The sequence below is a fragment of the Saimiri boliviensis genome, chromosome 8, assembly GCF_048565385.1.
Source record: "Saimiri boliviensis isolate mSaiBol1 chromosome 8, mSaiBol1.pri, whole genome shotgun sequence".
NCBI lineage: Eukaryota > Metazoa > Chordata > Mammalia > Primates > Cebidae > Saimiri > Saimiri boliviensis.
Genome location: NC_133456.1, coordinates 28472929 through 28757107, shown reverse-complemented (window position 1 = coordinate 28757107; position 284179 = coordinate 28472929). Strand labels below are relative to the sequence as shown.

The following is a 284179-nucleotide window of genomic DNA, read 5'->3' as shown; positions in this document are numbered from 1 at the left end:
GAAGTAAACACCTCTGTAAAATTTTATTAAGTCATTAAAAACAAGTTATAGAATAATACATAGAATATTATCTCATTTTTTGAAAAAGCTGTGTATGAAAAAATATTCACTAAATGAGTAAGAGAAAGATGGCAGAAAAGTTAAGAGGTGACTTTTCATTTTTTACTTTATGTACTTCCACATTCTAATTTTTATAGGAAGTATAAGTGATTTTTGTTGTTAAAATCATTTAAGACTGCAAATAATTTTATATAAACAGGATTTTGCAACTCTCATCCTCAGCCCATGCCCCACACTGCATCAGGTGACCTGATGCAACCTTCTGGATTTCTTGTTTTACGAGGTGTTTTCCTATGAACAACATTTCCTTCTAATTATAAGAATAAAAGAATATCCTTTTTTTCTTTTTTTGAGACAGAGTCTTGCTCTGTCACCCAGGCTAGAGTGCTCTGCTCACTGCAACCTCTGCTTCCCAGGTTCAAGTAATTCTCGCTGCCTCATCTTCCCGAATAGCTGGGATTACAGGCACCCACCACCATGCCTGGCTAATTTTTGTATTTTTAGTAGAGATAGGGTTTTGTCATGTTGGCCCAGCTAGTCTCAAACTCCTGATTTCATGTAATGTGCCCTCGTCGGCCTCCCAAAGTGTTGGAATTATAGGCATGAGCCACCGCACCCGGTTAAGAATATCTGTTCATTATCGAAAAGGTGTAAAATACAGAAAAGTTAGAAAAAATAAAGACTAATCTCACTCTGTGATAAATTGTACATCTATTGTGCCATATTGTCTTTCAGTCTTTTTTCCATATATTTGAAAAGATTAAAAATCTATAGAATTATATACTGATTTTCCACTTAGCACTTTAGTATGCACATTTTCCTGTTATTAACCACTTTTTGGCAATTTTCATACTTATAAAATATATTACATTATGATGTCCTAACAGTTATTTAATATTGAACATTTTGATGGTTTCTAACATTTTGCTATTATAAACTATGTATGTATGTATATATGTAGATAGATACTTTATTGTATCTCTGATTATTTCATCAGGATAATTTATAGAAAAGAAGTGCAGGAGTTCGAGACTAGCCTGGCCAACATGGTGAAGCCCTGTGTCTACTAAAAATACAAAAAATTAGCCAAACATGGTGGCCCACATCTGTAATCCAAGCTCCTTGGGAGGGTGAGGCACGAGAATCACTTGAACCCAGGAGATGGAGGTTGCAGTAGCCAAGATCCTACCACTGCACTTCAGCCTGGGCAACAAAGTGAGACTCTGTCTCAAAAAAAAAAAAAAGAGAGAGAGAGAGAGAAAAGAAAATAAAAGAAGGAGAAGTGTACAGTTGCCATGAATATATATATATATTTAGCGACAGGGTCTCACTGTATCATCCAGGCTGGAATGCAGCGGTGCGGTCATAGCTCACTGCAACCTTGAATTCCTGGGCTCAAGCGACCTTCCTGCCTTGGCCTCCCACATTGGTGGGATTACAGGTGTGAGCCACTGTGCCGGCCTGCCATAAATATTTTAAAGTCTCTCAATATACATTGTTAAATTAGCTCCTAGAAGGGCTGAATTAATTTGTACATGTTCCAGAAAAGGATCAGACTAAATAAAGCTTTGGCCATCCTACTCTGAATAATGGTTTTATTTTTAATTTGATAAAGAATGAAAGGAAACTTCAGTCTATTTCATAGGTAAAGATGAAAAGTTTTTAAACATATTTATTTGATTGTTTGTGTAGTAAAAAAAATTAAATATATTTTATTCATTTGCAGTTTTAAAAAGAACATTTACTTCCATAGTCAAAAAGCATTATCATAGTTAACAAAAATAATACTAATTTCTTAATATTACCTAATATCTATTTCATAGTTAAATTGCATCAGTTGTCTCAAAAATGTCTTTTCTGGTTGGTTCAAAACAAAAGCCAACCCAAGATCATGCATTGCACTTGGTTGTTATGTCTCTTGAGATTATTTTAATCTATGGTTTATTTTCTTTCTTTTTTTCTCCATGCACTGACTTATTGAAGTTGCCTGCAGAATGTTTTATTTTTCAGGATTTTTCTGGTTGCTTGCTTATAGTACTGTTCAACTTTGTCTCTGTTTCCTGTAATGTTTGTAAACGGGCAGCTAGCTGTGAAAATGTGATAGATTCAAGTTAAATATTTTTGGGAAAAATATATCATAGGTGTTACATGCAAATTTTCAGTGCCACAAAGAAAAGTCAGCACTGGGACAGAGGATCTCTCAGCAAAGCAATCTTTACTACCTGCAGAAAGGGTACCTTCACCAGCAGTCTTGCCAGGAAAGTACAATGAACAAAGGAAAAGCAGACAAATTATTTATCCTGTACACATTTGAGGTCATCCTTACTGCTACATCTGATTTCCGTTGGTTGGAGCCAGACCTCACAATCTAAAACTGAACCTGATTGGCTAATAACTTAAAACTTTCTTCAAAAGGTAAAGGCAGTGGATGACAAAAGGAAAAGAGGACATCTAAATAAGGAAGAGACAGGAAGTTGCTTGTGAAAGGACTTAGAACAATAATAGCATAAATATCTTGGTTAAAGTACAAGGACATAGAATGTACTATGTTCCTGTGAGCATGGCTAACAGCTAGTAGCATAGGAAGGGCTTAACAAAGAGTTGTTTGCAAAATGCAAGAAGGCTTTGAAGAAAGTGTTTAAAACAAACTATTATTTCTATCATTTATGATTTATTCTTTAACAAGAAAGGAAACATTGAAGAGGAATTTTTCTACTTCCCACAATAGGTGATGAGGTATACTTGTTATTGGATCACGTCAGGAGACTGACTCATGATATTTTGCTGGTCAATAATGAGGGCCACTAAGATTGACTCCTGAATTATGGTAGTGGCAACCTGCTTCCTTCGTGCAGGTGGGTTTTCTCCTTTGAATTGGACAATAATTTGTGTGACATACTTTGGCACTATAAGAATTGACACTACTATTCACCTAATGACTTTACTACAAATACTTAATTTCTGTCTAAATCACTGTTTTCATTTGGGGTTGAAAATGATGATTTTCTAATTCTGTCATTCCTTCTCTTATATTTATCTCCTGTTATTCTTTTAAGTAGAGATTTTCCTTCTCAACTGGAACTACTTGCTTACTCTGAAATGAAATACAACTTCTATTAATAGCAGAAAGGCAGGGTATTTCATTTTCCCCTTTAATTATTATTTAAATGTTTGTTGGCCATTTACAGTTCTTTAGCAAATTGTTTTCTCAGGTTTATTGCCTATTTGCAATGGGAGTGTTCCTCATTTTCTTATTATATGTGGGCATTCGTTGTCATATATTGCATATATTTCTCTCAAAAGTTGTTGTTACAATTTTAATTTTGTTCTTTTTTTATGTACAGATATTTTATACTTTTCAATCTGGTCTATCTTTTTATTTGTGCTTTTTTCATTGTTTTCATGCTTAGAAATCCTTTTTTATCCCAAAGCCAAATCCATCTTTATTTTCTTATAGCTATCTTATAGTTGTTTTATAGTTAATTTTTAAAATAATTATAAAATATGCTTATTTTAGAAATACCAATCCAGTCTTCTTATTACTCTGCTGAAAATCCACTGGTGTCTTCCCATTGCGTGGAGAATGAAAGTCAAACGTAGCAGCTTGGCATATCAGGTCTTTGGAGCCTGGCCTTTCTTTTGGCTTTATTTCCTATCTACACGCCTAGCAATAGCAGACCACTTGCAGTTCCCTAAATAGTTCCATGTGCCTATGCCTTACAACTATGGATTCTCTTTTCCAGGATCTGCCACAGTCTGCCTGATAAGTGATTATTCTTCCTATAATTCTCAAATATCACCTCTTTTTGTAAAAAGTGTTCCATGTTTCTCTCTAGCTCCCTCCCCTTGAAATCCTCCCAGAGTCACTTGGTCAGGTTTTATTGTCATTTGTCTTGTTTGGCTGCTGTCTTAGTCATTTTGTGCAGCTATAGCAAAATATCTCAGACTGGATAATTTATAACAACAGAAACTTAGTTCTCACAGTTCTGGAAACTGGAAAGTCGAATATCAAGGCACCAACAGGTTTGGTATCTGGCGAGGGCCTGATCTTGGCTTCCAAGATGGCACCTTGTTGCTGCATCGTCTAGAGGGGAAAATGCTGTGTCTCACATGGTGGAAGAGCAGAGGAGCACAAACCCACTCCCTGAATCCCTTTTTTGAGATCCTTCATGATTTGATTATCACCTAAAGGCCCACCTCTTCATGGTATTACATTGGCAATTGAGTTTCAACATGTGAATTTTGGACATATTCAGACCATAGCAGTTGTTATTGTCTTTATACATGTTTCTCTCCCCATCCTGTGAGTGCCTTAAAGGAGGGACGATATCATATTCACCATTGTCACTGCCCAGCACAGAGAGGATGCACAATGTTTGTTGAATATGTGAAGCATTAATTAAAACACAATGTTGAATAATAAACCATTTATACAATGGTGAAAATATTTCAGAATTTCCAAGATACAGATAAGAGACTTTTCTTTCTGTTTTTAAGAAATATTGCTCTCAAAGATGGTGCTAACCTGAAAGAAAAATAACATAATATAAATATGACACCTATGTGTTAAGGACAGCCCTAGACATGCAGTGTGAGAGACAAAGAAATGATGCCACGGTGACAAAACCACTGATACAAATGCAGTGTTGAGATATCATCCCTGCTTCCATCCCAGCCCCAGCTCCTCCCGCCCCTCCTGCTGGCAGCTCTTTTCCCCTGTTCCAAGACTCAGAAATAATCCTACCCAAATACACATCTGCACCTTTCTCCCCTAGTAACTCCACCAGGAGTCTGGCAGTATAGGAGCTCCCTCAGACTGGCTACACAAAAGTGACTTCATAGTCTTAACCACTTATTTCTTGTCACAGTTTAAAAGCCCAGGCCTTCCGCAGAACTGGCTCACACACCAATAGAGCAATCTCAAAGTGCAAAACAAACACGGGATGGGGGGAGTGCTAGAAATAATCTTGATTATATATTATAAAAAAAATTAACGGTATGAATCAGTGCTGTCCAATAGAAATAGAATGTAAGCTAACTATGTAATTTTTTCTAGTAGTTACCTTAAAAAAGTAAAAAGAAACAGATAACATTGACCATAATATACTTTAAACCACATATCAAGATACTATCATTTCAACACATATAATCAATATTTTTAAAGTTCTACACTGCTTCAATTTTAAAACTTAATCCTAAAATAAAATTAAAATGTTCAAAATTAATAAATTTAGTATTGATATAGTAGTATCTAATTTACTGTCCATATTCAAATGTCATTAGTTGTCCAAATAATGTTCCTTATGGCTATTTTTTCCTCTAGTCCAGGATATAATTCAGAATTCTACACTGCATTTAGTTGTCATGTCTCTTTCATCTCTGTTAGTCTGGAAAATATCCTCAGCCTTTCTTTATCTTTTTGACATTGACATTTTTGAAGGGTATGGGGCCATTTGTTATGAAAAATGCCTTTCAGTTTGGGTTGCTTTAATGTTTCCATGTGATCATTTTCTGGTTTTGCATTTTTGGTGGGAATCCTACAGAAACAATGTATGTCTGTGGTAGACATGGAAATTCTCTGTCTGGATCCTCCTTCAAGGGAGGACTTGTCGCCCAGCTTCAGGGAGAGTCAGCAGGTAGCCTCCAGCTAATAGCTTTTTATTTGTGCTTCACTTTGAGAGAGCTACCTTTTTTGATATCATGCCCCTTGAAAAATCCACATCTGGTGACTTAATGAGGTAAGGATATAAAAGCCTGACCATTCTGATCTGATACAGGACCAAAGGTATCAGACATTTAAGATATATGGAGAAAAGAGTAGGTAGAGGGTAATGTATCAGATGGCTTTTTTTTTTTTTTTTTTTTTTTTTTTTGAGACAGAGTCTCTCTCTGTTGCTCATGTCGGAGTGCAGTGACACAATCTTGGGTGACTTCAGCCTCCATCTCCTGGGTTCAAGTGATTTTCCTGCCTCAGTCTCTCAAGTAGCTGGGATTACAGGTGCCTGACACACCCAGCTAATTTTTTTTTTTTTTTTGTATTTTTTAGTAGAGATGGGGTTTCACCATGTTGGCCAGGCTAGTCTCGAACTCCTGGCCTCAGGTGATCCACCCGCCTCAGCTTCCCAAAGTGCTGGGATTAAAGGTGTGAACCACCATGCCTGGCCTAGATGGCTATTGTTGAACACCACTGAGACTCTACATAGTAATAGAATCAACAGCTAAGAGTGAGTAACAGGCAATTGAAAACCAAGTGTGAAAGATAGATTCTCCTTTCAAGCGATTCTCCTGCCTCAGCCTCCCAAGTAGCTGGGACTACAGGTGCCTGCCACCACACCAAAATTTTTGTATTTTTAGTAGAGACAGGATTTCACCATATTGGCCAGGCTAGTCTCAAACTCCTGACCTTGTGATCCGCCCACCTTGGCCTCCCAAAGAGCTGGGATTACAGGTGTAAGCCACTGCACCTGGCCCTAATATATATTTTTAAATTACCATATTCTATCTTCAAATACAGTTACACCACTTCATGTATGGTGTTAAAAACCTGGTAACAGTATATATTCATTCCCCCTTCCCTTACAATATCAATAATATATGTTTTACTGCTTCATTTGTTATAAATGTTTTCATTTTTGTTATACTTTTGCTTTAAATGGTTAATTACACACATTTTCAAAGAAGAAAAAATTTTACATTAATTCATATATTAACATTTTCCAGTATTATTTGTTCATATTGTATGAATTTGAGTTTCTATCTAGAATCATTTTCATTCAATCTGAAGAACATTCTTCAATATTTATTAAAATTCGGGTATGCTAGCAACAAATTCTCTTCTTTTGTTTACCTGAAAATGTCTTTATTTCACTTTTGTTCCTTTTTATTTTTCCCTGACGCAGAGTCTTGCTCTGTCACCCAGGCTGGCGTGCAGTGGCACAATCCTAGCACACTGCAGACTTGACCTCCCAGACTCAAGCAATCCTTCCACCTCAGCCTCCTGAGTAGCTGGGACTACAGATACATGCCATCATGCCTGGCTAATTTTCTTTTTTAATTTTTTTTGTAGAGACAAAGTCTCACTATTTTCCCCATGCTGGTCTTGAACTCCTGGACTCAGCAATCCTCCCATCTTGGCTTCCCAAAGTTCTGAGATTATAGGCATGAGCCACCAAGCCTGGCTGCACTTTCATTTTTTGAAAGAAGTTTTCCTAGATACAGAATTCAAACTTGACAGAGTTTTTACTTTCAGGACTTTAACTTTTATTTCATTATATTTTGGCTTTCTTTCTTTCTGATGTGAAGAGTGACGTCAGTAATACTTCTTATCTTCGTTCTACATATGCAAGGTAGTTTCAATGTTTCTCTGGTGTTTCTAATATTTTCTTTTAATCATTGATTTTCAGTATTTTGAGTGTAATATGGCTTGGTGTAGCTTTTTTTTTTGGCATTTATCCTGTTTGAGGTTAATTTCTTTCTTTCTTTCTTTTTCTTTTCTTTTCTTTCTTTCTTTCTTTTTTTTTTTTTTTTTTTTTTTTTTTTTTTTTTTTTGACAGAGTCTTGCTCTGTCACCCAGGCTGGAATGCAGTGCTGTGATCTTGGCTCACTGGAACTTCTGCCTCCTGGGTTCAGGTGATTCTCCTGCCTCAGCCTCATGAGTAGTTGGGACTAAAGGCATGTGCCACCATGCCTGGCTAACTTTTGTATATATTCATTTTTTTAAGATGAAGTCTTGCTCTGTCACCCAGGCTGGAGTGCAATGGCATGATCTTGGTTCACTGCAACCTTTGCCTCCCAAGTTCAAGCAATTCTTCTGCCTCAGCCTCTTGAGTAATTGGGATTACAGGCATGCACCACCACGCCTAGATAATTTTTATATTTTTGGTAAAGATGGGGTTTCACAATGTTGGCCAAGCTGGTCTCGAACTCCTGGCCTCAGGTGATCTGCTGACCTTGGTCTCCCAAAGTGTGCTGGGATTACAGGCGTAAGCCACTGCACCTGGCCTAGTTTATTTTCTTGAATCTATGGGTTTATATATTTTTTTAATCAAATTTTGGAAAATTTTGGCCATTATTACTTAAAATATTTTTTATCCCCTCTCCTTTCTTTGAGTTTCTGATTACACATGTGTTAGATAACTTTTTATTAACCCATAGTCACCAAGGCTCTGTTCATTTTATTTTCAACTTTTTTTCTCTCTGTGCTTTAATGTAGATAACTATTTTTCACTGTTACTTTGTTTACTGAGCTTTTCTTCAGCAGTGTATAATCTGCTGTTAAGCCCATACAGCAATATTTCCAATTCAGATATTGTACTTTTCTGGTCTGGAAGTTTGATATGGTTCTTTTTATGGTTTTCATTTCTCACATTATTTGTGTTTCTTTAAGTTCTTGGCCATATTTATAATAGCTTCTTTAAAGTTCTTATCTCACCTGCTTGTAACCCCAGTGCAACTGATGCCCTCTAAAACTTAAAAAAAAAATTTAAAGAAGAAAAGTGAATTTAAACACTAATTTCATAATCCTTGTCATTTCTGGGTCTGTTTCTATTGATTGATTATTCTCCCATTTATGACTAATGTTTTACTGCTTCTTCATATGCATAATCATTTTTTTTATTGGATACTAGGCATTGCATATATTACATGTTTAAGTGCCTAGATTTTGTTGTCTTTCTTTAAAGACTTAAGTTTCATTCAAAAAAGCAGTTAATTTACTTGCAGATCAGTTTTTTCAGCTTGTTTGAGTGGGTCTAGAATAGTCTTTACTATTGGACTGTTGCTATTCACTTGGGATTGTTAGCAAAATATTACAGAAAGTATTTATGGAAAGTTAGAGGTTATAATCTTAAACCTTTTAGAAGGTGGAAAGGTTTTATTGAGGCAGGCCAACAGGCCCATTAAGTTAGGGAGAAAATAGGGACAAGGCTTAAGTTAAGTCTGTTTACCCCACATCCATTTGTTTCCACTCTGTTTACTCATGTAAACTTTGTGCTGGATGATCCTCTCAGGGTGTGATCAAAGGGGAATTACCCCTTAATAGTGTCTACTGTGGGCCAGGAACCTAACGCTTTTATTATTCATAAAACCATTCTTTTAACCATGTTAATTATCCACAAATGTGTTAACTTAGAACCTCTGTTGTAAAATCTTGACAGAATAAAAGTGTGGATGAACAGAGGGTCCGGGTCAGTCTATTGCATTTCACACTCTGAAAGCAGCCATTCCTAGCCCACTTGAAATACTGTAATGGTGTGAGAGTGCATTCATTCATCCATCGTTGAGTCAGGATCTGCAGCTCAGACTTCCGCAGGTGATGACTGACATCTCAGGTGGTAACCCTGATGTGATCAAGGTTACACTGGGCTAATTTAGCTTTATTTTTAAAGTGTGGCCTTTTTAGAGTGTCTTTACCAAATGCTTCAGGTTTTTAGTAAGATTTCCCATTCTAGTCAGTCAGATCCTGTGTGTTTCCAAATTCTATTCAAGTTCTTGCGGCTGTTCAGCTTAAATTTCTCCAGTAGTTGTTATTTACCAGCCTCACAGGGTCTATCCTTAAAGCTGTATCAAAGATTCACAGGAATCCTTATGTGTATTTCTGGAGGGTTCTCTGGCAGTCTGCTCCACAAATATCATTTGTCTCGATCAGTATTAATACCAATTTCTGTGTCCTCAACAAACCCTGCTTGGCTTTCTTCTATCCTGTTAGGTAAATACCTCCAGAAAGAAATCTGTGGATATTTTTGAGGCTCATCTTGTTTGTTTTCCTTCCTTCCAAGATCACAGTTTTACTATGCCAATTGTCCAATGCCTGAAAACACTTGTTTCATAGATTAGTTCCAGTTTTCTATTACTTGTAGGGAGAGGTTTAGTCTGGTATCATTTACCTATTCATGGCTGCATAGCCCTTAACATTTGCAAAAACATAAACTTTCTATTTAATAGTAAAATATGTACTGAAAAATTGCATAATTATAGTGTACAGCTTGATGAATTTTCTTCTTTTGCTTTTTTTTTTTTTTTTTTTTTTTTTTTTTTGAGACAGGGTCTCACTTTGTTGCCCAGGCTGGAGTGCAATGGCACAAACATGGCTCACTGCAACTTCAACCTCCAGAACTCGAGCAATCCTTCCACCTTAGTCCCTCAAGTAGCTGGGACTACATGCATACATCACCACACCTGGATAACTTTTGTATTTTTTTTTGCAGAGATGGGGGTTGGCCATGTTGCCCAGGCTGGTCTTGAACCCCTGAGCTCAGTAATCTGCCTTCCTCGGCCTCTCAACATGCTGAGATTACAGGTGTGAGCCACCATATCCAGTCCAGTGAATTTTCATTAATTGAAAACACCATGTAATCAACACCCAGATCAAGAGAACATTATTAGAACTCCAGTAGCCCCTTATTGCTCCTTTCTAATTACCTAAAGGTAATTAGACACACAACCTAAAGGTAACCAATATCTTACTTCTATTACCTTATATGATTTTTTATTTTGAAAATTATGTAAATAGAATCATATAGTATGCATTTTTTGTGTCTGAATTATTTCACTCAATTTTGTGAAATTCATGCATGCTTTGCATATAGTTGTAGATGTAGATTATTATTTTTCCTGTATGTTATGTATACTGGGACAAAAGATCTCTGAGCAAAGTAATTCTTTTTTACTTCCTGCAGAAAAGGTACTCCGACTGGCAATCTTGCCATGAGAGTACAATGAACAAAGGAAAGCAGACATATTTATTTCGTAAGCATTTGGGGTTGTCCTTACTGCTGTTCTCATCTCCGTTGGGTGGAGCCAGACTTCACAATCTAAACTAAAACCCGACTGGCTAATAACGTGAAACTTTTCTAAGCAGGTAAAAGCATTGGAGAGGAAAAAAAAAAAAAAAAAAAGTCCAAATAAGGAGGGGCATAGGCTGCAAGCTGAGAAATGCCTGTGAGCATGTCCAGCACAGATGTCTTTGTTAAAGTACAAGGACATAGAATGTACTATGTGTCTGTAAGCATGTCTACCAACTACATAGTATAGGGCTTCTAGCAAAAAGGCAAGAAGGCTTTCAAAGAAAATGTGTAAAACAAACTGTTATTTCTAACACTTATGAATTTTTCTTAAACAAGAAAGGAAATTTTGAAGAGGAACTTTTCTACCTCCCACAGTGTATAGTATTATAGTATCCTATTATGTGAATATTCTTTTTTTTTTTTTGAGATGGAGTCTCACTCTATTGCCTAGGCTGGAGTACAGTGGCATGATCTTGGCTCACTGCAACCTCTTCCTCCTGGGTTTAAGCAATTGTCCTACCTCAGCCTCCCAAGTAGCTGGGATGACAGATGCCCACTGCCATGCCTGGCTAATTTTTTTGTATTTTAGTAGAAATGGGGTTTCACCATGTTGACCAGGCTGGTCTTGAACTGCCGACCTCAAGTGATCCGCCCACCTCGGCCTCCCAAAGTGCTGGGATTACAGGCATGAGCCATCGCGCCCAGTGAGAATATTCTAAAATTTATTCATTTCATGAACATTCTTATACATATGTTTTCTGGTGAATATATGAATACATTTCTGTTGAGTAGGACCAAATTTATGTTAGTTCAGGCCTTTCTTCTGAACTCTAGGTTTACATATCCAAATCTACTTGACATGTCCATTTATAAGCATTTCAAATTTAACCTATTCCAAACCATTTCCTCCTCTTTTTGTGTTCCATGAAAATGGCTTCTTAATCCATCTAGCTACTTAAGGAGTCATCCTTAATATTCCTCTTTTTTGACCTTCCTGGCAAACCAATCTATTATTAAGTCCCTTGGATACCATCTCTGATTTATACATATCTTGAAATTATCCACCTCTGTCTCTAACTCCCATTACACTAGTTCAAGCCACCATCATTTCTGGCTTTGTCTGATGTAACTGCCTCCAACTGACCTCCCAGCAGCCCTTTTTGCCCTCTTCCAATCTATTCCCCACAAACAGCTTGAGTGATTGTTAAATATGCAAATAAGAATCTACTTAATAATAGTCTTTATTAGCTGCCCATTGACCTTAGGCTGAGATGAGACAAGGGCCAGACCACGCTGGCTCTTATTGGCCACATTACAGATTTCAGGCTGTATTTTGTAAGATATCTTAAGGTCAACGCGTAAAGTTTCTCCTTGTTCCCTACACTCCAATCATATTGACTTCCTTTTAGTTCCTAGAGCACACGAAGTTCTTTCATGCCCCAACAACCTCACACATCACATTTTCTTGACCAGGAACATTCTCTAAGTCTCTTTAATATGCCTGCAGCTTAAAAGGCACTTATTCGGAGGACTCTTCCCTGACAGTCCAAGATTAATTCATCATTGCACCCACTAATTTTCCATCCCAGTACCGATCACAATTTATGATTCTGTAACTATTTGTGCTTTAATGTCTCTTGCTCCTATTACGTCTTAAATTCCATCAAGTGTTATGTCCACTCCTGTAACCCCGTGCTTAACACGGTGCTTGGCACATGGTAAACAGTCAGTTAATGCCTATTTAATAATATACGACCGATGCAAGGGCCGGAAGGGGTCGCAGGGTCAGCATCTGGCACGTCTCTGCTATGGTTAGTTTCCTTCATGTGTGTGGGAATAGACGGGGCTAGGTCCTCTCCTTGCTCACCCAGAGGGGGCTTTTCTCCCTGCCCGTTTGATAGTGTTTGCCGTAGGGCAGCGTGAGAGACAAAATGCCTGCAGATACAGGGCGGCGAGCGGAGGAGACTGGCCCTGTTTCTGAAGCCAGGGCAGTTCTGTCATCAGAGGACGCGGTACTTTTCTGGCGCAGGTGCGGGAGAGGCTGCCAATCTCTCCTGGATGGGGTGGGACCAAGGCGGGCCCCGGGAGTGGGCGGGTTGTTGTGTCCTTCTCACAGAACCCGATTGGCCAGGGCGAGCCGAGGGAACGGGGGCGTGGCTTGATTCCGCGTGGCGAGCCACGTTGGACGCACCGCAGCCTCGTCGAAAGGCTCCTCCCAGGACCCACAATGCACTGCGGGCGCGTCACTCGGAGCGGTGGGTTCCAGCTCGACAGGTACTCCCCTGCCCCTCCCAGTCCCCTTCTTCCCTTCTTAGGGGTCTTTCGAACCCCAGCCGGCCGCCCCCCTTCCTCTCCCTGTCCGCCGCCACAGCCTCGGCCTTCGCCCTCGGGACTGAAGACCTACCCGACGGGCAGGAGCCAAGTCTGTGCCTTTGGGGTGGGAGCTGGGGCCCCGGAGCTCTGGAGGGGCGGGCAAGCGGGGACCCCGTCCCCTTCGACTTGAGGGGTCTGCTGGGCCACGCGGGCGGCCGTTGCGCCTTGTCTGTGCTGCCTCAGGTATTGGGCAGCCAGGGGAGGACTGTCTGAGGGGGAGGGACAGTCGCCCTTGGCTGTCAGCGTAGTGGTGGGGATTCCCTGGCGCCCAGAAGTCGGAAACACGGGGATCTACCTGTGTAAGTGGCCCGCGAGAGCTTGAGGTGGCGTTTCTTATTTCTTTTAGGCAGAATGGGACTTGAACCAGTGTCTTTATGTCTTGTGGGGATGGAGTGAGCATTGACCCTAGATATTTGCCCATGTTGGCTCACATAAACCTCTTGAGACCCTGTCTCAAGAGTCACTTTCGAAACGATGTGGCAGAAGGGAGACCTGAGTAATTGGCTCGACAAGTGGAGGAGGTCTCCGAAAGAACAGGACAAGCCCCAGCTGGCTTGAATCGCTCTGTCAGTGAATACAGCTGAAGATAATTTTTCTCCTGCTGCCTAGTTTCCTGGATCATCCACCTGGGGCAGGTGGCGAGCTTGAGAACCAGTCCCTCCTATGCCTATTCAGCCAAGGCAAAGTCTAGCTCAGAGCAAAAGTGTCAGACACCAGACTGGAGATGTTGGGATCTCCAGTCAGGGGGAACAGCCACTTTTAAAACTCTGAATCACTTTCCGTGTTATTGATATTTGGTTACATGCTAAGATTGTAAGGAATCAGGCAATGCCTTATGGTACCTACAATTTCTGGTATATTAAGGTTCATTATTTGACACCTGTGACCATAACCTAAATTAATGGACATTCGGGTATTTCCTTTGTTGAAAACATCACATCTGTTTGGTGCTTTTTATTTTTGTGTGCAACTGATTAAAATCGAAGTATATCTTATGTTGGTATATGAAAGAGGCCCAGGCCCTATCACAGGGGTGCCTGTGACCTTCCTTGACATGTTTTCGAGTAAGAAGTTTGCATATGTTGATAGTGTCTCACAGTGTCAGAGTTGGGCCTGAGTTTAAATCCCTTCTTTGTCGCTTATTAGTTTAGGGGTTAAACAAATTCCTTAAGCTTTTTGGGCTTGAGTTTCCTCAAAGGTAAAATGGAACTAATAATACCTACCTCACAGGTTTTTGAAAGGCTTAAATGAGGTAATTTGTATGAAGTGCGTGGTCCATAGAGTAATCAATAAATAATATAGCAAATACTTAATATAGTGCTTTTGGTATATTACAAGGCAGTGTTTCAGGTGCTTTACATGATCCTATGAGATAGATACTATTGTCATCTTTAAAACAAGCCTGTAAGGTAGATACTGTTAGTAGCCACAATATGTGGGTGTGGAAGTTGAGATATGGCAAAGCTTGCCCAAATTTGCACGGCTGGTCCTGAAGAAGAGAGGCGTCTTGTTATCTTAGGTCTAAGAACGTGCTAACACTACTATGGTAGTTTGGCGTTATGGGAATTTATTTTCCTCAGCCTCTACATACAGGTTTACCCAGATTTAACTAGATTCTAACTTGTGCTTTTTCCTTCAACAGTTGCCACTATTCAGATTCCCCATGAGTTAACTGCTGCTGTCTAAAGTGGGTATATTTTCTCTGTATTAAAGGTGAGGAGAAATGGACCAGAGCTATAAGCATTTGTCTATGGCCCTGTTAAGCTAAAAACTCCTAAATCTTCCCATGCAATTGTTGTAACCTCTTGCTGTCCACAGTTCCACTGGTTCTTCCTTGGCATTTTGCCAACCACAACCCTTCTTAGACCTTAAAGATACTCTAACCTAGCTTGGGCTTGATATGGACAGAATCTCTTTTCTGCTACCACAGTCCAGATAAGATTAGTTTAAAAACAACAAACTACATTATGAATCTATGGTAAAAAGAAAAAAAGTAATTTATTGAATTGATGGAGAGACAGCTTAGCCTAAGGTGATTGGAGTCTGTCTACAAATTGGTTAAGCCTGACATTGATCACTGGACGTTCATCCCAGTTGGTCAGGCTTAAATTCAACTTGTTTGGATGCTGAATCAAATTACTCTCGTAGGAAGAGGTTTAATTTTTTCCCTAAGAAAAATCCTAACTATGTGTCAGTAGAAACAATCCTCTGACAACCTTATAAGAATTTTGACAGGGAATATAACTGCCGTGTTCTGCTATTAGTTAAAAGCTAAAGTATGCATTAGGAATATTTGAGGCCAGGAGTGGTGGCTCGTGCCTGTAATACCAGCACTTTGGGAGCCCGAGGCGGGCAGGTCCCTTGAGGTCAGAAGTTTGAGACCAGCCTGGCCAACACAGCTGAACCGCATCTCTACTAAAAATACAAAAATTAGCCAGGTGTGGGGGTGGGCACCTGTAATCCCAGCTACCTGGAGGGAATGAGGCAGGAGAATCGCTGAAACCTGGAGGCAAAGGTTGCAGTCAGTGGAGATCAAGCCATTGCACTCCAGCCTGGGCAAGAGTCAGACCCTGTCTCAAAAAAAGAAATATGTGAAATGTATGTTTGTCCAACTTTAGTTTTCCAGTGAATGAAGTGGTGGACAACACACCTCTGTTATTTCCTCTTTTCATCTGAATTTCTCTAATTTTGGGGGGTGATGTTTCTTGATGGTAGGAACTCTTCATTCCTAGTATTGGCATGATTCATGGCACACAGTAGATAATTCAGTAAATGCTTGTTAAACAATGGAACTTAAAATTGTGTTCTTTTTTCAGTATGTATTATGGAAAATATGGATCATGTATTTATCGATCTGTCATTAAAGAATAACTTTGAAGACTACATGAAATTTGCAACCTATTAATAAAGACTATTCTTAATATTTATATTAGGATCCTAGAGAGGCCAGACATAAAAGAATGCAGTCTACTTTTATTTTACTTACTTGTTTTTTGAGACAGGATCTCTCTTGTCACCCAGGTTGGAGTACCCCCACTCCCCAGCCCGGAGACAGAGTCTCACTCTGTTGCCCAGGCTGGAGTGCCATGGCATGATCTCAGCTCACTACACCCTCTGCCTCCTGAGTTTAAGCAATTCTTCTGCCTCAGCCTCTGAGTAGCTGGAATTACAGGCATGCGCCACTATGCCAGGCTAGTTTTTGTATTTTTAATAGAGACAGTGTCTCGCCATGTTGGCCAGGCTGGTCTCAAACTTCTGATCTTGTAATCTGCCCGCCTTGGCCTCCCAAAGTGCTGGGATTACAGGCACCAGCCACTGCACCTGGCCATTTTAATTAGTATTCTTAAATTGCTAGTGAGTTGAACATTTTAAAATATGCTTATCAAGTTTGGCTTTAATTTTTATCTAACCCAAATTGTTCATTTTGTTTTAGGTCTTCTCTGTTGTTTGAAATGTCTATGATTTTGTCTGCCTCAGTCATTCGTGTCAGAGATGGACTGCCACTTTCTGCTTCTACTGATTATGAACAAAGCACAGGAATGCAGGAGTGCAGAAAGTATTTTAAAATGCTCTCGAGGAAACTTGCTCAACTTCCTGATAGATGTACGCTGAAAACTGGACATTATAACATTAAGTAAGACTTCAGTTTGCTTCATTTGACTCACTTGCCCAGTGGTTGTCATTTTAATGAAGTTTAAGTGGTTGTAGTAGAAAGGAGTGATTAGGAAAACCTGTTCAATTATGGACAATTGTAGAAAGTGAGTTCAGAAAGGTAGGAATGGGGCACGTTATGTAGGGCCTTCTAGGCCATAGTGAGTTTGGAGTCTGTTAGTCTGTTTAGTCTAATGTAGTAGGAAGCCTTTGGAGAGTTCTAAGCTGTAGAGTTACATGATTTCATTTTGGCATGGAGTAGATCATTCTGGCTGCTCTGTGAAGGATACACTAAAGGAGAAAGAGTGGAAGCAGAGAGGTCAGGTGGAAGACTGTTAGAGAAGTTCAGGTGGAGATGATGAGTGTAACGAGCTAGGGTGATAATGAAAAGAAATAGATTGGGGCTGTATTTTGGGATTAATACCAGCAAATCTTCCTACTGGATTGAAATGGGATGTGAAGGAAAAAGAATAATAATCACCTGTAATTTTTTTGACCTGAGGAACTGGATGAACAGTGGAGCTGAAATGAGCAAGACAGGAGAGGATAAGTGTGTCTCATTGGTTAAAAAGTAAGAATTCTGTTTGGACATGTTAAATCTGAGCTGCTTATTAGATATCCAGGGGCACTGCTAGGGAAGCAGCTGGATATATGAGTCTGAATCTTAGTGAAGAGGACGAGTATAGAAATTTAGATTTGGAAGTCAGCTTACGGTTTGTGATTAAAACCGTGGGAATGGATGAGACCACCCTGGGAAGCTTAGACCTGAAACAATTAGAGAACAATTCCGAGCAGTTTGATACTGATTATACATTCAGAAGGAAATCAAAAACAGTCCATATAGGATATAATAAGCAGAGGGCTTCATTGTTGAGATGAGACATGAGCCATGTCCTGAAGAATTAATAAGAGTTGGCTAAGGCAGGGAGGAGGGCATATATATACAGAGGAGAGGCAGAATAAACAAAATGACTTAGCATGGCAGGTGTATTAACATGCTTATCCTGGTTCAGTGGATGGTGATTTTGGGATAGTTGTGAGACGTGTGATAATCAGTGTGGGGCCAGATCCTGGATTGTCCTGAAAGTTAAGATTGAAGGATGTCACTTTGATATAATATGTTATAGGAAGTTCTGCAGATTCAAGGGAAGTGACTTGATAAAAAACAATCCTGAGACAGTGGAATTTAGGATGAGGTGGACAGTCCAAGATGACAGAGATAAGGCAGAGAAGCCAACTTATTAGGGCCCGAAGAAAGAAAATAAACAGGCAAATGAAGAATACAATGCCAAAAGAACTAGAATAATAATGAAGAGAAATAGTTTGATTGGGTATCACTTTGAAGTTGGATCAGTTCAAAATAAGTGATCAGGCTTGATAGGATGGAATACCAGAGATAAAAATAAGGAAGGGATCAGAGATGACTGAAGCCTTGGAATTGGGCAGAATGATGGTATCATTGTCAGAAATGAGATCTTTGGAACAAACTGTTTAAGAGGTCTGAAGCAGAAGACAAAGATAATGAAGCTCCATTTTGATCATTTAAGACACAGGGGCTTGCTCTATCACCTAGGCTGGAATGCAGTGGTGTGATGACAGTTCACTGTAGCCTTGATCTCTTGGGCTCAAGCCATCCTCCCACTTCAGTCTTCCGAGTAGCTGGGACTACAGGCACATACCACCACTCCTGGCCAACTTTTTTATTTTTAGTAGAGATGAGACCTCACTGTTTTGCCCAGGTTGACCTAAAACTCCTGGGCTCAGGTGATCCTCTTGCTTTGGACTCCCAAAGTTCTAGGATTACAGACATAACGATGACATCTGGCCCACTTTAATTATTTAAATTGAGGTTTTAGGCCAAGCAGGGTGGCTCACACCTGTAATCTCAGCACTTTGAGAAACTGAGGCAGGCAGATCACTTGAGCCCAGGAGTTCGAGGTCAGCCTGGGCAACATGGTGAGACCTTGTCTTTACAAAAAAATAAAAAAATTAGCCAGGCATGACATAGTCCCAACTACTCTGGAAGAATTGCTTGAGCCCAGGAGGTTGAGGCTGCAATGAGCTATGATCTCATCCCTATATTTCAGGGTGACAGAGCAAGACCCTGTCTCAAAAATATGTACATAAATAGAGATTTTTGACAAGGTAGTTCAATGGAGGTGGGATAGAGATTTTGGAATCATTCACGTAGATGTGGTTGATATTGAGAAGGGAGAAATGCCTACTGGATGTATAGAGAGGCCCAGAATAGAACCTTAGAGAATGTCTACAGTTTCTTGGATCACGATAGTAAGATGTTATATTTAATTGGCGTTTCCGAGGGTTTAACTAGAAACTATTGTGATCATAATGATTAAAATATATGTAAAATGATGTCTTCATTTCTTTTTTTTTAAGAGAAAAAACTTGAAACATTTAAATATTTTGTTTAGTAGGCTCTGTTAGTGCCTTGGATCATTATTCTGTGTTTTATTTGTGAATATATAGTGGTATAAACAAATATTAGAGTTATAGGAGATTTGCTTGAATGTACATTCTAGGTGTGCTGGACTTTTTAAAAAAAATTTTTGCAAATTTTTTTGACTTATTTTCTCTAAATTAAAACTTTTTTTGATTTTTCTTAAAAGTAAAGTAAAATGTAAAATCTTAACATCCCTTTATTCTACTTAACTGAAAATTCTAGATTTTCTGTTTAGTTGTACTCCAGCTTATTTCACACAAAGGGTTTGGGGCAATTTAGGAAAAAAAAATTCAGGTGGCCAAGTAAGAGAGTCAGAAGAAGAAAAATAGATATAAGAGAATAATAAACTGAGGTAACATTTCCTTCTGGAAATGCAAACTAGGTAGTTCATTCCTTTGTTAGAAAAAGGTTGCAAATACTACTTTTGAGTTTCCTTGTGGCCAAAGCAAAGGGGGATAATCCATAGGATTTAGTGTCCACTGGATAAAAACATTTTTCTTTCCTGTTATTGAGACCTGAAATACATAGAGAGGACACCATTTGGATAAGGTTCTTCCAGCAAACCATAATTATGAGAGTTTAAGAGTGGGATAAATCAGCAGAAATCTAATTTCATCTGGTTTAAGAATACAATTCAGATAAGTTGAAAGGAAAATATTACCTGACCTTAAGAGCCATGCATAGAAAAATGTCTATGCATGTTTTTTGGTACCAAGTCTTCAATAAGGATTGGAAAATAGAATTTCTTTTCTTTTTTTTTTTTTTTGAGACAGAGTCTCACTCCAACACCAGGCTGCAGTGCAGTGGTGCAGTCTCGCTCACTGCAACCTCTGCCCCCTGGGTTCAAGCAATTCTCTTGCCTCAGCCTTTTGATTGGCTGGGACTGTAGGTGTGCACTGCCATGCCTGGCTAATTTTTTTGTATTTTTAGTAGAGATGGGGTTTCACCATGTTGGCTAGTCTCATCTTGATCTCCTGACTTCGTGAGCCGCCCACATTGGCCTCCCAAAGTGCTGGGATTACAGGCGTGAGCCACCATGCCCAGCCCCAGGAAATAGGATTTCTAGTTCTAGTTCCTTATAAGGACTTGGATTTCACATATTTTTTTTTATCACTGGTAAGAGATCTGCTTAGTTTCTGTTTATTGAGGGTTTTACCTTATATGACATTGAGCTTAGACTGAAATGCATAAAATTGAGAATTTGTGTGTTACCTGACTTAAAATTCTCATATCACAACTCTTTTTAACCACTGAGTTTGCTAGATAAAACTCACAGATCTGCAGTAGCAACATCATAGCACAGCCTGAAATTAGCACAATGCTGCCTCCTTTTCTCCTAGCCATATTGAATACTTCTTTCCTTCAAACTCTGCTTCTTTTGAATCAACTTTGTCGTTACTATGTTACTTCTCTAATGATCTCACTCCTTTCACAGATCTCCTGTAAACTTGCTTGACTGACTTTTTCATCATTCATTAAAATTTCTTATTTTTAATTTAATTTTTTATTTCTCCTCTCTCTGTAACAGGGTTGTAACTGATTGGGGAAATTGATCTGCCATGGTGGATCAATTTTTATCCCTCAACTCTTAGCATTGTGGTTTTCAAATGTGTATAGAAGTTGAGGTAGTCTTTCTTCACAGAATCTCAAAGTCACAAAGTGTATAGTTATGTACCAAATCAGTTGATATCTCACATTAAATTCTAGTTGAATAGGCAGGGGAAGGCCAGAGTTTGGGGAAAAAAAAAGATGGGGGTGGGGGGAGGAAGTAACATTTAAAATTGAAATAATTAGGCTAGGCGCAGTGGCTAATGCCTGTAATCCCAGCACTTTGGGAGGCTGAGGCGGGCAGATCACCTGAGGTCAGGAGTTCGAGACCGGCCTGGCCAACATGGCAAAACCCTGTCTCTACTAAAGACAGACAGACACACACACAGACACACGCATGCAAGGTGTGGTGGCAGGCACCTATTCCCAATTACTTGGGAGGGTGAGGCAAGAGAATCACTTGAACCCAGGAAGCGGAGGCTGCAGTGATCTGAGATTGCACCACTGCACTCCAGCCTGGGCTTCAGAGTGAGACTCTCCCTCAAAATAAGTAAGTACATTTTTTTTTTTAATTGCATTTTAGGTTTTGGGGTACATGTGAAGAACATGCAAGATTGTTGCATAGGTACACACATGGCAGTGTGGTTTGCTGTCTTCCGTCCCCTCACCTGTATCTGTCATTTCTCCCCATGCTATCTCTTCCCACCTCCCCACCCCCCCGTCCCTCCCCCATTTCCCCCCAACGGACCCCAGTGTGTAGTGTTCCCCTCCCTGTGTCCATGTGTTCTCATTGTTCAACACCCGCCTATGAGTGAGAATATACGGTGTTTGATTTTCTGCTCTTGTGTCAGTTTGCTGAGAATGATGGTTTCCAGGTTCATCCAGTAAATAAAATTTAAAAATTAAATTGAGAAAATTCCTTTAGTTTTCTCCCCCCGTGTATTGGGAAAATGATGAATTTCAAATGTGTGTAGTGGCTGGATACTTCCGTTTAGCCAATGGAGCATATTCTGTGGAGCATGGCTTGTGCTAGTGCAGTTCCTTGCACGTGTCATAGTAGCTGCTAAATGAGAGAGATGGTTTTGGGAATATGACAGCATTCAGAGTGCCAAAGAGGTAAGTCTTCATTTTTTCCCAAAAGGTTTCAACTTTGGAGAAACCTTGTCGATTGGGCAAGATGGAGTGTAGTGTGGGGTATTCAGTTTTGTGATCTATTCTCACATTCCATAGTCATATCCCATTTCTCTCTATATAAAATTTTAAGGAATTCATCTGTTTTATAAGTTGAAGGTTACTTTCCTCAGAGTGTAATGAATTTTTAACGATAAACTTATGTTACCACTTAAGAAAAAATGACTAAGTATGAACCATATGAGATCTTTAAAACTTTGTAATTGGCTTTAGAGTTTTAAAAATCATAGTTACACATTTTCAGATCTCTTTATTTAAACATTAAGACACTGGAAAGACAAATACTCTTTGGGAAGCCAGTTATTCCCTGCTGTGAATTTTAGTGCAAGAAGTAACATTTTTCATTTCTTTCATTGTGAATCATTTGAAGTCTGATAATGGCTTTGAGCCTCCGAACGTTCTTTCCTTGCCAGAGGGTTCTCCCCAGACTGCTACCTCCAGCCAGGAATACTATTTTAGACCTACTTGCATTTTGGATTTAGTTTCCCTTTCACTCTTTCACGTTATTTTCTGATTACTACACTTAAACTATAACCCAGTTACGGAGTACTTGCAGTTGTCAGGTAATTTGCTGACGTTATCATTAAACTTTCTAACAGCTCTGTGAAGGGCTATTAAATAGAGCTCTTTTCCATTGCCAGGGGTAGACACACAACTCACATTAGCTTAAGGAAAAATGGGTATTTTGAATGGTGCTGGTGGATCTCCCTTCACAGATGTTATCAGACATATTTTTCATTTCTACAGTCTCTTACCTTTTGCAGATAGATATACTCTTTACAGACTTGAAAACACTACACAGACAGCTCCAGGCTTACTTCAATCCAATTGAGCAACTCCTCTCCATGTCTCAAGAACAGGACATTGTCTTTGCTTGTGTAATGGACCATTTCTGGACTAATCATTGTGGTCGGAGGGGATGAGGTACTCTTATTTGGCCAAGACTGCATCACATGTCCCCACCCCTTTGAGCTTTACCAAAGCCATACAGAATGGAGCTGGGGGTAATTCCCCAAAGGGAAAGAGGAAAGGATGCTGGGCAGATAGCCATTATAGTGCTAACACTACCATATTTTGCAGATAAGATAAATGAGACTTAGGAATGTAAAGCAACTCCTTCAACATCACAAAAACAGTAAATGACATATCTGAACCACAATCTTTTTGGATTCAGATTATTACCTGGTAGAAAATGGCTGCTCCCCTTTACCCTTAACCCCTTTTTTGGCAGCATGTGTTCCTAATTCTCCTAGTTCTTTTCACTTTTTATGGAGAGAGAAATGAACCAGGGAAGAGAATGAAGGGAAATACCACTCCCCCCTTTTTTTTTGGTTGATAATGAGGAAGAGAGTATATGTGAATCCTAAAATTGATGATGTAGCATTGTATCATTGAAGACTAGGTGTTAGGGAGAGGGTGTGGCTGGGAAATGCAACCAACCTATAGCTACCAAACCAGGTGGGGGAAGAAGATAACCTGGATGTCCGATTTTCCTGTTTTGTCTCATTACTAGCATCACATTACTTTTTTCCTGCTTATAGCAAAATGTACAGCTTCTCACACCATATATGTTAAATAGGCTCTTGTGAACTGGCCTAGGAACCTGATTACTGTTACATTACAGTTTCGGTGGGAAAATGAGATCTAGGTGCTTGGGAATATACCCAACAGGTAAGTTAGGGATTATCTGATCAGTTATCTTAAAAAGTCAGGATCTTTGGGCTGTGGTAGGGAAGTGAGAAAGGGTGAATTGGGAGATTAACTGAAGAAAAGGAAATAAAGATGTCAAAGGGAAACTCTGCTTGCTCTGTGTTTTATCGAAGTTTCTGATGGTATAATTACCATTGGCTCCTTAAAATGATCTCAGATTCTCTGTTAGGTTACTGTTGTAAGTTATCTGGGATGCATATTAATAAATATTTTCTTTTTTAATGATATTAAAATGTGTGGCTAAAATGGGTCTTTTATTCATAGGATGATTTATTCATGATTTGGCTCTTCACCATTGGAGGGTGATCGAAAGTTGGCCACATAAAGGAATAAGTGAGAAAATAGGAAGTTCCTGGGAAAATGCTGCATATGGTGGACACTTAGTGTTACTGAGCCCTCATTCTTATCTCCTTAATGTCCCACTAATGGCAAAGTCTTTTGTTTTCTATGAGACATATTTGGTGATAATAAAATTTATAAGATACGCTCACTTCATTAATGTTGAGCCTTTCTATTTAATATTTTTATTTTTAGAGATGGGGTTTTGCTCTGTTGCCCATACTGGAGATGCGGTGGCACAATCATAGTTTATAGCACCCTTGAACTCCTGGGCTCACACGATCCTCCTGCCTCAGCCTCCTGAGTAGCTGTGACTATGGGTGTGCATCACCATACATGGCTAATTAAAAAATTTTGCAGAGATGGCATCTTGCTTTGTTGTCTAGGCTAGTCTTGAACTCCTGGGGTCAAGCAGTCCTCCTGCTTCAGCCTCCCAAAACGTTGAGATTACAGGTGTGAGCCACTGCACCTGGCACTATTTAATATTTTAAAGTTTAAACATTTTATTTTAGGGAGTAGAATTCAATGTAGAAGGTTGTATTCCAAAACATTTTTTTATACTTAGCAAATTTAACAGATTAGAGATGGTATGTCCTATTAAAGAGCTTTTCTGCACCCAGGAAAGCTATTCACAGGGCAAATGTGGCTACATAGGATAAACAGAGATTCTATGTGTAGTGGTACAATTATAGCATGAAAATTACATGTTATATGTAATACAAATAATTTTTCAGTTCATAAATTTATCAGTAATAAATTATTTGCTATCTATGTACCTTATTTAGCATGCTACATTTTATGTGTATATCTTGGTTTGTAAATCATTATGATAAGCACATACCTGGTAATTATATAGTAAGCTTCTGGCAGGCTGGGACTTTATCTTTGCCATCAGAGCCTATAAAGTAGAATGCTAGGCCTATGCTAGGTGTTCTGTGTGCTGAGAGGATGATCATTGCTATTACTAATTATTTAGTTTGGTGCAACAGGCCAGAATTGTCCTAATAATGTCAGTGTTTAATTCATGATATGTAAAATTTCTTTGACAGTTTGTAAATGAAATTAGATACCAGAAAAAAGTTTAATATGTAAAACCATTTATTCATTTTGCTGAATGTAGGAATCACTTGTGGAATGGCTTGGACACATTATAGAATTAGCCTTTCAGCAGATTAGAAGGGGTAAATCTTCTATGTCTGGTATTTAGACTTCTGCCAGTCTTAGGTTACACTTGACCCTAAAGAAGTTCCTTGTGGGTGTGCCAGAGAGGAGAACCAAAAATGTAATGAAATTGGATAAATTCCTTGTGTAAAAGGCAGTAGCAATAAAGACCAAACCCCAGTGGCACCAAAGCTCAGAAATGGAATGGAACCAAAAAATAAAAAGTAAATTAGAGCAAAGCAGGAAAAAACCTTGACAATTTAAAAATTGTGCCCAAGATATAGAAAAGAGGAGAGAGTGTGTGAGTTTATGTGTGTGTGTGTGAGCAATAACAGTGATAAAGGGGGAGCAGACAAGTCTTTGAGGCCTGCATAGCCATTTTCAGGGTACTCGCTGTGGAGGTGAGTAATTCTACATGGCTCTTGAGAACATCCCTCTCTTTAAAGTAAGGATGTGTTGAAGACTCACCTGAATCCTAAATAAAGCCTTCTGGAGAACAGTGACTGGAAGACAAGTGAAGTTCTACTCTCTTCTGTCACTTAGTCAAGTGTTTATTGAGCTGCTGCTTTATGTAGATACCACTAAGCTGTACAATTACTTGTGCATGATATACTCAACAAAGTAGTGTATAAATGAGTAAAGGAATGATGCCACCTTTGCACTTATTTACCGCGTGCTTACTGTATACTAGACATAAAATATTCTAAGTGCTAAGAATATGGTGAGCAATACAGAAATCATCCCTGCTGCTTTGAAGCATATAAGTGAGACATTGCAACAAAAATATATTAATATACAATTACAAATTGGGTTTGTGAAGAAAACTAACAACTGCTGTGATACATTGTAGGAGTGAGATCAGTTTAGATTGTGTGTTTTTGGGGGGACTTTGGGTCTAAGAACTGAATGATGTGTAGGAATTAGCCAGGTCAGAATTGGAGCATTGCAAGTGGGGAAGACAAAATCATGAAGTTTCTCAGTTTGGGAGTGGGAGAGCTGGAAGTTGGTTGGCATCCTTGGGGATCTGAAATAAAGCCAGTGTGGCTGGAATGTAGAGAGGGAGGAATAGAGTTGCACAAAATGAAGTGGAGTGGTTGACAGGGCTTCCAGAAGATAACTGTAATACAGGTTCCAAACCTCTCAAGTTTCATTACTCTTAATTTAGGGAATAAAATAGAAATTGATTTGTGGCTTGGAAAAAGTGAAAAGATATTGGTGAATTAGGAATAATTGGTTAATCTATACTCTGTGGAAGTTGGTGTTGTATTGTGAAAAGAATGTGGGCCTTGGAATCAAAACTAAGTTCATCCCATCTTTGCTTCTTTTTAAATCATGTGTGACCTTGGATAAGTTACTAAGCCTCTCTGAGCTTCTGTTCTTTCATTTGTAAAATGGAGGTAATAGTGCCCCTTTATTGTTATGCTTTTTTTTTTTTTTTTTTGTCTTTTTGTTTTTTTCCTTTTTGTGGAGAACGGGGTCTCGCTATATTGCCCAGGCAGGTCTCGAACTCCTGGGCTCAAGCTATCCTCCCGCCTCTGCCTCCCTAAGAGCTGGGATTACAGGCATGAGCCACAGCGCCCGGCCGCCCCTTTATTGTTAAAATGAAACTAAATATGTAAAATAGTTAGCAGAGGGCCTAGCTCATACTAAGTGGTCGGTAAACTACATGGTGCTGTTACTCTTAGTACTATTTCTCTTCTTCTCAAGGCAGATAGACAACTGCCAGATTGTTCATAAAAATATTAGCTAGGTGAATATGATGAACATAACAAAAGCTTGCACAAACTGACATGCCTGTAATGACTTTAGACTATTTTATGAGTAGTCCTCAGTGAAACAGTGGGAGTATTTCAGTCTGTCCCATGATCGTTGAAAAAGCAGATTTTTTTTTTCATTGCAAACATCAGTTGAACTGTATGTCCTTTGGGAAAATTTTGCATTTTAAATGAAGCATTGTAAAGCAAAATTCACTATGAAAAGCCATAGTATTATAAAACACACTATAGGCTTTTCAGAGGGAATCATGCAATTGTAATAAAATAGACTCCCTGAAAGTGTTCACGTGCCATGTTAAAGACATAGGGTTGCCGGGCACGGTGGCTCAAGCCTGTAATCCCAGCACTTTGGGAGGCTGAGGCGGGTGGATCACGAGGTCAAGAGATCAAGAGCATCCTTGTCAACATGGTGAAACCCCGTCTCTACTAAAAATATGAAAAATTAGCTGGGCATGGTGGCGCATGCCTGTAGTCCCAGCTGCTTGGGAGGCTGAGGCAAGAGAATTGCTTGAACCCAGGAGACGGAGGTTGCGGTGAGCCGAGATCACGCCATTGCACTCCAGCCTGGGTAACGAGTGAAACTCAGTCTTAAAAAAAAAAAAAAAAAAAAAAAAAAAAAAAAAAAGACATAGGGTTTTCTTATTTCACATACAATTCTCTAGTTACATTTAGCACAAGTAAGATAAACCATTTGGGATAAACTGTCATGTAGGTGTCTGTGGTTGAGTCTGTTATTAATATGGAAATACAGTAAGACTCTGACATAATAAATTGGTTTCCAAAAATTTTAGTCAAATTAATAGAGGATAATGAAGTAACTCCTGGCTAGCCAGGTAGGAGTTCTTAGGATATGGAAACCAATTACCAATTGTCTTCAGGTTATTCGTGTTATTGGAGGATATGTTTGAATGCTAATAACATGTCAAAGAATTTTGATAATGTCTGAAGATTTTTTTTGGAAAGAGAAAATCATTTGGGAAAACATTTTGACCTTTCATTTAGATATTTGTAGGAAGATGCAATATGCAATGGCTAAATTAATTTGATCCTTAAGAAAAGATACATTTTACTTTGTGAATGCTGTATATACACACATAGGAAACTAAAACAATAGTTTTATGAAACTATATATTCCAATATTTTCTGTTATATTTTATTTCAATTTCTGGAAAATGCTATAGTTTACTAAACTAAAATTTTATCACATAGTGGTTTACAACTTGCACTTTGAAAAGCATTGCACTAAATGACTATTAAGTGATGCTTCAGAAAGGAATACCAGGTTACTCTAGAACCATAGATCAGCATTATTTCACTATTAGCATATCCCATATCACTAGTAACAGATGACTAGTAGGTGCCAGTCCCAGTTGGCTGCCTGGGATGGTCTTTAAAAAAGGATTCATATATATATATATATATATATATATATATATATACACACACACACACACACACACACACACACACACATATATACATGCATACATATATATGTGTGTGTGTGTGATGTATATATTCACGCACATATTTACTTGCTTATGCACAGGACGGATACATAAGAAATTAATGATGACATGGAATGCCCGAAGGAAGGAGAACTAGGTAACTGGGCAAGAGTGATAAGACACTTTTAAGTGCAGTATACCCTTTTATTTTTCATTCTTGTTAAATTTGAATCGTGTGAACATATTTATTCTAAACATTAATAAATTCTGCTTCTACATTATTAGAGAAAGAAAACAGCAGGGTGACTAGTATAGATCAGAGTTTTACAGTAAAGATTACTGTGTAGGCTGGGCACAATGGCTCGCGTCTGTAATCCCACCACTTTGGGAGGCTGAGGCGGGTAGGTCACTTGAAGTCAGGAGTTCAAGACCACCCTGGCCAACATGATGAAACTCTGTTTCTACTAAAAATACAAAAATTAGCCGGGTGTGGTGGTGAGTACTGTAATCTCAGCTACTCAGGAGGCTGAGACAGGAGAATCACTTGAACCCGGGAGGTGGAGGTTTCAGTGAGCTAAGATCGTGCCATTTGCACTCCAGCCTGGACTCCCCATTCCTATGCTGAACTCTGCTAATCTACACAGTAATCAGAATCTCACATAAAAAAAGATTACTGTGTAGATTAGCAGAGTCCAACATAGGAGTGGGGAGTTACCCTGCATACTGTTTACTGCCCCAATCTAGACCAGCTATATTGACAGTACTATGCAATGATGTTTAGGTGACTCATTAAAAAGGGTTACTTTGTGTTTTGTGCAGTGCTTATTTATCATAGTGGGGGGATATACTATATTCTAGAAAGCTTTTTTCCAATAGAATATGGTTAATTTTAATGGTTCAGTGCTTTTCATTTTTAATTTCTAAATTTGTTATTTAGAAGTAATTTCAAACTTACAGAAAAGTTGTATGAATAAGTTCAAGTAATACCTGTTTCCATATTCACCTTTTGTCAACATTTTACCCCATTTGTCTTCTCATTTGATCTACCTACCTACCTGTTTTTTTTCCCCTGATCCATTTTGGAGACATTTATAAATACTATGCCCCTTTCTTCCTAGCTATTAAAGAGTGTATTTTCTAAAATTAGGTATAGTCTCTTACTTAACTACAGTACTCATATCAGCTTCAATACATTTAATATTCATACTGTATTTTATCTACTCAACTGCTAACTTTCCTTTTTTGTCAGTTGACCCAGGAATATGCTTCATAGCATTTTTTTCCTGCTTTCTGGCACAGGATTTGGACTAGCGTTAGTTATTGCATTTAGAAAATTGTCATCTCTTTAGCTTTTTTTTTTTTTCGAGACAGTCTCTCTCTTGTCACCCAGGCTGGAGTGCAATGGCACAATTTCGGCTCTGCAACCTCTGGCTCCTGGGTTCAAGCAATTCTCCTGCCTCAGCCTCCTGAATAGCTGGGAATACAGGTGCACACCACCATGCCCCGTTAGTTTTTGTGTTTTTAGCAGACACAGGGTTTCACCGTGTTGGCCAGGCCTGTCTCCAACTCCTGACCTCAGGTGATCTGCCCAACTTGGCCTCCCAAAGTGCTGAGATTACAGGTGTGAGCCACTGTACCCAGCCTCTTTGCTTCTTTAGCTTCAGCTTCTTTTGATTGGCAACATTTCCACATCCTTTATTTCTTTTTTACAATTCTGGCATTTTTAAAGAATATACCTTTTCCTTTTTAAAAATAGAATGTTGATTATTTTGATGTTTTCTTTATGATTAAATTCAAATTATGCATTCTCAGAATATTATATAGCTGGTGTGTCTTTCTCAGGATATAAAATCTGGAGATACACAGTGTCCATCTAACATTGGTGATGTTGGAGAGTACTTGGTGAAGGAGTTGCCCAGTTTCTACTGTATAATATTTTCCCCTTGCAACTAAAAAATAATCCATAGAAAGACATGTTAAAACCATGCAAATATACAAATTCATAAAAGTTTTCCCCTAGATTTAGCATCCATGATTGTCCTTGCCTGATCCAGTCTTTACTATGTTGGTTGCAAAATGCTGATTTTTCTGCTGCTAGTACTAACCTCTGCATTTACCAGTTAACACTCAGCATTCTGCTCTAAGCAATAACCCTCATTTCTCCTCCTCTTTTTTTAATATAAACTTATAAATTACTCCTTCTCATGGTTTGTAATTAATTACTGTATAGAGTAGAGGATTTGATTATGGGATGTGTCGATGACATCAGGAGGTCAGTGATCACCTTGAATTGTGTGCAGTCTTTTCTGTTCTGGCATCTTTCTAGGGAGAGTGTTCCTAACTTTCATCATAATCTTGAAAGGGTTCTGGACTCAAAAGTGGAAAACATGTTGAAGGGTTAGACTTCAAGCTATCTGTAATAGTTATAATATATTTTAATATATTTGTGTACCTGCTCCCCTCCTTTTTACCCCAAGTGATAAGTAACTGAAATGTTAGAACCATATTGTATGTTCTCTGTAGTACATTGCATTTTTGTCTTCTATTTTTAAACCACAACTTATAATGGTACTATATTTTGGTTCCTTTAAATTTTTTCCTAGAATATATAATAAATGTTTAGATCTTCATTGCCATTGTAGTAACAGTTTATGGTGTATAGAACCAGTCTTGCGAAGCAATGAATTACCTTGATTTAATTTGAAATTTTAAAACCAATGTTTTTTACACTATAGTTTTATTAGCTCTCTGGGAGTGAGCTACATGATGTTGTGCACTGAAAATTACCCAAATGTTCTCGCCTTCTCTTTCCTGGATGAGCTTCAGAAGGAGTTCATTACTACTTATAACATGATGAAGACAAATACTGCTGTCAGACCATACTGTTTCATTGAATTTGGTAAGGGCCTGATTTTTTTTCCTTTTTGTTCTGTTTCCATCCAATCATAGGCAATTTTAAATCTAATATTGGATGGAGAGGGGACTTCTGCTGTCTTGCTTTTGATAGAATAATTTGGTAGATGATCTATAAATTATGGTAACTTTTTACTTAGATGCTTATTAAAAAAAAAATTGTGTTTGAGCTGTGAAGGGGATTGTGTGTATTGGTTCAAAGAATTAATGCTGGAGAAGAACTTCTTAATGAGAAATTTATAAGCCAGAGATTCAGACTTTTGTGTTTATGTAATCTTTTATAGTCTGCTTCATATAGAACAGGGGATGGCAAACATCTGCTGCAAGGGACCAGATAGTACATATTTTAGGCTTTAAGGACCATATAGTCGCTGTCCCGACTATTCATCCCTGCCATTGTAGCCCAAAAGCAGCCATAGGCAGTACATAAATGAATGCAGTTATATTCTAATAAAATTCTACAGAATAGTCAGCAGGCTAGATTTGGCCTGTGGGCAGTTGTTAGCTCAACTTCTGATGTAGAAGGAATAAAAAACATGTTGTAAATAGTAAAAATAAAATTTCACTTGGAAAATACTTAGGAAATGTCATATTATTTTCATTCAATTTATTTTTTAAAACATACATTCTAATGGTGTAAGCAATAAAGATTTATAAAAACATGCAACATCTAGTGTGTGTTATGAAATTGCAGCTGGTAAATCTGACAGATTTAATATTTCATGTGATAGAAATCTATGAAAAAAGATTTGGCACAGGGCGTGGTGGCTCATGCCTGTTATCCCAGCACTTTGGGAGACTGAGGCAGTAGGATCACTTGAGGCCAGGAGTTTAATAACACTCTGGACAACATAGACCCTGTCTATACCCCCCCCCAAAAAAATAGCCGGGCATGGTGGCTCACACCTGTAGCCCTAACTACTTGGGAGGCTGAGGCAGGAGGATCAGTTGAGCACAGGAGTTCAAGATTACAGTGAGCTGTGATTGTAACACTGCACCCTGGTGACAGAGCAAGACCCTTTCTCAAAAAAAAAATTGAGACTTCGGTTTAAAGCTAAAGCTGTTTCTTGTTTTTATAATTCCTTAAAGTGGATGTAATACACTTAGATAGGGTTAAATTCTTAGTTTATTTTCAATTACTGATTTCTAGACTGTAAAACTGATGACTCCATGATATATTAATCATTGAACACAAGTTTGGAATATTTTATGACAAATTGAACAATAATTTTTTTGAATAATAAACTATAATATTATCCATAAACATGTTCTGAAATGATTAATTGACAAGTAACTGCAAGGAAATTTATTTTTTTATTTTATATAGATAACTTCATTCAGAGGACCAAGCAGCGATATAATAATCCCAGGTCTCTTTCAACAAAGATAAATCTTTCTGATATGCAGATGGAAATCAAGCTGAGGCCTCCTTATCAAATTTCCATGTACGAACTGGGGTCAGCCAATGGAGTCACATCAGCATTTTCTGTTGACTGTAAAGGTGCTGGTAAGATTTCTTCTGGTGAGTTCTGGATCTCCATTACTTTTTAAAAAATCATTGGGAAGAACTGAGAAACTCTTCAAAATGAATTACTTTATTCTAATATTTTAAATCAAGTACATGAGAGAATATACAAGTTCAAAGCAATCCTTTCTCTCAGTGGTTTATAAAGTAAGCTACCAGATATGTGACGAATCAGGAAAATACTTTCAAACAGCAACCTCAGAGGATCTCTTTGCTAGAAAAACATTTTTTTAATTTCAAAATTTTTTAAAAATTAATTTTCATGGGTACATAGTTGGTGTAATATATGGGGTATGTGAGTTATATTGTTACAGGCATGCAGTGCATAACAATCATTAGAGTAAATGGGGTATTCATCACCTCAAGTATTATTTCTTTGTATTATAAACATGTCAATTGTACTCTTATTTTAAAATCTACAATATTGTTGACTGTAGTTACCCTATTGTACTGTGAAGTACTAAATCTTATGCATTCTAGCTAACCATTATTTTGTTCCCATTACCCATGCCTCTTTCTCCCACCCCATTACCCTTCCCATCCTCCAGTAACCAACATTCTACTCTGTATCTCCATGATTTCAGTTGTTTTAAATTTTAGCTCCCACAAATGAGTGAGAATGTGTAAAATTTTCCTTTCTGTGCCTAGCTTACTTCACTTAATAAAATGTCCTCCAGTTCCATCCATGCTGTTGCAAGTGACAGGATCTCATTCTTTTTTTATGTTGAATAATACTTTATTGTGTATGTGTAGCACATTTTGTTTATTCATTTGTCTGATGATGGGCACTTAGATTGCTTCCAAGTCTTACCTGTTGTTAATAGTGCTGCCGTAAACATGAGAATGCAGGTATCTCTCTGATAGGCTGATTTCATTTCTTTTGGATATATACCTAGCAGTGTGCTGGTAGCAGTGGGATTGCTGGATTATATGATAGTTCTTTTTTTTTTTTTAATTGCATTTTAGGTTTTGGGGTACATGTGAAGAATATGCACGATTGTTGCATAGGTACACACATGGCAGTGTGGTTTGCTGCCTTCTGTCCCCACCTGTATCTGTCATTTCTCCCCATGCTATCTCTTCCCACCTCCCCACCCCCATATCTCCCCTATTTCCCCCCAACGGACCCCAGTGTGTAGTGCTCCCCTCCCTGTGTCCATGTGTTCTCATTGTTCAACACCTGCCTATGAGTGAGAACATGTGGTGGTTGATTTTCTGCTCTTGTGTCAGTTTGCTGAGAATGATGGTTTCCAGGTTCATCCATGTCCCTACAAAGGACGTGAACTCATCGTTTTTGATGGCTGCGTAATATTCCATGGTGTATATGTACCACATTTTCCCTATCCAGTCTGTCATCATTGGGCATTTGGGTTGGTTCCAGGTCTTTGCTATTGTAAACAGTGCTGCAATGAACATTCGTGTGCACGTGTCCTTATAGTAGAATGATTTATAATCCTTTGGATATATACCCAGTAATGGGATTGCTGGGTCAAATGGGATTTCTATTTTTAGGTCCTTGAGGAATCGCCACACTGTCTTCCACAATGGTTGAATTAATTTACATTCCCACCAACAGTGTAAAAGTGTTCCTGTTTCTCTACATCCTCTCCAGCATCTGTTGTTTCCAGATTTTTTAATGATCGTCATTCTAACTGGTGTGAGATGGTATCTCAATGTGGTTTTGATTTGCATTTCTCTAATGACCAGTGATGATGAGCATTTTTTCATATGTTTGTTGGCCTCCTGTATGTCTTCTTTTATAAAGTATCTGTTCATATCCTTTGCCCACTTTTGAATGGGCTTGTTTGTTTTTTTCTTGCAGATCTGTTTTAGTTCTTTGTAAATTCTGGATATCAGCCCCTTGTCAGATGGGTAGACTGCAAAAATTTTTTCCCATTCTGTTGGTTGCCGATTCACTCTACTGACTGTTTCTTTTGCCATGCAGAAGCTGTGGAGTTTGATTAGGTCCCATTTGTCTATTTTGGCTTTTGTTGCCATTGCTTTTGGTGTTTTGGTCATGAAGTCCTTGCCTACGCCTATGTCCTGAATGGTTTTGCCTAGATTTTCTTCTAGGGTTTTTATGGTGTTAGGTCTGATGTTTAAGTCTTTAATCCATCTGGAGTTAATTTTGGTGTAAGGTGTCAGGAAGGGGTCCTGTTTCTACTTTCTGCACATGGCTAGCCAGTTTTCCCAACACCATTTATTAAACAGGGAATCTTTTCCCCATTGCTTGTTTTTGTCAGGTTTGTCGAAGATCAGATGGTTGTGGGTATGTTGTATTTCCTGTGAGGCCTCTGTTCTGTTCCATTGGTCTATATCTCTGTTTTGGTACCAGTACCATGCTGTTTTGATTACTGTAGCCTTGTAGTATAGTTTGAAGTCCGGTAGTGTGATGCCTCCTGCTTTGTTCTTTTTGTTTAGAATTGACTTGGCTATGCGGGCTCTCTTTTGGTTCCATAAGAAGTTTAAGGTGTTGTTTTCCAGTTCTGTGAAGAAGGTCATTGGTAGCTTGATGGGAATAGCGTTGAATCTGTAAATTACTTTGGGCAGTATGGCCATTTTCACGATGTTGATTCTTCCTAACCATGAACATGGAATGTTTCTCCATCTGTTTGTGTCCTCTCTTATTTCGTTGAGCAATGGCTTGTAGTTCTCCTTGAAGAGGTCCTTTACGTTCCTTGTTAGTTGTATTCCTAGGTATTTTATTGTCTTTGTAGCAATTGTGAATAGCAGTTCGTTCTTGATTTGGCTGTCTTTAAGTCTGTTACTGGTGTATAGGAATGCTTGTGATTTTTGCACGATGATTTTATATCCTGAGACTTTGCTGAAGTTCTTTATCAGTTTCAGGAGATTTTGGGCTGAGATGATGGGGTCTTCTAGATATACAATCATGTCATCTGCAAATAGAGACAATTTGATTTCCTCCTTTCCAATTTGGATACCCTTTATTTCTTTTTCTTGCCTGATTGCTCTGGCTAGAACTTCCAGTACTATATTGAATAGGAGTGGTGAGAGAGGGCATCCTTGTCTAGTGCCAGATTTCAAAGGGAATGCTTCCAGTTTTTGCCCATTCAGTATGATATTGGCTGTTGGTTTGTCATAAATAGCTTTTACTGTTTTGAGATACGTTCCGTCAATACCTAGTTTATTGAGGGTTTTTAGCATAAAGGGCTGTTGAATTTTGTCAAAAGCCTTCTCTGCATCAATCGAGATAATCATGTGGTTTTTGTCTTTGGTTCTGTTTATGTGGTGAATTACGTTTATGGACTTGCGTATGTTGAACCAGCCTTGCATCCCTGGGATGAATCCTACTTGATCATGGTGGATGAGCTTTTTGATATGCTGTTGCAATCGGTTTGCCCGTATTTTATTGAAGATTTTTGCATCTATGTTCATCATGGATATTGGCCTGAAATTTTCTTTTCTTGTTGAGTCTCTCCCGGGTTTCGGTATCAGGATGATGTTGGTCTCATAAAATGATTTGGGAAGGATTCCCCCTTTTTGGATTGTCTGGAATAGTTTCAGAAGGAATGGTATCAGCTCCTCCTTGTATGTCTGGTAGAATTCAGCTGTGAACCCATCTGGACCTGGGCTTTTTTTGGGTGGTAGGCTCTTAATTGCTGCCTCAACTTCAGACCTTGTTATGGGTCTGTTCAGGGTTTTGGCTTCTTCCAGGTTTAGGCTTGGGAGGATGCAGGTGTCCAGGAATTTATCCATTTCTTCCAGGTTTACTAGTTTATGTGCATAGAGTTGTTTGTAATAATCTCTGATGATGGTTTGGATTTCTGTGGAATCTGGTGATATCCCCTTTATCGTTTTTTATTGCATCAATTTGGTTATTCTCTCTTTTCTTTTTTATTAATCTGGCTAGTGGTCTATTTTGTTGATCTTTTTGAAAAACCAGCTCCTGGATTTATTGATTTTTTGAAGAGTTTTTTGTGTCTGTTTCCTTCAGTTCTGCTCTGATCTTAGTTATTTCCTGTCTTCTGCTAGGTTTTGAGTTTTTTTGATCTTGCTCCTCTAGCTCTTTCAATTTTGATGATAGGGTGTCAATTTTAGACCTCTCCTTTCTTCTCATGTGGGTACTCATTGCTATATATTTTCCTCTAGAGACTGCTTTAAATGTGTCCCAGAGATTCTGGTATGTTGTGTCTTCGTTCTCATTGGTTTCGAAGAACATCTTTATTTCTGCCTTCATTTCATTGTTTGTCCAGTCAACATTCAAGAGCAAGTTGTTCAGTTTCCATGAAGCTGTGCGGTTCTGAGTTAGTTTCTGCATTCTGAGTTCTAACTCCATTGCACTGTGGTCTGAGAGACTGTTTGTTATGATTTCCGTTCTTTTGCATTGCTGAGGAGTGATTTATTGCCAATTATGTGGTCAATTTTAGAGTAGGTATGATGTGGTGCTGAGAAGAATGTATATTCTGTGGATTTGGTGTGGAGAGTTCTGTAAATGTCTATTAGGTTTGCTTGTTCCAGGTCTGAGTTCAGGTCCTGGATATCCTTGTTGATTTTCTGTCCGGTTGATCTGTCTAATATTGACAATGGAGTGTTAAAGTCCCCCACTATTATTGTGTGGGAGTCTAAGTCTCTTTGTAAGTCATTATGAAGTTGCCTTATGTATCTGGGTGCTCCTGTATTGGGTGCGTATATATTTAGGATCGTTAGCTCTTCTTGTTGCAGTGATCCTTTTACCATTATGTAATGTCCTTCTTTGTCTCTTTTGATCTTTGTTGCTTTAAAGTTTATCAGAGATGAGAATTGCAACTCCTGCTTTTTTTTGCTCTTCATTTGCTTGGTAGATCTTCCTCCATCCCTTTATTTTGAGCCTTTGTGTATCCTTGCATGTAAGATGGGTTTCCTGGATACAGCACACTGATTGGGTTTGGCTTTTTATCCAATTTGCCAGTCTGTGTCTTTTGATTGGGGCATTTAGTCCATTGACATTTAGGGATAGTATTGTTATGTGTGAATTTGATACTGTCATTTTGATGCTTCCTGGCTGTTTTGTTGGTTAGTTGATGCAGATTCTTGATTGTGTTGATGCTCTTTTACCATTTGGTGTGTTTTTGGAGTGGCTGGTACTGATTGTTCCTTTATATGTGTAGAGCCTCTTTCAGGAGTTCTTGTAGAGCAGGTTTGGTGGTGATGAAATCTCTGAGTGCTTGCTTGTTCACAAAGGATTTTATTTTTCCTTCACTTATGAAGCTTAGTTTGGCTGGATAGGAGATTCTGGGTTGAAAGTTCTTTTCTTTAAGGATGTTGATTATTGGCCCCCAATCTCTTCTGGCTTGTAGGGTTTCTGCTGAGAGATCTGCTGTGAGTCTAATGGACTTCCCTTTGTGGGCAACCGGACCTTTCTCTGGCTGCCCTTAGCATTTTCTCTTTCATTTCAACCCTGGTGAATCTGACGATTATGTGCCTTGGAGTTGCTCTTCTTGAGGAATATCTTTGTGGTGTTCTCTGTATTTCCTGTATTTGAATATTGGTCTTCCTTGCTAGGTTGGGGAAGTTTTCCTGGATAATATCCTGAAGAGTATTTTCCAGCTTGGATTCATTCTCTTCATCACATTCAGGTACACCTATCAGACGTAGATTAGGTCTTCTCACATAGTCCCACATTTCTTGAAGATTTTGTTCATTCCTTTTTGTGCTTTTTTCTCTGTTCTTGCCTTCTCTTTTTATTTCATTGAGTTGATCTTTGACCTCTGATATCCTTTCTTCTGCTTGGTCAATTCGGTTGTTGAAGCTTTTGCCTGCTTCACGAAGTTCTTGTGTTTTTCAGCTCCATCAATTCACTTATATTCCTCTCTTTGCTATCCATTCTCGTTAGCATTTCATCCAATCTTTTTTCAAGGTTCCTAGTTTCTTTGCATTGGGTTAGAACATGTTCTTTTAGCTCACTGTAGTTTCTTACTACCCACCTTCTGAAGTCTGATTCTGTCATTTCATCACCCTCCTTCTCCATCTGGTCTGGTTCCTTTGCTGGTGAGGAGTTGTGATCCCTTTTAGGAGGAGAGGTGTTCTGGTTTCGGGAGTTTTCATCCTTTTTGTGCTGGTTTCTTCCCATTTTTGTGGGTTTATCCACCTGTTGTCTTTGTAGTTACTGTCTTTCAGATTGGGTCTCTGAGTGAGCTTCTAGTTCATGGATGCTGAAGTTACTTCTTTTTTTTTTTTTTTTAAGCTTTCCTTCTAACAGTCTGGCCCCTCTGCTGTAGGACTGCTGAGGTCCTCTCCGGGTCCTGCTTGCCTGGGGATCACCTGCAGCAGCTGCAGAACAGTAAGGGTTGCTACCAGTTTCCTTTTCTGCTGTCTTTGTCCCAGGAGGATCCTTGCCTACTCTCAGTCCGTTCTCCCCTTTATGAGGTGAGTCTTTGGATCTATGGGGGTCAGGGAGCTACTTGAGGAGACAATCTGTCTTTTACTGGGGCTTAAGTCCTGAGTTGTGAGCTCCATTGTTTGTTCAGAGCTGCTGGGCAGGTACGTTTATGTCTGCTGCAGCTGAACTCATAAAGCACTTTTTCCCAGGTGCTCTGTCCCAGGGATTTGGAGCTTTATGAGTTTCTGTTGCACTACTGCCTTTTTTGATTTTTCTTTCAGGTCTGACCCGCCCAGCTATCAGCACGCCTAGCCACTGCCTGCCTGCAGAGGCTTTGCTGAGCTGCTGTGGGCTCCGCCCAGCTGCCCTGAGCTCTTCCCTGCAGTCCTGTTTATATGGGCGTAGTTAGAACTGTCTCAGCAACGGTGGCCCCGCCTCTGTTATGGCGGACTCTCTCTGTTGTGGCAGGTTGCCTCGGCAACAGCGGGTTGCCTCGGCGATGGCGGCCTGCCTCCATAGCGGTGGAGAATCTCAGTAATGGCGGAAGCCCCTCCCACACTGAGCTGGACCGTCCCGGGTTCAGCTGTGCTTGGTTTGAAGGGCTCAACCCAGAGGGTTTCCAATTACTGTTTTTGTTTTCCTTGTTGTTGCGGGTGGAGGGGTGGGACCAACTGAGCCTGATCACCTGGCTCCCTGACTCAGAGTCTTTTAAGTTGAACGACCCTGCGTTCCAGTCACTTGTTGAAAAGGTGCTGGGATCTCCCGTGCTGCGACTCACTGAGTTGGCTCAAACAGCGGCGCCGGCTCCTGGTGGATTTTTTGCCTAGGAATCTCCTGGCAACTCTGCCGTCTCAGGGCTTGATCGCCAGCTAAGAGGGCTCCCAGACCAGTGGCTTTTGTAGGGAGAACCGCAGGAACAGGGCGCAGTCAAAGCAGCTGCGTGGGCCAAATCAGCCCTGCGGGGGCCAAAACAGCCACACCGGCCGGGACTGCGGCGCTGGCGACCCCTCTGCCTGGGTATCTCCTGGTCTGTGGGCAATAAAAATTCGTCTGGAAATGCAGCATCCACTCACCCTCTGCACTTTCACTGGGAGCTGAAGTCCTGAGCTGTTCTTAGGTGGCCATCTTTCCAGCATTTCCCCCCTTTTTTTTTTTTTTTTTTGAGATGGAGTTTGACTCTGTCCCAGGCTGGAGTGCAATGGCATGATCTCAGCTCACTGCAACCTCCGCCTCCCTGATTCAAGCAATTCTCCTGCCTCAGCCTCCTGAGTAGCTGGGACTACAGGTGCACATTACCATGCCCGCCTAATTTTTTGTATTTTTAAATGAGACAGGGTTTCACTATGTTAGCCAAGATGGTCTGATCTCCTGACCTCGTGATCTGCCCACCTCGGCCTTCCAAAGTGCTGGGATTACAGGTGTGAGCCACTGTGCCCAGCCTCTTTTTAGTTTTTGAGGAACCTCAAAACTACTACTGTTTTCCGCAGTGGTTGTACTAATTTACATCCCCACCAACAGTGTTTCCTTTTCTCCACAGCCTCACCAGCATTCATTATTGCCTGTCTTTTGGATAAAATCCGTTTTAACTGGGGTGAGATATGCCTCATTGTAGTTTTCATTTGCATTTCTCTGATGACCAGTGATGTTGAGCACCTTTTCATATACCTGTTTACCATTTGTATGTCTCTTGAAAAATGTGTGTTCAGATCTTTTGCCCATTTTTTAATTGACTTAATAGATTTTTTTTTCATATACAGTTGTTTGAGCTCCTTATATATTCCGGTTATTAATCCCTTGTCTGATGGATATAGGGATTCACATACCTTGTCAGTTTGTGAATATTTTCTGTCATTCTGTGGGTTGTCTCTTCACTTTGTTTCCTTTGCTATGCAGAAGCTTTTTAACTCAATATAATGCAATTTGTCCACTTGTGCCTTGGTTGCCTGTGCTTGTGACTTATTACTCAAGAGATCTTTGCGTAGATCAGTGTCCTGGAGAGTTTCCCCAATGTTTTCTTTTAAACAAGTAGCTTCATAGTTTGAGGTCTTAGATTTAAGTCTAATTTATTTTGATTCGATCTTCATATATGGCTAGGAAAACATTTAAGGATTTTGGAAACATTTTTCTAGAAATGAAAAATAGGTTCTTTGGGCTGCATATTTATAGGCAGGTAAAGTGCTTTGCATTATGTTAAAGTGACTACATGCAAGTCAGGGTTCTTGACTGTCACAGAAGGTGTAAAGCTCAAATCTCCCATCCCAGAGAAGGAATACAATCTTCAACAATTGTGAAAGGATATAAACTTTTGCTTAAAATGAACACTTCATTATCTTGTAAGATAGCATATGCCATTGTCAGACTATTTGCTTAAAAAATTATTCCAACCTAAGGCTTTAGGGAGAAAAAAAAAATCTTCCTTATATAATTGACCTAAAGTCAGCTTCCCTATGTCTACCAGTTTGTTCTGTGATCTTTCTCCCTTCCTTGAGCAGAACCAGAATAACAGTTAACTCAGCAACTGTGTGTCCTTTCCATCCTCTTAGTCTAGTTTACTTCATATAAATATCTCCAGTTCACTAATGAGAACACATGGACACAGGGAGGGGAACATCATATCAGGGCTTGTTGCAGGGTGGGGGACTAGGGGAGGGATAGCATTAGGAGAAATACCTGATGTAGATGACGGTTTGATGGGTGTAGAAAACCACCATGACAAGTGTATACCTATGTAACAAACCTGCATGTTCTGCACATGTATCTCGGAACTTAAGGTGTATGTGTATATATATATTTTATATATGTATAATATATATATATTTTATATATTACATATTATATATTATATATAAAATAATATATATAATATATATTTTATACATGCCAACATATGTGTGACAGGATACTGAAGAATAAGGGAGAGAAAAAGGGGCAGAGAAAATATTTGAGGAAATAATGGCTGAAGAGTTACCAGATTTATAGAAGTTCCCACTGATCTGCTCTTCCAGGAACCTAAGTGAACTCCAAACAGATTACACAAAAGAGATCCACAAATAGGTGAATCGTAGTAAAATGCTGAAAGCCGAAGACAAGGAGAAAATCTTGAAATCAGCAAGAGAAAAAGAACTTGTCACTTAAATGAGCACCTGCATAACAAAGCTGCACATCTCTTCCTGAACCTAAAATAAAAAACAGCACTTACAGTGAACCTCAGTAAGATTAACAGCTGACTTTTTAGCAGAAGCAGTAGAGATTAGAAGGCAGTAGAATAACTATACAAAGTTCTGAAAGAAAAAGATTAAAAACTATTAACCAATAATCTTATATCCTGCAAAGTTATCTTTTTTAAAAAAAAGGCAAAAGAAAGACATTTACAGATAAATGAAAGATAAAATAATTTGTTGCCAGCAGACATACCTTACAGCAAATAATAAAGGAAATTATTTAGACTGAAAACAAGTGAACCTAGAAAATAATTTGAGTCCATATGGAAAAAAAGCAAAGGACAAGGTAAAGGTAATTAAGTAATTAAAAAAGACAATTAAGGTCAGGTGTAGTAGCTCATGCTTGTAATCCTAATACTTTGGGAGGCCAACCTGGGAAGATTCTATGAACCTAGGAGTTTGAAGTTGCAGTGAGCTAGGCTGCCCTCCAGCTTGGGCAATACAGCAAGACTCTGACTCTTAAGAAAAAGACAGTAAAAATACATTAATGCATTTTTTTCCTGCTCTCTAGTCTTAACTGATTTAAAAAGTGTTCATATAAAACAGTGCATATATAATGTCATAGTGGGCCTTTAACATATAATAATGTAATATATTTTCCCATAACAGCAAAAAGGACGTAGGTGGTGGTGAAATTGTACTGGGCTAAGGAAATTACTCCAGATGGTAATTCAAATCAACAGGAACAAATGAAGTGAGCCAGAAAGATAAGATATATATTAAGAGCTATGAACATAATTACTATCCTTTCTTCTCTTAGCATTTTTAGAAGACATAAAATTATATAAAGTCATAATTTATAACAATGTATTTTGGAGTTTGTGGTGTTTATTGGTATGTATAACAGCAATACCACAAAAAGATAAAGGGAATAGAGCTATATACAGTAATGTTTCTGTGGCTCACTAGAATTTAGTGTAAATCTGATGCTGTTACTTACAGTTAAGATGTATATGGTAAGCTTAGAGCAACCATAAAGCAAATAACTCAAAAAGTAGTAAAAATGATTAAGTGAAATACTGCACTACCAAATATTCACTTAATGCAAATGAAAGAAATTTAAAAAAGTAAAGGAGGGATAGAGCGAAAAAAGGCATGAAATGTATAAGAAAAAAGAAAAATGGCAGATGTGCATCTATACCAATATTACATGTGAATGGATTTAAAAAGTGTTAATATGTTAAATAATCCAGTCAAAAGACAGCAATTGTAAGATTGGATTAAAAATACAAAAGCAAGATGCAGCTATATGCTGTCTTGAGGAGACAAACCTTAGATTCAAAGATACAAATAGATTGAAAGTCAAAGGATAAAAAAGATACATGAAGAGCAAAGGAGAGCTGGAGTAGCAATACTAATATCAGACAAAATGGACTTTATGACAAACATTGGTATGAGAGGTAAAGCATGACATTTTATAATGATAAGAGTGAATCAGTTAAGATAGAGTTATAAACATATATGCATTTAACAACAGAGCCTCAAAGTACATTAAGTAAAACATGCTAGAGGTGAATAGAGAAATGGACATTTGAATAATAAAGTTGGAGACTTAAATACACAACTTTCAATAATGGAAAGAACAATTGGGCAGAAGATGAGAAAATAGAAGACTTGAACACTTGCACCACCGTATAGCAGTAAGACTTAACAGACATCTATCAGAATATTCCATTTAACAACAGAATTTATAGTCTTCTCAAATTCATGTGAACTGTTCTCCAGGATAGACCTTAAGCTAAGCTAAACAAAACCCTCATAAATTTAAAAGGATGGAAATAGTACTAAGTATGTTCTCCAGCTACAATTAGGAAAAGGGGAAGTCAAATTGTCTCTATTTGCAGATAACATGATTGTATATTTAGAAGACCCCATCATCTCAGTGCAAAATCTCCTCAAGCTGGTAAGCAACTTCAGTAAAGTCTCAGGATACAAAATCAATGTGCAAAAACCACAAGCATTCCTATACGCCAGTAACAAACAGAGCAAAATCATGAATGAACACCCATTCACAATTGTTACAAAAGGAATAAAATACCTAGGAATACAACTAGCAAGGGATGTGAAGAACCTCTTGAAGGAGAACTACAGATTTCTGCTCGAGGAAATAAGAGAGGATACAAACAGATGGAAAAACATCCCATGCGTATGGTTAGGAAGAATCAATATCATAAAAGTGGCCATACTGCCCAGAGTAATTTAAAGATTCAGTGCTATCTCCATCAAGCTACCATTGATTTTCTTCACAGAATTGGAAAAAACCACCTTAAACTTCATATGGAACCAAAAAAGAGCCTGCATAGCCAAGACAATCCTAAGCAGAAAAACACCCAAAAAACAAAGCTGAAGGCATCGTGCTGCCTGACTTCAAACCATACTACAAGGCTACAGTAATCAAAACAGCATTGTACTGGTACCAAAACAGATATATAGACCAATAGAACAGAATAGAGGCCTCAGAAAAATGCCAGACATCTGCAACCATCTGATAATTGACAAACCTGAGAAAAGTAATGGAGAAAGGATTCCCTATTTAATAAATGGTTTTCAGAAAACTGGCTAGCCATATGAAAAAACTGAAGCTGGATCCCTTCCTTACATCTTATACAAAAATTAACTCCAAATGGATTAATGATTTAAACATAAGACCTAAGGCCATAAAAACCCTAGATGAAAACGTAGGCCATGCCATTCAGTACATAGGCATGGGCAAGGACCTCATGACTAAAACACCAAAAGCAATGGCAACAAAAGCCAAAATAAACAGTGGATCTAATTAAACTTAAGAGCTTCTGCACAGCAAAAGAAACTATCCTTAGGGTGAACCAGCAACCAACAGAATGGGAAAAAAAATTTTCATTCCACCCATCCAACAAAAGGCTAATATCCAGAATCTACAGAAAACTTAAATTTATAAGAAAAAAAAAAAAAAAAAAACATCAAAAGGTGGGTGAAGGATATGAACACTTTTCAAAAGAAGACATTTATGCAGCCAACAAACATTTCTCATTAGAGAAATGCAAATCAAAACCATATTGAGATACCATCTCATGCCAGTTAGAATGGTGATCATTAAAAAATCAGGAGACAACAGATGCTAGGAGAGGATGTGGAAAAACAGGAATGCTGTTACACTGTTGGTGGGAGTGTAAGTTAGTTCAACCATTGTAGAAGACAGCATGGCAGTTCCTTAAGGATCTAGAAATAGAAATACCATTTGACCCAGCAATCCCATTACTGGGTATATACCCAAAGGATTATAAATCATTCTATCATAAAGACACATATGTTTATTGTGGCACTGTTCATAATAGCAAGACTTGGAACCAACCCAAATGCCCATCAGTGATAGACTGGATAAAGAAAATGTGGCGCATATACACCATGGAATACTATGCTGCCATGAAAAGGATGAGTTTGTGTCCTTTGTAGGGACATGGATGAACCTGGAAACCATCATTCTCAGCAAACTGACACAGAACAGAAAATCAAACACTGCATGTTCTCACTCATAGGCAGGTGTTGACCAATGAGGTCATATGGTCTCTCCTGATATAACACATGAAGGTAGCTATAGATGTTGTATAAAAGAATGAGGCTATGTTGCAATGAAACTTTATATACAAAAATAGATGGTGAGCTAAATTTGGTCTGTGGGTCATAGTTTGCCAACCTGTATTGTCTACTAATCTCTGGCACAGAGCTGGCATAACCTCATGACAATATGGCAGATATACTGATATCTTTATCAGGTAAAAGTAAAATGCTTCTGATTTTCTCTATTAGGATAGAAAATAAATGTGTTACCAAATTAGTACTTATACGTCAGAGAATAAATTGCTTTGTTCCATAACAAGACTGCATTTGGAAAAAGCACATGCAGTCATTCTCCAAGACACATCCATTTTGGAGACTTAAATGGGAATATAATAGGAATTGCTACCTATGCATCTTTTAAGTCTTGGATGGTGGCGCTGATCTCTGCAATTATCATAGGGATTAGTATTTTGATGATATTGGGTTGGGGGAGCTCCAAAACTTCCATTGACCCTTTTTTCTCTAATAGTTCTAATTCCATGGGTCTAGCAGTCAATATTGCAAAAGATATTGGTTCATTAATATACATTCTCAGGATTCAGGAATATAACCTTAATTAGGGGTAGGGGGGCCAACTTGGCCTACGAGGAGGTGGACCCTGTTAGAAACTCCACATATCACATGAATTCCGTAAGTCTCTACCCTAACCTGTAGCCGGCAGTAGTCTCTTGGATCACCAAACGTTAGACACTTGGAAAATGGGGGTTTGGTATTTGTTACTGTTTTAAGGAGGAGGGGCCAGGTGCAGTGGGTCACACCTGTAATCCCAGCACTTTGGTAGGCCAGGGCAGGAGGATGACTTGAACCCTAGGAGTTTGAGACCAACATGGACAACAAAGTGAGACCCTCTATCTACAGAAAATTAAAAGATTTGCTGGGCTTGGTGGCATGTGACTGTAGTAGTCCCAGTTACTAGAAAGGCTGAGACAGGAGGATTGCTTGAGCCTGGGAGATTGAGGCTTCAGTGAGCCTTGATCATGCCACTGTACTCCAGCCTGGGTGACAGAGTGAGACCCTGTCTCAATAAAGTTTTAAAAGTAACTCACAACTAGAACTTACTTATTTTTATTTTTATTTGAGATGAGTGTTGCTCTGTCACCCAGCAGGCTAGAGTGCAGTGGCGTAATCTCGACTCACTGCAACCTCCATCTCCTGGGTTCAAGCATTTTTCCTGCCTCATCCTTACTAGAAGCTGGGATTACAGGACCATGCCACCACACCTGGCTGATTTTTGTGTTTTTAGTAGGGACAGGGTTTCACTATGGTCTCAGTCAGGTTTCACCAGGTTGGTCTCGAACTCCTGACCTCGTGGTCTGCCCACCTTGACCTCCAAAAGTGCTGGGATTACAGGAGTTAGGTACTGCACCTGGCCTAGAACTTATTTTTAATATAACTAAATTTTACTTTTAATTCAGGCCAAGCCTACATAATATTTTCTATAGTCCCCAAGTTAAAATATATTTTTATGTTTTGGAACATCTAAATAAAATTATTCCATTATTTTAGAATCTGGTTAATAGTTACTTGATAGACATCATGTTTTCAGGGCTTTTTTCCTTCTGTTACAGTATCTTGCTCTCAATATCTTTTTGGTATTTCTTCATTTTTTTCTCTTTCTAATCTTTTGATCCTCTCCCCACAATCTGTCATGAATGTTTTTACCTTGCCATACTTAACATTTCTGAAGTCTATAGTTGTTGGTGATGGGGTTAAAATATTAAATGAAGGGTACTGTTTTCTGCTTTTACTTCTTTTGTTTTCTTTTTAAAACTGTTTTACGGAAAATTTCAAAGTAAACAGAATAGTATAAAGAAACAGAATGATATAATTAACCCTCGTGTACCCAAATGTAACAACCATACCAACATTTTGCCATTCTTTTTTTATCTGTACCTCTACCTACTCCCCCAGCCACTCAACTGCTCATTAATTTATCTCTAAATTTTTTTCATTGTTTAAGGGTGATTTACATATATTAAAATGCACAAATCTTTGCTATTTCCACCCTGTTTCAAAGTATATGTTTTGTTATTATTCAAGTATGGTGAGGAGATAGCTGCCATAGAAAAGATAGTTTGTTATACTCACTGAGCCCCAGAGAAGGGAGCACACAAGGACTTGCCAATGTAGGTCAGGAGGTAGAGGGAGCAGGAGGAAAATGTGGGCAAGAACTTTTATTGTGGTTTCAGTGGTAAGGAATGGGTGAGGCAGGGTAAGGAGGTTTTAGGATTGGCTAGTTTGAATAATTTCAGTGGACTCTGGGGCATAGGTTCTATCTCTGGTTGTGTGATACCTGGCCCCTGGGGTGATTGGGATAAGGAAGTAATGGTCCTGAGTGTGAGAGCCTTGTAGAAGAGTTAGAGCAGTTGGTTGGTAGTGTGGGTCTGGATTGATTGGAATGCATATGAAAGGGAGACTCAGACAAGTTGTTTGCCATCTCTAGGAATTAGCTATCCATGGGAGAGGCAGTTCTTCCAGAGTCAGCAAGGCCCAAGACGTCAAAGCATCAAAAATACAGAATAAAAAGACATTAATAAACACCCTTATTACATGTAGGACATTTCCATCTCCCCCCAAAAGTTTATTTGTGTCCCTTCCCAGTCAGTTTCCACAATCAATTTCTGCCATCCTCCAGACAACCACTATTTTGATTTTTTTCCACTTGAACTTTGTTTCATTTGTTCTAGGACTTTATATAAAAGAAGACTACATTGTGTGACTGTTGTGTTCAGCTGCTTTTACACAGCATAATGTCATACATACATCTTGCCTGCCTCAGTAATTTGTTTTTTTATTCCTGAGCAGTATTCTATTGTGTAAGTGTACTACAATTTGTTTATTCATGCTCTTCCTGATGGATATAAACTTGTTTCAGTTTTTGTTACTGTACATAAAGCTATGAATATTTATCCTTTCATTGACATATATTTTCATTTGCCTTGAGTAAGTATTAGTGGAATTGATAGGTCAAAAGGTTGCCCGTTTAACTGTCAGTTTTCTGAAGTAGTTGTACCATTTTACTTTCCCACAAGCAATTTATGAGCATTTTGATTACTCCACATCTTCACCAACATTTAGTGTTGTTAGTCTTTTTACTTTTATGTTATTTAAAAAAAAAAATCACAAAACCCTAAATTTAGGGTTCAAACTGTTAGAAACGCTTCTGTCAGTTTCTCTGCCACTTGTATGTTTTTCATCTATTTTGTCCTTTTCTAGATAATTTGTCAGTTACCTGAAAATGCTACTCTTGGCTGGTGCCCACAAGCCAAACAGATTTAATAATCTCTCTTACACACACACACAAGCACACACCCTCATAATCCAACAGGTATTTCTCATTTTTTTTCTGTGAAGTATTATGCTAAATTTTGTGGAGACATTTTTTAGAAAGTAAACACATTAACTGCAATCAGAATGGTAAAGGGAAATACAATCCAATAAGTAAAACACAAAGTAGAATATGATACATGCTCCTAAAGAGGTAAGAAGGAAGACACTTTCAGGTCTTGGACCCTTGAAGAATATGCATGATTTTTACAGATGTTTGTGATAAAGAAGGGCCTGATTGGTGTAAAGAATAGTATGTTTTTGTGCCAGATTGTTATACTCATTCAATCATACTTCACTAATAAATGGTGCTCATTTAGATGGAACTGGCCTAAAATTTCTCTCTTATCTTCCACAGACTGTTGCCTAGGCATTTTCATCTTTGAGATTTAGAATGGTACCATCTCTTTGAATCCTCATAAGGACTGTTCTGGGACTTGCTTCAAAAATTACTTTTCCTTTTTCTTGACTGTTCTATTTCATCTTCACTGAATTATTTCGTTTCACCTGTGTATGTATTCAAGTCTTCCTCCCTCCCTCCAACATTCTAAGAGAAGAAAGAATTATTTTCTCAATTGTGTTATCGTTATTAAGCTTTCATCCTGTTTTTCTCCTTTAACCACAGTAGTATTCACTTAATACTTCCACCTCTTAACATCACCAGTTGTTCAACCTCATGCAATCTGAATTTGATAAGGAAAATTGGTTCATATACACAATGGAGTACTATTCAGCCACTAAAAAGATGAGATCCAGTCATTTGCAACAACATGGGTGGAACTGGAGATCATGAAGTGAAATAAGCCAGGCACAGAAAGACAAACATTGCATGGTCTCACTTTTTTTGTGAGATCTAAAGAGCCCGCAACCACTGTTCTGAAACTTTTTTGTTTTAAGAGAATCAACTAGCGTCTCCTGGTCGATAAGTCTAATACTTTTTCTTTTAAGGTCTGATTTTTTTTTTTTTTTGGCCTGTCTGTAGGCACTGATAGCTATGTCTTTCTTCTCTTTCATCTCTCCTTCCTAGGTTTCTCATAATTCTCCTGCATCTGTCTTCCCTGACTATTCTTCTTCCCTTACTGACAGTGTTTTCCAAGGATTTCCCTTGGCCTGCTTCTTTCCTTCATCCTCATTTAAACCTTTCCCTTCAGCTGCAGACCTCATTTGCTTCTCCAGCTCTACTGCTCTTCCATTCTTCAATTGATTGTTAAACACGGCCCACCATCACCTCAAATTTGATGTTTAAGGTGTCTCCATTTTTGATCAAACTTAAGTTTCTTCCTGTGGATCTGTTGCTAAGCACCCTCATCTTTCCTGTCACCTAGAGGTAAAACCTCAACATTTCTTTGATTTTTTCCCCCCTTTTGTTTGCCACATCTAATTAGTTGCCAAATCTAATAGTTTTAATTTCCATGACATCTCACTTTTTTCCCCATTTCTTTTTTTTTTTTTTTTCATTTTAGCTTTATTCTTTCATGAACTCCCAAACACTCAGATTCCCATTTCTACTGTTAGTATTCTAATTTAGGCCCTGATTTCAGTCAGTCTTTTGCAGTGACTCTCCCACAAACTTCTTCTTGTAGAATTGTAGAAAGAACACGCACTCTGCAGTCAGGTAGACCTAAGTGCTAATTGTGAAGATGGCCCTTCTGGCTGTCTGACTTACAGAAAATTATTTAACCTTAATTTGCAAATAAGAACGTTTAGGCACAGAAAAGTTAGGCATTCCAGTTCAGTCACAGAGAAGTTAGTCATTTCTACTTCATGAGGTATGCCATACTGAAGGGTAATGGGACAATGTGTGCTTACTGAGAAGGTACTTGCAAAAAGATTATTTCTTACTCCTTTACTTTTGATCTCTTTACAACCCACTAATAGATTAATATTCTTTAAGTATAACCATCATATGAGAATCTTGTTCTTCAGTGGTTCCCCATTGTCTAATTTTCCATAATTTTTAGCCTAGAATTTTATACTATTATTTTGTGTCCACCTCCCTTTCTGACCTTATTTCTCCCCACTCATCACCAACATCTATTTGAGCCAAACCAAACCACTAGCAATGCACTGTAGCAGAATGGCTGAGAACATGAATTCCGGAATCACCTAAATCCATGTTCACCTGCTTACTTTGTGTCTGTGAGCAAATTATTTAATGTCTCTAAACCTTTCCTATTCCAGGGGTTGGGGGGTAGGGAGGAGGATAATTATAGTACCCTACCGCATTGGGTTGTTGGAAGGATAAAGTGAGACCAAGTATATAAAGCAGTTGGTGCCTGGTGTATTGAGAGCAGTCCCTGCTGGTAGAAGTAGTAATTGTTGATGCTGCTGTTACTCGTTTCTCCCAGGTCCATCTCTGTCACATTCACATACTTTTCTCTGTGTGGAATGCATTTCTTCCCATTTGTATCTGACTACATTTTATCTGTCTTCAAAGGTATTTCCTGATTCTCGTCACCACCCTCCCCCTACCCGTATCTTTCCACTTGATCATTCTCCTACCTCTTTTAGCTTAGAATGCTTATTACTTTTATATACTTATCTGTACTACCTCTTATAAAAGATTAGAAGTGCCTTGAGGGCAGATTGTGTAATTCATTTTTTGTATCTTCTAAAGCATAGCATCTTACACAGAACTATGCCAGAAAGTATTTATTGAATAAATATATTAATTTACTATAACCAGTTGCCCTTTGGTTCCAAGAGGTTTATTCTCACTTCTTTAGGAACTTTTGCAGTCTCCATAAACTATTGGTACATTATCAGAAATCTGTTGTTATCATTATGCCACCTTTGGGTTCAAGAAGACTGAAGAAATGACACTGTAGCAGAAGGCAATAACAAAAGCAAAACAAAAAAAAATGATGAGGTGACACTGCTTTCGATCTAGCAAAATTACTGTATTTCTACACTGCCTCTCATTTGTGTTACAAATACTTTACACCGAATATTATAGTACCTAGAATGGTGCTGAATTGAAGTGTGCAGTAAGCATTTTTGGATAATAGTGGATCTAAAATCTGCTTTACTGAAGTAAAAAAATAACATAAATAGCTAATGCATTAAAATGTGGTTAATTATCTAGTTCAGTTTGTTAAAATGAGAAATTATTCTTAAGAAGTGTCACCCTCTTATATTGTGTGCAGATGGAGTATTCTCTTGATAACTTCTCAAGGTACAAGCCACAGAACCTGGAAAGTGGGTGGAGGTGGAAGTGGGGGATCTCTAGAATTTCTTCCCCACAGTGAGTTGGCATAATGCCAGCCTGTCCTTCAGCACAAGGTGCACTGTGTTCTTGTTAAAGAAGGCTTATGCTTTTTAAGGCTTTATGCTTTGAAAAATATTTTTGGTCATTTTGAAATAATTTATAACTGGTATACTGTCGTTTTAAAGGGAGTGCTGTAAGGCTAAGAGACAAATGTTAGAAATTTAATAACAATTTACATATATGTACTGTTTATTTCTTAAGTAGGTATTAATACACTAAAATGGTAATAATTTTCCACTGAATAATGGCTACACCTTACGTGACTGAAAAAGCTAAGGTTTTTAAGTTATAATGCAGAATATTATTTGAGGCTTTTTTTTTTTTTTTGAGACAGAGTTTTGCTCTCGTTATCCAGGCTGGAGTGCAATGGCACGATCTCGGCTCACCGCAACCTCTGCCTCCTGGGTTCAGGCAATCCTCCTGCCTCAGCCTCCTGAGTAGCTGAGATTATAGGCACGTGCCACCACGTCCAGCTAATTTTTTGTATTTTTAGTAGAGACGGGGTTTCACCATGTTGACCAGGTTGGTTTCGATCTCTCGACCTTGTGATCCACCCGCCTCAGCCTCCCAAAGTGCTGGGATTACAGGCTTGAGCCACCACGCCTGGCTATTTGAGGCTTTTTTTAAGGTAAACTTGTTTTGTATACTTTAGAAGTATGACTTATGTAACCTATTAAGTTGCCAGGTGGTTTTATTCTTGAGACCTATATTAAGAATTTCCTTTTTTATAAAGACCAGTTCCCTTTACTCATTACTGAAAAAGGGTGAAGAGGGAGGCTGCAAAACATAATTGATGTATAGACTAATTAGATAGATTTTTTTAAATCATGATTTTTTCTTTACTGATGTAAAACTTGGAAGCAGTATTGAATAGAGACACTTAATTTTCTATTGTCATATTAAAATCTCAAGGAAATTGAGAGCTTGTGCACCAAAGTAGTTTAAAAAATGTTATCCTCTATATAAGCACTTTCGGCTGAACTTGGGGAGTAAATACTTTTTTGTGATATGTGGATTCTTGTGTTTTTAATAACTGTTTAGGGAACGTGTTCTGCTGTAATGGCTGAATATAAGTTGCAGAGATTTAAGCCCGCCCTTATATTAATGTTCCACCTCATTAACTTAATTGTTAGGGCATTTACACTTCAGTGATTTAAATAAAATACTCTAATGTGATTCTCTCGTCTTCTCTTTCCCTCTGTCTCCTGTTTGAAGTCTGGATGATTATATATTTAGTTTTGTGTTTTCATGTAGACCCTGTTGTTAATTCTATTAAGTGTAAGATGATGATGATGAAGGGAAGCTATCGTGTAACTCTCAAGCTGCAGAAGCCCTGGAAGATAAGGGAATATATTTATGAAAATAGAGTGGTCACTTCTTCGGCTGGTGTTTTGTCACTTTTACCTTAGAGTGTTATTCAGAGGATCAGGAACTTCATAGCCGTAAGACTTCATTCTGTTTCGGAGTTCAGATTGCTGATTATATATGAGCTTTCACACATACCCAGTGGTATTTATAGCCCTGGAACCCAAATAAGGGAAGGTTTTGCTTAAAAGTAAGCTATGTTTGTCCTTAAAAATGTTTCCTAAGCAGTTTGAAAAAAAGTAGGATTATGCAATGAATTCCCAAGCAAAGTCACCTTTACAAATACTTGTACCTACTTGCAAATAGTAGACATGTTTAAGCAGTAAGGTTTTTTCTAAATGATTTACTGCCAGTTGTGAGCATTACTTAGCACTGTCTATCCCAAATGCAAGTTATGTGTCTTTGTTAAAAATGTAGAGCAGGCGTCCCCAGACTATGGCCCGCGGGCCGCATGCGGCCCCCTGAGGCCGCCTGAGGCCATTTATCCGGTCCCCCACCGCACTTCAGGAAGGGGCACCTCTTTCACTGGTGGTCAGTGAGAGGAGCACAGTATGCGGCGGCCCTCCAGTGGTCTGAGGGACAGTGAACTGGCCCCCTGTGTAAAAAGTTTGGGGATGCCTGATGTAGGGAAAGGCCAGATGCATTCTCATGCCTGTAATACCAGCACTTTGGGAAGCCAAGGCCAGAGGATCATTTGAGGCCAGGAATTCAAGATGAGCCTGGGCAACATAGTGAGACCCTGTCTCTCCAAAAAATTCAAGAAAAAATTAGCCAGGCATGGTGGCACATGCCTATAATCATAGATACTTGGGAGTCTGAGGCATGAGGATCACTTGAGCCCTGGAGTTTCAGGCTTGTAGTGAGCTGTGATCATGACACTGTCTCCAAAAAAATAAAATGAGAGAAAAATAAGTTAATTTAAGGGAAATGAAACTTTTATGTTGAGAAGCATTTTTAATTTATAAGCGTATTTAATTGTGAATGTATGTTGTTAAATAATTGTGTGAAGTATCTGTTTGACCCATTTAAGTTGAGCAGTGAGTTTCTGTTGTACATGAGTTCATCTATGTGAGGTATTGGTGTTCATTTCTATTTCTTTTATTTTTCAGCTCACCAGCGACTGGAACCAGCAACTCTGTCAGGGATTGTGGGATTTATCCTTAGTCTTTTATGTGGAGCTCTGAATTTAATTCGAGGTTTTCATGCTATAGAAAGTCTCCTGCAGGTACTGTGCTGTTTTTACAATTTCAGGGGACAGTGCCTATTCATTCTGCTTGTTATAAAATTGATTTGAATTGGATTGAGTATTAAGTACATTTTACAGTGCATGCTCAAATTCTGTTTTGTATATCTGCTTTAGTCTTTTTTTTTTTTTTTTTTTTTTTTTTTTTCTAAAAACACTGGTTGGCTTGAGTCCATCAGCACATGTTTATTTATCATCTGCTGTTTAGGAGGTACTATTTATAGGCACTCTGGGGGCACCAAGACATGTGTGACATAGGCCCTGCAGTCTCATAAATGAAAGTTGAACTGGGGAGGCAAGGAAGTTAATTGCCAAATACAGAGTTGGGGAGAGGTCAGTATGAATCGGGATTGAAGAATGAAGGTTTTATGGAGGAGAGTGGAGCTGGCCGTGGAGAGATTTGACTAGACGGAGAGCAGTGGAAGATGGAGAAGGGTACATGTGGGCTGTGCTTGTTCCACTCCTGTGTATAGCTATCAGAGTATACTATTTTTTTTTCTCTTACGCTTTTTTGTAAACTTTTTAAAAATTTTATTTCTTAAAGTTTAGCACATTTGAGACAGCACAGCTTGCTTTTCCCTTATTTCTATTCACTTTCTCTGAAGAGCTCTTGACACTTCCATATTATGAATCAGTCCTCTTTTTTTGGTCAGCATTAAGTGCAGAATACTATTTGTAAAAATCCACCTGGCACACTTTATATTCTGCTCTAAAATTGCTGTTAGTTTGGGGAACACTCAGAGGGTGTCTTTCTGCATCTGGTTAGCCATGTAAAACCAACAGCAGATGACATCACAGGTTCCAGCAGCAGAACTGTTCCTAAAGGAGATGGACAGGACTTCTTATGACTTCATAATTCCTCTTCCAAACACCTTTTGCCTGCAGGTTAAAGCTCCGCTCCCCTTTTAGGCACAGGACAGCCAGTTGCCATCCCTCAGCCTTTCTCTGTCCTTTTCCCTGTCCGCCTGCCGGATCAGATTTATTCTAGCAGAAGGAGTTGAGTTTTCAGCTATTTAGATGGCTTAACAAAAAGAAGAAACAAAGGCAATTTGGAGACTGCTGGCGGAAAAAGCTTATGAATAAGATACTTTTCTTTTTTCCTTTTTTGGTACTTAATGTAGTGGAAATAACAGTAGTATAGGGATATGAAGAGTTGTTGGTAGAGCAGGCTTGGGCTTGGGTAGAGAACAGCTTGACCACTGCAGATCCTTACTATCTTTGACTTACACAACTGTATGCAAGTTACGGAACCTGGGGCTTAGATTGCATACATTTAAGTTAAAATTCAGACAAGGCTATTATATTTCACAAAACCAGTTTAAGGGAACAATAATTTATTTAGATATTATGTCTCTATTCTTCTCAGGCTGATTTCTTTTTTCCTCCTCTGATTTAAAACTTAAAAACTAAGGAAAGTAGTATAAATTACAGCTTTCATGCTTTTCAGATGCTGCAACTGGCTAAAGCCTAGATTGTTTTCTAATTGTTCCATGTCCTCCCTCTGATCATAATGTCTCTGGCTCATTACAGTTAAAAAAGTTTTAGGTTTCAGAAGAACAATAATCTGATTAATTACCACTTAAGTGTAACTGATAGCTCTGAGATTACCCAGCGTATTCCACATTTTTAAAAGACAACTTTACAGGCCATGAATGTAGATACAAAATCCTCAACAAAATACTATCAAATTGTATCCAACAATGTACAAAAATAATTAACACCACAACCAGGTGGAATTTATCTCGGGTATCCAAGGCTAGAGACCATTAGCAGCTAATTAATCCATCACATCAACAGGCTAAAGAAGAAAAATCACATGATCATATCAGTAGGTACAGAAAAAGCATTTGACAAAATCCAAACTCTATCCATCATAAAAACTTGGAACAAACTAGGAATAGAGGGGAAATGTCCTCAATTTGATAAAGAACTTCTATTAAAAAAATCTACATGTAACATCATCTTTAATGATGAAAAACTAGATGCTTTCCCCCTAAGACAAGGAACAGAGCAAGGATGTCCCCACTTAACACTCTGTTCAGCATCATACTGGAAGTTCTAGATGATGCAATAAGATGTGAGTAGGAAATAAAAGATGTACAGATTAAGAATAAAAATATAAAGCTGTCTTTGTTCACAGATGACATGACTGTGTAGAATATTGTTAATTCTTTTTCTATATAGAATATCCCCAAAATCAGAAACAAAAACCTGGAATTAATAAGTAATGGTAGCAAGATTGCAGGATATGAGGTTAATTTACAAAACTCAGTTGCTTTCCTATATATCTACAAAGAACAATTAAAATTTGAAACTAAAAATACAATACCATTTATAGTGACACCAGACAAAAAGAGACACAGGTAAATCTAATAAAGTATATATAAGATCTTTATGAGGAAAATGTTAAAACTCTGATCAAAGAAATTAAAGATCTAAATAAATTGAAAGATATTCCATGTTTATAGAAAGGAACAGGCAATATTGTTTAGGTGTCATTTCTTCACAAGTTGGTCTATAGATTCAATACAGTCCCAATCAAAATTTCAACAAATTATTTTATGGACATTAACAGTAATTCTAAAGTTCATTTGGAAAAGCAAGGACCCAGCGTATAGGGAAAAACAAACTGTTAGCTTCTGTACTCAGGATTCTCAGTACTTTCAGAACTTCATTTTTGACACCAGGTGTGTGTGGGGTTTTCTCACATCAACAAATTCTCCCGTACCTGTTAGGTATCCTTTAATTCAAATCACATTCAACACTGTCTACCTGGAGTTAGCCCAGACATCACAAAGAGTTTAATCTCACAAGACTGCCCCCACCTCAGATGCTAGTTGCAAGTTCAGGTTGTCACCAATTGGATGTTCCCATAACCCCCTCCTTGAATTCAGTAATCTAGAATCATTCACCGAACTCAGGGAAATATGTTTACTGGTTTATTATAAAGGAAATTACAAAGAATAAAGGTGAATAGCCATGAAGAGGGAAGGTCTGAAAGAGTCCTGAGCACAGGAACTTCTATCCCCATGGGGTTGGGGTTTGCCACCCTCCTGGCACATGGTACCTTCCCAGAAACTCTGTGAACCCCATCTTTTAGGGATTTTTATGGAGGGTTCATCATGTAGGCATGATAGGTTATAAATTCAATCTCTAGCTTCTTTCCCCGCTCGGGAGGTTGGAGGTAGGACTGAAAGTTCTTAGATTCTAATAATGGCTTGGTCTTTGTCGTAACCAGCCCCCATCTAGGATTTCGCCAAGAATTGCCTGATTAGAAAAAAAGATGCTCTTATTACCTGGGAAATTCCAAGGGATTTAGGAGTTCTGTGTCAGATGCTGTTTTTTCTCACACACACACACACACACACACACACACACACACACACACACGTATACACACATGAATACATACACACACACACATACATATATATATATATATATATATATATTTTTTTTTTTTTTTTTTTTTGAGATAGAGTCTCATCCTGTCCCCCAGACTAGAATGCAATGGTACAACCTCGGCTGACTGCAACCTCCACCTCCTGGGTTCAAGCGATTCTCCTGCCTCAGCCTCCCGAGTACCTGGGATCACAGATATGTACCACCCCACCCAGCTAATTATATATTTTTGGTAGAGATGGGGTTTCACCATGTTGGTCAGGCTGGTCTTGAACTCCTGACCTGACGTGATCCGCCTGCCTTGGTCTCCCAAAGTGCTGGGATTACAGGCATCAGCCATCTCGCCCAGCCTCAGATCTTAGCACTCAGGAAATTGCAAAGGTTTCAGTAGCTCTGTGTCAACCCCAGGGTCACTGACCAAATTTTGGGAACAAAACGAAAAAGACCAAATATGGGAAGAAGAGTCTCCTAGCACTTTTATTTACAAGGGTTTTAGGAGCTCTGTGTCGGGAACCAGGGGTGTATTACACATACACTCATTAGTAGTTGAGGTTCCTGAGAGAAGGGTTTTAGGAGCTCTGTGTCAGAAATCAGGGGCAGAGGAGAGAAGGAGAGTATATGGAACTCTCTGCTCAATTTTCTGTAGACCTAAAACTGCTCTTAAAAAGTCTATTTTAAAAATCCATCATAACAAAGACTTTCTCCATAATAAGAAGTTAGAGGGACCTCCCAGTACTTTGGGAGGCCAAGGCAGGCAGATGTCAAGAGATCAAGACCATTCTATCCAACATGGTGAAACCCTGACTCTACTCAAAATACAAAAATTAGCCAGGCTTGGTGGTGTGTGCCTGTAGTCCCAGCTACTTGGGAGGCTAAGGCAGAAGAATCACTTGAACCCAAGAGGCGGAGGTTGCAGTGAGCCAAGATTGTGCCACTGCACTCCAGCCTGTTGACAGAGAGAGACTGTCTTAAAAAAAAAAAAAGAAAGAAAGAAATTGGAGGAAAACTGGAAAGGGAGGAATGTTCTCAGTCTGGGCTTTGATATTCTTTAGTTAGGTTTTGCTCTACTTGGCAGTTACAGTAAAACCTGTTGTGCCCAGCTCACTCTCAGGAAGCAGTGGATTGGGCCTTCTCTTCCTGTGGAGGGTCTGAGCCTTCCCCTGCACACAGGTCAGGTAAAGACATTAGAGCCCCAGTCATAATGGTTCCTGAAATCAGGAATTCATGTTTCAAGGTTACATGTACAAATGTGGGCACTCTCAGAACAAGGACCATTTTGAGAAAGCCAGTGAGAGACAGCCAGACCAGATCCTCTGGCCTAGCACTCACTAGTCGCTGCCAGCTCAGCCCAGGTATCCTCACCTAGGATAGCTTAGTGGAATAACAATATATTTTAATTTGCATAAAGAAACTCTAGAAGGATAAGAGACTAATAATCATGTTAGGTACTGGACAGGGGAAAATGATGGGAATGAGACTTTTTCTGGTATATATTTATATTTATCTATTTATATGTTCTTTTTGAATCATGAATATTTCACATTTTAAATAACAAATATTAGTACCTGTTACGTATGCAGAAAAAACAACTTTTGTTACATTGTAGATATTTAAGCAACAAACATTTCAAGCAAAGTAAAGGTCAGTATTTTTGTGGGGGTTAAGGAGAGCCTGAACATTTTGTGGGGCATTGTAACTTCTTCCTGCCCCGTGTTAGATTTCGGTTCCCCTGGAAACTTAAAGGGATTTTTTTCATTTTTTATTTAAAACAGTTTGTCACAACTATGGTGGTGGAGTGTGAAAGAAGCATGGGGTGTAAATTATGAATGGGGACAAGGTTAGAGTGGTCTTTTTTATTAGTAGGTCATTTATAATTTGAGAACTCTACGTACGCTTGTATGTTTCTGATGGTTGATAAGGAATCCTTTCTTTTGTCTTAGACTAAATTACTCCAACATTTCTTACTTACCTGATCCAGGGAACTGTAAATTGGTTCAAATGGGATTCTTAGCTATCTGGAAAATTAGGGCATTGGTACCTGCCTCTGCGTTCCCTTAGGATTTAAAGTCTTTGTTCTTCCATAACCCACCTGAAGTATCCCACATATGCTCATTAGTAGTTGAGGTTCCTGAGAGAATGATTCTCAGAGGAGCGAGGAAACAGCAGAAGGCAAGGTTGGGGATAATGTAGTCCACAAGTAGTTTGTCACTTATAGTAGTTTTACAAGATTTTCCAGCAAATTCTGATCCTCTCACCTAAATGAAAATCACTGCCTTTGGAAATCTTGACCAAAAGTAGAAACTCCCATTGTTCCAATTACTGAGGACTTTCTATTTGTATTGGGTAAAATGTTCTGATAAGTGACTGGTGCTTGGAAAATATTTTTCCTTTTCCCACTGTGAAGATAAATGAAGGAACATTATATAGTGTTAGAATTATCTGCCTTGTAAAGATTCTATGTCCTAAAAGATAGAACGGACGATAGGTGAACAAAAGGAGAAAATGAAATGTCAGAATGTAAATGGACACAATGATAAACTTAAGAGTTTTAAACCGGATAGGTTCAGGAGTGCAAACTAGAGTAATTTTTCAAGTACATCTTTAGCCCGACTTAACCTGAAAAAATGCATACAAAATTAAGAACCTGAGGTCTCTCACTTTTAACTTTCCCTTATTAAAGTCTGTTTTATCATTGTTCACAACTTGTATTGGTAAAAGATCCTTTTTTATTTTCACTAAAGCCATTAGTCTTAAGACATAATCTGAGCCTTTCTGGTTGATATTACATTTTACGTTAGGAATAAACTCAAGTGTCACTCTAGATAATTTTTGTTTAGTAAAGGTAGATCTTTCTGAGGTGGTCTGCTCTGAAGACTTGAGTGCAAATCCCAGGACACAGGACTTAGTTTTATCTATTTTGAAGTTACCTACAGTGATATTATTCATATCATAATGTTGACAGAAGAGGGAGAAGGGCAGTACCCCAGATTGTGTGGGCTTACTGCTTCTCTGTTACTTGATTTAAGAGCAAAGGACTTATTTGGGAATTATAATTTTAGATCTGGCTGAAATATGTAGTGTATTTCCTGAGCGTGAGTAATATATAGATATTAAAACTTACTTTTTTAAAGCCATGAATTCTAAATACTCTTTTTGAATGCTAAAAATGACTGCTACATTCATCTCTAGTATCTTGAGGCTCATTTAAATTTGAGGACCCACATGAATCAACATTCTTGTGTATGATTAATGGTGTTTGAAGATTCAGCACAAGTTTATTCCTTCCAGATTATTAACTGCCTCATATGGTGATAGCAAGGGATTTATTCAAATATGTAGCACTGAAGTTTTTCTTTGGTATCTAAGTTTAGACTGGGGAGTCTTAGGATGGGTATAGTTTTTTTTAAGTTCGTAAGTTTGTTTTGGTGTCCACAGTAATGTATAAATTAGATTATTTTCACTTCCTAACTTTGTTCTGAGTTTAGAGATGGTAGTACGTTTTTTTGTGAATTGATACCTTATGAAGGCATTAGCTTTTATCACATTGGCTTATATTACATGTATTTAAGGCTCAGCCTTGAAACAATTAATTAGGTTAATGCCAACCAGGAAGTAATTTGCATATGGCACATTAGAAAAAAAAATGGAATCTTCTGATATTGCAGTAGAAATGCTGGCCTGGAAGTTAAGATACCTGGGTCCCATCTGCCATTAACTAACTTTGTGACTTTAGATGGGTTACTTTACCTTCTTGTATCTCATCTTGCAATTCTGCAAGATGAAGATTTTAGACTACATAAGCCCAGGGACCATTTCTTAGGTCTTAGGACAGACAGTCTTAAGATTTCTCTGATTCTAAAATTGTTTGTAAAAACTTCTACAAAGCAGAAGTCATCAACTTGCTTTTATTTGTTATCTTCTTACCCATAGCCTTGTTAATACCTTTTAAAGAAAATATTTCCTTGCTAATACATAACAGAACTTTTTCATTTATTTAGTGACATCTATGCTAAGATGTGATGCCTACTTTTTCAAAAGAAATGAAAGTTTTTTGAAACCCTGTCTCTACTAAAGATACAAAAATTAGCTGGGCATGGTGGCACGCGCCTGTAGTCCCAGCTACTCGGGAGGCTGAGGCAGGAGAATTGCTTGAACCCAGGAGGTGGAGGTTGCAGTGAGCCGAGATCACGCCATTGCACTCCAGCCTGGGTAACGAGCAAAACTCCGGCTCAAAAAAAAAGAAAAAAGAAAAAAAAATGAACTTTTTTTTCTGATTATATGCTAATTCATTGTCAAAGAATTAGGGTATCATACAAGACAGTGCCATGAAATAGAAGATAATAAAGATTCTTTTTTTTTTTTTTTTTTTTTTGAGACGGAGTTTCGCTCTTGTTACCCAGGCTGGAGTGCAATGGCGCGATCTCGGCCCACCGCAACCTCCGCTTCCTGGGTTCAGGCAATTCTCCTGCCTCAGCCTCCTGAGTAGCTGGAATTACAGGCATGCAGCCACCATGCCCAGCTAATTTTTTGTATTTTTAGTAGAGATGGGGTTTCACCATGTTGACCAGGATGGTCTCGATCTCTCGACCTCGTGATCCACCCGCCTCGGCCTCCCAAAGTGCTGGGATTACAGGCTTGAGCCACCGCGCCCGGCGATAATAAAGATTAAATAACATTAAACAATGGAGAAGGAGCCAGGCACAGTGGTTCACACCTGTAATTCCAGCACTTTGGGAGGCTGAGGTAAGTGGATCATGAGGTCAAGAGATTGAGACCATTTTGGTCAACATGGTGAAACCCCGTCTGTACTAAAAATACAAAAATTAGCTGGGCCTAGTGGCATGCACCTGCAGTCTCAGCTACTTGGGAGGCTGAGGGAGGGGAATCACTTGAACCTGGTTGGTGGATGTTGCAGTGAGCTGAGATCATGCCGCTGCACTCCAGCCTGGCAACAGAGTGAGACTCCGTCTCAAAAAAAAAAAAAAAAAAAAAAAAAAGAAAATAAAAAAGTTATAGATAAATAAAAATAACATAAAAAAGAATTGGGGGAAACATATGTATAAAGAATAAAATAAAAGTTATCCCCAAATTTTCATACAGGTACATATATCCATTATGTCCTTTTTTTCACTTCATATTAAAAAGTAAATATTCCCTAATTATTATAAACATTTTAATAGTATCCTCCTAATACATTGTCTGGCTACTATATGAGGCTTTTGTTTACCTTCACCCTTATCTTTTTTTTTTTAAAGAGTCAGGGTCTCACTCTGTTGGCCAGGTTGATCTTAAACTCCTGGCTTCAAGCAGTTCTCCCAGCTTGGCCTCCCAAAGTGCTAAGATAATACAGCATGAGCCACTACCTCTGCCCCCATCCTCATCTTTAAAAGTAAAATTCCCTTTATTTGTTTTCAGAGCAATACATTGGTACTCTAATATCCTCTAAAGGTGAATAGTGACATTCATAAAAATTTATATTGGAACTCCTTACCTCTGCCCTCTCCTCCTCCTCCTCTGCCTTCCTCCCTGTCTCTGTCTCCCCACCCCTGTTCACTTCCACATTTGTCCCTGCTCCTAACCTCTGCCCACCTTCCCAACCTCTGGCTATTTCGTTCATCTGCTGCTTCCCTACTTGCTCATTTTCCTCTGCCCTGCTGTTCTTTACAAAACAAACAATAGCAAAACCAAAAAGCCTCTTTATATATGCTCCCTTCAAAATTGTGTATGTGTGTGGAGATGGAGTCTCACTGTCACCCAGGCTGGGGTGCAGTGGTGCAGTCTTGGCTCACTGTAACTTCTGCCCCTTACCCCCCGGGGTTCTAGTAATTCTCCCACCTCAGCCTCCCAAGTAGCTGGGATTATAGGCGCCCACCATCATGCCTGGCTAATTTTTTTGTATTTGTAATAGAGATGGGGTTTCACCATGTTGGTCAGGCTGGCCTCAAATTCTTGACCTCAGGTGATCCACCCACCTTGGCCTCCCTAAGTGCTGGGATTATAGGTGTGAGCCACCTCACCCGGCCTCTCCCTTCTAATTTTTTGAGAGAGTAAACTATGTTTGTTGTCTTGCTCCTTTACTCTCTATTTTCTTAGTCTGTTGTGATCTCTCTTCTGCCCCTGTAATTCTCTCAGATACCCACATTAAGCTCACCAGTATTCTTTCAGTTGCCAAATAGCCAAATAGACTCTTTAGAGTCTTAACTTACGTACCTTCTCTGCCTCATCTGTCATTCTGTTCTTCCTTTTAAACATTGCCTTGTTTAATTTCAAAAAATTTCATTTCAGGAAACAGACACAAATCACTGTTAAAAGTTTAATGTATTTACATTTTTCTTCTTGACAGATCTCTCATCCATTCATTTTTGTGAAACCATTTTCTCCAGTTTTGTTTTGTTTTCCTCTTTCTCTTCCTGTTTCTCAGTTTATTTGATACACTTTCTTCCTCCACCTGTCCTTTACAGAGTGGCATTCTCCAGTATTGTGTCCTTGGCTTTATATTCTTTCAACTGCATGCTGCCTTCTTGGTTACTTTCATAATGGTGCATTTGAAAAGTTAATACACATACATATGTATATAAACACACACACACACACACACACACACACACACAGTAAAATATGTATGTGAAAAATTACAAAGCCTACAAGAGTTGATATTTTCACAAAGTAATTTCTCCCCCCATTTTTCTTCCTCAGAGTCGCCCTTCTAGGGAGATTATGTGCATATGCTAGTATGTAGGTATTTATATATTTATTTATATAATTCTTTAAAAAAATTTTATATGAATCATAGCATACTCAATACTAATTTGCATCTTTTTAAGTCTAAAACTATGTAGGAGATTATTTCAGATGAGTACACAGATATATATTCCATCTTTTTAGTGGCTATATGACTTTTTATTAAGTATTTGTGTTTTCCTTTCCCTGTACCACATGACATCTTATTTTGAAAGAATTCAAACTTATAGAAAAGTTTAAAGAACTTTTATTTATTTATTTATTTATTTTTGAGACGGAGTTTCGCTCTTGTTACCCAGGCTGGAGTGCAATGGCGCGATCTCGGCTCACCACAACCTCCGACTCCTGGGCTCAGGCAATTCTCCTGCCTCAGCCTCCTGAGGAGCTGGGATTACAGGCACGTGCCACCATGCCCAGCTAATTTTTTTTGTATTTTTAGTAGACATGGGGTTTCACCATGTTGACCAGGATGGTCTCGATCTCTTGACCTCGTGATCCACCCGCCTCGGCCTCCCAAAGTGCTGGGATTACAGGCTTGAGCCACCGCGCCTGGCCCTTAAGAACTTTTATTAACAGTTAACATCACCTCATATACCTACCTACCCTTTTCCTTCCTTCTTTCTTTACTTATTATTTTTAAATTGTAGTTTAGGTTCTGGCGTACATGTGCAGATCATGCAGGATTGTTGCATAGGTACACACATGGCAATGTGGTTTGCTGCCTCTATCCCCCATCACCTACATCTGGCATTTCTACCCATGTTATCCGTCCCCAACCTCCCCACCCACCCTCCGCTGTCCCTCCCTTGGCCCCCGCAACAGACCCCAGTGTGTGATGCTCCCCTCCCTGTGTCCATGTGTTCTCATTGTTCAACACCTGCCTATGAGTGAGAACATGCAGTGTTTGATTTTCTGTTCTTGTGTCACTTTGCTGAGAATGATGGTTTCCAGACTTTTTGCAAGTTAACATTGTAAGTATCATCACAGTTTATTCCAAAATTACTCAATATGTATGTCTTAGGGGCTAAGATACTCTTTTATGTAATCTTAATACCTTAATCACACCAAATAAATTTAACATTGGTACAGTGTTACTTAATATAAAATCTGTATTCAAATTTCCACAGTTGCCCCCAGAATGTTCTTTATAGTGTTTTATTTCTCTCTCCAATCTAGGAGCCAATCAAGAAGGCCTAAATGTCATAGGCCTTTCATTTAACTACTATTAAAATAGATGACTGCTGAATTAGATCGCTGGATCAAACTCTTTCCTGAAGCAGACTTAAATATCTGCTAAATATAATTATTGGACGTCCCACTGGCAACTCCAGAATAGCATGTCCACAGTGAGCTCAGTATTTTCTGCTCTTGAATTACTTTTCTTCCTATATGCCCAACTTAGTGCAAGGTGTCCTTCAAATGTTGCTTCAACAAAAAACCTCTGAGTCATCTTAACCTTCCTCTTTGACACTGTACATGCTACTTCCTTTGCCTTGGATTATCTTCCTACCTTGTCTATCTGGTTCAGCCTTTAAGACCCAGATTAAGCTTTACTCCCTCTAGGAAGCCTTCCCTGGCCTTTTTTTTTCTCTAGGCAGAATTAAATGTGTCTCCAGTGGACTTCCTTCGTATCCTCTACACACACCTGTGCCATCAGTTACCACTTTCGGTGGTAATTATTGATTTATGTATCTGCCTTCTTAATTAGAGTGAGCTCCTTAAGTTGGTGTGGACTTAACTTTTTTTTTTTAAATTATTGAATTTTAGGTTTTGGGTTACATGTGAAGAACATGCAATATTGTTGCATGGGTACACACATGGCAGCATGATTTGCTGCCTTCCTCCCCTTCACCTATATCTGGCATTTCTCCCCATGCTATCTCTCCCCAGCTCCCCACCCTCTGCTGTCCCTCCCCTATTTCCCCACAACAGACCCCAGTGTGTGATGCTCCCCTCCCTGTGTCCATGTGTTCTTTAACTCTTTTCTTTACTAGGGATAGTAACGAAGTACCTGGCTTGTAAATGCTTAATAAATATTTATGAAATGGAAGAATATGCGAATAGTCTTCTCTTTATCAAGTATAATCAAAGATTTTTCAAATGATGCAGACAGTAACTGCAGGGAGAGAAAGGTTAATGAATGTTTCTGAGTACTTACTATGTACCAGTTACTTTTCTTTGTATTTGCAAATGGTATTTCACTTAATCTCTACAACTTTTATTTTTCAAAAGAGGAAATTAAAGTTAAGGAAGTGTCCCAGATTATAAGTAAAATTTGAACCCAAGTTTGACTGACTCTAGAAATATGCTTTTAAGTATTTTAAAGGCAATTAAGGCCGGGCATGGCAGCTCATGTCTGTAATCCCAGAACTTTGGGAGGCTGAGGCAGCCAGATCACTTGAGGTCAGGAGTTCGAGACTAGCCTGTTAACGTGGTAAAACCACCTCTCTACTAAAAAATACAAAAATTGGCTGGGCATGGTGATGGGTGCCTGTAATTCCAGCTACTTGGGAGGCTGAGGCAGGAGAATCACTTGAATCTGGGAAACAGAGATTGCAGTGACCCAAGATTGCACCACTGTACTCCAGCCTGGGTGATAGAGCAAGACTTAGTCTCAGTCAGTCAGTCAGTCAGTCAAAAAGATGATTAAGGGAGTTATATGTGAAAGTGTAAATTTAAAGAAAAAATACAGTATCCAATTGTAGGACAATAAATTATGGTATATCCCCACAATTAAAGGTTATATAGTCATTACAAAGTATGTGATTGAGCAATACTTGCTGTCTTGGGAAAATGTTTATGATGTAATGTGAAGTACTAAAAGGTAATATATAAAAGTATTAATTTTTTAAAAATGTGTATACATACACAGAAAAGACTGGAAGGAAATACATGAAAAGGTTAGCAGTAATTTTTCCCAGAGTTGTGGCATTTATAGGTTATATTAATTTCTTCTTTGTATAATCTGTATTTTCCAGATTCTCTACAATGAACATGAACTTTTATAATCAGAAAAAAACAGAAAAAAACTTTTATAATCATTTAAAAAGTAAAGGACTAAAGAAAAATTAAGCAGAAGTTATTTAAGGTTTTACAATTATTAAACTGGAAAGGTTTTGTGTTGACCTTCCTTGCCTCTGGGGTGCAACTGGCCTAAGCATCCCAGACAGATGAATGGTTCCTATTTTAAGATCTCACTAGGATAAGCCAGCTTACCTCTGCCTTACAGTCAATTCTGTTGCCCAATAACCAGTGCAAAATGAATTTTCCCTTTATAATACTATTTTATGAAGACATGATCATGAGATACTCTTCTGTGTCTTGTGGAAGTTTTCGTCGTGTAAAGAGATTATTTTTTTCTCTAATATAAGAAAAGGGCCAAATTAATGTTCTTGACTGACAGAAAAAAAACTTAATGCTCCTGCCTGGACTTTATATTTTACTGTATAAAAACAATGAAAGAAGTTGATAATGTAGATATTTAAGAAGAACCAAAAAGGAATAGGAAAGAATGGGTTGTTACATGTCTCCATTAGTTTTCTTTTCAGAGACATTCTATGCATGAAGTATCTGTTTCCTCTGGGTGGCTGTTCTTCTAGTGTTGCATGTGAAACTGATTAGTCTTAGTTTTTCTCATTGGGATTTAGCACACTCTAGTGGACAGTAGCTTTTCAGTTTTCACAGTTTTAAAAAAAATTCTATCAAATTACTTTATTGAACAATTCAGTGATACACTTATTAGTAGTAAAGTTTGTCCGTATTTGAGTCAAGTAGTGACCCTAGTGAGCTGGAGTAACTTTGTCAGCCACTGGGGCATAATTTTTTAGTTGTAGGAGGAGAGGCTTTTAACATTATGTCAGACCTTTTCCCCAGTGGTTTTCATCTTCTCTTGGATGGAATGAAGCTGATGGGGGTAGCCAAAACGTAGAGGAACGCTTGTATCTCTATCCCACACTCTTTAAGTCTTAGAATGTATTTTATGTTTTCACTTTAGGACTTGAGAATTTTTATTTACCAGTTTTGTGACAATTTGGACTGTGTGTAAACATTGTTTTATCCTATATTGATGGATTGTTTTTGGAAATGGGCTTCTGCCAGAAACAAAAATCTTTTATTTTGCTTTTGCAGAGTGATGGTGATGATTTTAATTACATCATTGCATTTTTCCTTGGAACAGCAGCCTGCCTTTACCAGGTAGGTTTTCTTCCATTTTAAAGAAACACTTTACATTATTATTTCAGGTATCAATTGTAACAGTTGATTGTGCATTTTAAATAGATGATCTTAGGTACCCTTTACCTACTTTTCCCCAGTGTTACATCTTGCAAAACTATATAAAACAGTATCACAACCAGAGTATTGATATCTATATAGTCAAGATAGAGAACATTCCTCTCACCACAGGGATCCCTCATGTTGTCTTTTTATAGCCATATCCACTTCCTTCCTTAATCTCAACCCTCCTTGATCTCTGGCAATTACTAACACATTCTTCGTGTCTATAATAAATGGAATTATATAGCATATAATTGGCGTAGTTCAGGATGCTGTAAGAAAATACCGTAGATTGGGTGTCTTAAACAACAGACATTTCTATCTCACGGTTCTGGAATCTGGGAAGTCCAATATCCAGATGCTGGCAGATCACATTCTTGCTTGAGTTCCCTTTTCTGGGCTTGCAGAAGACTGCCTTCTCAGTATATCCTCACACAGAGAAAGTGCTGAGATCTCTTCCTCCTCTTATATGGTCATTGATTCCATTATGGGAGCTCCACCCTCATGACTTTATCTAAGCCTAATTACTTCCCAAAGGCCCCAGCTCCTAATACCATCACATTGGGGATTAAGGACTTCAACATTTGAATTTAGAAAGGACACAAACATTTAGTCTGTAACAGTAACCTTTTGTGATAGCCATTTTTTTACTGAGCATAATTCTCTGGAGATGCAGTCAAGTTGTTGCATAATCAATTATTTGTTGCTTTGTATTGCTGAGTGGTATTCCATGATATGTATTCAGTGTAATATTCAATGATTTGTTCCTTTTTTTTTTAAAGACAGGGTCTTGCTCTGTCATCCAGGCTGGAGTGCAGTTGTGCAATCATAGCCTTAGGCAATCAATCCTCCAACCTCGACCCCCCCCCAAAGCTCTAGGGTTGCAGGTATGAGCCACAACATCCAGCTTCATTTACCTATTGAAGCATATCTGAATTATTTTAAAATTTTGGCTATTATGAAGCTGCTATAAACATTTATGTGCAGGTTTTTGTGTGGATGTAAGTCTTCACTTCTTTGGGTTAAATGCCTGGGAGTACAATTGCCAGGTTATGTGGTAGTTTTATTAAGAAACTGAAAAACTGTTTTCCAGAGTAGCTGTACCATTTTACATTCCTGCCAGCAATGTGTGAGTGATCTAGTTTCTCTACATCCTCAACAGCATTTGGTACTGTCAGTTTTGTTTTATTTTAGCCACTCTGATAAGTGTGTGCTGATAGCTCATTGTGGCTTTAACTTGCATTGTTTAACATGATGTTAAACATTGTTTCATGTATTTGTCATTTATATATTATCTTCAGTGAAATGTCTTCATCTTTTGCTTCTTTTCTAATTGAATTATTTGTTTTTTCACTGTTTCTCTTAATGAGTGTTTTTTTTTTTTTTTTTTTAAGTACAACTGACCCTTTATATCTGTGGGTTCTGCATCCATGGATTAAAACAACCATGGACTGAAAATATTTAGAAAAAAATTGCATCTGTACTGAACATGTACAGGCTTTTATTTCTTGTCATTCCCTAAAGAATATAGTATAACAGCATTTACAGTGGATTAGGTATTGTAAGTAATCTAGCGATTATTTAAAGTATACAGGAGAATGTGCATAATTTAAATGCAAGTACTGTGCCATTTTATATCAGAGACTTGAGCATCCACAAATTTTGATATCTCGGGGAGGTCCTGAAACCAATCCCCTATGGATACTGAGGGACAACTATTCTAGATACTAGTCCATTGTCAGAAGGGAAGTGTGCAAGTATCCTTTCCCAGTCTCTCTCTCTCTCTCTCTCTCTCTCTCTCTCTCTCTGTGTGTGTGTGTGTGTGTGTAAGTTTCAGATCAGTCTATATCTTGTCTTTGCATCCTCTTAACATGGTTTTTCGCAGAACAAAAGTTTTTAATTTTGAAAAAGTTGAATTGATCAATTTTTCCTTTTATGGGTCATGCTTGTGTTGGTCAAGTCTAAGAGCTCTTGGCTTAGCCTAAGTTTCTCTACTATGTTTTTTCTAGACCTTTTTAAATGTTTATTATTTATTTATTTATTTATTTTTTGAGACGGAGTTTCACTCTTGGTACCCAGGCTTGAGTGCAATGGCACAATCTTGGCTCACCTCCTGGGTTCAAGCAGTTCTCTTGCCTCAGCCTTCTGAGCAGGTGGGACTACAGGCGCACGCCACCATGCCCAGCTCATTTTTTTGGTATTTTTAGTAGAGACAGGATTTCACCGTTTTGACCAGGATGGTCTCGATCTCTTGATTTACCTGCCTCAACCTCCCAAAGTGCTGGGATTATAGGCGTGAGCCACTGCACCCGGCCTTTTTCTAGACCTTTTATTATGGTTTTATATTTTACATTTATCCATTTTGAGCTACTTTTTGTATGAGATACGAGACTTAGATAGTTTAAATCAGGGTTCTTTTTTGCATATATCGCTACAGCACCATTGCTGACTAATTGCTCCAGAACCATCTATGGCAAAGGCAATCTTTTCCTCCACTAAATTGCTTTTGCTCCTTTGCAAAAAAAAAAAAAAAAAAAATTAGCTGGACATACTTGTGTGAGATTATTTCTGGGTTCTGTGTTTTTGTTTTTGTTTTTTTCCTTCCTCGTGTACCACATAGTCTTGATACTGTAGCAGTATAATAAATCATAAACTACATTTTCTTATTGTATAGCTATTCAAATTATGTTTCATGTTGAGTGAATTTATGGTAGTTTGTATTTTTTAAGGAAATAGTCCCTGTCATCTAAGTTATCAAATTTATGTGTTTAGAGTTGGTTGTAGTGTTCTCTTACTGGCCTTTTTAGGTCTCCAGATCTGTAGTGATACCCTGTTTCATTCCTGATAATGGTAGTTTGCGTCTTCTCTTTTTTTCTTTGTCAGTCTTACTTGTTCATTGTATTGATCTTTTCAAGAACCAGATTTTTGTTTTATTGTGTTTTTTTTCCAGTTTCAATTTTATTTCTGCTTTTACTTTATGCGTGTTTTGCATTTATTTTGTTTTTTTTCTAGGTTCTTGGAGCTTACATGATTGGTTTGAGAATTTTCTTTTTTATAATGTATGCACTAACGCTTAAAGATTTCCATCTTAGCCTTTCTTTAGCTATATTCCATAAATTTTGATATGTTGTATTTCCATTTTCTTTTATTTCAATTTTTAAAATTTCCTTAAGACTTCCTGTTTGACCTATGAATTATTTAGAATCACATTGTTTCGCTTCTAAATGTTTAAGGATTTTCTTATCTTTCTATTACTGATTTCTAGTTTGATTCCATTGTGATCAGAGAAAACACACATTGTGTGATTTCATTTCTTTAAATTTGTTCAGCTTTCTTTTATGGCTCCAAAATGTGGTCTGTTTTATTATATGTTTCATAGCCACTTGAACAGAATGTACATTCTGCTATTATTGAGTGAGTGTGTTCTAGAAATATTTAGATCATGTTGCTTGGTATTGTCAGGTTCTATATTCTTGCTGATTTTCTGTCTAGTGTTATGCTAGCTGGCTAGAGAAGAGTACTGGATTATAGATTTTTCCGTTTTGTACTTCAGTTCTATTTTGCTTCATAAGTTTTGTAGCTATGTTGTTTGGTTCATACACATTTAGGATTGCTGTGTCTTCTGGGTGGGTGGACCCATTATCATTATATAATGTTCCCCTCTGTCCCTGGTTATTTTCTTTGCTTTGAAATATTTTGGTATTTATCTGATATCAATGTAGCCACTTTTGCTTTCTTTTAATTACTGTCTATGTGATATACCCTCTTCCATTCTTTACCTTTAACTTTCCTATATTATATGAAGTGAGTTTCTGACAGTGTCGAGTTGATTCCTGTTTTTTAATCTACCCTGCCAATCTGTCTTTTCATTGCTGTATTTAAGTCATATATAGTTAACACATTATGGATATGTTAGGGCTTATTTTTAGTTTTGTTTTTCATTTTTCTGGTATTTTTTTCTTTATCTTCCTGTGGGTTACTTTAACATTTTAAAAGAATTCCATTTCAGTTTATCTGTAGTATTTTTGAGTATATCTCTTTGTATAGCTTTTTAGGTGTCAACATTTTAGTAATTCAAGACACCTCCCTAGATGTGTTTGTTTTTGCCCTCCCCCATTTATAATTGGCTAAGATATTTTCTCTACATATATTTAGAACCACATTACACAGTGTTTTAATGATTTTTGTTTTAACTATTAAACATAATTTAGAAAACTCAAGAGGAAAAAGAAAGCCTATTGTATTTACCTATATTTCTGCATACCGTGTCCTTTTTTCTTTCCCAGTGTTTCAAGATTTCTTGTTTTTATTGTTTTCTATTTAGAGAACTTCCTCTTACCATTCTTTTATAGTAGATTGGCTAGCAACAAATTCTCTTAATCTTTCAACTGAGAAATGTTTTTATTTTCCTTTTATTCCTAAGGGATATTTTTGTTCAATACAGAATTCTGGATTTGGCAACATTTTTTTTCTTTCAGCCCTTGAGAAATATTCTTTTTTTCTGGCCTCTGTGATTTCTGATGAGAATCCCACTGTCTTGTTACTGATTAAAAGTGAATTGTCTTGTTACTCTCAAGTGAAGGTGGATGCCCAGAGCCCCAAGAGTTCTCCACCAACATCACAATAAGAGGGTAGAGGAGGGGCTCATTGCCATCTAGTGGGAATGAAAGTCTTGGCTTCTACCTGCCTTCTCTGAAACCATGCTGAAGGGTTAGAACATCTGCTTACAAGGTTCTAGGCTCTCTACTCAATATTTGATGGTATGGGTGTGGGTGGGTCACAGGTTTTGTGTGTGTGTGATGTTTGGCTGGAGTATAATAGTTACTGTTTAGAAGTTTTCTGTCTTGCTAAGATGCTCTTTCCTGGTCTTTTACTAGAGGGCCAGCAAGATCTTATTGAGGGTTTTGTTGTTGTTGTTTGTTTTAATATGCATGCATTGGCATTTCTAGTTGCCAGCTTCTCCAGCTCCAAGTCTGGCATATATGAAGCAAAAAAGAAAACTCGGCGAACCTATCACTGTGTCATTCCTTGGATTTCAAGATACTCTATTTGTCTGCTTTTTTCCACAGTTCAGAGTCTTCTTATGCTTATTTTACATATACTGTCCAGTGTTTTTAGTTGTACTTAGTGGAAGAAATAGGGAAGAGTGTGTCTACTCCCATCTTCCCAGAAACAGAAGTCTCTGAGCAGTTGAGTAAGTTACAGGCATCATGATATTTTACCTTAAAATACTTCATGATGTATCTTCTACAAACAGACATTGGGCCAGCCACGGTGGCTCATGTCTATAATCCCAGCACTTTGGGAGGAAGAGGCGGGCGGGTCACCTGAGGTCAGGAGTTCAAGACCAGCCTGGCCAACATGGTAAAACCCTGTCTCTACCAAAAATACGAAAATTAGCTGGGTGTGGTGGCAGGTGCCTATAATCTCAGCTACTCGGGAGGCTGAGGCATGAGAATTGCTGTAACTCAGGAGGCAGAGGTTGCATTGAGCCAAGATCGCACCTTTGTACTCCAGCCTGGACAAGAGCAAAACTCTGTCTCAAAAACAACAACAACAACAAAAAACACAGACTTCTTTCTACATAGCTAGGACTTCATAGCACATCTAAGACTATAACACTGATACAATATTATCTTGATACAGGATACCTGCTCAGATTATTTCAGTTGTCTCCAAAATGTTTTTTGTGGCTATATTTCCCCTGATCCAGGATTATGCGTTTCATTTGGATGTCATGTATCTTTTGATCTATGATACAGTCTCCCAGCCTTTTTGTTGTTGTTCTGTTTTATATTGGTTTTGTCTTTCATAACATTGACTTTTTAAAGAGTTTAGGCAAGTACCATATAAAATGACCCACAATCTAGATTAGTCCGTTACTCCTGACATGCATACCATGTCAGGTTATGGTTAAATATTCTAATTTAAAAGGATTGAGGTTAAATATTCTGGCAACAGTGCTATATAGTATAATATGTTGACTGTCATTGCATCAGTCATAAGTTTGATCATTTGGTTAAGATGGTGTCTACCAGATCTCCATTGCAAAGATATCTTTTTCTTCTTTGTAATTAATAAGTAATATGTGGGGTAGAAACCATTATTTTAAAAGCCCTGGAAAACCATGAATTAAATATGCATATTTTTTAATTACCAGAAAAGCTAGCTTATTTTTACGATAGGATTCTGAGAAATAAATACAGTTAGAAAAATGGAAATACAAAATCGCCATTAAGCAAACAACACAATAATAATTGTTGCAGGCAAGAATTACAAATGAATACAAAAATTAGTGGGCAAAAGTATGATGAGATAAGATATTCACATAATCTCAATTCCCTGTCCCCAAGACATTTAATAATTGTAAAGGGAATAGATACCACCTTATTAAATGATCTAATTTAACATTATCAGTAATAACATGTATTGCGTATCACCTCTGTGGCATTGTTGCCAAAATTGCGTAACTTCATTTCAAACTTGATAAAACAGACACACCCAAGTTGAGGAACATTCCTACAACATAACGGATTAATACTCTTTGAGACTGTCAAGGGCATGAAAAATTAAAAAAAAAAAAAAAGGGCAGTTACAGGTTGGAATAGGCATGACAACTAATGCAATACAGAATCCCAGGTTAGATTCTGGACCAGAAAAAGGACCCTAGTGGGACAGTTGGCAAAATCTGAATAAAGTCTGTAGATTAGCTAAGAGTATTGAATCAATGTTAATTTCTTGGTTTGATGAGTATATCATGATTACATAAGAGGATAACAAGGGGACAGGGTGAAGAGTATATAGGAAGTTTTTTTAGCATCTTTAAGTCTAAAATTATTCCCAAAAAAAGGCTGTATTTTTTCTATTTTTTCAACCTTTCATGATGAAAATTACTGATAAAATAAATACTTCCAATTCATTTTGTTTGGATAGCAACCTTCTTTTTAAGTAAACAAAGTCCAAATTTGTATAAGAACTAAACGTGTTTAACAGAACAGTTCCACATTCTTTATTATAACAGACACTGGAATGTCCTTCCCATTCTGAAGCATGGATACAGTTCACAGAGAGACCTGTGCTTCTCTGTTTAGACTTAGTGGTACCTATATTTACCAGGTTATGAATTTTAGACATCACAGTTCACTCAACACATCAAGCACTTATTATGTCCCAGGCACTGCTCTGGGCACTAGAGATAAATGAGTAAATAACAGTAAAAAAAAAATCTCACACCTCATGAATCTTAGATTCTATTGAAAGCCTACGAATGACAAAATAAGCACATTTCTCAAGTATGTTTATAGTATGTTATGGAGAAAGATAAAGCAGTAAAGGGTGAATGCCAGGATGGGCAGGGGTGGTGCAGGGGAGGACTTCCTTTACTATTTTATCTAAAATAGCACCCACTATCATTCCCTATCCCTTTTCCTGCTTTCTCTCTTTCAAGATATAACTATTTGATATATATTTAAAATACATTTATAATTCTTCCCCATTAAAATTTAATCTCTGTGTGAACCAGGGCTTTGTTTTACCCACAACTGAAGAACAATGCCTGACTGTAGCAGGCTCTCAATAAATATTTGTTGAATTCTTCCTCAAATGTTGAGTCAGATGCTGTACCTAGCATAGTGCCTTGTAGTCACTCAATGGGGGACTAGTAAAATTTGGTGGATTTCATTAATACTCAGACTCAGGTTCTATAAGAGTCCATTTTGTAGAATAGCTTGTATGTGCTTTTTGTAGTTTTCTGGGTGAGAATGGAACCCCGCAGACCCTGGGAATGCTTCTTAGTTGCATGTCATCATGGGGAATTTCCCCAGCCTGTTTGCAAGGGAGTCATTTCATTGTACTTCCATTTAAAATATGATACAAAATGCTTTTCTTTTGAAAAATGAAAAACATAAGAGGAAAAGTCTTTCCCTTTCATACTGGGGAACTTTCATAGCTGAATGTCTTAGATATATGCTACATTATTTTATCCCTAGATAAAAAATAACCTTACCCATTCTTATAGTTTACTCTCTGGCCTGTTACAATTTTATATTAGAAACATCTGTTTCTTTTCCTGTACCCTTAATCGTCTTTCATTTTTATATTTTGAACAGTGTTATTTGCTTGTCTACTACACCGGCTGGCGGAATGTCAAATCTTTTTTGACTTTTGGCTTAATCTGTCTATGCAACATGTATCTCTATGAACTGCGCAACCTCTGGCAGCTTTTCTTTCATGTGACTGTGGGAGCATTTGTTACACTACAAATCTGGCTAAGGCAAGCCCAGGGCAAGGCTCCCGACTATGATGTCTGACACCGTCCTTCAGATCTGTTACCTTGGCTTCAGGGAGGAAAGGAGGGAACATACCATAACTGCCACTGTGATGAAGGAAGCTCTTCCCCACAGAGGAGAAGCTCTGCTTTCTTTCTCTCCAACTTTCCTTTTTTAAAATCAGCATGGCATGCCTGTGAGCATGGAAGACCTGCTAGGAAAAGTCCTGTCAGAAGAATGTTGGCCATGAGATTATCAGAGAAGGGGGAGATTTCTCTCTTCAAGGCCGTGACAGTGGAAGGACAGTTATATGCCATTGGAAGACTTGGCCGGCAGTTCTGAATCCTTCCTGAAGAGTTCAAAAAATAGATGTTGTACTTACTCTGAGGACCAGGCAGGAGGAACTCTACAACCTGCGTTTGCCTTTGTGAGGCACTAGTATAGACCAAATAAAAAGCTGCAGAAATTGGAAAGTTCGTTTTAAATAAATGACTGTGATAAATATCAGATTATTTGCACATTTATAGTACTAAGAGTTTATAAAGTCCAAGATGGTGTGAAATTGGTTTTTACTTTTATATCTTTGCTTGAATCTTAACTCTGGAAATCACCTGATACAGAAGAAGGCTGTGATGAGCTCATCTCTGGAACATCGCAAGTATTGAAAATACAGTAACGTATGTTTCCTTTTTAATCCACATTTGTTGTTTGTTTTGAAATTACGTCTCAAAACTATGACTCAGACTATAGCCATTGTTTCCCAAACTTCAGTTTCTTGAGTACTGCTTGTATTACTATTTTCTTAATATTTATCTTTTACATTTTAAAGTTTTTTAAAAAATGAATCCTACTCCAAGTGGAAAACAAGTATCAGTAAGGTAACCACAAAATAAGTAAGATCAACACAGAAAATGTTGTACAGTTATAGCTAGAAACTGATGCCTAGAAAGGCTCTGAATCGGAGGCTCGCTCTTTGTGGCAGTGAGGGTGTTACCAGCACTGGCGTGAGGTGCTGCCTCTGGAATAATCAGAGGATAAACGGGAACTGTAAAGGGAATGACATTCTCGCTGTGATTCAGCATTATTTTATGTTGTGCACCACTTAAAGACATCTTGTGTGCCACCAGTGGTATGGGTCCTGCACTATGGAAATACTTGACTGTACTAAGAAGCAGAAGATGGCTTTCCTAGCAACTCATTATTTTATGGCTTTGAGGAATTAAGCCCCTAGTATCTGAGAGAACTTACTTGCTTTTTGATAATGTTTTAAAGATTGTTTAAGCAGTTATGAATTAATGATATAGGAAGCACAGTTTGATTCCATTAGCAAAATCTTTGACTCTCATGGTTTTAGAAGCCATCTTCAAGAATGATTTTCCTTTGTTTAAAATATTTCAAACAAGGAATTCATAGGATACTGAAATTTGATATCATACAGAAAAACAGTCGACCCCACTGCATTGTAATTGTTGTTACTGGGCTCATTTATTAAGTAGAAGAAATAGTCGAGAGGATAAAGTCGGTGAACTGTCTTGTTTGTGTGAAGCAGTATTTATGGAATCTGTCTAGAACTGTAAAACCTTGCTTAACTAGAACCTTAGTTGGCACTCTCCTTTTAGAAGAATGAGGTAAAAGGAAGACAATAAGCTTATGATATCAGGGATTCATGTAAAACTAGAAACTGTAGTTTGCTCCAGTTTTCTGCTCTAACAAGCCTGCTCCAAAATTATGCATATTCTGAGATCAGGCATCACAAGATCCTAAATCATCAAAAAACCATTGAATTTTGTTGGGCATTTTGTAGCCTGGAAAGCGTAGTGGTTCCATTTAGAAAGTTTTGCAGGCAAGGCACGGTGGCTCACGCCTGTAATCCCAGCCCTTTGGGAGGTGGAGGCAGGTGGATCATTTGAGATCAGGAGTTTGAGAACCAGCCTGGCCAACATGGTAAAACCTCATCTCTACTAAAAATACAAACATTAGCTGGGCGTGGTGGCATGTGCCTTTACTCCCCGCTACTCAAGAGGCTCGGGCAGGAAAATCGTTTGAACCTTGGAGGTGGAGGTAGCAGTGAGCTCAGATCACACCACTGCATTCCAGCCTGGCCGACAGAGCGAGACTGTCTCAAAAAGAAAAATATATATGAAATGTTTTTCTGAACTGATGGATAAAACAGGGTTTTTTTGTAAATAGTCAACTGGAAAGTTGGAGCATCCTGGTTAATTGAGATTTTGCTCTCTGTTGGTACAGCTCCTACCAGTTTGGTTCAGGAGTACCTCCTTGTCATTGAATTGATGAGTTGTAATGTTTAGTATTCAGATACATTCAGCAAGAACACTTGAAAACTCCTCACCAGTTATTTTTAAAGGCTTGCTTTGTTTTTTGTTTCTATTTTTTTACTGGCTATTTTGGATAAGAGAATGTTTACATCTTAATGTAAAAAAAATGAAAACAGTATAAATATTTTCTGTATAGAAATGTTTTCTTTCATTATTTGGTGCCTGTATCTCTGAGTGTTTATATCATTGCCCTGCCTGTATCATGTTGCCTGCCCCCGCCCCACACAAAAAAAAACAACACTGAATTTGGAGAGAAATTGGTGTAAAGAAGTCCTTAGACTCTTTAGAAAGAATCACTTTAGGCCTCCAAGGTGTATGATCTGTTTATATTGCACTTTTACTTCTAAGAATAAGTCTGAATTTACCTCCTTATAGTGAGTTTTGGAGCATAGGAGCAGTAGTATCTGCCCTCATGCTAAGAGGGAGGACACAGAAGCGATCAGATGGTAATGACTTGCCCAGCTCACATAGCTGAGCACACACAACCCTAATCTCCTAGTACAGGGTTCTTTGCTCTAGCATGGAACTATGAAGGTGACCAGTGTTATATTCAGGGAATATGACTGTTCTCGGTAAAGCCACGGAATTGAGGTGTTCTGAAATTGGTGAGTCCAGGCCTGCTGCTGGGGTATTTTATCCTAATAGGTGTATTTTATTTTAGATAATTCCTAAATACTGCTTTTTGATTAAGGTGTACCATGAGAGCAAAGATACCTTCTTTTATGTACTCAAAAGAATTGCAATATTTGCTTGCTGTTTTCGGTCTGTATTTGAAATGTATTTTTAAAATTACACTTTAAGTTCTAGGGTACATGTACAGAACTTGCAGATGTGTTACAAAGGTATATACGTGTCATGGTGATATGCTACACCCATCAACCCATCATCTACATTAGGTATTCCTCCTCATTTTATCCCTCCCCTAGCTCCCCACCTACCAACAGTCCCCAGTGTGCAATGTTCCCTTCCCTGTGTCCATGCATTCGTTGTTCAACTCCCACTTATGAGTGAGAACATATGGTGTTTGGTTTTCTGTTCTTGTGTCAGTTTGCTGATAATGATGGTTTCCAGCTTCATCCATGTCCCTGCAAAGGACATGAACTCATCCTTTTTTATGGCTGCATAGTATTCCATGGTGTGTATGTGCCAAATTTTCTTTATCCACTTTATCACTGATGGGTATTTGGGTTGGTTTCAAGTCTTTGTTATTGTGAACAGTGCCACAATAAACATATATGTCCATGTATCTTTATAGTAGAATGATTTATAATCCTTTGGGTATATACCCAGTAATGGGATTGTTGGGTCAAATGGTATTTCTAGTTCCAGATCCTTGAGGAATCATCACACTGTCTTCCACAAGGGTTGAACTAATTTATACTCCCACCAACAGTGTAAAAGCATTCTGATTTCTCCACATCTTCTCCAGCATCTGTTGTTTCCTAACTTTTTAATGATTGCCATTCTAATGGCATGAGATGGTGTCTCAATGTGGTTTTGATTTGCATTTCTCTAATGACCAGTGATGAGCTTTTTCTCATGTTTGTTGGCTGCATAGACACTCTTTAGAGAAGTGTCTGTTCATATCCTTTGCCCACTTTTTGATGGAGTTGTAGGTTTCTTTCTTGAAAATTCAAGTTCTTTGGAGATTCTGGATATTAGCTGTTTGTCAGATGAATAGATTGCAAAGATTTTCTCCTATAGGCTGCCTGTTCACTCTGATGACAGTTTGTTTTGCTGTACAGAAGCTCTTTAGTTTAATTAGATCCCATTTGTCTGTCTTGGCTTGTGTTGCCATTGCTTTTGGTGTTTCAGTCATGAAGTCTTTGCCCATGCCTATGTCCTGAATGGTATTGCCCAGGTTTTCTTCTAGGGTTTTTACAGTTTTAGGTCTTACATTTAAGTCTTTAATTCATCTTGAGTTAATTGTTGTGTAAGGTGTAAGGAAGGGAGCCAGTTTCAGCTTTCTGCATATGGCTAGCCAGTTTTCCCAACACCATTTATTGAATAGGGAATCCTTTCCTCATTGCTCATTTTTGTCAGGCTTGTCAAAGATCAGATGATGGTAAATGTGTGGTGTTATTCCTGAGGCCTCTGTTCTGTTCCATTGGTTTATATATCTGTTTTGGTATGAGTACCATGCTGTTTTTGTTATAGTAGCCTTGCAGTATAGTTTGAAGTCAGGTAGCATGATAGCATGATGTCTCTAGCTTTTTTTTTTTTTTTTTTTTTTTTTTTTTTTTTTTTTGCTTAGGATTGTTTTGGCTATGGGGCTCTTTTTTGGTTCCATATGAAATTTAAAGTAGTTTTTTCCAATTCTGTGAAGAAAGTCAATGGTAGCTTGATGGGGTTAGCATTGAATCTATAAATTACTTTGAGCAGTATGGCCATTTTCATGATATTGATTCTTCCTATCCATGAGCATGGAATGTTTTTCCATTTGTTTGTGTCCTCTCTGATTTCCTTGAGCAGTGGTTTGTAGTTCTCCTTGAAGAGGTCCTTCACTTCCCTTGTAAGTTGTATTCTAGGTATTTTATTCTCTTTGTAGCAGTTATAAGTGGGAGTTCACTCATGATTTGGCTGTTTGTCTCTTATTGGTGTATAGGAATGCTTGTGGTTTTTGCACATTGATTTTGTATCCTGAGACTTTGCTGAAGTTGCTTATCAGCTTAAAGAGATTTTGGGCTGAGATGATGGGGTTTTCTAAATATAGTCATGTCATCTGCAAATAGAGACAGTTTGACTTCCTCTTTTCCTAATCGAGTGCCCTTTATTTGTTTTGCATGACTGCCCTGGCCAGAACTTCCAATACTATGTTGAATAGGAGTGGTGAGAGAGGGCTTCCTTGTCTCATGCCAGTTTTCAAAGGGAAGGGAATGTCCATTCAGTATGATATGAGCTGTGGGTTTGTCATAAGTAGCTCTTATTTTGAGATACATTCCATCAATACCTATTTTATTTAGAGTTTTTAGCATGAATGGCTATTGAATCTTGTCGAAGGCCTTTTCTATCTATTGAGATAATCGTGGTTTTTGTCATTGGTTCTGTTTATGTGATAGATTATGTTTATTGATTTGCATATGTTGAACCAGCCTTGAATCCCAGGGATAAAGCCAACTTGATCATGGTGGATAAGCTTTTTGGTGTGCTGCTGTATTTGGTTTGCCAGCATTTTATTGATGATTTTCACATCAATGTTCATCAGGGATATTGGCCTGAAATTTTCTTTTTTTTGATGTGTCTCTGCCAGGTTTTGATATCAGGATGATGCTGGCCTCATGAGTTAGTGAGGATTCCCTCTTTTTCTGTGTGGAATAATTTCAGAAGGAATGGTACCTGCTCCTCTTTGTAACTCTTGTAGAATTCAGCTGTGAATCCGTCTGGTCCTGGACTTTTTTTGGTTGGTAGGCTGTTAATTGTTGCTCCAATTTCAGAACTTGTTATTGTTCTATTCAGGGATTCGGCTACTTCCTGGTTCAGTCTTGGGAGGGTGTATCTGTCCAGGAATCTATCCATTTCTTTTAGGTTTTCTAGTTTATTTGCATAGAGGTGTTTAGAGTGTTTTCTGATGTAGTCTGTATTTCTGTAGGATCGGTGGTGATATCCCCTTTATCATTTTTTATTGCATGTATTTCTTCTCTTTTCTTTGTTAGTCTGGCTAGCAGTCTATTTTGTTGATCTTTTCAATAAATTAGCTCCTGGATACATTGATCTTTTGAAGGGTTTTTCATGTCTCCATCTCCTTTAATTCTGCTCTGATATTAGTTATTTCTTGTCTTCTGCAAGCTCTTGAATTTGTTTGCTCTTGCTTCTCTAGTTCTTTTGTGATGTTAGGGTGTTGATTTTAGTTCTTTCCTGCTTTCTCTTGTGAGCATTTAGTGCTATGTATTTCCCTCTACAAACTGCTTTAAAGGTGTCCCAGAGATTCTGGTACCTTGTGTCTTCATTCTCATTGGTTTCAAAGAACATCGTTATTTCTGCCTTAATTTCATTATTTACCCAGTAGTCATTCAGAAGCAGGTTGTTCAGTTTCCATGTAGTTTTGCAGTTTTGAGTGAGTTCCTTAATCCTGAGTTCCAATTTGATTGCACTGTGGTCTCAGATACTGTTTATTATGATTTCCATTCTTTTGCATTTGCTGAGGAGTGTTTTACTTCCAATTATGTGGTCAATTTTAGAATAAGTTTGATGTGGTGCTGAGAAGAATGTATATTCTTTGGATTTGGAGTGGAGAGTTCTGTAGATGTCTATTAGATCCACTTGGTCCAGAGCTGAGTTCCAGTCCTGAATATCTTTGTTAATTTTCTTTCTCATTGATCTGTCTAATGTTGACAGAGGGGTGTTAAAGTCTCCCACTATTACTGTTTGGGAGTCTAAGTCTCTTTGTGTAGGTCTCTAAGAACTTGCTTATGAATCTGGGTGCACCTGTATTGGGTGCATATAGACTTAGAATAGTCAGCTGTTCTTAATACCTGGCCTCTTTCCCAAAAGCCCTTGAAGCAGCATACCAAGAAAAGATATACAGAGCGATGCTAATAACATATGAACAGCAAGGGAATAAAAACAAAGGAGGCTTAACATACATTATTGTATGTAAAATTTGACTGGAACTTGCTGGAAATTAAGGCTAAGAGAAGGGAAAGAAGTTATGCACTGCCCTATCAGTAGGTCAAAAGCATAACCAGTTCTTTAGGGGAGAGCCTTTCCTGATGCCTTCTGCTATAGATGTTCTCATTGAGGGTCCTGTGAAGTGCTGAAATAGAATTCTTGATTTTCACACATTTACATGTTATGATTGTGCCTTACATCCTTACCTTGTACCAGCTTTCAAAGGCTTCCATTTCAGGGTTTGGGGGATTTGTGTAGGTGTGGTTAATAAAGGATTTTGTTTCCATAAGTAAGAATTCTTATTCTATGCTGCAAACAATTATTAAGCTTGAAAATAATTTGAGACAAATGCCTTGAGACACTGAGAACCTTTGCTTAATTCTGTAATTTGTAAGATAGAAAGCGAATGTGCTATCCCTGGATTAGCACATGTATATTGCAATAAATGTGGTCTTCTTCACTGTGGAATTTAGTATGGAGAGACATGTGGCTCCGTTTCTGTGAGGACATGTGTGGAACCCCATTAGACTCCTACTTTGTCAGGGGTCCACAGAGACCAGAGGTTTGTCATAAGGGACCTAACCTCCATGGCTCCTGAGGTCAGCTGCTCCCCTAAAAGGCAATTGCTTGACCTTTATTTCTGAAGGTTTACTAAGTGACCTAAGGATGTACTCAGAGCTGTTTGGTTTCCAAGGAATTCAACTCTGTGTGTGTGTGTGTGTGTGTGTGTGTGTGTGTGTGTGTGTGTGTGTACGTACACCTTCCTTGTTACTATTTTAACAGACTTTTGGCTCACTGTAAGAGTTAGAACTTATGTGAAGTGTGTGGTAATAGAACACGTACATTATTTCAAGAGCAGCCACCACTCAAACCACATTAAACACTTAACCTTACCATAGGTTATCACTCTTTGGGACCACATTCTTTGTGTATGGTCAAGGCTTTATAGTATTTTTCTGCCTTATTATCTCTAAGGAACTGAAGTCTTTCTCCCTAAAAATGCTATGGTAAAATAAAGTCTGATTTTCGGGTTAAACTTGCTTTAGTAATATCCCTACTAAAAGTTAACAAAAGAAATCCAGCTCCACTGAGTTTGTATAAAAGGGCTGAGTCAGCTAAGAATGTTGCTCTGAGCATTACCAGTAAGGTTGGAGGTATCTAATCATCAGTTGCTGATACTTCTGTTGAATGCTGGCAGATTGCAGCCTCCTGTTTAAGCATTGAGTTTTTCAAAGAAAAAAAAAACTGGCTGCCACTCTTGCAGTGTCTTTCTTGAGTGGCCAAGCTTTCTAGGTTATTTAGCAGATGAAATAGAAACATGGAAACACTGTGGTTGGAAGCCACGTGGTGCGCATGCTCCTGCTTGTTAACTAACAGTGAGTGGTGTTGATGTGTGGGCATTCAGTTGTCTTCTGCATTGGCAGTGCCGATATGTAATCAGTTGTCTCACCACAATTGGGGGTTTTAGGAAATTCAGGGAGAGAGCAGCCTTAGTTCTCAGAGTTCTTGAAATCAATATCCTAGTCTTAAGAAGTATTCCTTGTGTTTCTTGGCAACAAATACTATTTTCAGCCCAACCCCACCCACAGTTTACATTTGCCCTTTTCTCCTGCATCTCACAGCACAGCCATACAAGCAGCACCCAACAGAAAGCACATTCAGGCACCATCTGACAACAGGAAGCAGGACTAGGGCCTTTCATTTCCCATTTGCTCCTGGTGCTCTGCCTTGCTTACCTTCTTTGTGCCAGCACTTTTCTTTGAGACTGTATTGCAAAGGACGTTGCTTAAAGACAAACTACTTTACCCTTGCACTTTGAATTCCTCCAGTGCCTAGGACTAATGAGGAGAAAGCTTATTAGCTCATTTTGTGGGCCAGCACTGGGTTCTCCTCCATAGGTGGTTGGGGATGGGGAGCGCTATCTCATTTTCATTTGAAGAAACCAAGACTTAGGTCAAGAACTTGTCTTTGTATGGCATGACACTTAGTGATGGATGGGGAGTTCTAATTTGGGGTTTGCGTTTAACTCGCTCAAAAGTTGGTGCTCATTTTTCTATGCCACAGTGCATCTCAGAAACTTCTTAGGGAATGTGTGTGTGATTGATGACAGCTGGGCTCTTACTGTTTTAGCAGCAGTGTGAACAGATGAAGCAGACATGAAGGGAGAAATGGCAATGTAGACTATGTGACAGGCACTATGCTAAGCATGTCATCCTCACTGAGAGCATTTATTGAAGGTTTTCTATTTTAAAAATGAGCCACCTGAGCCATGAAGAAGTGAAGTGACTTGACCACAGTCACAACCTAACCCACGTGGTAGCACCAGGATTTCAGTCCAGATCTGACTCAGAACTCATGTTCTTAACCACCATGTGATTTCAAGCTAGATAACAAGGAAATACATTTAAATACCTAAGGAAAATATATATGTGTGTATATGGATATACATATATATACACACACCACACATACAGGTAATATATACTACTACTTAAGAGATCAGGTCAGTGCTAACTCCTGCAGTATAGATGTCCCAGGTTGAATAAAATAGTTTCCTAAAATCTCTACATTTGTTAACAATGACAAAGGACAGGCAGATGGCTGCAAGATGTTTGAGGCTCACCTCATGTATGCAAGAGGTGCATACCTCAGGAATGCAGTTCACCTCATACGTGAAGCTTATATATACCTCAGCTATTAGGGCAAGAAGTATACATTTTAGTACTTGTACTAAAACTAACATATAAATTCTTGATATGAAAAATAACAGCATTATTGGTGATTTAGGTGTTACAAACAATTGCTTTTCCTAACAAAATGCCAGAACAGGTTGATTCTTTAACTTGAAATCATTTCATGGGAATTCTGTTAGGTGATTGGGGAATTTGTGATCCTTCTGTCTGAAAATATTAACCAAAGAACAGAAGGGAACTTTTCAAGGTTCAAAATAGTGTTTAAGAGTTTAGAGCCAGAATCATCCCTGGCTTGCTTTTCTACTAGTATGGTGACCTCAGCAAATTACTTAATCTTTTTGCCTCAGTTTCCTTAGATGTAAAGTGAGGATAATAATCGTACCTTTGGCAAAGCAGTGTTGTGATGACTGAGTAAATGTAAAGCACTTAGAGCCTGGCACAGCAAGTGCTAGGAAAGAGGCCACCACGCTGTGGTCTTCCTTGTTGCAGTTATTTTAAAGGTGCTAAGAGTCTTTTAAATTGCAAATGCCCTCAAATGTCATAAATCATTGCACAAAACTCTTCAGAAGCCACTGCTTAAGTAAGAATCCCATTGAAATATCTGGCAGGCAGGCGCTTGTGGGCAGACTTCTGGGCAGGGCACTGGAGGTACATCCAAAGAGAAGGGGGTGTTGAAGGACTCACACTTGCCAAATGCCTGCTGTATAGCAGGTGCTTTGCCCACAGGATGTTATACACCTTAACAAGTCCTGAGGGAAGGAAGCAGGATGAAGCCCCATGTCACACACCTGGGAGTGGTAGTCCGTGCTCGCCAGGACCTGCAGTCTCCCAGGCACTGGGATACTGGCGAGTGAGGGAAGTGCTTCTAGGAACCTTGCCCTATTCAGTGTGAAACCAGCATTTTGGTCCCCTACACTTGACTTGGCACATTCAAATCTGATCTAGTTTGCTCATGGATGGCAGCAGCCCTCATACCCACACTCTAAGAGCCCCCGTGAGTGTGCACATGCACTGATAGGAAGGAGACGGGTGTGGGAAGGCAGCCCCAGCCTTCAGCTGCAGTATCATGCAGATGCTGGGGACATTGAGAGCTGAAAGGCGCTCTTAAATTACACAAATGCAACACTGCTTTTAAAAGCATCTGGGGCAAAAGGCTCCCTCCAAAGGAAAACAACAACAACAGCAACAACAAAAACCGTGTGAGTTGGGACTGCCAGTATGGCTAACAAAGTGGGGAAGAAATTCTGCAAAATAAAACTAGTCTCAGGCTAACCAGAGATGCTGACAAACCTGAGATTCCAGGCAGATCTAAATTAGAAATCAGCCAAGGGAAAACACAGTGATGAGTCCCCCTTAGGGATTCCAGTGAGAATTCTTTAAATTCATGGCCCTGATGGAGTAGCAGTAGGAGAGGCAAGCCCTGGAGATGCATATGGCCTCAGTGGCTCGCCCACCCTCAACCCTAGGTGAATCCTTTGCTTTTCTTTGCCGTCTTCCTCCCCTTGACTCTCTGGACCTGCTGCTTGCTCTGTGAACCTGGATTATCTCCACTCCCTACTCTTGAATGGGGCCCTCGGCCAGAGAGGCGTATGGCTATGCTGATGTGAATACGGCTGGGCTGGGCTGGTGTCTGCAGGAGGACAAAGCAAGGGCTGGTTCTGACTTTGGTTTGAAGGTGATTTTCCCACAGATCCCCCCTTGGCACGATGCTTTTGCCTTATTTGTCTCTGTGCCTTTGGCTCTAAATCTTAGTCTTAATTAGATTGTGTTTACATTTGCACCATACATGTGGTCTGGCACTTGAAGATTGGATAAAGAGTTACACAAATATTTAGACTCAGGGTGTTCCAGTGGAGGGGGAGAGGCTGGAGACCAGCCACTCCAGTGCCCTCATTTACCTTTGTTCTTGTGTTCGTCTTGTGAAGCAGGGACCCTGCAGGTGGGAAAGAAAGATGGCAAGAAGACAGCCAATATCACATTTCCCCTCCCAAGACAGGGATGAAAAACCACCAAGAGGGCTTTTGTGAAAATCTGGAAAGACAAGAAAAGCCCACTTTAGTCATTGGATCTCATTTCATCTATTGTTAATCTGGAGGAGTGGTGAGCCCCCTGTTCCTGCCAAGCTCTTTCAGTACCCAGCCAGATGAGGACGCTGAACAGAAGTGCTTCTGGGCAAGTGCCACAGGGACTGCTCTGATACCAGGGTGACCTCAGGCGAGGCTCCGGTCCTTTCTCGAATGGCCTCCTCAGGCCTGAGGAGGCACAGGTGAGAAAATGTACATGAAGCTCTTTATACACGGTGAAGTTCATCCAGATGGAGCGGGATGGTCTGTCTGGTCTGCCGCACCCTCCCCTTCCCCACACTGATAAATAACAGCAGCCCTTCCAGCTCTCCTTTTGATACTGTGCTCAGTGATGGGGGCCTTGCGGTGGGCAGCCAGGGCCACATGGCCAAGCTTTGTTGGTTCCCTTCCTTCTGAAGGTGAAACTGGACAGCCATTTGTTCTCCTTAGTATGTTGCTTTTAGACAAATTCAAAAGCTGCCAGGTTTCAGAGCGTGCTTGTCACTGCCATCATAGTTCTGTTGTTCAGGCAGCAGTGAGAATCTGCTCAGCACTCATGAGCACTGAATGCTGAACTGCCTGAGAAGGCTTTCCTGCCCTGCAGTGAGACAGGCTCAGCACCTTCTTCAGGCTCCGGGAAGCTCATATCCTGCTGAGGAGCAACAACTCGTGACCATTGCAGCACTATGGAAAACCCGCAGCTCCTACCATCATTTGACTACATGCCACTCAGGTAATTTTGCTGTTGGAAAAGTTCTGTGAATGTGTTTGTAATTTTGAATGTCTTAGTCTCTCCAATACACCAGGATTCACTGTGTCTTCCCACTGATTAGCTGCTAACATCACACTACAGTCAAATCATCATCATTTTGGCTGCAGTCTGGTGTTGGTTTTGGTGATGTTTGCTGTCAGTGGGCATTAATGTGGTGGTCAAAACTCACCCATCTATCAAAAGCATCTTTTCAAATACATTTTGTTAGTGTTCTAGATATGAATACGCTTTTGGAAAAAAGTAGGTCCTCATAAGGGAGAAACGAATAGGTTCTCTGGGATTAGCTCAGTGGGAATAGGGTTGGAAAGGGCTTTTGAAGGTTTTAAGTTGCATTTCTTTGGTGTCCACACATGTGGTTTCATGGACCTGGTCTTTTCTGGTCTAATCCTGGATTTCATATCCCCTTCACTCCTGGTCCCTACTCCTCAGCCCTTGTTCCTCAGCCTCCTGCACTGGGCATGCCAGCTCCGCAGCCCTGTGCACTGACGCTTGCTGTGGTCACCAGTGTTCTCCCAGATGGCTGCCAAAAGGACCACAGTCTTCAGCCAGCATTATCTCTATAGCAAGGCGCTGTTCCCTACTCAGGGGAGTTCGCCACCCTCTGCGGCTCCCCTCCCCAGCACCCCAAAGGCTGGGTGTACCAAGCTGCAAATCAGACCAGGACACGTTACCAGTGAAAGTGTTTAATAGTTAAATTATTTAAATAGACTTTTCAATTTCCATGGGAAATCATAATCGTATCCGTTTCTGCAAGAGTAGGAGTAAAAAGAGTGCACATCCCTTAGAGGGAACGAAGAGCTAGCACTGCACCTGCACGCGGTCACCAGTCACTGCTAGGATGGGAGAGGGGCCTCCATGGGGCCAGGAGGCCATGACCATGGGGGAACACGGGATGAACTCAGCACACACACTTTACTCAGGTTGGAAGCAGAACGAAAACCCACCACCACTGGCAGGCGCTGTGGAGGGGCAGGGAACTTGAGAACAACAGCTGGGAGAAGGCGGGCCTCCTGCGGCCCATGGCAGGATGGCAATGTAGAAGCACGGGACAGACTCAGGCTTGGCAGTTTTGGGTCCACACACTTTGCTTCTCAGAGCTGTGTTTGAATTGTGGTGGGATTGGTGTGCAGGGAAGGGAGGGTGTTGATAGAGCCCAGTGAGAGGTGGTGCAGATGGACATCAAAGTAACATTTTGGCAGCTGGCACAGAGCTGCTGCCTTACTGCCTTCAAGCTCATGTTGGAGGTGAGGATAATTCTAACCTGAGAAGCAATGGAGAGATTTGGGCGTGGGCCCTAAGGATTTTGTTTGAATTCTGTGATACAGTATCATTTTCCAAATGCTTTCCTCATAGGTTATAAAAATAGTATTTTTTTCTTGGTATGTTAAACTGCCCCATCCTGATAAAAGAAAATTTCTGTTAGCTTTCCCTGTGGACTCTGAAGCTGGGCTCTACCCATTCTTCTGCCTGGTTTGCCGGTGGAGGTCAAGGCCACTCCCTTTCCCCAAACCTGAGGGCTCGCTGCACATTGCATCCCTGGACTGAGTGATCATCTCCAGGAAGAGCCACCTGCACCTTGGCCAACTGAGCAGGCCAGGCAGGCTTGGCTTCCTTGCCCCAGCCTGCAGAGCACCCGGGAGTCTGCAGGACCTGCCTCTGGAGGCAACAAATGTCTGAAATCTCAGGGTGTGGAGGGTGCCATGCTACCTGCCGCAGGATGAGGTTGCTTCCCTTGGTTCCAGCTTGGCCTGGGATGGGAAAGCAGCTTTTTTCTTATTTCATCTGCATTTTGCTTAGGGGAAGCAGGGTGTGTGCATGTGTGTACACACGTGTGTCAGAGAAAGATGGGGCAATGTGTCCGTGCATCCTCCTCAATCTGAGCATATGGCATCCCGAAAGCACACACCCACTGCTCTGGTGGTACCTGGGAAAACCAAAACTGCCAAATCTGAAATAAGGGAAACGCATCCTGCGTGAGACCAGTTCCACAGCATGAACACACGCACATACACTAGTACATACAGCAACATACACAGTACAAATGAGCACACACGCCCTGCTGTGCACAGCTGTTTTCTAATTTACAAAATATAGAATTTGGCATATCTGTGAGATCTCCAAGGCTCTCAATAATACAAAATTAAAAATACAAAAAAGACAAGTGGGGATCCCTGCCCTCCCCCCGAGTGGCGTCCTCATTTGCTTGTGTGTCTTACACGCATACAACTAGCATAGTCTAAAGAAGGGCACGGAGAACTAGTTTTGTTTTGTTTAATAAATATTTTTTCTCAGAATCACCACTCCTTGCTTGGCATCCTCTTGCCTCCCCCTCATAATTATTCTGTTTGTTTCCTTCCTAGGGCACTGTCTATGTGCGTGGAGGTGTGGGCAGAGGACCACGATGAAGGCCACAGTCCCTCCAAAGCCAGCACTCCTGCCCCAAAGCCCCTGCAGGTGCAGGGTGGTGGCCTCTGTCTGAAGTTTAAAGGCTCACATGGAAAAGCAGACCCCGAGGCTCCTCCAGGCCGGAGGGGAGCCCGTCTACCCCCAGCTGAGGCGGAGACCCCTCCCTCAGCCCTGCCCTCGTCTCGGCTGCGCCACACACACACTCCCACGGCTCCTTTCCACCTGTGCAGCAGCACCTGTTAGAAAACTCAAGCTTCAGACCCAGTCTAGCAGAGTCTTCTACAGAGGGAAACATCTTTGGTCAGCTGGGTGCTTGCAGGACGCTGGCACCCTGGGGCCTGGGATAGAGGCCGCTGCCCACCAGCAAAGGCAGAAGCTGCTCTGGAGTCCAAGTGGAAAAAATCTCAGCAGCGCAGCCCTGTGGGCTGGAGCATGGCTTTCCCGCCACCCCCGGCACACAGAGAAGCTGCTTCCATGCTTCTGGAGGCCAGGCTGCCTGGCCCCACTGGCCAGCAGCTGCTAACTGAGCGGGGGCCCTCCATTGAGGAAGTATGTCATCATCTCGCCTTTGCCCTTGACCTTGACCACACCCCGGCACTCCAGCTGGTAAGTGTTGGCAGCCAGCACCTGGTACATGTCCGTGGTGACCTGTGAGAGGAGAGAGAGGACAGGCCACTGATGGCTTTGGCCATGAACTGCTATGGGGTAAAGCCACCTGCCCAGCCCTTCTGCCACAGGAGAGGAGCAGCCACCCTACTGTCATGCTCTCAGGGACTAATAATAGCTCGCCATGGAAGGGACCCTAAGAATAGAGTGATGCCAGCTCACCCTCAGCACCTGCTTAAGCCAGGCACTGTGATGGGCAACTTCCGTGTGCTGCTTCTGTGCCAGTCAGTGTGGCCTGCGGTCCATGTACTGACTGCCCTGAGTCCACAGTCAGTTCAGGAGCGGAGAGCAAGTACAGAGAAGCTTTCACAGCCATCTGACCTGGCCACAGCCAGTTTCCAAGTGGGTCCCCGGTGCAACCAAAGCATCCCTCCGTGACGGAACAATTTTTTAAAAGTTGTAGGTAGTTTGAGAGCCACTGCTTACGTCACTTCATCTTCCTGTGAAGTGACTATTAGACTCAGAGCATCTAAGTCACATGCCTGAGGTTACACAGTTAATAAATGGCAAGGGCTGGGTTCAGGTTCAGGTCTTGTTGACTGGCTCTGCTTTAGCTTTTGAAAAGAAGAGAGCTCACTGGTGGCTTTGTTAATTCCACTATCCCATTGCTGGGTGAAAGAAAAGAGTGGCAGGGGACAGGTGTGGGGGGTGGCAGCACAGCCATGTTCCTACTGGGATGACCCAAGGGCCATTTGTGAGCATCGTCAGAACTCCCCACCCCAGCTATGCTGCAAGCCCACTGGTAAGTGCAGGGATCAGGGAGTAGGAGAGCCGGGTGGGCTGCTGAGAGGGGACCCCACTGTGTTACTAGCTGCAGTTCCTGCATGGTGAAGCCCCCACAGAGGGTGAGGTGCTGGGCCATTGTGGTAGCTACTGAGAGAGTCCCTTGCACCTGTCCCTGGGTTGGAAGCCTTATAAGCACATATGCCCCCTACTCCTATCGCTATGCTCGTCCTGCCACCCTTCTCTCCTTTCCACAGGGATGGAGGTGAGAAAAGGCCATGAAGGCCAGGCCCTTGGGCTGGCATCCCCATGCCAGCCCGGCTGATTGGCACAGGGCTGTGCTTGGGGTCAGCCCCTTCGTTCAGAAGTCTTATCGGGGAGAGAAGTCGGGACATTTAAGCAGTATTAGTGTTGGCAAAAGGCCTTAAAAGCAGCACAGTTAGCACCTGGAAAAACTGAGGCCAGGCAAGCTGACTTCCCACAGCCTCATACCAAACTAGGGGTGAGGGCCATGCAGGAGGAGTACTTCCCAGGGTGGTGCCTCTGCCATCAGACTGCAGCAGAGAACCACAGAATGCTCAAGGCAGCAGGCCTGGAAACCACAAGCCCAGCTTGCAAAGGAGGGAGCAAGGGGAAAAGACCTCTGGGTCTCTGGCCAGGGCCCTTGGCTGCTGGGGTTGGGAGAGGTACCATCCAAGGGCCAGCAGCCCCCACTGGCTCTCCTGAGCCAGGCTGGGAGTGCTGCAGGCTCAGTGGGTAAGACCTGCTCCCTGCAGACATCTTTGCGACCTCTCTCTGTGGCTGGGCTGGGAAGCACTGGGACCTACCTGTGCTCTCAGCTTGGCCTCTGCACTCAGCTCCACCCCCAGCAACCCCCAATCCCTTCCATGCCCAGTAGAGGGCTCTGCACAGGCCTGAAGATCTGTCCAAGGTGCTGAAGGCTTGAAACACAATTGTGTTCAAGCTTCCAAGACAGCGTCAACTGCCCCATCACCCTTGAATCTGGCTACAGAAATTCTGACTGGGAACTGTGGGTGGCCTGCCCTGAAGACCTCTCAGCATCAGACACAGGCCCTCCCATGGGGGTGAGGGGTGGTGGATGCCCCTGCACTCACCTGGATACGGTCAGGCACACCAGTGCTGTCCATGCGGCTAGCCACGTTCACCGTATTGCCCCAGATGTCATACTGAGGCTTTCGTGCCCCGATCACCCCGGCCACCACGGGGCCGATGTTGAGCCCTGCAGGGGACAGGAGTTGGCCACATTCATCAGGTTAGGACCGACACACGTCTGGCTTGACCTCACCACCATCCTCTCCACAAGCCACAGGTCCTTCTGACTCGGCCTGAGACACCCATGGGCCTCCAGACTCAAGGCTGTGCTTAACCCTGCAGCCTCTGCTTCCCTGCTTCTATGAAATGCCTGCAAATGCAAGACACAGGAGACTGCACCTGTGTCCTTGACACCTCTCGCCAGGAGTGCCCTCTTCGAGGCCTCCAGTGACCACCTGTGTAACCCAGTTGCCTTTCCCTAATCTCTTGGAGCCATTTAGGCTCAACCTATCAGACTGGTCGTCTCCCTCTTCCTCACACTTCTGTTTCTTTCCTTGCCATTCTCTCTTTGATCCTGACCAACTCATCACCCTGTGCCAATCTCTCTCCGAGTCCTCCTGCTCCCTGGCCTCCAAGCTGGGGCAGGCACAATGCAGTGACCAACCTCTGGCCACCACTTGGGCTCTCCTCCGTCCACCCTCCCAATCTCGCCAAAGGCAACGCTGAGCATCACGGCCTCTGAGCCTTCTCTGAGCTGCTTCTCCCTCCTGAGGCGTCCTCCCTTCTCCTCTCCAGGCTAAATCCTGCCCCCACATATCCGACTAAACTGACGTTCTCTAGACATTTCCTGTCCTGTCTCCAGACACTGGGCATTCCCTCCTGTGTAACCTGCTGGTCTCATACTGTCCTTATTAAGCCTCACTATTGCCTGTTTCTTGTGTGTGAAGGGCAGGACTGAAAACACAGAAGCTCCAAACTAAGCCTCTGGTGATCCCTCACTTGGTCAGCAATGCCATCAGCCCTCAGAACTTCCCTCCACGACCCTCCTCATCAGTCCTTCAAAGCCACAGGCAGCTTTATGCCCCATGTGCCACCAGGCTGACTCCTGATGGTTTCTATTTCCCGAAGCCAAGCCACCCAGGGAAGACCTGAGTGTGTAGGAAGGGAGCTGCTACACAGGCTCCCAGAATCTGGGGCTGGGCGCAGTGGCTCACACCTGTAATCCCAGCACTTTGGGAGGCCGAGGTGGGTGGATCACAAAGTCATGAGATCGAGACCATCTGGCCAACATGGTGAAACCCCATCTCTACTAAAAATAGAAAAATTAGCCGGGCATGGTGGCATGTGCCTGTAATCCCAGCTACTCAGGAGGTTGAGGCAGGAGAATTGTTTGTTGGCTGGGCGTGGTGGCTCATGCCTATAATCCAGAACTTTGGGAGGCTGAGGTGGGCAGATTACAAGGTCAAGAGTCCAAGACCAGCCTGGCCAACATGGTGAAACCCTGTCTCTACTAAAAATACAAAAATTAGCCAGGCATGGTGGTGGGCACCTGTAGTCCCAGCTACTTGGGAGGCTGAGGCAGGAGAATTGCTTGAACCCAGGAAGGCAGAGGTTGCAGTAAGCTGAGATTGTGCCACTGCACTCCAGCCTGGGTGACAGAGCAAGACTCTGTCTCGAATAAAAACAAATTAAAAAAAAAAAACAGTGCTGTTAGATCACTATTAATCAAAATAAATGGGACTGCCATCTGCCTTTGCTGCAACCACCAGAAAGCCCTGTGCCCTCAGCACAGAGCAACCCCTACAAAGCCTTTTGAGCAGGTACTACCTGGGTCCCACCAGGCTATCCTTGAATCTGACTGAGGTGGGAACTCACCAAGGGATGTCCTGCCCATGCTCCCCTCATGTCAAAAGGCAGCAGAGGCATCACCAGGCTCTGGGTGGATTCTGCTGTGAGTGACCCTTGCCTGTCCCCACCTGCTAAGGGTAGGGAAGACACTGCATCAGCCTCTGGTGCCACCTAGCCGCCTACCTTAAAACCACGATGGAGGATGCGGGATGGCGTGTGGGGGAGCCCCTGCCAGCCCTCCACCTGACTGCACCCTGGGCTCAGTGCTCCCTGGGGCCCCACTCACCAATCTTCATCTGGAAGTTGTTGAAGGAGTGCTCATTGATGTACTTCATCTGGTCCATCAGCTTCATGGCAAAGTCGGCCAGTGCCTTGATGTGGGTCTTGCCTGCCTTGTCATAGGTGGAGTCGTTGAGGCCAGAGGCGGCCATGTAGGTGCTGCCAATAGTCTTGATCTTCTCCAGCTGCCTGAACCGATCCTCACTGATGATCTGGATGAAGGAGGCCAAAGCTGGGTCATCCCCAAGCCTGGGACACAGAGGGCCACAGGGAGGGACGAAGGATGTCCAGGGAAGTACAGCAGCATGGCCAGCCCTTCATGGGACCCTCTTGACACAGTGGGGTCTGTCTCCATCCTCAGCAGTGCAATGCCCACAACACTCCTGACACAGCCAGGCCTTTCCACACTCGCTTACCCGCTGGACAGTGCCTGTGGGCTACCTGCCCACCCTCATGCCAAGAGCCCTGAAGACACATCACTAGTCACCTCTAGGTCTCTTGTCTTCCCTTCACAAGCTCACACTCCCATCCCACCCAGGAAAACCTCAATTTGTCCAGCAGGACACTCTTTCCCTACCCACTGGCCCCAGCTCTCCTGGAAGCCTTCCCAGACTCAATTCAACAAATTCCCATCACTCCACTGCCCCAGGAGTCTCGCAGGCTGTTCCCGACACTGCCTGGCTCAGCTCCATCGTCCTGCTCTTCCCTGCACCCCATGCTCAGGCCGTGGATACCCACTGGGGAGGCCCTTCTCATGCCCATGACTTGGGAGCCCCCGCAGTCGAGACTGCCCTACAGGGCTCTGCAGCCCCAGCACGTTCACATGCCAGCCACTCAACAGAGGTATGAGAGGGAGATGAAGGAATGCCTCAATTCAGCCTCTGCTGCTCAGGGCCTCACATCTTTGTCCTGCTTCCTCCCTTAGCCACCTCCTTTCTTTGGTTCTCTCAAACCCCTGGACACAGACATTCTGTTGTCCCAGGCCCTGGGGCCCTGTGCACCCTAGATGGCATGAGAGAAATAGCAGCTGGTGAGTGAGTCAGGCAGCCGCCAAAGGCTAAGTTTTAACAGTGTGGGCTGAAACCCCAGCTCTGCCACTGACTGGCAGTGACCTTAGGCCAAACTGAGGTCTGTGGGCCTGTTTCCTCATCTGTCACATGATGATAGGAGAGGCCGTGTGTGACCACTGCAGTGCCTGGGGACATGGTCAGTTCCTGCCAGCAGAGCACCCATCATCACTGTTGATGTTGGGATGGTGGAAGGGGGCACCAGGTCTCTTCGCATCCCTCCCACACCAGGGACCCGGGGGCCCCTCCCGGGAACACAGCCTGCCCCAGGCCCCGCTGTACACCTCATCAAAGTCAGCGATGATCTCGTTGAGCAGCCGCAGGCACTCAACACCCTCGTTGTTGGCCTCCAGCTCGACGTAGAACTCGGAGAAGTTGGCAATGGAGGCGAACATGACCGCCACGCACTCACAGGACTGATAGTAGAGCTCATCATTGCGCCGCTCACGGGCCAGGAAGTGAGCGGCCACGTCCTTGGGCAGGATGTTGTGCAGCAGCCGCCGGTTGTAGGCCTGCAGCTCCTCCATCTCCTCCTTCTCCTCTGTGGCCTGCGAGGAAAAGACTGCAAGTCACGCAGGTGCCAACGTGTGCCCAGGATGTTGGCACCTCCACCTCCTCCTCTCCATGGCCTGGAGAAAAAGCACCGGTCAAGCAAATGCCAACTTGTGCCCAGGATGTTGGCAACTACCGCTGCCTCTCCTCCTCTCTGCTGTTTCCACTTCCAGGTTTTCTCCAAAAAAGCAGGACTTTGACAATCAGAGAAGACATTGAATATCGAACTCTCCCTGCAGGCCTCTCTGGGGATGCTGAGCCTATAGGGAGCCCCGAGCAAGAACAGGCCTGGAGGCAAGGCTGCAAGGATCCTGTCTGCCAAAGGCCAGAACCAGGCTGGAAGGAAAAAGGATACAAAACACAGCCCACACAGCCCTCTAGCCCACCTGGTCCTCCTCTACTGTTTATTGTCCTCTTGATATCAGGAAATGCAATCAAAAGCCAGAGTTACCTTAATTTACCGATCTGTGGGGCAAAACAGCCCAAAGCCCTGCCCAGTCTCCCTGCCTCCCAGCAGGGAGAACTTGCCCCAGAGCCAAGCACGGCCAGGAGGCGCAGGAGCCATGATGTACCCACTGGGATGAGGATGGGACATCACCAGTGACTTTGGTTTTCCACCAGTTTGGGTCCTAGGTCTGTACAGTGGAGTCTGTGGTCACTCACCCTCCAGATTAAAGGACAGTGCATATCCCTTAGGTCAAGAGGCCAACAGTGTCCTACAAGGGGCTGAAGGGAAGAGGTATCACACACCAAGGTGTGGCAAGGAACCATCTGACAGGAGCGTTCATGAGACACTGCACTGGTCAGCTGGCTTCCCCACCTATGGTGGCAGATAACATGCCCCTCTTTAACTGGGAGTGACGGTGTTGGCAAAACCAACCAAGAGAGGATCACTAATTAGCAGAGCCACTTTGAGAGGGCTGGCTGGCCCACTTGGGCTTTTCCTAACTAAATGGAGACACCTTTCTACTCAGCTGCAAGTAGAATCTCCAACAGGACCAGGACTGCCTCTCAGGGCCCTGGCTGTCCCTGTGGGTGATGGCTGTCCATGGGGAAGGAGCTGGCATCCCTTTCCAAGGCTTCAGGACCAGCAGGGAGGAAGAGCTCCCAGGGCAAAAGCTCCAGAACCCCAAGGTTCAGTGGCCAGCCCTGCCCCTAAAGTGACAGGGCTCCTGACTGTGTTGCCCTTGGCCTGGTGGCCTCCTGGAGTCCCTGGGAATGTAGCTGTGAGGACTGAGATCATCTTGAGGGCTTCTGGATGCTAAACAGCCCTGCCTTCCACTGCCGTCCACAGAGGTGTGGCAAGCCAGTTGGTCTGTGCTGTCTTCTTGCCTAGCCTTCCTTCCCAGGTGACCTCCTAGGAGGCAAGACCCTTTACCCATGCCCCTCCCCATGAACAAGGTTACCTATGTCTGGCTCTGGAAAAGCTGTGCCCATGGGAGAAGGCTGAGGTGGGGATCCCTGTGCTTCTCGTGGTCTTTCCCATGGAGGAGCCCTGTAGTCAGTTATTTGTATCTGAAAATGCACCAGACTAGACAGTCCTGCTCCTACCTCTGCTGAGACATATGGCTGGGGATACATGGATGCCAGGAGCACTCCACCTCTTTTGATGCACCCAGAAGGTAGCAGACAGCATCAGCCCAAAGTGTCAGACAGAGTGGAGGTGGAGGCTGGGGGCAGGGCCACTAGAGCAGGCTACTGCTGGGGACAGGGCTAATCCCCAGGGCCAGGCCAGCTGCTCAGCCACCTCTGCAAACTCTACCCCAGCACAGGTGGGCTCCTGCTAATGCAGCCAACTACTTCTGGGACAGGAAGGTTCAGGGGGCTGCAGCCTCTTGGTGGCCCCACTAAGGTCAATGCTGGGGGAAGGGACAAGAACAGGCTCTCCTGAGAACTGAGACCCTGCAGTTAGGCCAGGAGGGGGCCAGGAGTGGGGCTAGCCAGTCAGGGTGTTTTCCTTGTTCAGGTGCTTCAGAAACGCTGAGGAGTCTGCCTACCCACCAACTGCACAGGGGCTGCTGAGCCAGCCTGTGGCAGGGCAGGGACTGCCACTCACCCATCCCAAGGGCCTGCTTTCTGGTGTTTCTTTATTGGTGTTTATGTGATGTTGGCTCCCTCTCCCAAAATCCCAGGGGAAGGATGGGAGAATGAGGAACCTGCTGGAAAACTTCAGGGAGAGAAGGTTGCCACAGGCTGGCAGGTAGACACAGGCTCACCCACACATTCATGCACACACACACACACACAGTCTCATGTGCATGTGTGTACACAGGTGGGGAGGGGTGAAGGGGGTCACCACTGAGCAAATAAATACATATATGAAAGATATAATGGGAGGTGAGTTTCTCATTGCCAGAGATGACATGACAAGCATGGAAAAAAGAAGGCTGGGAAGAAGCCTGTGGTATTGGATTAAAATGGGAAGTAGTGGTTGGTATGAACTCAGGATTAAAAACAGATCTATGCAGATGGATACTGTAGTAGTATAGATATGTGTGTACACATGTTCCCACATAAGTTTACACACTTACATATCTTTCCTAGCATCGTCCATGGAGAGGACCTACAAGCAGCGAGCGCACCAAGCACTCAGACCTTGGTTTCTAAACACCACTCTCTACTACAAAGAATGAGTGAGGGCTCTTTGGAGAAATCAGATTCCTGGGCTGGATCAGGGAAGGCACGAGTTTAGCCTGAGATCACTTGTGTTGGAAAGTCAGGAAAAGCTCATAAGAGTGATGGAGACCTGTCAAATAACACAGACACCAACTTGAAACACACGTGGGCCGAACCTAGGACGACTTGGGCATTAAAATAAATTCTGAGGGTAGCAAGTGATAACCCACTGGAGTAAATGGGAATCTGTGAGTCCAGGCTGAGGGAGGGAAGTGAAGAAATGAGGAAGTCAATGGAGGAGGAGGGTCAGCTCTTCTGTGCAGTAGGAATACCAACCAACAAGTCCAGAAGAAATGGTGGACATTGGGCATTGCTACCGGGCATTTCCACGGCAGGCACTGAGACAAGCAAGAGCCACCAATGGATGCAAAGGCTGCTGGGCAGAGACTTGCTAAGGATCAGGAAATTGGTTTCATATCAGACGCTCTTTCCATGAAGTGCTAGTCAAATACAAAGGGGGAAAGAGGGCTTGAGAGTGGAGAAAGCTGGCAGCCACGGGTTGAGCAGGCCATCAGGGCTGACATCACCGGTGGTGGGTTGGGTCAACATGGTGGAATGTTTCAGTGTGAGACACTGAGGAGTGCTCAGTGGCATTTCCATGCACTTCCTCCAGGAAGGCCCAGCCTGAGTCTGGACATGGGTCTGAAGGTCCCAGAATAACAAGTTCTTTAAAACTGCCAAGGACCGCAAGGTGAGGAGAGACAGGAATTGCTGCAGCCCGGAAAAGCTTGATGCAGAGAACCCGTGGACCAGCGGGACCCGGATCCTGGACCAGCATGGAGACAGGTGGCAACAATGAGCAGGGTCTGCCGCACCCCTGCTGATGGCCCGATGGGGAGGATGCATGGGGATGACGCAGGGAGTGTCCTTGTTTGTGGAAGGTAGACGTGGGAGTATTTAAGGATGAAATACCTATGTGGAGGACGATGGGGAAAATGCAGACAAATGAGAGCCTCTTGAAAACTCTCCCAAAGAAGAGGGGAGTGAGGGAGAAGGCAGGAGCCTGACAAGGTGCAGGCTCACACGCGATCTTCCCCAGGGTGCTCCAGCCCAGGGCTTCACAAAGGGGCATTCTGCACAGAATCCTTCTGGGATTCTCCCTGGTTCCCCCAAACTCGGGGCACCTTCAACTGCAGACCTCCATGCTCAATTCCTGCCAGAACCCATGAAAAATAGCAGAAGGGGCAACCATTTATTCCCATCCTCACTCAGCATCCAATGAAAAGTGGGGCCTCTTGCCCTAGGTAGCCGAAAGACTTTCATCCTGACGCCTCTAAGAGGTCTGGGATGGAGGAGGTCAAAGCAAGCTGTCGGTGAGCTGAAGTGGTCTGGAGATAGGAGCCGGGCCAGGAGAGGTAGAGGCCTGGCCCAGCTAAGCTTTGCACAGAGCTGGCCTGGAATAAAAGGTGTGAGGCAGCCCACAGGAAGACGGGCTTTCTCCTGCTGAGTGCTCTTGGGCACTCCCTCCTGGCCCTTCCAAGATGCCCCAGCAGATAACCTGGCCCACAGGCACCCCCTCTTCCAGGGGGACACAGGCGCAGGGCACAGGGCATGCAGCCTGGAGAGCCAAGTGCTGGCTGGAATGCACACAGCATGGTCAGGACTATGGCCCCAGAACGTGCCACTGCCTTCTGCCGTGCTCTCTGGCTGGGCCTCCTGCCAGCAGTCTGCTCCTTCAGTCCATCCCCTCTGGAGTCATCTTCAACCCAGCCCTGACCAGAGCAAGCCCTGCTCAGAAGCCTTCGGTGCCAGCTCCCCACCCCGGCCAGGCTCCTCCCCTACTCCTCCATTCACCTCTTGCCACTCTTCCTTACCCCACTGTCATGACGCCTTCTGCTGCCACCACCAAGGACCTGCCTGCACCTCCCATGTCCCTGCCTGACAACACACACAGGAATTGCCCAGCCAGTATTTGCTGACTTCAAAGCACGCCTCCTGGACCCGTCAGAGTCCCAGCACTGTCAGCAAAGGTTTGGCTACATGGAGTAAGTCCCAGGGTTTTGCCCCTTGGCTGGAGAGAGCAGGGAGTAGACCCACAGGGACGCAGGGCACCAAGTGGCTTCAATGGGGCCTAAGCAGGGCAGCTGGTCAGTGTAAGACAAAGGCCAGGCCTGGCCCAGCCCAGGAGACGAGCCTGTTGTCTCCGTCACCTGCTCCTAAATGCCTCCCCTCCCCAGGTCCAGCCCCAGGGCCACCCACCTGCAGTTTCCAGAGGAAGTCGAGGCGGGCAGTGGACTCCACCTGCTGGGCATGCAGGTACAGGGCCAGCACGAAGACTGAGATGATGATGGGTGTCACCACCTTCAGTGCCACCTTGGTTGCGTGCTCAGGGCTGTGGATGGGATGTGAACAAGCCTGAGACCACCCTGGTTCCTCACAGGAGGCCTTGAGGACCCCCACCCCCACCCACTGCTGGCCTTTTTTTCTTCCTCTCACTATACCTTCCCCTCTTCTTTACCCCCCTGCTCAAACTTTGCCTCACGTGTGCCTCCTTCAGGAAGCCGTCCTGGCTGGCAGCCCCATCTCAGACCCTACTTGCACCTGCAGCTCAGACAGCCATTACTCCTCTCCTGACGCCTTACAGCCCCTGTCACTCGGGAGCTCCCCACTGGTCAGAACAGGGGATGAACTCGGCCCTTCTAAAAGGCAGCGTGTACATCCAGATCCTTCTCTGCACAAGACAGGGGCAGCAGGTACAGTAACAAGGGGCCAGGCAGGCCACAGTGACCCTGTCTCTGGACAACCTTGGGCCAGTGCCTTAACCTCTCTGAACTTTAGTTTGCTTATCTGTAAAGCAGGATAATAATACCTACATTTCAAGACGATAGTAAGGATTAAAGAGATATTATAACCAAAACGCTTAGCGTAGCATCTGACAACAATAGGTTCTCCAAAATTAGCAGCATTATTGTCACATTCTATTTTGGTTACTGTTACTAACAAACACTCTTAACAAAAGCAGCCATTCCAAACCATACATCTTGTGCCAGCCAAGAGCTCAAACCGTTGCAGGCTGCATAGTGGCTCCAGTGAGCCCCTGCTCAGGCAGCAGCCCTCAATGCAGGGACGGGTCCGACAAGTCCTGCTGGCCTCGCCTTTGTTCCTCTACTCCAGAAGGAAATCAGGTACCAGCTTCCATTCTCCTGTGTCTGGGGTTCTCATACCGGTTCCCAGGGAAGAGCTTGAGGCTAAATGCTTTAAAATGAAGCGATGATCCCAACACTGAGCCTGCAGATCACTTCGGCAGGGATCATGAAAGTGACCAGGGCCTCTGCCCTCTGAGGATGACTTGCTACCCCAGAAGGGGCCAGCCTGGGGTCCCTCCATGAGCCTCCTCCTTCACTACCCACCTTACCACCAAGGCTCCTCCCACCTGGGCACCGGCTGCCTTCCCTGTGTGCTCTGTGCTGGGGGCAGGGAGTGGCCCTATCCAAGGAGCATCAACTCACCACTGGGAGGTCCCGTTGTTGTTGAAATCTCTGTGAAGAGAGTTGGGGAAGACTGGTCAGGGCCACCCTTCTGCATAAGGCAGCCTCTGCTCCTGCTCAGGCCCCACCCCTGCTCTGTTGTCCCCGCTCTCCTTGGCTCCCCAGCCCCATGCCCCTGCCATATCCAAGGACACTTTCAGGATGGGAGGTGGCAGAAGGCCCAGCCCCAACTAGTATCAGATACACAGGACCACAAATCACCCCTCTTACCTAGGACCCTGCCTTTCCCGACCCCAGCACATCTGTCTGGGTGGAGGCCTGCCTGCCTCTCCCACTCCCAGACCTTTGCTGCCACCCAGAGGAAGTGCAGGAGAGATCCTGCAACTGCGATGCTTGGTGTGGCGGCCGCTGGCCGCATGCAGCTACTGAGCCTTAACATGTGGCTGGTGCAAGTTAAAATGTGCTGTACGTATGAAACATACACCACACTCTGAATAATTAGTGTAAAAAAGGGCAAAATATTTCAAGAATTTTATATTGATGATACATTAAAATTATCATATTTTGGCTATAGAGTATCGGTTAAATAAAAGTCAAATTATACTTTTTGCCCTTTTAATATGGCTATAAGAAAATTTTAAACTACCTAAGCAGCTTGCTTTTTTTTTTTTTTTTTTTGAGACAGAGTCTTGCTCTGTCATCTAGGCTGGATGCTGCCCCATGCTCCACCTCCTGGGTTCAAGCTATTCTCAGCTGTCCTTGTATCTCAGCCTCCCAAGTAGCTGAGATTACAGGTGTGCGCCACCATGCCTGGCTCATTTTTTTATTTTTAGTAGAGAACGGGTTTTGCCATGTTGGCCAGGCTGTGCTCAAGTGATCTACCTACCTCAGCCTCCCAAAGTGCTGGGATTACAGGTGTGAGCCACTGCACCTGACCCACTTTTTATCTACTGGACAACGTTGCCCTAGAGCCAAACCAGGGTCTCCTAACCCAGAAATAACCACCATTGTCTGCTGCCAACTTCAGCACCGAATGAGATATTGGGGATAGGGAAGGAGCAGTAAGAAGAGGAGAGCAGGCTGGGTGTGGTGGCTCACACCTGTAATCCCAGCACTTTGGGAGGCCAAGGTGGGCGGATCAAGAGGTCAAGATGTCGAGACCATCCTGGCCAACATGGTGAAACCCTGTCTCTACTAAAAGTACAAAAATTAGCTGGGCGTGGTGGCATGTACCTGCAGTACCAGCTACTTGGGAGGCTGAGGAAGGAGAACTACTTTAACCTGGGAGGCAGAGATTGCAGTATGCTGAGATTGTGCCACTGCACTCCAGCCTGGCGCCTGGCGACAGAATTAAACTGTCTCCAAAAAAAAAAAAAAGAAGAGTAGAGCAACATTCCCTGCTCCAGCCCTGATCCATGGGTAGAACGTTCCTGGATCTCTTCTTCCTCCTCCTCCTCTTCAAGATTCAGCCTGTCCCATGCCCGACTATACTGTGTCTTCGTGGTCATCTGCCCATAGCTCCCACACAACCACCAAGAAGTTCTTCCTTGAATATGACTTAAATGCTTCATCACTCCTCCACTTTCTCAGGCGACACTGCCTTCCCAAGAAAGGAGCATTCCTGCAAGTTTTCTGTTTAGCCACATCGTACCTCCACTGCCTACCTCAGTGGCTGGCGCACAGCAGGCCCTTAATAAACATTTTTGAGGGAGTGAACGGGTGAATAAATGCATGGATGAATCCCGTCCTCTAACTCAAGGTGCAGTTGGCTGCATTTTCTCAGGGGACAAAGACCTGTGATTTTTTTCGGCATTTCTTGGTGTGTGTGTAGGGAGTGGTGATGGGTAGAAAAGCATACTCTGCATTAGGCACTTTAAATACACTTTACTACTATGGGTATTGATAATCTACAGATCACATTTGCCAAGCTTCCAAATTAACCTGCTTTGGGGAGGTCTTGAGATTTATGGCAATATCCTGCCCTGAGTGAAGAATCTTATCTGAGTTCCTCACATTGCTGAGGTACTGATGAATGCATACCCCACGGCCATGAAAAAACGCTGACTTGCTTCTGAATCATGAAGTTGTGCTGACTGCTGGCACGCAGACATTTTAGTTGTATGTTGCAGTCTGTAGCCAATGACTGTGACCCTCCAATGACAAAGGACAACTCCAATATGAGGAGTCTCCTCCCTTCTTGACTTTCTCATCAAAGAATTCCCACTTGTAACAGCCTCTGCAACACGCCCAACTTGCTGTGTGTGTCTTCCTGGCCAGTCCTCACGTTCAGCTTCCAACAGAACTTGACCAAATTATTTCTGCCTCAACTTCCTTAATTTGGGTTGACAACATGATTCCCATTTTACAAGGAAAAAATAATGAGGTTCAGAGGAATAACCAATGTGTGTCTGATGCCAAGACTCTAACCCAACTTCACCCGAGGCCTGAGGTCTTTCCCCTCATGGAGCCGCCTCCCTTGGACATCTGACATCCGTCACCACATGACCATGTTGACTGTGGGGCCAGACAGCTGTGGGCCCCACCCTCATGCCCACCACCTCTAGGATGTGGGACCTAGCCTCTGCCACCACAGCCAGGAGCCTTTGAGTAGTGCACCAATGCCCAGGCTTAGGCGGTGGGCCTGCCTACTTGGCTGGGTTGCTGGAGGATGAAGAGGAACAACAGATGTCCACGCACCTGTCTTGAGGTGGGACACAGAGCCAGTGAACAACAAAGTTTGTCCCTTTGCTCCCACACATCTTGCTGCCCGGCTCTGCCCGGACCGTGACTCCTCTGAGCCTTGGGCAGCTGGACCGAGGTGAAAGCAGCCCCCTTGGAGGCTGCCCTGGCAAGGGAGGAGCAAACCAGAGAAAGAAACACAATGGGGCCTGGTCACCTGAGGCCACTCCCACTACTGGGGGTGGGAGGGAAGGAAAGAGACGAGACCCTTCCCTACTTCAACCAGATGTCAGGGCTAGGGAGGAACAAGACACACTTCTCGCAAGCTCCCTGCGGTGGCAGGACCCTGAACCACCTGCTCTTCCCACCTCCCTGCAACGTCCCGCACCCAGTGGGTAGCGTGAGTGAGGTGCCCCATACATGGCGTTGGCGGTGACCAGCAGGTCGGCGTTGTCGAACAGCGTGACACCTGGCACCTCCACGACGAGCACGTAGATGAGCTCGATGGCCAGCATGAGCACCAGCTTCCCGATGCAGCTGATCTGCAGGAACACGGAGCAGGCCAGCAGGCTGAGCAGCACGCTGTAGGTGAAGTACTGTGGGCAGAGGGCAGTGGAATCAGCTCCCCAGGCCCTGTCCACCCCCTAACCCCAGCCCCGTGCATCCTCCAGTCTGCACTGGCTCAAGTGAGGCCTGGGCTGGGCATGTTTCTGCTGAAGTTGATTTGCCAACAGGTGTGATGTAAGTTGAAGAGCCAAGCCTGGATTCCCATTCAGACCCTGGTCCAGATAACCAGGAGGCCAATACTTGATGCTGGGGACCCCCCAGGGCCTGGTCTGTGAGGAGCTGCTGAATCACGAGCAATCCTTGTGGGGTGTGGTCAGCTGGTGTAGACTGAAGGCTGGCACCAAGCCCCTCCCACAAATGAGGAGCCAGGACCTGCCCACTGCCACCCTCTCCCCCCAGGCCCTAGCCTTACCAGAGGAAGCCACCACCAAGGGGCAAGTATGAGACCGAAAATAGCCTCTGCTCCTCACAAACAGTCAGAAAGACGAAGTTCTCCTGTGGGCTCTCAGCCAGACAGGAGAGACAGCAGAGGCTAGGGAGGGAGGCAGGGGAGAGGAGGCTAGGAAGGGGAGGCTGGGTGCAACATGGCTGCCTGGAGGAGACAGAGAGCTTACCACCAGCTCAACGGCAGAGCCGGGGTGCCCTGCTCCTCCCTGGGCCTTCCTGCCCTATCTGTACAACTGAGAGCTGGATCCCAGGCTGAGAGGGAGGCCAACGCTGACAGCCCACAGCACCCTTCAGCTGCAGTCACAAGCCCCTTGGGAGTTGGATGAAAACATGGACCTTCTCCCCCAGAAAAAGGCAGAACCTGCCCCCCATCTTACAGGCTTCACATGCACACCCACAGGGAGCTGGGGTATGGGAAGGGGGAGGCTGGAAGCCCGGCCCAGCTGCTGACTAGCGAGCTGGTCTCTGACAAATGCAGCACTGTGAACGAAGCACCTTCAGCACCACAGATGCTTAATATACGCTGTTCTCCAAATAAGGATACGTGGCATTCTTTTTAAACCCAAATGCCTGTAGGCATAAAATTTCTCTTTTGGGGTGATGAAAGTGTTCTAAAATTAGATGATGATCGTGGCTGCATGCACACATCGGCGAACACACTAAAGCTACTGAACTGTGCACTTTGAACGGGTGAGGTTTATGGTAGCGCTGGTTTGGGATTGGTTTCTTTGCTCCCCTCTCTCCTCTCTGACCCTAACAGCTGGGGCTTAGGTGGGTTCTCCTGAGGTGGGGTAGGGTCTGCTAGAGAAGCCAAGGGTCCAGAAAGTTTTGCCCTCGGTTCAGGAGCACGAACCCTGTCTGGAGCTGGACAACTTGAATGAGAACTCCAGCTCTGTTGAGTCCTGGCTGTGTGACCTGAGACAAGTTACTTAGCCTCTCTGTGCATCAGGTTCTTTGCCTCTACAAAGGAGATAATATAACACCTATGTTATAGGCTGTTGGGAGGATTTAGTGAGTAAATACATGTAGAACTCTTAGTCATAGTCCCTGGTAAGCACCACAGAAACAACAGCTATACCACTGTCACTGTCACTGTATACTGAGGAGGCTCCCTTGGTTGCCAGGGTCTGGCATGTAGGAATAAGAGATATTGGGGTAAGCGGGTCTCTAGAAGACAGTGGGCTGGCGAGACCCTGTCCTTCAGCCTGTCCTGAGCATTGAGGGGACAGTCCACGGCTCCCTTCCAGCCCCCGCGTGCCCAGTACCTCAGGGAAGTTGCAGTTGGGCCAGGGGCTGTCGCAGAAGCCCTGCTCGTCGCCCAGGCTGTAGTTGACGGCCGACTCTACCACATGACATGCGTTGACCTGGCTTGCGCTGATGTTGTGCTCCTGTGCCAAGCAGCCCAGCAGATCCTTGGAGTTGCACGTGAACTGGGGGCAGGGAGGAGGGCAGCGAAGGGAGGGTCAGCTGCTGGAGGGCCAGGCAGGGCAGCCCAGCCCGTCAGGCCAGAGGCCTCTACCCATCCTCCGCCTCAGGAGCAGCATGACAAGGACAGGGACAAAACCTGAAAGAGGCTGAGGAATGGGCAAGGTTGGCCCAGCTGCCCTGGCTGGAGGGGGTGTGGCCAATAGGCCCTCCTGAGGAGGGGCTCCTAAACATGCCTCAGGGACATTCCCTGAACTGTTCCTGGCCCCACCAGCCTTGACAATGAAGAGCTAAGAACTTCACTTCGTGGGAGAGTAGCCGAGCATGGTAGTTCATGCCTGAATCCCAGCCCTTTGAGAGGCTGAGGCCGGCAGATCACTTGAGCCCAGGAGTTTGAAACCAGCCTGGCAACCAGCCTAGAAACATGGGGAAACCCCATCTCTTAAAAAAAAAAAAAACAAAAAAAACAAAAAAAGAAAATAGAAAAATTAGCTGGGCGTCGTGGTACACACCTGTATTCTAGCTACTTGGGAGGCTGAGGCAGGAGGATTTCTTGAGCCCAGGAGGTAAAGGTTGCAGTGAGCTGTGATGGCACCACTGCACTCCAGCCTGGGTGACAGAGTAAAACTGTCTCAAAAATGAAAAAAGAAAAAAAAAAAAAAGAACTTGTGTGAGGCACACTGAGTCAAAGCTGATCCAAGACCCAGGTGTGACACAAATGGGAATCTCCAAGGAAAGTCTCTCCTAGTCCTGCCTATCAAGTCCATCTCCACTGGGTTTGACCCAATGGGGCTGTGGAGGTGCTGGGAGGTTGTGCAGTCACCCACCATGTTGACAAAAGCCGCCAGGAACACCAGGATGATGGTGAACACCCCAACCAGGGTACTGTTCATCTTGGACCGCACGATCTTCCTGGAGAGGGTCTGCAGCGGGGAGGGGAAGAGCTGGGGTTGGGGGTGGTGGAGGAGGAGGGAGAGAGAGATGGAATAGTATTCAGTGACGACTCCACAAATGGCCCCAGGAGTGCAGTGGACCCACCTGTGTCCCTCCCCAGCACAGCCCCTGGGCCTTTCTGGTGGCCCTCTCAGACTGCAAGGCTCCAGCCTTGAACCGCTGCACCACTGCTTCCAAGTCAACGGCAGGGCAGATTCTGTAGCTGACCAGGAGCGGGACTACATGGGGAACCCAGGTAAGAGACGCAGGATGAGAAGAAAGATGGTGTTCTTGACCGAACACAGAAACCAATAAAAAAGCACACTGACTGCTGTATGCCATCGGGGAGGGGCAGTGGGTGGCAGCTGAGGAGTCATGGAGGGCTCAGAACTTTCCCAGGAGGGTTGAGAAGGCTTCTGGGAGGGAGTGTGCAGTAGCAGGTTTAAGGATTTGGAGAGGACTAGGCTTCTGGGCTCGGGAGGAAGGACTGGGCAGCGGGAAGCAGGAGGGAGGTGGATGTGGCCCTGAGCACTGAGTGAACTCCGTCCTTAGCACAAAGCTCCATGGACCTGCCATTTCCCTCACCCTCTCCTCTGTATTCTTCTACTAGACAAACCATGTCTACTCAAAAACGCCCTGCAGCTTTGGTAATTAAATGATTGGGCTCCTAAGTCCCACTTCTGCCACCAAATCTGATGCAGCTGGCCTTGCAAATGATGTCCCCCTCATCTCCCACACAACCTAGGCTGAAAAAAGAATCTGATGGACAGGGAAGCAAAGCAGTGGATCCAGGCTGCCCTACCCCTATCCACCCCAACCCTTCCTGCTGAGGCCTGTCTGCTGCAGCCATGCTAGACGTTCCATAAAACCCCCAACGGCAGACAGGGTGGCGGAAAAAGCACTGAACCAGGAGCTTGGCTTGACTTTTCCTGCAGGTTCCTGAGCAAGCCATATCCCTTCTCTGAAATCTCCTATTTGTAGGACCCTTGGGACCCTTGGGCACCCCCAGCTTTTGTGGTAAGTGAAGCAGGCAAAGGTTTCTACCCTAGTTGTGGGCCGTGAACATCCCTGCAAATTCTTGCGGAGCATGACAGACCACAAGGCTTCTCTATCCCCTGATACTGAGAGCATCTGCAGGTGGCCATACTGACAGCTAAGTCAGTCACGAGGCCGTAGCATGACAACCATGTGACTACTCACTCCCAGTGGGGAGAGGAACTGGTTTGTGTGCTACCCTATTTGCTGCCAGCTCAAAAAAGTGCCAGGCCCTTGGTCCAGTGTTCCTCAGCTGCAACCAAACTCACTACATGTGCAGCATCCATGAGGGCCCATCACATGGGACTTCAGTGGCAAAGGGACTTCAAACACAAATACACTGACACTTATGCTGCTGACTGTGACATGAATAATAAAGTTTTTGTCTCTGACCCAGGAGTCTTATGTCTTCTGCCAGCCTCTATGAAACAGTGACAAGCCAACTCATTACTTTCTAAGTAGGGTAAAATTACACCTTAGACCCTTCAGAGTTCTTGACAAAAAGTCAGGTCCCTGCTCACCCCCGGGTCTTGGGCTTGGGGCTGGCTGTGTGCGTAAGGAGCCTGCATATCTTTCCAACCCTGGAATCTTCCTCCACCCTTCAAACAAGGCCATTTCCTATCAGCAAAGGGAAACAGGGGACCACAAGGACAGATAGATCACAGGAAGGGCTGCTGCCATGGCAGAGGCCTAGTGGTCTCATGTAGGCTATAGGCTGAAAGGTGAAGTCCTGGGACTCCATCTCCCCAGCAGGAGAGCCTCCCAGGCATGCTCCTATACCATCAAGCCTGTGGCACTTGTTCTGAACAAACACTGGGATAATAAAAGAGACCCTTTGACCAAACCCTCTTAATATGGTAGAAGGAAAGGTTAAGTGTGATCTGGAGAGCATAAGCTTCTATTAAAATCCTGCTTAATAGACACAGAAATAAATCAAATAGATTGAGGGTCCAGAAATAAACCCTTCCATTTATGTTCCATTGATTTTGACAAGCGTTCCAAGACAATGGTGAAAGAACAGTCTTTTCAAGAAATGGTGCTGGGATACACAGATATCCACATGCAAAAGAACAAAGTTGGGTCCTTACTGCACCCTGTACAAAAATTAACTCAAAATGGACCAGAAAACCTAAATGTAAAAGCCAACTACAGAACTCTTACGGGAAACCATACCAGTAGATGTTTGTGATTTTGGATTAGGCAACGGTTTCTGAGAGATGACACCAAAAAGCACCAATCAAAAAAGAAAAACTAAATTGGACTTTATCGAAGTTACTAGTTTTTGTCCTTCAAATAACACCATTAGGAAAGTTTCAAAAGTATTGGTGAGGATGTAGAGAAACTGGAATCCTTGTGCATTGATGGTGGGAATGTAAAATGATGCAGTCACTGTAGAAAACAGTAGGGCAGCTCCTCAAAAAATCAAGCATACAATTATCACATGATCCAGTAATTCCACTTCTGGGTATACGCCCAAAGAACTGGAAACAGGGACTTGTACAGATACTTGTATACCCATGTTCACAGCTGTATTCTTCCTAATAGCCTGAAAGTGGAAACAATTTAATTGTCCAACAGTTGATGAATGAATAAACGAAATGTGATACAGCCATACACTGGAATGTTTTTCAGGCATAAAGAGAGTAAAGTGTTGTTACATGCTACAACAAGGATGAACCTTGAAACTAATATGCTAAGTGCATGAAACCAGTCTCAAAAGGCCATGTGAGATTCCCTTTATGTGAGATGTCCATACATGCGAATCACAGAGACAAAGTAGCCAAATGCTCGCTGGGGGCTGTGGTGATCAGGGAAGGAGGAGTGACTGATGATGGGTCTAGGGGTTACTTTTGGGGATGACAACAATGTTCTAGAATTAACATCAACAGTTGAACAACTTTGTGAATAAGCTAAAAACTAGAAAAAGTTCATTCACCTTTATTAAAGTGAATTTTATGGTATGCAAATTATATTTCAATGAAGCTTGTATTTTAAAAAATCTTGCTCAGCCTCTTACTGGCTGTGTGATTCTGGGGCATTACTCTACACTGAGCTTCAGTCTCCTTATTGGGAAATTGGGAATAGCTCTCTCCCAGAGTGGCTATCAAGACCTAGTAAAGTGATGCATCTGAAAGTGCTCTGCAAGCTGTTAAATGCAACAGAAGAGTTAGCTAATATTTGCATTTTAAAGAGCTATGCTGCCAATGAGAATCAAAGTCCTTATTTCTCATTTAAAGGAATTTTTTGGTTTCACAGCTGGGGAAAGTGTTTTGGCATTAGCATGAGGATCTTACTCTGAAATGGTATGACAGATGGTTTCAAATCTTTGGTTGCTTAAAATGCTGTCATTCTATCTCTATCCCCTTCCCTTGCCCCCACCCCTAATCCTATATACCTGATGTTGTTTAAACGGTTCAGTTCTGATCACCCCATCCTCTGATGGAGAGGCTTCCTTAATCATTTTGCAACCACCAAAGTAATGAATGATAGAGGCAAAGGTTATTAATACATGCTAAAACTTTCTTATTAAAAGGTGGTTGGGGAATAGGGTATGCGCATTAGCTTCCTGGTGAATATGGGACCAGGCGCCCACCAGGACCATTCAGAGGCCAGGAGAAGAACTGCAGGCTTAAAAAAAATCAATATTAGATGTGGCTCTAGCATCTAATGAATGACTGAGTGTGCACTGGCTTGCTTGCTACAAGCCAACTTCCCGCTACACCCTTTAAAAAGACTTTCTCTTGACTTTAAACCCTCTGTAGAAACTCAGGAACTGCTGCTTTTTTGAAGTCTCCAGAAGACTTGACATCCTGTCTTGATATCACTTTACAGAGTGTCTCACCTCCAATCAGAGCGTTCATCCTGTATGTCAACCCTAAATTCAGGTTTTACTAACCCCAGTGTGGCTCTTAAAACTCTTTTGCCAGGGGCAGAGTCTCTTTAACTGCAGTCAGATCATGGAGAGCATTTTCCAGCAGGATCACTGTCTGTACCAACCAATCATTTAATACCTGCTCACAATCAGAGCCCAAAGAACTGATGTTAAAAAAAGTTCAGAACCAGTACATTTCCACTCTGATAAATTCAAATCAATTCAACATGAAAAACAGGCATGGGAACATAGTTAAACCATGATTAGGGTAAGGAGCAGTTTTGATCCTGGCTTCTTTGAGCATCTCCAGGCACATCGGTGACCTCCCTAGGCTCCTGCCTGTGATGCGGGGCCAGGGTATTGCAAAGATAAAAGGAGAGGATGAAGTCGGATGGCAAAAAAAAGGGTAAGAATACAGCGTCTTTGACAAGGAGCTAATAAAAGAAGCAGAGCTCCTACTTCAGAAAAAGGAAAGAAGGTAAGAAAACCGCAGAAGTCAAATTTGGCAGGCAAAAGGGGTCCACACCAGTGGTCTCACAGTTGGCCTTTCAGGAGTCAACTGGACATATTAGCAGAGGCAGTGTTCCGGAGGGGAACGCTCATGAACTCTGAGTAAGGACTGCTTAGGCTTAAATCCTAGCTATTACCACTTCCTAACTCCAGAATCTAGAAAAAGCTGTCTAACCTCTATGAGCCTCAGTTTCCTCATCTGCAAAGTAGGTTCAATAAAAGCCACCTTTGAGGCTCAGGAAACACAGCTCAAAGCAGCATAGCTTGGATGTGGACCCTGGACTGTCTTGACTTGAAAAACACAGGGGTAACCTACAATATGCCTACTGGAATGAAGACCTCTCCATCTCTTAAATGAAAGACATGTATGATGAGATGTGAATGATGAGATGAATATGGCCCTGAGCATGCAGGTAGAAAGGTAAACATGGGAATCCTAAAATCCTCACAGGATAGAAGACACCGAGTGGCTTCAGAGTTAGACTCTATTTTACAAACTGTGGACCAGGAGTCGAGTTGGAATGGTAGAAAGGAGAACCAGCAAGGTGGGCTTAGTTACAGGCAGGCTGCAGGGAGAGGAGAAGAGGCTCTGCTGGTGACTGAAGAGCAAACAGGGCTCTGGTCAGGGATCCCAGGTGCTGGCGCTCAGATCATCAGGTCTAGGGGATCAGTATGATGTAGTTCAAGAGCGACTTATACACACACACACACACACACACACACACACACACACTCTCTCTCTCTCTCTCTCACACAGCAGCGGAGTTCCCCCACAGGGCCTATCTGTAACCTAAGTCCCAAACTGCTGGGAAGGAGAGTTTGGCCTTCTGAACAAGGTTGCACTAATGAGCCACAGTGAAGGCTGCGGGCCTGGATCAGATGGTGGGGAAAGGAGAGTCACCATTTTGGTGTGGTAGCAAAAGTCCCAGCACTGTTAGGTACAGGCCAGGGCTGTTTCACTGGATGATGAGGCAGGAGCTCCAAGGGAGCCTAATGGAGCATTCAGAGCTGGCCAAAGAGGAAGAGGCTGCACTCAGGAGCCATGAGTGAGCTCCTCATCCCTGGAGGTGATCGAGCACAGGCTGGCCCACCCCTTGCAGGGTTATCACAGGGAATTCCAGCCTCAGGTGCATGGCTGGGCCCTCTCACTGCATGGGCCCCTTTCAACCTGAGATTCCCAGAGTTGTGGACAATGTGCCATGGTGAGCAGGGCTTTAACATGGTTTTCTGTAAGAAAAGCAGTTCTGGGGTCCAGGTCAGTGCAGATGTCAAGGGAAGGATGTGGTGATGTGTGCAGATGTGCAGACCTGCCCTCTAAAACAGCATCTCCAGAAGGAAGCATTCAGGGGAACGGTCCCTAAGGCAAGGCATCTGAGGGACAGTGGGGGGCTCAGCAAGGCAGCTGAGGCTTAGGACTGGAACCAGGACTTGAGGACACGGTGAAGACCAAGGCACCAAGTTAGCCTCACCGAGAAGTCCAGGGGAGGGTGTGAACTGCACTGAGCTGTGTCGAGAAAAGACTGAACAGGCCGGAGATAAAAAGGCCACCAGAGCGCCTAGAAGGGAAAAACCAGAAAGGACCAGGGAAAACTGCTCCCTGATAGCCAGAGAAGACGACTCACTCAGTCGATACTTCCTCATATTTCTCCCTTCGAAAAGGTGGAAATATGAACAGTTTAAGGAAGTCAGTCCATGCTGTTCTGGGAAAACGGAAAAGTACACGAAACAGAGAAAGTAACTGACATGGCCTGGCTTGGGGGTAATTTAGGAATTGTTGCATCTCACCGCAGAGCTACTCCCCGTGACTTCTGAGAGACTGGGAAAATGAGAGGAAAAGTTTCTGAGTTCTGGTAAAACCACAAATGTTTTTCAAAAAACAGAAGGACCCTAAACACTGCAGGCCAGTCAGCTTCGTGTGAGCACCTGTGAAGGCGAGAAAATGAACTTCGTTCGGTCAACCCACCACAGTGAGTGTGCCACGAGTGCCCAGTGACAGGCTGACATCCCTGCCACGTACACGACAGGAGGCAGAGCCAGGGACAATCCCCTTTCATGTCTTCACATGCAAGCCGTTTAACCCACAACATCAAAGAGCGAAGAAGAATTCAATGGAAAGAAGGTTGTATTACAAACGACTTTTCGCATTGGGCTGTGTTCCAGAAAGTAGATAAACCCTGAGAAGATGGCTCATCAGGCCAGGAGAGAAGGAGGCAGCCTTTTGGTCTTGCTGTTGTCAAGGCCCCCCGAGCCCACTTTATCCAGAGTGGACAGTTCCACTTCTTCAGCCCAGTGAAAGGACACTGTATTTTCTCAGTAGCCACAAAGTAATAACAACCCAAGCGTCCATCAACAGATGAATTAAACAAAAGATGCTGTATAACTGCAGCGGCATGTTCCTGAATCACAAAAGGCAGGAGTGGCTGAACATGGGGGAGGGAGGCTGTGGCCTTGAGGAAGGAGGGTCAGTGGAGAGGCAGGGAACCAGCATTAAGCCCTGTGAGGAAGCCTATCGGATGCTACAACATGACAAACTGGCGAAGCACGTGGCTTAGCGGGCTGTGCTTCTCACAGACATGCCCGATGGCTCTGGCTGACCTTGCCCCTCTCTGGGCATCCACCACTGTGCCTGCCAGGGAGGTGAACCACACCAGATATTCCTAAGGTCCGTTCCAGTTCTGATGGAAGACATGGTGCTCACTGCATTAGAGGGAGTTACGGCAAGGCTGCAGCTTCCAAAGGGCCCCAGTGCCCACTCCAAGGGCTTGGCTCCCAGTGAGTGTCAGGGAGGAGTTGAGAGGCTCAGCAGATGTGGAAGAGGCACAGATCTGCCCCAGGGATGAGTGATTCTTTGGGGCCAGGCTGATGCGTCAGGAAATTCTGAAACCACTGGTGAAGAAACTGAGGGAAAAGCACTGATGGGCAGGGCGAACAGGAACCTGAGTGTTTTCTACTACAGACCAGAATGACCCGGGGCCAGGTCACATCGAGGGTCACAGCCTGGACAGGGAACACAGCGCACCTAAGAGATACGGGAGAAAAACTCAGAATGGGAGCCACATTTCTGTTCCAGGACTCGCACTGCTAACACCAGCTGGCTGTGTGGCCCAGTCGGAAACGCCGAATTACTCTGGGGCCACACTCCTCATCTATGTTCGGGAATGCTTGAAATCCGTCATCTCTGAGATCCCCTCCACGGAAAATTCCAGAGCACATGGGAACACCAAAGCGAGTACCAAGAGAGACCTCCTCCACATTCATTCTCTCAGCAAATGTTCACTGGGCCACTGGGCATTGCTCTGTGCCAGGCCTGGTGCTAGGTGCCCTCCTGCCTTCTGCACAACATGAACAGGAGCAGCAGCCACAGCATCTTCCGGGTGCAAAGATTTGTGAAGGGCAAGTTAAAGCAGCCAGTGAAGAACAGGCTCCCAGTGACCATCTCCCTGCCTCCAGGCGAGCGTACTGCCAAAGCCAATGGAGAGGTGTGGCCAGCACCAGGCACTCTCCCACCCCATGCCAAGCACAATACTTGGACCCCTTCACATTTCAGGCCCCTGGGTAGGGCTCCCACCAGGGCGGAGACAAGCGGGAAGAAGGTGGCTGCAACCCAGCTGTCAGCTACACTCACCTTTACGCAGGAGTAGATCACAGACACAAACACCACCAAGGTCAGCAGCAGGAAACAGGTCAGGTAGAAGCTGAGCATGAATATGGAGCTGGAGGGAGAGAGGAGAGGAGGGAGAAGCCAGGCTCAGGTGGCAGGGCTGCAGCTTCTGGGGGGCCTGCCTGGCAATCAAGCCACTGGTCCCCCGTGCCCTTCCTCACAGCTGCAGAGGGCCTGAGCTCCAAAATCCAGAGAGGAAACTTGAAGTTGCTCCATCTCCCCTAATCTACTGCCCAGCCTTTTGCACTGACTCCCTGACAAGGGCCTACAGGGCCTGGCAGGTGGACTCTGGAGCCCCCCCCATAACAGTATGGCTCCCTCCCCTTCTGGTAGGGACAGCAGCTCACAGGGAGCTGAATGGAGAACCAGGTGACACCTGATAGGTATTCTGCATAATTCTTAGCTACTCACTGACATGTTTCACTTAGCTTGGAAGAACCACCCCGTTGTTCCCTCCAAGTCATCGCTCACAGCTCCACAACTGTGATGGCTCAAAACTGACTGGACCAGTGGCCTTCATTTCTAGAAATGCCTTTGTTGGCAGCCCAGCCAGCCACTCTGAGAAGCAGGGGTGACTGTCTCTTCAGAAGGGCAGAACCTCTATACCCCGCCCCCTTTCCACAGCCAGGTCCCACAACAAGTCCTGCAGTGTTTGCTCCTCTAATCCCAGACCGTTCAACAAGAACACGGCTAGGATTTCCCTCTGCCCCTCCTTTCAGATGCAGATCACAGGTGACCTCCACGGCCACCTTCAGACAAAAGCGCTGCAAGTGACTTTCCATCCAGAACTTCCCATTGGCCCTCCTGATGCAGGGGCTGGCCTGGGGACAACAGCCCACGATAGCACCAGGTGGCCTTTCAAGGGAGGAAGAGTGGCCTGGCGATGCCAGGTATTGTTATGGGGTTAAAAGCCAGTGGGGAGCATGAGAGGCAGGTGAATACCTCCAGGGAGGACTCCAGCAGCTCTTTGTTCCAGGCCCCCACAGAAGCGGCACTTAGCTGCCTTCAACAAATGGAACAAGGGAAACAAATTCTCTTCAGAGGAAAAGAAAGATCTTAAAAGTGGCTTTTAAGGCTTTCCTACAGAGGAAGCAGCTAGAGAATAGCCTCTGCCAATAGGAGCTGTGGCCAGAGGTGGGAATAAAGCCGCTGCAGGCAGGGCAGGTAACTGGGATGACCCAGCCTCCAAGCCGTGCTGCAGAGACGGAAAAGCAGCAGAGGCAGGACTGTGCACTCAAGCTACAGGGACTGTCAGTCGCAATGGGAGCAAAAACCCAGGTTGCTTCTTTGTTGTTGTTGTCGGGTTTTTTTGAGACAGAGTCTCGCCCTGTTGCCCAGGCTGGAGTGCAGTGGTATGATCTCGGCTCACATCAATCTCCGCCTCCCAGGTTCAAGTGGTTCTCCCACCTCAGCCTCCTGAGTAGCTGGGATTACAGGCGTGAGCCACCACGCCCCGCTGATTTTTGCATTTTTAGTAGAGACAAGGTTTCGCTGCATTGGCCAGGTTGGTCTCAAACTCCTGGTCTCAAGTGATTCGCCTGCCTCGGCCTCCCAAAGTGCTGGGATTACAAGCGTGAGCCACCGTGCCCAGCCTCCAGGTTGCTTCTTGATACCTGTGGCTCCACATCACTACAGAAAGATGGTTTCTTGTGCCAACAAGAACCCCAGCTCTACACAGTCTCAGTGCAGGGGTCAACCAGGGTGGAGCTGGCTGCCAGTGCCTGGTTCTCACCTGTGGCATCCAACAGAGTGATGGCAGATACAAATATAAGGGTGATCTTCTCATTCTTTTAATAATGTCAATAAAAATAAAACCCATGTTGACATCAGGTACCTCTGGCTATGGTACGCGGAGAAGGAGACATCACCACTTCAGTGGGAGCCCTGTCAAAATGCAGGCCCCCAATCTAATCATGGAAAAACATCAGACACACCCAAATTGAAACTACAAATGAATTGGCCAGCACTCCTCAAAAGCGCCAAGGTCAGGAAAGACAAGCAAAAGCTGAAGAACTACCACGGGGGGATGGGTCGGAGGACATGAATCAATGACATGCAACGTGGGATCCTGCACTGGCTCCTGGAACACACACTGGACAGTGAGGGGAAAATGATGAATCAGAATAAGGTCAGTAGATGAGTTAACAGTATCGTTTCAGTGTTAATTGCCCGGTTTTGATCATTATGCTACAGTTACAGAAGCTGTCAACACTCGGGGAAACTGGATGCAGGCTGCACAGAATCCCTCTCGACTCCTTTTGTAACTTCTCAAACCGGTGATTTCAACATGAAAAACAGAAGGTACTGGCTTCGGGGACTCTTTAGATTAAGCGAGGCTTAGATGATACAACCAAATGCAAGCAGTGGATTTTGAGTGGATCCTGGCTACAAATAAACTAGAAGCAGAAGACATTTTTGGGGACAGTTTGGGAAATTTGAATATAGATACGGGGAATTGCTGTTAATTTTTTTGGTATGAAGTATTGTAGTTAAGGAGAAAAATGTCCTTAAAATAGGTGTATATTGAGGTTTTCAGGAGTAAAATGTCTATGCCTGAATTTACTTTTAAAAATCAGAATAAAAACAGATGAAACAAACAATGCAAAATATTAACAGTTGTTCTATCTAGGGGATGGGTACTGATTAGATTAATACTTTTCTGTGCATTTGAGGAATTACATAATAAAAAGTAAAAATATGTATTTCTACATAGACGTGTGTGTGTGTGTGTCTGTGTGTATAGTTGTGTGTGCAAGGGTGTACATACATAAGGCAATGATGTTTCTCTTCCAGGCGAGACTCTTATGCAAATGACAATTTTACAAACACCTCGTTTCCAAAAGCCCACTGCACACTTCAAAATACTCCCCACAGAAGCCACAGGCCTTCTCGGCAACACAGCCAGTCGTCAGAAGAGTTCAGAAACACCTCTTTGAAATACTTTCAGAACCTGAAATCCATTCTTAGAAATATCCAAGTAGTAGAAAACCTCCATCTTTTGAAGATTTTTCTTTTTCAAGAACCAAAGGTCACACAGAAAGCATCCAGGGAATACTTGGGGTGACTCAATTGTTAGTGTAGAGTGGGCTAATGGGACAAGACAATTAAGTGATAAAAAGGCATTTCTTGACCAGCCTCGGTGGCTCACGCCTGTAATCGTAGCACTTTGGGAGGCGGATGTGGGCAGAATCCCTGAGCTCAGGAGTTTCAGACCAGCCTGGGCAACATGGTGAAACTCCACCTTTACTAAAATATAAAAAATAGCTGGGCGTGGCGGTGGGTGCCTGTAGTCCCAGCTACTCAGGAGGCTGAGGCAGGAGAATTGCTTGAACTCGGGAGGTAGAAGTTGCAGTGACCAAGATCGTGCCACTGCACTCCAGCCTGGGCAACAGAGTGAGACTCTGTCTTCAACAAAAGAAAAAAGAGGCATCTCTCATGCAGCTGAGCAGCACCTGGTGAAAAGTCACCCACCCTGGAATGAGCACATCACCTTCCCGCCCAGAGAGGTCAGACCCCTGGCTTCATATCCCACTGAAGGCACACTTCTGTCCCTGCCTAAGCAAGAGCAGGCCAGACTCCCTGCTCTGTTCTCCTAAATGACCATCCCCCCTCCCACCCCTGGAATCCCCTGTGGCCAGAGGAAGGAGCCCAAGAAGGATGCGGATACTCACTGGGGCACGATGGTGATCTGGACAAAGCAGATGAAGAGGAAGACGAGCGAGGCACATGCCACATAGGCACCAAATCGGTCGTCCACCTGCTTGGAGTACTGAGAGGAGACGGGCAGGGTGAGAGGGGCCAAGGCACCTGGCCCAGCCCACTGCAGGCCTGTCAATCCCACACACTCAGGGCAGCCGCTCAGGGCTGGTCACCTGGGCAGCCCACTCCCACAATAGGAAAGACCTGAGAACCAGAGCCAGACTTAGACCCCGGGAAACCAGTCCAGATCACCAGAAGGTGGTGCCTTTGGGGAGGGCAGTTGAGAGGGAACTGAAACCTTCTGCAGGTGGGTCATCTTCAGAGTAATCCATAATGATCATGGCTGTACATGACTGCATGCCATCTACATGCTAGGAAACATGCCAGGTGTCTACAGGCATCATCCGGCATCCCCACAACAGCCCGGGAAGTCGGCATAGAACTGCTGTCATTTCTCCTTCAGAGATGAGCAAGCTGGGCCCCAGAGAGCTCACAAGACTTGTCCCATCACATCTGAGGCTCCCAGCCCCAGCTTCTCCCATGACACCAACCAGCCACACTGATGGAGGTTGGGCTGGCACAGTCACCCCAAATAACACCCAAGTGAGGTCCATATGCTGCTGGTCCCTTTCCACAGCTTCACCCTGCTAATTCAGTTTGTTTGCCTGGCTTAACACTAACAAGCATACCACAAGTCCATTTTAACTGAACTCTGGGGAGATGCTGCCACACAGTGCAAACACAACTGACTGGACCAGGGTCTGGCTCCAGCTCTGTCACCACTTCACTGGGTGGCCAAAAGCAAATCCCCCAACTACTCTGGGCTTTAGCCTTCTCATTCACAATGAGATGCAACAGAGAGATCCTGACTACCCCTGCCAGCTGTAACGCCTTGAGGTCCCAAGTGTGACAAAGCAGTTGGGCTGTCCATTGACAATGATAATAGCATTAATGCAAACAGCAACTATCGTGCACTGAACACCAACTGTGTGGCAGATTCTGTTTTATACATACAAACATCGGCCAGGCACAGTGGCTCATGCGGATCACCTGAGGTCAGGAGTTCAACACCAGCCTGGCCAACAAGGTAAAACCTTGTCTCTACTAAAAATACAAAAATTAGCCCGGAGTGGTGGCAGGTGCCTATAATCCCAGCTACATGGGAAGCTGAGGCAGGAGAATCACTGGACCTGGTGGGAGGAGGTTGCAGTGAGCAGAGATAAAGCCACTGCACATTGCACTCCAGCCAGGCCAACAGAGCGAACTCCATCTCAAAAGAAAAAAGCAAAACAAAACAGGAAAAAAAAAAAATCATTTCATCCTCACTATGACCCTATGAAGTGGGAATGTTAACTGTCCCCATTTTCCAGATAAGAAAATTAAGGCACGGAGAGGTTAAGATTTATCCCTTCCAGCCACGGAAGTCTCCCTAGCACCCTCATCTCCCTAGGTAGCAACGCATCAGAGCTGGGGAAAGTGAGGCCACCCCTTCCGCAGGCAGTGCTGGGGGCAGGAGGGAGCTGTCCTGTTTCCTTGCCCTCCTCCTCCTGGTCCTGGTTTGGCGTAGGGGTCTCCTTCCCACCCAGGGTTTGGCGTAGGGGTCTCCTTCCCACCCAGGGTGCTGTACCTTCTTCTCTAAGTCAGGCTCCCTGAAGGTCAAGAGGAACTTGCGGACATGCTCAGACCGCAGCCTATCGATGCTCCTGGCATCAATGGCGCGGCCCAGAAACTCATCCACTTCATCCTCAGGGTTTGCACTCTCCTGGGCATTCCTGGGGAGCAAAAGTCACGGGCATGAGACAGGCTGACCACAGGGGCACCAGCAGAGCCTGGCTCTTCCGTCCACCCATATTCTCAGAGAGGCCCGGCAGCCGTCCACCATCAGCTCAATCAGGGCGGCGGGAGCTGAGACTGAGACCAGAAGCCTAAGTCATGCTCTTAATAACTGCACAGATGAACAGAAAATTGCCCGAGTCTGGGACCTGGACCTTCAGGCTGAAGGGCCTTGTTGGCAATAGGCTTTTCTGACTCTTTTAACATATTATGTTGGCATAACAATGTGAGCTACCATTGATGGTTTAATTAGACTTAACAGCTAAGGGGCTCTGCTCTTTACCCTCTAGCTCTGCTATCTTCCTGAAAAGAAGGTCGAGATTGGCAGCGAGAGTCTCTGCCATTTTCTGCCACGGGGACTGTGGCCCACCTGGTTTCTTTCACCAGGCTCAGGGCATGCTTGAGAAGCAGGTTTCATAGACTTGAGTGCTGACCTTCAACACCCTGTTTCTCGGGGTGGAACCCAGTCCCGGAGTGGAATTTCTGCCAGTCCTGAGAACCAGAAGTGAGGAGGGAGAAGAGGGCATTGCCTCGGGGCACTGGATGCTAGGCGCTGCTGACCAGTGGGTAAGGTCTGCACTTTCCTGAAGGAGCCGTGTGTGTGCACACATGCACGTGCGTGTCACAGAGATAAAATGGGCAATGCTGAGGCCCGGTCCTCCTGCTGGGTGGCCTGGGCTCCTGGGTTGCCCTGGCCTGTCTGGGGCTGCTGCTGACCACCTGGCGGCTAGGGTGGGCTCCATTCACTCTCAGCTAAGACTGCAAGAGGGGTCATTTTCCATGGGGGCTGGGGAAACCGAGTAATAAGGTGGATTGGGAGCTATCCCCCAGACCCAAGGAGCAGGAATAAGGAAGGGCATATTACTCACTTGTCCTTGGGGTCTTCAAAGCCCTAAAAGAGAAGGATAGAGAGAGAAAGAGAAGAGAATGAGAACGGAGAGAACTGAAAGCTTAAGGGCTTCTACAAGGCTGCAGCTCATCTCCTCTGAGGACTGACACTCAGCAGCTCCTTCCTTCCTTCCTTCACTTGGAGAATACAGCTGGGTTCTCCCTAAGAGGCAGGTGATGCGCTAGACACTGGGAATGCCCCGATATTTCACTTCATCCACAGACACAATCCATGTGTCTAAGCTCTCCCTGTCCCCACAATGGACTCCTTTCCCAAAGCTCTCCTCGCCTTCCTCCTGCACCCTGGGCTCAGAGGGTCCCCTCTCAGTCCTGCCTCTTACTCAGATGGAAATCAGGAATTGCTGGGATGTACAATCTCTGTCACATGTACACATTCATGCACACCCACCTCCTCATGTACCTCACACTGAGCACACAAAATCTCCAAGAATTCGCACATTTTGCCCTTAGAAAAACTGTACTCTAGTTACCTGCAACAGCTGTCTGGTATCTGAGAATCACTCCATTCTTGTAGGGCCAGGGTTGGTTGGGGACTCAGAGGGTAAGGACCCCACCTGCCACAGATTTGACTACTGTTCTATCAGAGGTGAGAGTGGGAAGGGCCCTTGCTGGTTGTCAAACTCAAAGTGCTCTTTATGAATTCCGCAAAGGGAGAGATGCGTGTTGAGGTCGTACCAGTGGCAGAATGGAGGCTTCCCCACCTTGGGGAGGGGTGGAATCTCAGAGGTGGTGTGGGAGGTGACAAGCAGCCTCAGGACATGCTGTTTAGATCAGCCTTGGGATGCCAGGACAAGGACAGAGGATGCCCCTTCCCTGACAGAATGGAGCACTCTGCTGGGCAAACAGAGTTTGGCAAACACTGGGTGAGCCTGAAATCCAAATGAACACACCGCTTTTCATTCCCCTAAAAACATGTTATGAAAATTCAAAAAGAGGGATTTACATTCCTCTCCATGAGCCAGGGCCACCAGGCACTAAAACAGACATGGAGTCTTCACAGCACAGAGGCGTAGCCCCCAGTTGAGGGGTCCTGGGAGCCTCAGTGGCTCTGGGGTCATCTCCAAGTGACTATGGGCTCTGAGCTCCTCCTGGACTGCCAGCACAGCCCTGGATGGCCTGACAGTTGTCTGCCCAGGCAAGCTGCACCCTTCTTGTGCTCTGAGAATGGCCAGGCCCTCCAGGCTGCACAGTGGTCCCACATCACCATCCCAGCCTTGGGCTGAAAGAGTAGATGCCACTCAAGTGAGTGCTCCTTTGGGGCGGGGACAGGGCAGGCCCGTGTCTGATGCTCCCAGGATCCCTTGGAGCACAGGCATGGCTGGGCAGCAGAGAGATGGACAGACAACCTCTCTGCGGAAGACCCCCTGCGTGGGACTGGCCCTCTCACTTCCATCCCAGGAGCCAGCAAAACTTTTACTATGGAACCGAGAACAACTGAGCTACATTACAAGTATGACGGCCTCTATAATTCAAAAATAGACCGAAATGTGAATAAGCCTGTTCTGACCTTTCCTGATGCTCCCCTTGGTCCTCTGTGGAGGCTGGTGCTGGGGACCCATATTTTTCTTCCTGAGCTCAGTGGGGGGCTAGGACCATCCTAACCATACTGCTTGCCTTGTTGGTGTGGAGAGCTCAGAGCCAGGTGGGCATGGTGAATTGGCAACAGTACAGAAAACACACTGGTTCACATGGTGGGGGGGGCCATTAAGAACAACGGAGCAGACTGGGCTCAGATCTTGTCACCTGCTTACTCTTAACGGTTCCAGGACAGCAGCTACCTGGCCTCTTCCAGTCCTGCACCCCCTCCTCCAACACCCGGGCCCTCCCGTGCCGTCCATTCCTGGGTTTGCTGAGAGGAGCTTAAGCCCACACGTTTTCCCACTGGCAACCTTTTTATTAATAAATGATTTTAAAGACTTATGACACTAGTGCCTAAGCATCCACCAGCACGGCTCATCACTGTTTTAAAAGCCCAGTAAAAGCTGGAAAAAGATTTAAAAGGCACTGCCGACTCCATGTTCAACCCTTCTAACTGCTCTCAGTCACTACTGCACGCTCCCCGCCCCCTATCCCACCTTCAGTGGCTTCTCATAAAACTCATCCCAGCGTAGGCAGGCGGGGGTGAAAGCTCGCCTTCTGTGGATCTCTCTCCGAGATTCCAGGCACGCATAGCACCAAAAGCCCAGTGGCCCTTGCAGCAGCTATGGAACCTGTCTCTCTCCATCCCCAGCCTAGAGATTCCCACTGGCCACACTGGAGTGGGGCCCAGAGGCTGTTCGATGATGGCAGTCCCCTCAGGGGATACCCGGCCCAGCCAGGACGGGAGCCTCGGTTCCAACAGCCCTGTTCTTCCATACTCCTTCCCCTCCCTGCTGGGCAAAGCGATGAACGCCCTGGAGGAGACTTCCTGGCAGCCTCTTTCTCCAGAGACTGTCCCTTCCGCATGACAGCCCTGACTGCAAATTCTTCCAAGGTTCCTGTCCTAATGATGAGTAATACGTCTGCCAACCCAGAGCTTATAGTCCAAATGATCTCCGTTAAGACTCCAAGATAACTAAAGATACCGCTTATATCAAATATCACCAAAAAATAACTTTTCAAGGATTCTAAACAAAGAGAATCTCCCTGCTGGCTGCTTCCTGTTCTCCCCGCCAGCTCTCTGCCTTCCCCGCCTCCTCAACTACCTCCCCTACTCCTCAGCTTCCCCTCTGCCTCCTCCTCAGTGCCTCCTCCCTTTCAGCTCTCCTGCCCCTCTTTGCTGTCCCCGCTTTCCATCCTTCTCCCTTTCCCCCTTTCTCCCTTATTTTTATTTGTGGGACAGGGTGTTGCTCTGACCCCCAGGCTGGAGGGCAGTGGCACGATCATGGCTCACTGCAGCCTCAACCTCCTGGGCTCAAGCAATCCTCCTGCCTCAGCCTCCCAAGCAGCTAGGACAGAAGGAGCACATGCCACTATGCCCAGCCAGTTTTCCCTTCTCCTTTTTATTGTTTGTGGAGACAGGGTCTCGTTGTACTGCCCAGGCTGGTCTCAAATTCTTGACTGCCCTGACCATGTGGGTACAGAGCCCGCAGGAGACTATCAAAGGGCTGGGATGATGATGGGGAGGGTCACCAACTGCTCTTTGCTCGGGGGAGGGAGGGTTGAGGCTGGAGTCCTTGGTGGCGCTGACCAGGTCTGTGGACAGTCAAGTTGGGAGCCCTGGGGAAGGCCAAGTACCTCCGATCTGCTTTCTGGTAACCCAGGCCCCCTCAGTGATGTCTCTACTGTCAAAATGTCAAATGGGGATCTTGGCTCAAATCACTTTTCCTCCTGTACATTTCCCTTAAACTTGTATCATCTGCTACTCATTGGCTAACAAGGAGCAGAGCGGCCGGGTCCCCAGCCTGTCCCCTCCTCCAGGCTCTCCTGGCTCTTGTCTGCTGACTCGGCTGGATTTCTGTGGAGTCCATCTCTGATTCTTTCTGCTGCAGCCTCAGCCCAGTCTGCTCCACAGAGCCCAGACTTGGAGCTCCTTGTGCAACATGCCCCTCCTTCTTCACTAAGTGGCCACACAGACACAGACACACACATACACACACACACACACACACACACACACCACACCACACACACAGAGACACACACCACACACAGAGACACACACACACAGCACACACACAGACACACACACACACACACCACACAGAGAGACACACACACAGACACACACACACACACACCACACAGAGAGACACACACACACAGACACACACACACACACCACACACACACCACACACACAGAGACACACACCACACACACACCACACACACAGACACACACACACAGCACACACAGACACACACACACATACCACACACACACCACACACACAGAGACACACACACACACACACCACCACACAGAGACACACACAACACACACAGAGACACACACACACAGCACACACACAGACACACACACACACACACCACACAGAAGACACACACGCAGGCCCTGCACCATCATTCGGCCCTTCCTCAGTGTGGGTGACTCCCACCTGGGAACATGGTGTCCCTGAGCTGAGCAGCACACACGAGAGGCAGAAGCCAAGCTCTCAGAGGGAAGGAGAGAAACCACCACTGTGGTAACACGGCTTCTCGTCCTCTTTCCTCCTCTTCCCACCAGGAATCATCTTCCTGTCATTGCTGCCAGAGCCCAGGCGGTGCACCCTGATTAACCTGTCCCAATGTGCGCAGGGGTGGAGCTGACACCCGACCACGGCCTCCCCGACTTGCTCAGCCCTCACGTCCCCACTGGAAGGCTGGCATTCGTGGGGGGTGTTTCTCAGCACAGACAGCAAAGGGGACCACCCCTCGGTACTTCCCAGAAAGCACTAGGATAGTTTCTGAGCAACTGAACCAGAAGATGTGATGTCACTTGCCTGGGAAATGCAGGAAGTGCTGGAAGAGGGTATGTTGTGCCCACCCAACTCCCCGGGGCCTCACCAGACAGTGCCAAGAGACAGCTGGAGGCTGTGGCTGGTCGAGTCCAGCCAGACATGCCTGCTTCCAGGCTGTGCTGCAAGCTCTGCCAAGAGGTGGGGAGGACGGGCTGCTGCCACTCTGTTCCAGAGCCTAACGAGACATGCCACCGGGTGGTGGGGAGAGCTTGAGGCCGGAAGCAGGTGCCCTGACTCCTAGTCCAAAGCTGGGGCAAACCTCACTTCCATTTCCTTCTCTGGCTCCCCAGGTTCCCTCGGGCAACATGAGGCATCTGGTGCAGGCCTTGCACCCACAGAAGGCCCTAGCCTTGGACAGTGTTGACTACAGACTGCCCCACCAGCCACTCACCATTCGCTTCATCTCCTTGGACACCTGGTTACCACCCAGGTGGTTGTAGAAGGGGCGCTCGGCCCCCCAGGGCGGCGGGTTGTGCCCGATGGAGTTGGTTCTCTGGCGGTTCATCTTGGCGATCATGGCCTTCTCTTCTTTCTGAGAGACGAACATAGACATGTCAGCCTGCGGGCAGGGTCACCAAACAAGTCCAAGTGGGGAGTTCCTCTCCCTCCCCAGAATGTGGTACCTGGCCAGGTAAGGGGCTAAGGCAGCCACCCTCTCCTCTCTGCATAGCCCTGGAGCCCAGAGCTCTGCCCAGATCCTGGAACTCCCCACGCAGGCATCCTGGATCCCTCCAAACTCCCTAACGCCAGCCCTGGCTGGCCCAGGTGGGAGTTGCAAAAGATGAAGAGAGTTTGTCTTGTGAGAAAGCAAAGGGCTTGGGAACACCTGCCATTTGCAAGGAGTTCTTCCTGTAAGTTTGACCATAAGATTCTAGCCCCGGTGCCCTTCTCTCCTCTGGCTGGCCTAGGCTCCCAAAGGCCTGAGCTGATGCACCGGCTGCCTGCAGTGTGCTTCCTCCCCCTACTCTGCAGGGCAGGCGATCAGTGAAGGCTGAGCTCAGGTCTCCTAGGCAGCCAGGCCAGCTCATGCTCAAGCCTCCCAACTTGGTCTCTGGCAGGCTGTGGCATCACACTGGGCTTTGCTCATGGGCAAGCCAGGGCTCAGGGCAGGGTAGGGCTTCTAGCTACAGCCCCAAGGGTGGGAAGGGCCTGATCTGAAGTGGGTGCCAGAGGGAGAGGAGACCTGGGATAGCAACCTCTGCTCAACTTCTCCAAAATATGCTCTAGCAGAGAGGACACTGGGACACGCCCCAGTGCCCAGGAGGCCACTTCTAAAGAGGTTTGGGTCAGTGAAGTTATGAGATTCAAGAGCTGACAGGCATTGTATAAATACACAAACAGTCTCAGTCAGCTATCTACAGGCCAACATAGTCCCCAGGATCTCATCTGTCTGTCTATCTATCCATCCAAATGGGGGCAAGAGAGCTGGAGACCTGAGGCAACCCTTCCCTCAACTCCCTCCCTTGTCAGATAAGGTGTGGGGGTGGGCGGGACACAGCCTGCTTCAGCTGACCCTGCTGGTGGGGGTGTCTGTCACTGTCTCTGCCTCCACCTCATCTTTTTCAGACTGCTTGTCCAGCTAGAATAACGAAGAGCCAGAGAACTCAGGGTCTAGGGCAGGAAGCTGCAGGAGGCCTTGTGACCCAGGCACCGAGAGGGGAGATGTGGGATAAGGGCCCGGAACACCCAGCTCATTGGTAACTGTGGCCAAGGAACTGGCCAACCCTTACCAACGGGTCAAGGAAGCCATGAGGAGCTGTCCCCATAGTGCCCCGAATCCCCTGTCCCTCTTTCTGGCATCTGTGGAGGGTCTGACACAGCTCCTGTGAAGGGCCCTACAGCCAGGATCTGTCCCCCGGGGTGCTGCACAGTAGGATAAGGGGTCCCTCTGATATCCCTCTCAGCACGGGCACCCACCCTCAACAGCCCTGCCTGCCTCCCTTTAAAAATCGCCTTTGCTGTTGTCCAAGACTTTCTCTGAACTCTTCTCACAGCTTAATTTTGTCTTTTGTTTCGCTTCTTAGGAAGAGAAATGGGAAGCTTTTCTCTATCAAAGGGCACTGACTGACAGATAAATTCAACAGAAATATTCATAAGTAAAAGGCATTTTAGTTTAGGCAGAAATATAAAATGTTCTCTTCATTCGCTTTAAAAATTAAGAACATGGAACATGACACTACTAAAAATAGAACACTGAAGTCTGCTAATAATTTCGCTTTATATTTCAGCAAGTGTGGGCTGAGACAAAGGGGGAAGAAGAAAGAGACCAGAAAGGGAAAGGGGAAAACAGGTTCAAGAAACAAAGACACACAGGCACATGCGGAGATGGACCTGATACGTGGATCAGAGAGGGAGAGGCATGGACAAGTGTCCATCCAAGGAAAAGCGAATGAAAAGGATAGAGATGGAGATAAAACGTATCGTATCCACAGACTCCCTTGATGCTGACTTCCAGCCTGTGGACTTCTGATGTCTTGTTCCTGATTTGAGGCCTGTTGCATTTTTGCAACAGAAGCAATATGAAAAGATTCCCTCTTTACCATCCTTTTTTTGCAAGGCCTAACTGTTGGGGTCCTTTTTAAGATGCAGGAACCACAACTGCCTAAGAAATTGATGACTTTACTCAAGGAAAGAGAAAGAAGCAGCGGGCCATCAAAATGTTCCTTCCTGGAAGAAGGGAGCCCCTCAGCCCCCCGCCCCAAAGCCCACGAACCCGCTTCTGGGTGCAGCTCAGGATGAGGAAGGTCTCAATGCTGTGCTCCTTGAGGTAGGCGTTGCGCTCGCCCCCGCAGCCCGGCTCCACCTCGTAGTCCCCGTTCAGGTAGTTGAGTGTAGCCTTGGTGATGTGGATGCGTCTACAGCGGGGCATGGATCAGGGTGGAGAGGGCAGAAAATGCAAAGTAAGAATGTCCACTCCCACAAAAAACCAAACTGCAATTTGTGGATTCACCATGATTCAAACCCTAGGGCCCCACGCTCTGCGTAAGTCCTAACCCCAAGCTGGCATAGTACCCAGATTTACCATCAAGACAGCTCTCGTGCCCACTGCAACCACATCATCTCACACTGAACATCCTGGCACAGACTGTTACATTGGCCTGTCTAGGATAATATGGCCTCCTGTCTTACAAACTTTACAAACCTCTCACTTCTGCTCAGAAGCCAGCAATGGCTCCTGCTCGAGACAAAACGGAATCCAAATTCCCGAGCCTGGCACTCCTCCCTTCTGAACACAGGCGCTGTTTCTCCTAGCCAGCCCTAAAAGGCCATCTGCTCTTCTCCCATGCCTTGGAAATGTTGTTTCCCACACCTGTGCCTTGCCTCCCTGTGTTCCTTCTGCCTAGCAGTGGGCTCTCCTCACCCCACCTTCCTCACCCCTCCCAGTCCTGCCTCTTTTATGGTCTGGCCATCCCAGAAACTATCCTTGCTTCCTCCCTCCTCTGGAACTCTGCCTATCACACCTCACCAGCAACCATCATTAGGGTCAAGGCTCAGAGAAGGTTGATGTGATGCTCCCACAACTAGCCAATGGTGGCACAGGGGATTCAGCAAATAGACGAATTTCTACATTCACTGTGCTCACCCCAGCACCACCCCCTCCCGGGGCTTGCTACCATTCCTGCCCACCCCACCCCACTCTGCCTCTCCTCTGCAGGATGGCCACCCTGAGTGGGCTTGAGTGCCCCAAGCCGCTCACAGCCTTCACTCACCCTGCCTTGCCGCCAGCCTCCATGTGGTTGGCTAACGTGACATCGTTAGACCAGACGTCGAACTGCCACTTCCTGAGACCAAGGACACCGCAGTGTACTCGCCCGCTGTGAATTCCCACACGCATGTTCACGTTCACCCCCGTCACCTCCCGGACCAACCTGGGGATGGAGCAGGGGAAAGGCTGGGAGAAGGCTGGAGGTCAGGCACACAGGGTGGGGGTGAGGCTGCAGGTGCAGGGAAGGTGAAGGTGCAGGAGTCAAAGAGCTTTCTCTCTCCCATCCAGCCCTAGAGTCCAAGAATGTTCAGCCTGAAGGGGACTGGGGCGGGCGGCAGGTGCAGTGGCTGTCAGAGGGGCTTTTCCAGGCTTGGCCACAAGGTGGCGCAGTGCCACACTAAAACCAGAGCCCTGCCGCTTCCCCTCCAGGAGGGCACCTCTGGCCAACACTGCCCTGTCAATTAAATTGTGATTGGAAAAATGCAAATGCATGTTAGGCCGACTTGAATTAAACAGGGAAGTTACCACCACTCCAAACCCTATTTGTATAATGCTCTTGTGGGTAAGGCAGAAATGGCTTTTTGATTATCTGTTTATTGGATTTATCCACACTGCTGCTTCCAAGATGTTAGCAGGATGATGGCAAAAGGTGGTTACCCGGGTTTCAAGGGTATGCCCTGCTCAGGAGAGGAGGGGAGCCTAGGTAGGAGCAGGGGTTTAAGTGCTCCATGCCCGAGAGGAACACTTGGTCCCAGCCCCATGCACTACGTATCCACATCTGGGAGCCCCCAGTAGATAGGGCAGGCCCTGTGTGCAGTTATAACTCCTCATGCTGGGTGAGCAGTGGAGGCAGAGTGGGAAGGAAGCCATACATCTCCAAGTGCATGTCTGGGGCCCATGGGAACCTGCCCAGTGTCTGCAGAAGAGGCTGCAGGTGCCAGGAAGTGGGGTAATGGATGAACAGAGATTGTACTTCCTAGGGCCCTAAACCCTCCCTGACACCTGGGGCATCGGCACACTCAGCCAGCCATGGGACCAGTAGTCTGACTTGGCCCAGTGGGTGAGACCACCACTGAGACTCCCTGCCCCCACTCCATGCCATCAGCAAGAGGCTTATACCCACTGCAGGGGAGACTTAGGTCATCCATCATTTCTCTTGTCCTGAATCAACTTGGTAAATACCTCCACTGCCGCAGAATACCTTTCCGGAAATACTTTCCATCCACAATGCCTCTGGATACTTGCCTAGCTTGACAATAGCTCATTCTGTCTTTTTGGCTTAACTCCACAGCCACCTCCTTCATGCAGACTCTCTCAATCCCCTCAGTGGAATCAACTGTCCCCTCCTGGGCCCTCCTACGATAGTCTGCCCCCCTCACCTAGTGTCCACATGACGTGCCTCGTATCTGAGCACTGGGAGTCCTGGTCTCTCCCTGAAGGCTCTGTGCTTCTGGGGAGATGGACTATCTAGCAGGCATGCAGGGACACTGGACAGCCACTCCCACCCCTAACCTTGCCCTCTATGCCTTGTTCTCTGCCCCTGCCCAGGTGATTTCTAAAGCCCAAAGTCTCTGATTTGCTGCCTTGGCTGTCACATAAGATTGGACCACCCATGTTTTTAAATGACCAGGGCTCCTGCTGTGACCAGTGACAGCCATGAACTGGCCAAAGTGTCTTTTTGCTATGGCTCACAGGAATAGTGATGCTGTCTAAGCAGAACACCTGCATTTGAATCCGCCTGCCTAGCAGTAGCACCCTGGGGAGTTGTCCCGCCCCTGTGAGCCCAACCTTTCCCATCTGGGAAGAAGTGGAACTAGCAGTTCAACACCTGGCTGGGTGTTTGTAGGAAACAGGAGGCCCCGAAGCACAAGGCCCTCACACGGCACCGGGTCCTCGCACGGCCGCCAGCCTCTCCCCTACTCCTGGAGTCTGCAGAGCCCTCCCTTTCCATGCACTTCCTCTGGGAAAAGCTGCCTGGACTGCTGTAGCGAAAGGGAACCCTGGAGAAGGCAGAAAGTCTGCTGGCACACACCAACCATCATCAGTTTAGCTGGGCACCTCTGGGAGATGGTTCCACCCCGCTGTTTCCTGCCTCCATTCAGGCAGCTGGCAGGTCAGTCGGCTGCTCGGGCTGTGGACAGTCCCAGGGAGGTAGATGGCACCCAGGGGCAGGCACTTACGAGATGGCCTCGATCATGTCCATGCCCATCTCCACACAGCAGTGGGCGTGGTCAGCCCTCGCTTCAGGCAGCCCCGAGACGCAGTAATAACAATCCCCGAGGATCTTAATACGTAAACAGTGATTCTCCTGGAAAGCAAATTAATTTTACAAATTAAAAATAGTAGGAAAGAGAAGTGGGAGGGAAAGAAATGAGAGGCAAACAGATTCACCCCATGCCTGGAATAACTTGCCTTTTAGGGCAGTGAGCACAGGCCCACACCGGAACTCAGCATGGTCCCCGGACAGGCTTATCAGGAGCCGTGGGGAGGGAGGGATGGTGGGGAGGGAGGGATGCGTTGGGACGCCCTGAGAGGCATTCCAGCCTCCCAGGCTCAGGAGCTCACTTTTAAAGATCCACTCCAGAGCCCCAAGAGGAATTTGGCTGGTGGAACTGCGGCTCAGCCAGCAGGGTGGCCTTGTCAGCTTAAGGAAGGCCTCAAACCCCAGTACGAGGGTCTCTGGTCCCCTCCACGCCACAGCAGTCACTCTGATTCATGGCCTGAGATTCTATGAAAAGTTGTGTGATTGTGCTCCTTTTACAAAAAGACTGAAGCAGGCAGAAATGGGCTTTAACCAAAAGCTCACTCTCAACCTGTCTGAGATTTTTATCAAGAGTTTTGTTAAACTAGCAAGCACATGAGTGTCAAGAAATCAACAGAGCTGCTGCTGAGTGACAGGTGCCACGGGGCCACCTGAGGGCCACCCTCAATCCATGTCACATTGCGATGGAATATCACTAATCATCAATTATGAGCAGTCCAACTCTGGCTCCCAAAGGTAGTTGGGACACAGGGATTCAAGTGCTCGTGTGGCCTGGACTCATTTGAGACCCAAGTGCCAACCAGGTACTCATTCGCCTTCTTCAGTTCAGTGATAAACCCACAGGTGAGTATCTGCCTCACCATCGAAGCCCCCAGAGGCCCTGGCACTGGCCCCGATGGCACCAGCCTCTCAATAACCTGGCCTGGCATCATCCTTTGTGGGCAAAGGGGAATGTGTCCACCTGTCAGTGTCCATTCACGTTTAATCAGTCTCCAAAGGCCTAGAGCTGGGAAAGGATAAGGGAGGGGGGAACAGGGGCCTTAAGAATGAACATGTCGTTCACCACCCTCTGCCATGGAGTGTTACTTCCAATTTATACAAACATTGAATGCCTCTAGGGAAAGGCACACAGCTGCCTTCAGACCAGCTGGGGATTCAGACTCATTCTCTTATCAGTCTGGACAATCTCATCAGGAACGTGGCTTGATGGCACCTAATGTGCCCCAGACAAACAGCAATTCCCCTGGGGGTTTGGGCAGTGTGGCCGGCAGGCCTCACCACTCACTTCTACAGATAGAGGCGTGGAGGGCTCCCTGCGCTCAGCCTTGTGGTCAGCGACAGTGCTGAAAGCAGCTCCAGCTGAGTGTCCCCAGGACCCACGTGGGGCATGAGGACACAGCCACAGCCTGAGGAGGCCCCTCTGCCCATCACCAGCAGGCTCTGCCCATCACCAGCAGGCTCTGCCCAGCAGGGTAGAACCGGGCACAAGCCCATCCCTGGGGTTTAGCAGGTCCTCGACCACAGCAGCCACCCTCAACAGCCCAGGTGAGGCCACCCCCAGCAGCTCAGGGCAACTCACTGCGGCCAGCTTGTCGAAGCGGGCGAAGAGCTCGTTGAGGGTCATGACCAGTTCCTGTGCAGTGCACTGGGATGCCAGGCTGGTGAAGCCCTCGATGTCAGCAAACAGGATGCTGGGGAGACAGGTGGAGGAGGAAGACCCTGTATAGGCTGAATCTTTGTGTCTCCCAAATTCATACCTAATGTCTTTTTTTTTTTTTTCTGAGAGGAGGTGGTCTTGCTCTGTTGCCCAGGCTGGAGTGCAGAGGCTCACTGCAGCCTCAACTTCCTAGGCTCAAGGGATCCTTTCACCTCAGTCTCCCAAGCAGTTGGGACTGCAAGTGTGGGCCACCCCACCTGGCTAATTTGTTGGTTTGTTTTGGTAGAGACAGGGTCTCGCTGTGTTGCCCAAGCACATCTCAAACTCCTGGGCTCAAGCAATCCACCCAACCCAGCCTCCCAAAATGCTGGGAATACAGACATGAGCCACCTGCATTAAATCCTAATGCCCAATGTGACGGTATTAGGTGGGGCCTTTGAAAGACAATGAGGTCACAAGGGTGGAGCCCTCACAAATGGGATTAGTGCCTTTTAAGAAGAGACACGAGAGCTTGCTTCCTCGATTTCTGCTCGCCACCGCATGACAATATGAGAAGGTGGCCATCTGTGACCTGAAAGAGGGCCCTTGCCAGACCCCAATCATGCTGGCTCCCTGGTCTCGGACTTCCAGCCTCCAGAACTGTGAGAAATACATTGCTGTTGTCTGTAAGTCCCTGATCTTCGGTATTCTCTTAGAGCAGCCTGAACAGGCCAAGTCAGACCTCCATGAGGGAGGAGAGGCAGGGCTTGCGGCCAGGGCCCAGCCTGGGGCTCCTCGTCTCTAAGAGGGCTGCGGGCCAGCAAGAGTCCTGGGGGCTTCACATGGCTTCTGGGCAGAGGACAAAGAGGCTCTGGCATGGAGGGCCGAGGACACCGCCTCTCCCTGCTGCCACCCTCCTTCTGTGCTCTAACTGCACCCTCCCCTGGCCTAGGAGGAAGGCAGGAGAGGGGCATAAGGCCTAGGTATGTGCCTCAGAAGGGTGCCAACAGGGGGCCAGGGCCCAACTCCCAGCCATCTCTCAGACCTGCCCCTGTGTGGCCTCTGAGCACACCCTGAGGGCACCGGGCCTGCTCCTGGGAGGAGAAGGTTTTTATGCCTCTGTTCTGGAAGGTGTTTCATGCCAGAATGGTGGCCCTGCAAACTCTCACTTCCCAGTCCCACACAGAAGGGAATCCAGCCCCAAGCCGTCCATCCTGAGGGAGTCCTCTAGCCTCTACAAGGAACAGAGTAAAAGAAGCCCAGGGAGGAGAAAGGAAGACACGGCCCATCAGCATCCCTGGGAGCCCCAGTGCTCCTCAGTGCACCAGCTGGTGACAGATATTCCGCCCGTCCCTGTGGCTTGTGTCCCCTAAATTGAAAACATTTTCTTTTTCCTTTGAAATGGGAGGGAAGACCCCAGGACCAGAATCTGTAAGGGCCCCTAAAGTTATTTTTCTAAAAAGGGACACAAAAATCTAAAAACTGCCGTGTACTGAGGTGCTCCTGATAGCCAGGCACTAAGCCGAGGCTTCCGACATGTCATCTCACTGAGTCTGCGCTACAGCCCTGCAAGCAAGGGGTCAGTGTCCCCATTTCACAGATGGGGGCCAAGTCTCGGAGCAGCCAGAGATAGCGGAGTGGCAGGATTCTGCCCCCAAGGCCTGTGCTCCTCCCGAGGTACCTCGGGACTCCTGAGGCTCCAGAATCCACAGTCACAGTTTTAAAATTAATGATGTTGAACTAAACATATTTTATCCTTTTATTCCAAAAATGTGTACCATAAGCATGCCTTTTTAAATCAAATACTGGGCTCACGCCTGTAATCTCAGCACTTTGGGAGGCTGAAGCGGGTGGATCATTTGAGGTCAGGAGCTCGAGACCAGCCTGGTCAACATGGCAAAACCCCATCTCTACTAAAAATACAAAAATTAGCTGGGCATGGTGGCATGTACCTATAATCCCAGCTACTCGAGAGGATGAGGCAGGAGAATCACTTAAACTCGGAGACAGAGGTTTCAATGAACTGAGATAGCACCACTGCACTCCAGACTGGGTGACAGAGCGAGACTATCTCAAAATAATAATAATAAAATAAATACATAAATTAAATATTGACAAATGATAATTGCATATGTTTATGGGATGGGTGAAAAGTGATGTGATGTCACATATCCACAGTGTGGAATGACTGATCAGACTAATCAGCAAATCTGTCGCCTCACATACTGCTCACTTATCCCTCCTGTCTAACTGGAGCATGGTACCCTTTGCTAAGCCTGTCATTCTACTCCCAGGCTTTGACATCCAAGGTCCTGGAGACTTTGTGCCTCTCAGGACAAGTCAGTTCCTAGAGACAGTAAAGCACTTGCCTTACGGTGTGCCTTTCACACACAAACCAACCAACCCAGAGCCCACGGCTGACAACGATCCCCTGCGGTCACCGCCCCAGGGATAGGCGCAGGCGACTTGGGACAGCCCCTACACACCGAGCCAGCGCAATGACATTATTCAAACCAGCCAAGCAGCTGCCTCACTACCTTGCCCCGCCCTTCCTTCCCACACAAACCACAATAAAGGCCCCTGCTCTCTCAGCCTCCTGACTGCCCTGGGCCTCCCCCTGTGGCCCCTGCGTGCTGTGTCTCCTCGTGGGACGTGTGAGTGACAATCTTAATGGCAGTCCTCCCCCGATCTGTTGGCCTCACCATCATAACATCTACATTTTAAAACAGTCAGACACTATTTTAAGCTCACAGAAGGTATTACCTCATTCACACCTTACAACCACCCCGTCAGGAAACGAGGACACAGAAAAGCCACCTGCCCAACGTCACACAGGCGACCTGGCTCCACACTTCAGGAGACGAACCGATCGAGATGATGCCGTGGGCCCCACAGACATCTTAAATGCGTAAAGGCACAGTCCAACGCCCTGGCACTATAGATGGAACAGAGGGAGGTGGGAGGACCCGTGGGAGCTGCTGCTGTGGTCCCCGGCAGGTACAGGGCCCCCTTGAGAGAGGTCACTCTCAGCAGGTGCTTGCCAGCTCACACAAAGAGAATCAGACGGCCTGTGGAAACAGGCTGGGCCACCAGGGAGTGTATCCTGAGGCTTCGGCCAGGCTGTTCCACCTTCCCAGGAGAAGCACAGGAGGGCACCCCCTAGCCACTGCTATTTCCCCAAACCTGGCTCCTCTGGCCACTTCAGTCCTAGCCTGGATCAGCCAAGGCAACTGTAAGAGGAAGGTCAGAAAGAGTGGAAGAAATGGGAATAGGGACAAGAGATGGAACAAATGAATGGAAGAGAAGAAAAGGTGAGGAGGCGGAGCAGAGACGACAGGCCCTGTCCTGCTAGGCCACGGGACTCAGGACAGCAGAGAGCTGCTCCAGCATGCACAGCCGTGGAGGGGCTCAGAAAATGAAAGGGAGTTTGGATTCTCCATAAGCTCTGATGTCGGTGTCTGGGGTGGCTGGTGGGCCCACCACCCTGCCCAGAGGGAGGCTATACAGGCGTGTGCATGCCGGGGGTAGGGCACCTACACATCCCCATCCTGGCCCACTCTCTGCCTCCCTGCCTCCCAGGTGGCTGCCCCCTCCACCCAGGAAGAAGGAGGTCTTTCCCACAGTTTGTGAAAGCACCCATCCCATAGTTGTCCTGGAAATTCTTCATCTCTCAGGAAATCAAAACCAAGGAAAGCTGGGGTCCAGATCGGTTGCACACGAGTCAAGGCACATGTTCAGTGAGCGTCCCGTTAGCTAACACCAGTACTTCCAACACAAAGCCGGCAGGCAGCATGACCAGTGGCTGGTCCATCCCAGGCCTGAGGCTATGCAGCAAAGGCCTGGCTTTGGAGACGCCCCCAAGGGAGGAAGGAAAAGGTCCTCTAATCCACCAGAGGCAGGACTGCCACCGAGCAGGGTAACCCACAGCACCAGGCAGAGCAGAAGTGGGCTCCTCTGCACTTGGGCCTCCTGTGCCTGCCTGGCTGACCCAGCCACCACTCAGTTGGGCCAGGCCTCTGCCCATCCATATACTGAGATGGCCAGGCCTGTGGTCAACTCCTCTACAGATGACCCCACCAGACCTTGGCAAGCGCTTTCCTCCAGGGCAGCTCTTGTTACACTAGACCATGGTTCTGGGACTGGGCGTCCCGTAGAATCACCTGGGGAGCTTTTAGCTGGAGAGACTCCCTACTCCCAGCCCCAGATATTCTGACTTAATCAGTCTGGGGTGGGATCTGCTGTTGATTGTCTTTGTTCTGTTTTATTTTCAGCTTCCCTGGTAACTGTATGCTGCCAGGGTTGAGAACCACCAGGCTAGTTTAAAGGTGGCCTCAAGAAGGCTTCCACCACCCCATTTAAATTTACAACCCCTTCCATCTGCCTATCTCCCTTCTCCACCGTATTTTTCTCCACTGACTATACTGTGTAGTACTGTTGTTACTCTTATGCTCCAGTCTCCCCTCACTACAATGTAAACTCATTGACGGAGAGATTTTTATCTACTTGATTCACAGCTACATCCCAGCCCCTAGGAAACACACAGCTGAATGACTGCCTGGATGCGGCAGGCCATGCCTACCTTGGCCTCTGCTCTGTGCCCTGCCCAACACCCAGCACAATGCCCAGGCATAAAGGTGCCCCTATGAGTCTCCTAGGGCTGCTGTAACCAAGCACCTGCAACCAAGTGGCCGAAAACAACAGATTTTTTAGTGTCCTGTGGTTCTGGAAGCTGGAGGTCTGAGATCAAGGAATCAGTAGGGCCCTGCTCCCGCTGAAATGCAGCAGAATCTCTCCTTGTGTCTTCCTAGCTTCTGGAGGCGGCCATCACTCCTTGGCATTCCTGGGCCGGTGGCCCCATCGCTTCAGTCTCTGCCTCGGTCCTTGCCAGGACTTCTCCCTGTTTGTCTGTGATTTCACAAGGCAGTCTCCTTTTCTCACAAGTTCACCATTCCTATTGATTAGGGCCCATCCCACGCCAGTGTGGCCTCATCTTTACTTGATTTCATCTCAAAGATCCTGCTTCCAAATAAAGTCACATTCACAGGTACCAGGGAACACATACCTTTTAGGGGGAAAAATTCAACCCACAACAGTGCCTCATACTTATGTGGTGAAAGGGGGTACACCGTCTTGGTTCCAAAGCAAGTAAGAGGCATAACTAGTAACTCCAAATTGTGAGCTCTTCCTTCTGCCCCACAAAGCCTCTTGGAGTCTCAAGCACGTCACCTGAGACAGGAGTCCATGAAGTCCAGGGCCTGGCCCCCAGTAGACGCTCCAGTAATATACATGGATCCAGTGACTGAATGGGTACCAGGGACATGGGGACATGGGTGGCCTCTGGTTGTGTGCCAGGAGACACGAGAAACAACACTGGTGTGTGAGGAGCCCCAGGTGGCTTTGAAAAGCTGTACCTCCCTGCAGCCTCCTGGGAATCTACTCTTCCTGGCCAGCTGCTGAAGAAACAGGGAGGGGCAGGTCACTGCCCTCCAGGGACAAGTCATTCAGAGTAAGGCTTCAATGCCAGGTGGGCAGAAGCCCATGAAAGGTTGCTGCTGAGCCCCCGACTCTGAAGCCCCCAAAGCCTCCCCACACATTTATATAAACCCTGCCACCCCCACATTCCCCCACCTCCTGTCAGAGGTAAAGTCACATTTCTCTGCAGCTTTGGGGGAGGATTCTGCTTAGTGACTGTTACTTCTGCAGACTCCTCGGTTTTACAAGGTTTACCTTACAGCAGACTGTCTGTTCTGCTGGCCAGGATTTCCTGGTCTGCCCCAGGTAACTCTGAAGGCCATTTCTCAACTCAGCATTGGCCCAGACCTGCATGAAGGTGCTAATTCACTGATTAGCTCCTATGTGAGAGCTTCTCTTGGCAACAGGATCAGGTCCTCATGGTGGGCACACAGAACGGGGGTAGGGCCACCCTGGCAGTGCACGCTTCCCTAATTGCCTGCCATCCATCACTCACAGTTGCCTGTATTCTATTCCAGGGACAAGAGCGGGAGGCAGAGTCCCAATTACCACAATAGGCCCTTCAGCCCTCCAGAGCAGCTTCTGCTCAGCTTTCCCCATGTGCACTTTTGGTGAAGCGCATTTCCTCGTGGTTGTTTGCCCTTGCTGCAGACAGGCCCATGACGTTAGGAAGCTGTCAGAGCCTGACCCTGCTCCTGTGTACATCCTACATCACCTCTGGACACCCAGGTGACGAGTTCTCCTAGCAGTCTAAGGGAGCCTGTGGTGCTGCTCACTGGCTCCTCTGATCTCCTGCAGCCCCTGGCATCACTAGAGCTTGAGGACCACACTGAGAACCATGATGGGCGGTGGGGAAAAGGGAGGGAGTATGGCAAGGTCTCAGCCCAACTCCCAGGAAGCTGCGACCAGCAGGTGCTGGGAAAGTGCCCGGAAGGCCCCAGTGTGGGCCGGGGAGGCTAAAGTGCTCACACCTCTGGATGGGCCAGTGGTCTCTTTTTGATCAAAAGTGCCATCCCCTGCAGCTTGCCCCCTCCATTTGCGCCTTATTATCCAACCTGGAGAATCCTTTGGACTCATGTCCCTAGTAAGGTACAGGAGGAGCAAGGAGTCACTCGTGTCCTTTAGGGGAGTTAGCACGATCAGGTGTGGTCTTATTAACACTGGGCTGAGATCAGACACCAGAGGACTCTTCTCCAAGGAGTGGCACAAAAAAAGATGGGAGAGGGGCATGTGAACTGGCAGCAGCCACAGGGCCACCCAGGGCATAGGCTGGGAAAGAAAGGGGGAAAGGCTTATGAGAGCCTGCTGAACACTGAGTATCTGCACAAACTCCACCAGCAGGGAGCACCTGCCCTGGGACAACCGCACTCTCTCCACTCTCGCAGGGACAGCAGGACACCTTCCTTCAGCAAGTGGAAACCAAGACAAGGGGCTTGACCGTCAGAACTGGGTCCAGGGGGTCCTAGGTTGAGGACGTCCTGGGATCAACGAGGGCCTCCTGCAGACCCCCTCCCTCCCACCCAAACCCTACCCCTACTGTACATATGATGGAACATCCCACAGCACCTAAAGACATTCCATTCAGAAAGTCTGGAAAGATTTAGGGAAATGCTCCCTGAAGGAAACCTGCGCAACATCTAGCAGTAGAAGAAACTGCACCAACATCTAGCAGTAGTGAGTGACCTTGGGTGGCGAGTGTACGAGTGCTTTGATTTTCTTCTCCATACTGCTCTTATTTTCCAATTTTTCTGAAAGTACATATATTCTTCAATAATAAAAATGTTTATTTTTTGCTAGGCATGGTGACGCATGCCTGTAATTCCAGCACTTTGGGAGGTCAAGGTGGGAGGAACACTTGAGGCCAGGAGTCAGAGACCAGTCTAGGCAACATAGTGAGACCCTGTCTCTGCAAAAAAGTTTAAAATATCAGACAGGTATGGTGGCGGGTGCCTGGAGTCCCAGCTACTAAAGGGCTGAGGTGGGAGAACTGTATGAGCCCAGGAGGTCTAGGCTGCAGTGAGCCATGATCACACCACTGCACTCCAGCCTGGGTGACAAAGTGAGACTCTGTCTCAAAAAAAAGTAAAACAAAAAATAAAAGTGTTTATTTTCTGAAAGGTAAAAAACAAATCACATTCTTCTTTTAGGGCCTGATTCTAACCCTTCCATCTTCAAGATGCCTTCCCTGACTTACCCCAGCCCAGAATAATGCTTCTTATGTCTAAATTTTTATTAGAATCGTAATCATAAATCACAGCTGATTCTAGCTGTTTCAAAGACATGGCCAGACAAATTCAACTGGTCAGCGCCTCTTTGCTCTGTCTTCTCTCCCTTCTTACCTCCCACAGGGCCCCTCATTTTGAGTGCAGAGAGCTAAAATAATAAGTCCTTGCTGGCTGCTGGCTCCAGTTCCCACCAATCCCCATTCTGCATTTAAGGTAAACTGAGGTCTTTTGTCAGGACCCAATCCCAGGCAAGGATGTGGAGGAATTTGAGCCCTTGTGCACTGCTGGGAGGAAGGTTAAATGGTGTAGCCCCTCTGGAAAACAGTATGGCAGTTCTTCCAAAAGCTAAAGATAGAATCGCCATATGATCCAACAATGCATTCTAGATATATACCCTTCAAAGTTGAAAGCACAGGCCAGGTGCGGTGGCTCATGTCTGCAATCCCAGCACTTTGGGAGCTGAGGTGGGCAGATCACCTGAGGTCAGGAGTTCGAGATCAGCCTGGCCAAAACGGTAAAACCCTGTTTCTACTAAAAACACAAAAATTAGCTAGGCATGGTGGTGTGTGCCTGGGGGCAGGAGAATTGCCTGAACCCAGGAGGCAGAGGTTGCAGTGAGCCGAGATCATGCTGCTGCACTCCAGACTGGGTGACAGAGTAAGACTCCATCTTAAAAAAAAAAAAAAAAAAAAAAAGGAAAGCACAGATATGAAAAAAAAAAAAAATGTGTACACCCATGTTCCTAGAAGCACTATTCACAATAGCCAAAAGGTAGAAGCAACTCAGTGTCCATCAACGGACACTTTGTATGGATCAACAAAATATGGTATATTCTTCATACAATGGAGTATCATTCAGGCCTTAAAAAGGAAGACAATCTGGACACATGCTGTAACATGGATGAACCTTGAAGACATCATGCTAAGTGAAATAAGCCAGTCACAAAAAGTACAAATACTGCATGACTCCATTTACATGAGCTACCTATGTCAAAATCATAGAGACAAAGTAGAATGGTGGTTTCCAGGGGCTTGGTGGAGGGAGGATGGGGAGTTATCATTTAACACAGTTTCAGTTTGGGAAAATAAAAAGCATTCCAGAGATGGATGGTGGTGATGATGGTTGCACAACAATGTGAATGTACTTAATGCCACTGAACTGTACATTTAAAAATGGCTAAGATGGTGAGTTTTATGCTATGTATTTTTATAACTAAAATAACCCATTATTATTATTATTTTTTAAAGACCCAACCTGAGTGGCCCCACCAACAGGGTGCACTGGGCTGTCAAGCTGCTGCTCCCATAGCACTTCACTCCCTCGCTGCAAGGGCTGGATATTCCTTAAGGCGCAGAGACAGTGTCTTTTTCATAGCGGCAGGCTGGATATAGTAGCAGCTCAGTAAATGTTTGTGGAGTGAATAAAGTAACATAAAGACCACTTACATCTCTAACTGGTATGGGAGTAGAGTTCAGAATACTTACAAAAAAAAAAAAAAAAAAAAAAAAAAAAAGGAGAGACAGGGTCTCGCTCTGTTGCCCAGGCTGGAATGTGGCAGCAAGATCTTGGCTCACTGTAACATCAAACTCCCAGGCTCCAGCGATCACCTTGCCTCAGCTTCCCTGTATTCTGGGCCTGGGATTACAAGCATGAACCATTGTGCCCAGCCCAGAACACTCTTCTTCATGTCAGGTTTAAGACGGGACTGCAGGGTGTTCATGACCCTCCTCCTGTGGTCTGTCAGCTGAGGGTATAAGTGGAGATAAAGATTTTCGACCCTCTGCCTACGGGGTGCACAATCCACCCACAGGTATCTGAGTATCTCGGACACTGTCGCGTGGTCATTATAATTCAGAACCATGCTGCAGCGGAGCCAGACACCAGGGCAACCTGGGGAATGCAGCCAAGTCCTTGAAGGAGACAGCAGAGGAGATAATAACCTTAAAAGTGGGAGGTGTTGGGGAAAGACTCGGAAGAGAGGGGATCTCTCCCCAAGACCCTGCCACACCCCTGATAGGTGGGAAGGCGAGGTTGCCACCTCACTGCCACACCAGGCTTGGCAGCCTCTCTGCCGGGACCCCAGCTGCAGACTCACAGGACACTTGGGCGCCTGATCCAAGTCAGTGAACTAAGATCCCCCACCGCCATGCTCCATCCTGAACCCAGGAGTCCTGCAGGGAATGTTTCTTAGGCAGAGGACCGCACTGCCAAGAAGAGGTGGCCTCTCCCTTCACACAAATAAGAGTCTGGGATGATCTCTCACTCACCTACCACCTATTACCTTTAAAACCTTAGGGCTCCAGCTCTGGCACAGACCAGTCAGGTGCAGGGTCATCCACACTGAGAAGGAGCCTGTGTGAAAGCGGAGTGTCCTTCAGAGCCCTCTCGGGCCTGGCTGGGGCATTCTCTGGCCCCTGAAACCTTTGGGGGTGTTGAGTTACCTGACCTTGACTCTCACCTGGTTGTCCGCCCTGCCTCAAGGGCAATCAGTCTGCAGCCTCCTGGGCTGTATGGGGCTGGGGGCCTTCCATGCCCTGTCTCACCTCACCTCCCAGCAGCCCTGCAAGGAGCCCTGGGCTAGCTAGCTGGGCCCCCTCTTATGGACACTGCTCCTCTGTGCCTTTTATCACAATTGTAACAGAACCATAGATCAGTACATTGTCTAACATTAATACCCTGTGAATTTCGTGTCTCCTGGTCTCTATACCCTGGCACTAGAAAGACTGTGATAAACTCAACTGACTAATTATTCATTGTTTAGTGTCTTTTTTAACACGATGTCAGCGATGACACGTACTTTAATCTGCGTCTCGCTGCCTGCCTCTAGCTGTGTCCTGCAGTGAGAGAGAGGCCAAACATTAGCTGAATGGATGAGTGAATGGCCACGACTATCCCCATCCCATGTTATAGGTGAGGAAACCGAGGCTCCGATTAGGTGCCTTGCCCAAGTTCACACAGCTAACAGGCAGCAGAGCTGGGTGTAGGCCCGTCTGCTCAACACAGGTGCTCATCTTGTTCCCTCTGCTGACTCCTGGGCAAGGGTTAGCTGGCGATGCTGAGGTTCTGTCTGCATCTGCCTTTGCTGTGACCCACGCGGTATGGCGCCTTCTCCGGCTAAGAAGGCTGAGGCTCACTGATCTCTCCCCTGCCTAGGCAGAGCTCCAGGAGCTGTCTCTCCCTCCAGAACAGCCTCTGCTGGCATGTCCCCAAGGCCCTTGTCCCTCCCAGGTGTGGGAAGGGCCCAGCTCCCACCCCCAGCCCTGGCACTGTCAGCCGCAGCAAATGCAGGTATCTGGGGTCGGGTAGGACAGGCAGGAGGGCTTGCGAGCCACCGGTGGACATCCCAGCGTGGGCCCTGGCTCCGCCATCAGAAGGGCTGAAACATTTCCATTTGTCACCACACGTCAGACGGGGGAGGCATCTAAGTGTCTCCAGGGGTCCCCTGGCCTCTGGCCCACCTCTGCCCATGGCCAGTGGTGGCTCAGCACCAAAGCATCCTACAGGCTCCTCGGTCAGTCCCTGGCTGCACCCCCAGGAGGTGTGTGCAGCACAATTATTCTCCTCGGGGCAGGGGAGAATGAGGCCATGGAGAGTGGGGGCCCTCGCCTGTCACCCGGGGGCCCCTGCCTATCACCCTCCCTACCCAAGACAAACTCTTCTCCCCAAACACCCATCAGTCTCTTCCTCTTCCTTAGATCCAGGCTCAGCCTGTCATGCTGTAGAGTTGATTTATTTTTCCTGTGGCCTTGCTCTCAGTGGGGCTAGAGAACAGCATGTCATCACCCTCTCTAAATATTACAACTCTGCAGAGAATTGATGAATGTGACTCATCACCCTCCATTCTCCAACTAGAGAATCCCCAGGCCTTTCTTTGTTGATATGAGTGTGATCATATCATAAAAATAACAGTAACAATAATAATGGCAGCTCACAATTACTGAACACTTGTTATGTGCCAGATACTGTGCTAAGCACTTTCCCCACGTTATTCCATTGACTCTTTGCAACCCTATTAAGTAGGGGCTCTTCCTATCCTATTACGAAGATGAAGAAACTGAGGTTGAGAGTGGCTCCATTCCTGTAACTTGTCCTGGTCACATGGCCAGGAAACAGCAGAGTAGGGGCCATGCGCAGAACTGCTTAACTCCAGAACCGAGGACTAACCACCGTGCCCCAGCAGCTCTCCATGAGCCCAGCCCCAAGGGATGCTTTTAAACTATGATGTCACCCCCCATCTCCTACTTAACCACCAACCCAAGCCAAAAGTTCAACCCCAAAACAGAGATCAGAGCAAGCACTGTTTGTACCAAGGGCTACAATCCGTGCTGCTGACAGAACAGGGAAAGAGGACCCAGAGGGATATTTGCATATGACTGCTTGCAGTTGGCCTCTGATGTGGACCAGCCACCTCTGTCCCTGGCGATGTCGGAGTCAGAATCGTCTCTGTCCCCATGAAAAGCACAGCATCTTGGTTTTTCTCTCCTTTCATCTCTTTCCTGATTACTGTCATTGATCCTGGCACATCCCAGACAGAAATACTCCCACTGTGGCAGGGGTCTGATGTGTAGGCCACTCTGATTAGGGCAGTGTTCTTTTATCAACCCAAAGTCACAGCCTCCATGGGAAGGGGACAGAGGGAGGTATCACCCCAAGGGTAGTCACTGTAGAAGAGGCCTGAGTCAGCCCCTCTGACCAAACAACCTTGCTGGAGGGCTGTGGGCCCAAGAGCCAGCACTGTGGAGTGGGGAGTAGGAAGATGCCTGCGGTGGAGGAAGAGATGGTGAGAGAGGGCACGCAACTGGGCCGAGGCACAGGAGTGGCTGGGGAGCCGTCTGTGTTGGTCAAGGCGGGCTGGGAACCTGCACTGGAAGTGCCAGACTGCTTTGGAGCAGTGAATTTTCTGGATTTCCTTTGTGTTCCACTGAATGCGTGAAACCCACGAAAAGCTATGTGGAGCTGAGAGCAATCAAGAAAAGCACCTGCATCCACGCTGTGCCAGGGACAATGCCTGGGCCAGTGAGGTGGTGAAGACAGGACCCGGAGAGAAACTTCCAGAAGGGGGAGCTCAGTGGCTTGGCTAGTATGTGTTGGGAACACTTGGCAGGCTACCCCTTCCTACTTTAAACTTGAGCCCATGGGATCTGATCTCATAGGGAAGTCTGTTTCCTCACATGTCCTAAGGGGGAGACCTCTGGATTTTAGGAGCTGCCATCAGACAGAAAAGGCCCCTGGTGGCTCCTCAGTCACAGAGTGAGACAGACAGGAAGCCAAACCTCCCTCCTGCCTCTCCTCTGAGTCTCCCGTTAGCCCGAGGGGTCCCCAAGCCTCCTTCCCACAGAATCCTCAGACACACTCCTTTCTCCTGGGAATACAAAAACCTCTGTCTGGTAGTCAGGTTGGGTAAAAACTAGTATCAGAAAACATCCTGGGGGTTTTTCTCCCACTTAACCAACTACGAGATCTTGGACAAGGTACTCCATCTCTGTGCCTCAGTTTTCTCTCCTGTAAAATGGAGATAATCTCAGTAGAGCCCTCTTCTTTGTTGTGGGGATTAAGTGAGTAGAGGAGCACACTTAGGGTGGTGGTTGGCTCAGGTACGCTCTGTGCAGGCGTGAGTTCTCCCTGCTAGAGATCATCGGCCATGGGAGGGTAGAAGTGGGCAGAGAAGGAGCAGGGAAACAGCACATCTGCACTGCCTAAAAGGCTCAAGCCCAGGGGTCTAGCCTTGGACTCCACTTCCCACTCTGCACCCAGCTCAGTTGCAACACCCTCAGGTCCCTCCCAGATGTGGAGATTCAGCCAGGGGCAGCCTTCTTCCTGGGAGACCAAGGTGCCTGCTGCCTATACTACTCCTACCTGACAGAGGAGCATGGTGGGCTGGGAGGCCCCCAGAACTGGGGGCCAATGTGTTATGCAGGTGCATGTCTCTCCCAGAGGCTTAGAGTCTCAGTTTTGGGAGACAGACAGAGGACACGCAGGCAGAATCCACAGTCTCGGATCCCAGGGCACAACTGGGAACTGGGCAGTCCTGCTCATTCTGCATTAAAAAAACAGTGCTTCCCTCACCCCTGCTGCCATCAGCCTCACCTTTAGAGTGTGTGTTTGTCTATGTGTGTGTGTGTGTGTATGTGTGTTTGTGTGTGTGTGTGTGTGTCTGTGTGTGTGTGAGAGAGAGAGCAAGAGAGAGAGAGAATTTGCACTATACCACTTAATTGCCTTCTTGAAAACTCGGCCCAAGCCTCCAAAGAGTCCTCTTGTCACCAACCTTAGAGGACTCATGAGTCCTAGGAAAACTTGCCTGAGGAGAAAGAACTCTTTGGAAGGCAAACATAGTAACTTTTCTGGGCATACGGGAGGATTATTGGGCTCTCCAGGAAGCCACGCTGGATGAAGGCCACTGTATCGCTTCGTGTCCCCGTGGAACTCATAAGCAGATTTTGCACTCTATTAATCTACATCTGCTTGCACATCCCTGCTGTCAGCGGCTTCTGTCTAGGGAGGCGGTAAACACACAGGGAAAGGAGCATGGGCTCTGGAGCCGCCACTTGGGTGCAGCCTGCCTATACCACTGCTGGCTGGGGGCCCTTGGGCCCTTGAGTCTTCTAATCTAGAATGCATTCCCTACCTTTTTCTTTCTCCATGACTGGCTTTTTAGAGTACACGATGTAGACGGTCCTATGTTTTGGATTTGTTTAGTTGTTAGTTGTTTCCTCATGATGGCTTTTTTTCTTTAAACTTTTTATTACAGAAAATTTCAAATAGAGTACATATGAAGTAAATAGCATACATGACCGATCTACCGACTGGGCATGCTGATAAAGGTTAGCTGGCTTGCAGTGTTATCAGGAGGACTGGTAACAAGGTGGGCAGAGCCTGGTCCAGTGCCTGGCACGCACTGGCTGAGGAGGCATGGAAGCTGCCAGATGGTGAAGCTATGATGATGGTGGCGACATTCGAGCCCCAGTCTACGCTTTCCATCTCTCTTGGTTGGCTAGGAGCTCCCCCGCAAAGCAGGTGGACTTGCTTCCTCCTTTCTCCTCCTCCTGTTTCTATCCTCTTCCTGCACAGCCTCACTGTCCCTCTCTCACCACCTCCCAAAAAAGTTACATGGGACACCATGATAATTCACACCTGGAGGGGTGGGGCTGGCATGCTCTAGACAACACACTCTCCAGAGTCACCAAGCCACCCTGTTGGGCTGTGCCCACTTGAAAGGAGGGACGTGGGATGTCTCCGTTGGGGTCCAGTTCTCCCTCCCTTCCCTCCTCCTCCCCCAGCCTCGCCCCTACCTCACGTTGTCATGTTTCTGGATGTAAATCTTATGGAACATCATATCCTCCTGCTTGGCGTTGATGTCTGCTTTCATCTCCATGGCAACATGACGGGGAAGGACAGACAGCAGGAGCCGCTCCTGCGGAGGGAAGCAGATGCTTTCATCACCGCGCCTTCCACCTGCCTGGCAAGTGTTCACTCCTCCACATCTGTGCCCCTGCCTGCTGCACCCTGGAAACCTTTCAGGCTCTCCTGAGACTCTTGGGCTAACACTGTGTGTGTGTGTGTATGCGTATGAGTATGCACATGTGTATGTGTGCATGTGCGTGTCTGTGCACGCGTATACATGTATGTGTGTGTGCCTGTGCACGTGTGTGTGTGTATGTGTGTGTGTGATCATTCCACCATGGGAGGGCAGAGGTGGGCACAGAAGGAGCCGAGAAACAGCATATCTGCACTGCCTAAAGGGCTCAAGCCTAGAAGTCCAGCCTCAGACTTTACTTCCCACTCCGAGCTCAGCTCAGCTGCACCCACCTCGCAATCCCGGTGTGTGCGTGCAATCCACCTGTCGCCTCCCCGGGACACTACCTGATCCTTCCGCCTCGCTTGCCACATTTCTCAGAGAAAAGCACTTCTGGTGAATCTGTGAGTACTGAGCATCTCGGGTTAGAATCCTGGATGTCACCTGAGACTCTGCGCGACCTTGGGTATATTACTGAGCTTCTTTGAGCCACAGGTTGCTCATCCATAAAATGGGGATGCAGTTGTTGAGAGCATTAATGAGATCTACTCCATCAGCTACCAAATATTTATTGAGCACCTACCATGTGCCAGGCACTATTCTGGGGACCAAGAGAGTTAACAGCGAGAGTGAGGCAGGTAAGTGTCCTCCTTCACAAAGCTTCTGGTGTCGGCGGGTCTGGGGCACTACTATGCGGACACTAAGCAAGGACACCTGATTTCCACTGGAGTAGTAAGAGAGGGCTTCCTGGAGACTGGAAGGATGGGGTGGGGAGGAGGTGCTCCAGTTCCACCTGGGGGACAGTGGCCCAGGAGAGAGAGAAAGCAAGCTGACTTTGAGAAACAACGTCACAACCAGCCGAGAGAAGCAGGTGAAGGAGCAGCCACATCACAGAGGCACAGAAGTCAGCCTGCATGGAGTCTGAACTTTGCCCTTTTTCCGAGCTCCTCTCCCGGGCCTGACCTGCTCCAAGATGCCCAGCTGCCTCTGTGCCAGGTTCCCTGCCAGGCTGGTGTACATCATTCGCTCATCTCCAGCTTTTCACTTTGGCTGCCTCGAGCCCTCCTCATTCTCCTGCCCTTCACTCCGCACCAGACACTGGAGTCAGCCTCCCACGTGGCCCTGAGACTCTTCTGCTTCCATGTCATTTCTGCTTCCTCTCCCTCCACCTGGGCACAAACATGGCGTGTCCCACCTCTGTCCTCGCCCCATTCACACCTGCACTCTGGGAGTAAGTCCATGGCCAAAGCTCCCACTGTAGAGGTGGTTCTATCATCCGCTTCCCACATCCCTACTTCCCATCCAGGGCTCGCCAGCCTCCAGCTGCCCACCTGGATGTTATGCCACCACCACCCTGACATCACACCCAAACCACACTCACTTTCCCACATTGTCATTCCCCAATCACTTTTCTTTCAATTTCCCTGCCTTTGCCTGGGACAGCCCCATTCTGCTACACAGTGTTAAGACCCTGACCACATAAGTAAGTGGCTTTTGCTTTTCGGATCTTTCCCTCTGAAATTCATTCCACTCCCCTCAGCCTCAGGCCCTGTCCAGCCCTTTCCTGCTGATCTGGAAACAGCTCTTGCACTTGTCCTTTCTGTCCCGCGCCTTCCTCCGCTGTCCATACGCAGTTCTCACCTGGCTGTCAGATTCTGGTTGCAACACCCTGGACAGCTGGCCTTCCTCTGACTTCCCTGACACCAATCTCTCTGAAACACCACCTGTGCCTAACACCTCCACAGGTTTCCTAGTTCCACCAGCCACATCAAATATGGCTTCTCCCAGACCCACTAAACTCACTGTTATTTTCTACTGCAAACCAATGCCCATGTCCCCCTACCCCCTTGCTATGCCTCACACTGGCCTGGCCTGCTCCCACCACCCCCATCCTGGCTGCTGCTCCTCCTTGCTGAAGCACCTCTTCCACCCCAACCTCATCAGCCTCTCGCAGCCCAGGCCACCTTCAGGGCCAGACTGGATGGGGCAGCCTCCAGATCACCTTCCTTGTCTCCAGGCTTGCCGCCTCTGGTCCATCCTCCCCACTGCAGGCAAGCAACTTCCTTTCCTGAAACACACCAGACCACATCATCTTCTAAGCCTCCTGATGCTTCTGAGATCAGCCCACGCCCTGGCCTCAAGGTTTCCATGACCTGACTCCTCCCTGCCCTTCCAGCAGCCCTGAAATGAAATGCACACTCCACTCCAGATACAGCAGAACACAGAGCCCCCCACCCCGCCCCACCCCACTTCCTGGGGTCTTTCTTGCTGTTGAGCACAAATTCCTCAGCTGGCATCACCCTCCTCCTTCACTGCTTCTCACCCTCCTTCAAGGTCTCCCCTTTCCCAGGAGGAGGTGTGACTCTGGCTGCTGGCATCCCCTCCCCACCCCCTGAAACCCCATGTCAGTTGCCTGTTAACTCTGAGGAGAGACCACCCTGGGGACTGGAGCTGCGTTTTGTCCAGTGCCATGGCCCAGAGCCTTATGAGTGAGAAGCTGATACATCAGTGAAGGGTGGTGTTCTCTGTGGGTAAGTCTGGTCTCCCCAAGCAGCAGGAAACATGACCACCAAAGGCCAACTCTCAGTAAATAGTTACTGGTGACAGGAATAGGAATTAAAGGGCAGTGTGGGATGACTGGGAGAGACTGTGCTACAATTTGTTTGGCTTCATGAGAAGCTTCTTACATTTACAATCACCTCTGGGGCTGAGGGCCAGGAGGGATGGGCAGGGGGCTGCTGAGGAACAATTCTGAGCCCACTCATCATAGGGCACCTAGAAGCTTCCCCAGGGAACCCCATCAGCTCTTTCTGCATGGCTTGCCAGCTGTGGCTGGCTGAGAAGCACCTGTTCACAGAAAGCTTCCCCTCCTTAGCATATTGGCTCCAAATATGGAATGGCAAAAATATGCTTTCCCCTAAATCCCAGTGGATTTGGTGGAATGTCCAGACTGGCCCAGGCCAGAGCAAGGAAATTGTGGCAAGCTGTAAAATGGTAATTTTCCTGGAGAAGTGAGAGGGGCAGCCCCAAAAATGGAAGGAGGAGGAGGTATCCTGATCTCAGGTGAGAGACACTAAGGCCTGGAATGGGGATGAGATGACAGGCTTTCCAGGAATGCTGAGGCCTAGGGGTGAGCATGGTGCAGTGTACCAGAGGTGAGGTACATCTGTCAATAAAGGCCAGTGGGAGAACCCCAGGGACACCGCCAAGCAAGGGTTTCCTTCAAGATGCTGGACCCAGAGCACAGACAGGGCCAAAGAGTGAATGGGGAGAGCCAGGCCAGGGACTGGTCATAAGTGGGGACTTGACAAGACATGGCAGCCACCAAGGCCGTGCTGGATGGGGAGTGGAGACAGATGGGGACTAGGGGGCCTGGAGAGGTACTACAGAGCTTTGCCCCCTAGTTTGACTGTCTGCACATCACCAGCCAGGCCACAGTGACCCACTTAGGATGCAACCAGATGGCATCAAGGATGCATCCCCGCAGTAGTAAAATACTATGCTCTCAGGGTGGCCACAGTATGTGCTATGCTGGCCTGGAGGTGCGAGTGACCACTGACATCTTGGCCATTTCTCCGTGTCCCCCACACTCAAAGGAACAACTTCCATGTTCGTATCAGCCATGGGGGCTGACACAGCATTCGGGACTCAGGCAGGCTCCACTGATGCTTGCTGAGGGTCTGGGGAGACAATAATCTAAGAGGGGAGAAAACCCTCAGGTTTGGAGTAATCTTATCTCATAGAGGCCAGTGGGAGACCTGCAGGACCCGCCCACTCTCTCCCCTAGGGCCACACAGCCACCCCCAGGCCTCTCATGTGGAAGCCATGTCGCAGAGTCACCAGACTCCTACCTGATTCACACACAGGAGAGGAGACAGTGGGGGTTGAGACCTGGAACCCAAACAGGACTCCACCCCCAAAGCGGGAAGGGCCGGACCCATGATGTGGCCCTCAGCTCTGCTCCCACCCCACCACCCAGAAGTGGTGCACACAGGGTAGGCCCCTCTTTTCATCAGGAATCTGTGACCCTGGGAATGGCCTGCCTTCCCTGGACCAGGCAGGTCTAGGGAGACGTGGGACTGTCTTCCTTCTCTGAATCACCAAACCCCAGAACTCAGAGAGAGGAATAGCCAGGTGTGGGATGCTTCAGGGGATGACAGCTCCTGTCTCCTCTTCTTCTCCCTCATCCCTCCCCTGCAGAGCACCTTAATCCCAGTTGGGAATGCTGGCTGCTCTCCTTACCCCAACACAAGGGGGTACAGTGCAGGGAGGGAGTGCGGAGAGGTGCAGGGAGCAGGTGGGAGTCCTTTGGGAAGGAGGGAGGGACCCTCTTGCTGCTGGGGCTTGTTTGCAAAACACAGGGACACCACAGGGCTATGGGCATCTGGCCTTGGGCACAGGCAGGGTAGAGCTCCCTTCCCACAGGGTCTGGAATGCTGGACTCTCTCCAGGGGAAACATTCCCCATGGGCTGGGCCCCTCCCAGGGAGTGGGGCTGGCAGCTGTAATGAACACCCCCAGGGGCCCATTTGAGGCACATCTCAGGTCTCTATTCCTTCCCACTGCACAAGGGCAGGGAGCCTCACTCACCTGCTGCTGGTTCTCCCTCTGTGAGTGGAGCCGCGCCTGGATACACTCTCGGGTCTCCTGGAAAGCCTGCCTCTGGGAGACCTCAGCCGGGTAGTGGGTGCAGACACCCACGATGTTGGTGCAGGAGAAAATGAGCACATTGGAGACAAGCTGCAGAAGGAGAGAAGAGCAGACCGAGCTCAGATCCTGACCCTCCTGGACCCAAAGCATGGAGCCCTCAGCCCCCATCTCAGCAAACAAATGCTGAGGGCACCCCACACGTGGCTGACCAGTGGGAAGAGCTGGGCATAACTGATCAGGCTGATATCCTCAAAGCCAGAAGCTTGGCTGGCCTGTCATGGGGTATGCCCTCTAAGGACACTGAATCATCTAATAATCATACTAAACATGCCTATAGTACCAGAAATTAAAAGGTTACATGTACTGTGACAGAGCTGTGTGTATGCTGGGGGCAGGAGGGCCACCAAAAGGAAGGTGCCACAGGGGTGATGGGACTTCCCTTTTGAAAGTGTGATAAAATCCAGCACAGGACAAAGGGCCACCCTCCCCCAGAGATTAGCTCCAACAAATCAAGGCCTCTCGAGCCCCCTCAGGTCCTCAGTGCTGTGCTAAACACTCTACGGAATGAAAGAAGGACAAGGCTGGCTAGTCGGGGTCTGTGGTCACAGTGGGTCTCCACTCCTTCCTCCCTGGGCCTCTGGTCTTTCTGTTTTCAGCTCCCTGACAGCCAGCGCACCGGCCGGCCAGTGCCTGCCATCTCTCCCGCTCCTCAACAACTGAAATGTGTATGTGGAAAAGTACCACCGACCCTCCAGGTCAGCAGATTTTTCCCTCTTGTCCCTCCTGTTCAACACCACACTGGAGGTCCTAGACTGTGCTGGAATTCTTTTGAAGGGAATACGTACTGAAAAGCTAAGGGAAAACGTAACACAATACAACGCGACATGCAAAGCAAGGTTACACGGCACACTCAGATCCCAGCGAGTGATGTGTAGGCAAAATTTCTCTTGGCACATAGAGCTCCGGGGATATCTGAGTACATGAGTACTGTTGCCCTTGACTCAGGGCCACGTGGGACAGAGCCACACAATGAGGCTCTCCTAGGCTGTGGGGGTTTTGAGCTGCACCTCAGTTACTCCCTCCAAAAACTTCCTTCTTAGTTCCAGCTCCAGAAGGGGAGCTGGGGTCAGCCCTGCACCTTCTGGCGTGGCTCCCTCAGACCTCAGGAGGCCTGTGTTGGTCCCACATCCTGGGGTGAGGAAGGCACGTGGCCATTCGGATCCCAAAGAGCTTTGCTATGGGACGTCAGCTGCCTGGCAGTGGCCCTGGCAGATGATTCCTATGCTCTTATCTAGGGGTCTCTTGGCTCCCGACTCAGGTCTGTTTTCTACCTAAAGGTTTTGCCCATCACAGCTTTCAGGTGGTCCTGGCCTTCATCCAGAGTCCTCAGCCAGCCTGGGCCCAAGGCCATGGGGCTCCTTGCTGGATGTGGTACCATCTTTCCCTGGACACATCCTATGGTATTGTGTGCTCCAGTCCAGAAAAGACTTTCTTTCCCATTCCGAAGTCTTACTCCCTCCTGGCTGAAGAATGCCCTGAGAGCCCCAGGTGCCTCCTGGATGTGCCTTCCAAGAAGGAGCAGGTTCAGAGTTCCAGCTCCCCTCCTTAGCTGGCTACTGTTGCTGACTGATAACTCTCACATCCTTTCACCCCAACCCATCTACCCTAGACAACCCCATCGCTGTCATTTAAACGCACGACATGGGAAAAGTCAATATATCACAAGGAAAGAAGACCCCTGGTCTTCAGAAACTTACAATCTACTTCAAGAGTATTACAGACGGAATGCTTGTGTCCCTCAAAAGGACCACTAAACCAAAGAGCAGCTGGACAAGCCCGCAGCTTCTGGAAGATTCATCAGAGGCAAGAGTGCAGGAATGGGAGACAGGTCCAGACACTGCCACAGAAGCCCAAAGCACGAGGGAACAAAGACCTGCATGTGCCTGGGAGCCCGCCAGGGCAGAGCTGACTCAGAAGCAAGAGCCCCTAAGACCAGGGAGAAGAAAGTCCAGGGAGAAATAGACCACGGCTTGCAGTAGTAACCAAGGTAGTGATTATGAAGGGAGACCCTGAAAACAGGCCTCTGGGAAGTCACTGTAAACCACTGGGGGAGGATAAGGAAGAAGAAATGAGGAAATGGAGGCTGAGGGGTAGTCCCACAGGGAACACTGAAGGGTGATCTAGTTAGGGGAGATTTGTGTGAAAAGAAAGGAAGGTGCAGGGTGATAAAAACAGGAGTGAGACAGAAACTGGGAAGGAGAAGATGAGGAGCTAGCCTCAGACAGGCTAGTGCCTCATGAAAATATTATACAACACAACCAAGTGGGCTTTATCTCAGGAATGAAGGCTGGCTCAACTTAAAAAAGCAATCAATGTAATTTTCCATATTAAACTGAACATTTTTTAAAAACATAGGATCATTTCAATAGTTTCTAAAACATCATTTGGCAAAATGCAACATACATGAATAATTTTTAAACTCTTACCAACTTAAAAATAGAAGGGAAGTCCCTTAAGCTGATCAATGGCATATACAGAAAGCTGCAGCTAAATTATGTCATACTTAATGGTGAAAGACTGAATGCTTTCCCCTAAGACCAGAAACAAAGCCAGGTTTTTCCCTCTTGTCCCTCCTGTTCAACACCACACTGGAGGTCCTAGACTGTGCAATCAGACAAGAGAAACAAAAGACACACAGATCAGAAAGGAAGAAATAAAACTGTCTCTATTTGTAGATGATATGATTGTTTATGTAGAAGAACCTCAAAAAACTTAAAAACTACCAGAATATGCAAGTTTAGAAAAGTCATAGGATACAAGATCAATATACAAAAAGCAACCATACTTTTACATATGAGTAAATACCAATTAGAAGTAAAATTTTAAAGGTATAGTTGGCTCTCTGTGTCTACAAGTTTTGCATCTGTAAATTCAACTAACCTTGGATCAAACCCTTCGATTTGGAAACTATACATATTTTCCATCCATGATTGGTGCAATCTGTGGATGCAGAACCCATAAATATAGAGGGTCAACTGTACTATGACATTTTATATAAGGGACTTATATAAGCATCTGAGGATTTTGATATCCCCAGGGGGTCCCCGAACCAATGCCCTGTAAATACAGAAGGCTGGGTGAACCCTTTAAATAGCACCAGAAACCATGAAAATACTTACATAGAAACTAACGAAACTAACAGAAAATCTAAAATTAGTCTTAATCTAAGACCTGTTCACTGAAAGCTATGAAACACTGATGAAATAAATTTTAAGACTTTAATAAATGGAGAGATAAACCATGTGCAGAAAAATGCCATGTTCTGATGTCAATTTTCCCCAAACTGATAGATGCAACGCAATCACAATAGAAGCAATAAAAATAGCCAAAATAGTTTTGAAAAAGATTGCCAACCAAGTTAGCAGACTCATACTACTCAACTTCAAGAGACTTACTATAAAGCTACAGTAATTAAGACCCCAAATGTGGTACTAGCATAAGGGTAGAAATATAGATATATGGAATAGAATTGAAGAGTCCAGAAATAAGCCTTTATATTTATAATTAATTTTTGAGAAGGGTACCAAGACAATTCAATGGGAAAAGAGCAGTCTTTTCAACAAGTAATCTGGGAAAACTGGGTATCTACATGCAAAAGAATGAGGCTGGAACTCTTACCTCATATTATACACAAAAATCCACTCAAAGTGGATCAGAGACCCAAATGTGAGAACTACAAACATAAAACCCTTAGAAGAAAACATAGGGATAAATCTTATAACCTTGGATTAGGCAATGATTTCTTATATATCACACCACACATACAAATAACAAAAGAAAAAAATAGATAAATTGAACTTCATCAAACTTTTAAACTTTTGTGCTTCAAAGGGCACCATCAAGAAAGTGAAAACACAACCCACAGAATGGGAGATAATATTTGCAAATCCTTGTTTCACACCTTTAGTTTTGAGAAATGTAAAAGGCAATTACATGAAAGGAGTCTTCTTAAAAATGGTGCCAGATCCTCATTTGTATGGCAGTGAGTAAAAAAAAAAAAAATGGTGCTAGAACAATTAAATATTCATATGATAAAAGCAAACCTCACAAAATATACAAGATTAACTCAAAATGGTTCCGAGGCCTAACTGCAAAACCTATCATACAAATTTTTAAAACAATGAGATACTACTACACACTATTAGAATGGCCGAAGTTAAATTAGATTAAAAATGGAAAGAAAAGAAGAAAGAATGCAGTAACAAGTACTGGTGAGAATGCACACAAATGAACTCATACTTTCCTGGTAGAAATGAGAAATGGTACAGCCATTTTGGAAAACAGTTCAGCAATTTCTCATCAAGTTAAATATGCACTTGCCCTATGACCCGGCAACCTCACTCACGTATATTTTTCAAATGAAATGAAAAGCTATGTTCACACAAAAATCTCTGCATAAATGCTCTGGACTACTACTCAGCTATAAAAAGGAACAAACCACTGATACACACAACACAGATACATCTCAAATACATTATGCTAAAAGGAAAGAAGCCAGACTCAAAAGCCTGCAGATACCATTTAGATGGCATTGTGGAAAACGCAAAACTGTGGGCACTGCACATAGATCAGTGGTTGCCAGGGAGCAGTGGGTGGGGCTGACAGCAAAGGGGCAGCACAGGGAAATCTTTTGGGGTGATGAGACTGTCCTGCATCTTGACTGCATTAGCAATTACACATCTATATGCGTCTGTTACACCTGCAGAACAATGTGCTAAAAACTGAATTTTACTGTATGTAAACTACACCTTAATTTTTTTTAAAAAAGTGAGGGCAGAAGTCATATCTAGGAGACTAAGAGAGAAAATGTAAGCAGATGGCCAAAGAGTAGACTTCCTTCTTTCTGAGGCTACAAAGAGAGGCCAGAGTCTATTTTGAGACATGACCTCCAAAGTAATTATCAAGTGGCTGCTGCAGCATCTCTGTACTAATCCTCCTGGTCTCTCCTGCTGTAATCTGACTCCTCCTATAGCCAGAAGGCCAATGGCAACAGACAGTGCAAATCCAGGTAAAAAGATGTGTGGTAACCCAATAGCGGTCCAAATGGCTTTGCTAAGCTTAGTGTGCCTAGGTGTATATCTCTCTTTCACTAAACACAAAACCAGGCAGGCAGAAAGAGGGTGCTGGGGTCTGAGGATGGGGTCAGGAGCAGGGCTACTGGAAAGGGGGATTTCAGCAAGTTGAACCTGAAAGTGAAAAAGAGATTAATAGCGAACTCTCTCCCTCTCTCTCTTTCTCCCCCTGCCACACACACACACACACACACACACACACACATACCCCATCTGCCAAAAAAGCAGGAATCTGGGCACCAGGTCTTAAAGGGTGCTAGGGTCCCTGTGCAGATGCTCAGATTATGAACAGTAAGGAGACATTGGTAAAACCTGATGGAATTCTGCTTACATACTCCTGGGAGGGAGTCTGAACTTTAAAAATGATCTCACACATTGGGGACAAGAAAGGTATGTCCAAATCCTGCCCGGCTCTCTTCTCCTCTCAAACAGTGATCAAATAATGAGCACCTTCTTATACCCCCATAAAGACAGTACAAGTAAGTATAAACCCTGTCCTTGTGTAAAGGACTTAATTAGTAAACAATAACAGGTATCCGTCACTGCTGAGGCTTCACAACAGCAGGTACGCAGGGCCTAATTAAGGGTTTATTGGCTTAGGCTGGCCTCACAGGACATATTTAACACATGGAACATGAGAATGTGTGTGTGTGTGTGCATGCATGTGTGTGTGTGTGTGTGTGTGTGTGTGTCCTGCTATGAAGGAGCGTGTGGCATATACCCACATCACACCAAGTGGAGTGAAAAGGAGACCCAATAATACAGCAGACCGAAGCCCTGGAGTAGCCTCAGCATCTGCTTTAAAATAGCTGGCAGGATGCGGGGGCTCACACATGTAATCCCAGCACTTTGGGAGGCTGAGGTGGGAAGATCACTTGAGTCCAGGAGTTCCAGACCAGCCCAGACAACACAGTGATACCCCATCTCTACAAAAATAAAAATAAAACATTAAAAAAATTCACCAAGTAGTCCCAGCTACTTGGGAGGCTGAGGCAGGAAGATCACTTGAGCCCGGGAGGTAGAGGCTGCGGTGAGCTATGACCATACCACTGCGCTCCACCCTGGGCAACAGAGCAAGACCCTGACTCCAAAACAACAACAACAAACAGTTTTAAACAAGCCCTGCAGATGTATGGGTCCACGTGGACAAGGCCCACGAGGGTCCCAGGGCCGCACCAGGAGAGACCCTACTAGAGGGGGAAAGTTTGGAATTCTATTCTCAGAGTCAAAACCAAGGGGAGATGCCTATGAATATGTAATACTTCCAAAACCCCAGCACTTCTGAAACCCAATCTCTGGCTGCCCTCAGGCTGCAGGTTTCATCTGAGCCGAGAGTGGGAAGTTACAGTGCTTGGTTTATGCACTGTCTCTTCGGCAGAAGACTTAAAGAAACCCCGGCCACTGGCCTCAGACACTGTGGTCATTCTGCCTCATCTCTCTTGAGTTTTCAGGGGGCTCTGTGGGCCCACTGCAATAGGCTTACTACTCAATAATCCTGGGAAAGGCGCAAGGCAAAGGGAAATGAGGAATGCATGGGTTTGGAGTAGAAGGAAATCACTCAGGGACTAAGGTTGGGGAAGACCCCTGCTCAGTTTGCCCTTTTAGCTCTTTTATGTGGCTCCTGTTCCCAGTAACTCAGCTTGCCCCTTGCAGTATGGTTCACAGGTGAATGGTGGTGGCTGTGGTGGGAATCAGAACTTCCTGGGGAGCAAGATTTGGTGATGAAGGAGGTAGCAGAATGTTCAGTTAAATTTGAATTACAAACCAGCAACAAAAACATCTTTTGGTATAAGTAGGTCCCAGGCAATATTTGGGACCTACTTATACTAACAGAAAAATTACTCATTGTTTTTCTGAAATTCAAATTTAACTGAGTTATCCATAGTTTACTGGGCAACACTACCAGGGGTCCTTTTCAAACCACACCTCCCCTAGTCATGACAACCCTCTCCCCAGGCTCCTGCTCACTCTTCCCTACTCCCTCTTCCAGATATTCCTCCACTTGTGAGGACAGAGTAGACAGACTACAGCATTTTCCCTGTGCATCAGAGTTTCTGCAATCACCCCGATGAAGTGCAAGTCAAAGAGGTGAGATCCGATTTTCCAAATCCACTCAAGGGCCACAAGAGGCTGGTCCACCTCAGGGACTCTGGGGGCAGAGGACCAGCTCCCCCTACTCTGGGCAGTAAAAAGGAGGGGAGGCCCAGTCCTGCAAGGTGTCCCCTGGCCCCAGCCCTAAAGACAGGCACAGCTCCTTCCTGTTCCAGTCCTTTGTCAGTTTACAAATACATAAAACTAACAACGAAATGAGTCCCAAATAAAAGACGCTGACAGCCTGGCAAGAGTTCCTTCCTCCTACACTAGATTTCATTTGTCTTACACAGTGGCGGTGGGAAACTCAGGTGACCTCAGTGGAACCCCATTAAGATATAAAATAAAATAACTCAAGGAAGAATAATCTTAAATTCTATACTCTTAGAAGGCATATCGGCACGGTTCCTTGTACACTATACCATGCTCAATTAGTTGCTTAATGGGTATTTTTTTTAACTATTACATATTTTTCACTGTTTTTCTAATCATAATGAGTGGCACCTCTAAAATTTTTCCTTTCAGGAAGAATAAAGATTGCCGTATGTGTTTTTGGTAATCAAAATTGCGTTATCTCTGCTTGGGGGCTTTTGTGATGAGGTGCTCTTTCAAGGAGGTAACCGTTTCTACACCACTGGCTCTGGACAAACAGGGTTAAACCCATCTCTCTGCTCACTAGGGCCCTGCCCAGATGACATCCCCCTTCTCCTCTCCTTTCCGGCTAGGATCTAGCTGACCTGGGATCATCAATCTCCCTTGTTCTGGAACACCCCCCCTCAAGAGTTTAGGATGCCTCCTAAGGGGCCTCCAGCCTGTGTGAATACCATTCTTTATGCCAGAGATCTTCAAATTATACCCTTAACATCATGACATCTTCCTACCCAAAAACCCGCCAGGACTTTTCATTATCAGTAAGCTAAAACCCAAACTCCTGTGCCGGCATTAATGCCCTCTAAGTCTTATCATAGACCACATCCCCTATCTCATGCCTACCTAATCTATAATATGATTCTAAAGTGTAATGTTTATTTAACACAACTTTAATGTCACTAAAACTAGAGCATGAAATATTAACAAATCAACAATTGGCATCTGCTTTTTAAGGAAAAACAAAATAGACTAAAATGTGAAGAAAGACAAGTGTCTGTGAATAATTGGGTCCAGCAATATCCAGTCTGCAAAACACTTTCACATGTAATTTTTCTTTTCACCCTCATCAAATCCCTATAATATAAGCAAGTTAGGCAGCATCATCCCCCTTCTGCCAATGAGGAAACAGGCTGGAGGCAGGGTCCTGCCTGGGATTCAATACAAGGCAGCTGTAGAACTCGGATCACAGCTCTCTCTCTCTAAGCTCACAGCTCATCTTACTCTACTGTACTAAGCTGTTACTTATCCCAACGTAATTTAGATCTAGTTTTGTTTTATTCTATTTAATAAAGAGACACTCAACTTTCTCTCACCCTTGTCCCAGACGCCCCAGGCCTTCTTCATAGATCCTGGTCACACAAAGTACTGCTGATTAGGGACCTACTCCCAGCCACTGCCAGATTCGATGAATGTCCTCCGGGGGCACTCTCTCTAGGGAACTCATGGCTGTGGGTGAGAAAGGCCCACCTATCTCACAAGGCAGTCTTACTCTAATATAGCTTCCCTTAATTATTTTTTATGGAGCTATAATTCAAATGCCACAAAATGCACTCTTTTAAAGTGCATAATTCAGTAGTGTTTAGTGTATTCACAAGGCTGTGCAACCATCACTACCAACCCTGGAACATTTTCAACAACCCCAAAAGAAGCCCCATGCCCAGCAGTCACTGCCTATTTGCCACCCCACCCTCACCGAGCTCCTGGCAACCATGAACCTATTTCCCATCCCTATGGATGTGCCTATTCTGACACTTCACATAAATTGAAGTGAACAATAGGTGGTCTCCTGTGTCTGGCTTTTCTTGCTTTTCATGATATTTTCAAGGTTCATCCACATGATAGCACACACAGGCTGAGAATCCTTTATCTGAAGTGCTAGGGACCAGAAGTATTTCAGATTTTGAATTTTTTCCAGATTTTGGAATACTTACATACATAATGAGATATCTTGGAGATGGGACACAAATCTAAACATAAAATTCATTTATGTTTCATAAACACCTCCTACATGTAGCCTAAAGGTAATTTTATACAATATTTAAAGTAATTTTGTGCATGAAACAAAGTTTGTGTTAAGTACTTATGTGTTGAATTTTCCACTGTGGTGTCGTGTTGGAGCTCACAACATTTTGGATTTAAAATTTTCAGATTCAGAATGTTCTACCTGGATCAGTATTTTCTTCCTTTTACAGATAAATAATATTCCACAGCACAGATCTACCACATATTGTTTATCCACCACCAAGTATAGACATCTGAGCTGTGTCCACCTTTTGGCTATCATGAATAATGTTGCTGTGATGAACATTCATGTGCAAGTTTTTACATGGAGATATTCTGTTTTCTTGGGGATATATCTAGAAGCAGAATTGCTGGGTCACATGGTAACTCTATGTTAACATTTTGAGGAACTGCCCAACTGCTTTCCAATCAGCTGTACCACCTTACGTCCCCACCAACACTGCACGGGGGTTCCAATGTCTCCACATGCCCCACCAATACTTATTTTGTTGTCTTTTTCATGTCATCCTAGCAGGAGTGAGAATGGTATCTCATTGTGGTTTTAATGCCCTTAAATTTGTAAAGCAAACAGCAACAATTACAAAGGAAAGAATGTCTTCTATAACTTGCACAGTTGTGCCTTTAGAGAGAAGTGTCCACATCGTACACTTTGTTATTTTAAATTACTTATTCCTAGGAAGACCTGTTCTTTGCACAGCCAGAGAGAAATAACAGCTTTCATGTAATAGTGCTTACATGAACAAGACAAACACTGACGGAGTGCCCAGCACTGGGAAACCGTGCCACTGGTTACCCTGCCCTCTAGGACTACAGATTTGGTGGGGAAGTCAGTCAAGGCATGGAAGGTGCTGCAAGGACATAAACTCTGCAGGCTCCACAATCTCTATCCTCTATCCTCAAGTTAATTTCATAAACATTAAGTTAGCAAAGAACATGCCAGAGGAAATATCCTTAATATACAAATTATTTTGCCAATTAACAATAAATGGGTAGGATTTAACAACAACAACAACAAAAAGGCCAGATGCAGTGGCTCATGCCTGTAATCCCAGCACTTTGGGAAGCAGAGGCAGGTGGATCATGAGGTCAGGAGTTCAAGATCAGCCTGGCCAACAGGGTGAAACCCTATCTCTACTAAAGATACAAAAAATTAGCCGGGAGTGGTGGCACGCACCTGTAATCCCAGCTACTCTGGAGGCTGAGGCAGGATAATTGCTTGAACCCAGGAGGCAGAGGCTGCAGTGAGCCAAGACCGTGGCATTGCACTCCAGCCTTGGTGACAGAGCAAGACTCCTTCTTGGGGTGGGGGGGAAGCTAACAACAAAAAAATGGGTAATGTGGATGAATAATTAGCTTTCCAAAGTAAAAATACAAATGACTTACAAATGCGTGAAATGAAAGATGTGAACCTTCAATAGTAAGCAAAGAAATATCAATAAAAGCAGTATTTTGCCTATTAAAATAGCAAAGCTCTTTTGTCATAGTAATATTGTTGGCAAGAATGCAATGGAATAGGTGCCCTCCTACATTATCAGTGGGAATCCAAATTGGCATAACCTTTCTGGAAAGGAATTTGGCAATATGTATGAAGAGCTTTCCAAATATTCATAACCTTTGACCCAGTCAGTCAGTCCCCTCCCAGGAATCTATGCTTCAGAAAACTCAGTAGTTTGAACAGGGCTTTATGTCCAAGGATACTTATAAAATTTAATAATGAGCAACAGCTAAATGTTGAAAAACTGGAGAGCAGTTAAATAAATTATAGTGCTCTCACCAGGTGCAGTGGCTCATGCCTGTAATATCATTACTTTGGGAGACCAAGGAAGGAGGATCACTTAAGGCCAGGAATTTGAGACCAGCCTGGACAACACACTGTGATCCCATCTCTACAAAGAAATAAAAAATTAGCTGGGCATGGTGGCATGCACCTGTAGTCCCAGCTACTTAGGAGGCTGAGGTGGGAAGATCACCTGAGCCTAGGAAGTCAAGGCTGCATGAGCCACGATTGTGCCACTGAACTCCAGCCCAGGTGACAGAGCAAGACTTGGCCTCAAGATGAAATAAAATAAAAACATGGTGCTCAACACCCTGTAATGTCTTAAAGCCTTTAAAATGTCTCATTTAAATAACATTCAGCATTGTGAGAAAATTTCCAAAATACAATGTCAAGTGGGGGAAAAAGATAATATGAAATTGTGTATACCTTATGACCCCAATTTTTCACATGTATACATCTGAAAATGTTAACAATGATGGAATATCTCTAGCTGGTGGGATAAGTATATTTTAGCTTTTTTTCTTTATACCAATGAATACTCTCCAGCATTTCTATTGTATATATTACTCTAAAAAGAAACACTCATAAACTTATATAAAGAAAGAAAAAAGTCCATGCTTGTACTGTTGGCATGGCAGGCTAAAGAATCTTCTCTTCTGATAGAAGAGATAAAATGAGAATGCAAATGCCTGTAAAACCAGAGAGAAGAAGTCAAATGGGAAAAGAGATTCAAAATAGAAAAAGGAATTATGTCTGGGCAGTGAGGACTAGGACCACTTCCTGGAGAAGTGTCTACAGCTGGGTAGGAACCTAGCCACCGGGCATCCCAGTGGAAGGGCATAAAGGTGATGGAAACAGCATCAATGTGGATGGGGAAGAGGAAGAGTAGTCCAGGGCTGTACTGGGAACACCAGGTAGTCACTGCTCACCAGAAGCAAAGAGAGGACTGGCCAGAGATGAGACAAGGGGGTTCATGGCCAGATCATGAAGGAATTTTTTTCTATGTCAAAGTAAGGAGACAGCATGTGATCTAGGAGGCATTAAAAACTCTTGATGGCTGCATTTCAAAAAATAAACAGTATATTCATTGCCCAAATTATAATGTGCATCCATTATGAAACACATCAAAATCATAGAAAAGGAAAAAAAAATCAATTACTGCCCAAAGACAACCAGTGTTAACATTTCCATTTATTCTTTTTCCTTTCTTTTTAAAAAAATCTGTTTATGGCTTTTTGTTTCTGCTTTCATAAAACTGTGACTTTACTGTTTACATAATTTGATATCCTGTGTTTTTCACTTAATTTTATTTATTTATTTTGAGACAGAGTCTCACTCTTGTCATCCAGGCTGGAGTGCAGTGGTGCGATCTCAGCTCACTGCAATTTCTGCCTCCAGGGTTCAAGCAATTCTCCTGTGTCAGCCTCTCGAGTAGCTGGGATTACAGGCACCCAACATCATGCCCAGCTAATTTTTGTATTTTTAGTAGAGACAGGGTTTCACCATGTTGGCCAGGCTGGTCTCAAACTCCTGACCTCAGGTGATCTGCCCACCTCAACCTCCCAAAGTGCTGGGATTACAGACATGAGCCACGGTGCCCAGTCTTCACTTAATTTTGTAACATAAACATGTTTCCGTGCTATTACAACTTCTAATGCTGCCAGCTTTCAAAAGAGAAATGTGATCAGAGCAGTACTTTGGGTAGATTAAACTGACAGCTGGAAAGGAGGCAGTGAAGAGGAAGATGCTAGAAGTAGACTAAAAGAGGACTGTGGAAACGGATGCGCTGAGAAGGACCAGGGGCCTGGGAGAGGCTGGCACTCTGAGAAGAGAGAGCAGAGTGGCCCCCAAGCAAGGCATCTGCAAGGAGGATTTGAGCCTGGGTGATGTCTCCCTGGGAAGAAGAGAGCTTTGGTTCACAATCCACTTAGGAAAGTCCAGGAGGAGCTGGCTTTGGGGTGAGTAGATTATGAGTCAGAAAGTGTCACACAAGCTAAATCCAAGAGCAGGAAAGTCAACAGAAATCAGGTGTGTGGAAGAAGCTGAAAAGAGATGCATGAGCAGACTGGGTAGAGGAGGAGTTGGGCTACAAGGGGTTAAGTTATAAGGTCATGAGGGGACGGTGAATGAGGGTGACTCTGGATGTTTGGCAGGGAAAGAACAAGTGGGTTACAGCTTGAATGAATACAGCATGGAGGTTAGGAAACTTGATTTATCCAGAGGCAGAGGGAAGGGAGGGGAGGGGCCCAAGAGGCAAATGAGGATAGCACCATATTCCCTGCAAAACTGAGGCGCCCACCAGGGGAACCACTGGCCAAACGTGGCTAGGAACATTCGCAGTGTGGCTGGTCTGAAGTGAGGGCTGTTGCGAGCATAAAATACACTGGAATCTGAAATAATTCTGTATTCATTACGTGATTAAATTATATTCTGGATATATTGGGTAAACAAAATATATTATTTAAATTACTTTTACCCATGGGTTTGTTTTCACTTTTTGGCCCACTGAAATAGCTGGAAGGATATATGTGGCTCTCATATTTCTGTTGCACAGCACTGCTGGTGTACAAAGAGGAGGCAGAATGGGAGGGACCGAGAGGACAGTGGATGAGAGACAGATCCCAGGTGACCTACAGAATATCAGACTGCTAGGCAATTAGTAGCCGCCCCACCCCCCCCCCCCAGGGCCCACAGTGATCTGCCTCCCTGCTGCCCCTGAAGGGATATTTTCCAAAGGCTCAGATTCATCTGCCAAGCTCAGGGCCGATTTCAGATGGCACACCTAGCACAGCCACTCTCTGTGGCTTTCAGGAGCATGAGATGTGGTGGCAGAAAAGGGTAGGGGGTGCTGGAGGTGAGGCCCAAGGGACAAGGAAAGGGGCTCAGGTATGACGACTGAGGTATCCAGGACAGTCTAGACAAGGGTATCAGACTGAAAATTCACTTCTCTTACACACCATGAAACTTGGGACTTGGGGAGAATATATGAATTTAAAACCATGGAGACGAGGACCTCCTCAAAAGCAATGAATGAACGTCTAGAGGCAGCCCGGTGTGGAGAAAGGCCTGGGAACTTAGATGTGAGATCTCAGCAGGGATTTGCAACCGTGAGTGTGTAGCTCTGGGCAAGTCACCTTGCCTCTGGGAACTTCAGCTTCCTCATCCATAAAACTGAGAGGCAGCGGGTGATGGCTAAGGTCTTTGCCACCTGGGACAGCCCATGGAATGGCTACAGCCTGGGCCTCTGGCTGCTCAAGCAGGGACAATTTGTATTCCCCTCTACATGGAGATGCTACTTATAAAAGAAATCCCTGATTTCAAGTATTCTGCCCTCTTCTCCTGCAATACAATGGAATGCTCAGCATGGCAGCATATACGCTACAGCTTTAAGACAGCCTGTCATACCTGGAAGTCATACAAAAGTCTCCCGTCCAACCGTGCTAGATCTATGGGGAATCCCAGAGGAAGCCAGAGTCCTTCAGAATCCATGCCAGGCACTGGCCCCCACCTCATCTCCGGACCAGGCATGGGAATCACACATACAAAGCAGCAGAGAAAGGCAGACATGCTCCCACACAAACCAAGGACATGAGTTGGGGCGGGAGGACAAGGAGAGGCTGGCGTGACAGGAGAAACTTGCACAGGTTTTCCAGGGAAGCTGATGATGCTTTGCCCACCCACAAACTGCTTCTCCTGTAGTTCTCTGACCTCTGGGGTCAGGAGACATTTGCTTTGTGACCTGGCAAGAAGTTTCATGGGCTAGAAGTTTATTTATCTTCCAAGTGCAATAAAGTTTCTCTCTTCTAAAAATCTCATCTTGGAGAACAATTATTCCCACCCTCAGCTTCCTCCTCCCCTCCCGGAAAATCAGACAAACCTCCATTGTTTCCTGTGAGTAGTGGTGACAGCTAAGGGTGGTGCCAGCCGTGTAGGTGGAGGGCGGGGGCTGACAAAAGGCTGGAGTCAGATTCAGGGGTGGGAAGAAGCCCACCTGAACTCAGAGTTCTGGTTCCCACCCTACACAGGTGAAGTGCGGCTTCTCTCATGCTTTCCCCCATCCTCTCCACCACCCACATCTCCTCCCTCCTTCCATTCCTCACCTCTGGGGCTCATTTTAGGTCAGCAGAATCCAGAAGAAGAAAAAACACTAAAGAGAAAGTGAAACTGCCCCCAAGTGCTTACCTAACCTCCAACCTCTAGACGGGGCCATGTCTTCTATGGGGCAGGCCTGAGCCCTATCCAGCACTGCACAGGCTGCCCTGTGGGAATGGAGGGGACCCTGAGCACCTCGGCAGGGATCCAGGGGCCCCAGAGATTGCCTGGGGGAGAGAGACAGGAGAGGAGTGCTATGCTGGGAGTCAGGAGCCTCAGGGGCCAGCCTTGTGACTTGGAGCCAGTCAGGCAATCTACGGGAATCTGAATGCACTCATCTCTATAATGGAGCTAATGACACCTGCTAATAAGACATTAAGGCTAACACCGTACAGCTGTAAACGAACACAGGCTGTAACTAACGATGCTATTAGAGATCTGGAGAGCTGAGAAGTAGATGGGAGGTCAGGCACCATGGCTTACACCTGTAATTCCAGCATTTTGGGAGGCTGAGGTGGGTGGATCACTTGAGGTCAGGAGTTCAAGACCAGCCTGGCCAACTTGGTGACACCGCATCTCTACTAAAAACACAAAAATTAGCTGGGCAGCCAGGTGCTGTGGCTCATGCCTGTAATCCCAGCACTCTGGGAGGCCGAGGCAGGCGGATTACCTGAGGTCAGTTCAAGACCAGCCTGGACAACATGGCAAAACCCCATCTCCACTAAAAATACAAAAAATTAGCTGGGCATGGTGGTGCACACCTATAATCCCAACTACCTGGGAGGCTGAGACAAGAGAATTGCTTGAACCCAGGAGGAGGAGGTTGCAGTGAGCCAAGATCCTTGTACTCCAGGCTGGGCGACAGAGTAAGACTCTGTCAAAAAAAAAAAAAAAAAAAAAAAAAAAAAGCTGGGCATGATGGTACATGCCCATAGTCCCAGCTACTCAATAATCTGAAATGGAAGAATTGTTTGAACCCAGGAGGGGAGGCAGAGATTGCAGTGAGTCCAGATGGTACCACTGCACTCCAGCCTGGGTGACAGAGCAAGACTCTGTCTCAAAAAAAAAAAAGGTAGATAGGAACCAGGCCTCCTCTGCTCACTGTTCTGTCCCTATTATACAGGACAGAGGCTGCTACACAGCAGGCCACAATGAATACTTGTTAAATGAATACACGGATGGAAAGAAAACTGAAGGCTGCGGGGCCCCTTTAAGGCCTTGAATATTCCAACTCAAAAGGGAAGACAGTCCCAAACCCCCAGTTGCCTCTGATGGTGACCATCAAACACCAGGTGGGAGAAGGGGTACAGGGTCTCTGCTATGGTTTGAATGTGCCCCTGAAATTTCATATGTTGGGAACTTAATCCTCAAATTTACAGGTCAATTGGAGAAAACTAAGACAATCCTCACCCACAGGAATGCCCAGGCCCACATCAGAATTAAATGAAAGATGAGTGTGGTACTAACTGCCATGGCCACTAAGCATTTGGAGATGAGACATGAGACAAGTCTGTGTGTCCCTGTGAGTGTCTGGGAACTGGGAGACTTGGCCTGAAGTGCTAGAGAGTCCCTTATTTGCTGGCTGACCTTGAGCATATCACTGGGAAATCCCTAGAGGTTGAATCTATAGGAGAAATGAGCTAATGTGCAAACGAGTCTCGTGGAAAGGCTTGGTGCCCAGCAAGAGGCCTGGATTGCAGCCCTTCTCCTCACAGGCTGGGCCAGCTCAGCAAGCTCCTATGCTCTCTGGGTCCTGTGAGGTTTCCTTCTATGTAAAATGGGAGAATGTGACCACACGGCTCTCAGCTGCTTCCCAAGGGCACTGACATCCTGAGGACTCTGGGGAGTCATCTCTGTGATGTGATTAAGCCTCTCAGAGAGAAACCAGGAGATTCTGCCCTGGTCTCCACTCTCTCTTGGCTGTGGGGGTAGGAAGTAGGACCAGAATTGGCACCACAGCCACAGGGAGCATTGACTGCCTTAATTCTTGGGGCATGAGACGCAACAGTGTTGAATCTTCTCTCCCAGGGCCAATGGAGGCATGACCTAATGCCAAAGGGTGAGCCATGAAACTCAACCATTATGATGGAAGACTATAAAAACAGCCAGTGGGAGGAGTGGCAAATGTTCACTTGCAGACTCACCTGCCCTGCACACTCCCTGGCCCCTAGAAACATATTCTCAGCTTGATAATCTATAGTCCAACTGATGGACTATGGATTATCACATCACCACCCTCCTTTAAAATAATTAAGATTAACCGTTTAATTTAAAAATGATTTCTAAAAGGCTGTGGCAGGCACTGTAAGTTAAGTTATCCAACTAAATTCCTTGTCCTGCTCTTCCCAAGCAATACAGTCACTGAGCACATGGCTGCCCAGCCACAGACAGCATTTCTCAGCCCCTGTTGCAGCAAGGTGTGGTCATGTGACTATGCCAGTGTGGTATGAATGGAAGTGCCACGTGCAGCTCCCATGTCACCTCCCATTTCATTATCAAACACTTTCCTCTCGGCTACAACACAGATAGGCTCCAAACCCAGCTTTGACCATATGAATGAGGACAATGTCCTTGGGGTTGGCGGAGCAACCCTGTGGAACTGAATCATCCTCGCAAACTGGACCCCATCACGTTGAGACTATGACACAAGTGAAATACATTCCCATATTCTTAAAGCCACTGCATTTTGGTGTCTCTTTGTTATCGCAGCTTAGCCTTGACCCTATTACACCTGCAAACAGCAGAAGTTTCTAGGTCTGAGTATCCAGGTGGCAAGCCCCTATCCTATCCCTCCCTCCACTTTGCCCTCTCCCTCCCTTCCTCCCCCTCCTCCTCCTTCTCCTTCCTTCCTACCATGTGCTCCAGGGCAGAAGGTAGAAATCGCAACACACAGGGCACATACACAAAGCCAAGGGAAGGCGGGATGGGGCTGGAGATGTGAAAACACCAAGGACACTCCTAGAATGGTTGAAGGCTTCTGGGCAGTGCTCCTGACAAGACCTGGGACCGAGCCCAGAAACCAGAGCAGAGACAAAGCAGACAGAGGGGCTGATTCTCAATACGGAGGGAAGCACGGTGGCTGGACTCCACGTGGTGAGAAACAGGGGCCCAGAGGAAAGAAGGAGTGGGCTCTGTGGTATCTCAAGGAGACGAGGCATGCTGTGGGGAAAACGTGGGATCTGGTTGGGGCCCGGTATCAAAGATCCAAGTTCACGTCCTTTTTCCCATGTGTGGTGGTGACTGAATAACTTAACCTTAGCAAACCTCAGAATCTTCTGCTACAAAATAGGGATGATACTATCTACTTCTCAAGGACTGTGTAAAGATTAAGGTGATGGACTAAATAAAGCGATAATATAAAATGTCAGGAAAGCAATTCTTCTTCCACTGCCTATCTAGGTTTAGTAAAAGCAAGAACCTGAGAGTTCCAACCAATCGATTGCAGTCTCCTGAGGAGAGTGGAGAAGATAAGAACATCGGGTAATTTGTCAAATGTCTTGAAGCACCAGGCACAGGCCTGGGTGCTTTACCAGAGTACTGCCTCCCAGGGGAAGGGGCATGTGGCCAGACCCAAGTCAGGTTCTGGTCCTGAGCCTTGGGGCATTGCACATGGCAGTCGATATCTCTCAGCCAGGCCTGGAGGACAGGGCAAGAGCTGGGAGTGAGGCTGCCACTTCTGCACCCAGTGTGGGCAGTGCCCCAGGGCTCTCCCCATCTGCAGTGAAGGCCAGACCAGGTCTGGGTAGCACAGGACTGGAGGTTCAGTTTCCTGCCTGAGTGTCCCCCACCCCTGCCCCTGCATATCCATACAGTGAAGGGAAGGAAAGCAAAAGGTGCCCTAGGGCCTCCCCTCAGGGACAGCTGGGCAAGCTATCAGCCCATGCATGGCACCCACATCCTGAGGACACCCAGGCAAGGAGAGAGGGGAGGGTCCCTTTTCCTCCCCATTTGGAGGAAGCAGCACCCATTCCCAGAGCTTAGAGATGGAAGAGAAAAAGCCCCAAGTCCTCAGAAAGGCAGACTTGAGTAGAATTTAAGCCCATGACACCAGATGCTATTCCCGGCCACATGCCTAAGGTGACAGAGCTAGAGTACCTCAAGAGTACACATGCCTGCCTCCCACCCCCAAAACCACCCAATGCCTGTGCCCCACACCAGCAACAAGGGCAGGTAAGCCCATCTGGGCAAGAGGCTGGTAGCAGGATCATTCCTGAAAGTCAGCTGTCGGTCAAAGTCTGCCCCAAGGGAGCTGCTGTGAGAAGAAACCCTGGTTGTGTCCTTTGTACTCCACTATCCTAAGCAAATGACCGCTTCGTTAAAAAATCAGCATTGGCAAGTCTGAATGTGTGTCAACTAGTTTTTAAAATTTTTTAAGGAGGGCCACAGCTACAGAAGAAAGCAGAGGCTACAAAGGCACCTTTGAACCCAGACAACCTGAACTCTGACAAGCAGAGGCGGGCAGTGCAATACTCAACCACCTGCTCTGTTCTGTCCTGCTGGGTTAAGATTCTTACTCACTCTAGGAATTATCCACAGCAAACCCTTCCTCCAAAGCCAGCTAGGCTGGGGCCAAGTCTCCTGGAGCCGCCAGCACCTCCACAGCATCGAGCACGCAGCAGGTATTCAGCGAGTCTTCAAGTAGGAACAGGGGCACACAAATCAAGTAATGACTGCCGTGCCCCAGTCACAACCATTTCCAGGCAGCTGGTATGTACATGAGGCATACAGACTGATCTGACTTGAGCATGAGCCAAAAATAATTAAGGGAGGAAGTCTGCTATAAATCATCTAGCACATTTAGAAGTCCTCTGTCGTTGGGCATTATCCATGCCATTGGATTTCCTGCTTAATGCAGCAAACTGGTTTGACAGCAGAGGGATGGAGAACTCTTCTTGGAGCCTCTGAATCTCAGCTGGGCTGCCCCAAGAGCCAAAACAGAACTGGAAGGATCAAAGCCAGGGAAGGGACAGATTCTCACACCCCCACCCACAGGGTCTCACAGAAATGACTCCTTGTCTTGAAGGGCGCTGGGGAGTTAGGGCAGAGGTCCTTGACAAAGGAACGGGTCAGGTCCCTGTTGTGAGCACCCCAAGAGCTAGCACAAGTCACTTAAGCTAAATTGCTCTTGTCAAAACAAGCCCTCTGCCAGCACTCACGAGGCTGGGCCCGGCTTTCATCACCGACACTTGCTGAGCTGTGGAATTTAGCCAACCGGCCAGAAGGCCCCCAGGTAACAGAGGGTCAGGACTGGTGAAGCATAGGCTCTGGGCTGGAGCTCCGCTCCCATTTCTACCACAGGGTGATTTGGCAACCTTGGGAAACATCTCTTTACCTTTTGGTTCCTATAAAATCAGGATAGGGCTTCTACATATTTGACGGAGAAGTTTCTAGTGATCATATGATCAACTCCCAGATCTCCACATTAAGGGAGGCATCAGTACATGGATAGTACCATGAGACATGCTAGAGGTGTTCAAGATGTGGCCCCTGCTTTCAAAGCACTCCTGGTTAAGGTAGAAAACACAGGAGAAACCACACAAGTGAATGCTGAAGAATGACATGGCTAGGTTCAGACTGCAAATGCCTCTGTTGGCCACAGAGGTCAAGACAGGCATCAGGGAGGGGGTGAAGTTTGGGGTGGGAGCTGAAAAGGGTTGGGGTGCAGAGCGGAAACTTTTGAGTGAAAGCAACAGTCTTCAAAAAATCACAGTACAGGTGTGGCAGCGAAGAGGCCACCACAGCAGGATCAGAGAGTGATAGATGATAAAGCTGCATCATCAGTCAAATGGCCCAGATGGTGAACCACTGTCTGCCAGGATGGGAAGCTTGGCTTGGTCCCACAAGCAATAAGGAGCCACTATAAGCTGGTGACGGGGGTTGTTTCATGATATTTAATAACAGCTACCGTCTACTGGATGCTTACACTGTGCAGGTATAAACTCATCTAGTCCTTGGGACAATACTATGAGCTGGGTGTAATTAGAATTCTCATTTTACAAAGAAAGTGAGGCACAGTGAATTAAGCAACTCACTCCAGGCCTCACAGCTAGGAAGCAGTGGCACCGGAACCTGAACCAGGGCCAAATGACTCCGAAACCCATGGTCTTAGCCACTGTGCTACACTGGCTCCACCCCAGAAGGAAGAACCATTTGTCTGTAGTAGCAAAGAGGGATGGAGATGGCAAGAGCGGGGCAGCGGCAATCATCTGGAGGCTGGGTCTGCAGACCAGGAACGCAGCTGCACTCAGGAGACAGGGCTGGAAAGGAGGGATGAATCCAAGAGATTCTAAGAGGGAAGTATTGGCAAGATTTGGGACTGACCCACCCAAGCCTGGGGAAACTGAGCCCTTGACAGAGATGGAAAGTTGAGAAGGGCACCAATTATGGGGCAGATGATGAGCTCACACCGAAGCGTTGAGAAGTGCAATGGGCACTCATATCTCTCCTTGAGAAGTTGTTCTTCTCCCCTCTAACTTAGACTTCACCTGCAGCCCAGGTATTCATAAATTACCCTTCAGAGGAACGAAGCCTCTCACCATCTGTCAGCCCCTTCGCAGGCCCCATCTACTGCAGACACCTCCACCCCTGCCCCAGCTCCTTTTCAAGGGCAGCACATCTGTTCCAAGGAGAAAGGGATGGGACCTGGTTAATGTCTGCTCACTGCTGAGGAGTTTGACGTGCAGGACTCATTTATCTTCCAGTCTGTGTGTGTGAAAGTATGCATGAACGTGTCAAGAACCTGCAGATATAAACAGCTCTGCCTCGGAGAAGGAAGCGTACGCTAATTTTTCCTCAGTGGACGACAAACAGAGAGAAACCAGATGCTATTTTCCCAGGTCCTGTTGCCAGTAAATCTCAGCCAAGAGGGTGCTGGCAGAGCGTCCTTCCTGAAGACTCTCTGGGACCCAGTGGTCCTCAAGGCATCACCCCCACAGTTCAGTCCACCCTGTTTTGGGGCTCAGCCACCAGTCTGGAAAGGCTCCCCGCCCCCATTCCCAGTTCCCAGAGCAATCTGGAGAATGAGGGATATTTACAATCCAAGGTCAGCCGGCACCATCTTGCTTCTTGGGAAAAAATGTCTCCAGCTAAGAGTCTGCTCCAAGAATGCTAGCGGGGTCAGAGGGACGAGAGGTCTCCAGCAGGCCAGCCACTCTAAGGGCTGATATCATCCTTGTTTCCTGAGGGCCAACTGCGTGCTGGGCACTCTGGCATGCGGGGATACTGGATAGGGCATTTGCATAGCAAGTGGGTAGCTGAAAGGCTAGGCAGAGTGACCATGAGGGCCTCATTTAGCCCTGGGGTGAATGCCTATTCAGCTGTCCATGTCAATGTGTCTGTCCTAGTGATCCTTAGGCACTCACTGTAAAGAAGGCAGTCCACAGTCCCAGATCTGGGACTCCATGCGGACCTTTGCAGCACAGCGGGAATCACTGCAGTGATGGTAATGAGGTGTTTTAACCCAAAAGCTGTGCAGAGCAAGTGTACAGGAACTGGAACTCCTCAGTCTGCTCAGCAGGGCAAAGGCTGCTGTGGGGTACAGGTGAGACTGAGAGTCTGCTGGGAAGTCCTGCCTGTTTCAGCAGGACCATGACTAAGGCAGTGCTCAGTCTGGGGGCTCACAGAATTGAAGAGCAAGGAAATTCCAAGTGTAGCTGAGATGGCCACAGTTAAGCTAAGGGCACGTGGGTGGGTTCTGGGCCTTCCCACATCTGGAAGAGAAATCGAAATTTCTTCCAAGGAGTATATGTTCTTTCTGCCTGAGGCCCAGGGTGGTCTCCCAATCCAGATTGCATATTTTTAAGAAAAGTGTTATTAGAAGACAGCCCCCCGGCACCAAGCAGCCTGAAAGTGCCTCAGCCCAGAAGCTAAGAAAAGTGTCATTAAAGGGAGGGGACACCTATTTCTAGAGGCCCCACCCCACTCAGGGCCTTAGGACACGATCTGCTGAGTGGAAATCACCACCAGCCAGTGGGCCATCCTCCTACTATGTGTGTGCCCAGAAAGGCCCAAAATAAATAACAATGAACCCCTCAACCTTAGCCCAAGTGTCCCCAGAGCAGAGCGGCTGGCGGAGTGGAGAGGATGAACTGGCCAGAAGGAGGATGAGAATGGGAAAGAAAAGTCTGAGCAGGCAGGCGGGGAAACCGGCAGAACCCTCATCAAGACGGGGCAGGAAGAAGACTTTTCACTGAATAGTCCCAAAGCCTAATTTTAGACAATAGTTCCTTTCTCCACTAGCATTCTTCCCAGAACTAGGATTTGTATTCAGTGAACTCCCAACATCCCCTGGGGGAAGCTGCATCCTCTGTTGTTTCAAGCATGCAGTGCTTTTTCTCTGTGCTGAGGCAAACATTGAGGAGATGTGCCCCAGCAAGAAGGAGGAAGGCCTGGCTGCAGCCTTTCTAAAAGTGCACATGTGTTCTCTGCCACACACACGCACCTGTCCACCTCCAGCTGACAAGCAGCAGACAAGAGCTGGAGCTCCACACAGCAGCCACAATGATCTTCTCCAAACACACATTGGATCATGTAAACTGCACTTCCTCTCCCACTTCAAACTTTGATAGAACTTCCAAGTCTCTTGGAATAAAATCTCCTTAATTCAGCTCCCGGCCTTCAGTCATCTGGCTCCTTCTGCTCTCGTGTCATCTCGCACCATTTCTTGCTATCATTATCCCTGGCTCCAGTCCCTGCTCCATCCTAACAGGGCTTCTGCATGTGCTAGCCTCTCTCCCAGCAAAACCTCACCCCGCCCTTCTTTGCCCAGTTACCTCCTACTCTTCCTGTGGACTGCAACCAATATTCAATTCCTCTGAAAACCTTCTCTGACCTCCCAGAAGGGCTCCCCAACAACAGCCATCATAGCCCATGCCTCCCTTCCTCTGAGAGCTAAGGTCAGCCAGCATTCTACCATGACCAGTGTGATTCTCCACCAGTGTGCAACTTCCCTGCTAGACTGTGAGCTCCATGAGGGCAAGGCCTGTTCTGTTCACCACCTGGGGAAGTTGCATCCTCTGGTGTTCCAAGCATGGAGGGCTTTTTCTCTGTGTGGAGGCAAACAAGGAGACATAACCCAGCATGAAGAAGGAAGGTGCTTAGCACAATGTCTGGCATGTAGAAAACGCTCAAAAAATATTGCATGAATGAATGGAGAGATGAATGAATGAACAAACAAAACAATCAAACCGGTATGAGCCTTTAGGCACTCTGCAAAGCTTTAAGTAAAAGCACTCAAACAAAGCTTTGGAACAAAGCTAAAAACCAGCTCAGGTATAGCAGTCACCTGCTCTCATTCCCACCCTGAGCCCAGGAACCTTTCCTCTTCACCGTCCTGAGAATCAGCACCCGCATGGTAACTCAACTCTCATCTTCACAGTCTGGCCAAATCCCAGCCCCTGCGAGGGGTGGATGCCCTGCTTTTTCAGGTGAGGAAACGAGTCCAGTATCCAGGATCACACTGTCAGGCATCAGAACAGCAGGGGCTACACCAGGACCTTTGACTAACATGCTGTTCTATTAGTCAGAACAGGCAAGGCCACGTCACAGTAACAAAGAAACCCTGAAATCTTATGGGCTTAACTCCACAAAAGTTTAGTTCTGGCTCATGAATCTGATACAGGCCAAGTGGCTTTACTCTATCTTGTAACTATGCCATCTGGACCCTATGACATTTGAGTCACTTCAGAAGGGAAGAAGAGGAGGCTAGCAGGACTGCATTGGACATTTTTGTGAGCCAGGCCTGGAAGTGGTACATAGCACAGTGCTCATGGCTTTTGCCCACATTCTACTGGCTCAATCTTGGTCAAAGAGCAGCAAATTAACTGCAAGGAAGGCTCAGGAACATGACCTTTCCAGAGAGTGTCCCAAATGAGAGAATGATGTGGAGAACAAATCTTCTCCACCACAGTGTGCTGCTCCTAATTAGGGCTATTTCTCTCCGAGTCCTGAAGTGACTCGAGGCCTCCACAGGCCATGTGGGCCACGTCACCCTGCTGGGAGGTCAAAGCCTCTCACTCCAAAATAACACACTGCCCAGGAGGCCAAGTTGTCCAGAGCAGAGAAGGCTCAAGGGGAAGGCCAGGCTCTCCCACACGTCAGCACGTCATCTTCTGGATGGCTGCAGAGTGGAGGGAGAGGGACAGATGGAGGGAGGCGATGACTGAGCTCCCACCTTAGTGCTCTGACCCTCCTGATCTCACCCCTCGGGCTCCAGATGGCTTGGCTGGTCCCAGCCTACAGGAGGGCAGTTTGATACTATCTTAGGGAAGCCCTACTTCAGTGTAAAATCTCAAGGCTCAAATTCTGGTCATTGGCCAGAGATGGGGAAAGATTGGCAGGGATGGGGAGCCCTGGCATAGGAAATCAACCCTGGGTGCAGGTCCTGGCTGCTGCTTCAAATGGCCAGATGTCATTAATTATGTCTCCTCATGCCTTTGTTTCCCCAAAGGTAAAAGGGAGATGCTCAGCACCAACTTCTCCCCGCACAGGGTTAGTGTACAGATTAAACAAGAGGTGAAAAGTGACATTCCCATGCAAGTGACATCAGTTATTACAGATGGATACTGTCACCTAGAGCTCCAAGAAAGCTGCTTCCCTCAGCGATGCCTGGTCTATGAAAAAGGCCCACTTTTGTCAGCCCTCTGTCCTCCTCTACACTCTCATTCTCAGAGTATCCTACCCTAGTTTCCACACAGGCTGAGATTCTCCAAGCTGGGTGAAGTCCTGGGGACTGGCCAGACCAGCAGATGTGAATGCTCACTTCACTTCCCCACCTACATACAGGCTCCTGCCACCTCCAGTGAGAGATACAGGCCACTTGGAGGGAGACACTTTCCATTCTCACCTGGTCCTTTGCTGGTGAAGTTCCAGGGGTTTGGGGGATGGGGTTGGTTAGGGGGTGGTGCTGGTATAGAGGACCCCAGAGTGGGGTTTGGGGAAGTGGGAGAGCACAGCCTTCCTGGGCCATGACCTCTCATCAGCTCTCCTCGAGGAACATTTCCAAGCAATTCTCCCTGCTTCTTTGAAATCACACCCAGTCTCTCACGCTGGGGGAGGGGAGCCTCATGAGATGAGCAAGGAGCTCATGGGGCAGGAAGTGAGAGGCTTTGGGTCCACAGAGCAGGCGGGTTTGCAAGAACCTTGAGAGAACCAAGAACAGCAATCCAGCAGCTGCCACCGCTGCTGTGAGGAGCAGGGAGCGGTGGGAATGGAGAGGAGGTGTGGAGAAGGGGGTGGGGGAGGCAGGTGATGGAGGCTGTCAGGAGACGCTCTGGGACTGCACAGAGCAGGGGTGGGTGTGTGGGTGAGGGTGGGGAGGCCTCACAGGACTCAGAGATGGGACTTTAGAAGTTGAGAAATCCAACTGATTTCTAAATTGGAGACAGTAAGCCTGGGTCCCATTCCTATCCCTTCTACTTCATACCATGACTTAATCTGTCTGAGCCTCAATTTTGTCATATGTGTCATGGGGATAACAGTGGTGACAACTTTCCCCGCAGAGTGAAGTATTATAGGCAATAATATGTGCAAAGTGCTAGCACATTTTTAAAAAGAGTTGAATACTCTGTTTCAGTTCTTCTATTATTGGAGGGCAGTAGTCTCTTTGCTCCACCCTCTTCTAGTAAATGCCGAGGATTTTCACTTTTCCTTTTTATCAGAGCCAAGAGGTCTCCATCACAGTACACCAGAGTGTCAGGGCAGGAGCTTGGCATCTGCTTCAGCCACAAGACTTCATCTCCATTCTCCTGGGAGTCTTTACCTGTGGCCTGTGCCACACGCTCCGGGGAAGGAAATCATTAGACCTCCTTCTCACAAAAGCCAATCCCAGAAGTCTCTCTCCAAAGACGTGCCTAGGAATCAGCTCAGTGGCAGATGCCAACTCTCCACGTGCACAACATTGACAGTGAGTATCTCCGAATCCCAGCCCTGCTCATTGGTCTGGGAAAAGCTGGATGGTTTAGCCACAGGGTCCCTTCCCACTCAATGCAGAAGAAAGGCCCAGGTGCTGCTGGTGGCAGACAAGGCCCTTCGTGGTCTACCTCTCTCCGTTACCTCGATGACCTCATCTCCTGGGGCCACCTGTTGTCCCTCTGCTCTCCAGGGCCAGCGTCACGCATGTGTGATCTGTGCAGCTGCACAGGGCTGCACCCTGAGTTTAATACTCTTGTTCCTGTTTTGAAATTCTCAGTATTTTGTGCACAAGGGGTCCCATGTTTTCATTTTGCATAGGGTCCCACCAATCATGTTGCCAGTTTAGCACATCCACACGTCTCCCGCTGGCTTCCATCGCTCCTGAGAGCTGCTGCCAGCACTAGATCCAGGCTGCATGTCGCACACCTTTCCTCAGCGTCAGCTCTCACCTGGGCACCTGACTGCTCTCTTGCTTCTACCCTTGGGACTGCACTCTCTTCTCAACAAAGCAACCAGAGGATCCTAAAAAATATGAGTCAGAATCACATCACCTCTCTGCCCAAACCCTGCAATGGCTCGCCTCTCACACAGGCAGAGGAGAGGCCCAGGACCCTGCTGGTGAGAGGCAAGGCCCTTCGTGTTCTACCTCCCCCGCTTACCTCAATGACCTCATCATCCTGGGGGACCCCTGTTGTCCCTCTGCTCCAGCCATACCTGGCCTTCCTGCTCTTCTGAATAGGCTGCAGCACATTCCCACCCCAGGGCCTTTGATCTGGCTGTTCCCTCTGCATGGGACACTCTTCAGCCAAATATCTATCCTCAAGCAAAGGACCAGATCGCCTTTTAATACCAGAAAAGTCCTCTAACATCATCTCATCCATCATAAAGGACAGCACTTAATCCAGCCTTTTAAAAAAGTATGAAATGCTGGTGAGAATGGAGAAATTAGAACATCGAGGCATTGCTGGTGGGAATATAAAATGGCGCAGCCCCTGAGGAAAACAGTACGGCGGTTTCTCAAAAGATTAAAAATAAGATTACCATAGGATTCAGCAATTCCACTTCCAAATTACATACCCAAAATAATGGAGAGCAGAGGCTCAAGCAGAGTTTGTACAGGCATGCTCACAGCAGCTCTATTCATGATAGCCAAAAGATGGAAACTACCAAGGTATCCACATCAGATGAACAGACAGATAAAATACGCTATCTATATGCAATGGAGCATTATTCAGCCTTCAAAAGGAATCAGTTGCTGACACAGGTTACAACATGGATAAGCCTTGAAAACGTTATGCTAAGTGAAATAAGCCAGACACAAAAGGACAAATATTGTGGGAAGTACCTGGACTAGTCAAAATCATAGAGACAGAAAGTGGATTAGAGATGCCCGGGGTGGGGAGGAGGAAGGCATGGAGTTGGTGTTTAACGGAGAGAGTTTTCTGTTTGGAATGATGAGAAAGTTCTGGAAACGGATTCTGGTGGTGGCTGCCCACCATGGTGAATGTTCATAATGTCACTGACTGGTACACTCAAAAATGGTTATAAGTTTTATGCCATGTGTATTTTACCACAATATAAAGAAAAATAAAACAGCATAGGTGGAAGACTCAATTTAACATGAAATCCACTCTGGCCCCTGCATTCCTTCCAGGCCCCTGTCTCCCGCCAGCCACCCTGAGCCTCCTCCACACCCACCCCATGCCCACCCCAGGACCCCAAGCCCTGCTAACAGGTGACCCCTGACCAGCATGCACAGCCGATGGCCAAGTCCCAGCCCTGTCCTAGTGGGGGTGAATGGGTAGACAGGGACACACACCTACACAGGAATGCAGCCCAGGCCATAGGGAGGAGTCGTATTTTGGGAATCTGAGCCCTGCCCCCAAAACTAGAAATTCCAGTGAAGCCAAGTCAGTAGCCATAGCATGTGTCAGGAAGGGAGTGAGGAGGCATCACTCCCTCTGCAGCGGGCCGGCAGCTGCCCCCTTGCCTCCTCAGGAATGTGAAGTACATCCCTGTGGCCTTGCACTTGGGGCAAGCATGAAGGCCCACTCACTCCACTCCTGGCTTCATGTGGCAACTGTCAAGGCTTAGCGGGGAGGGGTAAGATTCTTCTGATCACCTGGGAAAATGTGAAGATGCTCACAGTTCAGCCTCAATGCCGGGCGGAGGTGAGGCAGGGCTGCCCCAGTATTCTAGGCTCCCACCTTACTGGAGATGGACAAGCTCTTTAGGAGAGAAATGCCAGATGGCAAAGTGCCCACCCGCAGGGCTAATTTTAGGCTCAGCTCCGCAGCAGCAACAGCCACAGCCCCCTGCATAACTCAGCTAAGGAGGTTTAAACTACTGGGTGACCCAGAAGGAAAGGAAAATGTACACAAGCCCATATTCACATTCACACATGCAGACAGACAGACACACACACACACACACACACACACACAAATCTTCCTCAAGAGTAGTCTTGTAAATGATCACACACACACACACATACACACCCCCTCTTCACACACACACACGGAAAGGAAAATGTACACAAGCCCATACACACACACACACATACACACACCCTCTTCCTCAAGAGTGGCCTTGTAAGTGATCGTTTCTGCCCAGTAGTGGGGAAGGGAGTCTGTTCATGTTCCCGGGACAGGACTGACTACTCCTTAGTCCCTGCAGCTCTGAACACAGTAAGGAACTCCCAAATGTTATTACCACGTGACCCTTAAGATTCCCGAGTCAGAGGGCCTGAGGTCACTAGGCCCCAGCAAAAGACCCTGAGGGAAATTTAAAAATAAACAGCCTTGAGCTCACAACTACAGATGGGACCCGTTGTCTCTTCTGAGAACAGAACAGGTTGGCTGGACGTAAATATTCTCAAGGAATTGGGTGACACTTGAGGGTGAACCTTCCAATCCAGAGAAAACCAAAAACATGGAGCTACAGAGGCTCCTCTGGCGCAATGACTGAGTTGCCCGGGCCAGGGCGAGTGCAGCCACCCGCAGACAGGAGGTTGGCTCTGTGGCCCCAGAGGCCCTGCTTGTATCTTCGCCACTCCTTGCTGTGCCCGTTGCATACATTACCTCGGGCTCTTGCCCAGGTCCCAAGGGCCAGAACTAGGCCTCAAAACCGGGTCTGCCCACAGACACTGCCCTTCCTCTGACTGCAGCACCAAGCTCCAGGGGACTGCTGGACCATCTGAAATTCACTATACCCACAAATTATTCCTGTGTTGCCCCGTCCCCAGTAAAGCCATGGGAACTAGCCTCAAGCTCCAGGGCACCTCTTCTGTCCCACCTTCCCACGCTGAGGTGCAGCTCTGCAGAGTCTGAATCTCAAGCTTTCTAACTTGGGGAACCTGAAGGGGCCACTAGTACCGCTCTGGCTTCCTTGTTATTCCTGGAGCCATCCTTTGTCCTAGGACCCCTCAGCCTCGGGGACAACAGGACTTTCAGGGGTGCAGGCAGCAAGGAGAACCAGCCCTTCATTCTCCTTGAAGTGCCTGGGACCCCACCCTGGTCCTCAAAGTCATAATATTTACAGGGAACACTGCAAAGCCAGCCACCCAGCAGCTCTGCCTGGCTGGCAAGTTACTGCAAACAGCAGATGGCTCTGAACAATTTCAAGGCAGGCCCCCCTCTCCTTACAGCCAGCACCCCAGCCCACCCCCAGTAAGTAAATAAACAAGAAAGAAACTCCAGAACGAGGCAGAAGTAGAGCTCTGGATGGCTCTATCCAAGCAAGCTGCCCTTCCTGCAGAGGCCACCCTGGAGCCAGAACCACACTTTCACACGGCAGGGGAGAGCTGGTGCACATCCTTCTAGGGGCAAAAAATGTCCACTGCAGACACACACACACACACACACACACAGAGCCAGTGCTGTACTCTGTGTGTGGCTGTATGTGGGAGCAGGGCAAGTACAGGGGATGGAGAAAGGAGAGGGAGGGAATGCTAATAGAGCCAAAGCGCTTATTTTATTAAAACCTTTTATAAATAAGCCTCACTTAGCCCCAGCCAGACACGTAGTCTTGGTGCCTAAAATCAAGATGACTCTACTTTCTGGAGACCTAGATGGTGACACAGGGGTGTGTACAGGGTGGGAGAGGAGACCTGCCAAAGTTCTGAAGGCCTAGCCCTGCCCCTCCAGCTTCCAGAACTCCTCCATGGGGCCCCATCCATCCACAAGTTAGCTAAAAAAGCTGGAGTCCGAATGCCACCATACTGCTTACTGGCTGTGTGATCTTGGACAAGTTACTTAACCTCTCTGTGTCAGTTTCTCATCTGTAAAATGGAGAACAATATCTATAATCAAAAGCTATAAAGTTAAAATAGATACTAGCTATCAGAATAATTCTCCCATTTTTCATTTTTCTTATCTCTCTCTACGGTCTACAAAAAAAGACTTCTTTTGTGGATGGGCAGGAATCGTCACCACCATCACCCTCTGTCTAACCCCAAGTCAGCTCTCCAGAGTAGGTCTTCTTATCCCTATCTTACTGATAAAGCCACTGAGGCTAAAAAAGGCTTTGACACTGACCTGAGGTCAAAGCCTAAGTGACAGAGCCACAGGAGGACTGTCAAAGAGGCAGAGTGTGAGAGCCCAAGTAGGCCCATGGAAAGGCTTCCAGAAGATTCCATTCTCCTCAGAACTCCAGGCAAGGAGGAGGTCAGGAAAGGCTCAAAGGCATGAATGAGCCTGAAGCCGTGCAGCTCCAGGTGGACAGGAGGGCACAGGGCCAGCTGCCAAGCTGGGTGACTCAGCCTTGACTCCTTACTCGTCCGGGGGCCCAGGCACTGAGCCCTGGCTCTCCTCATCCTCAGCAGAGGCCACCATCCTTTAAGGTCAACCAGGAGCCCTGGGGCCCAGCGAGAGAGACCTCACAGCATGTGGGTGGCTCCAGGGATCCTACCTTCCATCCGGGCCACGTCTCAGCTTTTCAGAATGCTGTCCATCACGCTGCCACTCCCCACCCATATGTGCTCTCAGGAAGGAACTGGGCTGCCCCCAGAACTGGCCCGTCCTCCACGAAGGATACATGTTTCAATTTGCTCAGCACAGTCTCGTTATGCCTATTGTCTGGAACAAGTTATTAACAGCACCTTTCTCCTTCCGCTCTCAAAAGAGTCCTGGTTTTGATGCTAAATCATATGGTCACCACACCCCGACCCTCCCTCAAGGCTACCTAAGCCATGGACCCAAATATGTTAGCCAAGGACGGGCACCCCACCCTCTTGGGCAGTTCAAGAACGTCCAGGAAACACCCCTGACCAGTGTTTTTCACTTTGTAGGCTGCAGAAACTTTCTTCCCACGCTGCCTGCCAGCAACCCCATCCCACCCCCTTTCCTGTAACTTCTCCTAGATGGAGCCCAGCTGGGTCTTCTCATCATAATGCAAATGACCAAGGTCTTAAGCTTGTCGGTGTGGAAGAAAACCTCCAGCAGAAACCAGCCACTCCAAAACAGAGAAAGATGACAGCCAGAGCCAGGACCCAGCAGAGCTCATGCATACGTTAGGATCTGTGAGACAGTAGTGCTGGGTCTTCAAGGAGAGGAGAAACAGGTACTCCCTCAGGCTCCAGTCTGTTCATTTCTTCGCTGCTTCATTCATTCATTCAATAAAAATAGATTAACCAGGTTCAAGGCTGTGTCCCATAATCAACGGTACAAATACAATAACCTACAGAGTTAGGATGTAGACACACAGAAACATGTATGTATATATACAGATTTCAATATTCCTGCGTGTGGGTTGTGAGAGGTATTCTGAGAATAATCTGAAAATCATTGGTATCAGGCTTTGAAATGCATCGATGATTTTTTAATACATTTACCTCCTTGGTGATGTTTGAGCCCATGTGATATTTATTACATTGTTATTTAAAAGAGCCTAGACTCTGAGACCTCTTTTACTTTCATAGAAAATGCCAGGGTTGGGGAAGCTAGCCAGAGAAAAAAAAATCAATCCAGCCAAATCCATTGATCTGGGAGTAGGCATTAATCACCCAGGATTTGATCAGCACAGCAGGAGGCTGGGGGTAAACCACAGAGTGCGAAGTAGGTGAGAGTAACAACAAAAATATCCAAATCTACAAGGTTGCAGAGAAGTTCACCTCTTGCCTAGCAGGACATTCGTCTTGACCCAGCCCAGCCCAGTCATAGACAAACAGGAGATATTCAAACCAAGTGAAACAGTAACTCCCCTTAAAAAAGCCTATTAGCAAATGCACAAAAAAATTTATTTTCACACAACATTAATTAGGCAAACAAGTACTAAAGCCAATGGTAGGCCAGGCACTCTGCTAGGACTAGAGAAATCACCAATAAATAAGACCTATCTTGGGTCTTGAGACACACCCAGTCTAGGAGACAGATAAAACCGGGAGAGTACAACAGCTGCTCATGGTGTGTGGTCACAGAGAGGCATCAGAAAGGAAAGGAAAGAGTGCATCCCTGCATGCGGGAAGGTGACCTAGGAAGGCTTGCCGGAGGAGGTGATACTTGACTTGGGTTCTGGAATCCAGATGAGTAGCAAAGGGGGACAAGATGCTGGAAGGACAGAAAGCATTCTAGAGAAGCCTGGCAGGGAAGAACAGCTGTTCGGGGGTATAGGGCCGTTGCGGGGAAGCCAGTATTCCTGAGACGCAAGGAAGTGACGTGCTCAGACCTGAATTTTAGAAATGTAGCATTACAGCTGTATGGCAGCTGGCCCAAAGAAGGACAGAGCTTAGTAAAAGGCCTCACAATGGTCCAGATGAGAGATGATGAAGGTCTAACCAGGGCAGGTTGGGAGGGGCCGAGGAGGTTGCAGGAATCGGGGGGACGTTTCTGAGCCAAACCCATCAGCACTGCACGACCAACTGAAAGTGGGAGGCAAGGAGAGGGAGTTGTCAAGGATGACTTTTTCTAAGCAGGCGACAGGGAGAATGACAGGAAACAAGACAGAGAAGAGAGGCGGTGAAGGAGCCGGTCTTGGTGAGGACAGCGGGTGGATGAGTGAGGAGGGGTACACATGATGGGTTTAAGGTACCCCGGGGAGCAATAACTACAGGCAGCTGGAAACGTGCAGCTGTGTCTCTGGAGAGCCTGGGCCAGAGAGACACATATGGGGACAATTAACACAATCAGATGGACAAGATGAGCTGGAAGAAAAGAGCCCAAGATGGAGCCCTGGGAAACACAAGTGCTCGAGGAGGCCGAGACAAGAGGTAGAGTGGGAACAGCCAAAGAAAGACGAGAATGGGGGTGGGTCCGGAGCTGGTAGTGCCAGGTGAAGGAAGGAGGTCCACTGTGCGCCAGCCAGGGGGCCCAAGATGAGTGGCAAGGGCTGCTTTCACCAGGAGGGGCCTCTGTGGGTTTGGGGAGGCACATAAGCTGAGAACAACCCTATCGAGAGGGCCAGTGGGAAGCTGGCAGAGAGAGACATGAGAGATGGAGGCATGCCTGGGAGTGAAGGAGGTGTTTCTATACTGGGACCTGTGTCCCCTGTTAGCCTCTATGGGAGGGACCTGGGGAAGGAGGAGGGGCTGGAGGCAGGAGTCATGGAAGGAAGGGAGGAGGAAGGTGCCCAGAAGGAAAGAGTGGAGGCCAGCCGATGGAGGCAACAGCCCGGGGAGGAGAAGGAACTGGGCTGCTCTGAGAAGCCAGGAGTTGCAGGAGGTCAGCTGAGATGGGGAGGGAGGGCTTATGAGGTCTTCAATGAAGCAGGAAGTTTCTCTGCAAAAAAATGAGGGTTTGGTGGAGATACAGGACTGGGAGCTACAGAGGATAGCAGTGAGGACTCAGACCGGCCACTCTGGAGAGCAGGGTATAAATCACATAGCAAATCTCCCTGGAAGACCCTTGCCAAAAAGTCCGGTTCAGAAGAGTTAGGAACACAGCTTTGAGACTTTCCTCTGGGCTAGGATTTGTAGTCCCGACCACTCCCACCCACTCCCCGCCTCAATCTTCAAACCACTTTTTCCCAATACCAGTAGGGTCCATTTGTACATGGGAGGGTTTTCACAAAACAGAGCTAAGCACCCCACCCCCGCTGCGAGCACACACACAGTCCACACACCCTGAGCACTCCTGGTTCCGCACAGGCCCACATCTGTTTCTTGCTCTTAGTGAAGCCCCCAGCAGAGCAGCACATGCGGAGAGGCATGTGACAAGCAGATGAGAGGGACACTAACCCCGGGGTTAGAAAAACCTATAACTTTTCCCCTCACTGACCACAGGGTCAAGTCAACTCCACTAGAATTAAGCGCTTCTCTGACCGTGCCTCTGAATAGGACAAACTCCTGCCTGAAGTGAATATCACCAGAAACTAATTTAACGGAGAGTGTGCAAATGTCCACGCAGGCCTTCCAAGCTGCTGCAACTACAGAAAACAAAGGGTACAGTGCTCACCGGGGAGCTTAGCTCTATGGGGGGCTACAAATGGCCCTCGGCCTCCTCAAGAATGGAGAGAGGGGAGATACAATGAGGACAAAGCCATAGGAAGGGCCTGGCGGATGGTCCTGTACAGGGCCGGGTGCACCAGGACAGAGCAGGTGTTCCCAGTGATGAGCATGAGGATGACTGCCAACCCCTGAGCCATCACTGCCAGTTTCAGTCTCAGGCCAGGAAGCTGGACAGACACTTTGAGCCATCAGCTCAGAGGACAGAGCCCGTCCCCTACAACTCTTCCCCAGCAGACACAGCTCACAATCAAGCATGACTTTTTCTCGTGGAAAAACAGAAGAGGGAGTTGGTCACGCCTGGATGCTGTGCTAGTGGCTCGATGTCAAATCAGCCTTTATAATCCCTTTGATCACCCAGTTTGGTGTCCCTCTTTTGCTCACCCTAAATGAATGCCTCCACTGTGTCTTCAAGTCCATTTCCCTCCTGTGCACTCTGGTGCAATGGGACATAGAGGGCCACCTCCTCATGGGAGACTGGTTTGGTAGGTGCTCTGCTGCCACGTGCACAGGTGGTCTTTGGGAGCCTAAATGAGATGGTTTTGAGCTTTCTCTGCACGCACAGAGGTACATTTCCCTGCAGGGAAGGATGATACATCCTTAGATTTTTCAGAGGCCCAAAGGAAGATTAAAAAGTTGCTTTAGGGGATTAAAAGGCACCATGGAGTAAAGACAGGTCAGTCAGTCCCTGTAATCAGACCACAGACAAGGCAACAGGTGAGGCAGGCACAGAAGCCCATGTTCCTGACACAGCTTGGCCTCCCCTTGGGCCTGGCAGATGTGAGTGAAGCACCTTGCTCATAATCACATGGGGATCCTGGGCCATCAAGGCTGCAGGTGCAGCACGGCCTAAGGCTGGGCCACCCCGTCTCATCCTGGGGGTGGACTCAGCTCCTTCTCACCTTCGCCCATTCAGAACAGCAGGCTGACGTCTGCATCCCTGAGGGTTCATCTCTGAGGTCTGCCCCTACATTGCCAGTCAACCTGCAACTGCACGCTATAAACAGAGACACGTGAGGTATGAGATGGACATTTCAAGGCCTCCCTCCTCCCTGGAATGAGGTGCCTAAAGCTGACTTTGGAAAACCAGAAGCCAAACACTACAAGGACACTGTGCTGACCCAGCCTTGGGCAGAGGCCAGCACACTTCCCATCTGCCCCTCCAGGGACTTGGGGGCCGCCCAGCGCACCTGCACATGAGGACCAGCTGCCCAAACAGACTGACCAGGGGTTCCCAGAAGCTCAAAGGATGTACAGGGCATGCTGATCCCTCCAGGCAGGTGGGAGGGGAGGAGTCAGAAGGGAAAGGAAGTAAAAGTGTGTGGGTCTGGGGTGAGGAAAGGGAGCTACATTCTGAGTATCTCAAAGCACGTGCCACTCCTGAGGTTTCCCGGCCACTACACTCGGCCAAACCCACCCTTTCCAGCCTGATGACCACAGACTGTCTAAACACTTCCAGATGTCCTTGAGGGTTGTGCAGGGGATGGCAAGTACAGCTTGGACAAAACAGAGTGAAAGATCACCTCTTGGGAAAGAGAAGCCGTAAATTACCATGATGACTTCCCACCAAGGAGGGAGACACCCTGGCGCTGAAAACTGAGGGTGGCTGATGGAGATGTCCTTCCCAGGAGGACACCAGTCAAGAACACTGCCTGGGCTGTCTCTGGTCGCCTTGCTCCAGCCCAGCCTCCACCATCTCCCCTTCCCAAGGTCTAAATGCCACAGTATAGAAATATTACCAAAATACTCTCATCCTCACCCCAAGCAACTGGGCTTAGCAGTTTCCAGGATCTGGGGCTCCTGTTAGGTCAGAGTGGTAACACAGGCAGGCCTTGTAACTTAGTCCAACCTCCCTTTGCACAACTCCAGGGGGTATCATTCACAGATGGGCCACATCTGAATGGCTGGCCTGCAGGTACAGGACCGTATGCCACAGTCCCACTAGCTAACAGGTCACCCTCAGGTGGCCGGTGCATCTACAACCAGCTCTCCTCCACCATGCTCCCAGCTTCTCATCTGCCCAGCAGCTTTATCTCTGTCCCAGGGGCACCCAGAGTCCCACTAGCATGCCCTGGCGCCCTCAAAGCATCCCCATCAGACTGGGGCTCCGGTAGTAGGGGCAAAGTCAGCAGCTGCTGAAAGCCTGCCTGCTCTGGACGAGTGCCTCCTCCTCACATGCAAAGCGTCTGTCTTAATTTACTTTATGTAATTAAGAAAAATCCACTACTGTTGTGGCAGGAGTGGGGGAAGCAAGTTACACAACAGCATATCCTGCATTATACTAATTTGTTTTAAATGATTTCTAGAAAGAAATAGCAAAATGTGATAGAATTAAGAGGGATTTTATCTTTTCTTCTTTATACTTTTTTAACTTTCTAGACTGTTCAAGTGGTGTCTATGGCTTTCTCTGATCAGAGAAAGAGGGCTATGAATGTGATTAAGTGTATTTTCTTCCCCCAGAGACACTTTAGATGTAAGTTCTGGGAGCTCCTGGAAGGCTACAAGTCTGCCTGGGGCTCAGAAAGACTGAGGAACGGCTCAGATGGGCCATCTGCAGGCAGCACAGCTTAGGCAGTGATCCTTGGGTTTATAAACCGCAGACTCAGGGAGGCCACAGAGACCATCCCACACTCTCACTGCAAGGTCGGCTGACGGAGGCCAGAGGGCACAAGGCTTGCCTAAGTCCAGTCAGCCGACGAGTGGTGCCAAGGCTGGAATCTGAACCCAGGCCCTCAGTCTCCAGGCAGACAGTGTTACTCCCCTTCTCTGCATCTCTTTCTCTCTGCATGTCTCTCTTCCTCCAGCTTTGTCTCTGTCTCTTTCTCAGTCTCTGCCTCTCTGACTCCCTCCCCACCTCTCTCTCTTTCCATTCCCCCTCCCCACCTCTCTCTCTTGCACACTATACCTCCAGGCCTCAATAAAGACTCTAATGGTGCCCCTGATTCATCCTCCCTCATAGGACAGTCACTTTTTTGTGGTGGGAAGAAACAGCATCCCTAGGAGGCCACCAGTCTCTCCCCCTACTGACTCTAAATGCACTGAGCTGAGACAATGACACACACTAGAAGACTGGGAATCTCAGTCCCTGTTATCAGGCCACGAACAAGGCAACGGGTGAGGCAGGCACAGAAGGCCATGTTCCTGCCACCTGCTCTGACACACAGTGTATCAACAGCCTTCCCCAAGTGATACAAAGGAGCCCAGGGTCGGGAGTGAGGCAGGCCTTGGTTCAAGCCTCTCACTCAGAACTCAGCAGGCTTGGATTCATTACATCTTCTTGGAATCCCTGTGTCCTCATCAATAAAATGAAGGTGTTGGTTGGGTGCAGCAGCAGCTCTTGCCTGTAATTTCACCACTTTGAGAGGCAGCAGTGGGAGGATTACACAAGGACAGGAGTTCAAAACCAGCCTGAGCAACATAGCAAGACCCTGACTCCATAAAAAAAAAATTCTAAAAATTATCTGGGCGTGGTGGGGTATACCTGTAGCCTTAGTTGCTTGGGAGGCTGAACCAAGAGGATCACTTGAGCCCAGGTGTTTGAGGCTACCGCAAGCTATGACTGCCACTGCACTCCAGCCTGGGCAACAGAGTGAGACTCCGTTTCTAAAAAATAAAATGAGGGTGTTAACTCCCAGAGGTACAGCATCACATGCGAAGGAGGTAACACGTGCAAAGTGCCCACACAGCCCATCAGGTGCCCACTACATGGAGGCCATCCTTGTTATGAACTCAGGCCTTCTGCAGACCAGACTCCCCTGTACCCTGCCTGCCTGCCTGCCTGCCTGCCTGCCATCCCCAACCCTGAGCTGGCTTCCCCTCCCTCCCTCCGGCCCCAGCTGCTGAGGACCCTTCAGGCACTATGCACAACCACAACAGCTTTTAAGATAGGGGCCAGGCACCACAGTGGCTCACACCTGTAATCCCAGCACTTTGGGAGGCTGAGGGAGGTCAGGAGTTCAAGACCAGCCTGGCCAACATAGTGAAACCCTGTCTCTAATACACACACACACACACACACACACACACACACACACAATTAGCCAGGCATGGTGGTGGGCAACTGTAATCCCAGCTACTCAGGAGGCTGAGGCAGGAGGATCACTTGAACCGATAAGGTGGAGGTTGCAGTGAGCTGAGATTGTGCCACTGCACTCCTGCCTGGGTGATTGAGCAAAACTCTATCTCAAAAAAAAATATATATATATATATATATATATATATATATATATATGGACATTTTAATTTGTTTTTCTAACTTTAAAGAGATACACAATTTTCTTTCTTCTCTTAATTTGATTTTAAAACATTTCTTCTCATCCCAATCAGAAATAACAAAGGATATTGCCTCCAATCCTACCACCTTAGCAAATCAACTATTTCTATTTTTTCCTTCTTGGGATCTCATTGTCTTTGAATGAATTTTTAAAAATGCATATCTAGGGTAGCACCTCATCCATCTATAGCACAACTGAGAACAGAGAAATAGCCAGAAAGGCATCTGATGGGACAAAGTAGCTGCCACTTAGACTCCACACTCACATTCATGACTTGAGCCAGAAGTTATCGCAGGTTGTCACAAGTACCTGATAACTGTTGGTGTCCAAAAATTCTAATAATATACTTGTCAAGCTTGTGCACTTTAGAAATAGCAAACTGGAAGGGAGGGTAGGATGGGGGCAAGGCAGAGCCACTTTGGCAGGCACTATGATAACACTGAAAGTGATAAGGCACAGTCTACTAACGAGGAAGACGACAGAAAATGAGTTCTTAAAGTATGCATGAGTTACCAAAACACCTAGTTGGCCCTGTCTAGGGTACGAGCAAACCTCCTCTGATCCTCCCAAGGCCTGCTCTGTGTTGTGGCAGGGGACGATAATTAACCAATGCGAGGTGGCCTGAGTCACCCAGAAAAACTCATATCAGCAACTAGTTAAGGAAGCAGACAAAGCACATATTTTCAGAAGACTTCTATCAGGAAGGGTTATAATAATAAATCCTGCCATGAATTTTTGATTATCCAGAAAAGCAGGTCACACAGAATGGCCAATTCCCCAAGGGTTCTGAAGACAAGCTTGTTACTGAGACCCTTCATTTTTTAAAGTGAAAATGGCCCTTTAGACAGTCCCCACTTTTGGTGGGCCTTGTGTGATGTGCAGAGGGGCTCCCTAACTCTCAAGAACAGAGATCTCTCCCCACTCAGACGGCTGAGCCCTTAGGGCTAATGCCCAGACCAAGAGAGGAATGTCAGGCCCATGTCCCCTGGTCCAACTATCTAAGAAAGGGCCAATCCGGGGCCTTCAAGACCCCCAAAATTGGTCTCCTTATGGCTCCACAATGGCTTATCTCCCAATAAACAGCTAGGCTGTAACCCCAGTCTACCTCCTCTCCCCTAAACATGCCCATCCTCCTCCACAGCACCTGTTCAGCCTGCCTCATGTCTCCTGCCGTTCCCCTCCCCATCAAAATCCCACTCTGCCTGCTGAATCCTCCTCCCCCTCGCAGGCTCCTTTCCATGCTGAGTCGACAGCGCTGCCTGTGTACCACCTCCCTGGCTCTGTAAGCTAATTGCAGACAGACACTCAGCCTGTTTGGTTCCCTGCAGGAGCATCACTGTTTCAGCACCTGGTGGGCCTTCAATGAACTTTTGTTGAAGCTGGGATTTGAAAACCCATGTCAGCCAGGCATGGTGGCTCATGGTGGCTCGTACATAATCCCAGCACTTTGGGAGGCTGAGGTGGGAGGATTGCTTGAGTCCAGGAGATCAAGACTAGCCTTAGCAAAATAAAACCGTGTCTATTTAAAAAAAAAAAAAATTTAAATTGCCAGGTGTGGTGGTGTGTGCCTGCATTCCCAGCTACTTGGGAGGCTGAGGTGGGAGGACTGCTTAAGCCTAGGAGGTCGAGGTTGCAGTGAGCCACGATTCCACCACTGCTCTCCAGAGGGAAACAGAGTGAAGATACTGTCTCAAAGAGAGAAAGAGGGAGAAAGGAGTGGAGGGAAAGGAAAAAGGGAAAAGGAAGGAAAGGAAAGAAGAGGAGGAAGGGAGGGAAGGAGAAAGGGAAGGGAAGGGAGGGAAGGAAGGGGGGGGGAGAGAGAGAGAGAGAGAGAGAAACACGCATGAGAGAGGGAGGAAGAAAACTCATATCCATACCACAGCAGATCAGGGGCCCTGCTTTCTCCAGCACACAGGGGCATGCATGCCTGCGTGCACTTCACACACACGCCTCACCCTTCCCATGACTTTGGGGAAACTTCTGTACAATGCGATCTCCCGGAATTGGGAAAGGAAGAAAGGTCCCGCCGAGAAGGAATTCCCCTTGCCCAATAAGGATTTATGCTATTATTTTTTTCTTCCACAAACCCTAAATAAACAGAAGAGCTAAATTTGTCTATGTCCTGACATTCCTGAGAACGGGTGGAACTAGGTGGAAGGGAAGGGGCCCTGCCAGGACTTGACTCTGTGCCTCATCTAGCTGACTTTTTCCTTATTGCTCGCTGCAGCACAGCAGAGGGGGAGGCACAGAAAGATCCCAGAGTCACTTGCGCCTCTTCTGTCCCACTTCAAGCAGGAGTCTTGCCTGTGCTCAAAGACTGCCAAGAAAAGGAAGGGACTCACCCATACCAGCCCTTAATCATCATGGCTGGCCGGGCACAGTGGCTCACACCCATAATCCCAACACTTTGGGTGGCCGAGGCAGAAGGATCACTTGAGCTCTGGACTTTGAGACCAGCCTTGAGGGGGGTGGGGGGGAATCGCCGGGCATGGTGGCTCAAGCCTGTAATCCCAGCACTTTGGGAGGCCAAGGCATGTGGATCACGAGGTCAAGAGATCGAGACCATCCTGGTCAACACGGTGAAACCCCGTCTCTACTAAAAATACAAAAAATTAGCTGGGCATGGTGGCATGTGCCTGTAGTCCCAGCTACTCAGGAGGCTGAGGCAGGAGAATTGCCTGAATCCAGGAGGCGGAGGTTGTGGTGAGCCGAGATCGCGCCATTGCACTCCAGCCTGGGTAACAAGAGCGAAACTCTGTCTCAAAAAAAAAAAAAAAAAAAAAATCAAGACTCTGTCTCTACAAAAAGTTTTAAAATTAGCCAGGTGTGGTGGTGTGTACCTGTAGTCCCAGCTATTAGGGAGGCTCAGGGAAGAGGATGGCTTGAGCCCAGGAGTTCAAGGTTACAGTGAGCTGTGATCATATCCCTGCACTGCAGCCTGGGTGACAGAGAGAAACTGTCTCAAAATAAAAAAACGTTCATGTCTGGAAGTTCTTCCTGATGTCTAGTTTAAATCCCTTGTTCTGTTCCGCAGGGGGGATCTTCTTGGCCACTGTGAATTATCTTTTCCTCTAATCTAAAGTCAAATACACTTTTTCAAGCCAGAAGGAGGAAGGTTGAGGAAGGGGACTGAGGAAAAGGCTTTTGTAACTCTATCCCTGCCTCAAACTCTGGCAGGACAGATGAGGAACTAATAGAGTGAAAAACAGACAGTGAAGGGGACTGTGTGGATACAGACACAGTGCAGAGGCTGCTGGGAGAGTGGAGAAGAGAAGACCAAGAGAAGAGCGAGAAGGGAAATTTAAGGGTTAACCTTCCGGTCGAAAAGTCCATCTGACTGCGGCACTGACAAAGCTGTTCACAGGAGTCTCGCGGCTCAGGCACCCCTTTGTCTGGGGTGTTCTACCACCTCAGCCCTGCAGCACTAAAGCAACCATCTGTTGTGCTCCTGTACATGGCATTGGTAACCTGTGCCCACTGCCAGGGTAACTGCAACGAGCTCTCCCGGTACCTGGAGGTCAAGTCTCACCAGCAATCAGGCACCCAGGTGATTTCTAACAAAGTCCCCTCCCCTCCAAAACCAAGTGCTCCCCCTGACCTTCCACTGGGATGTACAAACTTGAGCTGCAGAGTGACGGAGGGATCCAAATGTGCCCCAACTTGAGCCGGTCACATACAGCCATCACATGGTCTAGGGGGTCTGCCCTGGGGTCTCCTAGACTGAGACAACACAGGATCCTTGGTTCTTTGCAGTTTTGTAAAGCCAGATTTGAATAATGTCTAACCATTCATGATCACTGCACCCCAGCCCCTTGTTGCCTCCAAACCATGCAGCACACAGGGCCACTACCACAGGGATAATCTTCTTCAAATACCATTTTCATCCAATCACCTTTCAGCTCAAGCACCTAAAATAGCAGCCCCAGCTTATCAGATCAAATCTAAACGTTTATAATATTTCTACCCCTACACACACACTCCGACCTCAACCCTAGGTCCTCACCATTCAAGTCACGTACATCTCCTTTCTGTCCCAATTTTCCTGTCCCTGACATGTTTTCTTTGCCCATGCCATTAACCCCCTCCTGTGATGTCCTTGTCTTCTGGGTCATATCCACCTCCTTTAGCAAGCCACGCTGCAGTCTGTCACTATAACTATTTGTACTTACCACGGTGTTAGGTGCAAATCAGTAAAACTATAAAGGATCATCTTTCTGCTTGTGGGTTCCAAATTTCACTGCAAGCTCATCGATGGGAGTGCTTTCTCCTTCATTAGGCCTCGAGATTCCGCTGTTGGACCGGGAGCTCCCACAGGGCCCGCCATGCAGCTATCCCCTTAGACTCTCCCAGGGGCAGGACTGGGGGAGCTATCTCCATACCCTTCCCATGCCTCAGCCCCACACTGGCTTCTCTAAGGGTTCCAAGGCAAGCTGGAGGACCAGAGTCTAGATCAGTGCTGCCCAGTGGAATTCTCTGCAATGCTGAAATGTTCATAGATACCAGATTCCGAAGACTCGGTGTGAACAAAAGATGTAAAGTCACCCATAGGTATTTTTTATATTGGTTACCTGTTAAAATAACATTTAGACATAGGGGGTTAAATAAAATGTATGCCTAAAACTCGGTTTACCTATTTATTTTCACTTTTTAAAAAACACAGCTATAGAAAAATATTAAATTACACATATGGCTCACATTATGTTTCTATGGGACCAAGGTCATCTATTTTATGTTAAAATAGTCTCTACCCCTTGAAGGGTGTAACGAGTGTCCCATCTGAATTGACCCTAGGTCTTAATTTTTTTCCTCTCTGTATTGCTTTGTTTCCTTAAGTTTATTTTTTTTTTTTGATTGAAGTAAAAAACACATAACATGAACTCTACCCTCAACGCATTTTGAAGTGAATAGTAGAGTATTGTTAACTATATGCACATTACTGTACAGCATCACTTTTCTCTGTTTAGTTTTCTTTAACCTCTATGTCTGCTTCTTTGACAGATACCTCCAATTCTCTCTGGAACAAACTGGTATTACGAGTTAGTTAACTGACTTAGGCCTTTAGTGCCCTAATGCTGAATCTTTTCTCCAGGAATGCTTCAGGAATAACCACAATCACAACAGCACATTTCACTTGTATTGCTCCTTACTGTATGAGTGTGCTGTTTGCATGAGTTAGTTCATATAACGACCCTGTGGAACATGCAAGTCAGACATTAATATCCCCAAGTCAACAGGTAGGGAAACAGAAGACCAGGGGTTAAGGGCTGTATACAAAGGCAGGTGCAGGACTAAGGCCCAAACCCTGGACCCCCGGCCACTTTCCATTCCACACATGCATTAGGCGCAACAACCATAGGTTCAGATGCAGCAGTTACATGTTCTCTTGCCCCATCAAGAATTGTCTCTGCAATAGGAGGGACTGGGACACTGCTGATAAGAAGGGAAGTGTGGCCGGGTGTGGTGGCTCATGCCTGTAATCCCAGCACTTTGGGAGGCCAAGGCGGGTGGATCATGAGGTCAGGAGTTTGAGACCAGCCTGGTCAAGATGGTGAAAGCCCGTCTCTACTAAAAATATAAAAATCAGCAGGGCACAGTGGCAGGCGCCTGTAATCCCAGCTACTGGGAAGGCTGAAGCAGGAGAATCGCTTAAATCCAGGAGGCGGAGGTTGCAGTGAGCCAAGATTGCACCACTGCACTCTAGCCTGGACAACAGAGCGAGACTCTCTCAAAAAAAAAAAAAAAAGGGGGAAGTGTTACTAAGACAGGAGTCAGCAGTGAGGAGAGTTAAGAGGCCCAAAACAGAATCTGTGGGTCTAGGTTCCAGAATCACCCTTCTCCCAAGTAACTGCATGCCCTTAGATCACTGCCTTTACATTCCTGGACGTTGATTTCCTCATCTGTGATACAAGCAGCTGGATGCTTCAAGACGTGGCTAGACCAGCACCACTTGCCCTTCTAGTGGGAATGCAAACCAGCTCAATCCTTTTGTACAGCAATTTGGCAATATGTGTCAAGAGCCTCAGAAACTCTTTGACCCAGTAATTCCACTTCTGAGAATCCTAAAGAAATAATCCTTAAAAAGGAAAAAGGCTTATGTTGCAAAGACCTTCATCTCAGCGCTATTTATAACACTAACAAACTGGAAATGAGCTAAAGTCTAATAATAGAATGGTTAAACTGTGATATGGTAAATCCATTTAATGAAATATTATGCAGTTATTTAAAAGCATGCAGCATCAGTAGATAACATGCATTTGGCCATGTGAAAAAAGGCAGGATATTTTAAAGAGCTGATACAGTATTGAAGGCAGTTAAATTTTAAGAAGAAAAAGGAACACTGCACTCGTGTGGGGGCACACATATATATGTCCACAAAAGGCTGGAAGACAATTCACTGTAATGCTAATAGTGGCTATTTAGAGTAATGGGGCTAGAGGTGTTTGCTTTTTCTTCTTCCCTCAGTTTCCAAATAAGCATAAATAATTTTGAAAAACTTACATAGCAAGGAGCCTGGATTTGAAGTTCCCCAAGGGCACTCATGGTTCTAACATGTCTGGGTGGGTCAGACAGGTGGTAAACAAAGTTGCTCGCTAAGTCCGGGCTCAGCGATAGGGGCTCAGGGAAATGCCAAGCACCTGAGGGCTGGGGAACCAGGGACCAGCATAGCCCCATCCAGATGAGGAATGGCCATTCCTAGCACCCCATCCCTCTAATTAAAAAAATGAGGGGGAAGGGCCATTTTTGTGAGTATTGGCACTTAAAATGAAAAACAAGCATCTGTCTGACCATCCTATATCCTAGAGCAAATGATGGTTCAGTCTGTGCTCCTTAGAGCCCACATAGTGGCTGAAATCAAGTAGGGGAGCTGGGCAGGGAAGGGAGAGAAGTCATTCTCAATGGCTATTAACAGCTTTGTGAAGGGGCATCTGCGTAAGATTTTGTTGGAATAAGTGGTGGAAAGACCAAGGCAGCTTTTCTTGGGGGGTAGGAGAGAGAAGCTGGGATCCCTCCTGAGTCCTAATCTCCCTCTCTGGTCAGCATTCTTCATGCCAGGAACTTCCCCCCAAACTTCCCAGTCCCTTTGGGCTGTTCTCTGACACCTCTGCTTAGAGGTAGTAAGGAGAGGCAGTGTGGCAGGTTAACTGCTATTGAACCCACCTAAAAACCTGGCCTGTCTCAGAAAGGGTCTTAGAAATATACTAAGAGACTCAGATGTCCCCCCAGATGACTCCACAATGTCTGCCCCCACAGAATCCACAGCTGAAGAATGGCTGCCCAGGTCACACCTCAGATAAGACCTGGATAGGCTGGAGCAGACCCAGAGGGAAAAGTCACATAGACCAAGGCTGTCAAGAGGAGCTTATCCAGCAGTTCCTCCAAGACCAGTGCTGGACACCCCTGAGAGCTTAAAGGTGGTGTGATCAGGACACAAAAGGGAAGCGTGTTCTCCTGAGCTGGATGAGGACCCATGGCCCTCACCTCTCTATAAGCCGAGATAGGCTGAGAACTATCAGGCTTAGGAAGGGTTCCAACACATAAAGAGAAGACAGAACCACGATCGGTTATCAAGGCATGTAAGAGATGCCTAGACCACAAGCAGGACCTTTTAAGGTCGATGGCAAGGAGGACAGCCCTCAACTCTCCAAACATACTGCCTGGAGCAGGCCCAGAGGTGGAATGCTGGGGCTGCAGAGCATGGCTCCAACCCAGAGTTACTATTCTTGGGATCAAATCTGGCTGCCTGACATCACTGGATTGATGGTGACTGGTGGCCATGTGTTGACAATGCTGGCAGGATGCTGGAAGCCAAGGGGGCCCAGGAATGCAAGCACAGGCTTCTTTTGAATCTCTCCATCCAAGGAAGAGCAACTCATAGGATCAGGTTAGGAGAATGTTTAAAGGGGCCCTAGTCATGTCTACAATTTCTTCATTTTCACAGGGAAGATGTATTTATGTTATATTTATTATATAATTAGAGATTGGTGATTTAAAAAGAAAAAAAGGAAAGCAGTAAAGCATTCCTTAACACTGTTCGATGGCAAGGAAATCAAAAGATGTCTTCACCAGTGCCTCCCCATCTGTCCTCCGCATCTTGCAATGTCTAGAGCAGCATGTAAAACACAGATTGGCCAGGCGCGGTAGGTAGCTCACGCTTGTAATCCCAGCATTTTGGGAGGCTGTGGCAGGCAGACACTTGAGCTCAAGAGTTCGAGACCAGCCTGAGCAATATGGGGAAACCCAATCTCTACAAAAAAATACCAAAATTAGCCAGGTGCATTGGGACACGCCTGTGGTCTCAGCTACTTGGGAGGCTGACATGGGATTCCTTGAGTCTGGGAAGTTGAGGCGGCAGTGAGCCATGACTGCACCACTACACATCAGCCTAGACAACAAAGGGAGACCCTGTCTCAAAAAAACAAAAAGTGTACAGATTACAGATTTAGAGCCAGGAAGCCCTAGGTTGATTCAAGCTGTGGCTCCACCACCTAGGGTCTGTGTTGCCTGGGCCTGCTTTCCTCACCAGTGAGAGGGGATGGTAATGATACCCGTGTGAGGATGGCTGTGAGGAAAAACTCAGGCAGCACTGTTGAGCAAGTGACGTGCACAATCAGTTCCCAGGTCCGTCCCCCTAAGAATGCCGCCCTCTCCTCCCAATCCACCCCACACCACTGCCGTGGGAATCAACCAGCCAGCCACATCACTCAAAAACTCCTGAAGGGTCCCAGCTATCCATGAAATTAGAAATGAACTCCTGAGCTGGGCTTTCCCAGCTGGCCAGGAGCTGCTCCTCAGAGAGCTGCCCTGCATGGACCCTGAGTCCCTCCTTCCTGTATGTCTTTGTCACACTCTTCTATCCCTTTGGCTCTCAGTCTCATCCTCTCTGGAAGCCATATCTGTCCTCCGGACCTTCTCTGCTCTCTCCAGCCAGAAGGGAATTCATTCTTTCTTTCTTTTTCTTTCTCTCTCTCTCTCTCTCCCCCCCCCCCCTCTCTCTCCCCTGTAGCCTTCCTTACATGCTATTCTGACTACAGCCAGCTACATACAGGTGTTCATCTGCAGCAAACATTATGATTTACAAGAAAGAGTAAGACCCAGTTCTCTTCCCTGGAAGAACCTGAAATCCAGTGAGGAGGATCAAAATATGCCTACCCAGGAAACACTTAACGAAGCAGAACAGCTAATTACAAAGCACCAGCAAGGGCTGCACAGTCAGCACTGTGTCTGAGTGACAATGTCACATTACCTGGAGGCTCTGGAAGGGGACTTTCAGATGCCGACCAACAGGCTGGTTGACAAGCACTGACCACGCACCCCAAGTGCTAAGAACGTAAGACTCAAATAAGAGACAATTGCCTCTTCACCGAGCTTTCTGACAGCAGACTAACACCATCCCTGCCAGACACAGAGGATGAACAAGGTAACCCCTCAAGCCACCAGCCAGTTCAGACCACTAAGCAGATGCCCTCCTGGCAGCATCTTCAGCCCTTACCTTCTCACTGCCCCATCCAGACCCCACACTCCACCACGGTCAGGGGCCAAGAGGTGGGCAGTCGGCCCACGTCCCCTGCCTGTGTCTGGGGCCTGGCTTCTGCCTTGCCCCACCTCTCCAGCTGCGTTCAGAGAAAAGAATGTGCACTATGCCCAAAACAAACACTCTCACAGGCCTCCTGAGTGGGAAGAGCTCTGGGGAAAGAAGCGGGAGCCTCCACCTTCTCAGACAAGGGCTCCCAGCCGCAGGGGCTGTGTGTGCTGTGGATCCATTCTGAGTTCAGCACTCGAGAATTTCTGGATTAGGTGGAGCATGATGGGAAAAATCACAAGGCCATGGCTCACTACCCCAGCCAGCAGGGAAGACAGGCACCCCTGGAGGAGTCGAGCCAAATGTGAACATATCTGGGTAGGAGACCCCTCCGCTGAAACACACACTTCTGTTTTATTCTATCTTTTCAGACCCCATCTTCAACTGCCTCTGAAAAAGTGACCCTGCCAGTGTGCTCTGATGAGTGTGTTTATCTTGGGGTCTCAGTACCTAACTCTGGGCCTCAAATTTCCAACATACCTGTCCCCCTTGCCTCACTGGTGCTGCTGGAATGGTACAGAAATGCCAGAAGGGCAGGGCAGAGGAACGAGCCTGCCAGAGCTGCCGGAAGTGCCGCCCACCCCCATGCTACTGCAGTGACCCTGAAAGCAGAGGCTCAGCGAAGGCCAGCAAGGCCAAGCAGCACAGGCTCCCCAGGCCTGTCCTCCCTCGTGCTGTGGCTGTGGCTTTGGTTTGCATGCCAAGTGACTCTGGCCCTCTGACAGCCTGCAGCAGCCTCGCCCAGCGTACTCCCTTGGCTGCATGGCCAGGTTCTGAGCACTAGTCTAGAGTGCAGGATGGAGAAGCAGAGACAAGGCGTCTCGGGCTGCAGAGTTTCCAGGTCAGAGTCCTTCCCTCACTTGCAATGCAAATGCTTCCAGGCCCAGAACACCGGGACAGAGAGGACTGAACTCCAACTCGGTTCTCTCCTTTAGGACCTGAGGAATCTGCGAGCAGGATAGGAGGGGTCAGGTGCCTCCTGCCAGGCCTGAGCAGGGCCATACCAAATGCAAGGCCTTCCCCACTGGACCATCATGCCTTTTTATTTTATTTAGTTAGAGTCAGAATCTCGATTTGTCACCCAGGCTGGAGTGCAGTGGCGTGATCTTGGCTCCCTGTAACCTCCACCTTCCAAGTTCAAGCAATTCTCATGTCTCGCCTCCCGAGTAGCTGGGACTACAGACATGTGCCACCAAGCTCGGCTAATTTTTGTATCTTTAGTAGAGACAGGGTTTCACCATGTTGGCCAGGCTAGTCTAAAACTCTTGGTCTCAAGTTATCCGCCTGCCTCGCCTCCCAAAGTGCTGGGATTACAGGTGTGAGCCACTACGTCCTGCCCTTTTGATTTTTCATCTCTGATACTTTGACATCTGGGCCTCACGGATGCTGGAAGGACCAACGGCTCTTCCCAGCCCTAGCCAATTCCTAGAGACAGTAAATGGCTTGCCTGTGAGTGCACCTTTCATATGCAAACCAACCAATCCAGAGGCCACACTCCCAACCACTTTCTTTATTGGGTTCTTACACTCAAGGCCATTACTTTCCTACCCCCCGTCACCCCAGGGTCAGCTACTGGACACCCAGAGACCGCCTGTAAGCTCCAGAGCCTGCTGTAGTTATTCAAACTGCCACTCCTATGCCTGCTGACCCTGCCTCACTGTTCCTTCCCTGGAAACCACAATTAAGGCTCTTGCCCATGTTTCTCCCTTGCTCCCTCTGCCTCCTGACTGACCCTGGCATTTCCCTGAGTGGCCCCAGCATCGCATGGCATGGCATGTGCCCTCCTGTTGGGAGCTGAGTAGCAAGCTCTCTCTTCCATGGTGGTTGTCTCCTAATCTGTTGGTCACACCATACCTGAACAATGATAAAACCGACGGTAGTCAGGACTCCCCAGGCAGCCACCAAGATTATTGTCTGGTGCCACTAATCAGCAAAGTGGCATTTCATTTGGGTTGGAGGGAGTGAAGAGGAGAGGAAAGGGATTTTTTCATTTCCTCCTGAAATTGGGCTCTTGGGACTCAAGGTCATTCCCTTTCCATTTCTCCCATGGTCACTCAAAATGGAACAAATAATGGCTTAATGAGCACTGGCTCTGCTGTAATGATGGGAGGTTGAGCAAGTCTGCACTCCCATGACTCCACCCAGCTGGACTCCTAATAAGGCCCTCTCAACAGTGCCTGGGCCCTCTCCACTTGGGCTGACTCTCCTCCAGAACACGCCACTGCCATCCTTGGCCAGCCTGCCACTAGCACACCCAGCCTGCAGGCAAAGCCACCGCCACTGCTCCTGCTCCTATGGGAACCCAGGACCTTTTCCATTTGGGCACCAGGTCACTCCTCGGTTTGGGACCAAAATGCCTCGACTTGAAGCCGTCCACACCCAGACCTGCAGACATCTTTGGAATCCAGCCACCACATTTTCCTAAATTGGCTGCTCCTCTGTTCTAGGAAGGTGACACCCCCTCAACGGCCCCTCCTGGTCAAGCTCTATCCTCCCACTTTGTCCTCTGGATCCCCCAAGGCCACATACCCAGTCCCAGCTCTGACCATCAACTCTCCCTTCTCCAGGCACCCTACTGCTCTCAGCCTCCCCACAGGCAGTGCCATCGCCATCAGAGCACACGCCCCTCTCTCCTCACACATGCATCCCACTTTAGCACCCAACAGTAGCACTTGGATTTCTCTGGTCACCAGAAAGAATGGGATCAGATAAATGAAATGTGCTTTAATTATAAAATGGAGTATTATTCATCTGTAAAACATGAATAAAGCACTGATTCATACTACAATGCAGATGAGCCTCAAAAATATTTTGTAAATGCCAGACATAGTGGTTCATGCCTATCATCTCAGCACTTTGGGAGGCCAAAGCAGGAAGTATCGCTTGAGCTCAGGAGGTTAAGACCAGCCTGGGCAACATAGTGAGATCCTGTCTCTACTAAAAATAAAAAAATTATTTTTCTTTTTAATTAATGGTGGTACATACCTGCATTCTCAGCTTCTAGGGAGTCTGAGGTTAGAAGATTGCTTAAGCTAGGGAGATAAAGGCTGCTGTGAGCTATTATATGATCATGCCACTGCACTCCAACCTGGGCAACAGAGTGAGACCCTGCCTCAAAAAAAAAAAAAATGCAAAGTGAAAGAAGCCAGACACAAAAAAATACACATTATATGATTCCACTTATAGAACATATCCAGAATACATAAATCCACACAGACATAAAGCAGACTAGTGGTTGCCAGGAGTGAGGGGAGGAAGAAATGGAGAGTGACTGCTAATAGGTACGGAGTTTTCTTTGGGACTGACAAAAATGTATGGGATAGACAGAGGTGGTTAATCTTGTGTTCTATGAATTTCATCTCAATTTTCTAAACTGTGGTTTTAGAAAGTGCATCAATTACGTACAGTATACAGTAGCCACATGAAAAGAAATATCAGAGGTGGTCTCAGATAATACAAAGAGCCCTGGACCTAGAGTGAAAAATTTAGACACCAGTTCCATGTTTGATGCCTGGGACACATTAAGCGAATCACGGAACATCACTTCCAAGGGATGTGCTACTGCACGAACATGGTCGTAACACTTATCTTCAGCGTCGTCATGAGAACTGAATAATGCAGGAATGGCACACAAAAGACATTCACTTACACACTCAGCAAGAAAATTAGTACACAAATGTTAGGTTTTTAAAAAAAGCAGATACAAAGTTCTAGCCATATTCAGCCAGACGAAGTGGCTCACTCCTGTAATCCCAGAACTTTGGGAGGCCGAGTGGGTAGATCCTGAGGGCAGGAGTTCAGGACCAGCCTGGCCAACATGGTGAGACCCCGTCTCTACTAAAAATACAACAATTAGCTGGGCGTGGTGGCAGGCACCTGTAATCCAGTGACTAGGGAGGCCGAGACAGGAGAATCATTTGAATCCAGGAGGCAGAGTTTGCAGTGAGCCAAGGTCGCATCTCTGTACTCCAGCCTGGGAGACAGAGTGAGACTCTGACTCAAAAAATAAAATAAAAGTAGACTAAAGCAAAGTTCAAGCTATACAAACTAGATTTACTTACATAAAAATGAATCTCTGTAAATAAAGGATACAAAAGAATTAAAGAGCTAGCTGGTGTTTTGAGCTTATGGAATGTTTTCTATAAAATTATCTATACGGGCAGCCAGGCTCTTGATCTGGCTCTGCCTATTACCAGTCTGGAAAGACTTTATAAAATCCCCTCCCCATCTGACCCTGGGTTTTTAGAAAGGTTTAGCCCTGATAAGGGTCTGCTTTAACTACATCCACTCAACACCCAGTTTGTCTATGTGTTTCCTCACCTGTTTCCTTAATGATGAGGTGCTGTGCTAGGTGCCACGGGGGTCCCCAGGGATTGGGAAGAGCTAGTCCCAGTACTCCAGGTGTGTGCGGTCAAGTGCCATGAAACCAGGCAGCATGTGGGGAAAAAGGACAGATGGCCCAGCACATGCTGGTTCTCAGAACATCCACTGGAGAAGGTGTCCTTGGAGTCAGGGTCTAAAGGCAGGCTGCGGCTTTCACAGGTGGAAAGGATGTGTTCCTGCTAATCGTCCTGTCGGAGCAGCAAAGATAGGCAAGGGAAGCACCACCAAAAATTCTCGTCTGATTGTCTAGTGCGGTGGATCTCAAAGTGGGATACTCAGTGCAGCAGCAGCTGCAGCATCACCCAGGAAGCAGCTAGACATGCAAATTCTTGGGCTCCACCTCCGACCTTGTGAATTAGAAACTCTGGGAACCCAGCAAGCTCTCCAGGAGGTTAAGATGCCCACTCATGTTGAGGTGCTCCACTGCACCTCACCTGCTTCCCTAACAGAGGCCAGGCAGAAGAACGTGAAAACTGCGCCAGAAAGACATTCCCTCACTTGCCCGCCCCTCCTACCTTCCAAGCCCCAGTTGGATGAGCTGAGAAAGTTCCCTGTGGTTAGAGGAGCTAACCTATTACCTGGATATAAATTAACTTGCCCTGTCTCGTCACCAGCCCACTGACCTGGGAAAGGCAAACACACAGCTGGCAGGGAAGGAGCAGTAATAAATCTGTCTTTTTCTACAGGTCCTCCCACACTCACTTCCCCAACTGGGACCTGTGTTCCCCAAGGCAGTGTGGCCCCACAGCCCTGAGGTCCCTCTGCTCTCCCACACGAGCAGGTGCTGGATCTGGTCAACCCAGTGAGAGGCCCCCATCTACCCTTAGGGCCTCTACCATAGCGAGAAGAATGAGGGAGGGAGGGAGGGAGGGAGGGAGGGATGAGGGCTGGAAAACATAGCTCATCACCCTTAAGGATGGCAGAGTGACTAGAAGCTTCCTTTGTAGAACTCCTTAGGTAAGAGCCCACAAAGACTCCCTCCAGGGCAGCTCTGCCCCTGATAGAGTTCCCTCCCCCTTCCTCCACCCTTACCCACCCTCCTTCTTCCTTCTCCTCCTCAACACAGCAGCCTGGGGCCAACCTTCACCTCCCAGGAATAACTAGGAATGGCAAAGCCATATCCCAAGGTGAACTGCCTGTTTGGGAAGGGCTAATTCCAATGCCCTTGGACACATTCTGCACTCTGCCTGACTTTGGAATGACCAGGTGAAAACCAACATAACACCTGTCTTAGAAAGTTGCAGTGAGGGTGAAATCTAACAGGACACATAAGGGACATAGAATAAAGGCTCAATAATGGCAGCTCTTACATTAATCACCATCACAGCCATTTTTCTTTTTTGAGATGGAATCTCGCTTGCTCTGTTGCCCAGGCTAGAGTGCAGTGGTGTAATCATAGTTCACTACAGCCTTGAACTTCTGGGCTCAAGCAATCCTCCCACTTCAGCCTCTTGAGTAACTAGGACTACAAGAATGCACTACCTTGCCCGGCTTTTTCCTTTTCTGTAGAGACACAGCCTCAATGTGTTGCCCAGGCTGGTCTCAATCTCCTGGCCTCAAGCAATCCCTCCGCCGGGACCTCCCAAAGTCCTGGGATTACAGGTGTGATCACGCCATCCTTATTCAAACAACTTCAATACCTATCACCTACTGGATACAGTCTAAATTCCTTAACACTAGCCATTCCAGCACCTACTCATCACCAAACCAGCAGCTGCACCAAATCCTTCAGGTATGTCCAATATGCCCTCTACTACCAAGCCTAACCTATTCCCTCTGTGAGCTTCCTGTTTCAGTTTGCCAGAAAGCTCTTCCTCCTTGCCCTGCGCCTCCACTAACCTCTTCCACTGCAGTCTCCCTGGGCCTCCTGGAATCAGCAGTCAAGGGCGTACTAGTGCCTGCTTCAAGGAGAGCCTGCTATCCACCACGGGGGTCCCCTCACAGAGGGCTGGGCTAGTATAAGAGCAAAACAAATGTCTGGCAAGTAAATTGGATTGCCTCCAGTTCAGAAGAGAAACCAGAGCCTCACACAAACAGGGAGCAGACCCCTGCCAGGCCTCACCTATCACTGTCCAAGGAGTCAGATCACCGCACTGGGGGCCTGTCCTCGGCACCTAGGAGAAGTGATACTCACAGTGCCCAGCCTGATGGGCCAAGCCAAGGACCAGGCTGTTTTCTTAAGCAGTGACCTTTCAGAAGGAGCTGAGCGTGCCTAAAACACGGAACACGGAACATTTCCCCAAACCCTAATCTAAACTCCTGAGAAAAGAGAAGTTGACTCAGCCTGAGGGGACAAAACACAAAGATCTAAGACTGGCCCAGGATCCCAGTGCCTACCTTTTTCCTTTCCCCTGCCTCTCACCCCCAGCCAGCAACATGTTTTAAGCCCGAGCTCCCACAGAGTGAGAGGTCCAGCACCCCCAGTCTGCCCCCAGGACTCATTCCAGAGGCAAAGCAGGGTGGGGGACATTTGCTCTTGGCCTCACAGCCTGGTGACCTGTGGTCCTGGGACCAAAGCCTCTGGGCTCACAGCTTAACCTAATGGGACACCTGAGCTGACATGTCAATACAGGTGAGCAGGCCCATGTGGGGCTGTCCACCGTTGACAGCACAACAGAGTCCCAGGTGGACGCACTGCAGTCCTGTCACCTTCCCCCTCTTACCCACCCCCCAAAGCCCAGCGTCCATCCTCGCAGCAAGGCCACCCACACAGAACTCCCCACCTTTGGAACACGCCCTCTCCCCAGACAGGCGCCAGAACTATCCAATCCTTGGCTCTGCCAGCATCCAGGAGCTCAGGATACTTGCCCTCTCCTTTCTAGAAGGTGCCAACAAGCCCCCACCCGTAAAACCTTCCTCCACACAGGGGAGGATGGGAAGAGACAGCAGGAGGGAATGAAGCTAGACCTTGAGGCTTCCTGACCACAAGGAGCACGCTGCAGCAGGAAAGAGGGCACCTTGCCTCATGGGCCTCTCTGGGGGACCTATCCTACTGCAGATTCCTGCCACCAGGCTGCCCTTAGAGAAGGCATTGGCCCACCAGGAGACAGGGTGGGGTGGGAGGAGTAAGAACAGACAGTAACAGAGAAAGGACCCAATAGGACGTCCCCATGGACTCTCCCCAAATTCTAAATAGATACAAACAACACAAACACCCTGTCTTCCAAAAGCCTGGAAACCACGTACACCAGGGTTCCCAAAGGGGCCAGGGCCGCAGGGATGGTTTGGGGGTGAGACTGCAAGTGTGTGAAGACAGCACTGCTGACAGCAACCGTGTTGTGGTGGCAGAGGGCTCAGAGAAGTTTTGCTAAGAGCAAAAACCTCGGAGGAAGATGTGCTGGGGAGTTGGGAGTCGGGCTTATCAGGGGGTCTGGTGCAAAAGGAAACGGAGCCCTCATTGAGGGTCATCTTGGTGATGTGGAAGGCTCTGGGATCCAACTCCCCCACCCCTTGTTTCCTATCTCTGTTCTTCAGCTTTACCACAAAAAGACATCTGCAGAACTAGAAACATCTGGATCCTTCCTCGGGCTAAAAACAAGACAAACAAACAAACAACGACCAAAAAAAAAAAAAAAAAAAGCAGTCATGGTTATGTGCTTCATTCAATGATTGCCCTAAATAGCCCGTCCAGGAACGTGCCTGCCAGAACAGCTGGTGACCGTGTCCCTCTCCCCGCACAGACGCCTAGCACAGCCTGACAGAGCAGGCGGCACGGGCCAGCCTGCGCTGTCTGCTGGTTAAATCCACATCTCTAAGAAGTCACGGAGCCCCCTGGAGACGCCCTTACCATCCTTAGCAGACACAGGCTTCTTGACACTGGCTCCCCAAGGACAGGACCAGCCTTGCTCCCCTGTTCTGTTTTTCCGTTTTCATCTTGGAAACTCTGCCAGTTCGTGGGAGAGGAATCGCAGCCCACCTCCCAGCAGATGGGCCAAGCCAAGGACCAGGCTGTTTTCTTAAGCAGTGACCTTTCAGAAGACAGGAGCTGAGCGTGCCTAAAACATGGAACATGGAACATTTCCCCAAACCCTAATCTAAAGCAGGCAGGAGTACTTTCCCTCCCTGACCAGAGAGATGGCTGAGCCATGAGCTCAGGCCCCTGGGTGGGCTGGGCCCAAGGAAGGTTGGTCCATTTCTGGGAGGCCTCTGATCTCAGCCTGAGTAGGGAGGGAGATGTCCCCTTCCAGACAGAATTTCCACAGTGGAGTCATAGAAAACTGGGCTTGCAGAGGGCCTCCCTCAGAAACCTGAAGCCTGCGTTGAGAGGCCAGGTCAGGGGTAAACTCTATCCAGAGCTGCACAGGATCCCAGCAAGCAAATCCCAGAGCAGTGAGGCTCCCACCAGAGGGAACAACCGATTAACAGCCTTTGGAAACCGGACAGCAGGCCCATCCAAGTCAATCTGCCTGGCCCGCTGTCTGTCTAACCTAAATCCCTCAGGCTGCAGCTTGAGGCCCTCTGGCTCTCTCTTCACTGAGGGCAGGGAAAGCAGTTCACCTGCCTTTGCTTTCTTCTACAAGCCTGACCATGCTGGATGTGAGAGACATGAAACCCAGTGTCTGTCCTTGAAGGAGCAAATGGCAGTGGAGAGCAGGGGAGACAAAGGGGGCTGCAGAACGGACAGAGTGAGGCCCAGGAGCTGCACCCCAGCCCGGCTGCGCACTGTGTGACCCCGTGTGTTCAGCTTCACTCTCAGATGGGACAATGCAGAAGGAGCATGGGGAGTTGACTATGAAGGTCCCTGTCAGCCCTGATTCAGATAAAACTCAGAAGGGAGGAGGGAGAGAGACTGAGAAGGTGGTCTAGACCAGGCGTCCCCAAACTTTTTACACAGGGGGCCAGTTCACTGTCCCTCAGACCGTTGGAGGGCCGCCACATACTGTGCTCCTCTCACTGACCACCAGTGAAAGAGGTGCCCCATCCTGAAGTGCGGCGGGGGGGCCGGATAAATGGCCTCAGGGGGCCGCATGCGGCCCGCGGGCCATAGTTTGGGAACGCCTGGTCTAGACAGTATGTCACGGGCTAAATGCATATAAACTACCCGGCATCTGCCTGGGATGGGTCACTGAAGGATGACTTGGGGGACACCAAAACTTCAACGACCTGCCAGCACTCCTCAGTCCACCCCAGCCTTCTCTGCTCCCAAGTGGACAATCCCAGCACGGCCCTCCTGCTGGCCCCTCCACACCGATCTATCTCACCTAGTCGCTCATCCCACACCCACGCCCCACCTGCACACTTAATGTGCAACTCTTTGGGACCCTTTATACTGAGCCTTGTTTTCTAAACTGTAAAATGGGGATGATACTAGTTCCCACTTCCCTGACACTCCAGTGAGCTAACATATGGCAAATGCTCCTCAGAAACCATAAGGATGTTCCTTCAGCCAGTGATTTCCTATGTCTAGGACTAAACACCAGGGGATGAGGAGCTCCAACTCAGGGAGGAGAAAGCAGCATTTCTGAGAACCGCTTCTGAGCTAGGGACTGAGCTGATGGTTGTGGGGTTTTTTTGGATTTTTTTTTTTTTTTTTTTTTTAGATGAAGTCTGGCTCTGTCACCTAAGCTGGAATATAGTGGCATGATCTTGGCTCACTGCAACCTCCGCCTACTGTGTTCAAGCAATTCTCCTGCCTCAGCCTCCCAAGTAGCTGAGATTAAAGGCATGCGCCACCATGCCCTGCTGATTTTGCTGATTTTTCTATTTTTAGTACAGCTGGGGTTTCACCACATTGCCCATGCTGGTCTCTCGAACTCTTGACCTCAAGTGATCTGCTCACCTTGGCCTCCCAAAGTGCTTGAGATTACAGGCACAAGCCACCACGCCCTGCCCTGATGGCTCATCTTTAAAGCAACCCTCCTGAGGATCTATAGATGAGGAAACTGGGGCCCTGAGGGGCTAAGTAACCTGCCCAAGGTCACACAGGTAGTCATAGCCAGAAGCAGGATTTGAATATAGGGCTGACTCCAAAGCTTCCACCACCGCGGCATCTGGGGCCCCCACAGAGAAGATCCTTGGGGTGAGCTAGAGCAGGGCCCGTGGCCACCCCTCATCACCAGGGAAAGGACTCATGGGTTCTCCCACAGCCCCCACTGGCCCTCAAGTCTGATAGGAACTGTTTCTTCTAGACCAGGCGTCCCCAAACTTTTTACACAGGGGGCCAGTTCACTGTCCCTCAGACCGTTGGAGGGCCGCCACATACTGTGCTCCTCTCACTGACCACCAATGACGGAGGTGCCCCTTCCTGAAGTGCTGCGGGGTCCAGATAAATGGCCTCAGGGAGCCGCATGTGGCCCGCCGGCCATAGTTTGGGGACGCCTATTCTAGACTCATATTTTCTGTAAACACGGCTTAGGTTGCCAAGGAAGGGAGAGAAATATATTTGTTAGAGAGGAATGAGATGGAATCATAAAACTTCCTTTGGCTCAGCTGGGGACCGAGGGACAGGGTGGAGCCCTCCACCATGCCTGGACAGTGCTACCCAGCCTCCCCGCAAGCTCCACGGTACACTAGTACTACCTCCGCGCCAGAACTGGAGCAAGCCTGCCAGGTGTCAGCGAGCCTGTGGTCTCAGCTGGTCAGATCACTTCTCACCAGAGCCCTGAGGAGGGATTCATGGCACAAAAGAAAATGATCCAGATTCTTTCTGAGCTTGTCCTCCCAGGGGTGATGGTAGCCCCTGAGAGAACGAATCAGCCTCTCTCTTCAGCGTCTTCGGGACCGTTTAGAAAATGATTACTTTTCCTGCAACCAGAGAGAGGGGGTGGCAAGTCCCACAGCGCCTCTGTGGCCTTGGGGAGGGGCTCCAACCAGAGAGAATGCAGTTTAATTACAAAGCCTGGGCCTCTGGGTTTAATCTGATGCACCTTCTTACTACATTGTTTTTCTTTTTAAGTTCTCCTTCGTTTAAGCCAAACATCATGCCCTTGGGGGTCATTCACAGTGAAGAAACTGAGCGTCTCTGGCGCACCCAGGATCACAGACAGGCAAAGATCAAATTCAGGTGCAGATTTTTTTCAGAAATACATGCTAAGTGCATAGGGGTAAATGGACATGATGGCTGGAATTTGCTTTAATATACTTCAGCAAGAAGAAAAAAAGAAAAAAGAATTAAGTAAAATAAATGCAGCAAAATCGTGACAACTGTTGGTTGAATGGTGGGAATATGGGAGTTCATTATTTCCTCTAGTTTGAATATTTCATACCGAAGAATCCAAGACAAAGGCCCCACCTAGGGTCAGGGGTTACAACACAGGCCCTAGGTGAGGTGTCCAAGAAGTGGGTAGGGCGAAGGAGAAGGAGAATCAGCAGAAAATGACAGCTGGTGTGGGAGGCCTGAAGTGGCCCGACACTGTCCCTCCGAGGGCCCATTCTTCTCTAGGACCTGTCTGAATGAACAGGCCACCTCTGCCACAACAGCCCTCTGAGACTTCATTCCTCAGGACTTCCAGACGCTTCCCCAAAAAGGGGCTAAGGCAAGAATCTCCTTCCCTGGGACTTTCATAGCCAGAATATTTTGTTCCCTTGTGTTGGGGAAGACACCAGGCTGCTCAACAGTGGGATGGCCTGGACAACCTCCCAAAGGCCCTCCCTGACCCAGATCTAACTAGAAAGGAGGGAGGAGGCTCTAAGGCACTGAGGGGTCCAGAACAAGTCTCTCAGAGAAACTAGTAGAGACATCAAGATTTTGAGCCAACTCCTACCGGACAGGGCTTTCATGCCAAGGACAACGCACCCTGATACTGAGGAAAATATCAACCCTTGGCTCTTATTGTTGACAAACTGTCTCTGCCACGAACTGAAATATGGCTCCCGAAATTCCCTTGTTGAAGCCCTGCCCCCGCCCAGCATGACTGTATTTGGAAACGAAGCTTTGAGGGAGGTAATTCGGCTTAAATGAGGTCATAAGATTGGGACCCTCATCTCTGAGGAAGAAGGGTGGGCTCCAGAGATCTCTCTCTGTGAGAACAGAGAAAAGACCCAGCAAAAGGCAGCCACCTGCAACCCAAAGGGAGAATCCTCATCAGACATCAATCCTCTGGCACTTTGATCCTGACTCCCAGCCTCCAGCACTATGAGAAAATACATTTCTGTTGTTTATGCCCCCCGTCTCTAGTAAATGTTGTTACAGCAGCCTGAGCAGACGAATAGCTCCTTCCCCCGAGAGAGCCGAGAGCCGAAGGTACATTGCAGTTTTATCTGTCCCCTCAGCAGACCTGTCTAGCTCAAGAGTCCCTGATTCCTTGGCAAGTACCAGGTTCCTCCTTACCCCACTCCCACCACGTGATCCAGGGCAGGAGGCATGAGGAGGCCACAGGTGGCTCTGCCTCTTCAGGAAGTCAGGGAGAGGCTCCCACCCTCTCTCCTCATTCCTCTTCCCAGGTTCCCTAATGGGGCAGTCAGGGATACAACTGCCTGCTAGCCAGTGAGTCCTCCCCCGCTCACAAGCCCTAGACAGACAGGTCCCCAGAGAGAACATTACCTTAAGCCCTTGCCCCAAGAACTCTGTAACTGAACAGATATTTGCACAAGCTAGTCATTGTCCTTCTCTCATTCAGGGACAAGTCCTTACTAAATGTCTACTTTGCTGAGTGCTAGAGATGGATGTGCAGCTCCTGGCCTTGAAGTGGCCAGAAACCTACAAATAAAGGAGGTAACATGGAAAAGATATGGGCTGCAGGACAGTATCTCAAGTCAGAAAACGGCAGGTCTAAATCCAATCCATCCGGATGGGTCTAAATCAGCCATGGAGTGGCCATGTGACCCTGGGTGGTGGTCACCTCACCTCTCTGGGCCTCCATTTGTTGTTCCTCTGAAAATGAGAGGGCTGGAGATGATGCTTATACTTCTTCCCAGCCCTGACATTCTAGAATTCTATGAAATAGAACTCAGAAAATGATACACATGAAGGCTTGCAAGGTAAGATGGCCTGGGATGCCTGCAATGCGCTGGAGGAAAATGCAGAGTGGGAGGCTCTCTGACAGAGCGAGACTCAGGCAAGGAGACAGCCACTCGGGACTCAGAGTGGGTTCATTTCCCTGGCGAACCTAGCCACTGTGCCTCTTGGCAGGTCTAAGTTACAGAGCACTCAAACCCCAGGAGCTGAGACCCACGCTGGTAGCTGGTTCCTGGAAAGGCGAGTGGCACATGCTCCCCAAAAGATCCCACCTTACCACCTGGTCCACGTTCCCACCATCCCTGGAATGAGAGCCAATTTTAGATGTGAACTTGACTAGGTTAAGGGATGCCCAGACAGCTGTAAAGCATTATGCTGGGTGTATCTGCGAGGGTACATCCAGAAGGGGTTAGCACTGAAATCAGCCAACTGAGTAAAGTGCTGCCTTAGTCCGTTTTGTGCTGCCGTAACAGAACACCTGAGACTGGGTAATTTAGAAAGCAAAGAGGTATATTTAGCTTATGCTTCTGCAGGCTGAAAAGTTCGAGAAGCATGGCGCCAGCATCTGCTCAGCTTCCGGGGTAGGCTTTTCATGCTGTGTCACAACTTGGCAAAGATCAAAGGGGAAGCAGACACGTGCGGAGGAACAAAACCTACGGGTGCCCTGGCTTTACAACAACTCACTCTCCCACCAACGAACCCAGTCTCAGCAGAGTGAGAACTCACTCACTACCGGGAGAGCAGCACCAAGTCATTGGTGAGGGATCTGCCCCCATGACCCTCATGCCCCCATGACACACCTTCCACTGGGCCCCACCTTCCAACACCACCACATCGGGGACCAAATTTCAACATGAGTTTCGGTGGAAATGAACTTAAACCACAGCAATCGCCCTCGTCAAATTCAAGTGGGCGTTGTCAAATCCACTGAAGGCTTGAATAGAGGAGAGGAGCATTCACTCCCGACTTGAGCTGGGACACCTACCTTCCCCTGCCCTCAGACAGTGGGCTCCTGGTTCTCAGGCCTTCTGACTTAGGCTGGGACTTACACCATTGTCTCTCCTGGGTTTCAGGTCTTCAGGCTTGGACCGAAACCTCGTCACTGGCTTTTCTGGTCCTCCCACTTACAGATAAAGCTCATGGGTCTCCTTAGCCTCTGGAACTGCATGAGCCAGTCCCGCACGGTAAATCTTTCTACGTGTCTATGTAAATCCCAAGGGTTCTGTTTCTCTAGAGAATGCTGATGGAGCACCCAGTGCCCCAGAGAATACTGCATCCCCCTCCCCTCATCATGATTCCAGGCCCTCCACACATCTGAGGAGCACATAGTCAGGTGCACTCAGGACCCTCCCTTCCACACGCCCCCACAGGCCAGGGAAGTGCCATCCGCCCACCTGCTTCTCTTTGAATGGCAGCACTATTCCATCACTCTGGCTCATCTTCCACGCCTCCTCTTCCTCGCTTGCCAAATCCTGTCACTTTTCCACAGAAATGTCTCTCCCTTCACCGTTTCCTTCCTACTCCCACCTCAGGCCCCATACCACGTTGCCAGACTTGCATCAGCCTCCTCAATCCTGCAAATGCTCCCTGTCCAACCAACCCTTCTAAAATACAGCCTGCAGCGTGCACTCCTGCCTGCAGACCTCAGCGGATCCCCTTTTACACCTCGGTTCTATAGCTACTCCTCACCCCAGCATACGAGGGCAGCCATGATGGGTCATATTCCAGCCTCAACTCCTGCCTGCTCCAGGGAGGACCCTGAGCTTGGGTCAAGGGGGAAGACTCCATGTTCCCAAACGTACGCTGCACATTCCAATCCTTTGCTTCCACTGCTCCCCCTGCCAGCGAGGCCCATGCTGTGCGGCCCCTCTCAAAAGCTACCTCCTCCACGAAGCCTTCCCTGGGCTCTCCTCCATCCAGCCTTCCCCAGCTGCTGCTCAGCTCCCCTCCTCCTCTGAGTCGCTCTTCCCACTCCGATTCTCACCTTGCACTTCCCCCCTGCTCATTTTATTCTACCTTGTATTAAGAGTTATTTGCGCAGTTGTTGTAGACGCCCCACCCCTCCACCCAGGACAAATGATGAGCTCCCTGTGGCTGAAGCCTGTGCCATCATCACTGTATCCCTAGGCCACACACGCAGAGATGCTCAAGACATATCTGCTTCCTCAAATGAAACTGAACAAACCGTTCTTTGGAGGGAGCAGGCAGGGGCAGGCTGCCAAGGTGTGCTGTGGAGGGCCTTGGCACTGGCTGCTACATCAGGAGCCGGCATCACCCACCCTGGGGACAGGTCTCCTCTGTCCAGCACAGCTTGGTTTTAAGTTTCTGAGTCATGGTCACGAGGCCACAGCAGCTTAATGAAGGACATTCTCTATCCACACTCACATGCATGCACAGACACACAGATACACCCCAGACAGGCAGATCATTTCCCACTTAGAGATCACAGTTAAGACTCCAGGAAGTCGTGAGAAGGGCAGAGATGTCGAACCCCAAACCCTGCTCTGGCTTATCCTCTCCAGAGTTACTACCTCCTTTCTCCTTTTCCTCCTGCCTGGAGCAGGGATGAGGTAGGAAACCGGCTAAGACGTGAGGGGCAGGAAGGTAGGGTGGGAGGTGAGCGGTGAGTGATCTGTGCCCTGGGCCCTACGCATGGCCCCATCTCCATTTCCCTACAGGGCCAAGGGCCTGGACCACCCGAGACAGATGCCAGAGGCTCGAGGCCAGCCAAAGCCTCGCCAACCCAGCCTGCTTAGTTCTGAAACTGTTTTTCCCCATGGATAGTAAGCAGCTCAGGGCAGCAGTGAGGGGCAGGGCCCACACCATACCCCCTTCAGATCCTGCACTAGTCTGCTAGGGCTTCTGCAGCAAAATTCCACAACTCTACGGCATAAACAACAGAAATCTATTGTCTCACAGTTCTGGAGGCCAGAAGTCCAAAATCAAAATGTTGGCAGAGCTGGTTACTTCTGAGGGCTGTTTCCCCAGAGGGAAAAATCTGTTCCCTGCCTCTCTCCCGGCTGGTGGTAGCTTCAAGTGTTCCTTGGCTTGTAGACGGTATTCTCTCCATGTCTTCAGGTATTCTGGTCTCTGTGTCCAAATTTCCTTTTGTAGAAGGACACTAGTCACACTGGATTAGGGCCCAACCTGATGACCTCACCTTAACAATGTCATCTGCAAAGACCCTATTTTCAAATAAGGTCACAGGTACTATGGGTTGGGATTTTGATATCTTTTTTGGGAGATAGTTCAACATAAAATAGACCCCCAAGGTGGGAATCACTGCGGGTGCTTACTGTTCTGTTGAAAGAATGACTATAAAAGAGGAAACCCTCATTGGGCTTACCATGTGCTACACACTCTTATTATAAGCTTGTTTACCAACACTAGAAAGTAGGTTACTTTTATTATCTCCACTTCCCACTGAGAAAGCCGAGACCCAGACAGGTTAGGTAACTTTTAAGGCTGCACAGTTTATGAATGGCAAACCCAGGATTCAAACTCAGATAGTCTTTAGCCACTACACTACAATAATCACATCACACTATGTTAGCTCTTGTGCCAGTTCTGGGCAGCACAGACATTATCTCATCATGACACCTAGTCCTAAATCTAGTACCTGGGTGTGGTCCACTCTGACCATCAGATTGAGCAACGGAGAGTTCTCACAGGGCAATTGCTCCCTGTACCCTGGCTCACATCATCACCCAAGGGTGGGTGGTAGGCAATGCCTGGGTGGGAGGAGTCCTGAGCGGGCAAGTAAAGAGTAAGGGGCATGGGGGACACAGGACAGATGGAGTCCACTGCCTTCCTTTTTCAGATTTCCCCCAATGGACTTCCAGGTGGGCACAAGACCCCTTTATATCAAACCCAACTACTATGCTGTAGTGGAAAGGACTTATTGATGTGTCCTGTAGGGTTTTTATTCAGTGGGGGAGGGCTGTGGGACAGAGAGTTGAGCATGAAAAGCCGAAACTCACTGTCTTCAACCGCCACCGCCATCCCTGGTGTGCTAACCGCAGCCCTGGCCTGGAGCCAGTCCCTCAACGCACGGCCTTCTCCATAAACGTGTGCGCTTGTTGGTGTGCTGTTGTTGTTGTCACTGTTGTAATAATCACATTACCCGGTGCTTCTTCCCTGGCCACTCCGGGGACAGCACAGACATTAGCTCATAATAATGCAGTCTTTACTGGGAGGCAGAAAACTGTGCAGGCACTGGGACTGCCAGCTTCCTCCTGGGCAGAAGGGACCTTGAAGGGTTCTGCTCAGCTCCTAATACTGCCAGGCTTTCTCTCCTCTCTCGGCAAAGTGGCACCAAAGCTGAGTCTAGATGTGGATGAGCGGTTAAAGCAGCCAGAAGCTAAAATGAACAAGATCATGAAAAAATGAGGGCAGGCACGGTGGCCAGAGGAGCTAGTCATTTAGTAGACGTACTTCCTTTCGGGCTGCCCAGGGAAGTCCCATGGGTGGGGCGTAGGTTAGGGTGATTTATACAGATTAGTACACAAATTCTCACAGCAGCTCTGTGGAGTGGATATCCGTAGGCCCAAGTGCTAGATGGGCACAGTGAGTGTCAGACAGTTGCCATTGTTTGTCCAAGGCTCTCGTACACAGGTAAGTGGTGGAGCTAGGTTTCAAACACAGAACCGCCTGACTGCAAAGCCCTGGCACCTACCATTAAACCACACAGTCACTGAATCACAACTGCAGGGCACAGGCAGTGAGCTCAGCTCATGTCTGGTGCCAGGGGGGCGCTGCAAATCCCCTCCTTAACCCCAACCAGAATGTCCAGCTGTGAGGACTCGCCTCCTCCCAGACCATAGGATAATGGCTTCCAGGCTGGGCCCACCAGCAGCAGGCTTGCTCTCTTTTCTCATTAAGCCTTTAGAGGCCATGGAGCATTCCAGGGGAGGGGCAAGCACACCAATGAATGAGATGGTCCTTTCTCAAGTAGGGGAGATACAGACACAGAGACACCCTCCGATAGGAGCCCAGCTATTTCTGTACACCATAATCTGGACACACAGTGCAGTAACTTCCCCGTGTCCCTCCTGGGAAGGAGCATCAGGGCTGACTTCACAGACAGCAGAGACTTCCCTGCACCTTTCAGTGCGAAGAGAGACCAGTCACTGGAGCCACTCTGGCCCCAGGCTCAGGAGTGGGTCAGACAAGGCAACCTCCCAAGAGGACACAGGAGGTCTGATCTGTCTTGAGCCCACCAAGAGGCACCAGCCCAGCCCTCCTGATTGCTGGCCCATCCCACACTCACATCCGTCTCTCCCTTACTCATGCCCAAGCTGGGCACAAGCAGGCTCCACTGGCTATCAGGTTTGTGGAATCCTGACCCAAGCAATAAAGCCCATTCCCGCCCCACCCCTGTGGAGAAGGGGAAGCGGAGGAAAGCCACGGACTAGGGGGATGTGATTCTGCGCCGTGGGAGGTGGGAAGTTTCTCTCTTTCCCGCATCCCTGGCTACAGCCGTGGGCCTCCACATCCCACAGCCTCCTTCCCAGATCTTTAGGTACCCAGGACTGGGCACCTTCTGCATCCCACAGCCAGAAACCAGGTCCTGAGGGGAGGCAAGAGGGGGTGCAATGCTATCCTCAAGGAGCTCTCAGACTAATGAGCAGTACCTCTTTCTGTCCTCAGAGTTCCCAATCTGCTGGAACAAACCTCGTCCCTGCCTGCCCTGAGGGAACTCCCAGTCTGATGAGACATGGTGCTTGCCCTCAGGAACCCCTAGTCTGAAGGGGGAAATGCAGCCCCTGCCCTCAGTGAACTTCTAGTGCGATGGAAGGGACAAGCCCCTGCCCTCAAGAGCTCCCTGACACCATTCCAAAAGGCCTGTCACCAAGCCCCAAGGCAGAAGGGCCCTAGCAGACAGCGCCTGGCAGTTGGCAGTCCCTCTGCAGTAAGAATCCAGCCTCAGGAGCACAGTGTCTTCATGAGGCAGAGACGGTTCTCAGGTATGAGGAAAGACGGGCAGGGGAGGCTGGCTAGCTCGGTGGGAGAGCATAGGTGGCCACCCCAGGACTCAGCCCTGACACAGCATCTGCCTAGCCCCTGGTGTCCTTGAAGTGGCAGGGAACACCATTCCCATCTCTTCCACACACAGGCCAAGGCCCAGTAAGAGGCCTCAGGCAGGCTACAGAAAAAGATCCTGCTTTTCATTCTGTCCTCCCTCTCATTCCAGGCCGGCTTTGAGTGCTCCAATGCCAGGTGTGGAAGGGACATGGTGAGGCACCATCCCAAAGTAGATGGCTGGCCCTGGGACACGGAGACTGGAAGCCAGCATGAGGATTATCCTACGGCACCCAACTGTCTGTGCTATGCACATGCACAAGGGACCATGGGGACCAAGGGGTGGGTATTTGCCCTGAGATGGAATAGTGGGCAGGGCTGGGCACATGCTGCCCCTCGGCTCAGGCCTGTGCCTTCCCATGCCCTTTGCTCTCAGATGCTGAGAAAGACCCAAGCCTGCTCCTTTCGTGAGCAGAGTCCAGGGCTGTCCTCACTAGTCTGGGTGCTCTCTAAAGGCAGGTGCCAACTTTCCCTCCTCGAGAAGACAGGGGTTTGGCGAGGTCAGGCAGAGAAGCATTCCCTAGGGGAAGGAGAATGCTTTCCTATGTCCTAGCAGGGGGCGCTTAGAGGTCCCAGTTCCCCCTGCTGATTTCCCTGGAAAGACAGTTAAGACAGAATGCACAGTCCTCTCACAAAGGAGCCCTTCCCAGGGCTGAACACAAGTACAGCGAGGCCTTGGGGCTGGGGGCGTTTCTGCGGAGGCGGCTGCCTCCTGCCACCCCAACGGCCCTTCCTCCAGCCTTACCCAGGATGACTGTCCTCCTGACGGCTGCTTCTTCTCCACCTCATGTTCAGCCTGGAGAGTGCACACTGGCTTTTCTAATGGGCTCCAGGTTTGAAGGGGGTGTGTGTGTGCGTGTGTGTGCGCGCGCATATCAGTATGCCTGTGTGCCCATCTGTCCTGGGGAGCAATAATAGTTAATAAATAAGTGAATGGCAAAAATAGCCTCAAAGGAGCTGACAGGCAGAAGGCCAGAGCAGCCGGGCGTGGGGCCAGCACCCTGAAATGCCAAATGTTAATTTAGCCAAAAAGAAAAACAGGTCCATTTTGAGATTGCCTCCTTCAGCCAGGGTCAGGGTCTGCTGTGGCTTCTGGCGCATGGGCACAGCTCCTCCCCAGGTGTCCTGAGTGCAGCCCACGCGTGAGGGGCCCCTCTGAGTGTTAGGGTAACTGAGCGCTGCAGAGAGGGGCCCAGTCTGGTGCACACAAGGTTATGGATGGGCAGGAAGCCGGCAGACTGCTTCCCAGCAGTTCTCCAACCATCCACCCAGTTGGCCAGCTCTGTGTCCAGAGGAATGTTCTGGACATCATCACAACCTCATACCCCAGGCATGGGTCCTACCTCACCTAGATACTCACTTGGGGATTGGGCTCATTGTCCTGGTTATGTCCAGCCCTCCCCAAATCCCTTGGGTGTCTCATTTGATGTCTCAGCCCATCGCCACGTGCCACCTTCCCTGCAACAGGCCTCACAGGCTCAGAGCTCTCTCGGCACTGAGGCCTCTAGTGGTCTGTGGGTGGTTTCATTGTGCTCCACTGCACGTGTGCATGTCTTGATGAATTTACAGAAGGAAGCACACCTGGGAGAAGCAGCTGTCTAGCCCTCCTCTCTGGCCCAGCGGCCCCAGCCCTTTTGAAACCATCCACAGCTTATTTACCAGACCTTCTAGAGCAGTCCTCAGAAGGGATGCTGGTCACAGGGCTGACCTTGCCACAGCCTCAGCTGTGGTCCCTCAGCTGCAGTCACCCCCAGATTCCGGAGGACCTGGCCCAGCACACCCTCCAGTTCACACCACTCACTCCAGAGAGCCCTGGCCCCAGCTCACAAGCTGTTCCCAGTCAGGTTCTGGTGGCAGCCTGGCTCCTGGAAGGTCTGTGCTGATCACTTGGTAGCCAACAGCCAGAATAAGGACAGGGCCAGGGGAGGGTAAAACCCAAGGCCCAGGACCTAACCCTTCTTCCGCTTCTTTTTGGAGACAGTACAATTTTCTTCTCGCCTGTTTACTGCCATCCAAACATACAGGCAGTCCAGAGAAACACCAGCTCTCCTGGACTGTATGGGAATTTAAAAATACAAAGCATTCACATCTGGGACAGACCCCAGGTCATCTACTGAGAGCTTTGTACAGTCCCTGTGCTAAGTGCTCTGCCTACATCATCACTTGTAATGCTTCACACAGCCTTCTGGGGAGCTGGCATCAGGATATCCCATTTCATAGAGGAGAGCGCTAAGGCCCAGAAAGGGCAGGGCACTTGCCAAGGAAAAACACCCTGCAGCACGGGGGCGGACAGCAGTGAACAGGATAAAGTTCCTACCTGTAGGAGCTGACATTCTTTTTTTTCCTTTTTTTATCTTGAGACAGAGTCTCGCTCTGTCACCCAGGCTGGAGTGCAGTGGTGCGATCTCGGCTCACTGTAGCCTCTGCCTCCTGGGTTCCAGTGGTTCTCTTGCCTCAGCCTCCCGAGTAGCTGAGACTACAGGCATGCATCATCATACCAGGCTAATTTTTTTATTTTTAGTAGAGACAGGGTTTCCCCATGTTGGCATGGGCTGGTCTCAAACTCCTAGGAGACCTCAGGTGATCTGCCCATCTCAGCCTCCCAAAGTGCTGGGATTACAGGCACGAGCCACCATGACCAGCTAGAGCTGACATTCTAAAGAGGGTATGGACGGAAGGATGGCAAGGAATAAACACAAGAGTTAAGTATATACTTTGCCAGGCGGCCCTTGAGGAAGGACACTGTGTGGAGGTGGGCGTATGGGGCCTATAGTAGTGCTAGGAGCCCTGCTGGGGATTGAGGTGCCCTAGACACCAGGGTCCAAGGAATAAGGTCCTCAGAGGTACCCAGTGGAGGCTGGCAAGAGTGGGGGCTCCCAGGTCCCAGAGGGAGAAGCTAGGAGGTTGACTCTTCGGGTGCTTAACACCTGGATGAAGGCTGAACACTGGGAATTTGAAGGAAGGAGGCTGACACAGGATAGTTAAAGCCCCCCAAAAGGCGGAAGGCCCTTGAAACCTATCCAAGTCTCCTGGGGAAGAGGTGATATCTGATTCCCCAGAGGCTGGGGAGGGTCTCCTGGTTGGGGGACGTGAGGGACAAGTTTTAGTGCCATTGGTAACCAAGGCAGGAAGATGCTGATGGGCAGATGGGGGTCCCTGTGGCCCTAGCCCTCCAGCTCCCTCAGTGGGCCTTCTCCAGCCTCCCTGGGCAAGGGCAGCAGCCCCCACACCCATCAGTGGCCTCCAGGCTTTCCCTCTGTGGACCACCTCCATGCCTCGCCACTAGAGTCACCTTTCTAATCACACGTGGGACCACATCTACTCACTGCACACAGCTTTCTAGAAATCTCCTTTCCCTTCAAGAAATCCAAATGCCTTGGTGCAGAAGTCTAAGTACTTCCCATCCCAGTCCCACTTGCCAGCCTGCCTAGCCTTTGCCGCCATATTCCTTGTCACTCTCCCTGGCCCCTAGTTTAGTTTCTGGCCTCCATGTCCTCACTTCCACTGTCCCCTGTGTGAGGACTGCCATTTCCCACGTCTCTGCACATGGAAACCCCTATTCGTCCTCTAAGGTAGCTCAGAGAACACACAGAGTATCTTTTTTGCGAAGTCTCCTAGGACCCTCCACTGGACTTGGGAGATGGTGATGCCTAAGAGACTAGACCCCAGGCCCAGGCTGCCCAGTTGCTTGTGTGAGCATGGGCAAGTTACTTAACCTGCCATTCTCAATGTCCACATCTGCAAGATGTGGGTGACAATATCAGTGCTTACTTCACAGGACTACTGTGGAGATTAACAGTTAACAGAAGCACTTAAAACAAGGCTTGACACAGGCGGCACCATTTATAGGTTTGCTGTTGAGGATAGGGTTTGTGGCTTGTTCATCTTGATTTCTCAGTGCCTAACACACAGTAGATATGTGTTAAATAATTCAGTTATACAAACATTTAACACTGGCACCTAGGCAAAGAGAGAACCGATAATAACAAAATTAAAGTTAGGGATGAAGAGGAACTTTGCCTAGGGGCATGCTAGGTTCAAGCAGATGGAGGAACAGTGACTATGAGGATCAATGGACAGAGACCCATGTCTGCAGTCAAGGCTAGAAAGAAATATTTGAGAACCGTGCACCATCCAGCCTTGTGACTCTCTGCTTCTCCAGGTCTGTAGTACTTTTGTCCCCATAGCCCTCCCTGTCCAGGCCCCTGGAATGTTGTCCCTTATTTGACTCAAGGACACCCTTTACTGCATACACAGGCAGGACCTTCAGGGACCATCTGATCTTGCTATACAGATGGGGAAACTGAGGCATGGGTGGATGTCTTCTTGCCAGGACTTCCGTGCCTGCAACCATGCACTGTAGTGTAACAACCAGTATCCCTGCAGCCATCTGAAAATCGCTTTGTCTACCTCCTCTCTCTGGCTGTTGACATACATTCTGCTACCAGGCTGCTTCCTAGCTCCTGCTCTCTGGATTAGAGTGTCTATCTCCGCGCTCCCTTGTTTCCTCCAAAGCCTCTTCTAGCTCTGTCCTCTGAAAATCACCAGGCACAGGCTCAGCAGGAAGTTCCCCTCCACCCTCAATCTAACCATCATATTGCACCTTTCCTGAGCCTACCTCCTGATGCAGTGAACATAGAAACTTCTCTCGGAGGGGCCTGGCACGCCCCATCACTTCAGGGAAAGGAGAACCTGATAACTTCAACCCGCTCGCCCCCTGGGAAGAGCACTGGATGGCAAAACTGTATCCCAAGGACACATGCCTCTAATTTGGGGGGTGCCTATTTGGGATACAGATTCCTAGGCTCTACTCTAGACTCACTGGATCAGACTTTCCTGATGAGGGGCCCAGGAATCAAATTTTTAAACAGAGTTCCTGAGGAATTTTTACACACTCACGTTTGGGAGCTATTGGACTAGTAGTCAGAGTGTGAGCACTTAAGCCCCATCATATCCCTTTTATTGATTTATTTTTAAAATGGAGTCTCCCTCTCGCCCAGGCTGGAGTGCAGTGGCACAATCTTGGCTCACTGTAACCTCCATCTCCTGGGTTCAAGTGGTTCTCCTGCCTCAGCCTCCCGAGTAGCTGGGATTACAGATGTGCGTCACCACGCCCGGCTAATTTTTGTAGTTTCTTTTAGTAGAGATGAGATTTAACCATGTTGGCCAGGCTGGTCTCAAACTCCTGACCTCAGGTGATCCACCGGCCTCGGCCTCCCAAAGTGCTAGGATTACAGGTGTGAGTCACTGTGCCCGGCTATATCACTTTTTAACTGTGCAATCTTAAGCAAGTCACTTAGCTTCTCGAACCTCAATTTCCTTATTTATAAAAGGTTCTCATCTGAAGAAAAAAAGGTAATACCTAACTAATGTGAGATTATGAGGATCAGATGAGCTACTAAGTGTTCCGCACTGTGCCTGACACTCTGCATGTGATAAATGGTAGGGATTGGCAGTATTTTTATTGCCTATAATTTTTAGGCTAGGCATCTCCCAAAGGTAGATTTCCATCAGACTGAACATTCTGCAAGGACAGGGACAAAGCCTCCTGTTTCCTCTCCATGCCCAGAGCCCTAGGGGCTCGTTAGGACAGTGCACAGGCTGTGGCATGGAAAAGAAAGAGCTGCTGTTCCCAAAGACCCCTGGATGCCATGGTCCTCCCCACGCCTGGCTATTAGGATACTTCCAAATCCAGAGGGGACCCCAGAGAAAAGGAGGGTCCCCCCAACCCTGCCCCAGTGAGTGCATGTGCTCAGCCCTCCTCATCTGAGACCACAAAGCCTGCCTCTCCTCAGAGCAGAAGGCAAAGCAAGTTCCCTCATCTCAGAAGCATGCCCCACCCGCCCCCACCTGCCAATCAGGCAGCCTCCTGAAGGCTTCTTCACTCCAGCGGCCTGAAGTTCACGGAAACACAGAGGCTGCCACATTCACAAGTGACAGAGCAACAGAGCGAGGCGCCTTCCTCTAAAACCACCTGAAGAGCCCATCCTCAAAAGGGCAAGGGGCAGGTGTGGTCGGGGAGAGCAGATGGGAGAGTGTGGGCTGCACGTGCACCATCAGGGTGGTATATCCCACCTGTGTGACCAGCCCAGGCTTCTCAGCTTCTGAAAAACCCAATACTCTAAGAAACCGCGCTCTGCTGGGGAAGAGGCCACCCCACCCCACACCCATGTCCAACCCCAACTGTTCCTCCCCAGCTCACCTGTCCCCACCACTGACCCGGGGGTGGGGTGTGGACACCCAGCAGGAGTGCCCTCAAGGGCAGCTTGGCCTGGTAGGGAGTGAATGCCAGCCTCAGCCCTTCTCCCACCTCTCGACAAAGCCTGCAGATCGGCATCTCCTCCATTCCCCCACACCCTCAGCACAACCGCCCACACCTGCCCATGGAAAACACATGGACACCCTCTTCCTGCTCCACAAAGGAACCAGAGAGACCCAAGGGACATGGGATGGGCATTCCATAGCTTTCTGTTTCTTTAAAAGAAACTAGACCTGCTCCTTCAGTCCCTGGCTGAGGTTGACTTCCAGAAGACGCAGAAAGCAAAGAGCAAAAAGACTGGGGAATACAGGCTGGATTCAGTCTTACAGATCTGGACTTGCAGGGACAGGGCTCGCCTAGACACCATCGCATCCTTCAACGTGGCTCTCCACCACTCCACAAGGTCCCTAACAACCCAGGACGGAAGCAGAGACTGGTGTCTGCTTCCAGTTCAGGCCCAGAAGGAGTTCCCCACAGCACTGCCTGCCAGTGAAATTGCCCCGAGGCCTCGGAGGAGGAGGACCGCAATCAGCCCCACAGGCGTCAGGTGGGAAAGAAGCAAAGGCAGCAACACCCCGCGCAGGGAAGATGTCAGATGGTGACTAATGGGCTTTTCTAGGCCATTGTCACCAATGCTGGAGAAATATTCCACTTTAAAAATAAATGTAAAGCAAAATCCAAAATTAACTCTCCCCAGATAACCCCTTTCCAAAGAAAGACCACATCACAATCCACATGTGGCCATTCGTGGAGGATTTAACCCGAGGACATCTCCCTGTCTTGGCTAGGGATGCTTCCCAGGCCCCAATCCCAGTCCCACAACTGGTGCCTGCCAACCTTTTCAGTCCTCAGACAGACCCCAACTTCATCTGCTTCTCTGTTCTCCCATAGGCTGGACATGCAGCAGAAGGGTCCTTGCCTTTCTTGCCCTGATCTAAAGGTGCTAGAAAATAACTGACCACACAGTGGATGGGAAGGAAACCTTCTGAGGGTACAAGCTCCATCCTTTCCTCACCCCGCACATCACCCTTTATTTTCCTAGTTTTGGCCACACATGCCAACAACAAACGCATATGGAGAGTTGCCAGCTACATAATTCCGCGCTTCTCATGCACTACAAAAATGAAGAAAAAGTACTAGCGCTGGACTAACACTGCTACTTACCTGTTGAGTAACTTGGATCAAATTCATTTATCCAGCCGGCAGCTATTTATTGAGCATCTACTACAGATGCTTCTAGTTTACAGTGGAGTCAGAGAGACTCACAAAGACTAATAAACACTGCTGAGGGTCTTAAGGCCACAGGTGTTTGTGCAATTTCTCCCTACTGAAAAGTGAAATATCACATCCACCTACTCAGGAGGCTGAGGCAGGAGGATCACTTGAGCCCAGGAGTTCAATGCTGTAGTGTGCTATGATCATGCCTGTGAATAGCTACCGTACTCCAACCTGAACAACAGAGCAAGGCTCTGTCTCTCTAAAACAACCTACCAACCAACCAAGAGAGAGGAGGGAAGAGTTAATAGAGTTAATATTTGACCAATCAATAGGCATTTGTTTGTAGCTAACAAGCCTTCAGAAATGTTGAGTGAGGTTTGCTGCTCTGCTAAGATGGTCAGTCTATCATTAGCCATGTGTAACAGTCATTTCCTAAAATATTCCTACAGTTATTATAGCACTGCACTAAGCCACTTATCTAGCCACATTTGGGGTTAATTGCTGGTGATAAGAGCAACATAAATATACTAAGCCACAGCCTTGCCTGACAAGGTTTTAATGCCAACCACCAACCAAGTTTTCTTCCCCTCTTACACGCCTGTAATCATTTTTAGTGGCTATCACTCTTTACTGAATCACCACAATAAACCCTTTAGATATGAACAACTTGCCCTTCGATACAGTCATATATCAGACTCAGTGTTATCACATGACCCCTCCGCCGATGAGGGAGCCTCAAGGCAGCAGCTCTCAATCTGGCACACATCAGATCACCCAGAGCGTTACAAAATGCTGATGCCCAGCCACCGCCGGGGTGCCTGGACACTGGGATTAGGTGAAAGCTCCTTGACATGCCTTCACTTCCCACACCTTAAGCTCTGACTGAGTCCTTGAGGTTAACCCACCCAGAAAGCCAAAGTCTCAGCCCTGGGCATTCAAGGTGAAAAACTGAGGCTGACACATGCACCATAATACATGGCAATAAACTACAAGGAAGTTGATAAGGCACCGTGGGAACTGCTATTTCCTGGGACTGCTTTTAAAAGAATGAAGAATCCTTTTTGGAATTTGTGTACTGATCCACACTCATATGTACTATCCTTCAATACGCCCAGGAATTTGACTCTTGTGGAGTCTATAAGGTCCTCCTGCATCTTAACAGCTGCAAAGAAAGACGCGGGAAGGGGGCAGCGCGCAGGCAAAGACTCCAGAAGAAAGACGGGAAGAAGAGAAGGAGCCGGGTAGAGGGAGAGGAAAATGTGGCAACACAGCCCTTCCCAACACCACCTGACAGCGCAGCGGGGGATCCCAGAAAGGGAGAGGAGATGAAAACCAGTGTTTTCTATTGTTTTACTTATTTCTATTTATTTATTTTTATTTAGGTAGGATCTTGCTCTATGCCCAGGCTGGAGTGCAGTGGCACAATTACAGCTTACTACAGCCTTGACCTCCTGGGCTCCAGTGGTCCTCTTGCCTTGTGCTCCTGAGTAACTGGGACCACAGGTCCATGCCACCATGCCTGGCTAAGTTTTTTATTTTATATAGAAACAAGGCCTTGCTATGTAGCCCAGGCTGGCCTCGAACTCCTGGCCTCAAGCAGTCTTCCTGCCTCTGCTTCCCAAAGTGCTGGGATTACAGGTGTGAGCCACCCACTGTGCCCAGCTGAAAACCAGTGTTTTCTAAGGCAGGGCCCACACACAAGGAAGAGAGGTGGGGCTTTGGTAGGGGAGATGCTAGCCCAAGGAGGAAGCACCTAGAGAGACCCCTTCCTGCCAAAGTCAGAACTCCTGTGGAACCTGGGAATGGGCACTATCTGCCTTCTTCTTGCAGTGTTTGGCAAGTAGGGATCTAAAAATCAGTAACATTCAGTAACTATTTGGGGATTGAAACAGACAAGATCCCTGCTCTCAGAGAGCCAACAGTCCAGTGGAAAGACACATAAACAAGCCTTTCAAGAAAAATTACAAACCAGTGTAAGTGCTACAGAGAAAAAGAAGGGGATGTTTCTAATTTAGATTCACGGTGTCAGATGCCACAAAGACAGGCAGGGCCCCAGAGGAGTGCAAGCCCACATTGCTCACCCAGGGTTCAGCTCAGGCCCCTGTCCCTCTGCAGCCTGCTCAGCTGAGATGCCAGAGCCAAGACATTTCCCAGCTGGCATCACCTACAGGGAGCCAGTCAAGGGGGCAGATGGATTCCTTCCACTCAGCGTGGCGAAATGCTTACAGGAAAGGGACTTGGCCAGAGGAAGACTGGGGACTAGGGCACATTAACTGAACACACAAACAGCCTTCCCATCCCCAAAAGAAAATGTGAAAATAAAATCTCAAAGATCCACTTAGCAAACAGGTTTCATTTTCCTTTAGTTTTCTTGAGAAGAGCAACAGGAACAGAAGTGGATCTGGAGCACAGCTAAAGGATGCTGGGGCATTTCTTGGGGTGTGAATGGTGCTGGGGAACTGGGCTTTAGAGATGCCCTAGAAACGCTCTAGTAAGCACCAAGCTTCGTATCTACTGAATGCTACTCTACAGAGAGAGCCAGGGTCCGACTTCCAGGGCTGTACCAAGGGGATGATCCTGAGAGGTCCCCAGCAGCCTCCTCCCTTCCCTCCCCATCCCACTTATGCCACCAGAAGACAGGCTATGCAGCAGCCTCACCCCAGAGCTGAGCAATCATAACATCACTTCAGACCCCTCTTCTGGGTCTCAGTTCCTACTCAGTCATCCATAAAACCACTCAGGAGCTCTTCACAGGTAAACAGTTGATCCCAGCTGCCCCCTAAACAAACACTTCAGCACAGCCCCAATGCAGGCTCAGGAAATGACAACCCATCTAATGCCCATCTGAGCCAGACACCATGAGGAAAAGAGGGCCATCACAAATAAAAAGCCATGCATTCCAAAACCAAACTGAGACAACTGCCTGAGAGCAGCTGGGCCCTCCACACAGCTTCTGAAAGCACCACCTAGCATGGCCCTAACAGTGAAAAGAACACTGGGTTTAGAGTCAGAGGTCTGAATGTGTACAGCAGCTCCTGAGTTAACTAACTGGCATTGTGACCCGAATGGGGTCAGTTCACCTCTACGAGCCTCTATTTCCTCCTCTCCAAAACCACATCATCATAGGTCTGTAACCTACCTCACAGCTTACAGAGTGTTCTCGCCTGCATTAACCTGTTTTAGGTACCCAGGAACAGACCCAGTATATCAGGAATCTATCATCTCCAGTGTATACAGGAGAGAAAAGGGACTGGAAAGAGCTTAGGGTAACTCAGCCAGGATTACACACAGTCAGGGTTGTTGTCTCCTGGGCCTCCAGGCCCCAAAGCCAGTGGTTGTCTCATTTCAACACGTCACTTCCTCAGAACTGCCATGAGAAGCAAACGAGATCACACATCAACAAATCCTTGTCACCTAAAAAATGCTAATTAAATATAAAGGCATTTGAGCCTTTTGGCTGGTATTTGAACCACTGTCTAGTCCAGGTCTCAACCTTAGGAATGCCCAAGTCTCATCCTGAGAAATTAATATAAATGGTCTGGGGTGGGCCTTGCTAAGGTATATTTTCTTTTATTCTTCTTTTTATTTTTTTTAAATCATTTCAGTCTTAAGGTTATACCTGAAGTTAAGGTACATTTTCAAAACTCCCCAGGGGAGGCCGGGCATGGTGGCTCACGCCTATAATCCCAGCACTTTGGGAGGCCGAGGCGGGTGGATCACGAGGTCAAGAGATCGAGACCATCCTGGTCAACATGGTGAAACCCCGTCTCTACTAAAAATACAAAAAATTAGCTGGGCATGGTGGCACGTGCCTGTAATCCCAGCTACTCAGGAGGCTGAGGCAGGAGAATTGCCTGAACCCAGGAGGCGGAGGTTGCGGTGAGCCGAGATCGCGCCATTGCACTCCAGCCTGGGTAACAAGAGCAAAACTCTGTCTCAAAAAAAAAAAAAAAAAAAAAAAACTCCCCAGGGGATTTAAAGGTATGCCCAGGATAGGAAATCTCTGGTCTATAGCCCTCCCTTCCCCTTTCTCGCTCCACTACCCATATGACCACCCTAATCTTAACCCTAACAGACCATGCAGGATGAAACAGGGATGCTCAAAAGGACCTGGACCCAGGTCTCCCAGGAATATGTGACAATCCCCTCTCTGGCAAGGGTCCTGTTTCACTTTTTTGGGTATATGCCACACCTGTAGGAGCTTAGTAAGTGAGCACTGAGGCCGGGCGCAGTGGCTTACACCTGTAATCCCAGCACTTTAGGAGGCCAGGGAAGGGGGACTGATTGAGGCTAGGAGTTCAAGACCAGCCTAGGCAACATAGTGAGATCCCATCTCTACAAAAAATACAAAAATTAGCTGGGCCTGGAGGCGCATGCCTGCAGTCCCAGCTACTTGGGAGGCTGAAATGGAAGAATCACCTCAGCCCAAGGAGGTCAAGGCTGCAATAAGCCGTGACTACACCACTGCACTCCAGCCTGGGCAACAGGAAAGACCCCGTCTTGAGAAAGCAGTCAATCAATCAATCAATAAAAAGCAGTGAATTGAACTCAACTGAGTTTTAGATGCTTGAGCACAGTGGTCTGGGCTGGTTCCACCTGAGTAGTAGTGCCAAAACTAGAGAAACGCTGAAGAGAGACTGCCTCCAAAGACAAGGTCCCTGTACACTCCAGTAGAAGATTTAACCAATGACTGAGTCCTCCACTGACCGAGAGATGTCACAGCCTCTCCAGGAAGCTGGCAAGCCCTTTAGTCAGCACACAACATCTTTCAGACCTGCATGAAATGCCCCAAATCAAGAGTCTTTGTTTCTCATCCTAAGAAAACCGGTTTTTTTTTTTTTTTTTTTTTTTTAAGGTCATAAGTTCTGCTGCCACCTTATAACAGTAGCTTAGAAACCTGAAGACAGGTCAGAGCATAAATGAGAAAGGGCACAGAAAGCCACACATTTTTAAGAAGCAAAAATTCAGCTGGGCATGGTGGCTCATGCCTGCAATCTCAGCACTTTGGGAGCCCAAGACAGGCGGATTGCTTGAGCCCATGAGTTCAAGACAAGACTGGGCAAGCTGACAAGATCCCATTTTTATTAAAAAAAAAAATTACAAAAAATAGTTGGGCATGGCGTTGCATGCCTGTAGTCCCTGCTACTCGGGAGGCTGAGGTGGGAGGATTACTTGAGCCCCAGAAGCAGAGGTTGCAGTGAGCCAAGATCACACCACTGTACTGCAGCCTGTGCAACAGAGTAAGACCCTGTCTCAAAGTAAAAATTCAAAAAAAGTAGTATGTCTTTTAAAAAACTGTCTTTTGGCCAGGTGTGGTGGCTCACACCTGTAATCCCAGCATTTTGGGAGGCTGAGGCAGGCAGATCACCTGAGGTCAGGAGTTTGAGACCAGCCTGGCCAACATGTCAAAATCCCGTCTCTACTAAAAATACAAAAATTAGCTGGCCATCGTGGTGCATGCCTGTAGTCCCAGCTACTTGGGAAACTGAAGCAGGAGAATCACTTGAACCCAGGAGGTGGAGGTTGCAATGAGCTGAAATCATGCCACTGCACTTCAATCTGGTTAACACAGCGAGACTCTATCTCAAATAATAATAATAATAATACAATTAAGTTAAAAAATTAAAAATAAAGTAAAAACTGTATTTTAAATTTCATATAATTTCTCAAGTCCAGCAATCAATCAGCTGTTGATAAGCACCTGCTATCAAACGGAAGAAAGGGGCCCAAGGCAGGACCAGGGCTCCAAGTTAGCTATGGAGGTCTGCACCTCATGCATTTTGTCCTTAGAAAGCAGCCTCCCTGCCTCCATGGTGTTCAAGTCAGACTTGGGTTAGAATGCAAGATTCTCCACTTTCTGGTCGGATTCCCCTAGAAAAAGCTGAGACAAGGATTTGAGTACAAGTAACTTTTCTCAGAGGTGACCCTGGGAAACAGAAGGAGAGTAGAGGAGTGGAGAAATGAGAAAAGAAGGGAAAAAAGCCCCTAAAAAGAAGAGTGTGTTATCAAGCCTATAACTACTGTGAGCCACGAGAGATTAACCCTTCTTCTAGAGAGCTCTGGGAGACCATGCAGAATGCCAGCCTTAGAATGAGAATCCCCCAACCCCGAGGTCAAACGAGCTAGGACATCTGTCTACTACTGCCCAACACCCACTGGTCGACAGCTGCTCTTGGTGGGTAACTCCCTGGCACTTCTGACTGACCCTATCAGCAGGCCCCAAGGTTGAAGGCCAGAGAAAACCCTCAGGTTCTAGAAGCTGGAAGTCTGGCTGGCATGAGTAAAAGGTACATGCCCAGGGGATAGGGGCAGGGTGCTGAACCATCTGTCACAGGCTTGCTGTGTGACCTTGGGGGAGTTACTTACCTTCTCTTAACCCAGCTTTTGGAGTGGTGTAAAATAAAAAAAAAGAGGATAAAAAATGTCTTCCTCGTAAGGGTGACATGAAGATTAGATGAGGTCATACATGGAAGGGATGAGCTCAGTGCCAGGTTTGCAGTAAAGACTCGATATGGCTATTGGTTATCCTCAATATGCTTAATGAGCTTCCTCCTTTTGGAGCGTGGGGATGGGAAAGAAACATTTGGAAAAAGCTGATCTGGACGGGTCCCTCACTACTTCACCATGGGCAGCCATGCACTCAATGCCTGAAGCAAAAGTTCCAGAAAGACATTCAAGGGACCCCAAGTCCACCAAGGGTCATTGTGCAGAAGCCCTATGTGTTACTAAGTCTAATGACAGCACAAAATTCCTAAAAGAAACTGAGGCAAGATAAAGGAGGCATTCCCTTAGTCCCTGCCAGCCCCCTCAATTTATGTTATAAAGGATTTCTGACCCAGATGGAGACTGAGACTTGAAAGCAGGCAGCAGGCCGCAGGCCGGTGCAGTCTAAGTAATCTTCCTGAGGGAGGAAAGCCACCAAATGCCCCCATCTAGATGCCTTCGGGTCGGCCTGGCCCAGAGGCCAGGGGCGAGATGTTGAGAAACTTCAAGGCTCCTCCCAGCCCCTGAAAAAGTGCGTCCTAACAAACACTAATGCCCTCCCTACAATAGGTTCCTTCGGAAAATGCTGCTGGAATCAAATGTGTCTGAAAAAGGCTTCATGCCATATCCCCCTCTTGGAAAATTCTTATACCTATTACATATTAAAAGCTTTAATGCCTAAGAATTCTTTAACCCAATATTTCCTAAATTTATTTGACACAGGCAGTATCTGTGTAAAACAGTCCCCCTCTAACCTCAGTTTTGCCTTTCATGGTTTCAGTTACCCACGGTCAACCATGGTCTGAAAATATTCAATGGAAAATTCCAAAAATAAGTAATTCCTAACTTTCAAACTGTACACCATTCTGAGTAGCATGATGAAATCTCCCTGTTCTGCTTGGCCCTGCCCAGGATATGAATATCCCTTTGTCCAGCAGATCCACGCTCAACATGCTACTCACCCGCCGTAGCTGGCTTAGTTATCAGATCAACTCTTACAGTGCTGCAGTGCTTAAGGAACCCTTGTTTTACTTAATAATGTCCTCAGAATACAAGCGTAGTGATACTGGCAGTTCAAATATGCCAGACAGAAGCTCTAAAGCACTTTCTTTGTTTTTTATTTATTTATTTATTTTGAGACAGGGTCTCTTACTTTGCCACCCAGGAGGGAATACAGTGGCATGATCACAGCTCCCTGCAGCCTTGACCTCCAAGGCTCAAATGATCCTTCCACCTCAGCCTCCAGGTAGCCAGGATTATAGGTGTGTGCCGCCACACCTGACTAACCTTTTTAAAAAATTTTTTGCAGAGCAGGGGTCTCACTAGGTTGCCCAGGCTGGTCTCAAACTCCCAGATTCAAGCAATCCTCCCACCTCAGGCCCCCCAAGGGCTGAGATTACAGGCATGAGGCACTGTGCCCAGCCCCTAAAGTGCTTTCTTTAAGGAAAAATGTAAAAGTTCTCAACTTAATAAGGAAATAAAAAAATCATATGCTGCAGTTGCTAAGATCTACGTACGGTAAGAACAAATCTTCTATCTGCGAAACTGTGGACGGTATATCATCAAAACTGTTCTGCTGTATTATTATTGTTAATCTCTTACTGTGACTAATTTATAAATTAAACTCTATCATAAGTATAGATACACAGAAAAAACATAGTGCATATAGGGTTTGGTACTATCCATGATTTCAGGCATCCACTGGGGGTCTTAGGCTATATCCCCCTCAGATAAGGAGGGACTACTGTATGTGAGACATCTATGAACAGCCCTCCAAGGGCACACTTAGTGGAAGAGCCTGAGCTGAAGGCGGTACTGAGAGCTACAACCCATCATCTTGGCAACCCTATGGCCTAGCACAGTGCCTAGGACATGGTAAGCACCTAATAAATGATTGTTATCCGAACAATTAGGGAGAAGGCTGAAAGAACGACTTAATGATGGTTTTCAAATCTGTGAAGTGATATAGTATCAGCAGTGCCAGGCAACAGCTCTCTGTTTCTAAGAAGGCACACATTTTAAATTGCAGCAGGAGGGATTTTGGAAGCCCTGCTCAGAGTTTAGGATTACAACCCACCAAAATAGGCTTCCAAGCCGAGCTGCGTCGCTTCCTTCTGTGGAGGTGTTGGTCTAGCACTTCGGCAGAGCCTAGAGTCTGCGTGCAGACGTCCACCCACCCCACCACCCATTCATTCACTCGCTTGTTCATTCAAATCCTCACTGAGCACCTACTGTGTGCTGAGCCCTAATGGAGGAAAGGCACTGGGTCCCTCAGAACCCCTTCCAAAGCCAAGTGGGACCTCAGTGAGTTCTGTGATAAAGCCCAGGGAGCCCTGAAGGGGAAGGAAGAGGGGGCCGTGAAAGTGTGAGGTCAGGAAGCCTCAAGCCCAGATGCAGCAGCTCATAACCTGACCACAGCAAGAGGTAATGGGCAGGGAGAGGGGGCCTATTACAGTTTCACACTAACACATGAGGCTGGCCTAAGGAATAAAGCCTCTACTGTCTCCTTGTGCTTGTTTGTCTACCCTCCGCTTTCTCTTGTGACCATATCTCATTGTTTCCAGAGAACAGCCCTGCCCCCACTTCCAAGTCCTTCCCCTCCCCATACTCACAGTTCCAATCTCCTCTTCCTTTCTTTAAGGCACACTCCCCTTCCTTCCCACCACCTCAGAATTCCTCCCTATCTCGTCCCCGTCTTGTTCCTCCACCCCCTGACTTCCTCATTCTCCACACTCTATACCATCCCTTCCGGCTCTGGGATGTCAGTGGCTTTCATATCCACTAACCAGACGAATGAATAAAGCACAAGTCAAACGTAGGCCTATTTCTACTAACCTCCCCCTCAAAAGGTGAGCTACAGATTGTCTTGCCTGAAAAAGGACTGGGGCAAGGAACAAGAGAGTAGTCCAGGGCTGAGCATCCCTCTCATCGTGTTTTACCACCACCATGACCCAATCGCCTTCCAGATCTGCTTCTGTAAGTTAGTATACACTCACCAGCCCGACCTGGATGCCTCCCAACAAGTCTGCAGGTAAGCACTGATTGTGCTTCCTTTAAACAGGGGCTGAGATGGGCATGATAACAGGACACCTTGGTGGACTTTACAAGGTCTTGCCACACTGTTGCAAGACACCCAAAGAATTCCAGGCTTAGGTGTAACTGGAGCACTCATCTTGGCCAATGATGCCAGACTTAAGAGCTGATCATCAAAATCACCTGGGGAGCCTTGACAATCAGCTCCAAGCTGTTTTAAACAGAGATCCATTCCCAGGCCCCGCCCCAGACCTTTGGAAGTTGTACCTTCCCAGTGGGGCCTGAGAATCTGGATTTTTCAAAAACTTCCCAGGTGATTTTGATAAGCCAAAGTTAACCATCAATGATGCAGTCAGTGATGCATCCAAACTTCCACCAAGCAGTCAATTTCCTTAGTAACAAGTCTAGGAGGTAGCCGTCCAGTCTCCACTTGAATACCTCCACTGACAGAGAGCTGGCTACCCCAAGAGGCACCTGGATTGGCTGCTGCAACCCCAATGGCTAGAAAGGTATCACCTACCTATAACTGAGACCTGTCTACTACTTCCACCCATTTGCCACAAGCCTACCCTTGGGAGCAGCAGAAAATAATTTAGTTCCTCTTCTAATGTCTGAAAACAGGGATCCCAGCAATAACACCTTGCCCTTCACATTAGGTTTTCTTATCTGATACGACATGCTCTTCTCCCAGATAAATATCCTCCATTCTCTCAAATGAGTCCCCTTACAAAACTAATCATTCTCCTTTGAATTCTAGAATCAGAGGCCATCGTATTTCAGACCAGGCCTCAATCCTCTGATGAACTGGATAAGACTGTAAACCTAACCAAGATTCTATGGGCATTTTCTAATAGCCACTCCAAAATGCAGGCTTACGTTATGCTCACTGTCCACTAACTAGAAACCCCCAGATTTTCTTCACAATGCTGTAAAGAGAAATCTTCCCTGTCCTACATTTGGATATTGCCTTAAGGAGGAAAAAAAAAAAAAAAAAAAAAAAAAAGGCAGGGCTTTCCAATTTTGTATTTGGGAGCAGAATGAATGCTGATCCTGCCTTCCATGAGCCAGCTACCCTCATCTGATAAGCATGGATGAGAGAAGGATGCTAGGGCCTCACTTACATAACTGTACCCAAAGGATTTACGAGCACCATCATGTTGAAGCACCCAGAGCAAACTTTTCATTCCCAGAACAGGCTACGCTCCTGGGAAACACATGACTGCAGACTGCACCCACCACAAGATAAAGTTAACTGAAGTAGCAAGCAGGCAACCATGGACAGGAAGGCACCCAGCAAGAGGCTGCACCATCAAGGGAGACTCCCTCCTCGGGTCCCTGTTTGGTGAGGACCAAGGTGGCAGTTCCATTCACACCTCTCAGGGGAGAGGAGGCCTGGGCCAAGCAGGGGCCACCACCCTGTGCGTGCTCCAGGTGCACCCCTCTCCCTGCCCCATGAGGGGGACTCGTGGCCAGAGCTTGAATGCACAGGAGAGTTCCTATCCAAGCTTTCTACACTGATTTTGAAACTCTCTGCAGGGTTGTGACAGGGTTTAAGGCATCATCCATGTCCTCTTTACAGACAAACATGAGCGCACTGTTCTGTGCTCCACAGCACACAGTCCTCATGCTCCTGCTGCAGACAAACACTTAGACTGAATTCTTAACAGTGAACATTCCTGCAAATGCAGCAGCTGGGCAGTCTGCTCCTCCGCTGAGACTCCGCCATTCCTGAAGCCCTCCCCCAGAGATCAAGACACCTTAGGAATCTAGAAGATGACCCCACCCCAGCCACTTCTGCTCCCCTCCACATCTGCTCCCCTCAAAAACCCCCTCCTAACTTCTAGAGAAAGAGGCAATCTAAAAAACAATCAGCAAATATGATCAGCAAATACAGTCAGCCTTGAAGCAAGATAAGCAGACCCTCCTCCACTCCAAACCCAAAGCCAACCCCCAACCCCAGCCTGCTGCTGTGCTGGGGTTAAGCTTGCTGGTTAAGTTCACCACAACCAAATGTCTTCTATCCAGAAATGCAGGTGACAGGGGAAGTAACTGGTGGCAGACAATTCCTGGGCCTGTGGGTGACAGTGTGTCTTCTTCCACACCACCCAGCATCTCACATGGGGCAGCCAGAGTGACCCACCAGAGAGGCATCTGGGCCAAGTTCCAGAACAAGGTGGCAGCTCTTCAGCAGGGCTCACTGTGCTGCTGAGCAGGTGGGTATCAGGAAAGCTCCTTGAAAGAGAAGAAAGGGACTCCATGGATCAGAAGAGCCCCAGGTACTTCCCTAGGGAGCCAGAGGTCAAGAACCATCAAGGCCCAGGACCAAAAAAGCAAACGGCCAGGGGAAGCCAACTACCAGCCAAGAATAAACAGGAAAGGGCTGCCATGATCTCCCTTCAAAGTTAACACAAAGGCTTCCCAAGGCCATGTCTACCACCTGGGTCAGCCTTGTGCCAGATAGACAGATGCGCACATGCGCTCTCTCTCTCTCTCTCTCTCTCTCTCTCTCACACACACACACACACACACACACACACACACACACGCACATACCCCTGGGCAGCCACAGCCTTGCTTCTCAGTCCACATCCCCACCCCCACCATTCCCTTGCCTCCTCGCTACAGACACATGTGCTCACAGTCACAGAATTTCACCCACACAGCGCCTGTGCCTTTCTGATCACTAGAACAACTGGTGACAGTTGTAGTTTCAAACAGGCACAAAAGAAGAAATGCAGGAAATCACTGAGCTTCTCTGAAAGGGGTAGGAGGAAGGGTGTAAGAACCTGGAGAAAGACAGGGTGGGGTGGAAGATGGGTTGTCCTACACTGCAGGGAAAACCGCTAGCAGCTCCCCCAAGCTCACGGGAACCCATGCAGGGTCAGAATCTTCTCCCTAGAAACCACGTCAGGAAGGTTGAACGTGGATGTGTAATAATACCACATATTTGAACAGGACTCTCCACTTTTCAAAGAGCTCTTCCATCTATTATCATCTAGAGTCACACCGGACCGGACGGTAGAGCTACTCATCTCCTGAAGTGCAAATGACCACCCTGCCCACACAGAGCACAAAGATGCCTTCTCCAAAATAATCGTTAATAGCTAAGCATATGTAATAGTTGTGTGAGCATGCTTGTTTTTGTGTGAGTGCGTGCAGAAGCTTTATGTAGCAGAGTGGGATACAGTCAAACAAAAATGAGGTTGCCATGGCAACAGGCTCCGGCATCATTGCAGCCTATTAACACAAGTGAGGAATGTGTTTGGCAGATGCTCCAGTGTTATTTATGGTATGGGAAGAGCAGAGGGACTTCTAACAGGCAAAGGGGGAGAAAAAAAACAACCGTGTGACGCTCCTACTATACCCCAGTGAGGAGACAGGAGACGACAGTGAGACAAGAGCACAGAAGAGGCTGAGAGGCCTTGAACAGGGAGGGAGAGAGGGGAACGCAGAGCCTGCAGGAAGGCAGCAGAGAGGTGGGGTGGGCAGACAGTAACAGGGACCAGAGGGAAAGGGAAGAGAAAGGAAGTCAGAGAGGAAAGGAGCAGGCAGAGAGAGAGAAGGAGCCGAGGGGAAGGATGACAAACACTAGGGACAGAGCCACAGGGACAGAGAAGGGAAGAAGCACCATCCCACTAAGAGGGGCTGTGGCACTTTGTGTCCTGTTCCTCCCTTGAGTCAAAACCATCAGGAGCCTCCGGTTAAGAAACCAAATTTCTCCTAGTGGGAGCCAAGGGCAGAGCCCCACACATAAGAGAGAATCTGAAGAAGAATAAAATACACAGGTCAGATAATGATGTTGACAACCTCAGCTAAGGGAGAGGGGGTCCAGCTTTGCAAGAGGAGCAGTAAAGAAATGCCAGTCCAGTTTACTGAGGGCCTACTATGTGCCCAAGCCACTGAGGGGAGAATTCCCAAAGCCCCAACACAGGAACTGCTCACTGCCACCCCGTTTCCCTGGACATGTGTCTTCCTCAGAGAAGAGAACAAGGCATCTAATCCAAACCACTTCACATGTCTGCTGCTCTGGGGTAACCTGAAGCAGAGGTTAATGCTAGACTGCCCCACTAGCATTCCCCCATCAGCCGGCAGGGTTTGCTCAAGAAAGACAAATTTTATATGGAGCATAATCAAAACGGTAAATCAAGTACAAACAAAAAAGATACCGTTTTCTCTGAAGCCAAATAGAGGAAATGTTTGCATTCCCTTGTCTTGAACCATTCATAACAAGTTCTGCACCACTCAGGACAGATCATATAAAGTAAGTGTAAATCCACCCAAAATCCCACAGCCTTGCAAAGGTCTAAAGACCACAATGGGTAAAAGAAGAGTGGGGTGGGAGCTAGTGAGGGTGGGGAGAGAAGGAAGAGGGATTTGCCTAAGGAACCAGAAGGGGAAGTCAGTCAGACAGACACTCTCTGTTGCTGCAATGGTATTTTCATGCTAAGATGGAATAGGGGCACCCCAGTTTCAGCACCCCTTTCCTGGGATCTGACTTCAACCTCCCTCAGGAGAAGTCATACCTACATCTGTAATCAGACCTTGTGTCCCAAGTCTGTTTCACAAAATACCCTGAACTATCCTGAAAATCTCCATATGGATGACATGCCCCTTCCTCTGCAGAAAAGCTACAATCCACCCAAGTCAGGAGCAGTTCCCAAGGATACAACGACCATCTAAAAGCACAAGTCCTCAGGTCAAAAGAGTTGGGGCTTTTATAAGCACTAACAATGGTAGTAACTTTTATGCCACCACCTGTCAAAAGGTTTCTCTCTCGAGTTCAAAGCTGGTCTCTAAAGATTTTTTTTCTTCTGATCCCAGATCAGAAAAAACTTTTAACTTAGCATCAACATCCCCACCTACTCCACTCATTGGACCCCAACTATATTGGCAAGCAGTTATTAAAGCCCTACGAAGTATTCTGCACTGTGCTAGTCAAGGAAGAGAGAGTGGAGAAGGAAAAACACGTATACCTTGGGATTTGTGCCTTCAAGGAGGTTACATTGGACAGACAGCAAAACCAGTGGACACTGGTAAGTGCTCCACTCTGTGGCTATGACTCTACTGTTAATCACGCAGAAGACCAAGAGGCCAGTGTGGCTGGAAGGAGAAGGCTCCCTGTAGGGGCGGTATGGCTTGGGGCAGAGGACGTTAGAAGTGGAAAGGGCATAAACAATCCTCTCATTCTCTAGAAAAGGCAGTGAAGGCCTAGAGAGCTTGCATGTCCCCTCCCTCCCAGTCACAGAGCACCTTGCGGGTTCAGCTAGAGCCCAGAGCCCTGAAATGCATACTAATGCCATTTCCTATGGGAGAATACTGTGTCCAGGGAACACAGGAGAACAACTCAAGAAAGATGCGGTACTCAAGAGGATAAAAGTCTAAGGGAAGGTACTAGAAGAGGGGAGAGGGAGGAAGGCAACAATAATGGAATACCCTTAATAGGTTCTATTAGATGCAGCAGACACCACTTGGGGGATGTGTGTACTGGGGTCCAAGGTGAAGAGACTTGCCTGTAGCAAGGGCCCAGTTGACTCTCACAGTGGAGCACCATGCAAACAAGCAGGTTCAGAAGCCATCACGGATGAGGACCACGAAACCAGACCACAGGACACTAAAGGGAGATGGTGTGGACATCAGGGGGCTCCTCTCACCCTGAGGTCAGGATTGCCAACATACCCCTCTCCCGGAAGCCTTTAAGAGAGTCACCTGTTAACCAGGCAAAACTTGTATTTCTTCCTGAACCTATAGTTCAAATCCCAGCAGGGATAAAATGTCCCCACCACAAGCAATGACCAGGAGCACCCATGTGAAGGGGTCATGATGTTCAACACCAGCTTTCTACTAAGGCCAGAAGAGGAATTGCCACCACACACATCTCAGAGGCTCCTTCCCACTTTAGCTAAAGGCAGCTTTTTGGTTTTGGGCACTTTGCTAACTGAAACAAACTTGCTAGTCCTCTTGCAAGTTAAGGGCTATACCCAGCCCCCAAATCCCCAGCCTCAGACAGGTGGCAGGTTCCTGCTATCTCCTCCTTAGCACTGAGCAAGGGGTGCAGGGTGTCCCCTCCCCAGCCTTCTATCCAGAGCTGGATTAACAAAGCAGCAGTGGTGCTTAGGAGGGGATGGAGGCTAGAGGGTCCAGCCAGTTTTGTTAGGGACCTTTTGTACACAGGAACAGAGCTCAGGAAGAGATGGAGACCACGCCATATAATTTTCTCCTCCAAAACCTTCCTTCCTCACTGCATTCCCACAGTGATGGCTACAGTTCAGTGTACGTTATCTAAGGGGCAAGAAACATTGCAAACGACACAAGAGGACTCTTTTTGTAAACGAAGCTGCTGGGGCTCAGGGGAGGGTGCAAAGCTCCCAGACAGTCGACATGGCCAAGCCCTGTCTTTCTGGCTCTTTTCACCATTCTAAAGGGTAAGGGTGGGATCCCTTTCTTTGGAGTCAAGCAGAGGCCTGCCTGCCCCGCAATCCGGCCCTGGTGGCCAAGTGGGCCCCTACCTGTTTAAGCAGAAACTGGTCCTGGGCGTTGGTGCGCAGGGCGATGGCCAGGTGGAGGGCGGACAGGAGCACCCCGCTGAGCACCGCCGCCCGCATGCGCACGGGCAGCAGCGTGTAGATGGTGTAGATGAAGAACACGGTCCACCAGATGCCCTCGGAGGCGCTGCGCGGCTGCGGCAGCAGCAGGCCCACCACTTGGACGGCCAGCACCACGGCGATGAGCGCATAGCAGGCCAGGCCCATGTGGTCCTGGTGGAAGGCGGCACGGTTGCAGAGCACAGCCATGATGAGGATCACGCCCACCGCGGCCGCCAGCACCGCCAGGTAGGGCAGCTGGAGCGGGGGCCGCGCCGCGTGGAAGGCCAACATGACCAGGCACACGAGCACCAACACGGCCATCAGCATGGTGAGGCTGCTCTGGTTCAGGCGGAAGAAGTAGCGCTGGTACAGCCGCTCCAGCTTGTCCGACGGGAACTTCTTGGAGCGGAATATCTGCAGCAACGCCAGGCAGCAGGCGCCCAGGGACAGCACCGCGCCGGGCCCCGCACCGGAGCCCGAATCCGCCGAGCTGCCGCCATCCCCGGACCCCTCGCCGCCCTCGACGGCGCCGGCCTCCACTTCGCCGGCCGCGCGGCCCTTGCCCCGCCGCTCCTCCAGGCCCACCTCCACCGAACGGGGGCGCACCTCCGTCCCGCCCGCCGCGGCCGCCGCCGCAGCCGAGCCGCCGCCGCCGCCCGCAGGGGGCGCCCGGGTGCTGCCCCCGCCGGCCGCGCCCCGCCGTTGCCGGCGGCTGCCGCGACCGCAGTCGTCCCCGCCGCGCTCCTGCCAGGCGGACTTGGAGCGGAAGCTGAAACCGAAGCCCCCGGCCAGGGGGTCGTCGCCGCTCAGCGGAGGGTCGTCGTCGTCGCTGCGCCAGCGGCTGGCCAGGCGCTGCTGCTGCTGCTGCTGCGGGGTCACCGCCCCCCCGGGTTTCTTGGTGGAGCCGCGGGCCGAACCCCCGGGGACGTGGGGGTAGCCATTGGCGCGGGAATCGGCCTCGCCCCACGCTGAGCGGTGTTCGGGGCCTCCCCGGGGCGCTGCCGCCGCAGTCTTCTGCGCTGCGTAGCCCGGGGGGCTCACGCTTTTGGAGCCGGACATCCCCCCGTCGGCCTCGTCGTCTCCTTCCTCCTCCCCCGGAAGCCGGGCCGGGGGTCTCCAAGGGGAGGGCGGCCCGCCGAGCAGGGGGACCAGGCTAGGGTCACACGTCGGGGGCGGCCCGGGGCCCTGAGCCGCTGCGGGACATCTTGGCACCCCCGTCCTGAGCGGAGGAGGAGGGCGCTGCCCGAGGTGAGAAGTAGCTGAGGATCCGCGTCGGAAGTCCCAGGTCCGAGTTGGAGTTGCCTCCGAGCTGGGGCAGCGGGGACTGGTCGGGCTGCTGCTGCGTCGCGCGCGGAGAGACGTCCGGGCTCCTGGCTCGCGTCGAGCTCGACGAGGGCCGGAGTTGCGGACGAGGGGGAACGGAGAGGTGTCCTTGCGGGCGGCGCCTCCCCGGGCCGGCGTGCACGGGCGCGGCGCTCCAAGATTCCGCCTAAGCGGAGCCCGGCTGTTCTCGGGGCTCAGCGGCGGCGAGGGCGGCTCGGCGGGGGTCCCGGCAAGGAGACACAGCAGGTGCCCTTTCCTCGCAGCGGACTGGGAGCGACTGGGAGGTGCAGGCGCCAGCCAGCATTATTTTCTTACGAGGGGTGGGGAGGTGGGATGGGAGGTGGAGAGGACGGGGGAGGGGGCGGCGGGCGGAGCAACAGCTCCGGAGCCCCGGCGGGGAGGGTCCTGGAGCCCGGGGGGGCCGTTGCCCGCATCCCCCACCTCCCGCGGCGAGAGTGGAAGCGCAGCCCGGGTGAAAGCCGACCCGAGCCCTCGGCGCGTCCGCGCAGGGGGCGGGGTCCGGGTCCCGGACCGGCTCCTGCGGTGCGGCCCTTCCCCTCTTGCCTGCCCCTTTCCAGCAAACGGAGCGGGGCCGGCCGGGACCCGCCGGCCGGGAGAGCTGTCGCGCCTGCTCCGCAAGCCCCGAGCTCCTCGCCGCCGGCTGCCGGCCCACCGCGGCCGGCGCGGAAAGACTAGGCGGAGGGCGGAATCCGGCGCAGCGCTGCAGCCGTTCTGCCCCAACGCAGACAGGCTTCTCCCGGGGAGTAAGGCATCCAGAGATCGAGGGCCGGGGCTCAGAAGCAACCGACCCAGAGGGGCCCGTCTGAGAGCCGGGACGCCCAGGAGGCGCTCCGTGGGGGCCCGCGGGAGCCCGGCTCAGGGCGCGCCATGCACGCTTCGGGCCCTGCGCCGCTCCGGCCGCTCGCGCCGCTCCTCCCTTGTCGCCCGCTCGCCGCCGCCTGAGAGCCCTCCGCATCCCCTCCTCCCGCTGCCTCCCCGCCCCCCGCGCCGCCCGGGCCTCGGCTCACATCGGCTAGAGGCCGCCTCCGCCCCCAGCCTGGCCGCGGCCACAGCCACGGCGCCCCGTGGGCATCCTCAGGCCTGGCCGCGGGCACCCCAGCTCCCCTTCCTCACCTAAAATTCTCGCTGCGCCCCTCCCTCCCTGGCGCTAGGAGCCGCATCCAGCCTGCGGTCCTGTCACCAGACCTGGGTGGAGCGCGGTCTTCCCCCGCCCCCGGCTGGGGCTCCGGAGCCCCGAGTCCTAGCTCCCTCTTTTGTATCCCCCTTTAATCCCCCTCCCCCTATTCAACCCAACTTCAGCCCCAGCGCTGAGCCCCCCTTCCCTGGCCCGGCTCGATTGGCCGCTTCTGGAGCTGTCAGACTTCAGTCCGGCGCTCTTATTGGGCGATTCTCCGGCCCGGCGGCTGTGCCAAAGGAGGGCGCACCGGGTGGGGGTCGTCTGGGCAGCGCCTGCCGCAAGGAGAGGGAGACCAGAGTCCCTGGAGGGGTCGCAGGGTCCCGAGAGCCAGACCCGGAAATGGACGGGGGAGATGCAGAGACAGGACCTCTGAGAGGCAGGAAGACAGTGATGGAAGAGATGGTGATGCAGTGGGTGAGGCCGATGCAGCCAGGGCGGGGCGGACAGGGAGGCTTTGGTGGGTAGCTACCAGGAGAAAGCCTCACAGTCAGCACTGGAAACACCTGGCTTTTATAAAGCGCTCTTTGCCTGTTCACAAAGTCTGATAAATTTCACTTGGTTCCCGTCAGTAACCCTAAGATGAGACAGAGGACAGAGACCGTGTAGCTATTCCCAGCTTATAGATGCAAAAACTGAGGCCCCGGGAGCTTATTCAGCTTGCCATAGGTCACACAGGTCTCCTAACTTGGCACCCAAAGGTCCTTCGTCAGCGCCGGGCTGCCTCCGTAACCTAACAAGGTGTTAGCAGGAAGGCTGAGCACCTGAGCAAGCTGGCGCGACCGCTGTGGGAAAGCAGGGGAAGGGGAAAATGGCTAGATACACATCGCCAGCCTTAAGAGGCAGGAATGGAGAGAAGGATTCGACTGCCAGGCAAAAAGGTCCTAGGCCTGTAGAATGATGTATCTACCCAGCTCCCTTTGCCCCTAAGCAGTCCTGCTGGAGGTTCTGACAACCTAACCCCGGAGGGGTGGGAGACCACACCCCTATCCAGCCTGGGGGTAAACAGCTTTTACTTTCCCCTTCTTCATCCTCCAGCCCTCTCCCCAGAGCTTCTGACAGGGAGCCTAGAGGTCTAAGTGAGCTTCCTTCTCTCTCTCTCTCACTCTGCTGGTCATCTTTGCAGACTGGAAGATAAATCTTGCCAAGGTTACAAATTGGGAGGAGAAAAATTCCAACAGGTCAGAATAAACTAACCCTTGAGTAATCTAGCCTTTGAGTATTCCACTATTAGCCAAGTTGTAAAAAGCAACATACATTTCGTCAATAAAAATTGTAGAGAACCCTCAATGTACTAAGCACAGTGCTAGTTGCTACCAGGATGGAGAAACGACCAAACTCTCGACTAGACCAAGAACAAGTCAGGGATGGAGAGGAGCTAGCCACTATCTCTAGGTCAGAGCAAAGTCTGGGGTTCAACAGAAGTCCAAACAGCACCTCGGGCATTCAGAGAGGAGGGCATCACTTCCCACTGTGAGGGCCAAACAGAGGCCCGGAGGTCAAACCTGGGTTTGCCAAGGAAGGAGGCCTAAGAAAGGGAGAGTGGACTAATATTTACTAAGCAACTACCGAATGTCTGTAAACATTTTATTGTCAGATAACCATTCTGAGGAAGGTTCTACCCACTATAAAGATGAGAAAACTGAGATTTAGGAAATCAAAAAGTTCGTCCAGCTGGGTGTGGTGGCTCACACCTGTAACCCTAGCACTTTGGGAGGTTGAGGCAGGTGGATCACCTGAGGTCAGGAACTCATGACCATCCTGGCCAACATGATGAAACCCTGTCTCTACTAAAAATACACAAATTAGCTGGGCATGGTGGCAGGAGCCTGTAATCCTACTCAGGAGGCTGAGGCAGGAGAATCACTTGAATCCAGAAGGTGGAGGTTGCACTGAGCCAAGATCACACCGTTGCAATCCAGCCTGAATGAGACTCTGTCTCAGAAAGAAAGAAAAAGTTTGCCTGAAGCTCACAGTTGTAGCAGTCTGCTCCTTGTATTCTACCACGTAGTAATGTGGCTGATATGACGTGAGTGGCACACTCAGGACATAGGCAACTGCACAGGTGGGGGCAACATGGCCAGAGGTATCAAGGCTATTGATCAAGGTTCCACCCTTGATCCTCTCATCTTCTCATTCCCAGAGCTATCCCTAAGTCATTCCTCTTTACTTTATTCAGTGTTTAAAAAATAATCATCTTACAACAAAAGCCATATATGACTGATGTGGGAAAAAATTAAAAAGAAAGAAAACACAATCATCTCACCTAGAAAGAACCAGTATTACTCTCCTAATTTTTTTCTTAAATGATAACTGGATCTTTCACTCTACAGTTAGTTTTAGAGTCTACCATTTTCTACTTCAAAAAATATCGTGGGTGATTTTTTTTTATGTCAATAAGGATTCATCTGCAATATCCATTTTACTGTCCAAATAGAATTATGTTGCATGGGTATGGTATAATTTATTTAACCAATCCCCACTGTTAGGCATTTTTCACTGTCATAGCAGTTTATAAAAAGTTTCCACTCCTTTACTGTTATAAACAGCATTTTTGTAGATAAATTTACACACAAGCTGGGCACAGTAGCTCACATTGGTCGTCTCAGCTACTCAGGAGGCTGAGGAAGAGGATCTCGAGCCCAGGAGTTCAAGGCCAAACTAGGCAACATAGAACACCATCTCATTCATTCATTCATAAATAAATAAATAAATAAATAAATATTCACAAATAGCCTTAGGAGAAATTCCTACAAGTACAATTGCTGAGTCCAAGGATAAGCCTGTTTTTTTCTTTAAGATATTTCTGAACTCTGTATCTTCAGCCCTTGCCTCCCTTCCCAGTTCCAAGCTTCCTTCTGTCTACCAGAAAGCTCCCCATGGATGCTCTTTGGGACCCAGCAGCTCCCAGATTCACTGTTTCTGAAAAGAAGGTCATCTCCCAAGTAGTTTGCTCCTCCCTCCCTTTGCCTGCTGCTGGTGGAATTACCTTCCCCAAACTCCCTGATTTTAAGAGTGGTAGTCTCTCCTCTGCCCTTGTCTTTCCAAATCTGTCTCTTCTTCCACATTCTCTTACCATAATCTTCATCGAGATCATCCCCCTCCTTGCCTGGATAATTGCCAACTCTCCCTCCTTGCCCTCAAATCTGTCCTCTGCCTTGTCCCCATCTGATCTCACTCCCACTGAAATCATGTCCACAAAACAGCCTGTTCCTACCTGCCACTGTCACTGTTTACCACCTTCCTCTCACCCAGCCCCATGAACTGCTCTTTATGCCTCTGCAGAGGTAACCCTTTTTCCTCCACAAATCAAACTCAGCACCTGAGGGAAGCTCTCCCTAATGCCCCTCCCTTCCCTCCACCCCTCCCCCATGCTAATAGGGACTCCCTCCTCCTCTGCCCCCAGCACACCTTGCTTATATCTATTATAGCACCTGTCACCTTGTATCATCTTGACTTGTTTACAGAACTGTCTCCACAGTCTACTGAATGCCTTGGGGGTAGAGTTGGGATCTTATTCTGTGCCCAGTGTTCAGCCTGGTGTCTGGCACTTAGGAGGTGCCCAATAGTTGCTGGATGAACACTTGGTACATCTGAGGAATGGTGAGCAGGATGGAGTCTCAGGTGTATGTAGGGGAGAAGGACTTATGACAGTGGGTGAAGATGGACAGGTGAGTTGAACTCTGGAACACGTGCAGAGGAGGTTGGGCTTCAGTTGAAAGACAAATAACCCCTGAATTTAGGGACAGAAGTGTCCTGGTTTGTTCTCTTTTAAGAGGGAATCTCTGGCAATGATGTTACTACATTTAAGAAGCAAGCTCCCAGTAATCCCAGCACTTTGGAAATCCAGTGTGGGAGGATCGCTTGAGGCCAGGAATTCAAGACCAGCCTTGGCACCATAGCTGATAATAGTGAGACCCCCATCTCTACAAAAACATTTTAAATTGCCAGGCGTGGTGGTGTGCCTCTGTAAAACCAGCTACTCGGGAAGCTGAGTGGGAGTATTGCTTGAGCCCAGAAGTTCCAGGCTGCAGCAAGCTATGATCATGCCACTGTACTCCAGCCTGGGTGACAAAGTGAGACTCTGTCACTGGAGCGGGGGAAAAAAAAGATCCAAGGGTGTGGGAGGCCAGTCAGGAAACTATTCCAGAACAGATGTAGATTGGGCCCAAAAATGACCTTGTGATGGGAATATGCCATTGGCTGGAAGAGGCCTGTGGAGGGCTGAGAAGGAAACCCCAGGGGGCCAAACCCTAGGTAAAGAAGGAGTCTTCACAATCAGAAGAAACCAAGAAAAGCTGGGGGTCACAGGAATGAAAAGCAGAGGTTTTTAAGACAAACTCTAAGATGTGCACTTGGTATCAAAAGGAAAGGATGCGGCCGGGCACAGTGGCTCACACCTGTAATTTCAGCACTTTGGGATGCTGAGGTGGGTGGATCACTTGCTCCCAAGAGTTCCAGACCAGCTTGGGCAAGGTGACAAGACCCTATCTCTACAAATAAATAAATAAATAAATAAAACACAAAAATTAGCCAGGCATGGTGGCACACGCCTGTGGTACCAGTTACTTAGGAGACTGAGGTGGGAGGATACCTTGAGTTCATGAGTTCTAGACTGTGGTGAGCTGTGATCACACCACTGCACTCAAGCTTGGGCAAGAGAGGAAAAGCCCATATCCAAAAAAAAGAAAGAAAGAAAGAAGGATGTTGTCATCAGAGAGAATGCTGACCTAAGTACCATCTCTGGTCTCTCTCTTAAATGAGTGCTTAGTTTGCTGGAGGTAAGGGGATGACAGACCCCAGAGCACAGCAGGCCCTTTGGGAGACCTGCAGATACACCCCTGTTGCCTGCCAGCCATCTTCCCCCTCGTGCTTCAGTTACCCTTTAGGACTTAATTCTTCACTCCCACAGGCTGCTTTTTATAAGAATATTTCTATTTCAGAAATTAGAATATTCACATATTAATATTTTAGAATAATCAGAAATACTTTCAGAAGTGGGTAGCAATAATACTCCCCTACATAAAAATAACTCCCCCACACTGCTTAGAACTCCACTATTGGATAGTCATGCTTTGGGATAACACTCATTTGCTAAATTGATTCAAAATCAATGCAGAAAAATGAGAGACAGATTAGAGGTTGCCTAGGCCTGGGGAAGGAGAAGAATGGGAAGTGACCACTAATGGGTATATAAGATTTATTTGGGGGGTGATGAAAATGTTCTAAGATTAGTTATGGTGCTGATCGTACAACTTTGTAAATACAGTTGACCTTTGAACAACATGGGTTTGAACTGCGAAGGTCTACTTATACCTGGATTTTCTTCTGCCTCTGCCACTCCTGAGACAGCAAGACCAGTTTCTCCTCCTCAGCCTGCTCAATATGGAGACAACAAGAATGAAGACCTTTATACACTTCCACTTAATGAGTAGTAAATAAATTTTCTCTTATGATTTTCTTTCTTTCTTTCCTTGAGACGGAGTCTTACTCTGTTGCCCAGGCTGGAATGCAGCAGAGATCTCAGCTCATTGCAACCTCTGCCTCCCAAGTACAAGCGATTCGCATGCCTCAGCCTTCTGAGTAGCTGGGATTACAGATGTGTGCCACCGTGCCCAGCTAATTTTTATATTTTTAGTAGAGACAGTGTTTCACCATGGTGGCCAGGTCTTGAACTCCTGACTTAAAGTGATCCACCTGCCTCAGCCTCCCAAAGTGCTGGGATTAAAGGCGTGAGCCACCATGGCCAGCTCCCTTAACATTTTTTTTCCCTCTTTATTATAAGAACATGGTAGATAACACATATAACTTATCAAATATGTGTTAATTGACATGCATGTTATCTGTAAGGCTTCCAGGCAACCATTGGCTAAGTTTGGGGAGAGTCAAAAGTTTATAAGTGGATTTTTTACCATGCTGGGGTTGGTGCCCCTAACCCCTGCATTGTTCAAGGGTCGACTGTATACTAAAAAGCACTGAATTGCACACCTTAACTAGGTGAGTGTTATGACATGTAAGCTATATCCCAATAAGATGGTTGGAAAAATGAATGCAGATACCCCTGGGAGGTTCAGGGATTTGTGGCAGGACATCAGTCATTGGCAAGTCGGCATCAGTGAGTTTAATCAGCACCTACTACTGCCTGGGCAAGGTTGTGGGCACTAGGAGAATGAATGCTTGCTATTTAGGAATAGGGATGAGTTAAGAAGGAGAGAAGAGTCCTTGGGACCAGAGAGCATTTTCTGGGTCAAAGGAAACCATAGAATGGGAGATACTGGGTAAAAGAGGGGCTGAGTGCCTGGGTGCCTGGGAGCTAGAAGGAGGAGAGCAAAAATGAAAGCCAGTTGGGAACTGGGGGTCAAAACTGAACTTTGCCCCCTGCACAGTTTTGTCCAGGAGAGCCCTGTGTTGTGAGTTGTTCAAAAAGATTAAGAAACTGTGAAGCCGGGCGCGGTGGCTCAAGCCTGTAATCCCAGCACTTTGGGAGGCCGAGGCAGGTGGATCACGAGGTCAAGCTCACAAGAGATTGAGACCATCCTGGTCAACATGGTGAAATCCCGTCTCTACTAAAAATACAAAAAATCAGCTGGGCATGGTGGCACGTGCCTGTAATCCCAGCTACTCAGGAGGCTGAGGCAGGAGAATTGCCTGAACCCAGGAGGCGGAGGTTGCAGTGAGCCGAGATCGCGCCCTTGCACTCCAGCTTGGGTAACAAGAGCGAAACTCTGTCTCAAAAAAAAAAAAAAAGAAACTGTGAAACCAAGGCTATCTTGAGACTGAAAGGGATCTTAAAGATCATCTCATTCTGACAATCAGGTAGAAAGTGCGTCCAACCTCCCCTGGATGTTTCCATTTTGAGAATAAGTGCCATGCTCCAAACTAGATAGATGACTTACCTTTCCCACAGGGAACTAACTGTTTATTTTCCCTAAGTCAGAGAGCAGCTCACAGGATCTTGGGTATCTGTGGGCTTGTCATCCATGGGGGGTGGGACCCAGCATTGGGAGCCACCCTCCTCCACTGCAGCTGGGACCCCACCATGAGCTCTGAACGTCAGCCCTCTTACTCTTGACCTCTGGCTTCTTTGGCTTGGAAATCAAGGATGATACGTTTGCAGTTAGCCATCTGGGGAACTGGACCCTAGATTTTTCCAAACCCCATCCTCATGTCTAAACCTCTGGGCCTCAGGGAACAGGAAATATTCACAGAGCTCAGATTGGAGCTGAGGTGGAAATGGCTGATAATAGCATGATCTGCCACTCTCCCAGGTGTTGACATTTGCATTTTAATGGAGGCGGTTAAGGCTTCCAGTGCAAGGAGTGACTAATATATTATTTCAATTGCTCCTGGAGGTAGGTGGGAGACCCTTTGTGGCCCAGGGGCTTTTGATGTCCCTGTAGTCACATCACAAGGACTGCACCTGATTGGTAGCTGCCAACCCTTTGGACTTGGATGCCCACATTCTACATTTGATCTTTGTTCCTGTTCTTGATTTTGCTTCCCTTCTTGCAACTTTCCCCTGAATCCTTTTTTTTACTAAAAGTCTGGGAAGATCCCCGTGAGTCATTTATTCTTTCAGCATACATAAACTGATTACCCATTTGAAGCAGAAAACTATACTGGGCACAGCTGAGTGGGGGGAGCCTGTGAGGTATGTCAGCAAGATCCACCCCCAGGAAGTCAGAGGTGAGGAATTCACAGAAAGAGCTAGAGAACTGACAGCACCGCAGCCGCAGAGATGGGCTGCGCAGCCTTTGCCAAGGCCTTCGTGAACACTCCAGACAAGAGGGAGTAAACTCATAGGAGAAAAATATTTCTATAGGTTGGAATGAGCAAGAAGTCTTTGGGGAGGCTGGGTGTGGTGGCTCATGCCTGTAATCCCAGCATTTGGAGAGGAAGGGTGGGCGGATCGCTTGAGTCCAGACGTTCGAGACCAGCCTAGCTAACATGGCAAAACCCTGTCTCTGTAAAAAATACAAAAATTAGCCAGATGTGGTGGTGAGCGCCTATAGTCCCAGCTATTCAGGGGGTACTGAAGCAGGAGGATCGCTTGAGCCTAGGAGGCAGAGGTTGCAGTGAGCCGAGATCGTACTACTGCACTCCATCCTGGGCGGCAGAGTAAGACGACTCTATCTCAAAAAATAATAATTAGCTGGGTGTGGTGGTGCACACCTGTGGTCCCAGCTACTTGGGGGACTGAGGTGGGAGGATCTCCTGAGCCTGAGGAGGTCAAGGCTGCAGTGAGCCATCTGGGGAACTGGACCCTAGAGCCATGATCGTACTGCTGCACTCCAGCCTTAGGCAATAGAGTGAGATCCTGTCTCAAAAAAAGAAAGGAAGGAAAAGAAGGAAAGGAAGGAGGGGAGGAAGACAGAAAGGGAGGGAGAAAGGGAGAGAGAGAGAGAGGGAGGGAGGGAGGGAGGGAGGGAAGAAAGAAGGAAGGAAGGAAGGTCAGTCTTTGGAGAATGGAGGTGGTGGGGGTGAGAAGGGGTCTTAAAGTATGCATAGGAGTTGGACCACTAGTCACGAAAGTGCACATACTATATGATCTTGTTTATGTGAAATGTCTAAAAGGGGCAAATCCATAGAAAGTAGATCAGTGATGACCTGAGTGTAGGGCCTGGGGGAGGGAAATGGGGAATCATTGCTAATGAGTACCACAGGTTGGTGAAGAGTTTTAAGATGATAATGATATAGTACAGAGTGTCGATGACTCTGTAAATATACTAAAAATGAATTACATACTAGAAAGTTATGGTATGTAAATTCTATCACAGTAAAGCTTTAAAAAAAAAAACAGAGGGAAAAAAGTGGGATCAAGAAAAGCAATACTTCAATAACCTTGCTTCACAAGTATGGAGGGAATATCCTAGTTTAAGTCTCTCTCTTTTTTTTTTTTTTCTTTTTTACCTTTAAGGTGGGCCTGCATGACTTGTCATAAGAAATAGAACAATAATGTGATGGTCCTTTTCAAATTACTCACCCTTACATAAAATGGGAGGCATTCTTAATAATAGCAAATTAATAAGATTGCACTTAATAAATTGGGTGTTCATTTATGAGCATGGACTGAGGTACATCTCCAGGTCTCAAGCTCTTGCATACATTTATGGATGGCTGTGATAAATATTTTTATGTCTGGGCCCTATGTGTACCAGCTCTGCTAGTAGTCCGGGAGATCTGCTCTTTCATCTCTGCTGTGTTCAAAGCAGGGCCCCCAGGGCCATGCAGATGAGGTCTCTGTTCTCAAAGACATACTCTCTTTCAGGATTCTGACAGACTACAGCCTGCCTGCCCTGCAGACTGAAGAGCTGCGTCCTCCTGCAGGCATGGGTAGTGATTAGAGTGGCCTGGGGGAGCTTGAGTGGTGCCCAGTGTCCTTTCTCCCTCAGTGGCAGCTCTTGCCTTGGAGTGGTCCTGCCCAGTCTCTGTGTGGCTGACTCTGAATCTGTGATTGAGGATGGCAAACCAGGCTGTGTTAGAGATCGTGCTGGGGCTGGCTGACCTTCCCCAAACCCAGATAATCTCTCTCCTTGGCAACAGGCTGGGGCACCGAGGGACGGTGACAGATTGTGAAATCCTGTGGCTGGGCTTTCTAGAATTTACTTAAAAAGAGAGAACGGTAACAGTACCTTGCATTTGTATCATGCTTTTGGAAACAAAACAAGCAAGCAGTCTTTAAAAACTGCTCAAGGAGAAAGCAGCTTTAGAACTGTCTGGTAGAGAGCAAACCAGGTGGGTAAGAAATGTGTTGTCTTATTCTTCACTCAACAACACTTGAGATGCTGAGAGTGTTAGGAGAAACACTTTTCTTGTTCACATATAGGGATGCAGAGACAGAGAGAAGGGGAGTGACTTGATCAAGATCTCACAGCCTTGGGGGCTGCATTCCACCTAAACTTCTCGCCTTCTTTCATCAGCCCAAAGCAGGCAGAGAGGATGAAGTGGGATGGCATTACAGTTCACTTGGTCCACCTGAGAACATGAGATTCTGGCATGTACACAGCTCTTCTGAGTCAGGTTGTAAACTTGGTCCTTTAGGGCACTTGAGACTATGTCTCTGCTTATAGGTCTGAAAGCAATAAGGAAGAGTAGAGTTTGGGGCATGAGAAAAATTGGCATTCTCCTGCCAAGTTATTGCACTAAGAATCATTAAGCAAGGCAGAACCGGACTCAACAGATTGGGATGGGTGGGGCTGCTTCTGTTGCCTAGGGAAGCTTAGCGGAGTTTGGAGATTTAAAGGTGAGCAAACTGGCCATTGGGCCAAATACAGCCCACTGCCTATTTTTGTAAATAAAGTTTTATTGAAACACTGTCACACTCATTTATTTATTGGCTCAGCCTGCTTTTGCTCAGAGATCAGATGTCCCACAAAGACTAAAATCTTTACTGTCTGGCCCTTTAAGAAAAATGTGCTGACTCTTGCTTCACACCATACACATAAGAAATTGACTTAAAATTGGGCCAGGTGCAGTGTGGCTCATACCTGTAATCCCAGAACTTTAGGAGGCGAGGCAGGCAGATTACCTGAGGTCAGGAATTTGAGACCAGCTTGGCCAACATAGTGAAACTCCATCTGTACTAGAAATACAAAAATTAGCCAGGCATGGTGGCAAGTGCCTGTAATTCCAGCTACTCAGGAGGTTGAGGCAGGAGAATCGCTTGAACACAGGAGGTGTAAGTTGCAGTGAGCAAAGATCGTGCCACTGCACCCCAGCCTGGGCAACAGAATGAGACTCCATCTCAAAACAGCAACACCAACAAAATTAACTTAAAACTGGCCAGGCTTGGGCTTTCATATGTGTAATCCCAGTGTTTTAGGAGGCCAAGGCAGGAGGATCACTTGAGTCCAGGAGTTGAAGACCAGCCAGGCAATGTAGCAAGATCCCCATCTCTACAAAAAAAATTTAAAAATTAGCTAGGCACAGTGGTGCACAACTGTAGTCCCAGCTGTTCAAGAGGCTAAGGTGGAAAGAGCATGGGAGGTCAAGCTGCAGTGACCTATGATTGGGCCAGTGCACTCCAGCCTACAGGCTCACACCTATAATCCCAGCACTTTGGGAGACCAAGGTGCATGGATCAACTGAGGTCAGGAGTTCCAGACCGGCCTGGCCAAGATGGTGAAACTCCATCTCTACTAAAAATGCAAAAATTAGCTGGGCATAGTGGCGCATCCCAGTAATCCCAGCTGAGGTGGGAGAATTGCTTGAACCCGGGAGGCGGAGACTGCAGTGAGCTGAGATTGTGCCACTGCACTGCAGCCTGGTCAACCGAGCAAGACCTTGTCTCTGTTTATATGCAAAATCTCTAGAGAATGTTCTAAAGTCATTAATGAGAAAACAACCCAATAAAAATAGGCAAAAGATTTAAATAACTACTTCACTCAAAATGGGTGAGGATATATGTATAATATCTAAGGACATGAAAGGATGCTAACTTATTAGTCATTAGGGGAAAGCGAATTGAAATCACAGTGAGATACCGCTACACACCTATTAGAATAACTAAACTTAAAGAGTGGCCATACCAAGTGTTGGACAGGTTATGAAGCAACTGGAAACTCTCATGCACTGCTGGTGGGAATGCAAAATGGTATAATCACTTGGAGAACAGTTTGACAGTTTCTTAAAAAGCGAAGCATACATATAATAAAATCCATTATTTCACTGCTAGCCAAGAAAAATGAAAGCAAGTGAACATATGTCCACAAAAAGACCTATATGCTAATGTTTATGGCAGCTTTATTTGTAACTAGAAATAACCCAGATGTCTGTCCACAAGTGAACAGAAAAACAAGTTGTGGTGTATTCATGTAATGGAATAATACTCAGCAGTAAGAAGAGATGAGCTACTGATAAATAACAACATGTATGGCTCTCAGTTATAATTATCCTGAGTAGAAAAAGCCAGACACAAAAGGAGTACACACTGTATTATTCTATTTATTAAAAATTCTAAAAAATGCAAACTTATTCTGTAGGGATAAAAGCAGATCGGTGGTTCCCTGGGAATGGCAGGGGGCAAGAAAGAACAGAAGGGCTTAATTGCAAAGGGACACATGGAATTTGGGGGGTAATAGATAGTCATTATCCTCATTGTGGTAATGATTTCATAGGGGTGTATGTGTGAAAATATCAAAAGTTATCAAATTGTACACTTCAAATGTATGCATTTTATTGTATGTCAGTTGTGTCTCAAATGAAGCTATTTACTTTATTATTATTATTATTATTTTAGATGGAGTTTCACTGATGTTGCCCATGCTGGAGTGCAATGGTGTGATCTCAGCTCACTACAACCTCTGCCTCCTGGCTTCAAGCGATTCTCCTGCCTCAGCCTACCACGTAGCTGGGATTACAGGCATGCGCCACCATGCCTGGCTAATTCTGTATTTTTAGTAAAGATGGGGATTTTACCATGATGGCCAGGCTGGTCTCAAACTCCTGACCTCAAGTGATATGCCTGCCTCGGCCTCCCAAAGTGCTGGGATTACAGGTGTGAGCCACCGCACCTGGCCTGAAGCTATTTTTTAAAAAGAAGAAAAAGCCGAGCGCGGTGGCTCAAGCCTGTAATCCCAGCACTTTGGGAGGCTGAGGCGGGTGGATCACGAGGTCAAGAGATCGAGACCATCCTGGTCACCATGGTGAAACCCCGTCTCTACTAATGGTGCAAAAAATTAGCTGAGCATGGTGGCGCGTGCCTGTAATCCCAGCTACTCTGGAGGCCGAGGCAGGAGAATTGCCTGAACCCAGGAGGCGGAGGTTGCGGTGAGCCGAGATCGCGCCATTGCACTCCAGCCTGGGTAACAAGGGCGAAACTCCGTCTCAAAAAAAAAAAAAAAAGAAGAAGAAAAATTCCTGATCATGTTGTTTCTTTATTTAAACATTCTGTGTAGTTTGAGCACAGCCAGCCCAACTCCCTAGGCTCTTACTTTCGTTTTTTCTCTCTTTTTTTTTGAAATAGAGTCTCACTCTGTCACCCAGGCTGGAATGCAGTGGCATGATCTCAGCTCACCACAACCTCCGCCTCTTGGGTTCAAGTGATTCTGCTGCCTCAGCCTCCTGAGTAGCTGGGATTACAGGTGTAAGCCACCATACCTGGCTAATTTTTTTACTTTTAGTAGAGATGGGGTTTCACCATGTTGGCCAGGCTGGTCTCAAACTCCTGACCTTGTGATCTGCCTCCCAAAATGCTGGGATTACAGACTTGAGCCACTGCACCCAGACGGCTTTCTGTTTCTTATCTCACCACAGTGGCTAGCTCAGTACCCACTCTGTCTTCTGAAGCCTTCCCCTTCATTCTGGGTGACCACAGGTGGTACCTACATTGCTACTGTATGTAATATGGACTACTAGATGCTGTCTCCCAATGTAAATAAAGGATCACTGTTGCCTTCCAGTTTAACTAGGTAAGAGAGGCAATCTCAGATGCTCATTTTGTTGAGTCTATGGCTTGCCACCATCCTGGTGTCAAGCACTCTATTAGGGAGTGTTAGTTACGGAAAGCAGAATCCACTCTGCCTAGTTAAAACAGAAAATAATGTATTAAAAGATGTTGGAGACAAGTTCAAGGAAGAAGCTCTCAGCCATTTCTGCATAAGGGAATTACCTCATTATATGGGGCATGATCTGACTGTAGAATGATGCTATCTCCATTACAGAAGTACCATTTAATGGTGCTTCTCCCCAAAACATCATAACTTTCCAAGTCCCCTTCTGATCAGACTGCTGCTAAAACTCAACTTAGAGCCTTGGATGAATGGCATATTCCAGGTGTGGCGTAGGGAAAGGACAAGGTGAACCTGGAATACCTCATCAGGCTAGAAAGCAAAGTGCTCAGAGATTGATGGAGACACATCGAAAGAACATGGGATGATACACATCTGTTAAAGTGGCTGAAGGAAAACAGCAACAATAAAAACCTGACAAGGTTGCAGGAAGTGATTCCAGGCTCACTCCGGGATGATTCAGCAAACCAGCTGTCTGGTATAAATGAGACACCTCCCACAGAAGACCTGGATGTGGATCAAAGACACAGCATCAGCCTCCCTGGGAAATCTTTTGAGGAAGCCACCAGGATCGTGTCCTGGTGGAAATCAGGAGTCCTGGGTTCTAGGCTGTTCCTGCTGCTTACCTGCTCATGCCTGCCAAGAGCAAGTCTGCCTCCTCAGAGCTGCAGGTGTCCATGTATATTAATAAGTGGGGAGGGGTGGACCCTAAAAGTCTTCAAACTGCATTCCCTGAAGCCCAGTACTCCTGGGGCTTGCAGTGGGATGCTGCAAGGGCCAGGGAAAACCAGGTTAGGGGAGAGTTACACCCAGAACAGACCAGCTTTTATCTGTGTTATATTTGGCAGGTTTCATTCTAAGTTGACAACCTCAGGGGGTACAGAAAAATCAATTCCTTTATTTTCTAAATTTCTAAATTAATTTCTGACTCTCAGAACCCATCCCAGAAGCTAGATGAAGTGTTTGCCTCAGATATTCTTATTTTTATTTTTATTTTTTTGAGACAGAGTCTTGTGCTGTTACCCAGACTAGAGTACAGTGGTATGATCTCAGCTCACTGCAAACTCCACCTCGAAGCTTCAAGTGATTCTCATGCCCCAGCCTCCCAAGTAGCTGGAATTACAGGGCATACCACCACACCTAGCTAATTTTTGTATTTTTAGTAGAGACAGGGTTTTGCCACGTTGGCCAAGCTGGTCTCAAACTCCTGGGCTCAAGTGATCCCACAACCTCGGCCTCCCAGTGTGCTGGAATTACAGACGTGAGCCACCACACCCAGCTAATTTTTGTATTTTTAGTAGGGTTTCACTATGTTGGCCAGGCTGGTCTTGAGCTTCTGACCTCAAGTGACCCGCCCACCTCGGCCTCCTAAAGTGCTGGGATTACAGGTGTGAGCCATCATGCCTGTTCAAATATTCTTAGGGTTCTTGGACAAAGGTGCCCACTAACAAGCCACATCACTGCCCAGTGACCCCTGTGGGTCCAGCTGTCTCCGCTGATTGTGTGTCGCTCCTGGGTGCCTTTTGGAAGCTGACTAATGCCACTTTGCTTTTCTCTCCTCATCCAGCAGGCCCACTTCCTAACCTGGGAAAGCTCTTCCTAGGCTGGGGGGAATCTCCCTCTGTGTTTCTTCAACACATTTATTTAGTCTTTGCCAGTGAGTCCCCATTATGGGATAAATTGTGTCTCCCCCATCCCCAAATTTCCTATGTTGAAATCCTAACCCCCACTGCCTCAGAACAGACTTTCTTTGGAGATAGATTTTTACGAGATAAGTTAAAATGAGGTCATTAGGATTGGACCTAATCCAATATGACCGGTGTCCTTATAAGAAGAGAAAATGTGGTCACAGGCATGCATAGAGAAAAGATGATGTGAAGGGACTCGGAAAGTAGACATCCTTCCACAATCCAGAGAGGCCTGGGGCAGACCTGCCCTCACAGCCTTCACGAGGAGCCAACCCTCGTGATGCTTGGATCTGGGATTTCTAGCCTTCGGAGCTCTGATGCCAAACATTTCTATCATTTAAGCCGCCCAGTCTGTGGTATTTTGTTATTACAACGCTAGCAAACTAATACCGATGCCTCCTCCGCCTTTACCTCTCTTGCAAACCATCTAAGTTTTCCCAGCTATTATAGGCTATTTACCTAATGTCTGTTTGAATGGGAGAAAGAGACAAGGAGGAGAATTTAAATTACTACCTCATAATGTAATTCAGCTACTTATATCTAAGTTTTCATTTGAACAGAGGACCAGAGGCTAGAAACAGTTTAAAAATGACTGGGTTGGGCTGGACATGGTGGTTCATGCCTGTCATCCGAGCACTTTGGGAGGCTGAGGTGGGCAGATTGCTTGAGGTGAGGAGTTAAAGACCAGCATGGACACCATGGTGAAACTCCATCTCTACTACAAATACAAAAATCTCTACTAAAAATATAAAAATCAGCCAGGCGTGGTGGTGGGCGCCTGTAATCCCAGCTACTTGGGAGGCCGAGGCAGGATAATCACTTGAACAAGGGAGATGGAGGTTGCAACGAGCCAAAGATCGTGCCACTGCACTCTGATAAATAAAATAAAAATGACTGGGTTAATGAGTTGTTGAGTGCTATCATTGGGTGATGGGTCTGTGGGAGTCAACTGTACTGTTCTCCCGACTTTTGTATATATTTGAAAATCTCCATTATAAACAGTTAAGAGGGGGAACAAGAGAGCAAGCAGACATCACCTAGACAACTCGGGTGCTTCCCACCTCTAGAGTCCGTCATGGCATCATTGGTCCCTCTCCTTGTCCCTACCAGCCAGGCTCAGCTGACAGCATTAAGAGCCATCCTCCAGCCCCCACAACCCCCACTGCCACCAGAGCCCATGGCCTTCCATCTCCAGCTGGGCATGGTGCAGAGGCCTCTGTAGCCCTGGGAAGCCACAGTGGAGCGGAGCAGTCACAGCAGCCAGACCTCCAAGTACCGAGCAGAATCTGCAGGTGAACCTTAGCTGCCTCTCTGGGTCCTCCTGAATGGCCCCTGACCTCAGCTCCTCTCTCTCTTAGGAGTTTTTTTTTTTTTCTTGAATCCTATATTACCATTTACAATATCAAATCACAACTCCAATGTTACTAATGACCACTCAAATCATTTTTCTAGGACAGCGCAGTGGCTCTTACCCAGGACTTCTCCTCATCGAAAGCTCTCGTTGACCCCCCAACGCTAGGTCAGGGCAAAAGAACCCATAGAAACAACAGTATTTGTGGCATTTAAAATGGGTTCCAGATACTATTGGTACGAGGGTCACAGGTCACATTACTCCTGGTACTGCTAGGGTCATGTTACTCCTGGCACTATAGTTAAATAGTTACCAAATAGCAGCCCAATCCTTCTCAACTTCCTCGCATCCCATTTCAGGGACTACTCTGTACTTCTTCCCTTTTAATTCCTCTCTAAATGCTCTTCTTCCTTTAGAGCCAACACTAATGTTGAAATTTCCACTGGCAAAATGGGAAGAGAAACATGGGCTTTTCATGGGACTGATTTCATAAAATCGGAGAGACTGTCTTTTTTTAAGGATTATCTTATTTTTGCTCTTAAAATATCTTTTCTTTCCTGACACGGTGGTATCAGTGTGTCATGATGTATCAGTCAGAGTTTAATTGCAGGTACAGCAATCACTCTATTTTAAGCAGAACAGAATTTAACACAGGGATTTGGGACTTTACAACATTATTGGAGGGCCCGGTGGGGCAGACTGAGGCCAGGCTTCTAGGAATGCCTCCAAAACATGGTAGGACTGGTCTTCCAGGAGCCCCACCATTGATGCCAGCATCAGGAACCTCAGGGGTCAGGAAGCCATTATCCCCCTCTGCCAACTTCAGGACCACATCACCAAAAATGGATGCTGCAGACTCAACCTCTTGACATCCACAAAACTAGAGATGGGGCCCGGGCTCTTTGTCACCACTGCCCCAGGAAAACCAACCATTGACCTCCAAGCTTCCCAGGAGAAATAGTGGAAGCAGCAAAGGTGCAGGCTTGGCCACACTGCTGCCTTGCAAATCTTATGCCAGTGCACCTGCCTGGCAGGGGGGCTGGGGTCGTGTGCAGACCTGGAGCTGTAAGGCCTGCTGCAGGGGTGCAGTGGAGTTGTGTGAACTAATCTGCAAGATCTGCTGCTAGTGATAGTTTGTTTTCCTTGGCAGCACCGTGGCTGATCTCCCATATTATATTCATTTGTGAAATGCAAAATCTGAGGGTGGGTGGCATTAATCCTGTAGAGAAGCCCCATTAAGGACAGAAAGTAAACTACTTGTATTCACACCAGAATGTCCAGTACACAGGGAAAGGTGCTCCGCTTCACCATCATCAAGGGGACGCAAATCCAAATCACGATTAAGTCACAATTAAAGTCATCACTGCATACCTTCTAAAATGACTAAAATGAAAAGGAGTGATGAGCCACGTGTGCACAAGGGTTTAGAGCAGCACACATGTATATTATTACCAACACTTTGGGGAACTGTGCCACACTGCCTACTAGAGCAATGAGTGAGGGTGACCTCTGGCCCAATAATTCTATCCCGAACCCATCAGAAAAATATGACGAGAAGGTTCATGGCACCGCTACTTACTTATTTATCTATTTCTTAAGACAGGGCCTTGTTCTGTTGCCCAGTCTGGAGTGCAGTGGCACAGTCATGGCTCACTGCATCCTGGACTCCTCGGCTCAAGCAATCCTCCTGCCTCAGCCACCCAAGTAGCTGGGATCACAGGCACGCACCACTGTGCCTGGCTAATTATATTTTTAGAGACGGGGTGTCGCTATGTTTCCCAAGCTGGTCTCAAATTCCTGGTCTCAAGCAATCCTTGTGCCTCAGCCTCTCGAGTAGCTAGGACTAGAGGCACATTCTACCATGCATGGCAAAGTTTTAAAATTTTTTTGTAGGGACAGGGTCTTGAACTCCTGTCCCCAGTTGATCCTCCCTCCTTGGCCTCCCAAAGTGCTGGGATTACAAGCATGAGCCACTGCACCTGGTGGCACCACTGTTTTTAAGAACCCAAAATTGTAAACAACCCAGATGTCCCTCAGTGGTAGGATGAACTAATGCATTGGGGTATAGTCACACAGCGGAACTCTACACAGCAATGTGTGCCAACAAACGATGCCACCAGCAGCGTGGAACATCACAGACATGCTGCTGAGCCAGTAAGGATGGACACAAAGAGGGCACATCATTTGTTTCCCTTAATAAACCTCAAGAGCAGGGCATTAGCAGTTAACACAGTGGCCCCCCTTGTAGGTGGATGGGAACTGGAAGGGAACACAGGGGCAACTCGGGTGTTGATCGTGTTCTGTTTCTTGATCTGGATGCTGGTGACACACGTGTTCACTCTGTGAAGTCTCACTCTGCAGGGTTACTTGCACTGCTGGCCCATCTTTGGGGAGAGTAGGTGCAGAGCCCCTGATTAGTCTAAGCCCTCGTACCCCAGGCTTGTTCTACACTTATAAGTAGTTTTCTTTTGAGATGGAGTTTCACTCTTTTTGCCCGGGCTGGGGTGCAGTAAGGCCATCTTGGGTCACTACAACCTCTGTCTCCTGGGTTCAAGCGATTCTCCTGCCTTAGCCTCCCAAGTAGCTGGGACTACAGGCATGAGCCACCACGCTTGGCTAATTTTTAATAGAGATGGGGTTTCTCCACGTTGGTCAGGCTGGTCTTGAACTCCTGACCTCAGGTGATCCACCCACCTTGGCCTCCCAAAGTGCTGGGATTACAGGCATGAGCCACCGCGCCCGGCCAAGTACTTTTTAATATGTATAGATACTTCAATAAAACTGACACAAACCAAACAACTACTTAGCGTCAATCTTTCTTTCTCTGAGCACCCTCCCACTTACGCCAGGCTGATGATCACGACGGTTCCATTTTTGGAGCACCTGCTGTATGCCAGGCTCTGCTGATTCTCACAACCTTGGGGCAAGGTGGCAGGATGCTTGCCCATTTTATGGATGAGGCGGCCTGTCCACAGCCCTCCCAAGCGTGTGCCCTGGCAGTGCAGCTCACTGCTTCTCTCCTCTGCTTGGTCTCTTTTTCTTGTCTGCAGCCTGGGTAAGTAAGTGGTCCTTTGCCAAGGATGTGGCACCTCCCTGTCCCCTCCCCTCTACTGCTGTCCCCGAGCTCCAGGTTAGTAATGCTGAGCAGCTGCTGCCATCGCTAAGCGCCCCAGAGGGCAACATGTTGTTCCTTGATGACAAGCCTCAGGGAGCCATGCAGTCACTGCTGGCCACACGTGGGTGGTCTAAGATTCTGGAACTTGTTTTTCCCCTTGTGCTAGTGTCTCCTGAGAGAAGTATGGGCAGTGCTTGGATCTGCCAAGCCAGGGCCCACAGGGGCAGTGAGGGAGGGCTTGTACCCAGGACCAGCCCCTTGTGGTTACCTGCACTGCTGGACCATCTCTGGGAAAGTAGGTGCAGAGGCCCAGGTTAGTCTAAGCCCTCATACCCCAGATGGCTCATAGAGGACCCTCTCCCAAGCTTTGGGAATATTGCGCAGGTGCATGTGTGTATTTCATGTGCTCCCTGAGGGCAGGCACTGCCTCATTCCCCACTACCCTCAGCCTGACACTGGCAGTGCCTGGCATCAGTAGAATGAAAAGTGCCAGGTATAGACAGATGAGGTCAAGAAAGATACAGTGTCCCTGCCCTTGAAGAGCTTATAGCTTTGGTGATGGTAGCAACTATTTGTTTATTTGTTTATTTTGAGATGGAGTCACCCAGGTTGGAGTACAATGGTACAATCTCAGCTCACTGTAACCTCGGCTTCCTGGGTTTAAGGGATTCTCCTGCCTCAGCCTCCTGGTTTGCTGGGATTACAAGTGCCTGCCACCATGCCTGGGCTAATTTTTATATTTTTAGTAGAGATGGGGTTTCACCATGTTGGCCTGGCTGGTCTTGAACTCCTGACCTCTCTCTCTATCTCTTTCTTTCTTTCTCTCTCTCTCTCTCTCTCTCTCTCTCTCTCTCTCTCTCTCTCTCTCTTTCTCTCTCTCTCTGACATAGGGTCTTACTCTGTCACCCAGGCTAGAGTGCAGTAGCAGCCTCACTGCAGCCTCAACCTCCCAGGCTCAAGCAATCCTTCCACCTTAGCCTCCCAAGAAGCTGGCACCACAGGCATGTGCCACCATGCCTGCCTAATTCTTGTTTTTATCCTTTGTAGAGATGGGGCCTGTTTCCCAGGCTGCTCTTGAATTCCTGGCCCCAAGCAATCCTCCTGCCTAGGGTCCCAAAGTGCTAAGATAAGTGTGACTCCCCACCCCCAGCCCTTATTTCTTTACAGACATTGCCTCACTGAGGTCTTAAAACACCTCTTTGAGGCAGGTCCTATTATGAGTATCATTTTACAGACAACGGAACTGAGACTTAGAAGTTTAAGGGACTTGTAGTAGGCAGCCTCTGAGAGGGCCCTGACATCCCACAGCCTTGTATTCATGCTCTCCTACAGTCTCCCTCCAGTCAAGTGTAGACTCTCTCCTACTGAGCTGAACAGGGCCGAGGTAGTGGGATGCTGCTCCTTAGATCAGCATTAAAAGACTGTGGCCTCCATCCTGGGTGCTTTTCCACTCTCTCAGGTCACTGGCTCCAGGGGAAGCCCTCTGCTGGGTTGCTAGGTGGTCTCATGGCGACACCTTCGCGAGCGAGCTTGGACGCGGTTCCTCTCCTAGTTGAACCTTAAGGTGGCTGCAGCCTCAGCCTGCATCTTGACTGTAACCTCATGAGAGGCCCTGAGCCAGAACCACCCAGCTAAGCTGCTCTCAGGCCCCTGCCTGACCCACAGAAACTGGGAGACAGTAAGTGGTTGCTTTAAGCAGCCAAACGCTGGGGTGATTTGTTACACATTAGATCACTAACACACTTGCCTGTCCTCGTACAACCTGTCTGTGATCCTGCTGGTATTTGAAGCCAGGTATGTCTGACCTCAGCATTCATGCTTTTTAAAAAAATTTCAGGCTGGGCGCGGTGGCTCAAGCCTGTAATCCCAGCACTTTGGGAGGCCGAGGTGGGTGGATCACGAAGTCAAGAGATTGAGACCATCCTGATCAACATGGTGAAACCCCGTCTCTACTAAAAATACAAAAACTTAGCTGGGCATGGTGGCACGTGCCTGTAATCCCACCTACTCAGGAGGCTGAGGCAGGAGAATTGCCTGAACCCAGGAGGCGGAGGTTGCGGTGAGCCGAGATCGCGCCATTGCACTCCAGCCTGGGTAACAAGAGCGAAACTCCGTCTCAAAACAAAAAACAAAAAACAAAAAAACAAAAAAAAAAATTTCAACTTTTATTATAAAGGGCACACGTGCAGGTTCATCACTTGAGTAAGTTGCATGATGCTGAGGCTTGGGGTCTCAATGATCCCATCACCCAGGCAGTAAGCATAGTATCCAACAGGTGATACTTCAGCCCATGCCCCCCCTCCTCCCTCTCCTCTCTAGTGATCCCCAGTGTCTATTGTTTCCACCTTTTTCACGTGTATTTGGTATGTAGCACTCACTTATAAGTGAGAACAAGTAGTATTTGGTTTTCTGTACTTGCATTAAGTCACTTCGGATAATGGCTTCCAGCTCTACCTATGTTGCTGCAAAGGACATGATTTCATTCATTTTTATGGCTGCATAGTATTTCATGGTGCATATGTACCACATTTTTATTGTCAATCCACTGTCGAAGGGCACTTGGCTTCATTTCATGCCTTTGCTATTGTGAATGGCACTGCACTGAGCATACAGGGGAATGTGTCTTTTTGATAGAATGAACATTTTTCCCTTGGGTGTATACCCATTAGTAGGATTGCTGGGTCAAATGGTGGTTCTATTTAAAGTTCTTTAAGAAATCTCCAAACTAGCATCCATGTTTTGTTTTTGTTTTTGTTTTTTTGCTCAGGTTGGAGTACAATGGTACAACTTCGGCTCACTGAACCCCTGCCTCCTGGGTTCAAGCAATTCTCCTACCTCAGCCTCCCACGTAGGTGGGACTACAGGCATGCATCACCATGCCTGGCTAATTTTTTTGTATCTTTAGTAGAGACAGGGTTTCACCATGTTGGCCAGGCTGGTCTCAAACTTCTGACCTCAAGTGATCCACCCACCTCAGCCTCCCAAAGTGCTGGATTACAGGCGTGAGCCACCTCGCCTGGCCGCATCCATGCTCTTAACCATTCCCCTGTACTGTTTCCCCTGCAGAAAAGAAACACAGTCAATGCTGCTTGGACTGAATTGAGACTACCCTGAACCAATGATAAAGCTGAGGGATGCCTAACCCTGGTAGATTCTTCATCATTCTGTGCCTCAGTTTTCTCATCTGTAAGATGAAAATGATAATAATACCCAATTTCATAGGGTTGTTGTGAGGAGCAAACAAGTTGATACCTATGAAACTCTTCGAGCAGTAAGAGCCATTCTTAGTATTACATGAAATCATGTATGCAAACATTAAGTGAAATAATATTTTGCTCAAGCTCCTCTGAAAATCAGTCTTCTCCTTTGCAAAATGGGGATATCAATATTGTCATTCCTTGTTGTCAGGATTAGATGGACTGGCCCAGTGCCTGGCATATACTAGAAGCTTAATAAATGGGCCAGGAGTGGTGGCTTACATCTGTAATCTTAGCAGTTTGGGAGACTGAGGTGGGTGGATCACCTGAGTCCAGGAGTTTGAGACCAGCCTGGCCAACATGGTGAAACCCCATCTCTACTATTAAAAATAATATTAATAAATAAAAAATTAGCCAGTCCTGGTGACGGGCACCTGTAATCCCAGCTACTCAGGAGGCTGAGGCAGAATTGCTTGAACCCAGAGGGTGGAGGTTACAGTGAGCTGAGATCGCACCATTGCATCCAGCCTGGGTGATGGCGAGACTTCGTTTCAAAAAATAAATAAAGAAATAAAAATAAACGCCATCCACAAAAGAATACATTGATAGGATTTTTTTTTAATTTAATTTGAATTTTTAGAGATGGCACCCTTTCTTATCCAGGCTAGTCTCTAAATCCTGGCCTCAAGCAATCCTCCCACCTCAGCCTCCCAAAGTGCTGGGATTACAGATAGCAGCCACTGTACCCAGCCCAATGACTGATGTTTGAAAGGCAGCATGTGGCAGATGAGTGATCTCTAAGTGCCGTTACACGGCACGGCTGTGGATCCTGCTTATCGGAGACACCCGTTTCCCTGCCCTGGAGTCTGTGAGCTGGCTAAAGGTGGAAGGCAGGGTGAGGGTGTGGGGGGTAAAGAGATTTTGGGTCGAGGGACATCTAAGAGCTTAGGACCTTCCTCTTGGTCCTTGGGAATGTGCTCTTGCTGAGGCCCACAGCCGGCCCACTATGCTGGCTGCTGGCAGGACCCTCAACTCTCCAATAAAGGGACTAACAATCCCAAGAAGGAAATTGATTCCATGAAAATCCCCAACCCCTGGGGCTGGGAAACTTAATGAGTCCCAGCACAAATGAGTTCCCACCATTTCTCATTCCAATTGGATCTTTCTTGCAATGGCATGGTTTGTGGTTCATATGTACTCCAAAAGAAATAAATGAGTGAATAACCCAAAAAAGATGAGTCTTACTCTGCAGCCCTATGTGGAAACATTTGGGAAATTGTGATGACCATCTTTGTTCAAAGATTTGGAGATTTGTGAAACATGTTTGTATAAGTTTGCCAACTTCTTGTTGAGTTTTTTTGGCATACTTAAGTATGAAAGATCACAAAAGGGAAAAAAGAAACAGCCCCCAAATGACACTGGAACATACTTATATTTAAAAAGTGCACCTAGGCCAGGCGCAGTGGCTCATGCCTTTAATCCCAACACTTTGGGAAGCTGAAATGGGCGGATCACCTGAGGTCGGGAGTTTGAAACCAGCCTGACCAACGTGGTAAAACCCCATCTCTACTAAAAATACAAAATTAGCTGGGTGTGGTGGCTCGCGCCTGTAATCCCAGCTACTCAGGAGGCTAAGGCAGGAGAATCGCTTGAACCTGGGAGGCAGAAGTTACAGTGAGCCAAGATCGCACCATTGAACTCCAGCCTGGGCAACAAGAGTGAAACTCTGACTCAAAAACAAAAATTTTTAAAAAGTACATCAGCAGAGCACCCCAAACTTTATCATTTTCACTGAGGTGAATGTTGGCTGTGAATTTTAGGATGGGAAATGTGAGTTGTGATCTGGCTGGGACAGAGCACTTCCCTTCTCTGGATTTTCTCATCCACTAAGTATCAGGCTTAGATCTGATCAGTGATTTTCAAACTGGGTTCCTTGAATCTCCTGGGGGAGCCCTGAAAGGACTCCCACCTCTTACATCCATCAGAACTGCTTCTCTTTCATCAGCCTCACATTTTAGAGATGAGATTCTCTAACTGGGAAAAGGGATTTTCCTGCATAGGAAAAAAAGGCTCAAAACTTTCTTAGATCATCTGTAAGCTCCCGTGAAGTTCCGATATTGTGAGAGTCTGTGTTCAAGAGAAGGAAAGGGGTTGAAAATGGCATGCAAAATGTAAAGTCAGACTCAAAAAAAGAACTTCCTAACAGCAAACAGCGTCTCTGTCACAAGCAACATGGAAGGTAAGCTGAGGCGTTTTCATTTGCAGTTCTCTTTGAGGAGAGCAGCAGAAGAGTCTGCATGGAGTGAGGAACTGCCCGTGGCTGGAGGATTCCACGCTCCTGTGAAATTCCTAAGTGGGCCGAGCAATTCCTAAACTGGGAAAGGCCTTGCAAGCACAAGGCAAAGTCTGCTTTTCACATTTCTTTCCTTCCACCTGGACTTACTCCTCCCATGTTTCCAACTCGAACTGTGCCCTTGACAAATGTGTGCCAAGTGCCTACTATGTGCCTAACACGATGCATGTGCTGGGGAGATGGCTCGGACAAGTCAAGAGTCCCTGCCCTCTCAGAGCTTAGCTTCTGAGAGGACAAGAGCAGAACCAGAACCACCAGCCGCAGTCATTTAGGGATGCCCGTGCCAGGACTCAGAGGGGGAAACAGAGCAGCAGAACATTTCCAAGGGAGTTGAACACAGAGGGCTCCTGTGATAGGCCTCCCAGAGAGGTGATGCTTGAGAGAAAACTGGAAAGACAGGTGAGAATTAACCAGGCTGGGAAGGAAGGATCCCTGCAGTGAGTGAGGAGCCCTGTCCAGTGAAGGAAGTTATCGGGGTGCCCCAGAGATGGACTTCTCTGATGCACACGCATGCTGACCATGCCGTGTGGGGTTTAGGTTGTTTACAAGTTCAAGATCAATGAGTTCACTCCCTTCGTTGTCTCGCTGACTAGATTGTCTCCCCCCACCTCCTCTAAACCTGCTGCAGACCTGCCTAGCTTTTCTCTGTGGCTCCCTGCCTCCTCCTGACTTCTCACTCTGGCTGGAACCCAAGAGTCCGCCAGCATTTTCACGTGGTTGTCATTGTGGAGATCAGGGACAGAGAAAGAACCAGAGAAGGTAAGGAAGGCAAGGATGAAGAATGAGTGGGTTTCACAGATGACCAAGCTGACCCCATGGGAGCGAACTTGGACACTTAGTGAGGCTCTGAGATTTGGAGCTTCTCCCACCTTTGAAGCCAAGGACCCCTTCTCCAGCCAAGGTAGTTAGAGGGAATGACTCCATCCAAGGCTTTTAGAGGCACCTCTACAGAGTAGGCATGTTCAGTGGGTATTAGCAGGGCTGCTGTGCTGTGAGACACAGCCAGCATGGCAAGTGCTCAGTACTGCCACCCAGGCTGGAGTGCAGTGGTGCAATCTCAGCTCACTGCAGCCTCCACCTCCTGGGTTCCAGCAATTCCCCTGCTTTAGCCTCCCAGGTTGCAGGGATTACAGGCACACACCACCATGCCTGGCTAATTTTTTATATTTTTAGGAGAGATGGGATTTCACCATGTAGGCCAGGCTGGTCTTGAACTGCTGACCTCAAGTGATCTGCCTGCCTTGGCTTCCCAGAGTGCTAAGATTACAGCCACAATGCCCAGCTCAACATAGTTCTTAACAACAGCCACAGTAGCGGCTCTGGCTGAGGAACTGATCCCATTGTGGAGACTGAGCCAGGATCCCACGTAGCTCATCCAGTTGTGAAAGCAGAGGCGAACAATGGGACTTCTACTTTTAGCTGTTTTGTTTTTGTGTTTGTTTTTTGGGTAGTGAAGACTTAGCAAACAAGAGATCAGCAGCATAATTAAAAGAAGCTAATAACAAAATCAATCTGCCATGTAATTCTATATATAGCTGCTTTTTTGCCACATGGTAATTAGTCATAAGTAATAAACAGGCCATAAAAACAAAGGTAACCGATATGCCTTTCACACAGCCAGGCCATGGACACAGGCCTCCTCTTTCTGTCTTCTTAGCACTCCTGGACTGGCCATGGATCAGGGCAGAGAGTTTACCCGATGCCAGGGAGCATTCAAGCACACTCAATGCTGACACTCACCATTGTGCCTCAGTTGTCCCTATGCCCCAGGGCATTCCTTTCATTCTCTCATCAACCCCAGAACCTGCCCACATCTCCCCACTGAGGGAGGAGGTCCTTTGGCTCCAATTCAGCTGCCCTTTTGTGTCTGCTCTGACCTCAGGCTACCTTCCTCCTCCAATGATCAAGCGATCTGTGTGCCTCTCCTCCATGTGCCAGGCTCTGTGGCAGGTGCTGGAGGGACAAAGGAGAAGGATGCCAGTTAGACTGTCAGGAGAAAACTATGAAACATCTGGGTGTATGATGATGAAATATTCTTGCCCTATGATGTCTCTATACACATACATATTATTGCTTGTGACCAAGATATTTTTGTAGGACTCAAAAAGGGTTATTTTAAAAGAGAGAGAGAGAGATGAATAAGATTCAGTTCTTGATCTAAAGGAGCCACTAGGCTAGCAGAGGAAACAGCCTTTATACAGCTCATCCGACACCCATGCCAGAGGGGTGTCTACAAAGGCCAGGGAAGCCGATATGCAGGCAATGCTTTCACCTGGGTGAGAGGAAAGGGGTTGGGAAACAGCTCAGAGCAAGTTTCATTGAGTTGCATCTTGAAGGGCAAGGAGGAGTCTGGCAGGTGACAGAGGAATAATAACAGGTCACATTTATTGAGCACTTACGATGTGCCAAGCGCTGTTTAAGGGCTCTATGTGTGCTAACCCATGTAATCCTTGAAACCATGCGGTAAGGTAGATGTTATGGCCTTTGTTTTTAGAGGAGGAAATGGGGTGTAGTGAGTTTTGTTCCCACCAAAAAGATGTGTCCAGGTCCTAACCCCTGGTACCTGTCAATGTGACTTTATTTGCAAATATACTTAAGGATGGAGATCTCATTTTCAGATCTTAAGATCTTATCATGAGATTGCAGTCTCATTTCTTGATGAGATCATTTTGATTTAGTGTAGGCCCTAAGTGCAATGACTAGTGTTCCCATGAGAGAGAGGAAAGGGGAGGGGTGTTTAAGGCACAGAGACGCAGGGGAGACAACCACGTGAAGGGAGGGGCAGACACTGGAGTGAAGCTGCTGGAAGCAAAGGAAACCTGGAGTCACCAGAGGCTGGAAGCGGTGAGGGAGGGTTCCCCCTAAAGCCTTCAGAGGTGGCATGGCCTGGCCCGTAGCTTAATTTCAGACAGTCATAGAACAAGCTCTCCACTGGAGAATCATTGGCTTGAATCACTGTGAACGGCCACCCCTTCTTCTTCGCCATCCCCCCAAAAGACATCTTTCAGTTTCACATCCAGGATCGGTAAGGCTACCCTGCTTCCCCAGGGTAAAAATCAGCGACCCAGTGAACCACGTTCCAGACTTGCCTTAATGCACTACAAACAAGAACCCTATGAGCTGATGATCCTTTCCCTGAACAGGAGCCTTTTCCCACTGGTGTGTGCCCAGGCCGCCAGCAACAGTTTGACTTCAAGAGTCACTCAGTAGGGGCAGTCCTAGGGCTGAGGGAGCCCCCTAAGTGAAGAGATGGGGAAAAGCTGGGCCCCTGCTTTGGGGAGGAGTCTCAGGGCTTTAGGCCAGCAGCAAGCCTGGCTGCCTGTCCTGTTGGGAAGAAGAGAGACTCCCTGGCCGGCTGGTCCAGACCTTCAGTGCCACTGGACCATTGAGATGGACAGTGCTGGGGTTGGCAGAGCTTTCAGATCGACAGTGCTGGGGAAGGCCAGGGGGCGGGACTTGGGCAAGGGGCGCATTTCTGTCTCCACTGTGTTTTCACTCCTTTGTCCTGGTTCTCAAGAGACAACTGGGGACTGGTGGTTTTTTCTAGGGAAGTTAAGTCTTTCGGTAAGGAAGGAGACTTGGTGCTATCATGGAAAGTAAGAACAGCAGCCAGGACCTGGAGAACCTGAGCATGAGGGCGGGCAAGGCTTAGGAAGCCTGTGGAAAAGAAATCATATCACGTTTCCTGAGCCCCTGAGTGCTTGGGCTTGGGAACTAATGGACCACAGGGACACGCTGGGCTCCAGAAGCCGGTGAGTGTGCTGAGCAGCTCCACCAACCTCTCAGTGGGAATTACCCCCATGGAGGGCCAGCTGCCCAGCCTTTCCAGGGCTCAGGAGGACTGGACTCCTGTCAGGGCAAAATGCAAGCAGATTTCCTCTCTTTTTTGCTTAGATTCTCCATCTACTGGTTCCTGCCTGGCACGCCTCCCCCTCCCAGGGTAACTAGTACATTTCTGCAAGGGACTGAGCAAGAAAACAACATGGCTTCATTGTGTCAGGTTCTGAGAATTCTTTTTGTGAGTGTCAGGTTGGCGTCAGTGTCCCTGGCCGGGGGCTGAAGGAGCTGGCCAGTCCCAAGGGAGAGGGACCCAGCTGCAGGTGTATAAGGAACTATATCAGGCCTGCAAGGCTAACACTGAGCAAGACAGCAAAAATGAGGAAGAGAAATGTGAGGATTTTATCATTTTACCGGCACTTGAATGGATTGCTTTATGTTTATCTGTGACAAGAAAGGGAATAGGATTTCATTGTTGAGCACTTACCTTTTCTGTGTGATCGAAAGACTGACTTCAAAACAAGAGTTCCATCTCCAGGCGTTTGCCTACTGCAGACATCGCCTGGGCTGTGCCATCACGTGGTGCTCGTGGGTTAACCAGCTCGGGGGCCAGGCTGGGCTGCTGCAGCTGAGAGTGATTCAAGATGGCAAGAGCAGGGCTGAATGCTCAGCACGGAGCACTGCGTGGCCTGGGAGCTACAGTAAATGAGTATAATGAGCACAGTCACGACAGGTGTAAGTTCTGAAACTCCACAGCCTCCGCTGAGAGCCAGGCTCTACCCCTCACCTGCTGGGTGATTTGGGGCCAGTTGTTTAACCTTTCCTCAATCATTCCTGTTTCTTCCTCTGTAAAATGGGAGTCTAATGGTATTGACGTTGTAGAATTATTGGGAGAATTTCAGGTGTTAAGAGATGTGAAAACTATGAACAGTGCTTGGCACAGTACATGCTGAGCAGTATCAGCGTCATGTATTCTTCATGGGGTTATCTTTGCCCGAGGGGCCTGCACATGGCTGCATTGCTCTGCATTGGAAGGATATGCCTATGGGTGAGGCTGTCTTCTCACATCACGCTTGTTCCAGACCTTTTTCCGCTCATCCTAAAGCCTCAGATCCACCTCTCTTGATTTATACCTTTTATTCCACACTGTTGGCTTCTACTCTTGGGAAAAGCCAGGTTAGAGCTATGCTTGCACCTCTCAGGCATACAATTCCTCCTCTTCTCTCCACTAAATCACATGGTGTCAGGGCCAGGGTTGCCTGAGATCTGAAGTTCACCTCTTATTGTTCAGAGGAAGCAACTAGGACCCAGAGAACAGCAGGGAGGGAGAGGATGGTACAGAGGACTGTTGGTGAAGCAGTTCTTTATAAAGCCCAGTGCTCTTTCTCCATGCCTGCACCGTCCCATGGGAGGAGAGGTGGCTTCTGTCACTCCTGGTCCTGGAGTGCAGGTGACCAGGACTCCTCTGCCAGTGTCCTTCAGACTCTGTGACTGGGCTCCAGTTGGGAGTTTGGGGTGTCTGTCCCATGGCCCTGGGCAGGGGCAGACATCTGGCTTTGGGGATTTGAAGGGAGGAGGGGGAAGCATGGCCTGAGATCCTGGGTGACTTCTGGGTAGAGCCCAGCCTGGGCCTCATTAGTGTCTAGCAGCCTGACGAGGCTTGCCACTTAGGGGAGTTCCTGCCCTCAAGGGCCGGAGGCACTGCCATCTCTGGGCCCCACTGGGGGTAGCCTGTGCACACGTGCTGTGTCCTGGGACCACGGAATGGGGAAGTGCCTGAGGTACCTGCGGGGCCAGGAGAAGAGGCCACAGTCTCTGCTCGCCATTGAAACAAACTCCGGTGTCTCCAACCATTTCATGATCTAGGCAACAGGGCAACCCTGCAAACGAGGTATCATTTTCTCCCAAACTTTTTATGTAAAAGAGGCTCAGGAAAGTGGTAAAGACAGAAAGTGGAGCAGGAGTCAAACTCAGGCCCGGCTCCAAAGCATCACAAGGCTCTGTCTCCAAGTAACCACGCAAGGGCTGGGAGGTTGGCATTGGGCAAAAATAGAACCACACAAGCCAATGATGTCGTGTACTCAAGAGCGGTGCAAGAAGAAGGGAGCTAACTCCGAAGACTGAAGAGGACAGAGAATGAGAAACGGAGGGAGTAAAAGGAGAAATGAGGCCCCAAGGCACTGGTGTGTCCCTGCTCTATCCCTGCTGTGATGGAAGGCCCTGGGTATGTGGAGCTCGAAATCCAGACATCTCCAAGGCCCGGGCAGGGAACTCAAATGAACGCACAGGCCTGGTGGGGAGACCTGGAGAGCCCGCTTGTGGAACGGGGCCAGCCTCTACTCGATCCCCACGGGTGTGCCGAGGCGTGCAGGAACCAGGCCCAGGCTTGCTGGAGTGCCGCATCTTCTTTCAAGAGAAGCAGGAAATTAATCTTTTTAAAATGTGAACTCTCATAATTGTAAAATGCTGCTAACCAAAACAATTTAAAATATCATTTTAAGAAAAAACGCCTATGGGCTGCCAGGATACAACCTCTGCTTTATGGCACTTGTTTACATGAGGGGCTCATGGTCAGATTGTGAGGCAATCCGGGCCTTCTAAAGACCCCAGGAGGAGCAGTGTGTGTGTGTGTCAGGGATGTGAGAACTGAGAACTCTGAGG

The 284179-nt window shown here is 46.8% G+C and overlaps 2 protein-coding genes across 7 annotated transcripts; one reads left to right on the top strand and one right to left on the bottom strand.

Moving 5' to 3' along the window:
• Window positions 1-13028: 13028 nt before the first annotated feature.
• On the top strand, window positions 13029-78482 carry SEC22A (SEC22 homolog A, vesicle trafficking protein). Of its 3 annotated transcripts, XM_010352427.3 has the most exons (8): window positions 13029-13118; window positions 14860-14930; window positions 16651-16851; window positions 31237-31400; window positions 32742-32936; window positions 55146-55261; window positions 69551-69616; window positions 77806-78482. In XM_010352427.3, exons 3-8 carry the CDS (start codon window positions 16670-16672, stop codon window positions 78004-78006), a joined length of 924 nt encoding a protein of 307 aa, XP_010350729.1. In that variant the 5' UTR covers window positions 13029-13118; window positions 14860-14930; window positions 16651-16669; the 3' UTR covers window positions 78007-78482. The 3 variants fall into 3 exon arrangements, with proteins under 3 accessions (XP_010350729.1, XP_074260337.1, XP_003941712.1); XM_003941663.4 differs by lacking the exon at window positions 14860-14930 and having other exon boundaries at window positions 13057-13118; XM_074404236.1 differs by lacking the exons at window positions 14860-14930; window positions 69551-69616 and having other exon boundaries at window positions 13056-13118.
• Window positions 78483-91103: 12621 nt separating this feature from the next.
• On the bottom strand, window positions 91104-251664 carry ADCY5 (adenylate cyclase 5). Of its 4 annotated transcripts, none has more exons than XM_003941664.4 (21): window positions 249934-251664; window positions 157550-157699; window positions 152737-152858; window positions 137694-137805; window positions 136032-136159; window positions 133856-134014; window positions 132859-133000; window positions 130537-130677; window positions 125665-125687; window positions 124590-124734; window positions 122935-123032; window positions 119228-119315; window positions 111080-111196; window positions 110093-110257; window positions 108234-108409; window positions 105156-105185; window positions 103906-104038; window positions 98763-99026; window positions 97419-97623; window positions 95347-95471; window positions 91104-93490 (listed from the first exon to the last, which is right to left on the bottom strand). In XM_003941664.4, exons 1-21 carry the CDS (start codon window positions 251068-251070, stop codon window positions 93362-93364), a joined length of 3789 nt encoding a protein of 1262 aa, XP_003941713.3. In that variant the 5' UTR covers window positions 251071-251664; the 3' UTR covers window positions 91104-93361. The 4 variants fall into 4 exon arrangements, with proteins under 4 accessions (XP_003941713.3, XP_074260333.1, XP_074260334.1 ...); XM_074404232.1 differs by lacking the exon at window positions 249934-251664 and adding an exon at window positions 227180-232281; XM_074404233.1 differs by lacking the exon at window positions 249934-251664 and adding an exon at window positions 206985-212298.
• Window positions 251665-284179: the final 32515 nt, after the last annotated feature.

Bases quoted from the DNA above. Each gene is read 5' to 3' on its own strand.
- ADCY5 (XM_003941664.4), bottom strand. From the start codon at position 251,070: ATGTCCGGCTCCAAAAGCGTGAGCCCCCCGGGCTACGCAGCGCAGAAG. The intron at 134,015-136,031 runs GTAAGTGCCTGC...CTCCATCCCCAG, and splicing joins GACATGATCGAGGCCATCTC to GTTGGTCCGGGAGGTGACGG. The intron at 93,491-95,346 runs GTGAGTGCAGGG...CTCCTCTCACAG, and splicing joins GTGTGCCTGACCGTATCCAG to GTCACCACGGACATGTACCA.
- SEC22A (XM_003941663.4), top strand. From the start codon at position 13,072: ATGCACTGCGGGCGCGTCACTCGGAGCGGTGGGTTCCAGCTCGACAG. The intron at 13,119-16,650 runs GTACTCCCCTGC...ATTTTGTTTTAG, and splicing joins GGTGGGTTCCAGCTCGACAG to GTCTTCTCTGTTGTTTGAAA. The intron at 55,262-69,550 runs GTACTGTGCTGT...TTGCTTTTGCAG, and splicing joins CTATAGAAAGTCTCCTGCAG to AGTGATGGTGATGATTTTAA.